This window comes from Mastigoproctus giganteus, chromosome 5 (assembly GCF_048544385.1).
Source record: "Mastigoproctus giganteus isolate SK-2022 chromosome 5, ASM4854438v1, whole genome shotgun sequence".
Lineage (NCBI taxonomy): Eukaryota > Metazoa > Arthropoda > Arachnida > Uropygi > Thelyphonidae > Mastigoproctus > Mastigoproctus giganteus.
Genome location: NC_143579.1, coordinates 16,985,403 through 17,193,513, shown reverse-complemented (window position 1 = coordinate 17,193,513; position 208,111 = coordinate 16,985,403). Strand labels below are relative to the sequence as shown.

The 208,111-nt window shown below is 37.0% G+C and overlaps 1 protein-coding gene across 2 annotated transcripts; it reads left to right on the top strand.

The window, feature by feature from the left end:
• The first annotated feature begins 9,354 nt into the window (after positions 1-9,354).
• LOC150085207 (ATP-binding cassette sub-family F member 3) lies at positions 9,355-206,777 on the top strand. Of its 2 annotated transcripts, XM_090373096.1 has the most exons (18): positions 9,355-9,458; positions 28,144-28,291; positions 42,356-42,506; positions 54,781-54,866; positions 79,520-79,651; positions 90,106-90,210; positions 103,087-103,245; positions 113,396-113,539; positions 119,669-119,725; positions 119,816-119,838; positions 143,121-143,176; positions 150,922-151,122; positions 159,837-159,913; positions 171,272-171,446; positions 179,625-179,805; positions 194,281-194,413; positions 201,857-201,944; positions 206,609-206,777. In XM_090373096.1, the coding sequence occupies exons 1-18, from the start codon at positions 9,386-9,388 to the stop codon at positions 206,759-206,761; spliced, it is 2,142 nt and encodes a 713-aa protein (XP_090229222.1). In that variant the 5' UTR covers positions 9,355-9,385; the 3' UTR covers positions 206,762-206,777. The 2 variants fall into 2 exon arrangements, with proteins under 2 accessions (XP_090229222.1, XP_090229223.1); XM_090373097.1 differs by lacking the exon at positions 9,355-9,458 and having other exon boundaries at positions 28,219-28,314.
• Positions 206,778-208,111: the final 1,334 nt, after the last annotated feature.

The window sequence follows — 208,111 nt, the reverse complement described above, 5'->3', positions numbered from 1 at the left end:
CACCCAGAGAGAAAGAGAGAGAGAAGGGAATCACCAAGAAAGAGAAGAATGATGATATCCAGCTCAGGATCCTGGGTGTGCCAGGCCCATACTCACCAGATGTGAGCCTCTGTGGTTATTGGATATTCGAAATTTTCATGTTAGGATGCCAATTATATCAAATATTCGCCTTCGGAGACACTGTTCCCAATAAAATGTTCACGTCAAACGTTTTGTTCTGTAAAATTTATCGAGCAATGTAATTGTGCTCATGCATAATTATAGCTGAATTTGAAACAAACCGAATTTTGTGAATAAGGCATCATTAAATGATGATCATTCTTCTTCTTCTTCTTCTTCTTTGGTCCTTAGCTGGCAGCTGGGGGAGGCGGTTGGCCACGCAACCAGTATGCTGCTGTAGGTGCCGCACGGTTTCGGACTTGCTCTGTGATGTTCTTCCATACCTTACGATCCATGGCTTCAGTCCTGGCCTGGTTAAGGTCGAGACGTCGGCTCTTCAAGTCATCTTCCACTTGCTTGGCCCACGTTTTCCTAGGCGCGGTCTGTTGGACGCTCCATTGGGTGGGTCGTTGTCTCCAAAGGAGTGTGGATGGTATTCTGTTCGTGCCCATTCTACATACGTGGCCAAACCATCTGAGCCTTCGCTTCTGGATTTGGTCGGCACTGGTTGGTTGCTGTTGGCATCTGGCGCGGTTGGTATCATTAGTGATGCGGTAGCGAAGAGAGATGCCCAAGATCTGCCGCAGGCATCGCATTTGGAATACCTCAAGTTTGTTCAAATCTAACTTGAGACAAATTAGCATTAGCATTAGTAGAGGCATTTGATGCAAGAAAGCAAGCTTATGCAGCATCAGCCAAAAAAAAAAAAAAAAAAAAGTAACATAAATAAATAAAAATAACCACTTCCACTTCACCCCTCTGTTCGTTGGGAATACCTGTCCAGCTGAGCCTTAAACTTATTTAGGCTATCAACTTCCATGACAAGAGATGGAAGTCTGTTCCACCTACCAACCACCCGCTGGCTAAAGGCAAATTTCCGCACATCTATCCTACATCTGTCTTTCCTCAATTTGAATTTATGCCCTCTCAGGTGATTATTCTGAGCAAGAGGAAGAATCCCATCAGCATTGAGCATGCTCAAACCATTCAAGACTTTGTACACCTCTATCAGATCACCTCGCTGGTGCCTAGTTTCCAGACACTGTAATTTGCAAAACTTAAGCCTTTCTTCGTAAGAGCAACCCTTTGTTCCACTCACCAATCTAGTTGCCCTTCTCTGTACTCGTTCCAGCAGCTCTACATCCTTCTTGAAATGAGGCCTCCAGACCTGTATACAGTACTCTAGGTGTGGCCTGACCATTGCCTTATACAAGGGAATAATCACCTCCTTATCCCTGCTAGAAAAATTCCTATATATCATTGACAATACACCATGAGCTACTCTTGCAGCCCGTCTGCACTGCTCAGAGAACTTCATATCTGCCTGCACAACCACCCCCAGGTCCCTTTCACTCTCTACCACTGTCAGTGTAGTACCACACAGTTGATACGTTGCTCTGAGGTTGCTGTTTCCCATGTGTAGTACTTTACATTTGTCAATGTTAAACTTCATTTGCCACCTCGAAGCCCATCTGCTCAACCTTTCCAAATCCTGTTGCAGCAGCATAGTGTCAGTAGTGTCCTTGACAACCCTGCCAACGTTCGTATCGTCTGCAAACTTGGACATTAAGCCTGATATACCATCATCAATATCATTTATAAATACAGAAAACAATAAAGGACACAACACTGAACCCTGAGGGACTCCACTAATAACATTAGTCCACGATGAGCAGTGTCCATTGATTACCACTCTCTGTCTTTTCCCCCTCAACCACCCCTTTATCCATAGCAGCAATTTGCCTCCATTGCCACACTGCTCCAATTTGTGCAGCAGTCTTCCATGTGCAACAGTATCAAAAGCCTTTCTAAGATCCAAGTATATAATATCAAAGTTATTCCCTGCATCCAGTACTTTTGTGACTACATCATAGTATCCAATCAATTTGGTCAGGCAAGACTTACCCTTAACAAAACCATGCTGTGTCCTAGCTATAACTGAAGTCTTCTCTAGATGATCCTGCAGTGCTTCTTTAACCAGTGCCTCCATTAATTTTCCGGGAACAGAAGTTTCCGATCCGTAATGTTCCCGTGTTTCCGATCCGTAAAGAAGAATGGGCAGGATCAAAGTCCGGAAGAGTCGGATTTTAGTCTTTGTGGAAATGTTGGTCCTCTTCCACAGACACCATTTGAGCGAGGCGAACGCAGTGGCCGCCTGTCCAATTCTGCTGTGGATTTCCATGGTGGATGCAACTTTCTTCTCCTGGACCAGCGACCCAAGGTATTTAAAGTCCTGCACTTGCTCGATCTGGACGCCTTCGAGATAGATGGTGGCTTGCGACCCATCTGTTGTCAGGGCCTTTGTCTTACCAGCATTGATCTTCAAACCGTATGGCCGGGCAATGCGGGCAATGTCCTAGAGGATGTCCGTGGCTTCAGCGTCGCTACCGGCAAGGATAGCACTATCATCAGCAAACATCAGGTCAGTCACATAGTGATCCTTGTCATATTGTATGCCCTGTCTGTTTCTGAATGCTTGCCTCATAATGGCATCGACCACGACTTTGAAAAGCATCCCCTTGGCGGACTCCAGTTTGGATGGTAAATTCCTCAGATAAATCGTTCTGGATGCGCAGCTGGCTGGTTAAACCGTTGTATGCAGTTTGGAGGAGTGTGATGACTTTTCGAGGTACATGTTCAACCTCTAGTAGTTTCCATAAGGCAGGCCGGTGGACACAGTCGAAAGCAGACTTAAAGTCAATGAAAACAATGACGGTTCGCTGACCACACCGGATCCTCTCCTCCATCAGCTGACGAATGGCAAAGATTTGATCACAGCATCCTCGCCCGGGTCTAAATCCTGCCTGTTCTTCTCGACTGGTTTGCTCGCGATGTTTTTGCAGTCTTGACTGGATGATCTTCATAAAGACCTTTCCGATGATGGAAAGGAGGCTGATGCCACGGTAGTTCTTGCAGTCCCGGTTATCACCTTTCTTGTGGATCTGTACGATAATGGCTTTCCTCCATGTTAACGGAATTTGTTCAGTGAACCAGATGGTTTTCAGGAGTGAGTGTAGTCGGCGAAGCAGTACATCTCCCCCGGCTTTGATCGCTTCTGTGGTGACTTGGTCCACTCCTGGTGCCCTGTCATTCTTCAGGGATATTATGGCTGCCCTCACTTCTTCTACTGTAGGCTCAACAGCGACCATGGAGACCTCAGGGGGGTCGATCGAGAGTGCTGTTGCTGGCGGTCCCTGAGGTGGGTCGTGATTATACAAAGCTTTGAAGAATTCACTCCACCGTTGCAGGCGTTCGGATGGTGATCGCAAGAAGGTCCCATCAGCATTCTTGATGTTGTCACTAGTCAATTTGGTCTTTCCACTCAGACATCTGAGGGTGCGGTAGAGAGTGCGTTACTCGTTTTTGGATGCCGCCACTTCAAGATCGTCTGCCACTTGGTTCCAGTATGCTTCTCTTTCTGCTGTCATTCTTTGTCGGACTTCTCGGTTTAGCTGCCGGTACCGTTCAAAATCGACCAACTTTGCCAGTTTCCATTTGTCCACGAAGTCGAGGCACTCGTCTGATATCCATGGTTGCGTTCGACGTCGGGCTGGTGGACATAGGGGCTTGGCACATTCCAGGATGGCATCAGAGATCTGCTTTTCTTCTTCATTTATATCCTCGGGCACGGCCAGCATCTCGAAGCGGTTGGATAGGGCGATCTGATATGCCTGTTTGTTGGCAGCATTCATTAGCTGCCTCCATTCCAGCTTGGCTGACCGAGATGATCTTTTTGCATGCCGTAATTTGAGCTGCACCTTAGCCCGGATGAGGTAGTTATCAGATCCGCAATCAGGTCCCCTCATGGCACGAACGTCCATGAGTGATGAGCGAAATCTGGCATTGATCAAAATGTAGTCCAGGATTGCTGAGTCCTTGCCAGATGGATTTTGCCATGTAAGTTGATGTTTTTGAGGGTGCTGGAAATGGCTGTTTCCAATGATCAGGTTGTTAGATGCGACAAAGGAAAACAAACGTAAGCCGTTGTCATTGATCTTCCCATGGCCAAACTTGCCCATTGTTGTTTCCCATCCAGATCTGTCCACGCCAATATGGGCATTAAAGTCCCCTGCGAGGATGATCACTTCTGTCTGCGGAATTGAATCCAACGTATGTTGGAGCTGGTTGTAGAAGTCATTCTTGGTCGGGTCCAGGCTAGTCTCAGTTGGCGCATAGGCGGAGATAATATGGGTCTTGATGGTGCGCTTGACAGTAAGGACTGCCAGGCGGTCCGATATTGGTTGGAAAGCGATCACACTACTGGTGGCCTGAGCATCGACCATAAAGCCCACTCCTGCTTCTCGTTTCTCACCACCAGAGTAGAATAGCATAACCGCTTCATTAGGTGCTGGTGGTTGGATGATCATCGTTCCAGACGCGGTGAGCCTTAATTCGGATAATGCCGCGATTGATACCTTGCACCTAAGTAGTTCTTAGGCAATGATTTCCTTTTGTCCAACGTGGTGCCCCGTTCGAACATTCCATTCGCCAATGTTAATTGTCCTTTTCGGTGTAGTAAGCTTATTGCTGTGGCCAGTGATCCACTTCACACCAGCACCCTGGGTCCCCAGTGTGGCGCATCGGCTACCCCGGATGCGGTAACATTGTTATAACAGCTTGTTCTGTGGCCAGTGGTCCACTTCACACCAGTACCCTGGGTCCCCAGTGCTGGCGCATCTGCTACCCCGGATGCGGTAACATTGTTGTAAGAGCTTGTTCCGAATTTCATGCGGTTTCTTGCCTAGTTTCCCCCGGTTTCCCGGTTCTGGTCATTTCGGCAGGATGACCACCCTCCTCCTTTCGCAGCCTGGCTTGGGACCGTCCATGGGGAAATGATGTAATGATGATCATTACATCATTAGATTACATTAATCTAATGGTGGTAATGAAGGCGTGTTTGAGAGGGAGAAGACAGAGAGTGGTTATCAATGGACACTGCTCATCGTGGACTAATGTTATTAGTGGAGTCCATCAGGGCTCAGTGTTGGGTCCATTATTGTTTTCTGTATTTATAAATGATATTGATGATGGTATATCAAGCTTAATGTCCAAGTTTGCAGACGATACAAAGGTTGGCAGGGTTGTCAAGGACACTACTGACACTATGCTGCTGCAACAGGATCTGGAAAGGTTGAGCGGATGGGCTGAGAGGTGGCAAATAGTGTTTAACATTGACAAATGTAAAGTACTACACATGGGAAACAGCAACCCCAGAGCAACGTATCAACTCTGTGGTACTACACTGATAGTGGTAGAGAATGAAAGGGACTTGAGGGTGGTTGTGCAGGCAGATATGAAGTTCTCTGAGCAGTGCAGACGGGCTGCAAGAGTAGCTCATGGAGTATTGTCAATGATATACAGGAATGTTTCCAGCAGGGATAAGGAGGTGATTATTCTCTTGTATAAGACAATGGTCAGGCCACACCTAGAGTACTGTATACAGGTCTGGAGGCCTCATTTCAAGAAGGATGTAGAGCTGCAGGAACGAGTATAGCGAAGGGCAACAAGATTAGTGAATGGAACAAAGGGGTGCTCTTACGAAGGAAACTTAAGTTTTGCAAATTACAGTGTCTGGAGACTAGGCACCAGCGAGGTGATCTGATAGAGGTGTATAAAGCCTTGAATGGTTTGAGAATGCTCAATGCTGATGGGATTCTTCCTTTAGCATTAGCATTAGCATTAGCATTAGTAGAGGCATTTGATGCAAGAAAGCAAGCTTATGCAGCATCAGCCAAAAAAAAAAAAAAAAGTAACATAAATAAATAAAAATAACCACTTCCACTTCACCCCTCTGTTCGTTCGAAATACCTGTCCAGCTGAGCCTTAAACTTATTTAGGCTATCAACTTCCACGACAAGGGATGGAAGTCTGTTCCACCCGCTGGCTAAAGGCAAATTTCCGCACATCTATCCTACATCTGTCTTTCCTCAATTTGAATTTATGCCCTCTCAGGTGATTTTTCTGAGCTAGAGGAAGAATCCCATCAGCATTGAGCATGCTCAAACCATTCAAGGCTTTGTACACCTCTATCAGATCACCCCGCTGGTGCCTAGTTTCCAGACACTGTAATTTGCAAAACTTAAGCCTTTCTTCGTAAGAGAACCCCTTTGTCCCATTCACCAATCTAGTTGCCCTTCTCTGTACTCGTTCCAGCAGCTCTACATCCTTCCTGAAATGAGGCCTCCAGGCCTGTATACAGTACTCTAGGTGTGGCCTGACCATTGCCTTATACAAGGGAATAATCACCTCTTAATCCCTGCTAGAAAAATTCCTATATATCATTGACAATACACCATGAGCTACTCTTGCAGCTCGTCTGCACTGCTCAGAGAACTTCATATCTGCCTGCACCACCACCCCCAGGTCCCTTTCATTCTCTACCACTGTCAGTGTAGTAGCACAGAGTTGATACGTTGCTCTGGGGTTGCTGTTTCCCATATGTAGTACTTTACATTTGTCAATGTTAAACTTCATTTGCCACCTCTCAGCCCATCTGCTCAACCTTTCCAAATCCTGTTGCAGCAGCATAGTGTCAGTAGTGTCCTTGACAACCCTGCCAACCTTCGTATCGTCTGCAAACTTGGACATTAAGCCTGATATACCATCATCAATATCATTTATAAATACAGAAAACAATAAAGGCCCCAATACTGAACCCTGAGGGACTCCACTAATAACATTAGTCCACGATGAGCAGTGTCCATTGATTACCACTCTCTGTGTTCTCCCCCTCAACCACCCCTTTATCCATAGCAGCAACTTGCCTCCAATGCCACACTGCTCCAATTTGTGCAGCAGTCTTCCATGTGCAACAGTATCAAAAGCCTTTCTAAGATCCAAGTATATAATATCAAAGTTATTCCCTGCATCCAGTTCCTTTGTGACTGCATCATAGTATCCAATCAAATTGGTCAGGCAAGACTTCCCCTTAACAAAACCATGCTGTGTCCTAGCTATAACTGAAGTCTTGTCTAGATGATCCTGCAGTGCTTCTTTCACCAGTGCCTCCATTAATTTTCCGGGAACAGAAGTTAAACTCACAGGTCTATAATTACTTGTGTCAGCCTTTGATCCCCCTTTGTGAATTGGGGTCACATTTGCACATCTCCAGTCAATGGGTACCTCCCCTGAGTCCAAGGAAGCTCTCATAATTATGGCTAAGGGTTTGCTTACCTCCTTTGCTGCCTTCTTTAATATAACTGGATAGATCCCATCCACCCCAGGTGCCTTTCTTGTGTTTATCTTCAACAATTTCTCCTCCACTTTGCTCTCAGTTATTACAAGATTCTCTAGCTTACTGCTAGAGTTGAATACACCTCTGGCATTCCCCTCGCTGAATAACTCCTCATGTGTGAATGTCGATGCAAAATATTCATTTAGTTTGTTAGCTACCCGAGCAGGGTCATCAACAGTTGACCCATCGATCACAAGTGGACCAATCTGATTCATCCCCTTCCTTCTAGAGTTTACATAAGTAAAGAACTCTTTGCTGTTTTTCTTCGCATCCCTTGCCAAGGATCTCTCGTAATCTGCCTTCGCCTGCCTAACCTCCTTTGTAACTTGGTTACAGATCAACTTGTATCTATCATAGGCGTCCGTGTCACGTGTTAATTTGTATGTATCCCATGCATTTTTCTTCTCTGCCATATGCCTCATTAGTTCATCTGACAACCATTTAGGCCTAAACCTTGAAAAATATTTCTTAGTTGGTATGTAAAGCCTAGTAGCTTCCACGATAAGTTCTTTGAATGCTTCCCATTTTGAATTTGCTGTTGGCAATATCATCAGTTGATCCCACTGTATAGAATTTAACTACTGTCTCAGTCCATTGTAGTCGCCTTTACGAAAGCAATACCCCTTCCCTTTACCCCTAATGGTAGTTATCTCTTTGAGTAACTCCCACTTCAGCACACTGTGATCACTGCCACGAAGTGGTTCATTTATCTGCAGATTCTTAATGCATGAAGAATCACTACTGATAATCAAATCAAGAGTATTACTCCCTCTAGTTGCCTCCCGAACATGCTGATGTAGAAAACAATCATCCAATAAATCCACAAAAGCCTTGCTACTGTGTGAGTGACCAGCCCCCAAATTCCAGTCAATATCTGGGAAATTAAAATCCCCCATTATAAGACTCTCTGATTTACTGGCCCACTCTATTTCTCCGAACAGTTTCTTATTATACTCATCAGAGTCATTAGGCCTATAGCACACTCCTACTCTCAATTTTGATCTCCCAATGCTTATGTCACACCAAACTGACTCGACACTGCACTGTCCAGCGATGTCGACTGGCTTCACTTCCTTGGATTTTATGTGTTTTTTAACTAATAGCATAACCCCTCCTCCCTTCCTATCCTGTCTATCCTTTCTGTAGACATTGTACTCCCCAAATTCCAGTTCTGCATTTCTTATATCTGTGTGACACCACGTCTCTGAAATCCCCACAATATCTGCCTTTGATGTTTTGAGCAATACCTCAAATTCATCAAATTTATTTACTAAACTCCTAGCATTGGTGTACACACAAGTATACATGCACCTGTTCTTTTTCTTAGCTACCCTAACACAACCCATGTGTTTACTTGTACCCCAATGATTCCCAGCAGTCTCTGAAATATCCTGCATCTTATTTTCCAGGCTGCGGCTCCAGGCATAGCTCAGAAAAATCACCTGAGAGGGCATAATTTCAAATTGAGGAATGACAGATGTAGGATAAAACGTGCGGAAATTTGCCTTTAGCCAGCGGGTGGTTGGTTGGTGGAACAGACTTCCATCCCTTGTAGTAGAGGTTGATAGCCTAAATAAGTTTAAGGCTCAGCTGGACAGGTATTTTGAACGAACAGAGGGTTGAAGTGGAAGTGGGTTTTTTTTTTTTGGCTGATGCTGCATAAGCTTGCTTTCTTGAATCAAATGCCTCTACTAATGCTAATGCTAATTACATAATTACCAGTATAATATTGCCTTAACCACGAACTTCGTATTGCTTCAAATTCAGCTATTATTATTAATTATTTATTATTTTTTTGCTTTGGCTGATATGTGCTCTCCTGAGACGTAAATGAGCAGTGCTCGATATTTGTCTGGAACTGTTAGGTGGAGCTGTTGTAACTAAATTTATCCCGTTTCTTCTTAATATTTGTGTTGTCTGTGTTATTTTTTCGATAATTTTTAGTGATGTTTGTACATAAAATATGTATATGTGAATAAGTGCTTCACAAATATGGCTGCAGCTAGCGCAATATTATTTTCTTCATTTCCATCTATAGATAAAGAACTTGTTGATTATATTGAAGGTGAGTAGTTCGAAATATCGTGATCTTCATATCATACTGACATCACTGTAAGTTAACTTTCCTTGAAAACTTGGGAAGTGAATAATTTTCATCATTAGAAAAATGTATTCAGTGTTTGATTGAAGGTCTTAGTACCAGAGGAGTATGATTATCGCCGCTACGAAATTCGATATGATAATTAATTGCACACAATGTTAATTAAGTGGGTTAAAAATCTGTTTGTTACCGGTACAATCAAATATTATGTTATGGTGCTGTTTAGCAAAATTGACCGTAACTATTGGCCAGGTATTTAAAAGTATAAACAACTAATTACTATTATTTAATAATAGTAATAAATGCTACAGGTGAATCGAACATACACGTTTAAATCATTATACGATACAGGTGACCCCCGCTTAACGCTGATCATTCGTTCCGGAAAAACAGCGCTAAGTGAATCCGCGCTAAGCGAGCGCCGCTTTCCCATAAGGTAACATGTATTTGTGAGCTGCGGTCGGTGCCATAGGATATTTCCTAATCAATAATAAACGGTAATGAAAAGATGCACAAATGTCGGTCAAAATATTTAATATTCAAATATTTGCACATATAAAATATTCTGCATTACATACGTATAATTATGTGGTAACTACTTGAGTCTCAAAAGTAAACAGAATTCCAATTAAAATAATGAATTTAATTGATTTAATTTAATGGATGAATTTAATCATGAAAAATGTGTGGATTTTGAGTTGAACTTTGGCCCTCTTCCAAATAAACTAAAAGGGGTATTAATTTTAAATGGCCCGCAGCGTTACCACCCAACAATAAAGTCAACCGATCCTTCGCCGCTTTGAAACTTGGCATGTTTTTTGTTCTTTCAATATGAAACTTCTTTTAGGCATTCGTTTCCACAAAATTCCTGCTTCATCTATGTTAAAAACTTGTTGAGAAGTATAACACATAATACCCCTCTTCAATAATTTTAACAAGTTCTTTTTTGAAAGTTTCGGCTCCTTAATCTGCACTAGCGGCTTCTCCCAGGATTTTAAATCTATTCTACCAGTTTTAAATGGTTCCACATTTTTTTTTTTTTTTTAGGCGAGTTTTCTTCAGATCATCGTACTGTATTGGCTAATCTCTTTCTCTCTCTCTCTCTCTCTCTCTCTCTTTTTTTAATATTTAACTTAACTGAATTCTGCATTGGAATATTATCTTCAAAAAAATTAGTCTTTCCATTTCAATCCTAATAGCCGGTCTAGTCCTAGTTGCTTGCGGTGGAACAGCTATCTTTCCCGCTGCTAAAATTAATTCTTTATTTTTTCATAATTGTTCTTACAGTTAAATTTGCGAGTCCTAAATTATGGCACATCCGCTTGTCGTTGACGGGAATCGATTCGCTTCAAAACGTCTAATTTAATTTTCAAATTCAGTCTTTTTCTTATATTTTTAGTCTTCGTACTGCGCCCAGACGTTGTTGCATTTTCATTCCTGTCGGTCATTATTAGCTCTTCGAAAATATAACTGCGTTGGTTGAATTAATTATGATATAATGTTCAAGTAAACTGTCCGTTACGCACGATGTCTAATACGGTGTCTAGTACTGAGTGATGACTAACTAGACTTCGGATAAATGCATATAACGCAAATATTACAAGCAATATATTTGATCATTTTTTAAAATGTTGATCTCGGAACTACGTAACAAGTGACTGTACTTTAATTAGCGTGAGAGAAAATTTCACTGAGCGTGGGAAAATTGCTCAAGTCGGCGTGGGAAACGTTTTAATGCTGTTTTGCTATTCATTTTCAAGCTATCGACTCCATCAAATGAAACGATTTCGTTAAATATGTCAAAAATGTAATCTGTAAAAGAGCGTTATAGTGATCTGTGACAGCGTTATAGTCAGATACGGGTTATAATATAAGAACAGCGTTATAGCGAATCAGCGTAAAGCGAACCGCGTTATAACGGGGGCCTGCTGTACTACCATTCTTGAAATGTGCCCTGCGTTGTTTGGGCAGGCGCTGTCGACTTGAATATGAAGATGTCCATCAGGGTAGTAGTAGTGGCATGTGATGCAAAAAAGCAAGTGTATGAGCTTATACAGCATCAGCCAAAAAAAAAAAAAAAAAAAACACACCATTCCCTCCAAATGCCTGTCCAGTTCCAATTTATTTAACCTATCAACTTCCACAACGACAGATGGAAGTTTGTTCCAGCAATTAACCACCCGCTGACTAAAGGCATTCCGCACATCTATTCTACATCTGGCTTTTCTTAATTTGAATTTATGCCCCCTTAGGTTCATAATCCGAACAAGTGGAAGGATCCCATCAGAATTCAGCGTGCTCAACCCATTCAATGCCTTATACACCTCAATCAGATCACCGCTCAAGTGCCTAGTCTCCAGCCACTGCAATTTGCACAACTTAAGCTTCTCTTGGTAAGAGGATCCCTTCATTTCCCTCACCAATTTTGTTGCCCTTCTCTGTACATGCTCAAGCAAATCTACATCCTTCCTAAAATGAGATCTCCAGACCAGTATGCAGTACTCAAGGCGTGGCCTAACCATTGCCTTATACAGAGGGACAATCACCTCCTTTTCCCTGCTAGCAAAATTCTTATACATCATTGACGAAACCCCATGACCTGCCCTGCACTGTTCAGAAAACTTCATATCTGACTGCACAATTACTCCCAGGCCTTTTTCATTTTCTACCATCTTAAGTGTAGTACCACACAGTTGGTACGTTTCTTTGGGGTTACTTCTACCCATATGCAGTACTTTGCATTTGTCAAGGTTAAACTTCAGTTGCCACTTCTTAGCCCATCTGCCAAAATTTTCTAGATCCTGTTGCAGTAGCACACTGCCATTACTGTCATTAACAACCCTACCAACCTTTGTATCATCTACAAACTTCGACACTAAACCTGATATACCTTCATCAATATCATTGATAAATATACAAAGCAACAGTGGACCCAACACCGAACCCTGTGCGACTCCACTAATAATAGTAGTCCACGAAGAGCAGCACCCATTGATTACCACCCTCTGTCTTCTCCCACTTAACCATCCTTTTATCCATTGTAGCAAATTACACTTAATACCATTCTACTCCAATTTGTACAATAGTCTTCCATGTGCAACAGTGTGAAAAGCTTTCCTGAAATCCAAATATATGATATCAGAATTATTTTTTGCATTCAGTTCCTTTGTAACCACATCATCATATCCTATGAAATTTGTCAGACAAGACTTTCCCTTAACAAACCCATGCTGTGTCTGAATTATTGCTGTTTCTGAATTAATGCATTGAATTATTGCTGTGTCTGAATTAATGCATCTTTAACCAGTGACTCCGTTATTTTACCCGCAACAGAAGTTAAACTAACTGGTCTGTAATTACTCGTGTCACCCTTCGATCCCCCTTTGTGTATTCGGGATACATTTGCACATCTCCAGTCCGTGGGGCTCTCTCCTGAGTCCAAGGATGCTCAATTATTAGTTAATTAACTAATAGTCATAATTAGTCATAATTATGGCTAAGGGTTTGCTGCCTCCTTTAATATAACTGGATAGATCCCATCCTCCCCAGGTGCCTTTCTTATGTTTAACTTCAACAATTTCAAATTTAACCCTGACTCAAGACTTTTTTGTAACATTGACCTGTACTTGTTAAGTAAATCTGCAGATCTCCTACTCTTAAGTTGATGCCAACATATACAACAATATCACCTTTTGTGCCCTTAAAAGATGATATATGCTTTACAACGTCATCGACTTTTGTTCGTGGCAGACATACCCTGGTCCTGTTTCATCTATCCTTTTTACACAATATACCGTATTTCCCCATGTATAAGATGCCCTTAATTTTGGGGCCCGAAATTTGAAAAAAAATGTATTACATAAAGTTATTGAACTCGAGTTTTATTCATCATAAAATTCATACAACTCATCACTGTCAAAACTCACATCCATTAGCTTGTCCTCATCTGTGTCTGATGACGAATCACTGTCTTCATATATTGCCTCGTCCTCAGTTCCATCTATGGCATTTGAAATGCCACACTTCTTAAATGACTTGACAATGATATTATCCCAGGATATTTTCATCCAGGTACAAACTTCTCCTATAGTTGGTTTTTTTCACTCTTCCTGCTGGTGTCAAATTGTCCCCAGAATACTTCATCCATTGGTTCCATTCGTCTCTCATGTCAGCTTTGAAGGGTTTGTTAGCTGACATCAAGTGGTTGGGGCTGGGATGTCAAGGTATGACGGCAAGTTTTGTTTTTTGCTCTGCAGCAATCTTCTTTGTATTTTTTGTTATGTGTGCCCTGAACTGATCAAGCACAAATAGGGTAGGTTTGCGTAAGAGCCCACCTGGTCTCCTGCTCCAAACTTTCTCAAACCAGATCTTCATCCCATCCTGATCCATCCAACCCTTGTCATGAACGTGGACAATCACTCCTCGAGGAATGTCTTCTTTTGGCATTGTTTTGTGTTTGAAAATCAGCATAGGAGGCAGCTTGGTTCCGTCGGCACTACAAGCTAGAACAACTGTATAATGGCTCTTTTCGTGTCACTTGTCTTCACAGTTACAGTTTTCACCCCCTTCTTATCAACAGTTCTGTTACTTGGGACATCAAATCGAAGGGGGACTTTGTCCATATTTGCAATCTGTCTCAACTCAAACTGATGTGTCTTCCGACATTGAATGACAAAAATGATGAAATTCAAGGACCTTCTGCTCATTGCTTACAGGCATCTTTTGGGCAAGTCTGGTGCGCGTACGCATGCTTGGTCCATTCCGTTTCATGAACCTGAAGCACCAATTGTGTCCTCCTTTGAAATCAGTAACTTCTTTTTCATCAGCAATTTTACTTGCCTCATGCTGAACCATCTTTGTGGACACAGGAATTCCAATTGCTCTTTGCTCTTCAATTCCCTCTCTAAATCAGGCCATTTTGCTGACTTGCCTCTAAAGGCCTTCTTCTACCATGGCGTTTTTAGTAGTGTTTCTTCTTCCCGTAGCCAGTCTCGGATTGTTTTCTCAGTTGGAGGAGGACCAAACTTACGTTCAGCAGCATGATTTCCATTCACTTTTGCAAACTGGATCACTTTTAACTTGAATTCAGCACTGTACAAAAATCTTTTCTGAGCCATTTCTGGGCAGAACATGGCAAAACGTAACCTAATACCGGCAACAAATGCGAAACAATGAGTGCAAAGACAACAAGCGGGAAATGCAAGTAAAAAAAATCTACACCCACTGTATAAGTCGCACCCAGTTTTTAGACCCCAAATTTTTTGAAAAAAGGTGCATCTTATACATGGGGAAATACAGTAATCCCATCTCCCTGACAGTAGAGTCACCAACAATAACTAGTTCCTTTGGGACCAGCGCATTCTGCCTTGGAGATTGCTGCTGTGTTGCCTGATGCCCAGGAGTGAGCTCTGGCGTTGAGTTGGGCAGCTGAGAGCTTGACGGGCCCCTCATATTAATTTCTTTGAGGGCATCTACCCTACACCTCAAGCTCTCATAGATGCCCAGTAGAACGCTAAGTTGATGTCTAATTTCTAGACACTCTCTGCACCTGGCACACACAAAGACATCCTCCTTGGCTAGATTATGTTCTGTTCCAGAGAGTTTGGCAAACATTTCACACGTTGCACATTTTTTTAGGCTGTGATACGTTGGAGAATCGCCCCCTCAGTTCTCTCCCGAGTCACAGCACTCCTACCACTTTGTGCCTGTTGCTTTGCTGCTCTAGTCTGGGACATGATAATTTAAATTAATAAGATCAATAAATTTAATTAATTAATTGTCAATTATGCTATCTAATAGAATCATTACTATGCTATATAATAGAATCCTAAATGCAGTGATGCATAATATGCTATATAATTATACGTTAGAGCTACCTAGTTACCACAATTAAAAATTTGAATTCCCTACTACTCTATATCAAAACAACGGCTGCAAGATTCGAACGAAATAACGGTTTTATGTATAGCATTAGCATTAGTAGAGGCATTTGATGCAAGAAAGCAAGCTTATGCAGCATCAGCCAAAAAAAAAAACCCACTTCCACTTCACCCCTCTGTTCATTCAAAATACCTGTCCAGCTGAGCCTTAAACTTATTTAGGCTATCAACCTCCACCACAAGGGATGGAAGTCTGTTCCACCAACCAACCACCCGCTGGCTAAAGGCAAATTTCCGCACGTCTATCCTACATCTGTCTTTCCTCAATTTGAATTTATGCCCTCTCAGGTGATTTTTCTGAGCTAGAGGAAGAATCCCATCGGCATTGAGCATGCTCAAACCATTCAGGGCTTTATACACCTCTATCGGATCACCTCGCCGGTGCCTAGTCTCCAGACACCGTAATTTGCAAAACTTAAGCCTTTCTTCATAAGAGCACCCCTTTGTTCCATTCACTAATCTTGTTGCCCTTCTCTGTACTCGTTCCAGCAGCTCTACATCCTTCTTGAAATGAGGCCTTCAGACCTGTATACAGTACTCTAGGTGTGGCCTGACCATTGCCTTATACAATGGAATAATCACCTCCTTATCCCTGCTGGAAAAATTCCTGTATATCATTGACAATACTCCATGAGCTACTCTTGCAGCCCGTCTGCACTGCTCAGAGAACTTCATATCTGCCTGCACAACCACCCCCAAGTCCCTTTCATTCTCTACCACTGTCAGTGTAGTACCACAGAGTTGATACGTTGCTCTGGGGTTGCTGTTTCCCATGTATAGTACTTTACATTTGTCAATGTTAAACTTCATTTGCCACCTCTCAGCCCATCTGCTCAACCTTTCCAGATCCTGTTGCAGCAGCATAGTGTCAGTAGTGTCCTTGACAACCCTGCCAACCTTTGTATCGTCTGCAAACTTGGACATTAAGCTTGATATACCATCATCAATATCATTTATAAATACAGAAAACAATAATGGACCCAACACTGAGCCCTGAGGGACTCCACTAATAACATTAGTCCACGATGAGCAGTGTCCATTGATTACCACTCTGTCTTCTCCCCCTCAACCACCCCTTTATCCATAGCAGCAATTTGCCTCCAATGTCACACTGCTCCAATTTGTGTAGCAGTCTTCCATGTGCAACAGTATCAAAAGCCTTTCTAAGATCCAAGTATATAATATCAAAGTTATTCTCTGCATCCAGTTCTTTTGTGACTGCATCATAGTATCCAATCAAGTTGGTCAGGCAAGACTTCCCCTTAACAAAACCATGCTGTGTCTGAGCTATAACTGAAGTCTTGTCTAAATGATCCTGCAGTGCCTCTTTAACCAGTGCCTCCATTAATTTTCCTGGAACAGAAGTTAAGTTCACAGGTCTATAATTACTTGTGTCAGCCTTTGATCCTCCTTTGTGAATTGGGGTCACATTTGCACATTTCCAGTCTATGGGTACCTCCCCTGAGTCCAAGGAAGCTCTCATAATTATGGCTAAGGGTTTGCTTACTTCCTTTGCTGCCTCCTTTAATATAACTGGATAGATCCCATCCACCCCGGGTGCCTTTCTTGTGTTTATCTTCAACAGTTTCTCCTCCACTTTACTCCCAGTTATTTCAAGATTCTGTAGCTTACTGCTAGAGTTGAATACACCTCTGGCATTCCCCTTGCTGAATAACTCCTCATGTGTGAATGTCGATGCAAAATATTCATTTAGTTTGTTAGCTACCTGAGCAGGATCATCAACAGTTGACCCATCAATATCAAGTGGACCAATCTGATTCATCCCCTGCCTTCTAGAGTTTACATAAGTAAAGAACTCTTTGCTGTTTTTCTTTGCATCCCTTGCCAAGGATTTCTCGTAATCTGCCTTCGCCCGCCTAACCTCCTTTGTAACTTGGTTGCATATCAACTTGTATCTATCATAGGCTTCTGTGTCATGTGTTAATTTGTAAGTATCCCATGCATTTTTCTTCTCTGCCATATGCCTCATTAGTTCATCTGACATCCATTTTGGCCTAAAATTAAGTAGTAATCTACAAAAACTCTTATCTAAATTAAAAATAAAAATAACCAGCTTAACTAGAACTGTATGACTATGTATAAAGTACAATATAAAATAACAATTAGGTAAATAAAAAGGCAAACACTTATCGGTTTTTCACAGCTGTAATTTTTAAAGAGAGTCAGCACACTCAGAGTAGGCATCAGAGCAGGTATGTACGCCGATTATCGAAACCTTTTGGCAGATTCTAGGGAAGGTCAAAAATTAGTATTGAAACAAAAGTAGTTGAGGTAGAAAGATGAATTTGTTTTTGATTGATATGGGTAGAAGTAACCCCAGAGAAATCTACCGACTTTGTGGTACTACACTTAAGGTGGTAGAAAATGAAAAATACCTGGGAGTGATTGTGCAGTTAGATAAGAAATTTTCTGAGCAAGACAGACAGGCTGCCAGAGCAGGTCATGGGTTTTTGTCAATGATATACAGGAATTTTGCTAGCAGGGAAAAGGAGGCGATTGTCCCTCTGTAAAAAGCAATAGTCAGGCCATGCCTTGAGTACTGCATACAGGCCTGGAGGCCTCATTTTAGAAAAGATGTAGATTTGCTTGAGCATGTACAGAGAAGGGCAACAAGATTGGTGAGGGGAATGAAGGGTCCTCTTACCTAGAAAGGTTTAAGTTGTGCAAATTGCAGTGGCTGGAGACTGGGCACCTGTGAGGTCATCTGGTTGAGGCTTTGAATTCTGATGGGATTCTTCTGCTTGCTCAGATTACAAACGTAATCTGAGCAAGCAGAACTGTCTTTCGTCAATTCAAATTGACGAAAGACAGTTGTAGATAGATGTGCGGAATTTGCTTTTAGCCAGTGGGTGGTTAATTGCTAGAACAAACTACCATCTGTTGTGGAAGTTGATAGCTTAAATAAATTCAAAGAGGAACTAGACAAACTTTTAGGGGGAATGGATGTGCAAAATTGTTTTTTTTTTTTTTTTTTTGACTGAGGCTACATAAGCTCATACACTTGCTTCCTTGAATCACATGCCTCTATTACTACTGCTACTATCTGTATAACAACTGCACAGTTTTTAGTTTCTGATTTTTATTACCTCCAAAAAAAAAAAAACCCTGAGTTTTTCATCTTGTTACCACCTTTTTCAAAATCTGTGGTTCTTTTTGGAAAAACTAACCATAATGAACCTGGCTGATGCTTGGACTTTGAATATTTTATGGTCTAGATATTTTATGGTCAGTTTATATTTTCTGGATCATAGTGGTAAATTTAGGATTTATCTGTAGTCAGTTTTTTAAAGCATCCTTTATGGCAGTCAAAAACTCAATAACTGCCCATTGCAATTGCATTAACTTTTTTAAAGACTAAATGCACAAGGCATAATAAGTTATGGGTTGAAATTAACTATTTAATATAGGTGTAAATACACCACATTTGATTTTATCTCATATTGCGGCTACTTTCACAACGAGATACCAGGTATTGCACTACTTCGAATAAATAATGCTTCTCTAGTAGAGGAGACCATTGTTATTTATTCTCAGAGGGCACCACCACCCAGATGCATTTCAGAGCTTGTTGGCTCACTCATCGGTGGGTGGGCAGGTACCCTGATAATGCAGACATCACGGTTGCAAAGTTAATTCTTTGAACCATATGTTCAGATGATGCTTCCACTTAAATCAGATATATTTAAATGAACACCCATACAGACATGGTTTGCACACACATCAACTAGGAAACTATTAGTTATATAGAGAAATAAGTTGGAACTTGTATCTCCTAGTGCAGAGATTATAAACTGAGGCATTACTTTTCAGATTGTTCTCATATATGAATTTTTCTCTATTCTTTGTGACCACTGATCTACATGGAAGTTATTAATTAGTCATATTCCAGAGCTTGCTAAATATTGATCAAATTTCAGTCATCTCTCCAAGCTTGAAATTAACTTAGGTGAGTTCCAGAGATGGGCTGGTGGAACTCCAATGTAATTACAAATGTTAATGTGATCAGATTCCATTATCAGGGTACCTGCCCACCCACCGATGAGATCAAAATTGAGAGTAGGAGTGTGCTATAGGCCTAATGACTCTGATGAGTATAATAAGGAACTGTACAGGGAAATAGAGTGGGCCAGTAAATCAGGGTGTCTTATAATGGGAGATTTTAATTTCCCAGATATTGACTGGAATTTGGGGGCTGGTTACTCACACACTAGCAGGGCTTTTGTGGATTTATTGGATGATTGTTTTCTACATCAGCATGATCGGGAGGCAACTAGAGGGAGTAATACTCTTGATTTGATTATCAGCAGTGATTCTTCATGCATTAAGAATCTGCAGATAAATGAACCACTAGGTGGCAGTGATCACAGTGTGCTGAAGTGGGATTTACTCAAAAAGGTAACTACCATTAGGGGTAAAGGGAAGGGTTATTGCTTCCGTAAAGGCGACTACGATGGACTGAGACAGTATTTAAATTCTATACAGTGGGACCAACTGATGATGTTACCAACAGCAAATTCAAAATGGGAAGCATTCAAAGAACTTATCTTGGAAGCTACTAGGCTTTACATACCAACTAAGAAATATTGTTCAAGGTTTAGGCCAAAATGTATATCAGATGAACTAATGAGGCATATGGCAGAGAAGAAAAATGCATGGGATACATACAAATTAACACATGACACAGAAGCCTATGATAGATACAAGTTGATATGCAACCAAGTTGCAAAGGAGGTTAGGCGGGCGAAGGCAGATTACGAGAAATCCTTGGCAAGGGATGCAAAGAAAAACAGCAAAGAGTTCTTTACTTATGTAAACTCTAGAAGGAAGGGGATGAATCAGATTGGTCCACTTGATATTGATGGGTCAAGTGTTGATGATCCTGCTCAGGTAGCTAACAAACTAAATGAATATTTTGCATCGACATTTACACATGAGGAGTTATTCAGCGAGGGGAATGCCAGAGGTGTATTCAACTCTAGCAGTAAGCTACAGAATCTTGAAATAACTGGGAGTAAAGTGGAGGAGAAACTGTTGAAGATAAACACAAGAAAGGCACCCGGGGTGGATGGGATCTATCCAGTTATATTAAAGGAGGCAGCAAAGGAAGTAAGCAAACCCTTAGCCATAATTATGAGAGCTTCCTTGGACTCAGGGGAGGTACCCATAGACTGGAAATGTGCAAATGTGACCCCAATTCACAAAGGAGGATCAAAGGCTGACACAAGTAATTATAGACCTGTGAGCTTAACTTCTGTTCCAGGAAAATTAATGGAGGCACTGGTTAAAGAAGCACTGCAGGATCATTTAGACAAGACTTCAGTTATAGCTCAGACACAGCATGGTTTTGTTAAGGGGAAGTCTTGCCTGACCAATTTGATTGGATACTATGATGCAGTCACAAAAGAACTGGATGCAGGGAATAACTTTGATATTATATACTTGGATCTTAGAAAGGCTTTTGATACTGTTGCACATGGAAGACTGCTACACAAATTGGAGCAGTGTGACATTGGAGGCAAATTGCTGCTATGGATAAAGGGGTGGTTGAGGGGGAGAAGACAGAGAGTGGTAATCAATGGACACTGCTCATCGTGGACTGATGTTATTAGTGGAGTCCCTCAGGGCTCAGTGTTGGGTCCATTATTGTTTTCTGTATTTATAAATGATATTGATGATGGTATATCGGGCTTAATGTCCAAGTTTGCAGACGATACAAAGGTTGGCAGGGTTGTCAAGGACACTACTGACACTATGCTGCTGCAACAGGATCTGGAAAGGTTGAGCAGATGGGCTGAGAGGTGGCAAACGAAGTTTAACATTGACAAATGTAAAATACTACACATGGGAAACAGCAACCCCAGAGCAACGTATCAACTCTGTGGTACAACACTGACAGTGGTAGAGAATGAAAGGGACTTGGGGGTGGTTGTGCAGGCAGATATGAAGTTCTCTGAGCAGTGCAGACGGGCTGCAAGAGTAGCTCATGGAGTATTGTCAATGATATACAGGAATTTTTCCAGCAGGGATAAGGAGGTGATTATTCCATTGTATAAGGAGATGGTCAGGCCACACCTAGAGTACTGTATACAGGTCTGAAGGCCTCATTTCAAGAAGGATGTAGAGCTGCTGGAACGAGTACAGAGAAGGGCAACAAGATTAGTGAATGGAACAAAGGGGCGCTCTTACGAAGAAAGGCTTAAGTTTTGCAAATTACAGTGTCTGGAGACTAGGCACCAGCGAGGTGATCTGATAGAGGTGTATAAAGCCTTGAATGGTTTAAGCATGCTCAATGCTGATGGGTTTCTTCCTCTAGCTCAGAAAAATCACCTGAGAGGGCATAAATTCAAATTGAGGAAAGACAGATGTAGGATAGACGTGCGGAAATTTGCCTTTAGCCAGCGGGTGGTTGGTTGGTGGAACAGACTTCCATCCCTTGTGGTGGAGGTTGATAGCCTAAATAAGTTTAAGGCTCAGCTGGACAGGTATTTTGAATGAACAGAGGGGTGAAGTGGAAGTGTTTTTTTTTTTTTTTTTTTTTTGGCTGATGCTGCATAAGCTTGCTTTCTTGCATCAAATGCCTCTGCTAATGCTAATGCTTGAAATTAACTTAGGTGAGTTCCAGAGATGGGCTGGTGGAACTCCAATGTAATTACAAATGTTAATGTGATCAGATTCCACTTTCAGTTGTTTCACCATAATATCAATCTTATTTATTGTAGAGTATTAAGTTGGGGGGGTCAATAAATACCTCAGTAAGCTGTGATCTGTGCAGGGTGGTGGACATGGAACTGGCCATGTTTCATGCCTACGTAAGGAACAGCAAAAGGAAACTAAAACAACAGCTAGTCTTTGTGCTTATCACACATAAAAAATTCTAACACAAATATATGGCATTAGTTGTTTTAGTTGATATCTTTGAGTCTTTGGGACAAAAGGGATAAAGCATAGACCATCCTGGATGAAGTGTGAAAAAAAATTAAAAATAGGCACATTTGCATTGTATGGAAGAATGATGATTTTTAAAATGAAATATGAATGCTATAATAATTTTTCTTCTTATATGACTCATGGTTTGATGAGTCATACAAAGTGTGATGTCAAAATTTTCTAATGATATCAAAACTGGGAAAGTGGGTAATGACAAATGCCAAGCAATAGTCCTTTAGGATGATTCAGATAGGCTTTGGAGATGGTCAGAAAAATAAACTGTTTTAATTCTTCCAAATGCATGGTTTTAGTTTGGAAATAACAACCCTAAAATAACTTATGCTTGGAGGGATTCACTTAAAAACAGGAGAGAAAGAAAGTGATTTGGAAGTTTTGATGTAGTCATCAAGAAGGGTCCTATGGATGCCCAGTGTCCTATGGATGATTAATCAAACATTTGCTCATACAGAGGAAGTTATAATCCCACTTTATAAGGCCCTCCTAAGAAAGAATACACTTGGAATGCTGTATTTAAGTGTGGAGATTTTTGCCTAAAGAAAAAAGACAGTCTTCTTTAAAAGGTCTAGCGATGGGTGATTTGTGGTGAGATTGCAATCTCCACACTTAAACACAGCATTCCAAGTGCAAGAAGGGTGAACATTGAGGGAAGACTAAATATGTGAGTTACTAACCTTGGTAACTAGGTACCTTAGAGTTGGTTCGATTGAGGTCAGTGAGACTCTGGAAGTGCTTAGTAAAATGAATAAATGTAAAATTTTCATAGTTGTAAACGATACTAGAGTTATGAGCCATAAATTCAAATTATGGAGAAGAGTTATAGACTGGATCGTTGGTGGCTTTCTTTTAGCCAACTTGAGGCTGATACGTCAAGGAAATTCAAAAGATCAGCTGGATCAGCATCTGGAAGTAAAACTGGCAAGAATGTTGTTTTTTTTTTTTTTTTTTTTTTTTTTTAAATTTTTTGCCTGTTGCAGGAAAAGTTTAGGAGTTACTTGCACCATATGGCTGATATTACTGATATTAAACTGGCACATTCTGGCAAGGTCACTAGCATGGACAAATAATTAAAAAGAAACCTCTCCCTCGAAGTCCCAGTAACCATCTGTGATGAAATTAAAGTACTAGACTCTCTTGAGAAGGAGAAATTTATTCATATAAGCAAAGTCAATAAAGGCTTTATCATCATTATCCTTGACTGAACTGTCTATGACAACAAGATAGCATCCATCTTAACTATAGTAGCACATTAATGAAACTATAAATGGACCGAGCCTACTATGGTTAGAATAAAAAATAAAATTTAAGCTTGAAACAATTTTAAATGAAAGCAAAGTTCAAAACAAAACTCAGATAATTTAATTCAAATAATTGGGAACAATGTTTTTGTGTGAACTTAAGTTCACTAGGAGGGCCTTACCTGGTCATCCCATTGTAAACAGCACACATGGGACTGGCTTTATCCAAATGTTTTTATTTTGCAGTTACAACACACTAGAATACTCACTTCTTCAAATTCTTATGATTTCTTTGATATATTCACAAAAATCACAGTGCAACATGGAGATGTAGTGGGGAGCTTTGGTGGCATCCCCCTTTATTGTAAAGCCAAAGTAAGCTGGTTAATCAAATATCATTTCAGCATAAACACATGCTGTCTCAGTGTGCATACATGTGCACACACACCTCTTTCCATATACAGTATCCATATCCTTCATCTCTTGGATTTACTATAGACAATCCATTCTAGCAGTTCAAGGGTGGCATATACTTCTAATAGAAAGTATTCATCTTGGCAAACTGGTGAAATTCTTTCTCTCCCCCTCTTCCAACAATAGAAGACGTATTCATATGTGATCTGAAAAATACTGCTCTGTCCAGATTGGTTCAAGAGTTTTGGATTTTGGTGAAATATAAACTGCAGAAGAGACTGATGTTTCTGTTATTTCTTAAATTTCCAGGAAATCTTAGCCTCACCCTTCATTTGAAATATTAATACTTCTGCAGTGCATGCACTTGTACACCATATACAGTTTATGTATACAGTACACCATATACAAAATATGAATTTCTAATTTTCCTGTAATTAGAGAGGCACAGTAATAGTTTATAAAAGCATTGCCATGGCCTTTACCTTTTGTTGTCATTTTTGGAAGTATCCATCAACAGAGACTAATCATGTCCTCACTAGTGTATGCTACAAATCAACTGACAGTTAGCACAATATGAAATTAAAAATTTAACTATCTTAATAATGTAAAGGTAGCTATAATAAAAAGCCTTATCCTCAGGGCTCTTTGATTGTGTAGCTTTTTTAATAGAAATGGAACAGACAAAACAAACCCTAATTATCAACTATTCCAATACAGCAGGCCCCCGTTATAACGCGGTTCGCTTTACGCTGATTCGCTATAACACTGTTCTTATATTATAACCCGTATCTGACTATAACGCTGTCACAGATCATTATAACGCTCTTTTTACAGATTACATTTTTGACATATTTAACGAAATCGTTTCATTTGATGGAGTCGATAGCTTGAAAATGAATAGCAAAACAGCATTAAAACGTTTCCCACGCCGACTTGAGCAATTTTCCCACGCTCAGTGAAATTTTCTCTCACGCTAATTTAAGTACAGTCACTTGTTACGTAGTTCCGAGATCAACATTTTAAAAAATGATCAAATATATTGCTTGTAATATTTGCGCGTTATAGTGATCTGTGACAGCGTTATATGCATTTATCCGAAGTCTAGTTAATCATCACTCAGTACAGTATTAGACATCGTGCGTAACGGACAGTTTACTTGAACATTGTATCATAATTAATTCAACCAACGCAGTTATATTTTCGAAGAGCTAATAATGACCGACAGGAATGAAAATGCAACAACGTCTGGGTGCAGTACGAAGACTGTAAATGTAAGAAAAAGACTGAATTTGAAAATTAAATTAGACGTTTTGAAGCGAATCGATTCCGGTCAACGACAAGCGGATGTGTGCCATAATTTAGGACTCGCAAATTTAACTGTAAGAACAATTATGAAAAAATAAAGAATTAATTTTAGCAGCGGGAAAGATAGCTGTTCCACTGCAAGCAACTAGGACTAGACCGGCTATTAGGATTGAAATGGAAAGACTTTAATTTTATTGAAGATAATATTCCAATGCAGAATTCAGTTAAGTTAAATATTAAAAAGAGAGAGAGAGAGAGAGAGAGAGAGAGAGAGAGAGAGAGAGAGAGAGAGAAAGAGATTAGCCAATACAGTACGATGATCTGAAGAAAACTCGCCTAAAAAAAAAAAAAATGTGGAACCATTTAAAACTGGTAGAATAGATTTAAAATCCTGGGAGAAGCCGCTAGTGCAGATTAAGGAGCCGAAACTTTCAAAAAAGAACTTGTTAAAATTATTGAAGAGGGGTATTATGTGTTATACTTCTCAACAAGTTTTTAACATAGATGAAACAGGACTTTTGTGGAAACGAATGCCTAAAAGAAGTTTCATATTGAAAGAACAAAAAACATGCCAAGTTTCAAAGCGGCGAAGGATCGGTTGACTTTATTGTTGGGTGGTAACGCTGTGGGCCATTTAAAATTAATACCCCTTTTTGTTTATTTGGAAGAGGGCCAAAGTTCAACTCAAAATCCACACATTTTTCATGATTAAATTCATCCATTAAATTAAATCAATTAAATTCATTATTTTAAATGGAATTCTGTTTACTTTTGAGACGCAAGTAGTTACCACATAATTATACGTATGTAATGCAGAATATTTTATATGTGCAAATATTTGAATATTAAATATTTTGACCGACATTTGTGCATCTTTTCATTACCGTTTATTATTGATTAGGAAATATCCTATGGCACCGACCGCAGCTCACAAATACATGTTACCTTATGGGAAAGCGGCGCTCGCTTAGCGCGGATTCACTTAGCGCTCTGTTTTTCCAGAACGAATGATCAGCGTTAAGCGGGGGTCACCTGTACTATAATCCAGCATTTTCCAAACTTTTTTTAGTCATGGAATACTTTTCATCTCACAACATATTCATGGAACACTTACGAAACACGTTTAACAGGAGCCAAACAACTGCTGCTAATATTTTATTACATACGATGCACTGTGCATCAGGAGCACCTTTATTTCCAACACATGTAAAGCTGAAATTCAAAGAACTATGATCATACTTTTGTTTTGGTCTTTTATTAGTTGTTTCCTGTTTTTTCACTTTGGATTTTTGGGGAACAAAAGGCTGCGATTATTCATCCTCACTTTGAAGTGTGACAATATTGTGTTTGTTTTCATCAACCATAGTTGTACTACTTTGCTTCTCATTTCAAAGTTCCTTTTTTCAACCACAAATCCATGGTCACATATTTTAATAATAATATTTTGAAATACTGATAATTATCAAAAAAAATTTATACAAGGAAGTGAGTTTAATTATGATATCAGTTCACTTCCTCCTTTCCTTCAACCCATGTGCTCCAGGCTAAATCGCATATGAATGGCATACTAGATCACCGCATTGCTACTTTTTCGTAGATGTCGTTACCTCTACACATAATTCTCTATGCAGAGCCTGCCAAAATAGTGTTCCACAGTCTATTTGATTATTAGTCTATGCCAGTATATTAATAACTGAAAAAAAATTATGTTAAATATTATAATGATACAAAATTTGTGTGCACTACAAATAAGCAAAATTTATTTATTTTATTTTTTTAAATTATTAATTATGATTTTTCGCATAACACAGTTTGAGAAATGCTGCTGTAATCTATGGATCTATACAAAAAAACCATCACCGGCTTTTGGAGCTCTCCTTTCCCCTAACCATCCCATCCTTCCCATCATCGTCCTACTGTCCCCATTCCCAGAAAGGAGGAAGCTGTCAAAAATATTATGCATGACAGTTACACCAGCAGATGAAAACCAGATTAAATGAGTGTGCTGACCACCGTAGCCTAATCTTACCTGGTTTCAGATATCCAAAAAACTTTCAAGCTGGATAATCCTGAAATCCTGGGTGGGAAAAATAACATAAGAATAAATATATTGAGGCTTTCTGTATAAAATCGTTATTCAACAGTATAACTTTAGGGAAAGGTAACTGGGTCTGCCCTGGCTAGCTCTGTTTTCTAATTTTTCTAGAAGGGAGTACCCATCCTCTTTCAACCCTATAGTACTCTGCTTCCAATATTGTGCCTGCTACCAATGTCTGCTGACCAGCAGTTATTGGGGAATCGACAGATAGTCATGGAAGATAGTACATCCCTCCACCAAAGCCAGCCAGTAGTAGGAAGGAGCCAACAGGACATGCATCTATCATTTGTCTATAAGAGTGACCTCAGGGTGTGCCAGTTTAAGGCCTTTTTTGCATTTTGCTGTTATTCATTTTACTATGTAATTTATAGTTTAATTTTTGTATATATTACTATTGAGGTAGGGTTCAGGGAACTGAAATGTTTTCATTATTGTTTTATTAGAATATTAGTTAGCTTTTATTAAATTTATTTTTGATGAATGCATGCAGAGGGGTGTTTTCCTTTACAATAATAATTGTTTTCATGGAATTAATTGAATTTTTATATGGAAATAATATTAACAAAACTATCAGAATGGTAAAAAATAATTGATTGCCATACAAAAATAGTAGCCAAAATGATAAGTATAAAATAAATGTTTATCCATATCTCTACAGCATGTTATAACTAGATTATATTTTGGAATAGGTGTCTTAGATGAAAATAAGGATGACTTTGAATCATCAGAACATATATATGAAGCAGTTGGTGATATGTTGCACCAAGTAGCTGGAGAAAATAAAGACCTAGAAGAAATAAAAGAAATTTGTGCAAGGTTACATCATACATTAAAAGGGTAACTACAGTTTCTGGTAACAGGTATATAAAAATAATAACTTTAAAAACAAAGAGTAATTTAGACTGTTACATGTACATTTTTTTAAAGCAATGTGAAATTGTTAAAGGCAATGTGAAATTGTTTTCTTTAACAGTTAGAAAAAATTCGTTGGTTTCAACTCCTTTGAACAAAATTTAGGAGTTGTAAAATTAAGTATAAAATCACACAAGCTTAGCACCAAGTACAGTGGACCTCCGCTTTATGATGGGTTCACTATACGATCAAATCACTTTACGATGGACTCTCCATAATAAAATACATTTCACTATACAATATGTAGTAAGCATGGGATATTGTCATCACGTTTGCAAATTGAATTTTAATTCTATTAAATGGAGCTTAAAAAATAGGAATAAAGAGAAGATTCTGAAAATTTATTTTTGTTTTTTATGATTTCAGTGAATGGGGAAACACATTTCACTATAATACTGTAAGTTAAAAACCCACAGAATTCCAGTTATTGGTATTATCGCAAATGCAATAAGATCGAGTTTACTACCCGTTTATAATAGGTTGGCTAACAGAAAAGCCCAATAAACTGGAAAGTGCAAATTGTTTTTATTGTTTTATGGTCGTGACCTCCAGAAACGTGCTTTAGAAAAATATCACAAATGCATTCAAAATTCATTCTTATAACAAAACATAGCAATAAATGGTGAAATTGTAGTGCATTTTAATGATTTGAGCGGCTGATTCTACTAACCAGTGATCACTAGTGCCTACTTATTTCACTCTACAATGGCTTACGATTGTCTCCAACTGGACCACATGGTCCTTTGTCTCAGCCAATAGCAGCATTTGAAATTTTCGTTGGGAAAGTGTTGAAACAATTGTTGGGCAAGTGTTTTGTTTTCGTATCGTTTAGTTCAAGTAATTTTTTTTGTGCTTACTTTCCATAAATTTACTGTATTGAATTCTTGAACGTACAACATTGCATAATATGGCCCCAAAAGAGCGCAGTAAGAAGAAAATTTCAATTAAAATTAAACAAGAAATAGTGAAAAAAACATGATGGTGCTAAAATTAGTTCATTGGTGCACAACTATGGTTTTTCACAGTCAACCATTTCTACCATAGTAAAACAAAAAGAAAACCTTAAAAAAGTTAAAGTAAGTGATGAATCTAACACAGTCCAAAAAGGCAGAGAACTGATTGTAGAAATGGAAAGGCTTTTGTTGCTGTGGATAAAAGAAAAACAAATGAAGGGTGATACAGTTCCTGGACAATACATTTGTGAATGTGCAAAGCAGATTTTTGAGGACTTTGAATACTAAAACACCTTCAGCTAGTGATACGCGATATGAGAACCAACGGTCGAACCAACAAAAGGTTGGTTCGACCGTTGTAGAAAAAGGTCTGATATTAAAAGTGTCATAAGTCATGGAGAGGCTTGCAGTGCTGATCAGGAAGCAGCTGAAAACTTTAAGGTGGAGTTTCAAGAGCTCGTTGAGAAGGAGGTTTACCTTCCTCAACGTCTTTAATATAGATGAAATGAGCATCTTTTGGAAAAGGATGCCTAGGGAAACATACATCACAAAGAAGAGGCCTCGATGCCTGGTCATAAGCCTATGAAGGATAGGCTTACTCTGCTATTAGGGTCCAATGCCTGTGGTGATTTTAAACTTAAGCCAATGTTGGTTTACAACTCAGAAACTCCCAGAGTGTTTAAACAGCAAAAGGTCATCAAAAGCAGGTTGGGTGTCTTTTGGCGGTATAACAAGAAGGCCTGGGTGACAAGACACCTTCAATGAATAGGTATTTGAAGTGTTTTATCCTTCAGTCAAAGGTTACTTAGAAAAAAAAAACTTCCATTAAAGGCACTGTTAATTTTGGATAATGCTCCAGGTCATGATCCCCAACTTGCCTGATCTCTGGAGGAACAATTTAACTTCATTACTGGCAAATTTCTCCCACCCAATACCACCCCTCTGCTTCAGCCAATGGATCAGCAAGTGATTGACAACTTTAAAAAAATTTACACAAAGAAGATGCTTGCGAAGTGCTTTCAAGAGACTTCAGGAGACAGAGCCATCACCTTAAAGGAATTCTGGAAGACCAGGTTTAACATCCTAGACTGTGTACAAATGATTGTCAGTCCTTGGAATGAAGTTTCAGCTCATGCCTCAATGCAGCCTGGAAGAACTTATGGCCTTCAGTCATCCATGATTTTGAAGCTGAAGGTGTTCTAGAGCAGGAAATTATCGCTTTTGGTGAGTCCTTGGCTCTAGATATTGATGCGGAATATGTGGAGGAGTTAATTGCAGACCACAGAAGGGAGTTGATAACAGAGGAGCTCCAGGAATTAGAGAAGATGGGCGAGCATGACAGTGGAGATGAGGAACACGAGGAGGATGACTGTGTAGCAAGAAATTAAGGACATATTTTCTGCGTGGGATATTGTGAAGAGGACAGTAAGAAAAAACCCAGATATTGAAACCACTGAATTGATGACCTGCAAATTTGAAGATCAGGTTAAGTTATTTCAAGAACCTTCAGAGAAAGTGCCAAAAGCAAACCACTTTGGACAATTTTTATACCATAAGTAGCAAGAGGCAGCGATCAGAAAGAACACCAGATCCTGAAGGTTGTTCTGATATCTTGATGGTAAAAGATTCTCTTCCAGCTCCATCACCACACCACCATTGACGCAGCTTTTCCAATATAAGTTAAATGAAAATTAAGATTCTTGCTTTTTTAATGTTTATAATTATCAATTATCATTTTAAACAACATTTTGGGGGGGGGGATAAGTAAAAATGTGTGGCACCATCAGCATTTTTTATCTTTTTTCTTTTAACTTGTATCATGCTCTACTGTTTATTCTGGTGTATAAGATGCACCACAATTTTAGGGTGAGTTATTTTTAGATAAAAGGTGTGTGGTATACACTGGAAAATATGGTATTCAGTATTCTATATAAAACTAATATGATTTCTGCTATAAAAATCACCTTTTACAGAGATAAATAGCTTTGTTATGTAGCGAAAATTTCAACTTCCGAGGACTTGGAACGAATTATCAAAAAACAGTGCATTATTGTGTTCACATTACAATATTTTCATGATATGATGGGGTCTTTGAAACAAATTAATATCGTAAAGTGGGGGTCCACTGTATTTTATTTATTATCTGATAATGAAGCACATCGATATTTCTAAATATTGACTGACTGAAAATAGGTGTATTGATTTTAGATTAAGTGCCTAAGTAATGTATATATACTTGCATGTTATAATAAATCAAAATTAATATACCAAAAATTGTGTATATTAAAAATGAGTTTAATTTCATTAAGTACAAAATGTTAATTTTTGTAATGGAAGCACTGCTGATAGTTAATGAAATTGCAGGATTTTTTGCCACACAGCAAAAAAAAAAAAGAAAAAGAAAGGTTGTTTGGATTGATATATAAAAAATGATGAGTTGAAGGGTGAATTGAGATCCAGTACCTGTTGGATACTAGTATGTCCTTTGTAGCCTGCCCTCCCCCACCCACCAGTTTTCCCATTGACCACACCATGTGGGTTGCACTGAAAAACACTACCATACCCTGCCAGCTTTCACAAATATTTTCATAATTTAACTTTTAAAAATTTTTAAGATTTTTTAAGAAGCTTTCTTCTTTTATGAATGTCAGTCAAGTTTTGGTTATTTATTTTTTTGATTACATGCCTACTGAATTCACTGAACAATGTAATGATAGCACGTGGTTAATTTTTTAAAATTCTTTAACAGCAATTTTTTTTTTTTTAGAGTGTTTAATATGGCATACAGAAAAAAAAAATTGCAGGATTTTTGGGGAACCTTTCATTAAGACATTCTCTTACAATGATAGAATAATGTTCTAAGGTACCATTCTATTTAAAATGTAGAACATTTTCCTGTAGTTTGGGGTATGCATATTCCTGTAATTTCAAATTATCTCCCTGAAGGGGAGATATTTTGTCTGCAAAAAAATATTAGTGTTTGCTAGTCCTTGATAAATGAATATGATCTGTTCGGTTATGAGTAATAACTTTTGCTCTTAATAATAGCAAAAGTCTTAACATCTCTACACATCTGGATCTGTGTAACTAGAAATTAGAAACTGTTGGTATTGTGGTTTGGAAAGGTAGATTGCAGAAAGTATAGTTTCAAAGGAGGTCTAACAGTGCTCAGTGACTTGCTGAGTTGGGAGAGCAATATTTCAACAAATGTATTTGACAGAATAAGGTAAAGGGATTTTGAGCCAAAGAAATTCAGAAGAGAAAATTGCAGATTAGGAAGTCAATGATGAGGAATATCTGAGCAGATATATTTAAAGCAGAAGTAATTGTAGACTAATAATTAGAGTAAATTGGAAGATTGGTGGTTGAAGCAACTGATAATTGAGATTCTGTCAGGAAACATAAGTGGGGCTAATCAGATTGTAGCCGAAAATTAATATTACTGAGATTAGAACTAAAACTCAGTCTTGTCTTATATCTCGCAAGGATTCTTCTGCTCCTATGCTTATCTTTGGTTGACACTCTGATTTCTAGGCAAAATGATATATCTCTTTTGGGGATTACCCTGACTTCTAATCTCTCTTGGCACAAGCACATTACAAATATTGCTTCCTCTGCCTCTAAATAATTTGGTTTTTTCTTTCGCTCTCGGCGTTACTTTTCTTTTAAACAGCTGCTCACTCTGTATAAATCACAAATCTGCCCTACCATGGAATATTGTTCCCACATCTGGGGTGATGCCCTCAAAACCTCTCTCAGGCTTCTTGATTCCATTCAGACGAGGGCAGTTAAGTTGATTAATGATTCATCTCTAACAGTCTCTCCACTCGCTGTCTCATAGACGTATTGTTTCTGCTGCATGCCTCTTCTACAGATGCACTGTTCTTCTGAATTGGCTTCTATAATTCCCACTCTCTCTTTCAAAACAGTCCGAACACGTGCAGCCACCAGCCAACATCCATTTACTGTCCAACTTCAAACTCACAGAACCAACTTTTCATCTTCCTCGTTTATTCATTCAACTGCCGTTTTCTGGAACAACCTTTCTTCATATGTATTTCCTGAAAATTACAGTCTACAGAAGTTCAAGTCCAATGTCAACAAATATCTTCTTTCGTCTTCTCAACCTCCAACCCAAGCACGGTACTAAGTACTATAGGTTCTAATACCTCTCATGTTTGGGGTTTACATAAAAAAAAAAAAAAAAGAACTATGACATATATATTTGAAATTAATTATTTTTTTTTATTTATTTATTTTTTTCAGATAAGTTTATTTCATTAATTTGTTTATTCACAATGCGTTGATGTCGGTGAGGTAAAAATTTAGGGAAGAACATGTGAAATCGTGAAATTTTTAGATTTGCTATACATGCAGCAAAATATATTCAGTTGTTTAATGTAATATGGCCTTGGCAGCTGCCTCAACACAAAACACTCAGATCCCTTCAGCTGGTGGAGTAGTGGCAGCATGATTTGGATACCTCCTATGGCATTACCTATAGATTCTGTATGGTTGTTTGTCTGCCACCTAGCCTGAAAACTATTTTAAAGTTGAACCTTCAAAATGTAAGAAATAATGGATCTTGCCATGATGCCTCTTGTAACCTCAAAGACACAACTTCAGGTAACCAGACTTTCTGAACTAAAAACTAGTTGCTTCATTTTATTTGTATATAATGTGCACATATTATTTGGGTTCTGAACTAACAATGTGACACTTCACATATTAGCTTCTAATGCAGCTGTGTTAAAAGCTAATAGAAGCTAATGTGTGACACTGCACTTGTTAATGTTAATGGCACAAAATAGCCATTTCTGCTAATGCACCAGTAAATCCTATACCAAACCATACTTGTTAATGCTGGCATTTGTGTTGCAAACCATCTGGTTTTTGCTTTAAAATGTAGTGGCAGACAAAAAAACTGCATCACTTGTGAATTTTGCAAATAATGTGTTTTGCGCTGCATTGTGGGTTGCAGAAATGTTCGAGATTTGTTAGATGGGATATATATCTCTGTGAATGAAATCCAATAAAAAGACTCCACCTGATTACCTAATTGCCATATCTTCCCAAAGGGTAAAATGTGTAATTAATGGAAATATGAGAAATCATGCAAATGGCAATCATGACAACCAAACACACCATTTTGTTGCATTTACGTGTACAAACTGAAATGACTAGTTAACAGTAATAGTATTATGTACTGTAAATCAGCAAAATAATCCTCAATATTTTGTTGTTCCCCTCGAGCTGCAATTACAGCCTTGCAACGATCTGGCATAGAGTTAACTTCTGGATATACAGTTGCCCAATTTCGTGGTACCACACCATTACAGTGCTCTCCTGCAGCTGAATCTTGTTGGCTTTTTCTGAGTAATTTTAGACAACAGTATGTACCATCAATTTTCATTAGGGTTCAAATCTGGACTGTTGCCCGGCCACTCCAACACTGTAATGCCAGCATTTCTGAGATATGACTGCACCTTAAGGGAGAAACACGAGGGAAAACATTGGTGTATGTTTCAAGCCTTGTGAGACAAGAAAACAAACTCGTCATTAAATCTAAATAGCATAAAACTTATGAATTTTGCTGTGTGGCAAGATGCTGAGTCCTGTTGAAAAATGCAGTTTTGGAAGTCTGTGTGGTGATCCTTAATAACGGGTTTCAGGCACTCCTCCTTACGGCCTGGTCCAGATCTTCTCTTCAAGATAGCAGTGTAGGTTTCTGTATTCACCATTCCATTAATAAACTTAATTTGCCCCACCCCTTTGCTTGTTATACATTGCCAGACCATCTGACTGGCAGGAAACTTTACAGTCGGTGTTATGCAATCAGGATGGTATGCCTCTGATTTTCGTCTTCTGACTTATCGCTTCCCATCCAAGCCATGCAGGTTGAATTTCGATTTGACAGAAAAGATGACGGTGTCCCATTTCTCTTTTGTCCATGAAACATGCATTTTAGCCCAAGCAAGTTGCTTCTTCCTCATTTGTTGGGTCAACAAAGGCTTTTTGGGCTGATAGGCATGCAGATCACATTCCGAAAGCTGTCTTTGGATAATTCATGCATGTGTTTCTACACCAGAGGCCATCTCATAGTCCAGTTTTAGATCAGGAGCACTAGCATGGTGATTACGAAGGCATAGCCGTTTCAAATATCGATCTTGGAAAGGCATAGTCACTCTCTTACGGCCTGATCCAGGGCTTCTCTTCACATCACTGGTTTCACGTTTTAATTTCGACACCCGGGATACTGTTGACTGGCGGCAGTCTATTTTATCAGCGATAGCACACGTAGAAAGCCCTTCCTGGGACAGAGCAACAACTACACTTTTTTTTTTTTCTTGGTGTCAACTGAACATATGGAGCCATGCTTACACCTTCACAAAACAGGATACTAATGAGCGTGTATACCCTTCCAACGCTGTATTTATAGAAATGGCTGATGCAATACCTTGCATTTACTGTCTAATGCAATAGAAGCATTATCTGATGCAGTACCTTTGCTTTCTGACACACAAAATGACTGTAATAAAACAATATCTTATACGTTTCACTACAAATGTTACTTTTTTTAAGGTGATGCAGTTTTTTTGTCTGCGACTGTAGCTTTTATGCTGAGGGTGGCATTGTAGACTAACAATTTATCTGTGGAAAAATTTAAATGGACTTTGTCCTTCTGCTCAGGGCACCCCAAGTACACTTCTTTTACTTGGGGTAATGTGACCTTCAAAATCTGTGTATCATTAATGAAGTGAACCTTGCCATTACAATGCTCTAATTTGCTTTCCACATCCTAATAAACTTGCCATACACTACATTCACCATTAACAATCATTTGCCCAACTGCACTGTTGTTACGGCGCCTCTGTAGCCAGGTGGGCAGGAGCAGCAGTGCATAGCACACACTTCTTGATTAGACCGGGGTTCGAGTCCGTGACCACCAAATACGGAGGATGCAGAAAGGTCAGGGAACGACCACCGCATATCCCTGGAGCAATATGGCCTTAACTGTTAATGCTCCTAAAAACCAAATACCAAGCACTGTTGTTATCATTTCCCTGGTGCTCACTGTAGACACTGATATGTCTCAAATAAGTGAATGTAAGCATTAAAAATTGAAAATACAGTATGTGAAAAAAATTGTTTTTGTTATAATTGGTATAAATTTTAACATTATCATTTGTGAATGTTAAAAATAGATGCATGCAAGTGAAATGAGTTCCTTAGCATAAAATAAACCAAGCCACTTTAAAATCTAATCATTGATAGTTGAAACCAATATGGCTTTCAACTTTGAAAGCATCTACTTTGCTTAATTTGTTTAATTTGTAATTGACATTATTAATAAAAGTGGAAGTTGCAGATAAGTTAAACCAATAACTGTCTTGATTTTTGTGACGATGCCACCTGGTGACACTGGTTGGTATTAGACATCCTTTATATGTGAGACATTATTGGTTTAAATCAACTCTGGCAGTAAGCTAGAGAATCTTGTAATAACTGAGAGTAAAGTGGAGGAGAAATTGTTGAAGATAAATACAAGAAAGGCACCTGGGGTGGATGGGATATATCCAGTTATATTAAAGGAGGCAGCAAAGGAAGTAAGCAAACCCTTAGCCATAATTATGAGAGCTTCCATGGACTGGAGATGTGCAAATGTGACCCCAATTCACAAAGGAGGATCAAAGGGCGACACAAGTAATTATAGACCTGTTAGTTTAACTTCTGTTCCTGGAAAATTAATGGAGGCACTGGTTAAAGAAGCACTGCAGGATCATCTAGACAAGACTTCAGTTATAGCTCAGACACAGCATGGTTTTGTTAAGGGGAAGTCTTGCCTGACCAATTTGATTGGATACTATGATGCAGTCACAAAAGAACTGGATGCAGGGAATAACTTTGATATTATATACTTGGATCTTAGAAAGGCTTTTGATACTGTTGCACATGGAAGACTGCTGCACAAATTGGAGCAGTGTGGCATTGGAGGCAAATTGCTGCTATGGATAAAGGGGTGGTTGAGGGGGAGAAGACAGAGTGGTAATCAATGGACACTGTTCATCGTGGACTAATGTTATTAGTGGAGTTCCTCAGGGTTCAGTATTGGGTCCATTATTGTTTTCTGTATTTATAAATGATATTGATGATGGTATATCAAGCTTAATGTCCAAGTTTGCAGACGATACGAAGGTTGGCAGGGTTGTCAAGGACACTACTGACACTATGCTACTGCAACAGGATCTGGAAAGGTTGAGCAGATGGGCTGAGAGGTGGCAAATGAAGTTTAACATTGACAAATGTAAAGTACTACATATGGGAAACAGCAAACCCCAGAGCAACTTATCAACTCTGTGGTACTACACTGACAGTGGTAGAGAATGAAAGGGACCTGGGGGTAGTTGTGCAGGCAGACATGAAGTTTTCTGAGCAGTGCAGACGGGCTGCAATAGTAGCTCATGGTGTATTGTCGATGATATATAGGAATTTTTCTAGCAGGGATAAGGAGGTGATTATTCCATTGTATAAGGCAATGGTCAGACCACACCTAGAGTACTGTATACAGGTCTGGAGACCTCATTTCAAGAAGGATGTACAGATGCTGGAACGAGTACAGAGAAGAGCAACAAGATTAGTGAATGGAACAAAGGGGTGCTCTTACGAAGAAAGGCTTAAGTTTTGTAAATTACAGTGTCTGGAGACTAGGCACCGGCGAGGTGATCTGATAGAGGTGTATAAAGCCTTGAATGGTTTGAGCATGCTCAATGCTGATGGGATTCTTCCTCTTGCTCAGAATAATCACCTGAGAGGGCATAAATTCAAATTGAGAAAAGACAGATGTAGGATAGACGTGACGAAATTTGCCTTTAGCCAGCGGGTGGTTGGTTGGTGGAATAGACTTCCATCCCTTGTCGTGGAAGCTGATAGCCTAAATAAGTTTAAGGCTCAGCTGGACAGGTATTTCGAACGAACAGATGGGTGAAGTGGAAGTGGTTATTTTTTATTTATTTATTTATTTATTTTTTTTTTTGGCTGATGCTGCATAAGCTTGCTTTCTTGCATCAAATACCTCTACTAATGCTAATGCTTTTGATTTGTTGGTTACTTTATCAAAAGCTGCAATTAAATATTTTGAAGAAATTTTTAAAACTGTATACAAGTATCTGCTAATGTGTTACAAAAGTGTTAGATAGTATGAATCAGAGCTGTAATACTCAATACGTTCTACATTGATATTAATATTTGTAAAATAATAAGAGGAGTTTACCACAATATAGTATGTAGAACACTTCTGTATGATACTCTCCAGAAATTAAAACGAAAAAGTCGAAAACTTACATTAGAGTAAAAAATAAATAATTAAAAACCAATTTAACACAAACCAATTTACCACAATTAAAAAGAATCTAACAAAAATATTCAAAACGATTTTCCTATTTTCCTTAAATCGTTTAAGGAAACGATTTAAGGTCGACATACGGTCGAAAAGCGGAGCTGACAATGCTTTTTGACCGTATGTTGTGATCACAGGAATGAAAATTACCGAATAGGGTTGAACCTGAAACTTAAATAGTTATTATTTGTCTTCGCGCATGCACGTAAAGGTCCACACAGCGGAGATCAAATATGGCTGCCAAACATTAACAGAATTCTCGTGTAATTTAATTTCTACGGTTTCTGCAATTAATAGTCGCGTATAATTACATTGAACATTAAGTATTTTAGTCTCATTAAATAAAAAAGTATGTTTTTCGTTAATGGCATGAAAGGCTAATTCTGACGCTGCTGAACGAGAAGCACGAACTGAAGCTTCATGTTGATTAACACAAATATTCAGAGAAAATTGCGTCGAACCTTGGTAAGACGAGTTCAGAGAAACCACAATACCTTGGTATTTAGAGAAAATCGTATCAAACTTTGGTAAGACAAGTCTTACCAAAGTTCGACTCTATTTTCTCTGAATATTTGTGTAAATCAATATGAAGCCTCAGTTCGTGCTTCTCGTTCAGCAGCATCAGAATTAGCCTTTCATGCCATTAACGAAAAATATACTTTTTTTTTATTTAACGAGGCCAAATTATTTAATGTTCAATGTAATTATATGCAACTATTAATTGCAGAAACCGTAGGAATTAAATTACACGAGAATTCGGTTAATGTTTGCGGGCCATTTTTGATCTCCGATGCGTGGACCTTTATGTGCATGCGCGAAGACAAATAATCACTATTTAAGTTTCAGGTTCAACCTTATTCGGTAATTTTCATTCCTGTGATCACGACATATGGTTGAAAAGCGTTGTCAGCTTCAGGAAGTAAAATTGTTTTGAATATTTTCGTTAGATTCTTTTTAATTGTGTTAAATTGGTTTTTAATTATTTATTTTTTACTCTAATGTAAGTTTTTGATTTTTTCATTTTAATTTCTGGAGAGTATCATATGGAAGTGTTCTACGTACTATATTGAGGTAAACTCCTCTTATTAGTTTACAAAGTTACAAAAGTGTTTATAAAAATAAAGCAATCGAGAAAAATATTACTCGCCAGCAATTGCATATAAATTGTATATATATTTTCAGACAAATAAGACAAGCAATCTCTGTTAATTTCATCATTTTGGTTTTCTCCAAAATGATTTACTATGCTTGAGTGAGCTAATCCACCAAATACGTAGGATGTTGATAGGTCAGTGAATGGCCACTGCATATCCCTGAAGCAATATGGCCTTAGTTGCTAATACTCCTAAAATCCAAAACAACAGCAACCATGGAAGGGTTTTGAGGAACTCAAGTATTTGCTCTCAATATTTCTACAGTTTTCAATCACGTTGACTTAAAGATCTTCCGCATCTTATATTTTAGCTAGTTTCCTTTCTCACTACATGCAGTGAGAGATAGCCATCTTCTAACTCCCTAAATAATGCTAGAGTTCCCCAGCATTTTGTTCTTTCACCCACTCATTTCCTCATATATATATATATCAGTTGCTTTCTCCTCTTGATATATACAGGGTGTTCTCAAAAATATTGGTGCAAATGTTTAGGGGAGGTAGGTAATATCTAAAGGAATGTGAATCGCATAGGAACCCATAACCGGAAACGTCACAGGAAAGTAGTAGCAGAGGCACAAGAAACAGAAATAACACAAGACAGTAATTAGTGGCAAACATTTATTTGACATAATATTAACAATGGAGTACGAGATGGATGCATTTCATGATGTTACAACAGATGCTCGAAGGTTCCACCATGGGACGCGATGCATGCGTGACACCGACGCAGCATGGATTGGCGGACACAGTCGAACACACCTGGAGTTTCTTTGACAGTAGCAGCAGTGCAGACGAGTCTCGCCACAAGATCCATTTCCGTCTCCATAGGCGATTCATACACGATAGATTTGAGGCCCCCCCCCCACAGAAAGAAATAAAGGCTCGATAAATCAGGTGAGCGTGGGGGCCAGGCAATGGGTCCACCACAGCCAATCCATCGACGCCCAAAACGCCTGTTCAAATGGTCACGAACACACCTTCCATAATGGGCATGCGCCCTGTCATGTTGAAACCAAATATTGCGTCTCACATTTGCTGGAACATCGTCAAGTAACCCTGGTAGAACTTGTTCAAGAAAGATCTGATATTTAGCAGAGTTCATGTGGGATGGTAACAGGTATGGGCCGACTAAGCAGTCACCGACCATACTTGCCCACACATTTATTGCGAAGCGATATTGTGCCGCATGGGGGCACACACCGTGTGGGTTGTCGTGAGCCCACACATGAGCATTGTGCTGATTGAATAAGCCTCATCCGTGAACAAAACATAGGCTGGAAAATTCAAGTCTTGAACACTTTCTTGGAGAAACCACTGCGCAAAAGCCACATGTGCAGGATGATCTTGGGGAAGCAGTAACTGAACCCTTTGGAGATGAAAGGGATCAGTTACTGCTTCCCAAGATCATGCAGTTAGACACTCCTAAGGCAGAGGAAATGGCACGTGTGCTGGTAGTAGGATTATTCTGGACGGCATTCAACACACTTCCTTCCATGGCGGGAGTTCGCGTAGACCGTGGTCTGCCTGCACTACTCCTGTTACCTCTAAATGACCCATCATCACACAAATTTTGATGCACATGCGCAAACAAACGGTGGTCCGGTACAAGACTGTCTGGGAAGCGTTCTCCATAAATTCGTTGAGCGGCTCGTCCATTTCCCTCTGCTAATCCATACACTAGGTGCATGTCTGCCAGCTCACAGTTCGTGTATCGATGCATGCTCTTTGTGCGGCGACTACTGCTTGAATGAGTAAACCAGAAATTTTCCTTCTCGCGAACTGATGAACAGCGCCATCTACCGACTTACGATGACGTTTTCGGTTATGGGTTTCTATGCGATTCACATTCCTTTAGATGTTACCTACCTCCCCTAAACGTTTGTACCAATATTTTTGAGACACCCTGTATATATCCCATCTATAAATTCGCTGATGATGATTCTCTTAGTGAACTCCAGTTCTTCTAAAATCCAGTGTGGTCTCATTTCTTGTAAAAAATAAATAATAGATCTGCTGCTCCCATGCCCATCTTAAACATTACTCAGATTTCTAGAAAAGAATATATCTTTACTAGAGATAGCCAACTTCTTGGCATATTAGAAATAATTCTTCCTAAACATAGGCCTTCCATTTCACTGTCAGTTTTATTGTTTTCCTAAATGTATTTTAAAATCATCCCAGTTTGGCACTGTTGATGCGATTTTATTAATGGTAAGTACACTTTTTTACAGTAATTCTAAATTAAATTAATTTTATAATTTACAATTTGACTAAAAATGTTTAAAAGTGATTAAAAAGCTTACCTTTTTTCTGTATGGGGTTTATGGGATTTACTTTTTATCCCTTGCTTAGGATCTTGCTTAATATGCTCATAAATGAAAGGTATTTTCTAGATTGTTAAAAAAAAAAGACATTGGCATTGTAATGATTAAGTTGTTATTTAATAAAAATTTGAATTTTCTTTCAATAAACTCTTGAATTTTTAGAGATTGTAATGGTGATGATTATGATGATGCCGAGAAATCTGAGCATAGGATCCTTAGTGCACCTGTACATTTGGGAGAAATGGCTGAACAGTTTGTGACAAGGACAGAGGAAGTAAAGAGCATTTGGATGAAACAGAGAGATGCTATTTCAGTAAGGAATGCAAATTTTGATTGAATACTATTTATAATTAAGAATTAAAATGCAGTGTCTTGCTTCAAGACTGCTATTTACCACAATTTAATATTATTTTATTACAAATTGTATATAGTACTTTCTTACAGTATATTTTTTTTAATCCTCCCCTGCTTCATTTCTATAGTTTAAAAGCAAATTTATTGGATAGATTAAACCATTTTACAATTAGTTGCCAAGAACCACACTTTATTCAAATTTTTGCATTTTGTTTTTTATTATTTTTTCTTCTGTAAGATCTCTTTAAGATCATTGTTTTATTATTTATTGTTCTACAGATATCTTTACAATCACTGTTTTCTTATTCATTTCAAAGTCTTCATTTTGCACCTACATTTTATAATCTTATTTCACTTTAATTCATGTGTTTTTAATTTTTGTTTTAGTTTATATTAATTGACTATAAGGTCATCAAATTAGAAATGCAACAGTTTTGAATTCCTATATTTTTTGATGTATTGGGTTGCCGTTGGTTAGTTTGTTGTCATTCATCATGTAATGTATCAATGTATCAATATGGGAGTGTTTTTACTGGTTAGTGATGCATCCTAGTGACTAAACTCTCTAAGCAAAATGGATTATGTCACTGAGCAGTATGTTTTTTGTATGCAAAAGGTTTTGTCAAACTGGTAGTTTTCTTAAGTACAGCATAAGTTTATAGTGAGAGTTGGTTGCATCAAATTCCAGAAAGATTGACAATTTTGAATTTAGTAAAGAAGTTTGAACAGTGTGGTTCTTTGGTATAGGGTTATCTCTAAATGATATCCTGGACAATATAGGATTTGATGGTCTTGGCCATGGTACTCACAGGATCTGAATCCCATGATTATTTTTTGTGGAATTCCTGAAAGAGAGTAGCTATAGGAGTAATCCATATACTGTTGAAGGAGAAATGAAAGGTGGAATCACAGCTGCTCTGGAGGACACTTCTGAAGAGATATTGGCTGTAGTTATGATAAGCTTCAATTGATGTATATTAATGGTTTGATATTTAAAATTAATCTAGCAATCTTTTTAATCCGTTTTTAGTTACCTTGTGGCTAATTGTAGGATGGTGAGGTCCAGACCTTTCATCCTAGAGTTAGCCGTAAGGTAACTAAAAATGGATTAAAAAGACTGCTAGATTAATGTTTATGTGAATAAGTAATAAGTTCATATGTAATAAGATATTGAAAATGTTTTTGCTTGAATGATAAACTCCCATGTTTTTGTGTTTACTGATGCCAAAATCACCAATGCTAATACAACACATAAAAAAGAATATAAACATTCAAAACTGTTATGTCTTTTCTTGATGATCCTATGGAATCTCATTCAGCCATGTGCCCCACTGTTTTTGACAGCTTTAGTATATACGTATTTGCAGTGAAGAAACATCAGACCTTCAGTATTTGTATATCATCTCCCACATGTAAAAAATATGTTTCAGTAAGTCTGTGCTAATATTAATTTTGCTTCAAGAAAATTTTTTTTTCTTGCTTAGTAATAGAAATACAGCTTATTTCTTGTGGAATGAATAAATATATATATATATTCTTGTCTTTTAAATTTCAAAACTTAAAAAAAAAAAATTAAAATACTGGAATACTGATACAATCAACATCTGTAAAAAGCAATGTTCAGACTTGGTTTCCATATACGAGGAGGGAGGGTGTTTGAAAAGTTCAGATTAATCATGCTGCAGTACAATAAATGTCTGCATTAGAGCAGCCAGTGTGTCTTGTGCCATAATAGGGGACTGAGCTGATAACAGAAGTTTCCATTAACCTTAGTTGCTTGTGTTTGCAGTCACATAGAGCAGTGATACCTACCTAACCTGTTTCAGTATTAGCCATATAGTGTAAGGAAGCCACAAGCTTTTGCTGCACTAGACAAAAAAAAAAAAAAAAAAAATTAAAACTAGATAAGAAAATAGATAAATTATGTATTTCCCTCTTCATATAGGTAGCTATCCAGTTGACCTTTGCATTTCTTCAAATGTCAGCCTCAGCTACTATTTACAGAGGCAGCTTGTTCCAGTAATTAACAACTCGCTGGCTAAAAGAAAACTTGCCACAATCTATTCTACAAGTGTTATCCCATAATTTGAATTTGTACCCCCTGGTTCCTGAATTAAAGAGGTTCAGGGGGTTCATTTTACTAATACCTCTGACAGCTTATATACTTCAATCAGATCCTTTCTTTCTTGCTGCCTGGTGCCAAGTTCTATAGCTCACATAATGGAAGTCTTTCGTCATACAGTTGCCCTTTTACTGATCTCACTATGCAAGTTGTCAATCTTTGGATCTTTCAAGAAGCTCAATGTCTTTTTTCAAATGATGTCTATATACTTGGACACAATATTTAAAATGCACTAACAATTGCCATATACAGTGAGATTATGACCTTCTTATCTCTACAGAATATTCAATAAATCATCGATAGGACGCCATGGACTTTCCTGGCCACCTGTTTACGCTTGCTCAGAAAACTTCATATCGGCCTGTATTGTAGCTCCTAGATCCCTTTCTTCGTCTACTATTTTAAATTCAAGCCACTAAGTGTATTGATTAGACCGGGGTTCGAACCCGTCACCGCCAAATACGGAGGATGCGGAAAGGTCAGGGAATGACCACCGCATATTCCGGAGCAATATGGCCTTAGTTGCTAATGCTCCTAAAAACCAAATAACAAAAACAACTAAGTGTATGAGTTATTTTGGAGTTGCTATTCCCCAAGTGTGTCAGACCTTGCATTTTGCTGCATTAAAACATAGCTGCCACATTTCTGATCATCCTTGGAGCCTGTTCAGGTCATCCTGAAGGACTGCTGCTTGGCACTAACCATTACATCATCTGCAAATTTTGACATCATCCTCCCTATCCCTTCATGGATATCATTTATGAAAATCAGAAACAGCAGTGGTCCAAGAACTGATCTTTGGGTAACCTGACTTCTGATGTACACCAATCTGAAGGGAAGGTTTTTTTTTTTCCTTCTGTAATGTTGACTACAGTGGTGTCAGACAGTTTTTAAATTGTTTACAGTGGGAGACCAACTGTTGATGTTATCAGCAGCCAATTTTAAATCAAAAGCATTCAAGGAAGTAATCATGGAAAGCTACTAGGCCTTTCATACCGATTAAGAAATACTGTTCAAGGTTTAGGCTTAATGGATATCAGATGAACTAATGAGACTTGTGGCAGAGAAGAAAAATGCATGGGATGCATAAAATTTATCAGGGGACACAGAGGCCTATGACAGATATAAGCTAGTCTGCAATCAAGTCACAAAGGAAATTAGGCAAGCAGAAGCAAATTACGAGAAATCTTTGACAAAGGATGCTAAGAAAAACAGCAAGGACTTCTTTAGTTATATAAACTAGAAGGAAGGGGAGGAATCATATTGGTCCACTTGATATCGATGGTTCAACTTTTGATGATCCTGCTCAGATAATCTGATAATCTGAATGAGTATTTTGCATCTCGTTCACACAAGGTGTTATTAAGGGAGGAAAATGCGAGAAGTTTATCTAACTGTAACAGGGTACTTAATGATTTTGTAACAACTGAGAGCAAAGTGGAGAGGTTGTTGAAGTTAAACATAAGAAAGGCACCTGGGATGGATGGGATCTATCCAGTTATATTAAAGGAGGCCGCAAAGGAAGTAAGCAAACATTCAGCTATAATTATGGGAGCATCCTTGGGATCAGGGGAAGCCCCCACAGATGGAAGATGTGCAAATTTATCCCCAATTCACAAAGTGGGATCTAAGGGTGACGATTAATTACAGACCAGTTGGTTTAACTCATGTTCTGGGGAAAATAATGGAGTCACTGTTTAAAGATGCATTGCAGGATCATTTAAAAAGATTGCAGTAAGAATTCAGACACTGCATGGGTTTGTTAAGGGAAAGTCATGTCTGAAAAATTTGATTGGATACTGTGATGTGGTTACAAAGGAACTGGATGCAAAAAATAATTTTGATCATATATTTGGATTTCAGGAAAGCTTTTTACAAATTGGAGCAGTATGGTATTAAGGGTAAGTTGCTACAATAGATAAAAGAGCGGTTGTGTGGGAGAAGACAGAGAGTGGTAGTCAATGGATGCTGCTCTTTGCCGACTAATGTTATTAGTGAAGTCCCCCAGGATTGAGTGATGGGCCCACCATTATTTTTTTTTTTTATATTTATCAATGATATTGATGAAGATATATCAGGCTTAATGTTGAAGTTTGCAGATGATACAAAGGTAGATAGGGTTGTTAATGACAGTAATGGCAGTGTGCTACTGCAATAGAGTGCTACAGTGTGCTACTGGGCAAATGAGCTGAGAAGTGGCAATTGAAGTTTAACATTGACAAATGCAAAGTACTGCATATGGGTAGAAGTAACCTCGGAGAAACGTACCAACTGTGTGCTACTACACTTAGGGCGGCAGAAAATGAAAAAGACCTGGGAGTAATTGTGCAGTCAAATATGAAGTTTTCTGAGCAATGCAGAGAGGCTGCCAGAGCGGGTCATGGGGTATTGTCAATGATATACAGTTATTTTGATAGTTGGGAAAAGGAGATGATTATCCCTTTGTATAAGGCAATAGTCAGGCCACACCATGAGTACTGTATACAGGTCTGGAGGCCTCATTTTAGGAAAAATGTAGAGTTGTGTGATTCAGTGCAGAGAAGGGTAACAAGATTGGTGAGGGGGGGGAATAAAAGGGTGGTTACCACAAAAGGCTTAATTTCTGCAAATTGCTGCATCTGGAGGCTAGGCACCTGCGAGGTGATGTGTTTGAGGTGTATAAGGCCTTGAATGGTTGAGCAGGATCAATTCTGATGGCATTCTTCCTTTTGCTCAAAGTATGAACCTGAGGGGACATAAATTCAAGTTGAGGAAAGACAGTTATAGAATAGATGTACAGAAATTTTCTTTTAGCCAGCGGCTAGTTGATTGTTGGAACAAACTTCCATCTGTTGTTGTGGAAGTTAATAGCTTAAATAAATTCAAGCAGGAACTGGACAAACGTTACAGTGAATGGATGTGTGAAATATTTGTTTTTTTTTTTATTTTTTGGCTGGTGCTGCTTAAGCTTGCCTTCTTGCATCATATGCCTCTACTACTACTATTGCTTTAAAAGTATTCCATAATTCTGATATGTTTTCCCTCTCTATAATTCACTCAACTTATAGTTTAAGATGTATCATCTTAAACTGTCATAATCCCCTTTTTGAAATTAAAACCCACACCATTTTCTTTATTGACTTCAACATCTTTCTTCATCTTCCAACCGAGGACTGTGTTAGCACTGCCTGCCAGTGACTCCTGTACTGTAAGCCCGAAGATGTTATCTAATTCTTGAGTAATGATGAGGTGTAGAATATTCTTACCCCTAGTATTTTCCCTAATATGCTGGTACATATAAGAATCTAATTTATTTAAAAATTGTGTTCTCCATGGTGAAGTTTTTTCCACTTATTCCAATCAATCAGGGGCAAATTGAAATCACCCATAATAAGACATTCCCACTTGCTTTCCAATTTCACCTGCAGAGACTCTTGTCATACTCCTCACAACCTTCTGGTCTGTAGATTACTCCCACTCTATACCTTTGCTTCCAACTAACTAATTCACATCACTCAGATTCTATGCTGGCAGTTGTAACTTCTGACCCAGCAAAACCTTTTTTTCACACAAGGTACCTTTGATAAGAAGCATGACCCCACCACCCTTTTTCTTCCCTCTCCTTTCTAAATATATTGTAACATACCACAGTTAAACTCGTCATTTCCAATTTCTTAGTGACACTGCATTTCTGTTTACAGAGACTTGGATGTGGAATGTATAGAACAAATGGAGATTTAGTTTCCTTACCTTTATAAATCTAAATTAGTTCACTTCTTATACAAATCACTGGAATTTTTAAATATTTGTGTAGTTGACATTATATATAATAGACTTTTACTAAATTCAGGGTAATATCCTTTTTTTTCTTCTTTTTTTTCCTCCCTTTTTCCATTAATGATTTGCCCTGTAATTGGATACTTATTGTCAGAAAAAAAATTCCATTTTGGAAAGAATAAATTCTGCTAGTATCCCTCAAGGAATGATACTTTCTGACTTATTTTTTATTCTCTGCTTTAATTCCTCTACTCCTGATGATAATTGTTCCTCTGATTTCCTATGCTGATAATTTAAAGATCTGAACAATCTCTAGATCATCAAATGAAGCAGTCATTTTAATTCTTTTCATCTTATAATAAACTACTTTGTTTTTGCCTCCATATTAATTCCTCCAAATTAGCTCACGGAAAAAATCATAAAAAAAAAAAAAAATTCTTTTTGCACCTCTTTTCATTTATTGATGGATGTCCTTTAGGAGGAGGGGGGGAAGCCAGTGTTCATAAGATTCTTTACATCCATTTGGATGCACAGCTTTTATTCAGATTACATATCCAAAATATCTGTCTCTTAGAAAAATGCAACGTCTGCCTAATCTATGTTTCTGATAAAGGCATTCTGACAAAATGTATTATTGTTTATTGCCTTTCTTCAGTGCTCCATGGGTGTGTGTTGAAGCTTATATTCTTCTGTGGACACTCAAATATACAGTTTTTAGCGCATAAGATCAGAGTCTCTCCTTTAACTGTTACTGGTGTCGATCCTAAAGATAATCTATGTCAAATCTCATGGCTTAAATGTTTTCTTAATGCCTGCCAGCCTAATAGCTTCTCTTGTTCCACTTGTAAACAAATTATGCTCTTCCTAATAGATTTTTTTTATTCCTTAATTTGCCTTATTGAGGCTCATGATATTGACCCAACTGAAGTTCTTGATGATGCAAGATTTCAAGTTGAGTTTATGAATACTCTGCTTGTTAGCAGCCTAGTCTCCATTTAGGTTTTTTTACCTTTTTAAATATACTTAACTACTTGTTTTACTTGTCTCATAAATGTGGTTTTTTTTTTTGGTTTTTTTTTTTTTTTATGTACACTGTGTGCAGAAGAGCTTAAATAGTGTGCTTAAATGAAGATCTTAAATAGCCAACAACAGCAACCACAGCCTCAGTCAGTGAAGTACCCAGGGAAGGCAAGGGGAAACCACCCTGTTACCTTTTCTTTTCCCAAGAAAACCAATGATGAACAGAATTAGAGTAACTGGCAATTCCGAGATCAACAACGCATATAGGCAATGTGATTTCGGTCTGGCAGAGACGGTAGCAGGGCTTTCCAGGCCGTCAGCAAGCAAAATCCCTCTTTTGAAATTGGAACACAGAATGTGTGCACTGTGCTGCAAATTGGAAAATTGGAGAATGTTAAGAGAGAGATGAAATGGAATAAACTAGATGTCCTTGGTCTGTCTGAAACTCGTTGGAAAGATGCAGGAGAATGAATTCTTCAGCAGAGAATACAAAATAATATATTCAAAAAGTGAAAGATCAGGGAGGCATTGCCGTTATGTCAAAATGTTTTTCATCATGCTTGACAGATGTGGAAACAATTGGTAACAGGATTATAATGACCTGTTTCTCAGCAGTGGCTCCAATTGATATTGTAATAATACAAGTATACATCAAACAATGATGAAGATATAGTAGAAGAGACCTACAAACAATTGGAAGTACTTCTGAGATAAACAAAATCAAATGATAATATAATTATAATGGGTGACTGGAATGCAGTTGTGGGTGACAAAAGACAAGGAAATATTGTTGGAGGTTTTAGACTAGGGTCAAGAAATTTGAGGGGACAACGACTGATTGATTTCTGTAGTCAAGAAAGGTTTGTAGTTGCCAAAACTTGGTTTCAAGCATCTCTATGATGAAGTAGGTATACAAGGAAAAATCCCGGAGATTCTCATAGATATCAGTTAGACTACATTTTGGTGAAACAACGATACCGTAATCAGGTAAAGAAAGCCATGTCTTTTCCTGGAGCAGATGTGGACATTGACCATTCGATGGTGAAAATGATAATGAACTAAAGTTAAAGAAAATAAATAATAAATGGAACCTATAAAAACTAAAGAATGAAGAAATAAGAATAATATTCCAGAATACTACAAATAGTTATAATGAGGTAAACAAGGAAAACATGATAAACAGTATTGACCAGATGTGGGATAACATTAATGGAACTATAAATAACGCAGCTCATAAAGTTCTGAGAAATTGAAAATAAGGTGAAAAGAAAATCATGGATAACAGAAGATATCCTTCAAATTATGGATCAAAAAAGAATCTTAAAAAATATGAAAACGAAAGATGAAAAAAATAATTACCATGCTCTCAAGAATGAAATTAATAGAGAATGCAAAAAAGCAAAAGATAAATGATCGGCCAGACCAATGCCAAGAAATTGAAACCTTAATACAATATGGACAAACAGATAGTGCCTACAAGAGAGTTAAAGAAATAACAAGAAAATGGAATGAAATTCGCTCCAGAGCAATCAGAAATGAAAAAGATAATGCCATTCTAGATGCAAAAGAACAACAAGAGACATGGAGAAAGTATATAGAAGATCTGTACATAGAACCATGTAGTTATACCTGGAAATACAATGAGAAAGAAGAAGAACAATAAAACTTAACGGAAGATCAGATATGAAAAGAAGAATTTGATTTAGTTTTGAAGTTACTTCCTAATAAAAAGCTCCTAGTATAGATAATATTACTGCAGAATTAATAAAGAACAGTGGAGACCAGGTCAAGCAATCACTGTTTGAATTGATTTCGAAAGCAAATAGTGAAGAAAAATGACCAGAAGAACATTGTACAACTGTTATAGTACCAAATGGAAAGACTACAGAACATCAGTCTCATGTCACATGCATCAAAAATTCTGTTAAAAATCATAAAAATATGAATAGAATGTTACATCGAACAGTACTTAGAGGACACAATGTGGATTCAGAAAGAACTTATCTACAAGAGAAGCAATAGAAACTTTAAGATTCTTAGGCGAAAGGATCATAAATAATGGCAGGAATCTGTATGTGTGCTTTACTAACTATACAAAAGCATTTGACATGGTAATTTGAATGAACTTTTTCCTCTACTAGAAAACATGGGGTGTCCACAAAGATTAATTAGGCTAATATTTGACGTGTATAAAAGACAAAAGGCTATCATCAGGTTAAATGGAGAATTGATAGAAACAGCAAAAATAGGGAGAGGAGTGAGGCAAGGATGCCTGCTTTCCCCAGTTTTATTTAATATATTTGCAGAATTCTACAATTTATCTAATTATATTTGCAGAATTAATAGTGAAGAAAGTATTTGATGGTATAAAGATAGGTAGAAGAACACTTAGCACAATTAAGTTTGCAGATGATCAGGTTGGGCTACCTTGCAGGTAGCCCAAGAATGTTATCCAATATGCTAAAACAGTTAACCAAGAAAGTGAAGAAATATGGAATGAAAATTAATACTAATAAAACAAAGACTATGATGATAAGTAAAAAGCCAAAACAATTTCACATTGAAATTGATGGTGAAAAAATAGAGCAGGTTACAAAATGTAAATATCTAGGACAGATTATAACACAAGATGCACCTTGCCACAATGAAATTGGTTCAAGAATTGCAGTGGCAAAACAAGCATTTAGAGGTAAAATCTCTTTACTAAGCCAAAGAAATATGTTACTACATCTAAGAAAAAAACTTATGAAAACATACATTTGGTCAATTGGATTGCATTCATCAGAAATATGGACATTAAACAAAACCAGTTTGAAAAAAACCTGAGGTGTTTAAAATGTGGTGCTGGCGGAGAATGGAAAAGATTATCTGGACAGAACAAATGAGTAATAATGTGGTTTTACAATGTGTAGGAGTTGAAAGATTAGCTAAATTGCTAAGAAGATTTAGAAGATAACAGCTGCAGTGGATCAGACACGCCATAGGGTATAGAGGGATGTTATTGGACATGCTGAAAGGCAAAATACCAGGAAAAAGAAAACAAGGAAGACCAGGAAACACCATCATAAATACAATTCTGAAGGAAACTGGGCTATGCAGAAGTGAAATACCTAGCCAAGACCGTGAGAAATGGAGACAGCTCATCAAAGGAGCAAAGGAGCCGAAAGGCTGATACACCGAAGAAGAAGTATGCTGTGTGATCTAGGGGTATATCATTTGGTATTAGAGCCACTCTTGTTTCTGATATTGATGAGTGAATAATGGATACATTGCTGAAATTTTCAGATGTATAAAGGTTGTGGGAGGAGGTTTATTGAAGTAAGTCAGGCTGAGCTTCTGTAGAGTGACTTGTACAGGCCTCATTGATGGATTAGAGAAATGGCAGTTGTTTTAATGCAGTTAAAAAGGTTCTACTTATGGGAAATAATAACTTGAAAATAACTTATTAAGGGGGAAGGGGTGAAAGGTGTAAATGAGGAAAGAAACATGTCTGTTTCAGTACATGAGACATGAATATTAGCAAAGCATATGGTGTAAGCAGGCTGTGAGGCACACTGTCTTATCAATGATTTACCATACCTTTGCCTTAGGGAGGTTATAGTTCCTGTATACAGGTCAGTGGTGAGACTGCATCTGGAATATTATTTTGAGGTTGAATTTAAGGAAAGATGCTAAACTTTTGAAAGGGTCCAAAGATGGGCAACTCATCTGGTGAAATTAGCAAATGGGTGTTTCCATATAGTATGGTATGATATAGACCACAAAGGTTACATAACTTGGAAATTCAGAATCTCAGGAAGGATCTAGGATGTATGAAGCACTGAGAAGCAAATTTAATAGTGGAATATTCACACTGCACTGAAATAGAATGCAAATTTCGAGAGCATAAGTATGAACTATTAGGGAATACTGATAGACTTGCCAAGTTTAAGAAAAGATATTAAGCTTCTTGAAAGGGCCCAAAGATGGGCAGCTCATCTGCTGAGAGTAGTGAAGGGGTGTAGTAAGAGAGAGAGAGAGAGAGAGAGAGAGAGAGAGAGAGAGAGAGAGAGAGAGAGAGACCACAAAAGTGAGGGTTACATAGCTTAGAAATAAGGTATCTCAGGGAAAGTGGGGATTTTACGAAAGTATATGAATCACCGGTAGTTAGGGCTGAATTTAAGGAATGATTTTAGTCCTGAAAGGATCCAAAGAATGACAACTCGTCTGAGAATAGCAAAGAGGTGTCTATAAGGAAGAGCCCAAGGGCAACTGGATAAGAGTGGTGCAAGTTGTATATACAATTTTTTTTTTGTTACTTGGCTGATACAGCAAAACCTGACTTTCTTGAATAATTTAGAATTTATTAATCCACTTTTTAAAGCCTAATTTGAGTGGTCCCTTTGTTTATTACCCAGCTGCTGAATGCTGGGTAAGAAATAAAGGGGCTGATCAGAAATGAATATTTTAATAAAAAATAAGTGGAACTAATGGATGTCTAGACCATATTAAAAACGAGGAAATAAGAAAAAATCTCAGAGAGGCACATCAAGATTAAGGTGGATTGATGGTATCAAGAAAGCTTGAGAAGAAAGAGTGCTTACTCTTACTATGGTTAGAGAACTAATAGGAAATAGGATGACATGAAAGAAAATAATGAATGGAAAGCTGTTAGTCCAGAAGAACTGACTTTTACTCCCATAGTAATCTGTACCCATTAGGCATAATTGGATACAGATGATGGTGAATTTCCACTTGTGTAAAGACTTCTGAAACTCAATCATATTGATCCTAGGTTATCTTGAAGGTTAAAGGATAGATAAATGTGCTGTTAGAAAGTTGCTCATTTTAAGCACTGCATATTAATTATTGAGTAATATCATAATAAACGATTAATTTTTCAAAATTTTTTAGAACTCGAAATTTTTTGCAGTTTTGCATTAGAAAAAGAATAATTTCCATATTCAGGTATCTGTATTACAATTAAAGTTAAAATACTCTTCCAGTATTTTCCTTTCTAGTTAGATATTTATATCTATAATTAGTTACAAGAAACATTAGTGTTAAGTCTGACTAGGTTTTTCCTCTTCTCTTTAAAAAAAAAAAACCGGTAACTCCATTGAAGGTAAATATTTAAGCTTGTAATAAAGGTACAGAAAAGAAAAGGTTATAATACTGCCTTTTCCTTCTAGAAAACATCTTATCTGTTGTACTGAGATCAGTGGCTTTCTTTTTTCAATAAAAAAGCTTAGAAATAAAGGCATAATTTTTGGAGTCTTTCTTGAACATAATATTAGTAATCCTGCACATTTCAAATCAATCTGTAAAATTGAAGTTTTTCAACATATTTTCTTAGCTTGTCGATCAGAAAAAACTTGAAAAGGCTGAAGCAAAGCTAAAACAGAAACAGGATAAACGAGAAAACATTGAAAAGCCAAATAGGTATTTGCTATATTAGTTTTCTTATTTGTTTTAATTGAATTTAAGAATGTTTAACAATGTTTTTAAAATTAAAACTTTATTAATTATAAGAGATAGGAGGACTGTTCATCCTCCTTTGTGTTTTTATGGCTACAGGATTAAACTGCCTCTGAGGTCTTACTTGCAACAGAACACACTTTAATTTTATATGGATTATATTGATACTGCACTACTTTTAACCCTCTACATATCATATCTCTTGGCACTACAACACTATGTATTAACTAGTCATTAGTGACTGACCACATGTATAAGCACATAAGCGTGTTTGTATGTACCTATTTTCTTAACCATATTCATCCCTCTGCATCTAAAAACTTGATTCTCAGCGGATGGATTTTCATAAAATTTTGTATTTGGAACATTTTTAAAAATGTTTGCCAAGCCATTCCAAATTTAGTTAATTTCAGCCCATTAGAAATTCTGGCAGTAATTATTTCTTTTTTTTTTTTCTATTCTCATGTAATAACATGACTTCCAGCAGATTGAATTTTGTGAAATTTTATATTTGGGTCTTTTAAAAGATTTGTAGAGTCATCCCAGATTTCATTAAAATTGGACCAATAGAAATATGACAGTTGTTATTTCTTTGTCCATCAGTTCGTATATAGTAACCTGAATCCTGGTGGATGGGTTTCCATGAAATTTTATATTTGGGCCTTTTAAAAAGATTTATTCAGCCATCCCAAATTTCATTAAAATCAGACCAGTAGAAATCCAGCAGTTATTTTTTTTTTTTTTTTTTGCCCATCTCTACACATGTAATAATTCAACTCCCATTGGATTTAATTTTTTATGAAATTTTATATTTCACACTGTTAAAACAATATTTAAAACTTTCCCATTAAAATTGGACATATAGAAATCAGGCAGTTAATATTTATATATTTTTTTCCATACATTTCACATAGGCTATTCATATACCATATATTGTAGCTGAAGCATTGGATATTCTGTTGTGATTGCTGGATGGAGGAACTTTGCACTTCTGCATTCATTGTGCAGAAGAAATTTTGTTAGTTGGTTCAAAAAAGTTATTTTTTGCCCATTTTATTTTGTTATAAATCATGAAATATTACTGTTTGTTAACATGCTTGAAATGTAACACACTGCAAACTTGTTTTTATATATACACTGGTGTTCAAAGAAAGTGCATCACCCCTTAAAATTGTAATTGTCGTCCGAATAACGTAAGCATATGACTATTTCTTACAGATTGCATTAGATAAGATTGGCAAGCGTAGGTGATGATGTAATATTCCATCAGCTGTTACTTTCAGTTATATAAGCATGCTCTGCAAGAGCTGCAGTCATTCCTCGCTTGTGTCAGGATGGCGAGTTATGTGCAGTTTAAGCCACGAAGAAAGAATGCTATTGTTGCTTTACGTGATGAAGGATGTTCTTCCCATCATATTGCTTATAGAGTGTCTTGTAATCAGTCGACAGTGAGAGATTTCTTTCCAAACTCAAGAATACTGGTTCTGCTGATAGAAAAAAAGAAACTGGATGCAAACGAGTCTCTATGCCAAAACAGGGCCATGTTTTGAAGTGCTTACACCTTTAAAACCGCAAAGCTTCTTTGTCTGAGTTGAAAAGAGAATGGGAAGAACATACAAGAGTGGTAGCAAGTGCAGCAACGGTCAGAAGACGCCTCTTCAAAAAATGGACTCTTAGCCTGTCATCCTAAGAAGAAGCCCCTCCTCACACAAAAAATTAAAAAGATCCGATTAATTTGGTGTAAGGAACATGTCAAATGCACCCCCGAGTAGTGGAAGTCAGTTATTTTCTCGGATGAGAAGAAATTCAACCTGAACGGCTCTGATGGGAGACAAATGATTCGCTGTAGACGTGGTGAAGAATACCATCCAGACTGTATGGTGTCTACAGTGAAATTCCCTACCAGCCAAATGATGTGGGGGTATAGCAGAGTAGGTCACCTGCAGTTTATAAAAGGTTTTGTAAATGCCAATGGATACCTGACTATATTGGAAGGCAGATTGTTGCCATTCATTAGAGGCCATTTCAACTGGCCAAGTAACTGCATCTTTCAGGACGACTCTGCTCCTTGTCATTGGGCGAAAAGTGTAAGTAGGCACTTCTGTAGTTACTTTAGCTTCATTTCTGCCTTAGAGGTTCAACAGTAATGTGTTTACATTTGTTACAGGTAAAAAAATGGTTGGAAGAATGGTCCGTTACAACTCTCAGCTGGCCAGGAAACAGCCCGGACCTGAATCCTATAGAGAACTGTTGGCATCGTGTGGAATCTGCAGTTGCCAGAAAGAAACCAAAGATGCTTCGTGAACTTCAGGAAGACATAATTTGTGTTTGGAACCATGAACTATCAGTTGATTATCTTCTGAAATTGATCTTGTCATTGCCTCGACGGTGCACTGCTGTCATCAGGGCCAGAGACAGAGACAGTTCAACTAAATATTAGTTTGCACCTGGTGAACTTTTCATTTTGTTTTCCATTTAAAATGATAAACTGAAGCAAATTGAAAGCTTCTGATTACATTTCAGCCATAATTGTCGTGTTTACCAAAACTGTTGTATAAAGGCTGCAAATGCTCATTTTGGAATATTTTGAGAGCACCTGTCAAATATTACTTGGCTTTACTTAACTATTAATAAATATCTTTTGTTTATACAGCCACTCCCTGGCTAACATAATACTCGACTTGCGGAAATTCGACTTTACATAAGTTTTTGCCGGCTGGTGCAAGCTGTAAAAAATTGTAGAAATGTATTTTTTTTTTTGCATCCTGTAGGAATAAATGGAGGTATCGTGAAAATATTATAATGTGAACCCAACAACACATTGTTTTTTTTTTTTTTTTGGTAATTCGTTCCAAGACCTTGGAAGTTGAAATTTTCGCTATATAACTAAGCTATTTATATCTCTAAAAGGTCATTTTTATAATGGAAATTGCACTACACTTTCATCGGTATCAGATGTTCCCGTTTTAAGAATAATTTTGAATACCTTTGTAATATTTTTCTAAAACATTTCTGGAGGTCATGACCATAAAACAAAAAACACTTTGCACTTTATTGGGCTTTTCTATTAGCGCACTGTATTATAAACGGGTAGCGAACTCGATCTTATTGCATTTGTGATAATCCCGGTGCACTGATGAAACAATTTGAGTCCCTGAAAAAACGGGTGCTTGCCCTCGTGAATAATACATCTGGGAGCTCGTCAGGGACTCAAGACTCCAGCAATCTACCAAGCGATGCACACCCGATTCAAGCCTCAAAACAGAAAAACCAAGTGCAAACTACTCTGGTTAAAAAGGACATTGTTTTATTAGGAGACTCCATTGTCAGGGAAACGGGGAATATTTTTTGTAATAAGGATAGGTGGAGTAGAACCAGGGTATGTCTGCTGGGAGCAACTATTAATTATGTCACCAACAGATCATCAGATTTTAAGGGGGTAAAGAGAATACTGACGATTTGTTGGAAAAATACAGGACCATGCTGAGGAAATGCCGCGAGCTAGGCCACAATGTCTATGTGTCTGCAATTCTGCCCAGACACGATAGGAGGGATTATATGTTAAAAGCCTTGTGGAATAACTCAAGATTTGAAGGACTCTGCAAGGCTTTAGGGGGGAAATTTCTTTCAGCATGGCCCACACTTGTAGGTAGAAGGAATTTGTTTTGTAGAGACGGGATACACTTAAACAAAGGTGGTGCAAAAGTTTTTGCCAGTATTATTGAGGATACCTTAAAGGTTCAGGGGAAACTGCTAGTTAGGGGGGATGTGGGTAATACTGACATGCGTTTATCTGATAATATTGGTCAAAGTAACTCTTACACATACCTTAAGAGTTCTTATCTGTTACCCCAACTGGACGTATTATCTAGATGTCCTGGGGGCAGAAACGTTTCACGTGAGCTGGTAGCTAATGCCAGGGAAGAGAGCTTAAAAAACTTCAAGGGTTGTTAAATATACAAGAACAGTAAGTCTTAATTGTTTATACAGTAATGTTAGAAGTGTCGTCAGTAAAATGAGCAAATTCGAACTGCTGGTTAAAACAAGTAATACGGACATAATAGGGCTTACGGAGACATGGTGCCACCGGAAATTGGGGATGATGAGTTTCAGTACGGCTTGTATAATGTATATAGGAAGGATAGGGTAGATAGAAGGGGTGGTGGGGTAATGCTTCTTATGAGAAGCAGCCTAAGCGCGACGATAGCTTTCCCGGATTCAGACATTTCACATGCTAGTATAGAATCTGTATGGTGTGAGATAGTTGGAAACAAAGGTATAATGTGAGTAGGAGTAATCTACAGACCAGGTGATTGTGAAGATTATGACAAAAGCCTCTACATGCAAATGGAATGGGCAAGTAAGCGTCAATGTAAATAAATTTGATGAATTTGAGGTATTGCTCAAAACATCAAAGGCAGATATTGTTGGGATATCAGAGATGTGGTGTCACACAGATATAAGGAATGCAGAACTGGAATTTGGGGAGTACAACGTCTACAGAAAGGATAGACAGGATAGGAAGGGAGGAGGGGTTATGCTATTAGTTAAGAAACATAAAATCCAAGGAAGTGAAGCCAGTCGACATTGATGGACAGGGCAGTGTCGAGTCAGTTTGGTGTGACATACGCATAGGTAAATCAAAATTGAGAGTAGGAGTGTGCTATAGGCCTAATGACTCTGATGAGTATAATAAGATACTGTACAGGGAAATAGAATGGGCCAGTAAATCAGAGAGTCTTATAATGGGGGATTTTAATTTCCCAGATTTTAACTGGAATTTGGGGGCTGGTCACTCACACACTAGCAAGGCTTTTGTGGATTTATTGGATGATTGTTTTCTAAACCAGCATGTTCGGGAGGCAACTAGAGGGAGTAATACTCTTGATCTGATTATCAGTAGTGATTCTTCATGCATTAAGAATCTGCAGATAAAGGAACCACTAGGTGGCAGTGATCACAGTGTGCTGAAGTGGTATTTACTCAAGGAGGTAACTACCATCAGAGGTAAAGGGAAGGGTTTTTGCTTTCGTAAAGGCAACTATGATGGTCTGAGACAGTATTTAAATTCTATACAGTGGAACCAACTGATGATGTTACCAACAGCAAATTCAAAATGGGAAGCATTCAAGGAACTAATCTTGGAAGCTACCAGGCTTTACATACCAACCAAGAAATATTGTTCAAGGTTCAGGCCTAAATGGTTGTCAGATGAACTAATGAGACATATGGCAGAGAAGAAAAATGCATGGGATACATACAAATTAATGTGTGACACAGAAGCCTATGATAGATACAAGTTGATATGCAACCAAGTTACAAAGGAGGTTAGGCAGGCGAAGGCAGATTACGAGAAATCCTTGGCAAAGGATGCAAAGAAAAACAGAAAAGAGTTCTTTACCTATTTAAACTCAAAAAGGAAAGGGATGAATCAGATTGGTCCACTGGATGTTGATGGTTCAACAGTTGAGGATCCTGCTCAGGTGGCTAACAATCTAAACAAGTATTTTGCATCTACATTCACACATGAGGAGTTATTCAGGAAGGGGAATGTCGTAGGTGAAGTAAACATTGGCAGTGAGCTAGATGATTTTCTAATAACTGAGAGGAAAGTGGAGGAGAAATTGTTGAGGATAAACATAAAAAAGGCACCCGGGGTGGATGGGATCTATCCAGTTATATTAAAGGAGGCAGCAAAGGAAGTAAGCAAACCCCTAGCCATAATTATGAGAGCTTCTTTGGACTCAGGGGAGGTACCCATAGACTGGAGATGTGCAAATGTAACCCAAATTCACAAAGGAGGATCAAAGGCTGACACAAGTAATTATAGACCTGTTAGTTTAACTTCGGTTCCAGGAAAATTAATGGAGGCACTGGTTAAAGAAGCACTGCAGGATCATCTAGACAAGAATTCAGTTATAGCTCAGACACAGCATGGTTTTGTTAAGGGCAGGTCTTGTCTGACCAATTTGATTGGATACTATGATGTAGTCACAAAAGAACTGGATGCAGGGAATAACTTTGATATTATATATTTGGATCTTAGAAAGGCTTTTGCTACTGTTGCGCATGGAAGACTGCTGCACAAATTGGAGCAGTGTGGCATTGGAGGCAAATTGCTGCTATGGATAAAGGGATAGTTGAGTGGCAGAAGACAGAGAGTGGTAATCAATGGACACTGCTCGTCGTGGACTAGTGTTATTAGTAGAGTCCCTCGGGGTTCAGTTTTGAGTCCATTGTTGTTTTCTGTATTTATAAATGATATTGATGATGGTATATCAAGCTTAATGTCCAAGTTTGCAGATGATACAAAGGTTGGCAGGGTTGTTAAGGACACTACTGATGCTATGCTGCTGCAACAGGATCTGGAAAGGTTGAGCAGATGGGCTGAGAGGTGGCAAATGAAGTTTAACATTGACAAATGTAAAGTACTACATATGGGAAACAGTAACCCCAGATCAACGTATCAACTCTGTGGTACTACGCTGACAGTGGTAGAGAATGAAAAGGACCTGGGGGTAATTGTGCAGGCAGATATGAAGTTCTCTGAGCAGTGCAGATGAGCTGCAAGAGTAGCTCATGGTGTCTTATCAATGATATACAGGAATTTTTCTAGCAGGGATAGGGATGTGATTATTCCCTTGTATAAGGTATTGGTCAGGCCAAACCTTGAGTACTGTATACAGGTCTGCAGGCCTCATTTCAAGAAGGATGTAGAGCTGCTGGAACGAGTACAGAGAAGGGCAACAAGGTTAGTGAATGGAACAAAGGGTTGCTCTTACGAAGAAAGGCTTAAGTTTTGCAAATTACAGAGTCTGGAGACTAGGCATCGGCGAGGTGATCTGATAGAGGTGTATAAGGCTTTGAATGGCTTGAGCATGCTCAATGCCGATTGGATTCTTCCTCTAGCTCAGAATAATCACCCGAGAGGGCATAAATTCAAATTGAGGAAGGACGGATATCGGATAGATGTGTGAAAATTTGCCTTTAGCCAGCGGGCAGTTGGTTTGTGGAATAGACTTCCATCACTTGTTGAAGTTGATAGCCTAAACAAATTTAAGGCTCAGCTGGACAGGTGTTTCGAACGAACACAGGGGTGAAATGGGAGTAGTGGTTGTTTTTTTTTTGTTTTTTTTTTGGCTGATGCTGAATAAGTTTCTTTCTTGCATCATATGCCTCTACTAATGCTAATGTCTTATTATGGGTGATTTCAATTTGCCTCTAATTGATCGGAGAAAATGGGAAGGAAACTCGACATGGGGAACAAAATTTTTAAATCAACTAGATGACATGTTATTTGTATCAACATGTCAGGGAAAGTACTAGAGAAAAGAATATCCTAGACCTCATCATCACCCATGAACCAGATGACATAACAGGGCTGACAGTAGAGGAACCAGTAGCAGGAAATGATCACAGAGTTCTACGGTGGATGATGATGAGAGAGGTAGCAGCAGTAAAAGGCAAAGGAATGGGTTTTAATTTAAGAAAAATTAGATAGTATGAATCAGAGCTGTAATACTCAATATGTTCTACGTTGATAATAATATTAGTAAATTAATAATCGGAGTATACCTCAATATAGTACGTAGAACACTTCTGTATGATACCCTCCAGAAATTAAAATGAAAAAATCGACAACTTACCGGTATATTACAGTAAAGTATAAATGATTAAATAATCAATTTAACACAATACAAATCAATTTAAAACAATTAAAAATCAAATTAATGCAATTAAAAGAATCTAACAAAAATATTCAAAACGATTTTCCTTCCTGAAGCTGACAACGCTTTTTGACTGAATGTCGTGATCACAGGAATGAAAATTACTGAATCGGGTTAAACCTGAAACTTAAATAGTGATTATTTGTCTTCGTGCATGCGCATAAAGGTCCACGCATCGGAGATCAAATATGGCCGCCGAACATTAACAGAATTCTTGTGTAATTTAATTTCAACGGTTTCTGCAATTAAGAGTCGCGTATAATTACGTTGAGCGTTAAGTAGTTTGGCCTCGTTAAATAAAAAAGTATGTTTTTTGTTAATGGCATGAAAGGCTAATTCTGATGCTGCTGAACGAGAAGCACGAACTGAGGCTTCATGTTGATTTACACGAATATTAAGAGAAAATCGCGTCGAACCTTGGTAAGACGAGTCGCAATCACTGCAAGAAATGTTGTTTACCAGATCATTAATTCGTGTTGCGAACGCGGAAAGAACCGAGCGATTGTTCAGTATAGCGTGTAACTTCCGTGTTGCCCTAGCTATAATTTTAAATTCAGTATCTTTAAAGAATCTGTTAAGCTGTTTGAGCCACTGTTCAACATATGGGACAGAAATAAAGTATTTTTTGATATTACTATTGTTGATTGGTGTAGTATTTTGTATCCTATCCTTAGCCTGTACCCTAATTCGGTTTATTGTGGTAATGGAATAACCCCTGTTTAAGAATCTGCTAGTTAATATTTGTATTTCTGAGTCCAAAGCAGATTCCGTCGTTGAATATTTATAGGCATTTAGAAATTGATTAAAGATAATCGATCTTTTGTAGGTAAACGAATGTAAAATGTCTTGGATAGTACTACTATCGGTAATAACTAGAATATCGTCTAAATACCTCCCATAGTATGTGATATGGGGTCGAAAAGGTGTCAAATGTATATGCTCAATCGTTGAGAGATAGATCTTGTACATTAAGCCACTCAGGCTCAAACCCATTAGTAATTCAAAAATTTGTTTGTACACCTTGTCTCGAAAGGTGATGTAGTTGGCCTCAACTAACAGTTTAATTAAGTGAAAAATTTCCTTAATAGGTAGCTTCGTATAATTAATCGGTGTCGAGTTTTTATTTAACATATCCTAAATAATATCTAATGTGTATTCAACGTTTACATTCGTATATAACGAGGTAACATCTAGTGAGAATAAACTGTTATTGTCGCCGAGTCTACAGTCTTTAAGATTATTAAATAATGTATCGTAGTTCTTAATCCCAAATTGTATTACCTGTCTAAAGGGTTTTATAATGTTATATACATGTGTGGCTAAGGATGAAAATGCCGAGTTCCTGTAGGAAACAGTAGGTCAAATAGGAAATCCAGTCTTGTGTAATTTTACCTGACCGAAAAGTGCAGGAATATTGTATGTTCTGGCCTTCAATTCCTTTAACTGAACCATAGTAATGTAGTCGTTTTTACGATACGTGGTTAACGTTTTATTGTATTGATTGACCAAATTGGTAAACAGTGCCGGGTCTACTTCGCGATAAGTGGAGGTATCTGACACAACTGAATCTAACTTATTAATATAATCATGTTTATCTAATATTACCACTGTATCTCCTTTATCTGCCCTCTGTATAATAATGTCCTTATTTCCCCGAAGTTCTCGTAAAGCTGAACTGTCATGTGTATTCAATTTAGGAAGTCACGTTTCTTTTATGTTATTCACTACTTGGTTAACTTGTTGAATAAATACATCTTTTTGTGGAACATTACGAAGTCCAAATTCCATATCAGTTATGCATTTTTAACTTCTTTTCCCTACCCTACCTTGCATTGCTTCCTTTTTCTATACCGCTACCTTGTTATTTATTATTATTTAACTTACATACTTTCGATTTAAACTTACGTTCTTACATACTTTCTACTTAATTTATTAAACTAAACACACTGCATTTGTGTTCTTACATACTATCAACTCAATTTATTTCTAAATACACTACATTACTTAATTTATTAATCTAAATACACTGCGTTGGGGCTACCTCACTCATGTTTCTGGAGATTAAAAAATTTAAAAAAAAAATTTTTTTTTATCTATTTCATTTTAATAGCTTCTCCATCAGCATGAGTTTGCATAGAAACACCGTGTTTGGTACATGATCAGGTGTAGCCCCCCTGATGAAATACCTGATCTATGTACCAATTTTTAATTTTTAATATTTTTATAATTTAAAAATTTTTAATTCTTTAATTTTTATTTTTGAATTTTATAATTTTTATCTCTATTACCCTCCCCTCTTTTTCTTTCAGCTTTTGTACATATGATTAGCCTGTTAATTCGGCATTAATTCAGATTTAATTCTACTTAATGATTATTTTTTTATTTTTATTTTATTTTTTTATAGGTTCTTAACATTCTTTTTCTCTTTTTTTCTCTTCAACTAGGCTCGGTATTTTGTGATTAATAACTTCTCCATCTATATTTATTTTTATTTTATTTTACTTTCATTTGTGACACTTATTTATATACATGTATCCTGTTTTGCTGCTTGGCGCATTCAGGTACACGTAATGTTTTTTTTTTTTTTTTTTTCACTTCATTTTTTCCTTCCACTTCTTCGTTTTCATATATCATATATATATTACCAATAGGGATGAATATAAAAGTTATTAGCCAGATCAGATTAATGCCATCAAAAACAGATTGTACATTACATCGGTCTATAATCTAGTTATTATAGTAAAAGCACAATAAGTATTATACAGATGCTGAACATGTATATGAACACAACAGTATACAGCTTGCAGTAGGCCATAAGGCCAAAATAACTTATAAAAACTAAAATAGCCCATGCATGACCAAACCCTGGAAAACATATAATTAGTTGTTGTTGTTGTTATTTGGCTTAACCATATAATTAGTAATAAAATATAAATATATAATACAATGATGATTATGTAGTTGACTATTGGTGTAGAGATACATTGAAAGGGACTTTTTCAAGGGCTAACCCTCTCAATATATCCTACCAATTATTAACAGAGCTATCTGTTTCTGATTGCCATCTGCCTGTTTAACAGTGTCCAAATCTTAAACTTAATTATGTTATAATTTAGTAGCAAACAGGCAGGATAACATTTAGCCCGACAGATACCTTCGAAACGAATATATAGAAAAAGAAAAAGAAGGCCAACTATACTTTTCAATTTCTGTTGTGGTATTATTTTTATATTTATAAAAAAGCAAGCTATAGCTAACATAAGGAGAAAAGGAAGTAGGGATAAGTATAGTAAAATACCTCAATTTCCCTTGAATTACTCTAATAGATCTTGAGGTATGAAAATTAGAGTTAGATAGTAAAAAGTGAAAAGTAAAGAAAAAAAAGCATTTATATAATTGTACATAGGATTTAACTGGGAGTGTAACTGCTCTACCCTTTAGTAAGGGATCCTGGTATGTCTATAAGAGTTATGGTGTTAAATCGATAAAGATAATGATGAAATATAGAATAATATAGAAAATTAGAGGAATGGCTAATTTCTAAGACCCAATTACTAGCTGATTTATCATAAATTATCCCATTACACAAAATGGTATATGTTCTATACTGAACATATAATAAAATAAAATAAAATGAAGAACAGATAATTTAGAATAACCAATAAATAAGTCAGTAGTTAAAAGCTGCTTACCACATTGAACTGTACTACATGAAAGTATGAAAAGGTTGAGCACATGTTACTATATACCAAACAATATATATATATATCCGATAATTCAAAATAAAATAAAACATAAGCCATTATATTTATATGTACAGGGTGATTCACTACCAGTGCGACAAACTTGCCGGAGGTGTAGGGGGCACAAAGACGAATCGGAATCACATAGCATTGCAGGGTCCGAAATGCCTTCGTCATGCGGTAGAGGACGTTGAACGGGAGGTCGCGTGAACAGCGATCCCGCTGGAAGTCAGCATTTGCAAACCGTTTCTGTTGAAGAAACCAAGTAGCAAAAGTCCTCCGGAGTGGGCTCCAATGATTGGACACATTGCAGATGGTATGAACTCATTTGGTTTGTTGACAGTATCCTCCATACAGTGGATTGGGAAATACCCAATCGTTGGCCTATCGCTCGAGGATTGCTTTCTGCAAGACGTAGGACATTCTCCTCATTGTCTGGTGTCCTCGTTGTTCGCTCTCGATTCATGGTACCTCTCGTGAAACAACCAGTCTCACGTAACCTTCTGTGCACACGTGCGAAAATCGTATGATGAGGAGCAGACCTGTGCAGGAAATGTTCCTGGTACAAGCGCAGAGCGGTGCGCCCGTTACAGTCCGCAGCTCCATACGCGAGGTGCATGTCAGCCAGTTCAACGTTTGAATACTCGTTCATCCTACTGCCTCGGGAACCGGTTCGCAAATGCTGACTTCCAGTGGGATCGCTGTTCACGCGACCTGTTCAACGTCCTCTTCCACATGACGAAGGCATTTCGGACCCTGCAATGCTATGTGATTCCGATTCGTCTTTGTGTCCCCTACACCTCCTGCAAGTTTTGTCGCACTGGTAGTGAACAACACTGTGTATATATATATATTTTATCAGTCCACTTCTATGTGGTATTTCTTACATTTCAGTCATGTTAATCTCTTTTTCCTTCTGTCTCCATAATCACTGAGGCTCAGATTCCGTTTATTATCACTGGGTAGTTGCTTTTTTGGTCATATTGTTTCAAAGATGGCATGCCTCTTCATTCTGTTTTTTCAAGTGTTTGTATTCTATATATTACTGGCTGATAAATATGCCCTTGCCTGTATTACAGGCTTAACTAGCATTAAAGCAATACCACCAAAAGGTAATTTGAAAAACTAAGACAATACAACAAACTTTGTCTATTCAAAATTGGAAATGCAGTATAATGTTCAAAGAATTTCTTTAAAAAAATTGAAATAATTTACTTTTGAAGAAAACCTTTATTTGTTATTTCCCTTATTGTTTTGCCATTGCAAATGATTATAAATTGCAATTTATATGAATGCTACAACACTACATACATGTCCCTTTCATTTATATAGTTACCCATCAAAAATTTTTTATTGTACAAGTGTTAGAACGTACGAGGGATGTTCAATAAATTATCTACCCACCTATGAAGGAAATGAGACAGAGGTAAAAATGTGTTTTTATTTTTCAATACACTTGTTCTATTTTGTTAGCAATGAGGAAATACCAGACAAATAAAATTCTTTGTCCTATCTATCAAAGAGTGTCCACATATGTCTTTCTTGAGTTGTTGATAGGTAAAGTGGATAGGTAAGTTCTGTAAAGTCACACTCTCTCAAAGCAGCAGCAACAGCATGTGACCCGTGCACTTGTGTGTTGTTGTGAAGAAGCAGCACACCTCTGGAAAATTTTCCTTAATTATATCCCTAAGGTTGTACAGTAGGGATTCATATGACTCCTCAGTGACTGCCTGCTTGTGTTCCAAGTAGTGAATGTACAAAATTCCCTCAGCATCCCAAAAAATGGTGTCCATAATTTTGCCAGCTGAAGGTTTTGTTCAAAATTTTTTGGGTGGGGAGAACCCTTGTGCTTCCCTTGCATTGATTCTTAGATTCTAGGACCTGAATTTTTTCTTGGTCTGAGGATCCCAATGGTGAACCCATGTTTTATCACCCTTCACAATTCTGGAGATAAGTTTCAGAATCCCTTCCATAAAGCTCAAATTCTCCTCACAACACCGTACTCTGAATTGCTTCTGCACAGGAGTCAGAAATCTGGGGACCCACTTTGCACTGACTTTAAATCTGCAGCCATTATCAATCCACTGCAGGACGGAGGCCTCCTCTACAGGTCACGTTGAGGGAAGTGGACCATAATCTGCCATGCTTGTCCGGATCAGGTTGGCAGATCGACTGTATTTAGCAGTCAGGGGCTTGAACCCCTGTCTACTCAAAAATGTGTGCTAATGCACTGACCTTAGGCTGACCGGGCTAGCCGGGGGAGTCAAGTGCCTGCCTAGCAACCCAAAGGTCGCGGGTTCGTATCCCGCCTCGGGCTTGGATCAGAGTAGAAAAGCAAAAACCTTGGGAGGTGCAATATGGCCGCAGAAGCCGATGCGCCAACAACAAAAAAAAAAAAAAAAAAAAAACTGACCATAGTTGTCCCCAAATGTTCATGGAGGATTGTTATAACTGTTCTCTGAAATATTCACATTCCCTAGAGATTTGGGACACCTTTAAGCATCTGTCATTCAGTACAAGGGTTTCCACAGCTTGGCACATATCTGGAGTGGTCGGTGTCACAGGCCTTCCTGGATGCGGATTATCTTCAATGGACGCTATCCCACATGAATTATTTTTGACTAGAATTTCACTTGGTACTGTGAAGATGTTGCTATGGCACTGTTGCTATGCACAGCCACCATCCTCTCGTGAATGGCCCATTCCAAGTTTCTGGTGAGAAACTTGATGACTGAATGATGCTGCAATTTCAGCAAGTCCATAATTTGGTACAGGTGTCGTCCTTTATGTTTCATGAAAACATGATTCAAGTTGAGATATGTAAGAATATGATAAATTGTGAATCATTGAAATATAACTATGGGAAATACCTTAGGTACTTCCCATAGTTATATTTCATATACAGGGTGTCTCAAAAATATTGGTACAAACGTTTAGGGGAGGTAGGTAACATCTAAAGGAATGTAAATCGCATAGGAACCCATAACCAGAAACGTCACCGTAAGTCGGTACACGGCGCTGTTCATCAGTTCGTGAGAGGGAAAATTTCTGGTTGACTTATTCAAGCAGTAGTCACCACACGTAGAGCATGCATCGATATACGAACTGTGAGCTGGCAGACATGCACCTAGTGTATGGATTAGCAGAGGGCCCACACGGTGTGCGCCCCCATGCGGCACAACGTCACTTCGCAATAAATGTGTGGGCAGGTATGGTTAGTGACTGCTTAGTCAGCCCATACCTGTTACCATCCCACATGAACTCCGCTAAATATCGGATCTTTCTTGAACAAGTTCTAACAGGGTTACTTGACGATGTTCCAGCAAATGTGAGACGCAACATTTGGTTTCAACATGACAGGGCGCCTGCCCATTATGGAAGGTGTGTTCATGACCATTTGAACAGGCATTTTGGGCATCGATGGATTGGCCATGGTGGACCTATTGCCTGGCCCCCACGCTCACCTGATTTATCGAGCCTTGATTTCTTTCTGTTTGGGGCCCTCAAATCTATCGTTTATGAATCACCTGTGGAGATGGAAATGGATCTCGTGGTGAGACTCTTCTCCGCTGCTGCTACTGTCAAAGAAACTCCAGTGTGTTCGACCGTGTCCGCCAATCCATGCTGCGCCGGTGTCACGCATGCATCGCGTCTCATGGTGGAACCTTCGAGCGTCTGTTGTAACATCAAGAAATGCATTCATCTCGTACTCCATTGTTAATATTATGTCAAATAAATGTTTGCCACTAATTACTGTCTTGTGTCATTTCTGCTTCTTGTGCCTCTGCTACTATTTTCCCGTGACGTTTCCGGTTATGGGTTCCTATGCAATTCACATTCCTTTAGATGTTACCTAACTCCCCTAAACGTTTGTACCAATATTTTTGAGACACCCTGTATAATTTAATGAATGTTTTCCTATATAATTTAATGAACATTTTCATTAATGAATGAAATTTAATAATAGATAATTTATTGAATGCCACTCGTACTATTCTTGGACTATCATTAAATAAAAAGTTGTCCTTCAATTTTTTATATAATAATATTTATTGAATGCCACTTGTACTATTCTTGGACTATCATTAAATGAAAAGTTGTCCTTCAATTTTTTATATAATAATATTTTCTGTCTGCCATTAAAATCAGGGATGAGAACCAAGGAACAATTACATTAGTATAAGTGTCTCCTCTTCTCTTACTCTTGGTGTTAGTTGTCTCATTTTGCTCTGCTAATGCAAGAATAAAGTTTCTTCATATTTTATATTTTTTATTATATGTTTATATTTATCATATTTGATTATTAGAGGGATTGGGATAGATGTTTAAATTGGGCATATTTTTACTGGCATGTTGCCAGTTAAAATGTGCCTGGTATTTTTACATTTTTTTTTTTTTTTTTAAGAATGATGAACCTGTACTGGTGTCTATAACTGTTTTTAGCTTTAAAGACCATCTTTATCCTATTTTTTTCCCCCAATTTATTCTTCTTGTTTCATATAATATACTTGTTTTATAACAAGTACATTGTAACTGTTAAATTCTTGTTCTGTTTTTAATGTTTTAAAACAGGACTTGGTGTATCATGGTTTTTGTTACCGATGTGCCATTAACCAACAGCATGTTTCATGGCTTTATCTACTTTAAGGATCTGTACTGGAACATAACTACTTTTAACTTTACAGACTATATTTATCCTAAATTTTTTACCATTGTATTCTGTCCTCTGTTCTTTACAAGTCTATTTTAATCATTAAATTCTTGTCCTGTCGATTTTTTACTGTCCTAAAACCAGACTTGGTGCATTATGCCCTCTTTGCTGATATGCCATTAAAAACCCAAAGCAAACAAATCCCTCACGAGGAATAAATTCTGCAGATTTAGTGAAGAGATCTAAGAGATCTTTTTGTGCTTTTATGGTCTGTCATATGACCTTGCAAGGAAATGGATCAACATTATCTTATAGAAAATATTAACTTATTTTCTAGAGTAGCTTTATACTCCTAGTTACGATACTTAGTTTAAATTTTAACTTAGATAGAGATTTTGTAGGTTATTACTTAGTATCGGTAAGGGTATCCAATCCACTTGTTTTACAAGTTTTGCAGCTCCGGCGAACAGGGAGTTTTTTAGCTATATTTAGCCACTTAATTGACTAATTGTTATATTAAATTATTTTCTATAAGTAGCATATAGACCTAGACAAGATCCTTGGTTTATTCTGAATTCAGACAGCGAGATTTTGGAAGTTAATTAATACTTAAGTGTCTGTAGATTTACCGTTCGTAACTTGCCATTATTGTTATACGATACAACGTTATATCCCAAACTAGATAGTGTTAGCTTAGTATAGTATATAATATCAATTAATCAGTAAAATGTATTGATCTTGTTAAACTTCATTGTAAATTAAATTGTACTTTTTACCTAAATACATAACGATTTAGATTTTACAAATGTAACATAATTAATTAATACATAACTTAATACGGAAGTTATATATCGGAACTTGGAGATAATACTTGATACTGAAAAAAAATATATAGATATATAGTGTTATAACTGCTTTGGGATACAAGTTTAGTGTTATAATTTTGTACTGGAATTAAAATTTTATTGAAATTGAATCGAAATCATAACTCAGAGCAGCAAAGCAAAAGGCTCAAGCTAATGGGAGTGCTGTGGCTCAGGGGAGAACTGAGGGGAGGCAGTTGCCCTCTGAATCACAGCCTTTTAAAATGCACTGCTTGCTTGATGTTTGTGGAGCAATCAGGTACGGAACATGATATTGCCAAGGGGGATGTCTTTGTGTGTGCGCACGCGATGTAAGGAGTGTGAGGAAATGAGGCGACAACTCAGCGTTGTTATGGGTTTATATGAGAGCTTGAAGGACAGAGTGGATGCCCTCGAAAGATCTAAATTGAGAGGCCCATCAAGCTTTCAGCTGCCCACATCAGTGGCAACCTCCAAGGCAGAATGCGCAGGAACTAGTAGTTGTTGGTGACTCTGTTGTCAGGGAAATGGGGAACATGGTATGTAAAAAGGTTGATGACATTGTACAGTGGATATCATCTTTTAAGGGCACAAAAAGTGATATTGTACACATTGGCACTAATGATATTAAGAGTAGGAGCCTGGTGGAATTACTTAACAAGTACAGGTCACTGTTGAAGAAAAGCTGTGAATTAGGGTTGAATTTGAAAGTGTCTGCAATTCTGCCCAGACATGATAGGAGGGAGTATATGATGAGAGCCTTGTCGATCAATTCAGCCCTGGAAGGATTGTGCAAGGCTCAAGGAATAGAATTTTTTTAAGCCTGGTCTGTACTTGTTAACAGGAGAGACTGCCTCTACAGGGATGGGATACACTTAAATAGAAAGGGTGCAAGAATATTTGCTGATGCTATCGAGGCAGTGTTAGGTGAGTCGGAAAACTGCTAGCTTGGGGTGATACAAGGACTAATAGATTAACAGTAGCCACTGGTAGAGGTGAAAGTGATTCTTGCACTGCTTCTATTGGAATGAACAGCAGTCTGGAAAACAAGATGCAGGATATTTCAGACTGCTGGGAGTCATTGCGGTAGAAGTAAACACACGGGTTGTGTTAGGGTAGCTAAGAATAGGAACAGATGCATGTATACTTGCGTGTTCACCAATGCTAGGAGTTTGGTAAATAAATTTGATGAATTTGAGGTATTGCTCAAAACATCAAAGGCAGATATTGTTGGGATATCAGACGTGGTGTCACACAGATATAAGGAATGAAGAACGGAATTTGGGGAGTACAATGTGTACAGGAAGGATAGACAGGATAGGAAGGGAGGAGGGGTTATGCTATTAGTTAAGAAACACAAAATCCAAGGAAGTGAAGCCAGTTGACATCGCTGGACACTGCAGAGTCGAGTCAGTTTGGTGTGACATAAGCATTGGGAGATCAAAATTGAGAGTAGGAGTGTGTAATAAGAAACTGTACAGGGAAATAGAGTGGGCCAGTAAATCAGACAGTCTTATAATGGGGGATTTTAATTTCAGAGATATTGACTGGAATTTGTGGGTTGGTCACTTACACACTAGCAAGGCTTTTGTGGATTTATTGAATGATTGTTTTCTACATCATCATGTTCGGGAGGCAACTAGAGGGAGTAATACTCTTGATCTGATTATCAGTAGTGATTCTTCATGCATTAAGAATCTGCAGATAAAGGAACCACTAGGTGGCAGTGATCACAGTGTACTGAAGTGGGATTTACTCAAAGAGGTATCGGTAACTACCATCAGGGGTAAAGGGAAGGGTTTTTGGTTTCTTAAAGGCGACCATGGTGGTCTGAGGCAGTATTTAAATTCTATACTGTGGGACCAATGATGATGTTACCAACAGCAAATTCAAAATGGGAAGCATTCAAAGAATTTATCTTGGAAGCTACTTGGCTTTACATACCAACTAAGAAATATTGTTCAAGGTTTAGGCCTAAATGGATGTCAGGTGAACTAATGAGACATATGGCAGAGAAGAAAAATGCATGGGTTACATATAAATTAATGGGTGACATGGAAGCTTATGATAGATATAAGCTGGTCTGTAACCAAGTCACAAAGGAAATTAGGCAAGCAAAGGCAGATTATGAGAAATTTTTGGCAAAGTATGCAAAGAAAAACAGCAAAGAGTTCTTTACATATGCAAACTCTATAAGGAAAGGGATGAATCAGATTAATCCACTAGATATTGATGGTTCAACTGTTGATGATCTTGCTCAGGTGGCTAACAAACTAAATGAGTATTTTGCATCTACATTCACACATGTAATAACTGAGAGGAAAGTAGAGGAGAAATTGTTGAAGATAAACAAAAAAGGCACTAGGGGTGGATGGGATCTATCCAGTTATATTAAAGGAGGCAGCAAAGGAAGTAAGAAAACCCTTAGCCATAATTATGAGAGTTTCTTTGGACTCATGGGAGGTACCCATGGACTAGGAGAAGTGCAAATATAACCCCAATTCACAAAGGAGGATCAAAGGGTGACACAAGTAATTATAGACCTGTTAGGTTAACTTCTGTTCCAGCAAAATTATTGGAGGCACTGGTTAAAGAAGCACTGCTGGATCATCTAGACAAGACTTCAGTTATAGCCCGGACACAGCATGGTTTTGTTAAGGGAAAGTCTTGCCTGACCAATTTGATTGGATACTATGATGTAGTCACAAAGGAACTGGATGCAGGGAATAACTTTGATATCATATATTTGTATCTTAGAAAGGCTTTTGATACTGTTGCACATGGAAGACTGCTGAACAAATTGGAGTAGTGTGGCATTGGATGCAAACTGCTGCTATGGATAAAGAGATGGTTGAGTGGGAAAAGACAGAGTGATAATCAATGGACACTGCTCTTCGTGGATTAATGTTATTTGTGGAGTCCCCTAGGCTTCAGTGTTGGGTCCATTGTTGTTTTCTGTATTTATTAATGATACTGATGATTGTATATCAGGCTTAATGTTCAAGTTTTCAAACGATACGGTTTTGCAGAGTTGTTAACAACACAAATGACGGTACGCTGCTGCAACATGATCTAGAAAAGTTGAGCAGATGGGCTGAGAGGTCGCAGCTAAAGTTTAACATTGACAAATGTAAAGTACTGCATATGGGAAGCAGTAACCCCAGAGTAACCTATCAACTGTGTGGTATTACACTGAAAGTGGTAGAGAACGAAAAGGACTTGGGGGGTAATTGTGCAGGTAGATATGAAGTTTTCTGAGCAGTGCAGATGGTCTTCAAGAGTAGCTCATGGTGTCTTGTCAATGATATACAGGAATTTTTCTAACAGGGATAAGGTGGTGATTATCCCCTTGTATAAGGCAATGGTCAGGCCACACCTTGAGTACTGTATACAGGTCTGGAGGCCTCATTTTAGGAAGGATGTAGAGCAGTTGGAACGAGTACAGAGAAGGGCAACAAGATTAGTGAATGGAACAAAGGATTGCTCTTTTCGAAGAAAGGCTTAATTTTTGCAAATTACAGTGTCTGGAGACTAGGCACCTGCGAAGTGATCTGATTGAGGTGTATAAAGCCTTGAATGGTTTGAGCATGCTCAATGCTGATTGGATTCTTCCTCTTGCTCAGAATAATTACCTGAGAGGGCATAAATTCAAATTGAGGAGAGACAGATGTAGGATTGATGTGCGGAAGTTTGCCTTTAGCCAGCAGGTAGTTGGTTGGTGGAACAGACTTCCATCCTTTGTTGTGGAAGTTGATAGCGTAAATCAATTTAAGGCTGGGCTGGACAGGTTTTTGAAACGAACTGAGGGGTGAAATGGGAGAGGGTTTTTTTTTTTTTTTTGACTGATGCTGCATAAGTTTGCTTTCTTGCATCATGTGCCTCTACTAATACCAAAAAAAAAAAAAAAGATATCTAAGAGATCTTTTTGTGCTTTTATGGTCTGTCATATGATCCTGCAAGGTCATGGATCAACATTATCACTCTCTACTAATTCCATGGAATTTATTATCACTCAAGAAAGAATAATTAACAGCTTAAATTTGCGGAAGCCATGATTATTGATAGGCAGCTCTCTGAAACTCTTCCTGTTCAGACTTCTAATAATGCTATCAATATCTATTGTCTCCAGGTTATTTCTCCAGCAAAGGGATCTTACAAAAGTCAAATTTCTCCTGAAAAGTTAAAGAAAATAATTAAAATTTCTATAATATTTAAATCAAAGGGCCTCACTAATAGAATCTCACTTATAAATTCTTCAAAACTCCAAATTCGTTGGATTACTTCTACTCTGACAGTTCTTACTTTTAATTCTTGCCCATCTCCCTTTTGCCACAGTAAATTTCTTCATGTTAAACAATTTCTTATTTAATTTGTTTTTCTGGTGAAACAGAAGTTGAAAGAGATTTGCCTTTAAGGTTTTTGATAGTTGTGATTTCTTTCTTTATTTTTAGTTTTTCAGTTTACATATGCATAGAGTATATGTCTTCACTGCATCTGTCTGTACATGTGAATGATGTAGAATTTTATTAAAACTGGACAAATAGAAATCCAGAAATATATATATATTTTTCAAATGTGTCATATAGACCCTCCATATGTGGTATTTTGTAAAATTGTATCCCAAGTGCTAACAGCGCTAAATGTTAGGTTTTTTTTCATGTGCTGATTAGAGGAATGAATGGGCAATATAGCAGAGGCACAGAAATGTTCTTAGTTTAAGGAGTATACATATGAAATTTTTTTTTTTTTTAAGTGATCTTTTTTTGTTATCAGTTTACTAAATATATAAATCATGAATTATTACTATTTGCTTATTATAATAATCGCATCAGAAATGCAAAATACGAGGGCTGTTAAGTAAAGAATGATCATAATTGTTTTTTTTTTTTTTTTTTTTTTTTTGCAACATAAATTTATTAATCGTTCATATTTTGATAGTCCTTTTCAAAGTAGTCCCCTGATGAAATGCGCTTATTCCAACGTTTTTGCTATTCCTCAAAAACATGGTGGAAGCCATATTTTGACATACATTTGAGAATCACCTCCAATGGCTTTACAGTTTCTTCTGATGACTGGAAATATTTTCTTTGCAGCTCCCTCTTTAACTTTGGAAATTAAAAAAAAATTGAAGGGTGCAAGGTCAGATGAGGAAGACATTTGACATTAATGCTAGCTAAGTACTTGATGACAGTATAAGCAATGTGAGGTCTTGCATTATTGTGATGCTGCATCCACCCACTCATCTGCGTGCAGTTGTGTTCGTCTGTGATGAATGTGATCCTGCAAAGTGTGCAGTACAGTTCTAGTCAGTTTCTGTAACAGTCATGTGATGTGGCACAACATTCTGGTAAACCGTTCCTTGATTGTTTAAAAAAGAGACGATTATAACCTTTCATGCAGAATCCACAACTTTTGCTTTTTTTGGTGTTGGCAACGTTGTAGACTTCCAAACAGAACTTTTGTTTCTTACTCTCTGGGTTGAAATGATGAAGCCATGTCTCATCCATTGTTATCACCTTGTGCAGAACTCACCATTTTCGGTAACCATCTATTGCAGCTCCTGACAGACCTCCATGCGAACCTGCTGGTGTTAGTCTTGGAACCGAGTGTGTACAAATACCTCAGGTGTTTAGCCTTGGAACCGAGTGTGTACAAATACATGTCATATGCAGGCACCTCCGTAGCCAGGTGGGCAGGAGCGGCAGTGCATAGCACACACTTCTTGATTGGACCGGGATTCGAGCCCTTGACCACCAAATACGAAGGATGCGGAAAGGTTCAGGGAATGACCACCGCATATCCCCGAAGCAATATGGCCTTAAAGGCCCTAAAAATGTCGGGCAAGAACCTTTTTTCTGTCCGACAAGATGAACACCCCTAAAAACCAAACAACAACAACAACGTCATATGCAAATGGTCATGGAGAATACCTTGCGTGCTTCCTACTGATATTCTCAACATCTCTGCCAGTTGCCTTACTGTTATATGACAATGCGCTCTCACAATTATGGAAGCAGTGTTTGTGGTTTCTGTGGTGACAGTAGTGGTGGTTGGAGCTCCAGGACTGCCGATTTTTTGATTGAATAATGTTCACTTTAAACATTTTAAACCACCTGTGTTGTATGGAAGCATAGACTTAAGTCTCTTTTAATGTTCATATTTTTTAGTTGATGTTTTCTGAGATGGAAACAAAATTTGTTCCTCTCATGTCATATCCATTGTTATGTAAGAAAAACTGAACAGGTATAAACTTGACCAACCACCACAGTCACACCGTGTGCACAAATCAACTGCACAGGTGCTATGTGATGCAGTTTGGTTTGGTCTTAAATTCTGCAGCTCATCTAGAAATAGCAAGCAGTACAGTTGTTCATGAAAAATTATGACTATTCTTTATTGAACAGCCCTCATACATGTTATATTTCAATTGTTATAAATTACAGGAGAAAATAAGTAAAGTACATTGCTAAAACATCAACTACACGATCTGGGTATGTATTTTTATATTTTATTAAATCAGAAGATTCATAAAATAAATGCGGCACTTCAAATTTTTATTAAAAATCAAGGAGGAAATAAATTATTGCAAAAAGTCAAAAGAATATTGCATTGTAAATGCATGTAGTGAAGTGAAAAAAATTTCTTATATATATTATTAGTTAGTTAATTAGTGATTAATTATAACAAGTTCCTTTTATATGAATTAAAGATAATTATTTACTTTTCACTTCTGTTAATCACAAAAAAAAAAAAAAAAAAAACTAATTTAAAAAAATTAAAATCAAACTTGTTTGAAATATAATGCACTGCATACATTATTATTTCTCATTTTCAGCAATAATATTTCATTTTCTCACTGTTTCTCCATCTTTGTGTCTTTTGTGACTATACAAAGATATGAAGATAGAGAAACAGTATTATGGATTTGACGCTTGTAGTAATATATGTTCAGATCCCATTGGAGACAGAATTCTTAAAGGCTTCTTCAGTTGAGGCTTTAGTCTGCCAATCTGAGACAAGGGCAGTTCAGTCCTGCTTCCTGTGTATTGTTCCAAATTTTTTCAGTGTGAACAACATGCAAGCTGATCCTTGAGAACACACTTGTACCAACATAAAACATGATAAACCATAAGAATCGGTGTACAGTGGGAAGTAGCATAATATAACCAAAATAGTAAATGTAAAAAATTCCTCAGATAATAACTACATCTACACATTATACGAACCGTATCATATGGATTTTCCATTCTAAAATAATTGGCTAGAAGTAAATTTATTAAATTTTCTATGCTATTTTACATATTTAAAAACTGTCCATGACTTCATGTTTCAGTCTATATGATATTAATATAAAATTAACATCCTCTTCATTGCCTCTAATAGAGCAGATATGTTAAATAATTTTCCTGAATTTAGACTTAAACATCATATTTGTTAATATTGATAGTAGTTTTTCAAGTGATAATCATAACATTTGTATTGCTTAATTTTAATTTTTTTAAATAAGAGCTACACTAAAAGTTGTATTGAGAGTCTAAGTGACATTTAAAAAATTGTCACATATATATAACATTTTTACTGTGTTCTGTTTATTTTTGGCAAGTAAAAATACATTACTGCGAAATGTATTTTAATTTTCATATATATTTATTAGTGGTCCGTTTATCAATAAGGAAGCTACTGCAACTCAGGCTGTCAGCAAAAGAGATATGAGGCTTGAAGCCAAAGGAACTGCAAGGTCAATGGATATCAAGATTGAGAATTTTGATATTGCGTTTGGTGACAAGTGAGTATTTATTTTCTTGATTAACAGTGTTGATTAATCAAGTCCTTAAATGAGACATTTTCTTTGTGGGTGTTATCCATCAAGAAATAAACTTTCAAACACTTTGTACACTATGATAAATAATTTTAATAAAGAGCATCACATTGCAAACTCTTTACCAAGTTCTTTTTCACACAAATAATAAGTCATAGCAAGGATTACAAATTTGCCTTTCTGTAACTGCTGACACAATATTATAAGAGGCATCTCCAATCCAGTGTCTAGCATTCACACAGCCTCGTGTTCCCTGATAATCTCCCCCATCATGCCCAATAGTCCCTATTTAACTTTATTCTTCAATAAATTACCTTTATTTCTCCCCTTTTTTCTTTTTGTTTAAAGACACCTGGCTGAATGTCTTAATGTGAAAGGCTTGTTTTAGTTTTCCTTTAGCTACATGTTTGTTGTGTTCAGCTACACGTTTCAGATCTTTTTTCTAGTGTTGCCTGTGTATACTTTGCCACATTTACACATTTTTGTATATTATATGCCCTCTATTGTTCAAAGATAAAATATACATACAAAAGAAAAGCCTCAGCATTGTCACTACTGATTATTGCAGATCTGTTTATGGAGAGCTTTGAAGAGGGCAGCCATCCAGTGGGCCATTTTAAGGCCTTCCCTATGGGTCCATTTCATGGATGATGTGTTCATATGGGAACATGGACAGGAAGAATTTTATAAATTCAAAAAATATATTCATCAGACCATTAAGTTTAAGCTTGTGATTGAGGCCAATAATAGCTTGCATTTCTTGAATATCCTAGTGATTAAAGAGAAAGACAGGTTATGTTCACAGGTATAAGAATGCCAATGAATTTGGGCTTATACATAAACTTTGCATCTGATCACCTACACAAAATTAAAACATATCAAAAATAATGAATAGATGTTTGAAAATTTGTGAGAGAGTCTCAAAAAAAATTGTCGAAAATGTTCGGAGGAAATCAACACAGTTAAAGGATTATTATTAGAAAATGGGTAATTTAATCAACACGACCATAGGAAAATATTTAAATAACATAAACAATAATACAATATGGATTACAAAAGGAGAGTAGTAATTCCATATGTAAAAGGTATTGTCAAAAAAAAAAAAAAAAACAATCTGTGACAGTACTAGCTTGAAGTGATCCTTAAGCTGATTAATAGGATGAGGAGCTGGTTCAAAGGTATAATATCAGAGAATAATATATAGCATATAATACACAAAAATATGTGTGAACGTGGCAAAGCATACATTGGTGAGACCAGAAAATTTGAAATGTGCATAGTTGAATATGATAAACACATAGCCATAGGGAACTCTGAAACATCAGAATTGACAGAACTTGTGCATCGTAATGCATTCAAGCTAATAGTGATAGGAATTTTGTAGTAATGGGGGAAAGACTGAAAAATAAAAATAAAAGAAGCCTTTTACTTAAGGTTTAGCCAGGTGACTAAACAGAAACAAAGGGAGAAGTATAGGGGAATTGATGGAATGGGTTTTTCAAAAATAAAGTTAAGTATGAACTAATGAGCATGGCAGGGGGTTCCAGAGAATGAGAGGCTGTGAGAACACTAGATACTGGATTTTAGATGCCTCTTACAACATGACATCAGCAATTGGAGAAAGGCAAATTTGTAATCCTTGTTCTAACTCAGTGTTTCTCAACCTGCATGCCTGAGTGTGCTATGGAAAATGCAAATTTAAAAAAAAATAATAAATCCAAGTTTTATAATAAAAATTAATTAGAACAAAAAATTTGTTTATTTATACTGCACCTTCCACTGGTCAGTGTGACGTCACACTTTGATTTCTAGTTCACCTAACAGAAATAACTTCCCATTTGTGAATATATGTTGTAGTGTGTCGCAAAATTTTAGTGTCTTTAAAAGTGTGGTGCAGCGATGAAAAGGTTGAGAAACACTGTTCTAACTCATATATGTGAACAAGGATCTGATAAAGGGTTTGTAATGTGATGCTTGCTTGTTAAAATTATTTTCTTAATCTACAAATGAATGGTTTATTTCTTGAATATTGACTGAAATAAAATATGTTGTAAACAGATAGGTCATAGAATATCCAGCATTCTGCTTGGAGGTTGATTATTAGATTACAAGCCTTTGGCTGTGCTGTGTTTATATTTATTTTCTTAATTAACAATATTGACTAAATTAAAATAATATTTACAATGTAAACAGGTGAATTAGAACTTTTAGCATTCTGCTTGGAAATTGGTTATTAGACTGCAAGCAGTATGCTGTTTTTGTTCTTTAACTTATTAATATGTATATCCTAATCCCGGTGATTAACTTTTCCATTTATATGTATATATTACATTAATATAGTACAGTGAATTGGCAGAATGATACAAGAAAGCATAACATCTTCTATCAAAAGTTTATCTTTCTGATTTCATGATTTACCTACTTCTAAATATTTATTTAGATATTTAAACTTACCTAAGTTATCACAGGTTTTTTCCACCCTTTAAAGCTTGTGATGTCTAATTTTAATAGCCTTATAGATTACAGAGCCGGAATATCTTCCTCTGTGAATATCTCTTTACATCCATAAATCCTTGTTGCCTTCCTTTGTACCCTTTCATGCTTTAAGTATTTTTTTCATTATTTCCTGAAATGAGACTTCCAGACCTTGTATACAGTATCAAAAATGTGGTTTGACCATTGATTTGTGTATTGAGATAATTATCTCTCTGGTGGCAAAATTCTTTGTTTTGTTAGAAATCAGGATTGGTTCATCCCATGACTGTGTAGATAAAGTATAATTACTTTCTCCAGTCAAGAAATGGTGCACTATGAACACAGATGCCAATGCACCTAATAAATTTCCAAACAAACAAACCAGTCAAGAAATTACATGAGCATAAAGCATAGAATGAATTGACCATTCACAACAGTTATTACAGGAATAATGAATGTTTATTAATCAGCTGTGTAGGGTACAAATATTTCCTTTCAGTGAAATGAGCAATGTAATGTGAAGCCAAGGATAATTAAACAGCACAAACATCTGATGGAGATTTTAAGTGAAAAAAAAACAAAAACTGGGAATTATTAAACTTTTATACAGTGGAGCAAAGGAAGTGATTGTTCAAGATATGGATCAAAATGGATGTCAGATTAATTGATGAGTTAAAGGCATCATGAGATGATTACAAATTGTGAGTAGACCATAATCCTATAGTAGGTATAAATTAGTCTGAAATCAAGTTACTTGGGGGGGGGGTAGGAATGCCTAAACAGAATAGGGATATGAAAGTTTGAATAAGTTTAAAGAAACTGGACAAATTAGTAGTAGTAATGGCAAATGATGCAAGAAAGCAAGCTTATATAGCATCAAGAATTTGTCTAGTTGTTTCTTGAATTTATTCAATCCATCCACTTCCACAACAACAGATGGAAGGCTATTCCAACAATCAACCACATGCTGGCTAGAGGCAAATTTCTGCACATCTATCCTGCAATTTATGCTCCTCTATGTGTGTGTGTAGTCTCAGCAAGTGGAAAAATACCATTAACATTCAGCTTACTCAATCTATTCAGGCTTTAAACACCTCATTCAGATCTCCCTGCAGGTACCTAGTCTCGAGACGCTAAAATTTGCAGAACTGAAGCCTTTCTAGGTAAGAGCACACCTTTGTTTCCTTCACCAATCTGGTTGCCCTTCTCTGCACCTGTTTCAGCAAATATAAACTTTCCTAAAATGAGGCCTCCAGACCTGTGTACAGTACTCAAGGTGTGGCCTGACCATTGCATTCCTTATACAAGGGGATAATCACCTCCTTATCCCTGCTAGCAAAGTTTCTGTGTATCATTGACAAAACCCCATGAGCTGTCCTGGCAGCATCATGGGATTTTGTCAATGCTACACTGCTCAGAGAACTTCATGTCTGACTGCACAATTACCCCAAGTCTTTTTCATTCTCTACTACCCGAGTGTAGTACTACACAGTTCATAAGTTACTCTGGGATTACTGCTACTCATATGCACTACCTTGCATTTGTCAATGATAAACTTCAAGTGACGTTTAGGCATTAGTAGAGGCACATGATGCAAGAAAGCAAGCTTATGCAGCATCAGCCAAAAAAAAAAAAAGCTCTGCTCTCACCCCTCCATTCGTTCCAAATACCTGTCCAGCTCAGCCTTAAATTTATTTAGGCTATCAACTTCCACAACAAAAGATGGAAGTCTGTTCCACCAATCAACTACCCGCTACCAATTTTCCTATATTTTCAGTAGCCCACCCTGCAAACCTTTGTATCATCTGCAAACTTTGACATTAATCCAGATATAAATTCATCAGTATCATTAATAAATATTGAAAACAACAAAGGGCCAGCACTGAACCCTGGGGTACTCCATTGGACTAATTGTCCACAAAGAGCAGTGCCCTTTGATAACCACTCTGTCTTCTTCTACTTAACCATCCCTTTATCCATAGCAGTAACTTGCCTTTAATGCCACATTGCTCCAGTTTATGTGCTACAGTATCAAAAGCCTTCTTGAAATCCAAGTATATGATATCAAAATTATTTTTTCATCCAGTTCCTTGGTCCCTGCATTATAATAACCTGTTAGATTGGTTAGACAAGACTGCCCCTTAACAAATTCATGCCCTAACAGCAGTATATTGCATTCCTGTCCAGATGGTCCTTCATTACTTCCTTAACCAGCGACTCCATTATTTTCCCTGGAACAGATGTTAAGCTAACAGATCAGTAATTAGTCATGTCATCTTTTGATCTCCCTCTATGAATTAGGGATGCATTCACACATCTCCAGTCCTTAGGGGCCTCCCCTGAATCCAAGGATTCTCTCATAATTATGGCTAAAGGCTTTGCTGCCTCTCTTAATATGATTAGATAGATCCCATCCACTCCAAGTACCTTTATGTTCATCTTCAACAATTCATCTTCCACTTTCCTTTCAGTTATCACATAGTTATTTAGCTCCCCATTGGAGTTTGATAAACTTGTGGCATCCTATCCCCTAAAGAATTCCTCATGTGTGAATGTAGATGCAAAATATCTATTCGATTTTTCAGCAACCTGAGCAGTGTCATCAACAGTTAACCCTTGACATCAAGTGGCCCAATGTGGTTCAGTCCCTTCCTTCTACTGTTAATATAAGCATAGAAGTCTATGGCTGTTTTTCTTTGCATTCTTGAATGCTTACTTGAATCTTTTCATTACTTCCTTGAATGCTTCCCATTTACAATTTGCTGTTGGTAATGTTATCAGTCAGTCCCCCTGCATAGAATTTAAAAATTATCTGAGACCATTGTAGTCACTCTTGCAAAAGCCTTTCCCTTTACCCTTGACAGTAGGTATGTCTTTAATTGAATTCCAGTGATGGTAGTGAAGGCTCTGAAAAATGTCATTTTTGATTGCTTCAGATGGCAATAATCAAAGTTATTCTATGTTATACCCCACTATGGTGATGTTTCCTAATAATAATAAAACACACACACACACATACACCTCAGATTGAAAGCAACTTGCTCCTGGTGCCAGCACTGGAATGTGATTGCAGGGTACTCTTGTGAACAGCCAGAAAGAATTCATGTGGAATTCCTTTAAAAAACTGTATGGTGCTTGGTGTCATTAAAATGGAGTAGCAAGATTATTTTAAAAAATGGAGATTGTGCACTTGGTGGTAATAGGCTGTCATTGTCATCCAATTAATTTTTGTGCTGAAAAGGAGGCTGCCTCCTTTCTGTGAAAGTGGATGAATATTTGGTGAATATTTACTGCTATCTCAAGGATGTTCTAAAAGGAAAAATAGATTTAAATAATATTTTGAAGCATGTGTATACATGTTGGCTGTATACACATGCTTAAAAATAAGCATTTACTCCCACTTTGGCTATATTTGGGGGTAAATGTTTAATTACAATTGAATTCCAGAAAGAATTAATGTGGAATTCCTTTAAAAAAAAAACTGTGTGGTGCTTAGTGTTGTTATGTTATGGTATACTTGAAAAATGGAGTAGCAAAATTATTAAAAAAATATAATAAAAAAAAAAAAAAAATGGAGATTGTGCACTTGGTGGTAATAGGCCCTCATTGTCATCCAATTAATTTTTGTACTGAAAAGGAGGCTGCACCTTTCTGTAAAAGTGGATGAATATTTGGTGGATATTTAGTGCTATCTCAAGGATGTTCTAATAGGAAAATAGATTTAAATAGTATTTTTAATCAGTGCTTGCAACTGAAATAAAAAAAAAATATATATTTTGAAGCATGCTAGATTGGAGGGATACAAGGACTAATAGATTAACAGTAGCCACTGGCAGAGGTCAAAGTGATTCTTGCACTGCTTCTATTGGAATGAGCCGCAGCCTGGAAAATAAGATGCAGGATAGTTCAGAGACTGCTGGGAATCATTGGGGTACAAATAAACACATAGGTTGTGTTAGGGTAGCTAAGAAAAAACAACAGGTGCATGTATACTTGCGTGTACACCAATGCTAGGAGTTTAGTAAATAAATTTGATTAATTTGAGGTATTGCTCAAAACATCAAAGGCAGATATTGTGGGGATTTCAGAGACGTGGTGTCACACAGATATAAGGAATGCAGAACTGGAATTTGGGGAGTACAATGTCTACAGAAAGGATAGACAGGGTAGGAAAGGAGGAGGGGTTATGCTATTAGTTAAGAAATACATAAAATCCAAAGAAGTGAAGCCAGTCGACATTGCTGGACAGTGCAGTGTCGAGTCAGTTTGGTGTGACAAAAGCATTGGGAGATCAAAATTGAGAGTAGAAGTGTGCTATAGGCCTAATGATTCTGATGAGTATAATAAGAAACTGTATGGGGAAATAGAATAGGCCAGTAAATCAGAGAGTCTTATAATGGGGGATTTTAATTTCCCAGATTTTAACTGGAATTTGGGGGCTGGTCACTCACACACTAGCAAGGCTTTTGTGGATTTATTGGATGATTGTTTTCTACATCAGCATGTTCGGGAGGCAACTAGAGGGAGTAATACTCTTGATCTGATTATCAGTAGTGATTCTTCATGCATTACGAATCTGCAGGTAAATGAACCACTAGGTGGCAGTGATCACAGTGTGCTGAAGTGGGATTTACTCAAAGAGGTAACTACCATTAGGGGTAAAGGGAAGGGTTATTGCTTTCGTAAAGGCGACTACGATGGACTGAGACAGTATTTAAATTCTATACAGTGGGACCAACTGATGATGTTACCAACAGCAAATTCAAAATGGGAAGCATTCAAAGAACTTATCTTGGAAGCTACTAGGCTTTACATACCAACTAAGAAATGTTGTTCAAGGTTTAGGCCTAAGTGGATGTCAGATGAACTAATGAGACATATGACAGAGAAGAAAAATGCATGGGATACATACAAATTAACACTTGACACAGAAGCCTATGATAGATATAAGTTGATCTGTAACCAAGTTACAAAGGAGGTTAGGCAGGCGAAGGCAGATTACGAGAAATCTTTGGCAAGGGATGCAAAGAAAAACAGCAAAGAGTTCTTTACTTATGTAAACTCTAGAAGGAATGGGATGAATCAGATTGGTCCACTTGATATCGATGGGTCAACTGTTGATGATCCTGCTCAGGTAGCTAACAAACTAAATGAATATTTTGCATTGACATTCACACATGAGGAGTTATTCAGCGAGGGGAATGCCAGAGGTGTATTCAACTCTGGCAGTAAGCTAGAGAATCTTGTAATAACTGAGAGTAAAGTGGAGGAGAAATTGTTGAAGATAAATACAAGAAAGGCACCTGGGGTGGATGGGATCTATCCAGTTATATTAAAGGAAGCAGCAAAGGAAGTAAGCAAACCCTTAGCCATAATTATGAGAGCTTCCTTGGGCTCAGGGAAAGTACCCATGGACTGGAGATGTGCAAATGTAACCCCAAGTCACAACGGAGGATCAAAGGGCGACACAAATTATTATAGACCTGTTAGTTTAACTTCTGTTCCTGGAAAATTAATGGAGGCACTGGTTAAAGAAGCACTGCATGATCATCTAGACAAGACTTCAGTCATAGCTCAGACACAGCATGGTTTTGTTAAGGGGAAGTCTTGCCTGACCAATTTGATTGGATACTATGATGCAGTCACAAAAGAACTGGATGCAGGGAATAACTTTGATATTATATACTTGGATCTTAGAAAGGCTTTTGATACTGTTGCACATGGAAGACTGCTGCACAAATTGGAGCAGTGTGGCATTGGGGGCAAATTGCTGCTGTGGATAAAGGGGTGGTTGAGGGGGAGAAGACAGAGAGTGGTAATCAATGGACACTGCTCATCGTGGACTAATGTTATTAGTGGAGTCCCTCAGGGTTCAGTATTGGGTCCATTATTGTTTTCTGTATTTATAAATGATATTGATGATGGTATATCAAGCTTAATGTCCAAGTTTGCCGACGATACGAAGGTTGGCAGGGTTGTCAAGGACACTACTGACACTATGCTACTGCAATAGGATCTGGAAAGGTTGAGCAGATGGGTTTCGAAGTTTAACATTGACAAATGTAAAGTACTACATATGGGGAAACAGCAACCCCAGAGCAACGTATCAACTCTGTGGTACTACACTGACAGTGGTAGAGAATGAAAGGGACCTGGGGTGGTTGTGCAGGCAGATATGAAGTTTTCTGAGCAGTGCAGACGGGCTGCAAGAGTAGCTCGTGGTGTATTGTCGATGATATATAGGAATTTTTCTAGCAGGGATAAGGAGGTGATTATTCCCTTGTATAAGGCAATGGTCAGACCACACCTAGAGTACTGTATACAGGTCTGGAGGCCTCATTTCAAGAGATGCTGAGATGCTGGAACGAGAACAGAGAAGGGCAAGATTAGTGAATGGAACAAAGGGGTGCTCTTACGAAGAAAGGCTTAAGTTTTGCAAATTACAGTGTCTGGAGACTAGGCACCGGCGAGGTGATCTAATAGAGGTGTATAAAGCCTTGAATGGTTTGAGCATGCTCAATGCTGATGGGATTCTTCCTCTTGCTCAGAATAATCACCTTAGAGGGCATAAATTCAAATTGAGAAAAGACAGATGTAGGATAGGCGTGAGGAAATTTGCCTTTAGCCAGCGTGTGTATGGTTGGTGGAATAGACTTCCATCCCTTGTCGTGGAAGTTGATAGCCTAAATAAGTTTAAGGCTCAGCTGGACAGGTATTTCGAACGAACAGAGGGGTGAAGTGGAAGTGGTTATTTTTTATTTATTTATTTATTTATTTTTTTTTTTTTTTTTGGCTGATGCTGCATAAGCTTGCTTTCTTGCATCAAATGCCTCTGCTAATGCTAATGTGTATACAAACACATACACCTCAGATTGAAATCTGAGGTGTATGTGTGTGTGTTTGTTTCAATATTCTTTCTGGATATTGGCCATATACACATGCTTCAAATAATATATTAGATCATTAGGTTAATAGCTCAATTTATTCAATTAAGTGCAGTTCTTTTTGTTAGTCTTTGTTGGGTAACTTGGATCTTCTATTGGATTTTCTTTATCAGGAATGGGCAGTTCTTTCTTTTAGTTGATAGTACAGGAGTAGTACTCTCAGCGTGAAAGGTTTGTTTTGTTGGAGAATGCAATATTTAGATATTCAGTTTGATTTTTGCTGCTTTTTGAAAAACATGAAATTTTTGGAATACAGAATTATATCCACTATGAATGGTTGGTTCACACCATACTATGGTAACATCAGATGGCATGCAATTCTTTCCTTTTATTCATTCATTGAGGCTTATCCAGCATGATATGCAGCATACCTTCAGTGCCCAGCTTCTGTATTGATCTCCCAGGTGACATATGAAGTTGAAATAAGCATTGTTTAACCATTTTTGTTATAAACCATCATTGTCATTTTGGTGTAAAGTAACCACACATATAACAGAAATTGCCTAAGGAATTCGCACAATTGTCATTTCTCTGTGTTGATTGTCAGAAAACCACTTAAAGTAAAACAAGTATAATAAAATGCACTTTGTGTTCTTAGTGTGGTTTCAAATGCACACAAATAATTAACTTGAATAGAACTGTTATAACCAATTTTCATAAACAATGATGTATAGATACAAATCATTTCTTTCCATTCCTCTGTCAGTAAGTGATACTTATTTTCTAACATCGTGAAAATCAGTTATTGATTCCCCCTCCCATTCAAAACTGTTCCATGCTGTAAAATTTGTGTGCCAAGTTTATTACACTAGTTTATTTAATCTAAATAAATAATTTAAAGAAAAGAATTCTCTATGTCAAAACTGTCAGAGTTTTATGAAGTGCTTATTATTAAGAGACTGTAAATTTACATAATAGTTATATCCACTTATGTTTTGTGTACACAAGAAAATTATTATTGTGTTCTAAATATGGTTGATTCTCAATATTTAATTCATATAGAGTTCTTCTTTGTGGAGCTGATTTGACCCTAGTATATGGCAGAAGATATGGCATGGTTGGTAGAAATGGTATTGGAAAAAGTACCCTTCTTAAAATGATATCAAGGTACAGGTTATTTTTTTAGTTTTAGGAGTTATATCAAGTGGTATTATTTTTTTCTCCCTTTTAATATCCAAATATGTTAAAATATATAGCATTTTGATTAAATGGATATTATTCAAAAATATATTATTATATTTAATCTTTGAACATGTCCTAAGTTGTATAATCTCTCAATATTTAATAGAGCTTGTGATGTTTTAGAAATAACTATGAGAGTCATCCCAAAAGTATTTATTTCTGCATTTGATGTCTTGACCAACACTTCAAATTCATCATATTTATTTACTATGCAACTAGCATTGGTATACATGCAAGTATATGTGCACCTGTTTTTGTTCTTATTTACCCTAATGCAGCCCATGTATTTATTTATTTCATGACTCCCAGCAGCTCTTGAAATCCCCAGCACCTTGCTTTCAAGGCTGCTGCTCATTCCAGTAGAAGCAGTGAAAGAATCACTTTCACCTCTGCCTGAGGCTACTATTAGCCTGTGTAATCCCCCCCCCCAAGCTAGTAGTTTTCAAACCCACCTAACACTGCCCCAATAGCATTAGCAAATATTTCTATTTAAGTGTATCCCATCCCTGTAGAATCAGTCTCTCCTGTTAACAAGCACAGACCACACTGAGAAAACTTCTACCCCATAAGCCTTGCACAACCCTTCCAGGGCTGAATTGATCGACAAGGCTCTTATCATATACTCCCTGCTATCGTTTCTAGGCAGAATTGCAGATACATTCAAATATTTCAGTTTATTTATTTTTTCTAAGAAATGCTCTTTTTTTTTTTTTTTTTATCAAAAGCAATAATTACAATAATGATTAGCCAAAATATATAAGAAGATATCTGTTACACTTTTTCCCTTATAATCTGCACATTTATGCCAACATGGAAATTATTTTGGCATAGATTCTCGCTTGTACGTGTAGCCAACAAATGAATCTGTGTCATCATCAGATTCAGAATGTTTCCATTTTGAGAATTTCAAACAAGGGTGTTGGCAGCTGGTAGCTTGCAGGCTGCATGTGATCAGTGGTTCCTTTTTGTATCCCTCAATGTGGGCACCTCCACATGGTGAGGGGACCTCTCAGTGATGTTGGTGGGCTTAAAGATCACTTGGTATCACTGGGTTCCAGTGCCCATACCTTGGTTTCAGGGTTACTCATTGGAATCCAACATGTGCAGTCATGCACCATGATTGATGGATATTCAGAAAGGGAGCTCCTGGTGTTGTGAGTGGCCTAGCCTTAATACATCACTTTGCCCCTGCTTTGACAAGACAGGAGGTTTCTAGACCACCCTGACTGGGATCAATTGGCAGGTGGCTCTTACTAGGATCAGCTGCATTGCAATAAGTAAGTTTCCTTCCCTTTGGCCCTGGGATAGGGCCACTACTTATTGGAAATATAAGTATGATGCTCTAAGCAAAATTGGCATCCCATTTATGTATGCAGTACCTGCTGGTTTGCAAATGGGTGTCCCCTCGTAGGGCTTTGCGGGTGAGGCACCTAGGGCATCAGAAATTTTTATTTTACTCCTATGAATATCATAATCTCTTTTTCTTCTGAGGCCCCAATAAAGCCCCTACCTAATTGAACAGATGATACTGACACCAATTCTGTGAAATGAACCAGAACTGAGGATACACCACCATTGGTGATACTGCTTTTCCTCATTCTCCATTCCACTGGAGAGCAGGCAATCGGGAAAAATGTTAACCTTCTTCCTCCAGAAAGGAGAAGGGTTGGCAGATCCCCAAAATCTATGAAAAGGCTACTATCTGGAGATCTTTTAATGGAAGTTTCATGTGCCAAACGTGCCTAACAAATTCTGAAAGCTACCTCCATTGGGGGAATACCTTTCATTGTAACCCTCCATAAAACCCAGAATTCTTCATATGTTGTCATATCCCATCTGATATGGTGTCATATCAGAGTGGGATACGACTCCTTATGAAGAGATTGCTCTGAACTGAAAGATCAGGGTGTGATAGCTGTCAAGCGAACATCGATGTGCAAGGATGGGAATCTCATTCTTACTCGAGTTCTGATCCTTATGTTCAACATCCCCCATATCCTCCAAGTTCCATCGAGGCAGGCTACTTAACTTGCCTACTAAGGATGGACATTCCAAATCCACTGAGGGGGTTTAAATGCCAAAAGTATGGCCACTCACAAACAACCTGTTGTGGCAAACCTGTCTGTGCTCGATGTGGTGCCAAGTACCACGTGAGCAATTAATGTTCTGTTTAAATCCAATCTGTACAAATTAACAAGGAGAACACTCTGCAGACTCAAGCCAGCAGTGGAAGGAAGCAAAAGAAATTCAAAAACTGAAAACAGAGGTGAACAAATCCTGTTGAGAGGCCGGAAGATGCATCTAACTCGTAAATGGTGGCAAACTGCCATACATCCATCAGAACACAAAGATGACTATACCATCGTCAGAGTGATTTTCACCTCTATCACCCCAACCCCCACCATTTATTGATTTTGGTAAAATCAACTCAAAAGACTAATCAGCTGCCCCACCTATATCCATTCCTCCTACACTACCACCTCTGAAATAAACTGACTGAGAAGGAAAAGCAATAAAACCACTCCCATCTCGACCATAAGAACATATGGATATAGAGGAGGAGGAGGCAACAGAAGACTCAGTCTTGGAGCTTTTTTGCAGAGGAAGGAATGGACAATGGACAGCATCCATACTTCCCCAAAAAAAATAATAAATAAATCCATGGCTAAGAAAGATTTGGAAGCCAGGTGGAACCAGCAAATCTAAATACAGCCAGGCCTCGCATAACGCAAAATCGATTAACGCATTTTTCAGTTTCCACTATTTGAAAAAATTATACCACTTTTCACCTTACACAATGTAAATTTCCAGTTAATGCAATCTTTTTTTTTTTTTTTTTTTTTTTATGCGATAGTTGAAAAAGATTTGAATCCCACGTTAAGCTTACCACACATCGGACAGGCAATAAACAAATGTTTGCCTGCTGCTCCCCTCAGTGTGTTCCATCAACCATCGGAAGAAAACGTGTTACTTGTTTGTCTCCCGCTAATAAAGTCAATTCAGACTGACTTGCATTTAAAAATTCAAATTTTTAAATGAGCCAGATGAAAATGTTACTGCGAAGGAGATAACGGTAAAAGAACTAGAAGAAATCTTTCGTATTGCAGAGAACCTCAAACAAAAGGTTTGAGGTTCTCTGCAATATTTATTTTGCCAGGGCCCAGAGAAGATTGTTGTCAACTATCAGAAATTGATTGATGAAAAGAGAAAGTCAACACTGCTCAAATATTTCCACAAAAGTCATTTCTTCACTGTGTATTTTATGTCAGAGGTTCCCAAACTTTCTCGGTTCACAGCGCCCTTTGTGTCTCAATTTTTTCACGATGCACCTAGACCAAAAGAAATACCTAACAGTTCCGTTTAGTTAGGTCCAAACAACTTAATAAGAAATGTTGAAACTGTGAACTACCTCGAGCTAATAGTTCACATGGTGTCTGACAGATGTAGAGTATCGCTGTGTTTCCCTAGAAAATTGAAAATATTCCGTGGCGCACAGTTTGCCAACCGCTGTTTTATGTGATAAACATTTAATTCCATAATTATTTTCATTATCTTTTACATTGTATACAGTTAAAAAGTTATTTAAGGTATTTTTAAAATTCTTTATAGACATTCCAGAAGGTCACGGACCAATTATAATTTTTCCTATTGATTATTATATTCGATTAACGCGTTTCCGTTTTGCGCGATGCACTCACAGGACGAATTAATTTCGTTAATTGAGGCCAGCCTGTAATGGCCATATTCAAATTCTTGAAGTTGAATTGTCATGGATTCCATTGAAATAGTGATGATATCAAAGCCCTCCTGAGTAAGCACGAGCCAACCTGCTTTTGCTCTTACAAGACACATATATTTAAAGGCAAATGAGGACCCTTACTAGCGTAACTGTTCAATTATTCTCAGAGATAGAGCTGGAGATGAATCTGCCCATGGAGGAGTTGCCATTCTTGTGGGTGACCTATGCCATTTACTACCAACTTAGAGGTGGTAGCAGTTCATCTAACAATAAGGTTTCTCTTAACAGTTTTTGCAAATGGAACCTTTCCCCTGAACCAGAACTAAAGCTCGGACAATACATCATTCCAGGAGCACCTGACACAAAATTCTTGGGGCTTGTTTTCAGTAATAAGATGACATACCTACCACATGTCCGTCAGCCGCGGATGAAGTGCACAAGGAGATTAAATCTCCTACATGCCATCCCATTTAATAATCTGGGGAGCAGACCACTGCATTTTACTCAGCCTTTACATTGTCCAATCTAAATTAGATTATGGATCCCAAGTGTACACAGCTGTTAGAAACAGCATACTTCATTGGCTAAATCCAGTTTATCATCAAGCTATCCGCATCGCCACTGGAGCATTTAGAACATCCCCTGTCCGGAGTTTATATATGAAAACAACTGAACCACCTCTGTCACTCCGACGAAAGCTGTTATAACTAAAATATATTTTTAAATTGAATTCCTTACCAGACAACCCTATGTGGACATCTCTTTTCAAGCCATAATGAGAAAGTCTATAACACCCATCAGACTGCCAACCCTCTTTGGTGGTGCCTCCGTAGCCAGGTGGGCAGGAGCAGCAGTGCGTAGCACATGCTTCTTGATTAGACCGGGGTTCAAGTCCGTGAGCCACCAAATATGGAGGATGAGGAAAGGTCAGGGAATGACCACCGCATATCCCCGGAGCAATATGGCCTTAGTTGCTAATGCTCCTAAAAACCAAATAACAACATAACAACAACCATCTTTGGTATTCATGTTCGAGAGCTGCCTAGAGAGCTTAACATCATAGTAGATGATGTTACCTGGTCAACAAGGCAACTACATCCACTCTCTGGCATGCTCAAATACCATCATGCAGCCTCTGTACTAAAAACTGAGATCAGACTACCACTCCATCTTCTCTCTATCGACAACTATGTTGCCCAATGAGCTGAATATTTTGATTTTTTGGCTGTCTTCACTGATAATTCAAAGTCCAAGTTCTCAGATTTTCCATGATCTTCTCAGTTAATGCTATATATGAGAAGATCCCTCAGGTATAGTGTTATCAGAATGCAGCATATATATGGCTGGGTTGTGTGCCATAGAGTTAGCCTTGGACCACATTAAAACCCATAATTACTGAAGGTGTATGGTGTATACAGACTCTTTACCAGGTTTTATTGGGGATGAGATATATACTCCATCCATTCTTGATCTGGGTCCAGTAGATAAATTCTCTTTATGAGTGTTCATCATAACAGTCATAGCCTGTTAGTCCCGTATACAGAGTACAGGAAAACAATATATTCTGAATTACTCTTCCAGTGGCAACAATCTTGGCATGGGCAGGTCAAGAACAAGCTCTACCATACACTGGCAGTCTAGTCTGTACAGGAACTACGGAGAGGAAGTTCTTGCTCCCCTCCACATAGGACATAGTCATCTTATGCATTCATTCTTGCTGAGGACAGATGACTACCCTGTGTGTGAGAATTGTGATACCTTTTTAATTTGACATATTTTATCTGAGTGTCCACATTATTGACATGAATGTGTTTTATGTTTTACTGTTTTTAGTCATGACTGAACCTTATATACTCAGTCAGATTTTATTTTTCAGCCGTCTGACTGAACGTTATACACTGAGTCAGCCGACAATGACCAAGAGTCAGCTTTTTTTAATTACTTAAAAGCTTTAAATCTTTTTACTCTTATATAAAATGTACCTTTATACTCTTTTGAGATACTTTTATTGTTATGCCTTTGTTATAGCAGCATAATTTTTTAGGTCACTAAAATCTCTTAACTCTTATCTTTTACATGACCTTATTTTTGCACTTTATAGCCTTAGTTGCTAATGCTCCAATAAAACCCACACCAAACTAGTTCCTTTTTGTGTGGCTCAAATCATGCTTAGCTAACTGATATGCCAAATTACTGCCCATCTATGAAATTTGATAATGGAAAAACAAGCAACTGTAATAGATGACATGTTGTTGTGTGCTTTAATGGAGGCTCTCAACAAATTCGCTAAATGTGAGAAAATATAAATTGAAATTGTCTTGAGGTATTGGGAATGATGTCAAGAACTGATTAGGCATTCATTAGCATTAGCATTAGCATTAGTAGAGGCATTTGATGCAAGAAAGCAAGCTTATGCAGCATCAGCCAAAAAAAAAAAAAAAAAAAAAGTAACATAAATAAATAAAAATAACCACTTCCACTTCACCCCTCTGTTCGTTCGAAATACCTGTCCAGCTGAGCCTTAAACTTATTTAGGCTATCAACTTCCACGACAAGGGATGGAAGTCTGTTCCACCCGCTGGCTAAAGGCAAATTTCCGCACATCTATCCTACATCTGTCTTTCCTCAATTTGAATTTATGCCCTCTCAGGTGATTTTTCTGAGCTAGAGGAAGAATCCCATCAGCATTGAGCATGCTCAAACCATTCAAGGCTTTGTACACCTCTATCAGATCACCCCGCTGGTGCCTAGTTTCCAGACACTGTAATTTGCAAAACTTAAGCCTTTCTTCGTAAGAGAACCCCTTTGTCCCATTCACCAATCTAGTTGCCCTTCTCTGTACTCGTTCCAGCAGCTCTACATCCTTCCTGAAATGAGGCCTCCAGGCCTGTATACAGTACTCTAGGTGTGGCCTGACCATTGCCTTATACAAGGGAATAATCACCTCCTTATCCCTGCTAGAAAAATTCCTATATATCATTGACAATACACCATGAGCTACTCTTGCAGCTCGTCTGCACTGCTCAGAGAACTTCATATCTGCCTGCACCACCACCCCCAGGTCCCTTTCATTCTCTACCACTGTCAGTGTAGTACCACAGAGTTGATACGTTGCTCTGGGGTTGCTGTTTCCCATATGTAGTACTTTACATTTGTCAATGTTAAACTTCATTTGCCACCTCGAAGCCCATCTGCTCAACCTTTCCAAATCCTGTTGCAGCAGCATAGTGTCAGTAGTGTCCTTGACAACCCTGCCAACCTTCGTATCGTCTGCAAACTTGGACATTAAGCCTGATATACCATCATCAATATCATTTATAAATACAGAAAACAATAAAGGCCCCAATACTGAACCCTGAGGGACTCCACTAATAACATTAGTCCACGATGAGCAGTGTCCATTGATTAATGAATGTCCATTCATTTTCTTACTTATTTTTTGGCCACTTAAGAACTAAAGATTTATTTGAAAAATTTCTATATTCATTGTCCTCTTTTTTTTCCACAGCAGAAGATTGGAGCAGGTTTCAATGGAACCTGCTCCAAGTGAACTGGAACTCACTTGGAACACTTCAATGGAACCTGCCTAGTGTGAACTTGGCCTTTTTCAGTGAGCTGTCCTGGAGGTTGTTTCCTGATAAAAATGATCCAGAACTGTTACAACTTGGAGGTTATAGACTTAAAATTCTCCTTGGTTCCTTTCAGTATAGATATAAAATGCCAGTGGCAGATGAACCACTTCCTTAGAACTGTCTGAGGAAATATTTATGAAGGAAGGTTGTTCCAGAAAAGCAAAAGTTGGATGAATAAAAGAGGAAGAAGAAAAGTTGGTTCTGTGAGTTTGAAGTTGGACAGTAAAAGGGTGTTGAATGGTTGTAGCACATGATTGAACTGCTTTGGAAGAAAGTGCAGAAATTACAGAAGCCAACTCAGAAGAACAGTGTCCATGGAAGTATCTGTAGAAAAGGCATGTAGCAGAAACAGAATGTCTATGAGACAGAGAGTGGAGAGAATCTGTTAGAGATGAGTCATTAATTAACATAACTGCCCTCTTTTACAATGGACTCTAGAAGCCTGAGAGAGGTTTTGGGGGCACCACCCCAGATGTAGGAACAGTATTCCATGGTAGGATATATTTATGATTTGTACAGAGTGAATAGCTGTTTGGAAGAAAAGTAATGCTGAGAGCAAATGAGAAAACTCAGTTTTTTAGATGCAGAGGAAGCAATATTTGTAATGTGCTTATGCCAAGAGAGATTAGAAGTTAGGGTAATCCCCAATAGACATATATGATCTTGCCTAGAAATCAGAGTGTCATTGAAGATAAGCATAGCATCAAAAAATTCCTTTTTGAGAGAGATAATTCAGGACTGAGTTTTAGAAGGATTTGAAATCAACCAAATTATATTTACGCCACTGGAGAATTACCTGGCAATCAGCATTTAAGGAATTGGTAGTGGATATTTGAAAGATTGAAGCTGTTTATGCAGGGCAAGGTTTCTCAAACTGGAAGGTGGAATGCAATGTGCTATCATCAGCAAAACTACGGATAGGATTTCTGGTTGATGAAAGGTCATTAATATTAATAAAGAGTGGGAGAAAAGACTGAATCTCAGGGAATACCAGCATTAGTGGAGAAGTTAGAAGACAGAGAGCCATCTACCACCACTGGCATTGAGTCAAGAGCAACTGCTTGAGTATTATCAAACTTTACCATTGAATTTGTTCACAGATGCATGACATAAGCTAGAATATCACCAGTGGATTGACAGTGGATAGAATCTACATAGGTAGCAATTCTAACACATTGGGAAGTAATGACATTAGAGTGGACACTATTAGAAATATTGGAAAAGCAATGAGAAAATTAAGAACTCTTTATTGTATATACAGGGTGTATGCCATACACAACTTCAAAGTTGAAAGAGTCTCTTTTATTGTAAAGATCAGCTGATGTATGTTCTTTAACAATACTAATATTGAGATGCAAATAATTAGTGGTGTTATTACAGGAATTAGTTTCTTCTAGAGTAAGTGCACAAGAATATAGATGACCAAAATCCTCAATGAAGTTTGGATAATTGATTATGCAAAGGTTATCATTATACCTAAATAACAGGATATTTTGACGAAGAGAAATTTCGGATGAGTAAAGATATAAATTTTCCCATGGTAGTATCCTTGATATGATTCCTCTTGTTGCCTGTAGCAGGAATTGTGTGTATCCTTGTACATTTCTATGAATAAAGAATTTTATTATTATTATGTTAATAGACCTGAAAACGATCAAAAACATAGTTTTTATAGACAAAAAGATTGATCAAGTTGTTCCAAAAAGTGATGTTACAATTATATATAACACAATTATATTTATGGAAAATTTTAAAAAGAACTGTTGTTAAATTATCCAGATCTATACTAGTAAAGAGACTTTGAAAATCAAAAGTCTGAATATCTTGTAATTTATTGGATTTTAATGTATTCAAGATAGGTTAATTATTAAGAATAATTTTGTTGTTAGGTAAAATACCCTAGATAACACAGTTTAATGTTCTGATGTAAGGAAGGTGAACATAACTATTTTTACAAGAAGTAATAAATGTGAATTTGACAGGTGTTTTATGAAACTTTGGAATGAAATAAATTAAGGGAAGTTTAAAATTATTAATATTTAGTTTTAATTTGTTATTTAAAACTAATGATTTTTTAGTGATCATATTAGGAGTGGAAGGCACCAGTTTGTAATTATCAAAACAAAAATTAATTATCAAACATTAAACAAAGAGCTGTTATGTAGCTCTTTGTTTAATGTATCATTATAGAAAGCTTTACATGTAATGGCATAGTTGTTGGAGGCTTTGTCTACCTGTGTAATAAAAAAATGCTTATGAATTTTTTGCAATTGTGTTTTGATCTTAGAAAAATTGTAATATCTAATACCGAATAAAACAAAGTTTAAGCTCGCACTTTCTCTCTCTCTGTGTATATGATCCATTTGATGCTAAGCATGGACATTGTTTACCCTATGTTAAGTGTGAGATGGAAAACCCACACATTATTATTATTTCAATGTATTCACTGGTTATCAGCAGTGATCATTCGTGTATTAAGAATTTGCAGATAAAGGAACCACTAGGTGGCAGTGATCACAGTGTGCTGAAGTGGGATTTACTCAAAGAGGTAACTACCGTCAGGGGTAAAGGAAAGGGTTTTTGCTTCCGTAAAGGGGAGTACAGTGGTCTCAGACAGTTTTTAAATTCTGTACAGTGGGATCAACTGACGATGTTACAAACAGTAAATTCTAAGTGGGAAGCATTCAAAGAATTAATCGTGGAAGCTACTAGACTTTATATACCGATTAAGAAATATCGTTCAAGGTTTAGGCCTAAATGGTTATCAAATGAACTAATGAGACTCGTGACAGAGAAGAAAAATGCATGGGATGCATATAAATTATCAGGTGACGCAGAAGCCTGTGGCAGATATAAGCTAGTCTGTAATCAGGTCACAAAGGAGGTTCGGCAGGCGAAGGCGGATTACGAGAAATCTTTGGCAAAAGATGCTAAGAAAACAGCAAGGATTTCTTTACTTATATAAACTCTAAAAGGAAGGGGATGAATATGATTGGTCCACTTGACATTGATGGTTCGACTGTTGATGATCCTGCTCAGATAGCAAACAAACTGAATGAGTATTTTGCATCTACATTCACACGTGAGGAATTATTACAATTTGAAAATGGAAGAAGGTTATCAAATTGTAGCAGTGTGCTTAATGATTTTGTAATAACTGAGAGCAAAGTGGAGGAGAAATTGTTGAAGTTAAACATAAGAAAGGCACCTGGGGTGGATGGGATCTATCCAGTTATTTTAAAGGAGGCGGCAAAGCAACTAAGCAAATCCTTAGCCATAATTATGAGAGCATCCTTGGACTCAAGGGAGATTCCTACGGACTGGAGATGTGCAAATGTATCCCCAATTCACAAAGGGGGATCGAAGGGTGACACGAGTAATTACAGACCAGTTAGTTTAACTTCTGTTCCGGGTAAAATAATGGAGTCGCTGGTTAAAGATGCATTGCAGGATCATCTAGACAAGGCTGCAGCAATAATTCAAACACAGCATGGGTTTGTTAAGGGAAAGTCTTGTCTGACAAATTTGATTGGTTATTATGATGTGGTCACAAAGGAACTGGATGCAAAAAATAATTTTGTTATCATATACTTGGATTTCAGGAAAGCTTTTGACACTGTTGCGCATGGAAGACTACTGTACAAATTGGAGCAGAATGGTATTAAGGGTAAGTTGCTACAATGGATAAAAGGATGGTTAAGTGGGAGAAGACAGAGGGTGGTAATCAATGGGTGCTGCTCTTCGTGGACTAATGTTATTAGTGGAGTCCCACAGGGTTCGGTGTTGGGTCCACTGTTGTTTTGTGTATTTATCAATGATATTGATGAAGGTATATCAGGCTTAATGTCGAAGTTTGCAGATGACACAAAGGTTGGCAGGGTTGTTAATGACAGTAATGGCAGTGTGCTACTGCAACAGGATCTAGATAATTTGGGCAGATGGGCTAAGAAGTGGCAACTGAAGTTCAACCTTGACAAATGCAAAGTACTGCATATGGGTAGAAGTAACCCCAGAGAAACGTACCAACTGTGTGGTACTACACTTAAGGTGGTAGAAAATGAAAAAGACCTGGGAGTAATTGTGCAGTCAGATATGAAGTTTTCTGAGCAGTGCAGACAGGCTGCTAGGGCGGGTCATGGGGTTTTGTCAATGATATATAGGAATTTTGCTAGCAGGGAAAAGGAGGTGATTGTCCCTCTGTATAAGGCAATGGTCAGGCCACGCCTTGAGTACTGCGTACAGGTCTGGAGGCCTCATTTTAGGAAGGATGTAGATTTGCTTGAGCGTGTACAGAGAAGAGCAACACGATTGGTGAGGGGAATGAAGGGATTCTCTTACCAAGAGAGGCTTAAGTTCTGCAAATTGTAGTGGCTGGAGACTAGGCACCTGCGCGGTGATCTGATTGAGGTCTATAAGGCCTTGAATGGGTTGAGCACGCTGAATTCTGATGGGATCCTTCCACTTGTTCAGATTACCAACCTACGGGGACATAAGTTCAAATTAAGAAAGGACAGATGTAGAATAGATGTGCGGAAATTTGCCTTTAGCCAGCGGGTGGTTAATTGCTGGAACAAACTTCCATCTGTCGTTGTGGAAGTTGATATGTTAAATAAATTTAAGGAGGAACTGGACAGGCATTTGGAGGGAATGGTGTGATGTTTTTTTTTTTTTTTTTTTGGCTGATGCTGCATAAGCTCCTACACTTGCTCTCTTGCATCATGTGCCACCACTACTACTACTACTACTATTTTATTCATAGAGTAAACAGGCATATTTTATTTTATATTTTGAATCTATCCAAATATCCATCTTATCGATTTTAGCACAGTGTAAAAACATTGCCAAACTTGTTAAATTACAAGTTTCATTGCTGAAACTGGTAGTTTTTCTTTATGATATTAGGTTAATGTAGGATATTCTTAAGCAGTCATGAGAATAACTTCAAATGCAATCACACATCAAAAGTGATTGAGTAGTGAATCATGTCAAAGTGTCCATTAAGCCACCAGTGGAATAGCAGTGCCAACAGAGCTTGGGAGCAGTTACATGACAAAGAAAGAAATTGCTTGCAAAACAGGCTGGGGTTTCTAGTTTGTGTATATAAATGAAAGCATGTTTGTGCTGTTCAGATACACAAGAAGTTAAATTGATGCCAGATTTTCATTGCATGCTTTGTTTTTCCCTGGGAAGATATTAGACCTAATTCAAATTTCATAGCAACCCTACTATAAAATGTGGAATGTACTTATATGGAAAATTTTGTATACTGTAAATTAATTTACAGGATTAATCCTTCAAAAGAAGTTATTTACTCTTAAATGACAGTATGTCTGTTTAAACTTCAGTTTCATAAATAATCTTATCTTGAATCTTGAAATTAATAATCATATGAAATGTCTAATTTTTTTTTTTTTTTTTTTTTTTTTTTAGTGGACAATTGATGATTCCATCCCACATATCATTTCTTCATGTGGAGCAAGAAGTAGTTGGAGATGACACTACAGCACTTGAAAGTGTGCTCCAGTGTGATTTTGTAAGACAGTCCCTCCTTGAAGAAGAAAAACAGTTAAATTCTGCTGTCAATGCAGGGTAAATTTCTTTGCTGTTAATCAGTGAACTTTTTATTTTATTGTCATCACCATTATTTCTGACTTTCAATTTCTCTTTTCATATAAGCATTTCTCCATAAATTTGATCACATCTCATTTGAGAAAATTTCAGAAAGAACAAATAAGCTTTTACTGATCACCTAGCTGTATTAAAACAGGTTATTCTTCACATAACTTGCATGGATGCAGTTTTTATTTAAGCACCAAACATATATACAAAATTGCAAATAACTGTTTGTAAATGTTACCATTTAATAATGATGTCACTGTTGCCATTATGTAAAGGTGGTTCTAAAATCAAAGTGGGTAATTATAAGACCAATAACTCTGAATTCAGTAATAGGGAAAATCATGGTGGCAGTAATAAAGAGTGCAAGACAGGGGGCATTCCTAGAAATGGAATTCTGTATGATACACAATCTGACAAGAATACCCAGGTGTAAATTCTTCTTTTCTTTAACCCTTTTTGATGCTAAGTTTAATAGAAGTTAAATAATTTTATCTATAGTGAGAAATGTGACCTTAGTCCACTGGTGTACAAAAATGTGGTATTTCAACCTGATCTTTATTAATCAATAATAGCTAAGATAGATGTTTATCCAATGATATGGGTCAAAGTAATAATACTTCATACATCTCAAGAGTTCTTATTTGTGGCTGCAAATGCTGATATTTGCAAAATGTACCAAGAGCAGCGATGTTTAAAACAACTTCAGAAACTAATGCTGGGGTAACAAGCTTAAATAACTTGAAGTATATCAGGTAGGTATGTATGGTAAACTGAAAAAGAAGTCTTAACTGTTTTAGTAATGCCACAGGTGTTGTTAATATAATGAGTGAATTTGAACTGCTGTTTAGAAATTTTTTTTTCTAACAAATAATCCGAAATTTCAACTGATGTTGACATGATAGAGCTAATGGAAACATGATTACACCCAGAAATAGAGGACAGTGTGTTTCACAATAGTGTACATAATATATATATGTTATGTTATAGGAAGGATAAGCAAGATAGAAGAGGGGAATCATGCTTCTTATAAAAAGCAGCCTGAGAATGACAAAAGCTTTCTCATATTCAGAACTTACAGCTGCCAGTATAGAATCTGTGGTGTGAGGTAGTTGGAAGAAAATGAAAATGAGAGTGGAAGTCTGCTGCAGACCAGATTCTGAAGAGTGTGACATGCGTCTCTACATGCAAATGGATTGGTGAGCAAGTGTGAATATCTAATTATGGATTATTCAGTTTGCCTCTGATTGATTGAAGTAAGTGGGAGAGAATCCACAATGGGGGGGGGACAAATTTTAAATAATCTTGATGATTATTATATGTATCAGCATGTTAAGTAAACTACTAGGGATAAGAATATTCTAGACTTGGTCACCCATGAGCCTGATGACAGTGACTTAGAACTTTCTGATCACTTCATTAGCCGGAGGTGATCACAGAGTTCTGAGTAGGCTGATGATGAGAGAAGTCATAATTATTAAAGACAGAGGAATATGTTTAACTTTCCTGAAAGAAAACTGTGATAGTTTAAGGCAGCATGTTGACCTCTATCAACTGGGCAGTTAGCATATGGAGAGTGAATACATTAAAATTGTAAAATGTTCTATAAAGCAATAGTCACTCATGAGTGAACTTGAAGACACTGTCAAAACCAGGTTGGTTAAACATGATTTTCCCTTTACAAAACTATGCTGTGTTTTCTTCAGAATTTCATTTCTGTCTAAATGCTCCTGTAATTCACACTTTATGATTTTTCCATGATTTTATCTACTACTGAAGTCAGACTAACCAATCAGTAGTTATCCACTTCACTCTTAGTGCCACCTTTATGTATTGGTGATACATTGGCACTTCTCCAATTCCAAGGGAATAACGTCTGAGTCTAGTGATGATATCATAATTTATCCAAATGCGCACTTTTGTCACCCTCAAAATTAATGGGTATATGCCATAAGTTTCAGGAGTCTTACTTGCCCTTTGGCTTGAAAGTTTTTCTAATAAATAATCTAAAATTTCATTCTTTCCTGCTTCACATGCACAGTTTCTCCTCACTGTGAGCGGTCTTTCTTCTGCAAATATCAATGCAAAATACCCATTCAGTTGATCTGCAACATCAGCAGGGTTATCTATAAATTGCTTTTCTGAACCATTATGTAAGTGTCCAATCTGATTCGCTCTTTTCTCCTTAGTATTTACATATAAGATAAACCTTGTCCTCATTTTTTACTCTCTTAGCCAGTGATTTCTCATCTGCCTTTGCCAGCCTAACCTTTTGCAGTATTGTTACAGATCAATTTGTTGCTGTTAGGGGCTTCAATACTTTTTATTACTGTCTAACTTCCCATATCTTTTTCCGTTTTGTTAAACTAGCTACTTTATTATTCATCTATCTCAGAATCCTCCTTGTGTTATATTTTCTTAATGGTATATATGCTTTCAAGGCTTCTTGATAGTCTTTAAAGTTATACCATAATTCTAATGTGTTCTGATTCTGTGAGGTATCTCACCAGTTGATAGAGGCCATGTAGCAGGTAATGTTGTAATCTTCTCTCCTATAATTGAAACCCCATTGCTTTGCCTTTGACAACTGCTGCCTATCTCTTCATCATCCAACTTAGAAAATCCCACTGTGCCCAACAGAATTGCAGTTACATACACTTTCTGACCTGACTTTTGGCATATTTTCAGTGTGGGGGTTATAATTTTCCAAAAAATCATCAGTTCAAGTCTGCTTAATATCATTAGTCCCCACAGGAAATAATGCTCTCTTTATCTCCCTTTAAAATCTGACAGTCTGTTAGTGATGTCATTAATTGTTGCTGCTATCAGACACACCATGGTTTGTAATAAGGATAGGAGAATAAGGAAAATCCATTTCCCTGACAATGGAATCTCCTGTTATAGCTAAATCCTTTTGAATTGTTACAGTTTGCACCTTATCATTCTGTTCTGGGTCCAAAATCAGGGATATATCACTTAGCAGATTACTAGAATCTGAATCCTTTACAAGGTTCCAGTTGCATTTGTCTCTAAGACAATCACCATTTCTTCATTGACTTAAATTCTTCTAGCAATGCACGAAATTTTAATTTTAGATCAGTACACTCCTTGTAACGAGAGCAAAGAAAAGAATCGTCAGTTGAGTTGCAGTTAGCAATCATCGATCCTTGAATACATACCATAAGCAGTGCAAGTGGCAAAGTGGTGACAGACATGGGAATCACCTGTAGCCATTTTTGTTTGAGTAATAATGGCCTCTAATGAGGTACTCAGTGTTGATCTTGTAACAACCATTGTTAAATTTACAAAATATCACACAGAAGGCAACTTTTATAAAAATTAAATTTGCAATATATTAAAGAAATTAAGTAAAAGCAAAAACTAAATCGCAGATATAGCATAGCTTAATTTTTCAGCACTCACCTCATGAAAAATTAAGCTAAGCTATATCTACGATTTAGTCATTACATCACAGCACATAAGGACTCCTTAAAATATAAGTAAAAGCAAAAATTAATTCAAACCGCTAATTATTTTACCTTTAATCCATCCGTAGACAGAACCTAGATAGAAATGATGGCTCTCTGCGACTGCTAACTTGAGAAAGTTGGCCGGCTATATACACCCCCCACCCATCTGATAATAATGATTGATGATATTTAATTTTACCATTTTTACCCTGTACAATCAAGAGGTATTCCAAATAGTGGACTCCCCCAGAGAAACCAACAGTTCATTTGCTCGAAAGGTGATGAAACTGATTTTTATGGGAACACAGCATGATGCAGACTAGTAATCTTTAAAGTAATGCCACCATCTCCACTGGGACAGTAATTCAGCCTTCAATCCTTTTTTTGTGCAGCTGTCAAAAAGAGACTACATTAGAAGCCCTCTTAACTGACCCATGCTTAGTTGACCTGCCAGATTAACCAACACTCTATCTTACCCTTTCTGAAACTTACTGTTTGTTGTCCACAGCACACTGCTGTAGGCAGTACTCCAGTATGCTTGCAGCTAGTAGGTTAGTGTAGTACACCTTTCCTGCCTGTTGAGTTGTATGCCTTCTGCAATGTCAGTTGTGTGTTTGTCCCAAACCTGTTGCACTAGTAAAAATTATTTGCCATTGTAATTACAGCACATAATTTAATTAGATGTATATAAGTGAAAAAAGAATGAGTTGCTGTTTCTATGCAAACTAAGTTGGAAAGACTGACAAAGGTGAATCTAAAAAATATTTGTTGCCTCCCTTAATATAATTGGATGGATTCCGTCTACCCAGGTGTCTTTTTTATATTTAGCTTCAGACAGTTTCTTTTCCACTTTCCTCTCAGTTATCACTAAATCATTTAGCTCCCTGGTAGAGTTTGATTAACTTCTGCCATCCCCTTCCCTAAAGAATTTATCATGTGTGAATGTAGATGCAAATTACCTATTAAGATTTCAGGAATCTGATCAAGATCATCAACAGTTAGATCACTGATATCAAATGGACCAGTGCAATTCATCCCCTTCCTTCTAGTATTTACATAAGTAAAGAGGTCTGCTGTTTTTCTTTGTATCCTTTGCCAACGGTTTCTCATAATCTGCTCTAGCTTGCCTAACCACTTTTTGACTTCATTGCACACTAGATTATATCTACCACATGCTTCTGTATCACCCAATACTTTATATGCATCTCATATATTTTCCTTCTCTGCCATGTGTTACATCCGTTCATCTGACACCCATTTAGGTGTGAGCCTTGAGCAACAGTATTTTAGATGGTATGAAAAGTCTAGTGGCTTCTATGATTATTTACCCTGAATGCTTCCCATTTATAATTTGCTTTTCATCACATCAGTTTGCCCTACTGCATAGAATTTACAAACTGTCAGATCATTGTAGTCACCTTTATGAAAGCAAAAACCCTTCCCATTACCATCAATGGTAATGACCACATCAATACCCTGTGATCAGTGCTACTAGTGGTTCTTTTATCTGCAGATTCTTAACACGTGAATAATCACTGCTGATAAGCAGATCAAAAGTATTGCTTCCTCTTGTTGGCTCTATAACATGCTGCTGTAGAAAACAGTCATCCAATAAATCCACAAAAGTTTTAACTAAGAGCATAAGAGCTTTTCCTGTGCTTGTCTGTTCTTTCTATATGCATTGTACTCCCTGTATTCAAATTCTGCATTCCTCATGTCAGAATGATACTATGTCTCTGAAAATATCTGCATTTGATAACTTAACCAATACTTCAAATTCATATAATTTATTTACTATACTCCTGGCATTATTATACATGCAAGTATTCATGTACCTGTTCTTTCTCTTAGTTACCCTAATTTGGCTCATGTATTTGGTTGAGGATCCTGAGTAGACCTTGAAATCCCTGACACTTTGATTTCCGGGATGCTGCATGTTTCAATAGAAGCAGTGCAAGGCCGACCGGGCTAGCCGAGTGGGTAAAGTACCTGCCCGGCAACCCAAAGGTCGCGGGTTCGATTCCCGCCTCGGGCTTGGATCAAAGTACTGCAAAAACCTTGGGAGGTGCAATATGGTCACAGAAGCCGATGCGCCAACAACTACCAAATCAAAAAAAAAAAAAAAGCAGTGCAAGAATCACTTACACCTCTGCTTGCAGCTGTTGTTAATCTGTTATAGTCTGTGTAACCCTGAAATTATTATTTTAATCAACCTTTTATATTGAAAGTTGTAATATGTTATTTGAAAACGTTTAGAAAAAAAGATTTTCTGATACTTGATAGTATATATTTTGAATCATTATTTTTTAATGTGAAAATTTATAAACCAAGATACAGATCAATATTGTATATATAACGTGAAGTTGAAGATGCATTATTCCAGACCTACTTGAATCTTTGTGATTAGAAAATCTTAACAGCTATATCTGTAGCAAGATTTCCTTTCCAAAGAAGCATCATAAGTAAATCGGTGGAAGTATTTTCCTGATATTTTATTCAGAAGCTCATTGTAAGTGAGCTTCTGAATAAAAGCTCATTTACAATAGTCTAAATGTATTTAATCATGATCAAACCATATCAGATAGAAAATTAATAAACATGTCATTTGAAACTAGCTCCTTTTTTTTTTTTTTTTGTTAGGTATGTCAGTCAGTGGATATTAAGTCTCAACATACTTCCCTTTCTCACCAGTTCATTCAGATTAGCTGGTGGAAAAGGGAAATATATTTATTCTTGAATATATTTCCCTTTCCCACCTAATATCTGATTAGGCCTATGTGGGGCTATGGTTATGATGAGAAATGTTACCAAAATCAAGCACACCTGGGACCATTAACTATATTTTTAGAACATCAACAGACAGGTATTGTTACCCAAACAATCCAAGAAGAAATGGTTGCTGTTTATGAAGAAGACTGTCCAGGTTACAGTGTTGTTGCACATTGATATAAACAATTCAAACATGGAATAACCTTAGTGCATGATGAAGAAATCCCAGAATGTCCAGCAACTCCTGTAACAGAAAAGAGAGTTGTAAAAATTGAGGCATTAATCCTGGAAGATTGCCATATTAGCATCAAAGACCTAGTTGTGAAGCTCCAAATTAGTGTAGCTTCTGTGGGGAACATCATTAAAAACAGTTACAAACAAAGGGTGATCATTTAAATCGTGGACTGGTGCAATATCTTATCTTAATTGTGGTCATCTGAATCTTCTGTGGATTTCTTCTTCTCAAAATGATCTCTTTTGAACTTTACACACTTTTGCCACCATCGTACCCACGGATTAAATGCTTCTTGCAAGCCATTTTTGGAAAGACTGCGAAGTGTGGCTCTGCATTGTGGCTCTGCGAGCATTGTTGTCAGACATGAAACACTTGCCTTTCAAAGCTTTCTTCAGACAAGGAGATGGGAAGAAATCACAAGAGGCTAAGTCTGGTGAATAAGGGAGATGTAGCAGAACATCGGGACCTATGGCAATGATTACTGGCTGCACAATATTATTATTTTTTTTTTTTTTTTTTTTTTTTTTTTTTTTGGTAGTTGTTGGCGCATCGGCTTCTGTGGCCATATTGCACCTCCCAAGGTTTTTGCAGTACTCTGATCCAAGCCCGAGGCGGGAATCGAACCCGCGACCTTTGGGTTGCCAGGCAGGTACTTTACCCACTCGGCTAGCCCGGTCGGCGCACAATATTATGGGGCCTGCCATTGTCTTGATCGAGAAACTATTTCATACCAGAAAGTTCTTGAAGTTTCTCATGAATGGCACAGCAAAGTTTGACTCTGAGAACCTCAGAGCGTGCTTCCTTATTCATAGTTGTTCCATGAGGCACAAAATGTGTAACAAGAATGCCTTTTATGTCAAAAAACAACAACCATTTGTTTGTCAGCCAGACGAGAGCTCGAAATTTCTTAGGCCTTGGTGAATCAGAATGCTTCCACTCACTTCACTGTTGTTTTGTCTCTGTATCAGCAAAAAAATCCAAATTTTATCACAGGTCACTATTTGATTTAAGAAGTTTTGACTCTGTGTTTCAAAATGATCAATCATTTCTCTGCACAATTGTACTCTTTGCTGTTTTTGTTCTGGAGTAAAATTATGTGGAATCCAGCAGGCACAGATTTGCAACATTTTCAGGTGATCTTTCACAATATTGTAAGCACAACCATATGAAATGGACATTCTAATAACTAATTCACAAAATGTAATTCACCTGTATTCATACAAGATTTTCTGGGATTTTGTGATTTGCTGAGGAGGTAGGCTGACGAGGTCTATGGTCATTTGCAGTAGACTCACAGCCTCACCGAATCACTTGTGCCATTTAAAAATAGGGCCATCCTACCAAGACACTCATTACCATATGCTTCATCTCTTTAACTGTTTCTGATGCGTTTAAGCCCCATCTGACACGATCATATATCGCTGTTCAATCCGTATGTCCAACGTGATACTTGCTTCAAAATGATTGTCAGTGACACGCGTAAAAAAAAAACTCTTCAGACAACATATCTCGACAAGTACAGGCATGTGCACACAGTCTACTCAGTAGTGATCAGGGAGAGCGTCTCTAGTGGCAGTTATGGAGAGTTTGCACGATAAACATAAAATCTTGCACCAATCAGCGAATTAAATGATCACTCCTTGTATGAGTAAAGTGTCTGCCAGATGGGTTCCCAGACTTCTGACCCCTTACCAGAAGAAGGAAAGGGTACAGTGTGCATATGAAATGTTTCCAATATGCCAGCAAGAGGAGTTTTTTTCACAGCTAGTCACCATGGATGAAACTTGTATTCATCACTATGATCCCAAAACTAAACAAATATAAGTAAAACTAGTGGAAGCATGCAGAATCCCTTCCCTCCAATAGGCAAAAGTTCAACCAAATGCTGACAAGGTGATGCTGTCAGTTTTTTGGGATCAGCATAGTGTATTACTAAGATTACCTTCAAAAGGACTGTACTGTGACAGCAAAGCATTATTTCAACCTCCTCATAAAACTACTTGCTGCTATAAAAGAATAAAGGCAGGGAAAGCTGTCAAAAGGTGTGCGCCTACTCCGTGATAATGTCTCTGCACATTCCTCTCACGTTGCAGTGAAGTGTGCTCACAAATATGGGTTTGGAATATTGCCACATCCTTTTTTCTCTGACATTGCCCTCAGATTTCTTCCTCTTTCCTCCCCTGAAGTCCTTGCTTCATGGAAGACACTTTGCTATTGGCGTTGAGGTGATTTCTGCTGCCGAGGTGTGTTTCGGAGGACTATCAGAAGATTTCTACAAAACCGACCCGAGGAAGTGTATTTGAGAGGTGGCAAAAATGTGTAATTTTGTATGACTATGTTAAAAAAGTGTAATATGTGGTATTTGTTTCAATCTTCTATCACAGCTACTTCTGGGTGAATAAAAATCATTTTTGTATCCCCTTCCTCATAGTCTGTCTGTCAACACATCGTAATTAATTGGCAGCACATCACTGGCATAATACTTGAATAAACTCTAGGGATCACTGCAAGAACCATTTACTTCAATGCATGTATATTTTCAAGGAACTTGAAAATATGTATGTACAAACAGAAATGGATTTTAGTGAAAATTTGAGTTGTGAAGCTTCATTTATCCTAATTTTACACAGCCAAACAGTTATTTATGCAGTGTCACACATTTTTTTTTTCTATCAAATTTGTCTTAAGACAAAATGTAGATAAAATATTACCATCCTCTGTGTACATTAATTATAAATTGAATGTAGGCCATCAATTTTTTACTAGACTTAAGTTAAAAATTAAGTAACAGATATTAATGTAAGTAAAGCCAAACTGTAATCCATAAAGACAAAATATAACATAAATTCAAAAACGAAAAATCTTGTACTCACAGACCTGACTGAGAATCAGGCAAGATAGATTAGATCCTGATGGCTCCTTGATGGTCAGTATGTGTCTCCTTGAAGCTAAATTTAAAATTTAAATTTAAATTTAAATTTAAAAAAAATTTAACATAAAATAAATGTAATTCTTCACTGTGTTTATGGATAAGGAAAGGGCTGCAATTGGAAACATGATACGTATTCTGATATTCTGGTTACATGAAACAATCTCCAGGGTAGAGGTTAAAGATGCAACATCAATTTGAATTGAGATCTGCTGGGGAAGCTAAATGCTTGTTTTTCAAATGTATTTCTCGTTTAATGTATCTAGTGTTTGCCTCTTTTGCCATACCTTATGGCTATTACAGGGTTGTTGAATATTCTTTATAGTTTTTGCTTGTAATTAATTGCTTCAAAGTACTGTTATAAGTTTCGTATATAACGTAGTACTGTTATAAGTTTCTAATTATACTTTAGTCAGAAAACTCATGCCCAATCTGTGTTTATAACTTTGCTGTAATTAAATACAGAGTGCTCTCTAGCACTCAGTATTGACTTGGCACAATAAATGGATATTGATTGATTATTATTAATTACTTAATTGCAGTTTTGGAAAATATTATCCAAACAGTTCTGTTATTGGCCTGCTTAGCACATGCAACTATTAATTATAGGACCTTTTTTTATATATATATTATAAGTATGAGCACAGTTTTTTAAATTAATTATGTTACCTGTAACTTAAACAAATTTGATGATCTCTGCTTATTACTTTTTTTATATAGCTCTGATGATGGGCATTTTGGAACACGCCTTTCAGAAATATATGCTGAACTTCAGCAAATTGAGGCAGACAAAGCGCCTGCAAGAGCATCAGTTATATTGGCAGGCTTGGGCTTCACTCCTGATATGCAACAAAGGGCTACAAGGTATGTATAAAATATTAATGTGATTTTATAAATTTTTGCTTGCTTTACTTGCTTTTAAAATTTTGAGAAAAGTAAAATTTTTAAAGAAGGGTTTTGACATCAGCAAAATAAGTTTATTTTGTGCTTTTTAATCCATACTAAATTTATAACACAGATACTTTGTAGTTGCATTAGTGAAGTAATATACAAAGGGTACTAGGAAAGTTTTGCAATACAGCTTTGTTTTTAATTTTTTCAAAGTAATTTCCTCTACATTCAATACACCTCTCCATCCTCCGAAACCAATCTTTAAACCAGTTCTGCCAAGTTTCACTAGGGAGTAAAGCACACTCGTTGTCCCAAGCCCGTAGAAGGTCCTCATCACTGGAAAACCGCCTCCCTTTTAGCTTCATTTTCACATGCGGGAACAGTGCAAAGTCGCAGGGAGCAAGGTCTGGACTGTAGGGAGGGTGCTCAAGAAGTTTCAGTCCTGTCGTGGTCAAATATTCAGTGCAGGCTTTGGCGCGGTGAGCTGGAGCATTTTCGTGATGGAGGTACCAGGTGTCCATTCTTGACTTTGGCCGCAGGTTCTTCATAGATCCAATGACTTTAGGCAGGCATTGTTCAGTATACCACTTAGCTGTGACTGTCTTCTGCGTGTCCAAAATGACACGTTCCACAATTCCACTCGATTTGAAAAATACAGCTATCATTTTCTTCTTTACAGATCGGGATTTTCTGACAATTACGGGTGTGTCGTCATCATCAAAGACCCAAACTTTGTTTTGAGCCTTGGTCGGCAGATCGTAATAGTACAGGCAAGTCTCATCACCTGTCACGATGTTGTTCACATACCGAGATTGTCCCTTATCAAACTTTTTTAACATCTCCCGGCACCAAGTCACACGTCGTGTCATCTGCTCTTCAGTCAGTTGATGCAGCACCCAGAGAGAACAAAGTTTCTTCACGTGCAAATAATCTTGCAGAATCGAACGAATTGCTGGTGCATTTAGGCCCAAAGTATCCTCTATCTGTTGGTAGGTCACTCGCCTGTTTTCGTCAAGCATTTTCCTCACAGCAGTAACGTTTTCCTCCATAACTGACGTTCGTGGCCTTCCCGGCCTCTCAGAATCCTCCAGAGTGAAATTTCCCCTTTGGAATTCTCTATACCACCTGAATATCGTTGTACGATGTGGACAATCATCATCTAGTGCAAGAGTCATTTCTTCTAAGCACTGGTCTATGGTTAAACCACGCACGAAATTATACCGCAAAACTTTCCTTATCTCATTTCGTGACCACGATGCCATCGCAAGCACTTTACACTCTCACTACTAATGAATAACTGAGCCCATCGACTTGGCGCGCCGGCTACTATGCACATATGAACATGCAGCAACAAGCAGCTTCCTGTGATTCATTGTTGTGTCATATTGCAAAACTTTCCTAGTATCCTTTGTATATATTTAACTGCTGCCATAATTTATATGTGTAGGGGAGCTTGCTGTAGCTTAGCACCTTATAGAGCCTATACAGTAATACCATCTTCTCAAGTATAAGTGTACACTTTGAATGAAAAACTTTATTTTTTTATAATATCTTAGTTTTGATAAATGAAAATTAAAACTGATGATTTTGCTTACAAAAGTAGTCACTGTTCATTAAGATGCATAATGTTATAATACTGACTGATACTTTAGGGCAGTGGTGTCTAACCATGATGGCCCACGAATTTTTATATGGCCAGTGTGAAAAGTGAACTAAAACAACATTTTAGAGTTGCAGCACTGCATTCACAGGCATGCAAACGTTAAGCTCAACTGTATCAAACGTGTACATGTAGTCCAGTGCAGTCATATGTATGCTAAATATAGCTATATACATATCAATCTTTTCATATTGCGAAATTCTACTATTTTGACATAACTTGTTCATTGTACTGAATTAAAAAACCATCCTTAAAAATGTTCCAAAAGAGGAAAGTCGATTCGGAGTTTCATGTTTTTAATCAAAGGTGGACCGAAGACTATTTCTTCATTGAGTATGACGAAAAGGCAGTGTTTAGTGTGTAAGGATACTGTGTCAGTTTTTAAAGAAAATAATTTAAAACGACACTGTGATTCCAAACATAAATCTTATGATCAATATAAAGGAGTGTTGCAAAAAGAAGTGTTCAGTGTTACAAAATGAATTGAGAAAACAACGAAAACACACTGAAAATGTACCAGTCTAGAAATTTATCTGCTGTAAGTGCCAGTTATCAAGTTGTATATTTGATCCCTTTTGAAAGTAAACCTTTGAGTGATGGTGAATTTGTTAAAAGTTGTGGAAGAAATTTGTGCAGAGAAACGAACATTGATTCAAGACATTAGTTTGTCTCAACAAACAGTTGTGCAAAGAGTAGACGATATTGGAAAGAATTTGTTCAAAGAACTTTTGGGAAACATAAAACAAATGAAATATTTAGTATTTCACTGGATGACAGTACTAATGTAAATGATACAGCTCAACTCCTTATCTTCATATATGGAATTAATGATAATTTTGTATCAGTTGAAGATTTAGCTGATCTTCAGTATATTATGCATGGAACAACTACAGGTGAAAATCTTTGAAAATATTTGCCAATCTATTGAAAAGAAAAGTTAGGAATAAATATTAAAATCCTGGTAGGAGTCACAACTGACCGTACAAAAAATATGATTGATAAAAACATTGGGTAGAATAACCAAGAAAATGATAAATATTGGATCTGAACCTCAGATTGGAATTCACTGCATTGTGCATCAAGAAGCTTTATGTGGGAAAGTATCGAACACGTTATGTGTTATTTTAACTGTAAATTTTATATCACATGGCCTTAAATACCGTATTTGAACAGTTTCTTTTAGAAATTGAAGCTGAATTCAGAGATGTAATTTTACATAGTGCAGTGAGATGGCTTTGTTGTGTGAGAGTGTTATATCATTACTTTAAACTGCATCATGAAATTGATATTTTTATGACAGAAAAAGGGAAACCAATAAAACAACTATCAAATATAGAGTGGCTGTTTGATCTTGCAATTCTTACAGATATTTCTAGTCATTTAAATGCTCTTAATTTAAAACTACAAGGGAAATAAAAATTGGTCTTTGATTTGTATGGTGACATCAAATCAAAAACCTTCTGAAATGTAAATAACGTTTGGGCAACCCACCACGACATTGACCCACACCGCGATGTTGTGATTGTGGATAAGTTCCGCCATTATCAGCGACGCGCCTGGTTGGAGTCGTTAAACATCAAATGCTCCTATACCTCAGTGAACAGGAACAGTGGTTGTCAAGTCCACCCTATCACCGAAACAGCAATCCTGTCCATTGACAAACGTTGGCCACGTCCACATACATCACAGCCACAGGCTTCAACATCCAACAGTTAATCATGCACTTCACGTACAAGATTGGCAGTACACGCCCTCATGCTCCATTCTAACTGTCAGTTTAACTGTAGAAGGTTGACTAAACAACCGAAAGCTTTTATTTGTATGTATCTAATCTAATATATGTATATTTCCTATTATTAAACCTGTCACAATCTATATTTTTGTATCCGTTTCGCTCTGAGCAACTGTAATTTAATAATAATAATGAATCCAGAGCGCACAGGCCTCTTTAATCATAAATAATAACATTTCAGAATGTTATTATTTAAATCCCAAATTGAGCAAGACAGTTTAGTTCACTTTGTATGTTGTATTGAGCTAAAAGAGAAACACATATTTCCAAAGAATCATTGCCTCTCCTTATTACAATTAGTTTTTGATGAGTTTGAAAGTTGATTTGCTGATATAGGATCGCATGAAAAAGACATAAGCCTCTTGTGAGAATCCATTTACTTCTTTGACTGAAAACTTCAATCCCAGCTTGCAACTTGAAATTATTGATCTTCAAGCCAAAACATGGTTCAAAAATAAGTATGTGGACTTAAAAAATAAACTACTTGATTTTACAAGGCTTTCCCATCTGAAGGTTTTCTGATAAAAATGCCATGAAAATGGCTACTTTGTTCGGATCAATGTATGTTTGCAAGCAAGTATTTTAACCCACGAGATCAAATAAATATTTAAAAAGAAAAGAATAACAGATGAGCATCTTCATTCCGTATTGAGAATTGGCATCACAAATTTTCAACCAAGTTTTGAACAATTATCTAAAAATATCCAGCCTTAATTTATCTCATTAAATGGCGGCTCCGTAGCCAGGTAGGAAGGAGCAGCAGTGCGTAGCACACGCTTCTTGATTAGACCGGGGTTCGAGCCCGTCACCACCAAATACGGAGGATGCGGAAAGGTCAGGGAATGACCACCGTATATCTCGGAGCAATATGGCCTTAGTTGCTAATGCTCCTAAAAACTAAAATAACATAACATAACATATCTCATTAAATGTTAAGTTTATACACAATAGCATTTCAGTAAATGTTATTGTGTATTGTACTCAATAAAATTTTTGAATATTTTCAGTTTTAGGTGTTTCATTATATTTATTTATTCGCCTTAATATTGAAAAGCAGTGATCCTTTTCAGGTTGTAAATTTTCTAAAGTGAGCACTTAAAAGTAAGGTATTTTTTAAAAAAACAAAAGTAAGTCATATTTTTATAATTTTAATAAAATCTAAAAAATAAATCACTGACATAGGTTTGTTGCACATAAAAGTGTTGGGAATTTGCTTTTTTTAAAAATATATATAGCCTGAAAATATAAACTTACTTTTAGATGTAACAAGATATAGAAAATGTAACACACTAATTTTTCTTGAATCACTCAGTGCAGCCCGCAAAACAAATCTAACTTTGAATATGGTCCCTGTATGGGAAAAGGTTGGACACCATTGATTAAGGTCATCGAGTCCCATGTAATTGCAGCCCTAATGAATGAATATATTATGAAAGTACCTAAATAACATGTATAACTTTAGCAGATATACATGTTATTTAGGTACTATCATAACAACTCCATCTTCACTTGGTTAGTGAAGATGGAGTTGTTATTTATTAATAATTTGAAGACTATGAAATACTTCAGTGTTTATTTCCTTTCTTCCATCTGTGGTTCTCTTTAATGCCCAATATTCACATGACAGAATCAGCTTAATTGTCTAAAATTAATCTGATTCTGTCATATGAATATTGGGCATTAAAATGGATAAATCAGAATTGTGGATATCTATTATCAAGAACTTAATTATAGAGACAACTTTAATATCAGATCTTGTGCAAGAAGACAATAATGAAGATATTTGTTGAGTTTTTGGAGGGCACAGTGAGTTACTGTGATTTATGGGGTATATTCATTGTGGGGATTTCTTTTACAGCCTTGCAACCTAAGCCAACACTGTAACCAACCTAGAATATAATTTAGAAACTGGAATCCTGTTTTGTATTTAATGTTATGAAGTTTTATAATCAAGATTTGAGTTTATTTTATGAACTACTGATGACAAATTATACAATTGTTTGCTTGTTGTAAACCCCACTGACTTGTTTTAGCTGGAGTGTCCCCTGTTGTTGTTTATTTATTTATTTTATCCTGTTGGATGGCAAAATAGAAGCAGCTGGACACCTTGTGCATCAGAATTGCTGCGTGACCGTTGAGCCAGCCTGTTCTTTCTCAGAGCTGTTACAACTCACAGCATACCAGCAGGAAAAGAAAAGAAATAACTTTTTTTTTTTTTTTTTAATGAAAACCCCAAACACAAAAGGTATCAAAACCTATAGTACTTAGTACCGTGCATGGGTTGAAGAAGTATGGGGGAAGGGGGATGCCGGCAACTTTGCTCTAGAGACTAAACATGGGTTTCACCACTTCAAGCCTCCAATAAGCAAAGTGGTGGTATTTCACCGGTTGATGAAAGTCATCTACCACCTACTAAAACTCACCTTTCTTGGTGCCTGACTTATGGAACATTCCTTAGATCACTCATTCACTCAACTGGACATGGCTTCCTAACCTGACCATTGATAACTAATGAGTAACGGTAATGATTTAAGGAATTGATCGTGATTATTATCTTAAATTGACATAACTTAAAATAAAGCATAGAAAAAAATTAATTTGAAAGTTAAGTTTCAAAAACATACATATGATTCTAAAATTTTTAATTTAGGGAATTTTCTGGTGGCTGGAGAATGAGGATAGCACTTGCCCGAGCCTTGTTTTCTAAGTAAGTTTTGCCTTAACTACCCATTTTATTTACAAATTTGAATGATTTTCTCAAAAATAACATTTTGATATATTTTTATTCTTTTTGTAGGCCGGATCTTTTGCTTCTTGATGGTAAGTGAAAATTATTATTAATTAGCTCTAATTATTTCATTATTTTCTATGATGTCCAAAGTTTGGTATGTCAAGTTAATATTTGTGGACTGGGAGATGTTTTTAATAATCTTATTTTTTAGGCTGTCACTTAAATCTATTTTAGAATCAATGTCATCATACCAGGAAATATGAACTGAAAACCTTTGATTTAATTTCTTGTGTAAAGGTATTAGTCTAAAAAACTATAAATTATAGTGGTTCACTAATTGCACCCAAATGCCTATAGATTTATACCAGTTTAAGGTAAATGACTATAGTGATAACCAAATAACTCAGCAGTATGAAGTTTGCAAAAGAAAAAGTAAAGGTTATTTTAGAAATTCATACAATGTAGAACTTTATAGCAAAATAAGTAATGTGCTAGAATATTAAACGTTCATGATTTCAGCAAGTTGTTTTTAAGATAAACAGTTATTTAATTAATAGGTAACAGAACTGCAAAGACTCAATACATTCTATGTTATATATCAATTAGTTAAGAAAAGGAGGAATTACTTCTATGATGTCTTGTAGAACACTTCAGTGCTGATACTCTCCATTATTGAATCAACTATACAAGTAGTTTACATGTATTTTGCACCCTCGTAGACAAAATCAATGATCCAGTGCTCCACAGAATTGGAGGCCCACGGACCACAGGCCCGACCTCAGAATACATCGAATCACCGACCCTAATCTTTCAGTGAGAGAATACAATATGCCCGTATTTTAAAAACAATTTAAATGCTCTGAAACCAAATAAATAATGAATCCATACTGTTAACACTTTGAAAACAAATATTAAAACATAAAAAACATTAAGAATCCTGTGAAACGTTAAGAAACTTAAGAATCTTGTTACTTCTCTGAAGCAGATGGGGCTTTTCGACCAGGATCATGATCACAGGAAAGTGAAACTGTAGGTAAGGTAAAGTTTTATGGCCTACCCATGGGGTTAAATCTAAGTGGTTTTCTAGCAGAAATATACCTTACCACTATTGAAATGATACATTTAGCACCCTTTCTTCTGCAGGTCACCTACTATGGTAGATATCTTGATGATATACTTTGCATCACAGATGCAGGGACGATACAGGACATTCTACAAAACTTTAATAATATCCATGCAAGATTAAACTTTACACTAGAATCTGAAAATACTGAAACAAAATCGCTACATTTTTTTAAATTTCACCCTCACATGGAGATTATGAACAAAATTCAGTTTAGCATATACAGAAAGGCCAACACTGGAATGCTTCTTCATTACAATAGTTATCACCCCTTCACCTGTAGAAGATCCATTATCCTAAATCAATTTCTCAATGTCTACAAATGCTCAACATCTGAATCAGCTCTAAACACAGAAATACAAACACTAAAAAACAGATTTTAAAATAGAGGTTAGCCCCTACCTATTATAAACGGAATAAGATTACAAGCTAAAAACATATTACATAATATAACACCCCTGTTATCAACGGTAATAACATAAAAAAATATTTTATTGCTCTACCATATTGAACAATGGTTCAAACAACTAAATATTGTTTTCAAAATCATAGCCAAACCCACAACAAAACTACATGCTGCCCTTAAAACCCACGAAGTCCAATCCTATTCCACATTCCAATTAAATGATTTAGTCTACAATGTATCTTGCAAGGATTGCAACTCCTCATACCAGGGATCCACTCGATGCACACTCAATACGAGAATGAAACAACTTTTAATGCCCATCCTTTCATCCCGCTCCTCGGCTTCGGAACTTGCATTCCATGCGATCAGTGAAGACCACATCTTTCTATTACACGAAGCAAAAATTCCGAGCATCCAACATGATTACCCCAAACTATTATTTTCGGAGACACTCAAAATTAAATTGTATCAAATTCAGTCAGTGTACCCCATCTCAGATTCATGGTCCTTCACGCGCATGTGCCAAGGTGGCAACTAATCTCCGTGTTATAAAATTCCGACACTACCCGCGGTTTAACTTTCCTGTGATCATGACCCTGGTCGAAAAGCCCCGTCCACTTCTTCAGGAACGTAACAAGATTCTTTAGTTTCTTAATGTTTCAGAGGATTCTTAAGGTTTTTTTATGTTTTAATATTTGTTTTCAAAGTGTTAATAGTATGGATTCATTATTTATTTGGTTTCAAAGCATGTAAATTGTTTTTAAAATACAGACGTATTGTATTCTCTCATGCAAAGATTAGAGTTGATGATTCGATATATTTTGGGGTTCACGGGCCTCCGATTCCATGGATCACTGATTTTTTTTGTCTACGAGAGTACGGAATATATGTAAACTATTCGTATAGTTGATTCAACAATGGAGAGTATCAGCACTAAGTGTTCTACAAGACATCATAGAAGTAATTCCTACTTTTCTTGACTAAGATAAACAGTAAAAAACTTTTTTAATTTTAAGTTCAAGGGACTAAAATACATCCATCTTGATTTAAATGGATTTGAAGTGTCTATGAGATAAGAATATTATTATGAAAGAAAAATTTTTAGGCAGCTACTCTTATAGGCACTCTCAAATTTTCACAACTTTCATATAAAATGTTAAAAATTCTTTAGTTTTTCAGTGATAATCAAGTTCATAAAAAGATGATTAATGGTTCGAGCCCATGCCCACCAAATACGGAGGATGCGGAAAGGTCAGGGAATGACACCGCATATCCTCGGAGCAATATGGCCTTAGTTGCTAATGCACCTAAAAAAACCAAATAACAAATAACAAACAGATGATTAATATGAGCAAAATAACAATTGTGCTTGGAAAAATTCAAAGTTTCTCTGTTTTTTTTCACATAATACCATATTGCTAAGTTTAGTTATTGTCAGCATTACTAATCATATAGCTTGAGGTATATAAATTGCACAGAAAGTTAGCTTCTTGTATTCACTTTTAGCATACAAGAGTTGAAAATGAATGAATTCTCTAATTTCTGATTTAGAACTTGAAAAAATTAAATCAGGTTATAGATTAATTTTACTGCATCCAAATAAGTAACAATGAGCTTTATTTTTTCATGATTTTTTTTTTTTTTGCCTTTGCTTACAGTTTTTGTCTTGTTTTTATTTTAATTCTGATTTGATTTTTAATAATAATTTTCTGCTTTCTCTTAATGTTTGGACAATCAAAGTCAAAATAAGAACAAATTAATGTTTAAAAGCAGGTGTGTACAAATTGTTGTACCAGCACACTTGAAAACTTGAGCCCGTGTGCTGTTCAAGAACTAATTCACAGCATAGGCCATGCATGTCCAGGAACTCATGTGCAAATGGGTATATATTATTAAAATTAGTATTAGTAATGGCAAATGATGCAAGGAACAGTTTTAGTTCATCCCTGAATTTAATGAACTGCCCACTTTCGTAACAGATGGAAGTTTGTTCCAAAAATCAACTACCCACTGGCTGAAAGCACACTTCTGTGTGTAGTCTGAGTAAGAGGATGAATGCCATCAGCATTGAGCTCACTCAGTCCATTCAAAGCTTTGAACCTGACCTGTATGCAGCACTCAAGATTCAGACTAACCATTGCCTTATACAATGGGATTATCAACTCCTTATCCTTGCTAAAAAAAAATTCCTGTATATCGTTGACAAAAGCCCATGCGCTGTCTGGCAGTATGTCTGCATTACTCAGAGAATTTCATATCTGACTGCACAGTTACCTCCAGGGTCTCTTATTTTCCACTACCCTAAGTGTAATACCTCACAGTTGTTACCTTAATCTGGGATTGCTGCTACCCATATGCAGTACCTTCATTTGTGAATGTTAAATTTCAATTGCCATTTCTCAGCAAATCTGCCTACTTTTTTGAGATCTAGTTACAGTAGCATACCTTGATTATTGTTATTGACCATACTGCCAACCTCTGTATTATCTCCAGACTTCTGATATACCTTCTTCAGTAATCATTAATAAATATAGAAAACAGTAATGGGCCAAGCACTGAACTCTGGCAGACTCCACTAATATTAGTACACAAGCAGTGTCCATTGATAACCACTGTCTTCTCCCACTCAACTATCCCTTTATGCATAGCAGTAAGTTACCTTTGCGGTGACACTACAGTATAACTGTACTCCTGTCTAGATGGTCCTGCATCACTCTAACTAGTGACTCCATTACTTTCCCTGGAAGAGAAGTTACACTAACAGTTTTATAATTATGCATATCACTGTGATTCCCCTTTGTGAATTGGGAGTACATTTGCACATCTCCAGTACACAAGAACCTGCCTTGAATCCAAAGATTCTCTCATAATTTTGGCTAAGACCTCCTTTGATATAATTGGATAGATACCATGAAGCCCAGGCTAGGTGTCTTTTTTACATTTAGCTTCAATAAGTCCTATTCCACTTTTCTTTCAGTTATCACAAAATCATTTAGCTCCTTTTTAGAGTTTGATAAACTTCTGGCATCCATTTCCCTAAAGAATTCCTCATGTGTAAATGTAAATGCAACAAAACCTATTCAGTTTGTCAGCAACCTGAGCAGGATCTTTGTTAAATCATTGATATTGAACTGGTCCAATGTGATTCATCCCCTTCCTTCTAGTGTTCACATAAGTAAAGAAGTCTGCTGTTTTTCTTTGTCTTTTGAAAAGGGCTTCATGTAACCTGCCTTAGCTTGCCTAACCTCCTTTGTGACTTGATTGCAGATTAGTTTATGTCTACTGCAGGCTTCTGTAAACAGCTAATACAGAAGCATGCATTAGATATAGAAGAAAAATGCAACCCATGCAATTTTTCTTCTATGTCATGGGTTTTCATCTGACTTCCATTTAGGTTTCAGCTCTTATTTGGTGTAAAAAGTCTAGTAGCTTCTATGATTACTTTCCTTAATGTTTTCCATTGAAAATTTTCTGTTGGTAACATCATCAGTTGGTTCCACTGTATGAAATTTTAAAAGTGAGACCACTGTAGTCACCTTTATTAAAGCAAAAGTCCTTCCTTTGCATTTGATGGTAGTTACATCTTTTAAGTAAATCCCACATCAGTATGCTGTCACTTCCACCTAGTAGTTCTTTTATATGCAAGATTCTTGATGCATGAAGAATCACTAATAATCAGATCAAGTGTATTGCTTTCTCTTGTTGCCTCTCTCTAACATTGTGCTGTAGAAAACAGTCATCCAATAAATCCAATAAATCTTGCTAGTATGTGGATGACCATCCCACAAATTCCAGTCATTTAAAATTCACCATTATAAAACATTCTGATTTACTGGCCCCCACTATTTTTCTGTATAGTTCAGTGCTTCTCAAAGTGACGCTTCCATAGCCAGGTGGGAAGGAGCAGCAGTGCATAGCACACGCTTCTTGATTAGACCGGGGTTCGAGCCCGCCACCACGAAATACGGAGGATGCGGAAAGGTCAGGGAATGACCACCGCATATTCCAGGAGCAATATGGCCTTAGTTGCTAATGCTCCTAAATAACAAACAACAACAACGACAACAACAAACATCTTCTCAAAGTGGGCAATATCGCCCCCTGGGGGCGTTTGAATTATCCATGGGGGCGTTAGGCATGAAAGGGGGGCGATAGACGAAATGGCCAAAGACACAGAAAATACCCTATGCAACATTTTACGAATGACAGAATTTGCCTTACAAATAGACGAATCAACTCTGCCAGGTAACGAATCTTTACTACTAGCATACGTACATTTTATAAAAGATGAAAAGTTGAACGAAGAATTATTATTTGCAAGATATCTAGAAATGTATACCAAAGGCAAGTCTATATTTCAGGTTACTGAAAAGTTTTTTAAAGACAGGGAAATTCCACTTACTAATGTACTTGCTTGTGCAACGGATGGAGCACCATCAATGATTGGCCGTTACAAGGATTTTATGGCTTATTTAAAAAATGCTGTGCCAAATATTATTACTGTTCATTGTGTCATTCACCGTCAGCATTTAGTTGCAAAAAAACTTGGTGATCAGCTGCACAATTCTCTACAAACTGTTATTACTGCTATAAATAAAATTAAAGCACATTCTTTGAATGATCGTATATTTCGAAAGCTTTGTGATCAAAACAGTGAAGATTTTGAAGATTGCTACTTCACTCCGAGGTTCGGTGGCTGTCAAAAGGCAACTGTCTCAACAGATTTTATGAACTCTTTGATATTGTTGTCGAGTTTTTTGAAGATAGGAACAATGGCCTTAGTAATGACCTCAAGAAAATGAAAACTGATAATTGCTTATCTTGCAGATTTATTTACTAGATTCAACTCAATGAACTTACATTTACAAGGACAAGATATAACTCTTATTAAGGCGAAAACTCAAATTTCAGCATTTATTTCAAAATAGGACGACGTGAATTGTATCAATTTCCAAATCTGTTGGAAATAGAGAAAAAAGAAAAAATAGCTGATGAAACTCTTAACTTTTTTTGTAATCATCTAGAAATGTTGCACAGATATGCAGGAAAGGTTCGAAGATCTCCTTAATTTGAAAATTCCACATTGGGTTATAAATCCTTTTTTAAATAATGACGATGGTGAACGTTTTGTAGAAGAAGAATTGATTGAGTTACAAAATGAAGTTGAACTGAAGCCAAAATTTCAAAATTCATATCAGGAATTTTGGTTACAAAAGAAAATCCCTGACCATTATCCTGCCTTATGGGGAATTGTAAAAAAATTACTTATTTCTTTTCCAACATTATATCTAGTCGAAACCGGTTTCAGTGCTGTATCTCAATTGCTGATAAAACAAAGAAATTGTCTGGATGTTGTTAAACGTGGCAATTTACAACTTCTACTTACAGATATTAAACCTAATGTTGATAAGCTAATAAATCTCCACCAAGCTCATCCATCGCATTAAATATTAAAATATAATTAATTTTCATTAATATCATGACTTATTTATGTAATTAACTTTAATTAGTAAATAGTTTTCTTTATAATTCATACACATACATGCAGGGCTGCATTTACGTTTTTGGAGGCAAACAGACAAATATTCATTTCAGTTATTTAGCTTCACTTTATATTGGTTGGCTAGAAAAAAGCCCTGGCGAGGGCTTTTTTTTTAGGGGGGGGCGGTGATCCAAAAAAGTTTGAGAAGCACTGGTATAGTTGTTCGTTATACTCATCTCAGTCATTATACCTATGACACACTGATCTCATTATCTCATTTTTGTTTTCACTGTGCCCTGGGTGAGTGGGTTCCCCAGGCCAGGGGTTTCCAACTTTTGCTCCCTCCTTACTTGGTGCCTCCATAGCCAGGTGGGCAGCAGCGGCAGTGCGTAGCACATGCTTCTTGATTAGACCGGGGTTCAAGCCCGTGATCACCAAATACGGAGGATGCGGAAAGGTCAGGGAATGACCACCACATATCCTCGGAGCAATATGGCCTTAGTTGCTAATGTTCCTAAAAACCAAATAACAACAACAACAACCCTCCTTACTTCCCTCATCTAGAGGACACCTTCTTTCTTCTTTTTTTTTTTTTTTTGTTGTCTCTATCAGGAAGCTCAGGCGACCCTGGTAGACACTAGCCAGAAACAATGGACTGCCTGGCTACCTCCCAGTGGTGTTGGTGGCAGGCAATGTAGAGTCCTACTAGGGGTTATGTGGCCAAAAGCCAGAAGAACAACAGAACATAACACTACCCTAACACAAAACAACACACTACACACACTTCTGGCATTTACAGAGTTCTGTTTACTTCATGAGTACAAATGGCACAGTTGTGGGAAACCACCTGTCTCTAACCATGCCACTATGTGCTTATATTGCATCATACTGACTCAATTGTACTGCTCATCCATGTTGACTGGATGCACTGCCTCATATTTAATACACTTCTTAACTAAGAGCATAATCCCCCTCCTGTTTTGTCTGTTCTTTCTGTATTCATTGTACTCCCATGTTAGAATTCTGTATCTCTTATGTCTGAGTGTCACCATATTTCCAATATCCCCCACAATGTCTGCATTTGATGACTTAATCAATACTTCAAATTTATTTTCTAAGCTCCTAGCAGTAGTGTACATGCAATTATACATGCACCTGTTCTTACTATTAGTTACCCTAAGGATGGAACTTGGGACACAGGCAGGACTTGAAATTCCCAACACCTTGCTTTCCAGGCTGCTGCACATACTAATAGAAGCAATGCAAGAATTACTTACCTTTCTGCCTGTGGCCGTTGTTAATCCGTTTGCTTGTGTGTTCTCCCAGCTAGCAGTTTTCCAACCTTCCTAAAACTGCCTTGATTGCATCAGCAAATAATCTTTCACTCCTATTTATCCCATTCTTGTAAAAACAGTTCTGACTGTGCTGAGAAAAATTCTACCCCATAAGCCTTGCACAGTCTCTCCACGCTAAATTGATTGACAAAACTTGTTGTATAATCCAAACTTGCAACTTTTTCTCAACATTGCTCTGTAATTGTTAAGTAAGTCCTCTGGTTTCTTACTCTTAATATGTTTAGTGCCAGTGTATACAACAATATCACCTTTCATGTTCTTAAAACATGATATTTGCTCTACAACATAAAATTTTGCCCTTGATAGACATACACTGGTCTTATTCTACCTATCCTTTTTTTGCACAATGTGTTTCTCATTTCTCTGAGAGTAGTCACCAACCATAATTATCTCCTGTGTGACCAGTGAATTCTTTCTTGGGGTTTGCCACTGTTTCCTGATGCAGAAATGCTATCTTTGACATTGAAGTGGACAGCTGAGAGCTTGATGGGCTCCAGTTTTAATTCCTTTGAGGACATCTTTAAGCTTTCATCAACAGCTATCAAAACACTTAATTTCCTTACACCCTTTGCACCCAACACACAAAAAGACATCCCACTTGGCTGTATTGTGTTCTATTACAAAAAACTGCAAACATCAAGCAAGTAGCATATTTTGTAAGGCCATGATTCATAGGAGATCTGCTTCCCTATCAGTTGCACCCAGAGCTTAGCGCTTCCTCTACTTTGAGCTCTTTTTTTGCTTCACTGCTGTTGTCTGAGGCATGATTTCCATTTAAATTCAGTTTAATTTGAAAATACTACACTAAACTAATATATACCTAAATGCAATAATAACATTATTCTGTTTGTGTGGCAGTAATATGTATTATGCTAGCAAGTTTATATTATTATATATACATATTATGCTATCAGGTTTACATTATATATTACATTATGAAATTTATGCTTTATGTATTACGCTAGTTACATTCATGACATTATAAATTATAGTCGCGTTAGATAATAAAATTTCTTTTGTAAATCAAAAAATTATATGGCAACCTACATGATTACACCCTTTGAGCTACTTATTTACCACAATTAAAACACTACTAGTTACAAGATACGATATTTACACTGAAATCACTGATACAAAGACTATGAATACTAAATCATAACCTACAAAAACTCTAGCTAAATTTAAAAATAAGCTAACAGATGTAACTAGAACTATTAAACACAAATTTATTTAATCAAAAAAAAGCCACAATTTTTCAAAAAATTGATTCATTTTCTAGAGCTGAAAATTCTTCAACTGCTCAATTTATATCCTCAAAGTGGAAGGATTTCATTGATACCTATGCCCATCCATTCACCATCTTCATCAGGGCATCATGAAGAATCAAACTAATGGAAGAAAACTATCTATAAAATGAACTAACTCTCTGGAAAACACACTAATTCATTTCATTAATATACTTGGTCTTGCTACTAGAATTTCATTTCCCTCTGCAAACTGCCAAGCAAACCTTTTCTGACAGGCTCTCAGTTATCTTTTTTAACCATCACTTGTATCATTATTTGCTTTATGATTCCTTCTGTTTAAGTCAGTATTTTTGTAAATGTGTGTTCTAATATTCTTTGTTGAAGATTTCCTAATTTTTAACCTCCTCTGACTAAGTCTGTTTCCCCCTTCCAATAAAATTTATTTATTGCTTTTGTTGTTCTCCCAACTGCAAATCACTCAGACCTTTTTGACTTTCTTTGCAACTTAGCATTGGTAGTGGCAAATGATGTGAAAAAGCATCACCCAAAAAAAAAAAACTACACACTTCCACAACAACTGATGAAAACTTTTTTTTACCATAAGGCAATGATACAAAGCACAGCTATAAGCTGTGCAGGGAATTTCTAGAAACTAAACAACGGGGGGGGGGGAGTCTTCAAATTATGGTGTGGCCATCCCACTCACTTGACTTAAACCCAAAGAACCTTTATGGGATCATCTAGACCATCAAGTCTGAAGTCTGGCCATCTTCACAAACTTTATGGGAAACCCTCACATTGCTTGAAATAATATTAGTCAAGACATTATTATAAAATTAATTGTCAGAATGCCATGACTGTGTAAGGCAGTAATAAAATCTTGTGGAGGATATTTTAATGAAAAATCAGTATAGTTGTTAATATTAATCATTTCAGCATTTTAATGTAAATTTTTCAATGCTTAATAAAAACGCTAAAAATACTTTGCAGTGTTTTTTTTTTTTTTTAATTAAACCTTACGTTGTCATAGCTAATTTTTTTAAAAATTAACTATGACAAACTGTTGTCATATGCTATGATTCCAAGCTTTTACGCATTAGTGTATACGGTATACACCTAAAAAAAAGTAGCATGCAAAATCTTCGTGAAACTCTAAATAAAATAAAGGTTTTTATAAAGATTTTTTTCTGTCAAGGAACAGTCTCTAATGAAAAAGAACGATTAAAATTAATAAATTAAGCAAGTGTAGGAAGCCAGTTACTCTTTTGGTAGAAAAGAAAAATTAGATAAAAGAAAATTAGCTGTTATAACTGAGTTTATAACCATATTTTAACTTATGGAAAAATTAATGGAACTAATAGCTGGATGCAGTGTCAAGATTCAAGACCATATTATGAATGAGGAAATAAGGGGAAAAAAAAATCTCTGGATAACATATCAAATTGAAGGTAAAAAGAGCAAACTTAAGATAGTGTGAATATGTAAAAAGAATGGATAAATAGAGATCGTCTAAACAGATATAAGAAGAAGAACTCTTTATTGCATACAAAAGGCACACGCCATACACAATACCCTTCATGGCTACAAGCCAAGGGTTTACAGTAAAGGCTAATACAATGTAATAAACAAGGATGAGATGGGAGAAGAAAAAAAACAATATTATTGCTAATTATAAAAGTGTAGGTTTAAACACTGGAAAAAAATCAAAAAATTTACATATGAAAATATTTACACAACAGCATGTTATCAAGTTAAATTATTCTCCAGGGAGCAGTCCTTTTACAGTGCTGGAGTCATCTGAGCAGGCACAGAAAGTTGGAACACTGTGGTGATGGATCCTTGGCAGTGATGGACAGGTCCTTGGAAGCAGGTTCTAATGTCCTGTGATGTGGTCCTGAGAAGGAAGTCGATGGAGTAAGTTCTGCCTGTATTTTTTATCCAATGCGAACTTATAGAGGTCGCCATCCAAGGAGTGTATGTACTGCATATTTGAAGTAAAAAAGATTTGCTCAGAGAAAGACCAAGGAAGATGGATCAGTGGTGCCAAGCAAGCATTAGAACAATGAACAAACTTACTCTGGCTAGACCCAAAACTCTAACAGGAAATAGCATTGGGAAAGTGAATGGTGACTGATAGGCCAGTGTTTATCACATTGAATGCTGACTACGAGTTAATTCATACTTGGCGACCTGGCCCAGGACACCGACTACGAATTAACTCAAGCTGCTATGACTTGCCTTTCAGGCGCAACTACGAGTATATTCGTAGCAAATATGTGCAACTGATGGATAGTTGGCTTCTGAGATAAGAATGAAAAATGAACCACGGTGTCAGAAAACAGAATTTATTCACAAAAATAAATATTTTCTTCACATAAAGAGCTAGCTTCTCTTAGCGCACTGGACAATAATAGTGTGTTCTGTGGCATTTTTTTTTTTTTCTCATACATACTCGACACAGCTTAGTCGGCCATGGTTTTTTTTTTTCAGTTGGTGGTATAGCCAACTGAAATTCTAAATAATGAATTTTACGTTCAGACCTAATCTTCTTTGGAACGTTTAGAATTTTTTCTCCAATGATAGATTCAATGTAACTTTTCCATCAAGTTACGGGTTCCACCATAAAATGTCTGAATTTCAGAGAAATCTGTAACTTGATGGAAAAGGGTGTATGCATTATGCATATATATTTCTATAATATGTAATGCAGTCTTTTTTTTTCGGACATCTGATGGTTTTCCTTAGCGCTGAATAATATGAGATCATTTGATCTGATTGATCTATGAGCCAAGACTGTACAACTCGTCAAAAAGCTCTTCAAATTCCGAGCACTCATATTAGCATGGAGCTCAAGCTCTTCTTCGGTCAGTGGTCTCTTCTTATCCATGTTTTAGGTTCTTTTTAGTATGTAACAAAGTACTAAATACAACGTACATGGAAAAGTCTGTGTCACTGCAGCGGATTTACGCACAGCACAGATTCCTATACATAGAATTCTGCAAATTACAACACATCTGATTTAATCGATTTAACTCTTATTTGGCTGCCACGGAGAATTTTCTATTACATACTCCAACTACGAGATAATTCACGCTGCTTTTTTTACAATAATAAGCTTTTTTTGTGAGTTTTGGTGATGAATATATTTTATAATTTGGGTTTTGAATAATTTAACATGCCTAACTCAAATTGCGTCGGAGACCAGTTTATCCAAATAAGCCTTGGCAGTTAACATGTTATTCTACCCCAGCAATCTACATACACCCAAATGGGTATAATAAATTTGGATGATGATAACAATTTTTTATTTTTTTTATTTTTCCTTTTCAAAAATTGAAAGAGGTTAATTTTCACTTACTGGCATCTTTAAAAAATAATAGTTGTGTAACTTCAAAGATCTGTTTGTTTCTAAATAGAAACATTATTTTTTAATTCTCTCCCTCAGTTAATCTAATCACATTTCACATAGATCACTCAAATCATATTTCATCAGGTTTTGGATGCCTGTGTTAATCTCAACGATGTCCATTTCCACTTATATTCTGCCAAACCCCATGTACTTTTCTGACAGAATCTCAGTTATCAGTTGATTCAATCACTGGTCATCTCAGTTGCCCAAATTATTCACTGTATGATTCCTTTCGCCTCAAAGGTGGTTCTTGTGCATATGTTCATTCCGATATTCCCTGTCAGAGACTTGGTAATTTGGAATCTCCTCTTTTCTATCTTCTCTGGCTTAAAATCTCTCTATCTCATTCTGACAAATTCATCTGTTGCCTCTACCATTCTCCCAAATCACTTGGAACTATTTGACTTCCTGTCTTTGCAACTTGACTTTCTCCGGTCCAACTTTCCTAACAGTGAGGTGATTTTCCTTGGTGATTTTAATGTTGACAACTCCAGCTGGCTTCCATTTTCTAGTCACACTGACCCAGCTGGTCGAGATGCTGAGGCTTTTGCAATTACTAATGACCTCGCACAGATTGTTCATTTACCTACCAGAATACCAGACAATCCTAACCATACAACCAACACGCTTCATCTTTTTCTCACAAATAACCCTTCTAAGTACACGGTCGAAGTGAGAGGTCCTTTAGGCACCACAGATCAGAACTTGGTGATGGTGTCTCTTCTCTAGTGGAGCCTTTATCTCATGACTATTCCCAACCTCGTGTTTGGCATTACAAGAATGCAAAATGGGATGACCTGTGAGATTTCTTTTCTTCTTTTCCTTGGGCGGATTACTGTTTCAAAACTTCTGATGTCAACATTTGCTCAGATAGTGTCAGTGAAATTGTTCTTGCAGGAATGGAGTCCTTTATTCCACACTCCACATTAAAATCTCATCCTTTATCTAAACCTTGGTTTTCCAATAAATGTGCTAAGATTGTTCGAGAGAAGAATGTTGCATATTGTAATTGGCTTGTTTTCAATTTCATTTTCTGCCTACACCAAAGCTTGCAACAATTGTAAAGCAATTATTAATCAATCCAAACTAGATTTTGAACAGGCTAAGAGTAGAAAACTTGCTTCTTGCCCTGATGGTAGCTGATCATTCGGGTCTCTTGCCAAAGCTATTCGCTGCAACTTTTGCTCATCTCTGCTCCCACCTCTTTTAAAACCAGACGGTTCTATTGTCACTTCAGCCAAGGATAAAGCTAACCTGTTAGCATCCCATTTTTCTTCTAACTCGTGTATTAATGATCTTGGTAAAACATCTCCCAACATTCCCAACACATTCCATTCAATGCCTCCTGTGGTCTTCTGTCAAAAGGATGTCAGAAGGATTTTGACAAATCTTGATGCTCAGAAAGCTCCAGGTCCTGATGGTATTTCTCCAACTTGTTCTCAAAACCTGTGCTGCTGAACTTACTCCTGTTCTTTGCCGCCTTTTTTCACTTTCTTATTCCAATGGTGTTTTTCCTTCTGCTTGGAAATTTGTTCATATCCAGCCAGTTCCTAAAAAAGGGTAACAAATCCCTCCCATCCAATTATTGTCCCATTGCAGTTACTTCTACTCTTTCTAAAGTAATGGAGAAATCAATTAACCGCCAACTCTTAAACTACCTAGGAAATATTCCTTCTGATCAACGATTGTAAGTATGGATTCCATCATTGTCAATCCACTGATGATATTCTGGCTTATGTTACCCATTTATGGACAAATTCAATGGAAAAGTTCAATGAAACACAAGCAGTTGCTCTTGACACCTCAAAGGCTTTCGATCGTGTTTGGCCTAAAGGTCTTTTAAACAGTCTTCCATCTTATGGTTTGCCAACAATTTTTTCTAATTGGTTACAAAACATGCTAAGAGTGGAAAACTTGTATTTTGTTCAACTTGTAGTCAAGCATTCTGGTCTCTTGCTAAAGCTAGTGGCCGCAATTTTTGCCTATCTCTATTCCCACCTCTGTCAAAACCAGATGGTTCTATTACCACTTCAGCCAAAGATAAAGCTGGCCTGCTGGCATCCTCCTTTTCTTCTAAATCAGTTTATTGATGATCTTTGTGAATCATCTCCTACCATTCCCAGGCACTCCATTCAATGCCTCCTGTGGCTTTCCTTCAAAAGGATGTCAGAAGGATCTTGATGCTAGGAAATTTCAGATCCTGTTAGTATTTTCCACTTGTTCTCAAAACTTGTGCTCTTGAACTTACTCCTTTTCAGTGTCAGATTTTTTAGCTTTCTTATTACAAAGATTTGGTCCCTTCTCCTTGAAAATTTCCTCATATCGCTAGTTCTTTAAAAGGGTGACAAATCACTCCTATCCATTATCGTTCCATTGCACTTACTAATACTCTTGCTAAAGTAATGGAGAAACTGACAACTCTTAAACTACCAAGAAACCTTCCATCAGATCAATGATTGCCAGTATGGATTCCATCAGTGTTGATCCAATGGTAATATTCTATCTTGTGTTACCCATCTGTAGACAAATTCAATGGAAATGTTTGGTGAAACTCAAGCAGTTTCAGTTTCTCTTGACATTTCATAGGTTTTCGGTTGTGTTTGGCATAAAGGCCTTTTAAAGAAGCTTCCATCTTATGGTTTGCCAACTGTTTTTTGTAATTGGTTATCCAGTTTTCTTTCTGATCGCTAACTGAGGGTGAGAGTAAATGGCTGTCTGTCTTCTAACTTCTCCACTGGTGACCCCCAAGGTTCAGTTCTCTCCCCCACTCTTTTCCTCTTGTATATTAATGACCTTCCATTGACCCCAACTCCTATCCATAATTTTGCTGATGATAGCACATTGCATTCCACTTTCCAGTTTGAGAAATCTTGTCCTGCTCAATCAGCTTCAACTTCTCAAATATCTGCTACCAATTTCTTAAATGCTGATCTCCAGGTAATTCTCCTATGGGGAAAAAGACAACTTCTAAAACTCAGTCCTGTCTTGTATCTTGTAAAAAGGATTCTTCTGCTCCTATACTATTCTTATCTTTGGTGACGCTCTGATTTCTAGGCAAGATGATATATCTCTTTTGGGCATTACCCTGACTTCTAATTTCTCTTGGCACAAGCACATTACAAATATTGCTTCTTCTGCATCCAAAAAACTTGGTTTTCTCTTTCGCTTTCAGTGTTACTTTTTTTTCCAAACAGCTGTTCACTCTGTACAAATCGCAATTCCGCCCTATCATGGAATATTGTTCCCACATCTGTGGCGGTGCCCCCAAAACCTCTCAGGCTTCTAGATTCCATTCAAAAGAGGACAGTTAGGTTAATTAGTGACTCATCTCTAACAGAGTCTCCCCACTCTCTGTCTTATAGACGTACTGTTTGTGCCGCATGCCTTTTCTACAGATACTTCTATGGGCACTGTTCTTCTGAATTGGCTTCTATAATTCCCGCTCGCTCTTTCAAAACAGCCTAAACACGTGCCGCCACCAGCCGACATCTGTTTACTGTCCAACTTCAAACTCACAGAATCAACTTTTCATCCTCGTTTATTCATTCAGCTGCCATTTTCTGGAACAACCTTCCTTCGTACATATTTCCTGAAAATTAGTCTACAGAAGTTCGAGTCTAATGTCAACAAATATCTTCTTTTGTCTTCTGCACCTGCAACCCAAGCACGGTTCTGAGTAGTATAGGTTCTAATACCTCTCGGGGGTTTTCATAAAAAAAAAAAAAAAAAAAAACTTAATACCTCCACTTGATTACTTGGGATAGATAACTATAAGATTTTCATTTTTCTGTTCCCCTCCCCTTTGGGTATTTGAATATATTCAGTTACATTCCTTTCATTTTTTTTAATCCACTTTTAAGAATCTGCTAATCAGTCTCCTTAATTGATAACTCTTCTTGTTCCTGATATCCATCCAAAAGAGGGTGCTTATTGGCTTCTCTTCTTCCAAGTGTGATTTTTTGTTTGTAGAAAATCCCCCCCCCCCACCACCATCTACCAAAACTACTACAGCAACATGTTTGAGAGGCAACCAGAGGAAGTAATATTCTTGATCCGATTATCAGCAATGATTATTCATGCATTAAGAATTTGCAGATAAAGGAACCACTAGGTGACAGTGATTACAGTGTACTGATGTGAGATTTACTTAAAGTTGTAACTACCATCAAGGTGACTACAGTGGTCTCAGGCAGTTTTTAAATTCTATACAATGGGATCAACTGATGTTAAAAACAGCGAATTCAAAATGGGAAGCCTTCAAGGAATTAATCTTGGAAGCTACTATGCTTTTCATACCAACTAAGAAATAATGTTCAAGATTTAGACCTAAATGGATGTCGGATGAACCAGTGACTCGTGGCAGAGAAATGCATGGGATGAACCAATGACTCGTGGCAGAAAAATGCATGGGATGCATATAAATTAAGGTGATACAGAAGCCTATGGCAGATATAAACTAGTCTGTAATCAAGTCACAAAGGAAGTTAGGCAAACGAAGGCTGATTACGAGAAATCCTTGGCAAAGAATACAAAGAAAAATAGCAAAGAGTTCTTTACTTAGTTAAAAACTCTAGAAGGAAGGGGATAAATCAGATTGGTCCACTTGATGTTAATGGTTCAACTGTTGATGATCCTGCTCAGATAGCAAACAAACTGAATCAGTATTTTGCATCTACATTCACACATGAGGAATTCTGTGAAGAAGGGGAGGACAGAAGTTTACTAAACTCTAACACAGAGCTAAATGATTTTGCAATAATGAAGAGCAAAGTGGAGGAGAAATTGTTTAAGTTCAACATAAAAATATACCTGGGGCAGCTGAAATCTATCCAGTTATATTAAAAGAGGCAGCGAGGGAAGTAAGCAAACCCTTAGCCATAATTAAGAGAGCATTCTTAGTTTCGTGGGAAGTCTCCATGGACTGGAGATGTGCAAATGTATCCCCAATTCACAAAGTGGATTCAAATGGTGACAAATTATTATAGACCTGTTAGTTTAACTTCTTTTCCGGGGAAAATAATGGAGTCACTGGTTAAAGAAGATGCAGGATCACTTAGACAAGACTACTGTAATAGTTAAGACACAACATGGGTTTGTTAAGAGGAAGTCTTGTCTGACAAAATTGATTGGATATTACGATGTCATCACAAAGGAACTGGATAAGAAAAAAATAATTTTTATATCATATACTTGGAAGACTGCTGCACAAATTGGAGCAGAATGCCATTAAGGGCAAGTTGCTGCAATGGATAAAGGGATGGTTGAGTGGGAGATGGCAGAGAGTGTTAATAAATGGTCACTGCTCTACGTGGACTAATATTATTAATGGAGGCCCCTAGGGTTCAGTGCTGAGTCCATTGTTGTTTTGTGTATTTATCAATGATATCGAGGAAGGTTTATCATGCTTAATGTACAAGTTTGCAAATGATACAAAGCTTGGTAGGGTGTTAATGACAATAAAGACAGTATGCTACTGCAACAGGATCTAGAAAAGTTAGCAGATGGGCTGAGAAGTGGCAACTGAAATTTAACATTGACAAATGCAAAGCACTGCATATGGGTAGCAGTAACCCAGAGAAACGTACGAACTGTGTGGTACTACACTCAGAGAATTGGAGAATGAAAAAGACCTAGGGGTAATTATGCAGTCAGATATGAAGTTCTCTGAGCAGTACGAATGGGCTGCCAGAGCAGGTCATGGAGTTTTGTCAATGATTTATGGGAATTTTGCTAGCAGAGACAAGGAGGTGATTATCCCTTTGTATAAGGCAATGGTTAGGCCACACCTTGAGTACTGCGTACAGGTCTGGAAGCCTCATTTTAGGAAGGATGTAGAGTTACTAGAACGAGTACAGAGAAGGGCAACGAGATTGGTGAGAGGAACAAAGAGGTGTGCTTACAAAGAAAGGCTTAAGTTCTACAGGTGGCAGAATCTACAGACTAGGCACCTACGAGGTGATCTGATTGAGATGTATAAGGACTTGAATGGTTTGAGCAAGCTCAGTGTTGATGGGATTCTTACTCTTGCTCAGATTCCACACCTGAGGGGGCATAAATTCAAACTGAGGAAAGATAGATGTGCAGAAGTTTGCCTCTAGCCAGTAGGTGGTTGATAGCCTTAAATAAATTTAAGGCTGAACTAGACAAACATTTGGAGTAACCATATGGGTGAAATGGGAAAGGGTTTTTTTTTTTTTGGCTGATGCTATATAAGCTTGTTTCTTGCATCATATGCCTCAACTACGTGAGGTACGTGATGGTATGATAAGTGGAACAGGACCAGGGTATGTGTGCCAAGAGTAAAGATTGATTACATTGTAGAGCACATATCATCATTTAAGGGCACAAAAGGTGATATTTTTGTACATGGCACTAATGATATTAAGAGTAGGAGACTGGCAGAATTACTTAACAAGTACAGGTCACTGTTGAAAAAAAGCCGTGAATTAGGGTTGAATTTGAAAGTGTTTGCAATTCTGCCCAGACACAATAGGAGGAAGTATATGATGAGAGCCTTGTCGATCAATTCGGCCCTGGAAAAAATTGTGCAAGGTTGAAGGGGTAAAATGTTTTTAAACCTGGTCTGTGCTTGTTAACAGGAGAGACCGATTCTACAGGGATGGGATACACTTAAATAGAAAGGGCACAAGAATATTTGCGGATGATATCGAGGCAGTGTTAGGTGCGTCAGAAAACTGCTAGCTTTGGGGGGGATACACGGACTAATAGATTAACAGTAGCCGCTGGCGGGGGTGAAAATGATTCTTGCACTGCTTCTATTGGAATGAGCAGCAGCCTGGAAAACAAGATGCAGGGCATTTCAGAGACTGCTGGGAGTCATTGCAGTACATGGATTGTGTTAGGGTACCTAAGAATAGGAACAGTGCATGTATACTTGCGTGTACACCAAAGTTAGGAGTTTGGTTGATGAATTTGAGGTGTTGGTCAAAACATCAAAGGCAGATATTGTTGGGATATCAGAGACATAGTGTCACACAGATATAAGGAATGCAGAACTGGAATTTGGGGAGTAAAATGCATACAGGAAGGATAGACAGGGTAGGAAAGGAGGGATTATGCTACTAGTTAAAAAACACATAAAAGCCAAGCAAGTGCAGCCAGTTGACATCACTGGACAGTGCAGTGTCGAGTCAGTTTGGTGGGACATAGCATTGGGAGATCAAAATTGAGAGGAGTGTGTTATAGGCCTAATGACTCTAATGAGTATAATAAAAACTGTACAGGGAAATACAGTGGGTCAGTAAATCAGAGAGTCTTATAATGGGGGCTTTTAATTTCTTGGATATTGACTGGAATTTGTGGGTTGGTCACTCACACACTAGCAAGCCTTTTGGAATTTATTGGATGATTGTTTTCTACATCAGCATGTTCGGGAGGCAACTAGAGGGAGTAATACTCTTGATTTGATTATCAGTACTGATTCTTCGTGCATGAAGAATCAGCAGATAAAGGGACCATTAGGTGGCAGTGATCACATTGTGCTGAAGTGGAATTTACTCAAAGAGGTAACTACAATCAGGGGTAAAGGGAATGGTTTTTGCTTTTGTAAAGGTGACTACGGAGGTCTGAGATAGTATTAAATTCTATTCGGTGGGACCAGCTGATGGTGTTACCAACAGCCAATTCAAAATGGGAAGCATTCAAAGAATTAATCTTGAAAGCTACTAGGCTTTATATACCAATTAAGAAATATTGTTCAAGGTTTAGGCTTAAATCGATGTCAGATGAACTAATGAGACATGTGGCAGAGAAGAAAAATGCATGGGATATATATAAATTAATGGGTGACATGGAAGCCTATGATAGATCTAATCTGCTCTGTAACCAAGCTGCAAAGGAGATTAGGCAGCAAAGGCAGATTATGAGAAATCTGTGGCAAAGGATGCAAAGGAAAACAGCAAAGAGTTCTTTGCCTATGTAAACTCTAGAAGGAAAGGGATGAATCATATTCGTCCACTAGATATTGATGGTTCAACTGTTGATGATCCTGCTCAGGTGGCTAACAAACTAAATGAGTATTTTGCATCTAGATTCACACATCAGTTATTCAGGGAGGGGAATACCAGAGGTGAATTAAACTCTGGCAGTGAGCTAGATGATTTTGTAATAACTGAGAGGAAAGTGGAGGAGAAATTGTTGAAGATAAACATGAAAAAGGCACCTGGGGTGGATGGGATCTATCCAGTTATATTGAAGGAGGCAGAAAGGAAGTAAGCAAACCCTTGGCCATAATTATGAGAGCTTCCTTGGATTACGGGAGGTACCCATGGACTGGAGATGTGCAAATGTGAGCTTAACTTCTGTTCCAGGAAAATTAATGGAGGCACTGGTTAAAGAAGCACTGCTGGATCATATAGACAAGACTTCGGTTATAGCTCGGACATAGCCCGATTTTGTTAAGGGCAAGTCTTGTCTGACGAATTTGATTACATACTATGATGTTGTCACAAAGGAACTGGATGTAGGGAATAACTTTGATATCATATATTTGGTTCTTAGAAAGGCTTTTGATACTGTTGCACCTGGAAGACTGCTGCACAAATTGGAGCAGTGTGGCATTGGAGGCAAATTGCTGCTATGGATAAAGGGATGGTTGTGTAGGAGAAGACAGAGTGGTAATCAATGGACACTGTCATTGTGGATTAATGTTATTAGTGGAGTCCCTCACGGTTCAGTATTGTGTCCATTGTTGTAAATATAAACGTTATTGATGATGGTATATCAGGCTTAATGTCCAAGTTTGCAGATGATACAATGGTTGGCAGGGTTGTTAAGGACACTAATGACAGTAATGAGTGCTGCTGCAATAGGATCTAGAAAAGTTGAGCAGATGGGCTGAGAGGTGACAAATGTAAAGTACTTCATATGGGAAGCTGTAACCCCAGAGTAACGTATCAACTCTGTGGTACTACACTGACAGTGGTAGAGAATGAAAAGGACCTGGGTGTAATTGTGCAGGCAGATATGAAGTTTTCTGAGCAGTGCAGACAGTCTGCAAGAGTAGCTCATGGTGTCTTGTCAATGATATACAGGAATTTTTCTAGCAGGAATAAGGAGGTGATTATCCCCTTGTATAAGGCAATGGTCAGGCCACACCTTGAGTACTGTATATAGATCTGGTGGCTTCGTTTTAAGAAGGATGTAGAACTGTTCGAACGAGTAGAAAGAAGGGCAACAAGATTAGTGAATGGAATGAAGGGTTGCTCTTACGAAAAAAGGCTTAAGTTTCACAGATTGCAGTGTTTGGCGACTGGGCACCTGCGACATGATCTGATTGAGGTGTATAAAGCTTTGAATGGTTTGAGCATGCTTAGTGCTGATGGAATTCTTTCTCTTGCTCAGAATAATCACCTGAGAGAACATAAATTGAAATTGAGAAAAGACAGTTGCCGGATAAATGTGCTGAAGTTTGCCTTTAGCCAGCGGGTAGTTGATTGGTGGAACAGACTTCCATCTTTTGTTGTGGAAGTTGATAGTCTAAATAAATTTAAGGCTGAGCTGGGCAAGTATTTGGAACAAAGGGAGGAGTGAAATAGGAGCGAGTTTTTTTTTTTTTTTGGCTGATACTGCGTAAGATTGCTTTCTTGCATCATGTGCCTCTACTAATGGTAATGCTTATCTACTGTTAATGTACAAGTTTCAGGTCTTTGAAGTTTTTGGATAATGAAATAAAGTAAAATATTTTTTCTTAATTTTCAAAAGAAAGAGTTAGAAATCAGCAGTAGGTTTCTTTTTTTACCTGTTATATGTATTATTTTGACACATTTATAAATATATAAGAGCTTGGATCATAGATCTTGTGTCAAAGGCATGGTATGGGTAGATAAGTAAAAAAAATTATTATAGTAGTTAAAAACCCTGAACTCTGTTTGATAAATAAAAAATTATAGTCCATTGTTTCCAGTGTATACTCTTTGTACAGTACATGAAACTTTTCATAGAATTGGGTTAATTTAATGAATTATATACATATTTACACAGAATAGAATTAACTAAATGAACAGAAAACCTTACTCCAGTTGGTGAGAGTTTGAAATTCATTCTTTACTGCCAATGACAAAACTAATAGTTTAATCACAGGCAGTAAAAAGAACAAACTACAAACGTGTATCTGATTGGAGAGTCTAAACAGCGTCTGAAATATTGTTCAATTAGGGTAAGGTTATTTCAGACTTATTTCATAGTTTCTGTGATATATTTAGGAACCAATACATTTTGTCTGTTTTTTTACAAGTACACTTTCAAAGCTTGACTGCAGTTTTTTTATATATATATGTGAGTACACTATTTTGGCACATTTTCATCATGATTTTACTTTCTTCTTCCAGAGCCTACAAATATGTTAGATATGAAGGCGATAATATGGTTGGAAAATTATCTTCAGGTACAGTTGTGCTTATGTATTTTACACATCCTGACTAATAAATTTAAAGATTATATTGTATGAAGGGCATTACATGGGATAAATACCCAAATATAAATAAAATTATAGACTTGACTCCACTTTTTTTTTATAATTTTAAATGATACCAAAAGTGGAAATACTCTTTCCTACTAACAGTCACATTCAGTATACTAAGTATATTGCTGAAATTTGGAAAAGAGACCCACCTTAGTTCAGTATATGAACAGTCGCTCACTCCTTTCCTCTTTCGCTACACAAGTAAATGACCTGGTATACATTTCTTGCAGTGATTGCGACTTGTCTTACTAGGGTTTGACATGGTTTATGCTGAATTTGAGAGTAAAGCAGGATGTGTCCTCAGTCCATGCTTCTCGTTCAGCAGCATCAGAATTAGCCTTTCATGCATTTAACAAAAACCATACATTTTTTATTCAATGAGGCCAAAATACTTGGTGTCCAATGTAATTATACTAGACCAGCAGTTCCCAAATTGTACACCACAGGATATTTTAAATTTTCGAGGGAAACACGGCAATATCTGTCGGACACCGCGCAAACTAGCTCGAGGTAGTTCACAGTTTCAACATTTCTTATTAAATTGTTTGGACCTAACTACTTAATAAACGGAATTGTTAGGTATTTCTTTTGGTCTAGTGGCACTGTGAAAAAATTAGACACACTAAGGGTGTAAATGTATGGTGAGTCGAGTAAGTTTGGGTACCTCTATACTAGTCTATTAATTGCAGAAACCATCAAAATTAAATTACACGAGAATTCTATTAACGTTCATTGTCCATATGTAATCTCCGATTCGTGGTCTTTTATGCACTTGCGCAAAGACAAATAATCACCATCTTTTACACTCATGTGTGAAGACATATAATCTCTATTTAAGTTTCTGGCTCACATATACTCGGTAATTTCCATTCCTGTGATCAAGATATATGGTTGAAAAGCCCTGAGCTTCAGGAAGGAAAGTCTCTCTTTTTTTCAAAATTTACGTTGAACTTGTTTTAATTTTTTAATTGTTTTTTTTAAATTAATTTTATTACTGTAATTATTTTACATTAATTTTATATTTATATTCGTTTATTTGCTGGAGAGTGTCATTAAGAAGTGTTCTACGTATCATATTGAGGTAAATTTCCGCAGTCTTGTCTAGATGAGCCTGCAAAACTTCTTTAGACAGTGATTCCATTATTTTCCCCGGAACACAAGTTAAACTAACAGGTCTATAGTTACTTGTGTCACCTTTTGAAACCCCCCCTTTGTGAATTGGCGATACATTTGCACACCTACAGTCCATGGGGACCTCCCCTGAGTCCAAGGAAGCTCTCATAATTATGGCTAAGGGTTTGCTTAGTTGCTTTGCTGCCTCCTTTAATATAACTGGATAGATCCTGTCCACCCCAGGTGCCTTCCTTGTGTTTAACTTGAACAATTTCTCCTCCACTTTGCTCTCAGTTATTACAAAAACACTTAGCTCTCTGTTAGCATTTGATAAACTTCTGGCACTGCCCTCATTGAATAACTCCTCATGTTTGAATGTAGATGCAAAATACTTGTTCAGTTTATCAGCTACCTGAGCATGATCATCAAAAGTCAACCCATCTATGTTAAGTGATTCATCCAATCTGATTCATCTCTTTCCTTTTAGAGTTTACATAAGTAAAGAACTCTTTGCTGTTTTTATTTGCATCATTTACCAAAGATTTCTCGTAATCTGCCGTCGCCTGCCTAACCTCCTTTGTGATTTGATTACAGACTAGTTTATTCCTGCCATAGGTTTCTGTGTCACCTGATACTTTATATGCATGCCATACATTTTTCTTCTCTGCCACGCACCTCATTAATTTATCTGACATCCATTTGGGCCTAAACCTTGAACAGTATTTCTTAGTTGGAATGAAAAGCCTAGTAGCCTCCAAAATTAAGTCCCAGAAGGCTTCCCATTTAAAATTCAACGTTGGTAACATCATCAGTTGTTAGTAACATCATCATCATATACTAGGTGGTAGATGACTCTCATCAACCGGTGAAATACCACCACTTTGCTTATTGGAGGGTTGAAGTGGTGGAACCCATGTTTAGTCTCTAGAGCTAGGTTCCGGTCAACCCTTCCCTATCTCTTCCATCATGCAGTATGATTGATGACTTTTGAGGTTATGATGAACGTCGTGGCGAGATCCAATATTCCTTACATTTCAAGGATACAGCTCTAAAACGGTGTTCGCAGGCTAGTTAGTACACCGGACCGAACCTATTGGTAACTCTCAAGGAGGCTTCCGGATCAGCTAGTGTATAATCTGGCTACCTCTACTCTGCCAGATAGTGACTGGAGGGAGTCCGAGTAGTGTGTATGCGGGGAGCATTGTCGAGGCCACGTTATGTCAAGGATCTTGGTATATTCTTACCACGTGTATGCCATATCCAAAAATTTCATTACTTCATACAGCATGTCCCATCCAATTTTTCTTACTATTGAATACACCATGAATTGTCAAACTAATAGAGCAAGCTTATCTGCGAAAAGATCTAAACCTCCAAAACACTTACTAATTCATTTCACAAATATACGTGGCCTCAATTCTAATCTCAACGATGTCCATTTCCACTTGCAGTCTGCCAAATCCCATGTACTTTTTCTGACAGAATCTCAGTTATCGGTTGATTCAACTACTGCTCATCTCAGATGCCCAAATTATTCGCTGTATGATTCCTTTTGCCTCAAAGGTGGTACTTGTGCATATGTCCGTTCTGATATTCCCTGTCAGAGACTTGGCAATTTGGAATCTCCTCTCTTTGATCTTCTCTGGCTTAAAATCTCTCTACCTCATTGCGTCAAATTCATCTGTTGTCTCTACCGTTCTCCCAACTCCACTAATCACTTGGAGCTCTTTGACTTTCTCCAGTCCAACTTTCCTAACAGTGAGGTAATTTTCCTTGGTGATTTTCATGTTCACAACTCCAGCTGGCTTCCGTTTTCTAGTCACACCGACCGAGCAGGTCGAGATGCTGAGGTTTTTGCAATTACTAATGACCTAGCACAAATTGTTCATTTACCTACAAGAATACGGGACAATCCTAATCATACAGCCAATATGCTTGATCTTTTTCTCACAAACAACCCTTCTAGGTACACAGTCGAAGTGAGAGGTCCTTTAGGCACTTCAGATCACAACTTGGTGATTGTCTCTTCTCCAATGGAACCTTTATCTCTCATGGCTATTTCCAACCTCGTGTTGTTTGGCATTACAAGAATGCAAAATGGGATGACCTGCGAGACTTCTTTTCTTCTTTTCCTTGGTCAGATTACTGTTTCAAAACTTCTGATGTCAACGTTTGCTCAGATCGTGTCAGTGAAATTATTCTTGCAGGAATGGAATCCTTTATCCCACACTCCACTTTAAAATCTCGTCCTTTATCTAAACCTTGGTTTTCCAATAAATGTGCTAAGGCTGTTCAAGAGAAGAATGTTGCATATCGTAATTGGCTTGTTTCTAATTCTTCAGTTTCATTTTCTGCCTACACCAAAGCTCGCAACAATTGTAAAGCAGTTATTAATCAGTCCAAACTAGAGTTTGAACAGGCTAAGAGTAGAAAACTTGCTTCTTGCCCTAATGGTAGCCAAGCATTCTGGTCTCTTGCCAAAGCTATTGGTCACAACTTTTGCCCGTCTCTGCTCCCACCTCTGTCCAAACCAGATGGTTCTGTTGTTACTTCAGCCAAGGATAAAGCTGACCTGCTAGCATCCCATTTTTCTTCCAGCTCATGTATTAATGATCTTGGTAAAACACCTCCCACCATTCCCAACACGCTCCATTCAATGCCTCCTGTGGTCTTCCGTCAAAAGGATATCAGAAGGATTTTGATGAATCTTGATGCTAAGAAAGCTCCAGGTCCTGATGGTATTTCTCCACTTGTTCTCAAAATCTGTGCTCCTGAACTTACTCCTATTCTTTGCCGCCTTTTTTCACTTTCTTATTCCAAAGTTGTTTTTCCTTCTGCTTAGAAATTTGCTCATATCCAGCCAGTTCCTAAAAAGGGTGACAAATCCCTCCCATCGAATTATCGTCCCATTGCAATTACCTCTACTCTTTCTTAAGTAATGGAGAAATCAATTAACCGCAGGCGCCTTCGTAGCCTGGTGGGAAGGAGCAGCAGTGCGTAGCACACGCTTCTTGATTAGACCGGGGTTCGAGCCCGTCACCACCAAATACGGAGGATGCGGAAAGGTCTAAGTGATGACCACCGCATATTCACGGAGCAATATGGCCTTAGTTGCTAATGCTCCTAAAAAAAAAACCAAATAACAATAACAATTAACCGCCAACTCTTAAACTACCTAGAAACTTTCCGTCTGATCAACGAACGCCAGTATGGATTCCGTCAGTGTCGATCCACTGGTGATATTCTGGCTTATGTTACCCATTTATGGACTAATTCAATGGAAAGGTTCGGTGAAACGCAAGTAGTTGCTCTTGACATCTCAAAGGCTTTTGATCGTGTTTGGCATAAAGGTCTTCTAAACAAGCTTCCATCTTATGGTTTGCCAACTGTTTTTTGTAATTGGTTATCCAGTTTTCTCTCTGATCGTTTACTAGTGTGATGGTAGATGACTCTGTCTTCTAACTTCTCCACTAATGTCGGTGTTCCCCAAGGCTCAGTTCTTTCCCCCACTCTTTTCCTCTTGTATATTAATGATCTTCTTCCATTGACTGGAAATCCTATCCATAGTTTTGCCGATGATAGCACGTTGCATTCAACTTTCCATTTTGAGAAACCTTGTCCTGCTCAATCAGCTTCAACTTCTCGAAAATCTGCTACCAATTCCTTAAATGCCGATCTTCAGGTAATTCTCCAGTGGGGCAAAGACAATTTAGTTGATTTCAACCCTTCTAAAACTCAGTCTTGTCTTATATCTCGCAAAAAGGATTCTTCTGCTCCTATGCTTATCTTTAGTGACACTCCGATTTCTAGGCAAAATGATATCTCTCTTTTGGGGATTACCCTGACTTCTAATCTCTCTTGGCACAAGCACATTACAAATATTGCTTCCTCTGAATCTAAAAGACTTGGTTTTCTCTTTCGATCCCGGCGTTACTTTTCTTCCAAACAGCTGCTCACTCTGTATCAATCGCAAATCTGCCCTGCCATGGAATATTGTTCCCACATCTGGAGTGGTGCCCCCAAAGCCTCTCTCAGGCTTCTTGATTCCATTCAGAAGAGGGCAGTTAGGTTGATTAATGATTCATCTCTAACAGAGTATCTCCACTCGCTTACTCATAGACGTACTGTTTCTGCTGCATGCCTCTTCTACAGATACTTCCATGGGCACTGTTCTTCTGAATTGGCTTCTATAATTCCCGCTCTCTCTTTCAAAACAGTCCGAACACGTGTCGCCACCAGTCAACATCCATTTGCTGTCCAACTTCAAACCCACAGAACCAACTTTTCATCTTCCTCATTTATTCATTCAACTGCCGTTTTCTGGAACAACCGTCCTTCATACATATTTCCTGAAAATTACAATCTACAGAAGTTCAAGTCCAATGTCAACAAATATCTTCTTTCGTCTTCTCAACCTCCAACCCAGGCACGGTACTAAGCACTATAGGTTCTAATACCTCTCGTGTTTGGGGTTCACATAAAAAAAAAAAAAAATCAGTTGATTCCACTGTACAGAATTTAAAAACTGTCTGAGACCTCTGTAGTCACCTTTATGAAAGCAAAATCCCTTCCCTTTAGCCTTGATGGTGGTTACATCTTAAAGTAATTCCTATATCAGTACATTGTGATCACTTTCACCCAGTGGTTCTTTTATCTGCAAATTCTTAATGCATGAATAATCACTGCTGATAATCAAATCAAGAGTATTACTCCCTCTAGTTGCCTCCCGAACATGCTTTTTACATCCTCGGGATGTTTTCTACATCCCGAGGATGTAGAAAACAATCATCCAATAAATCCGCAAAAGCCTTGCTAGTGTGTGTGACCAACCCACAAATTCCAGTCAATATCTGGGAAATTAAAATCCCCCATTATAAGACTCTGAGTTACTGGCCCACTCTATTTCCCTGTACAGTTTCATATTATACTCATCAGAGTCGTTAGGCCTATAACACACTCCTACTCTCAATTTTGATCTCCCGATGCTTATGTCACACCAAACTGACTCGACATTGCATTGTCCATCAACATCAATTGGATGCACTTGCTTGCGTGAATTTAGAAATTTACGCAAGTCAAACTGAACGATTTAGTAAGGGACTTTAATCTTCCAAAGTATGCTGCTGAAATTCTGGGATTCAGACTTCAAGCGAAGAACTTACTTGCTCTAGGTACATCATTTTCCTGGTACAGAAATCATGAAAGGGAGTTTATACAATATTTTTTGCAAGAAGGTCCTCTTGTATATTGGAGTGATATCGCTGGTTTAATAAGTGCCTTAGGAGCTCCATCATATGTTCCTAGTGAATGGAGACTATTTAAAGACTCTTCTAAGACTAGTTTAAAAGGTGTTCTTGTATAATGGAGATAAGTACACATCTGTGCCAGTTGCTCATTCAGAAACTTAAAAGAAACTTATGACAATCTAAAGTTGCTTCTGGAGACAATTAAATATCAAGATCACGAATGGCAACTATGTGGAGACTTAAAGTGTTATGTATGTTGTTGGGGCAACAGGGTGGGTACACTAAAATGCCATGGTTTATTTGTGAATGGGATAGCAGAGCTAAAGTGCTGCATTGGACAAAGAAGCAATGGCCTCGGAGGCACAATCTTACACCGGGGTCAAAAAATATTGTGCACGAAAGTTTGGTGAAGCCAGATAAAATACTTTTACCTCCACTGCGTATCAAGTTAGGCATAATGAAGCAATTTGTTAAAGCATTGAATAAGGATGGCAACTGCTTTAAGTACCTTTGCAGTAAATTTCCCAGTTTATCTGACACAAACTTAAGGAGGGTATCTTCATTGGTCTCAAATTAGAAAATTGATTTTAGATGATCAGTTTGAAACTGCTATGACTGACTTTGAAAGAGAAGCCTGGATTTCTTTTAAAAGTGTAATGGAAAACTTTCTAAGAAATCATAAATTATGAGAAAATTGTTCAAAATATCTCAAAGCTTTGCAATTTAGGTTGCAATATGAGCATCAAAATTCACTTTTTGTATGCCCATCTTGATTTTTTCCCCGAAAATCTTGCACAGATGAGCGAAGAGCAAGGGGAGAGATTCCATCGGGACATAAAGGAAATGGAGCAGAGGTACTAGGGAAGGTGGAATACAAGCATGATGGCCGACTACTGCTGGTGTTTAAAAAGAGAGAAACCTGGCACTGTACATAAAAGAAAAATGATTAAACATTCTTTTCAAACAAAGAGATGAAGGTCTGATTAATGAAAGTTTCAGAATTTTGATTAATACTTGTTAGTATTTACATATTTTTTGATATATGAAAATATAATCCTATCAATTTGTCATTACTAAATACAATAAAGTTATATACTTTCGTAAAAAACAATACTTTTTTATTTCTTAAATTGATGTATCTGGATGTGATAGAAAGAAATCTAAGTCATATTTGAAATTGCATCAATATATTTTGGCAGTAAGACCTATTGAAATTCAAAACCCAGTGAACAAACTTTAAGTTTGTAAACTAGTGTTATTTATAAATAAATAAAAAAAATCACTGATTCTGTGTCAATTTTGTTTCAGACTTGGAGTTCCACACTTTTAACAGTATCGCATGACCGTATGTTTCTTGATACTGTCGCTACAGACATCCTTCACTTTCACTCTTTTACAATTGACAGCTATCGTGGGAACTATAGTAATTTTATAAGAACTCTGAATGAAAAATTAAAACATCAGGAAAGAGAATATGAAGCACAGCTGCAGTATAGAGCACATGTACAGGTAAATAAATATATACAGATAAATCTTTGGTCAGCAGTGTACTTTTTTCTTTTCCATAATATATTATGAAGTTAACTTACTTTGTTTTTAGTCTTATTAGTATTATATAGACAATAAGTAATAAATGTAAAATATTACTTGACAGTTTGAAATGTATGTGCAAAAAAAAAAAAAAAAAATCCGGAACATATTCTAGGTTCTGACATAAGAAGAAAAATCTATTACACTCTCTGTATTACAGAACAGTGTGATAGATGGTTAAGTGACTTGAGGGTAACTGCACAGTTAGACATGAAGTTCTCTGAGCATTGCAGACAGGCAGTTAGGAAAGCTCTTTGGGTACTGTCAATGATATACAGGAATTTTTCCAGGAGGGACAGGAATGCAATTATCCCATTGTATAAGGAAGCTTCATTTTAGGAAGAATGTGGATTTGTTGGAAGAAGTGTATAGAAGAGCAACGAGAGAAGACCACCATGAACAAATAGACATTGCTTATGGTCATCAAATGTTATTCTAATTTTAATTTCACATTTTTGAGTCCTTTTCTTTTCTGCTTTATTGCTGACTTATAAGCTTTCTGATTTTCTGGTAAGATGCTAGCGAGCACTTCTAATGACACTACACAATTTTTTATTATTTCACCGCTAGTGTAAAGCAATGAATTCGTTGCAATTATATTTGATAAAATAAATGAAACTTCATTTGCTAACACTTTACTACTATTAGCTTAGACCGGGGTTCGAGCCCATGACCACCTAATACGGAGGAGGCGGAAAGGTCAGGGAATGACCACCGCATATTCCCGGAGCAATATGGCCTTAGTTGCTAATGCTCCTAAATAACAAAGTACTATTAGCTTGACCTAAATTTAAAATATTTTTGTCTTTCAAGTTTCTTTTTTTCTTCTTGAAGTTTAGCTTTTCTAATATTACTAAATATGGGAAAAGCTTCGGGAAACTTCCTATGGCATGTTTGGTAATGTCTTTCACAATAACAGCCAGCCAAACACCTGACATAATAAGCAAATTACACCAGTTCAACTACTGTTATCTATTACCAAATAATTATATTCCCAAAAGGACTGAATGCATACTTTTTAATTTTTTGTTTCTTTGCATTTGAAATGTGTATCCATTTTAACATGTGTATCCATTTTAACATGTGTATCCATTTTGCATTTGAAATGTGTATCCATTTAACTTATCCATTTTGAAAGTGTTTAGTAACTTTAGTTAAATCTGTTAAAAGAAAATACATTTAAGTTTGCACAATAAATCAAAGGATTTCTTATTATAACACTTTCATCACCTTTAAAGTCAGCACTATGGTACCTATTGCCGCAACGGGGGGCGCATTATAGCCTTAGTAGCTGATGAGCCAATAAAACCAAAAAAACCAAGCCGCAACTGGGTAACTGAGTGAACCTGGCAGAAACTTGTTCTAGCCTGTTAAAACCAAAAACTGAGAATCTCATGAGGCAGTATCCTTGGTCTGTAGCAAAACTACAGCAACAATGATCGTACTCTCAACAAAGCATTTTGTAAAAATTTTCTTACTAAATAAATGTCAAATTAACAATAATTAATAAGAAAAAAATTTTTCTTCCATTTTTGAAATTAAAACGTCACAAAATATATAATTTTCCTCCAATCACTAACAAAGGATTTTCTAGAAATTTGATACATTCGATCATGTATCAAAGACTGCATTTCTATACTTGTCCCATACCTGTGGTAGATAAGCAAATTTAAGAATAAAACTACCCCCTTTTTTGATCTCACTCAGTTTTATTCTTAAATTTGCTTATCTTCCACAGGCATGGGACAAGTATAGAAATGCAGTCTTTGATACATGATCGGATGTAGTCCCCTGATGAAGTACCTGATCATGTATCAATTTTTACTTTTAGCTAACATCAGATTTGAATTTTATATTTGCTCTACCTCTTTTTTGGACTTATAACCAAAATTATCTACCCGTATCTGATTCTGGCTATCACTCCTTATTTTTACTTAATCATTTGTTGCTTTACAGTTACCTTCTCTTTGATTGGCCTTTCAATTCAGCCTATAATTTTGCTTAATTCACTATAACAAATAGGATTTTCACATTCTTTCTCTTTTTTACGCCTACAATACTTCCTTTTTCTGCTATCCTTCTCCTATTAGTTATGGCATTTTGTATAATTTACACATCCATCTTCACTTTTTTTTATATATATATATTTAACAGACCTATTAATTCCACTTTGCATATACAGCAGACTCTCGATTTACCGGGATCGGATTAACCGGGGCAACTTCAAGACTCCAAATTAAAAAAAAAAAAAAATTCAACCAGAAATCTTATATAAAATTCAAGTAATAAATATAAAGGTATAAACAGATGTTTTGCAAATCGTAAATAAACGACAAGAAGCGGCATTATAAGTCATCATTGGGAGACAGTACTAGTAGTAAATCTACCAAGAAAGGAAAGCGATCGAGTCGGATCAGAAAATTAAAATAATAATGATGTATGAAAATGGCCAAATATTAACAAGTATCACGTGGAATTCAGATTTGTCAGTGGCAACGGTGAACACAATAAAGACAGAATACAAGAAGTGGTAATGAAGTCAACTATAATAACCAAGATCTACGAAATATATATCAGTTTTTACGGTACAGTAACATCCATTTTTTTCTTCCTTTTATGTTTTCTTTTCTTATGTGCCACTTTGGCCACTTCACCGCTGTCCCCACATAAAGTTTTTAATTGAACTAATTAAAAATATACAACTATTTTTCTTCATTCTTTTGAGGATATTATGTGGTTTTCGTAATTTTGGCATATCAGGGATATAGTAGCAATATTTAGTCATTTGTGAGTTAAGTAAAACTCGACTTACGTGATAAGTCCTGTAACGTATCTCTTACGTATTTTTGGGTTATCCAGGAATTTTTTTTTTTACCATCTATATCGGAAAATCGAGAGTCTACGAGAGTATAAACTTTTGTATCCTTGGCTGCTTCTTTGCACACTTAGGTACATTTGTCATATTATCTTTATTTTTTATTTTTATCTCTCCATTGCCACTTTTTAACCCAATATACTTATGTATGAAATAAGTATATTGTCTGGGAATTTTTTTTTTTTTACCATCTATCCCGGAAAATCGACAGTCTACTGTATAAACTTTTGTATCCTTGGCTGCTTATTTGCACACTTAGGTGCATTTGTCATATTATCTTTATTTTTATTTTTTATTTTTCTCTCTCCATTGCCACTTTTTAACCCAATATACTTATTTCATATGTATGTATGTATGTATATATATTATTCTTTTGTAATATGATAATTCATGTTGTATTTTATTTTTAATATGCTTTTATAGTAGTTTTACTTAATTTATTTCTATCTCTAGCTTTTACTGTTGTCCCAGTAGCTGTTTTAGCAATGCATGGGTACGAACAGAGTACATATTGTTATTTCTTTTTGTATTATCATTCTATTGTGGTTTATTCCGTCTTTGTTCATTTTCTTAATTACAGGTATTTTCTACACATAGGTATTATAGTTAAGACATTACAGGTCTTTAAGCTAGCCTAATCTCGGTTATCTTATTTTCCCATGGCCTATACATTCAGGATTTTTCAACTCGTTACGCATTGCTAAAATTATATCAATTATTGATGAAAAACTGTAGCAATACTATTTTAAAACAATATTATATAATATTAAACATATTTATACATTTTTGTATTACATCACATGGACGTAAATCCCCTACTTCATCGGGGGCTTTGAGCGGATTGACGGTCCATTCGATGTAATGCATTTCTTACTTACCCGTTTCTGTTTGCATCTATCACAGCTTTGCTATTTTTTCAAATAACTAAATTCTAAGTTTCTATTTAAAATTTTTTGGTCCCAGGTTTATCTTAATTGTTATTAGTTAAATCAGTACTATTTATTATAAATTTATTATGAACCAAATTAATTCCCCATAATTTCTACAGCAACTGTGATAGAATACACAAAGCCCTACGGGTAAGTTTATTTAATATATTGCAATAACATTACTTACTTGATGTGTTTCAATGTAGGTCGTAGAGTCGAAAAAGGGAAGTTTCCCGCCCTTAACTTGTTTTAAAGATGGCTATTTTTATTGCGCAGTCGCGTTGACGTTTCAATGTGTTACTTCCATTAGGTTTCACTTCCAATAGGTTGTGTGCCGATGGTGTATTGGCCGAAGTCCCCGATCTTCAGGCCAATGTCTTTTATGGTGGTTTTGTAGTTGAATTTACTTAGCTGTGTATTTACATAATTTTTACATTTATTTTATTGTATGCCTTACCTCGGACAGTGCCGGTACCGCTTTTCCAAGGCGTAACAGCACTTAATTGTCCGGAGGCAAAGCTATATACATATTTACAGCCTCTTACAATGGGTGTGGGTGGGGGTGAATTTTGGCAATAGGTCGTAGTGCAGTCAGGCGACGAGCCTCGCCTGAGTGCAATAAACCTAATAAATAAGGGGCTACTCTTCTGAGCAAATACTATTATATTTTTAGCTGGCTTTTGATAAATGCATGTGGGTCTACATTGGGATGGTGTTTTCTACTATTTGCGTATATGGCAGTTTTTATGTGATATCTACTGTATTGTTTGGGAATTTTGTTTCTATCCAGCGTTATAATGAGTTTTTTAATAGCTATAATTACGTTATTTATATTGTTGCATATTTGTAATAGTCTGTTTGTCTGATTTCTTATGGTATTACCATGTACATGCTTTGCTATGTTACTTTCCCAGTGTGTGAGTTTTATTGTTTCGAAATTAAAGTGGTCTCTTTTATCATAGTGATTTGTATATATTTTGTCTGGGTGGATGGCAATTTCACTGTCTAAGTAGGCAGCTTTTTGGTTGTTATCCGGATTTGTACATTCTATCTTAAGGTCTGCTGGGTAATTTGTCTTTGCTACATTGATAAAGCTGTCATGGTTAAACACAATTACGTCATCTATATATCTATAGAATTTTATATCGTCCGTAATGTTACTTTCATAATAGTGCAGATAGAGGTTAGCCAAGGCGCAAGAACTGCTGGATCCCATAGCTATACCCCTACATTGTATATACGCTTTGCCTCCCATTAAAATGTAGTTCCCTTTTACACTGATTTTAGTAAGGTCATTCCAGTATTGTTTTTTGCATTGTAGTATGCTGTGATATTTTTGGTAATATATTTGTAGTACTTCCATTAGGTTGTCGTGCGCTATGCTTGTAAAGAGGTTTTTGAAGTCGTACGTGTTTATACTTTTAATATTATTGTTTTGTTTTTTAATAACATCCAAATATTCTTTGTTGTTGATAATTCTGGTGTTTTTAATTTCTTTGGTGATGTTTTTTAATTTGTCTTCCATGATCTTACTGGTATACTTGATATAGCTGTTTTTGCCTGAGGTAATGAATCTTTTTCCCGTAGGAATCTTGTGATATTTTGGAATCCAATATATGTAGGGGTATTGTATCTTGTCTATTTTAATTTTAAGCTTTTTATGCATACCCAATACTTTTTTGCTGATGATGTTTGGATTGGAGTCTATGTACTTGTATGTTTCATTGTCATTCAATTCCTCTTTGATGGCTTCTATGTAGAATCTTTTGCAAATGATACTGAAATTATTGTTTGCTTTGTCGGTTCTAGTGATAACAAATTTGTTTTGTATTTCTTTTATTTTATTGTAGATATTTTTTAATTTTAATTGATTGTTATTTATATGATGTTTTTTTAAGTTTTCCTTGAAACGGTCTAGTATGTTTTCAGTATTGGCGTTTATCCAACTTTGGAATGATTCTATGGGTTCATTGTTTTTGTATGCGATTTTGAATGCAAATTGTAACAGATCTGTGTATATTGATTTTTTAATATTTTCCAATCTAATTGGGGTGTTGGGTCTGAATTTTGTACCCTTTTTCATTGTTTCTCTTAGTGTTTTGTCTTCGATGATATTGAGGTCTCCTGTTACTATATGATTGTAATGTGTATTGACGAATTTTTTATATCTATTTTCCTGGCAGTGACAAGGTTGTTCTCCTTCATTCATATTATTAATGGTGTTTTTGTAATTGCAGATGGTTAGTCCTATTGGCTTGGTGTATCTGTATCTAATATTTATTTGTGTGTTTTTGATGGGTAGGTAACATTTGTTATTATTTATGATATTACTTATATTAACTGTGTCGTATAAACGGTTTTGGTATTTAATTATGCAGTACTCTTTTTTATTGCGTTCGTTGAAATTTATGCCTATTCTGAATTTAAATATATCTTCAAGTATATTGTTGAGGTGTATATTCTGTGTCTTTTGCCTTTGGTATATTTTGTTAAGTGCTTTAAGTTTGCTTATTTTAATAGAGAAAAGTATGTTGTGTATATTTTTGACGTTTATGGGGTTTGTGTCCCATTCTGTTAATAGTTTTTCGAAATCATTTATATTTATTGGTATTTTGCTGTTGTTTTTGTTGTATTCCTGTAATTTTCCGTTTTTAATCCCGTTATATTGCCAGTTTTTACTGATCTGGAATATGTTGTAAGTACATGTTTCTGGGCTGGTGAATGCGAAGTTCCTTCCATTGAATCGATTGTTTAATCCATAGGGATAGAGGGATTTATATAAAAGAATGAACATATCTTCCATGATTCCTCTTTGTGTGTTGTTATCGATGATGGTTAGAATGGCAATGGATACTTTGGCGAAGTCATGCTTTTTGAAGTGTCTGTATTCGATTTCGTTATTGTATTTGTCTGTCCTGTTTTGAGCGTCTATTGCAGCGTTTTCATCAAATCTGTTTATTTGTGATCTGTGAAGGTTCATACGAAGGTGGAGCTCTGTACTTGTTTGTCTGATGTATTGTATCCCACATATCCCGCATGTAATTAGGTAGATTACATTTTTGGTGTGACAGAATGTTGGTGCTTCTTCAGAATTTAGATGGTGTCTGTGCATGTAGGGACAGGTTTTACAGAGTTTGCTGTTGCATTTTTTGAAATTGAGTTGCTTCATGTGTAGCCCGATATTTTCATTGTTTATACGTTTTTGGTTATTTGCTTCTTTACTCCCATGTGGTGTGACGGCATTGTATGCTAAGTGACCATTGCTATGAAGAGACGGGTCCCGCGTGGTCATATTCGGTCCCGGGGTGCCATTTATGCTGTGATACCCATACAGCATGTTATTCTTATTTGTATTAGCTTCCATGTTGTTATTTATTGTGCATTTTGTGATTAATGCATTTTGTTATTAATTTAAGGCCCTTTATGTATGTCCCGTAATACCCCTGGGTAGGAATTTTTTATATAAAATGGTTCTTTTCGTATTTTATTTTTAATATGCTATTATAATCGTTTATTTAATTTCTTTCTTTCTAGCTTTTTCTGTTGTCCCAGTAGCTGTTTTAGCAATGATTGGGTACAAACAGAGTACTTAATATTATTCTTTTGTAATATGATAATTCATGTTGTATTTTATTTTTAATATGCTTTTATAGTAGTTTTACTTAATTTATATATATATATTGAATAATGTTATGGAGAAATAATACCCTCTAACTATATACCATCTTCCACATATTTCCTCATCTGTTCTCATCATTACCCTTTGTCCCCAATACAATTACTTTATCAGTATTCTTCTCTCCAGTCAATTCCCATATTAGCATTAGCATTACCATTTCAGCATTAGTAGAGGCATTTGATGCAAGAAAGCAAGCTTATGCAGCATCAGCCAAAAAAAAAAAAAAAAAAAAACCCACTTCCACTTCACCCCTCTGTTCGTTCAAAATACCTGTCCAGCTGAGCCTTAAACTTATTTAGGCTATCAACCTCCACCACAAGGGATGGAAGTCTGTTCCACCAACCAACCACCCGCTGGCTAAAGGCAAATTTCCTCACGTCTATCCTACATCTGTCTTTCCTCAATTTGAATTTATGCCCTCTCAGGTGATTTTTCTGAGCTAGAGGAAGAATCCCATCAGCATTGAGCATGCTTAAACCATTCAAGGCTTTATGCACCTCTATCAGATCACCTCGCTGGTGCCTAGTCTCCAGACACTGTAATTTGCAAAACTTAAGCCTTTCTTCGTAAGAGCACTCCTTTGTTCCATTCACTAATCTTGTTGCCCTTCTCTGTACTCATTCCAGCAGCTCTACATCCTTCTTGAAATGAGGCCTCCAGACCTGTATACAGTACTCTAGGAATATCCTTCAGTATGCCCATAAACTTTTTCCAATTTATGCTATAAAATGCTTTCCTAAATTCACAAAATTAACACAGATCTCCTTATTTCAAATTCATCTCTATATCTTTCTATCAAAATTCCTGTTATACCTCTCCTCCCCTTTCCAGACCCATATTGAGCCTCTTCTGAATTGTTTCCTTAATTCTTAAGTATTTAACCCCAGGGGCTCACATCTGGTGAGTATGTGCTTGGCACACCCAGGGTTCTGAGCTGGATATCGTCATTCTTATCTTTCTTGGTGATTCCCTTCTACTTTCTACTTCTGACTCTTGTTTTCTCTTTCTCTGTTTCTCTGGGTAACTTGGAAATTTTTTTTTTGGCTGGTGCAGCATAAGCCTCTGGCTTCCTTGCACTTATGGCTAATAATAATAATAATAAATGTTTGATACCTTCACTACATGAACTATTGTACTATTGTGATTTCAGGAATTCATTGACAAATTCAGGTACAATGCAAAAAGGGCTTCTCTTGTTCAAAGCAAAATTAAAATGCTAGAAAAGCTGTGAGTATTTTTTTTTTTTTTTTTTTCTGAAAGAATAAAGTTGAACCTTTTTAAAATTTAACTAAAGCTGGTTATTTGTTTATGAATTTAAAAATAATTTAACTTTAGTTTTAAATGAAATCATCAATTAATCGTGGATTTTTTTTTTTTTTTTGTACTGAACATAATATTTCCTTTACCTGTTTCTAGTGGGGGTACCATGCTAAACCTGAATTGATCATAACTCAAAATTTTCTTCTCTTCATTCTTGTTGTGAGAAAGTGTGATCATGAAATTTTCCATGTTGATAATGAAAAACCACGATTACTACTGGTCGGGGAAGAGAAGGGGGGTGCCACCGAAATCTGAAAAGCTGCTTAAGGGTGCTGCAAATATAAAAAAGTTGGGAAACACTGATCTAGACTCAAAACATTTTAAGCTCAAAAATTCATATTTTGCTAAATGATTCATTAATAAACTGGCAAAACAAAAATATTAATTTTCTTAAAAGCCAGATGTGCTGGCCTTTGTTTTTTTCTCATTTCATTATAAGAAAAAAAAAAAAAAAAAAAGTTTAAATTTGTTGGCCGGTGTTCTCTGAGCAAACAGCACTGTAAAACTTAAACATTCATGTAAATAAAAATTTATTTAGCTCATCAACTATGCATTTGGGAGTCAATAACAGTATCAAAGCTTTCCTTTGGTGTTGTCATCATTGATACAACAGGTTTAGCACATTCCTTCTAGTGTTTAATGGATTCATAACATTTTGTTAATGGTATTCACCCACTTTGCCAATGCTGTTTAAATGTATTCAGTGTCCTTTGATAATTTATATTCATCCCATGAAACTTGCTTTCTGTTATTGACTTCAAATCGGTGTCCACTCACTTTAGTCTAGGCATGGAAGAATGATGCACTGAAGGTATAAAAAAGATGGGCAGCTACAAAAATTACTAACTGAAAGGAATAGCAAATTCTTCTGTAACTCAGTACTCAACTCTGAAATCCATATTGTTTTCTAATTGAAAAGCTGAAATTAAATTAAAATTCAAAATTTAAAAAAAAAAACCCAAGAACCTCAATAGGCAGCTTTCATGAATTGTTTTCAGGTTTGAAAGTCTGCATGAGAAGTATATGGCTGTCAACTTTTGACTTTCAAAATGTTAGACATTAGGTAACAGTGCTTGTAAGCATGAGGAAAGCATATTTTCAGAAAAAGCAGGAAGTTTTTTAAAATCTAAACTTAAAACAGAATTTCATGGCAACTACATATATATTTGATATTAAAATACATCCACAGGATTGTTTACAAGTACAGTATGCTTTCAAATATTAGTTCACCTAGGCTTTTTGTGTCTGGATTGTCTCTTCGACAACTGATTATGGCTGCTTTTAAAAGAAGATACTGTTGCAGACTTTGCTCTCTTCAGAAATTGCGAGTCAAGGTTTGGTTCATCTTGGTTTTAGCTCTTTTATTAATTTCATCAGTACTGCTGAACTAATGTGCAATGTGCAGATCTTTCTGGGACTCTTCAATTTTAATTTTCATTTCATTTCAATATTTCAAGTTCATCAAAACCATATGGATTTCACAGCTGAGACATCAGTTATACAGGAATTTTTTATTTTAGCTTGGCTTGTACAATTACTTTGAACAGTTCCTATTTATCATTTGTGCTTCTTAGTATCACTTGAATCCTTGATAAAAATGAGGTCAAGAATAATGTTCTCTCATGTGGAATCTCCAAAATGCTGATATAAGTAGCAACACCCAGATGTTTTATCCATATCACCTTAGCATGCTTCAGCATGAATTATTGGTGACGATCTCCATCACAAAACAACTGATAGCTGCTTTCAACATGACACCGGTTACAACAACAGTAAGGGAAGATAGTGTGCTCCAGTTCATTATAAAATGTCTATGCCAATATCAGTGATCCTCTTCTGACCATTTACAAGGTACTGTTAATCAAGCTTTTCTTTCCACCTTTGTGGAAAGTCCATAACATAAGACCATTGCCAAAAGTTAATAATTCCACAACGGTAGAGTACTTCAGACCCATGAATTCCTCCAGTCTCTTAAAAGTTGTATATGTATATCGATGGTGGCTCCTAGGCTTCCACCTATCTCCACCTGTGTACTCCGTAATTGATGTAAAACTTCTACAAGGGGCCTGAAAAGTGTGAAATGCAAGAATGTTAGTAATGTGTAATATGTTGTACTTGTTAGCCAGGCCTCTTCGCCACCAGGGAGCAGTCACAATATGGGCAAATGCTCCCTGGTGCCCGACCCTGTCATGAGGAGCTGAGCCTGAATCTACTATTCTGTCTGTGTTACTACACACTATATCGCACCCACCAACGCACCACCCACGTACCAGCCTTCCCCCTCCCAAGTGGCCCAACCTGGAAGCCAGCAAAAAAAATAAAATAAATAAAAAAAAGAAAAGAAATAGATAAATAATAATAATAAAATAAATAATAAAATAAAAAAATATATATAATAATAATAATAAAAATCATCCTGCACTCAGGAAAGAGGTATAACAATAATAAAAAAAACCTTGATCTGAGTGCCTGCCAAAAAAAAAAAAAAACATAGTAAGACTTACTAAGCAGACATGACCAGCATAGACATCTGTCTATGCTTTGTAAAGACAGACTGTGCAAATTCCTGCAAGGCATTAAACTTTTCTCTGCTTTGAAGGTAGAGATGCTCATTGCCCAAACCTAATTCATGAATTAGCTGTTTTAGTTGCATCCTTTATTGTTCATAAATTAAAGTCGTATAATACAAGACCAAGATTCTTCACACGAACAGAGGCACTAACCCAAAATAGCATAATTTTAAATTAAAGTAACCATGACCAGTTAAAACATAAGTTTTCATCTCTGGATAAATCCATACATTAATCTTTTTATCCAAGGCAAACGATACCCTTGGTATGAAGAGCCTGGTAACCACTCCAGTATCACTTCCTTCCCATCTTCTCTGCCAGATTTCTATCAACTGATTCAAAAGTTTCTTTTTAGTTTTACCATGTTCAATTGTAACATCACTTTTTAATCCCATAAAATAGTAGTAGTAGTAGTGGCACATGATGCAAGAAAGCAAGTGTAGGAGCTTATGCAGCATCAGCCAAAAAAAAAAAAAAAAAAAAAAATCACACCATTCCCTCCAAATGCCTGTCCAGTTCCTCCTTAAATTTATTTAACCTATCAACTTCTACAACGACAGATGGAAGTTTGTTCCAGCAATTAACCACCCGCTGGCTAAAGGCAAATTTCCGCACATCTATTCTACATCTGTCCTTTCTTAATTTGAACTTATGTCCCCGTAGGTTGGTAATCTGAACAAGTGGAAGGATCCCATCAGAATTCAGCGTGCTCAACCCATTCAAGGCCTTATAGACCTCAATCAGATCACCGCGCAGGTGCCTAGTCTCCAGCCACTGCAATTTGCAGAACTTAAGCCTCTCTTGGTAAGAGAATCCCTTCATTCCCCTCACCAATCGTGTTGCTCTTCTCTGTACACGCTCAAGCAACTCTACATCCTTCCTAAAATGAGGCCTCCAGACCTGTACGCAGTACTCAAGGCGTGGCCTGACCATTGCCTTATACAGAGGGACAATCACCTCCTTTTCCCTGCTAGCAAAATTCCTATATATCATTGACAAAACCCCATGACCCGCCCTAGCAGCCTGTCTGCACTGCTCAGAAAACTTCATATCTGACTGCACAATTACTCCCAGGTCTTTTTCATTTTTTACCACCTTAAGTGTAGTACCACACAGTTGGTACGTTTCTCTGGGGTTACTTCTACCCATATGCAGTACTTTGCATTTGTCAAGGTTGAACTTCAGTTGCCACTTCTTAGCCCATCTGCCCAAATTATCTAGATCCTGTTGCAGTAGCACACTGCCATTACTGTCATTAACAACCCTGCCAACCTTTGTGTCATCTGCAAACTTCGACATTAAGCCTGATATACCTTCATCAATATCATTGATAAATACACAAAACAACAGTGGACCCAACACCGAACCCTGTGGGACTCCACTAATAACATTAGTCCACGAAGAGCAGCACCCATTGATTACCACCCTCTGTCTTCTCCCACTTAACCATCCTTTTATCCATTGTAGCAACTTACCCTTAATACCATTCTGCTCCAATTTGTACAGTAGTCTTCCATGCGCAACAGTGTCAAAAGCTTTCCTGAAATCCAAGTATATGATATCAAAATTATTTTTTGCATCCAGTTCCTTTGTGACCACATCATAATAACCAATCAAATTTGTCAGACAAGACTTTCCCTTAACAAACCCATGCTGTGTTTGAATTATTGCTGCAGTCTTGTCTAGATGATCCTGCAATGCATCTTTAACCAGCGACTCCATTATTTTACCCGGAACAGAAGTTAAACTAACTGGTCTGTAATTACTCGTGTCACCCTTCGATCCACCTTTGTGAATTGGGGACACATTTGCACATCTCCAGTCCGTGGGAACCTCCCCTGAGTCCAAGGATGCTCTCATAATTATGGCTAAGGGTTTGCTTAGTTGCTTTGCCGCCTCCTTTAAAATAACTGGATAGATCCCATCCACCCCAGGTGCCTTTCTTATGTTTAACTTCAACAATTTCTCCTCCACTTTGCTCTCAGTTATTACAAAATCATTAAGCACACTGCTACAATTTGATAACCTTCTTCCATTTTCAAATTGTAATAATTCCTCACGTGTGAATGTAGATGCAAAATACTCATTCAGTTTGTTTGCTATCTGAGCAGGATCATCAACAGTCGAACCATCGATGTCAAGTGGACCAATCATATTCATCCCCTTCCTTTTAGAGTTTATATAAGTAAAAAAATCCTTGCTGTTTTTCTTAGCATCTTTTGCCAAAGATTTCTCGTAATCCGCCTTCGCCTGCCGAACCTCCTTTGTGACCTGATTACAGACTAGCTTATATCTGCCACAGGCTTCTGCGTCACCTGATAATTTATATGCATCCCATGCATTTTTCTTCTCTGTCACGAGTCTCATTAGTTCATTTGATAACCATTTAGGCCTAAACCTTGAACGATATTTCTTAATCGGTATATAAAGTCTAGTAGCTTCCACGATTAATTCTTTGAATGCTTCCCACTTAGAATTTACTGTTTGTAACATCGTCAGTTGATCCCACTGTACAGAATTTAAAAACTGTCTGAGACCACTGTACTCCCCTTTACGGAAGCAAAAACCCTTTCCTTTACCCCTGACGGTAGTTACCTCTTTGAGTAAATCCCACTTCAGCACACTGTGATCACTGCCACCTAGTGGTTCCTTTATCTGCAAATTCTTAATACACGAATGATCACTGCTGATAACCAGATCAAGAGTGTTACTTTCTCTGGTTGCCTCTCGAACATGCTGCTGCAGAAAACAATCATCCAATAACTCCACAAAAGTCTGACTAGTGTGTGAGTGACCAACCCACAAGTTCCAGTCAATATCTGGGAAGTTAAAATCCCCCATTATAAGACATTCTGATTTACTAGCCCACTCTTTCTCTGTACAATTGTTCATTGTACTCATTCAAGTCATTAGGCCTATAACACACTCCTACTCTTATTTTTCCTTTCACAGTGCTTATCTCACACCAAACTGACTCAACAGAGCACTGTTCATCTATATTAACTGGGTGCACTTCCTTTGATTTTATGTTTTTCTTAATTAACAGCATAACACCCCCTCCCTTTCTGTCCTGTCTATCCTTTCTGTACACATTGTACTCCCCAAATTCCAGTTCTGCATTCCTTATACCTTTGTGACACCACGTCTCTGCTATCCCAACAATATCTGCCTTTTATGTCTTGACCAACACTTCAAATTCATCAAATTTATTTACTATACTTCTAGCATTGGTATACATGCAAGCATACATGCTCCTATGCCTATTCCTTGTTACCCTAACACATTCCATATACCCAACTATTCCATGATGACTGCCATCCATCCCTGAAACCCCCAACACCCCTCGCTCCAGGTCGCTTCTTATTCTAATAGAAGTTGTGCAAGAATCACTTTCACCTCTGCCTGTGGTTACTGTTAAACTATTAGTCTTTGTATCCCCCCAAACTAGCAGTTTTCCGACCCACCTAACACTGCCTCGATAGCATCAGCAAATATCTTGCACCCTTTCTATTTAAGTGTATCCCATCCCTGTAGAAGCAATCTCTCCTGTTAACAAGTACAGTCCAGGCTGAAAAAAATTCTACCCCTTGAGCCTTGCACAATCTTTTCAGGGCCGAATTGATCGACAAGGCTCTCATCATATACTCCCTCCTATCGTGTCTGGGCAGAATTGCAGACACTTTCAAATTCAACCCTATTTCACGGCTTTTTTTCAACAGTGACCTGTACTTGTTGAGTAATTCCGCCGGTCTCCTACTCTTAATATCATTAGTGCCAACGTGTACAACTATATCACCTTTTGTGCCCTTGAAAGATGATATCCGCTCTACAACGTCATCAACCTTTGCCCCTGGCAGACATACCCTGGTCCTGTTCCACCTATCCTTTTTACAAAATATATTCCCCGTCTCCCTGACAATAGAGTCACCAACAATAACTAGTTCCTTTGGGACCAGCGCATTCTGCTTTGGAGATTGCCGCTGTGTTGCCTGATGCCCAGGAGTGAGCTCTGGCGTTGAGTTGGGCAGCTGAGAGCCTGATGGGCCCCTCAATTTAGATCTTTCGAGGGCATCCACCCTGTCCTTCAAACTCTCATATAGGCCCATAACAACGCTGAGTTGTCGCCTGATTTCCTTACACTCCTTACATCGCACACACACAAAGACATCCCCCATGGCAATATCATGTTCCGTTCCAGAGAGTTCGGCAAACATTTCACAAGTTGCACATTTTTTTAGGCTGTGATGCGTTGGAGAATTGCCTCCCTCAGTTCTCCCCCGATTCACAGCACTCCTGCCACTTTGTGCCCGTTGCTTTGCTGCTCTAGTCTGGGGCATGGTAGTTTAAATTAATAAAATCAATAAATTAAATATCAATAGTATTTGAATAGAAACTATTAAATAGAAACAGTGAAGCGTATTACTATATAATTATGCGTTAGAGCTACCTAGCTACCTCAATTAAAAAATTTGAATTCCCTACCACTATATCCAAAAACAATGGCTACAAAAATGGAACGAAATAACGGTTTTACCTATCGTAAGTAAAATCCACAAAAACTCTTTATCTAAATTAAAAATAAAAAATAACCAGCGTAACTATAACTATATGACTACGTATTAAGTACAATATAAAATAACAATCATGTAAATAAAAGGCAAACACTTATCGTTTTTGCTTAGCCTGTAACTGTCAGCTGTAACTTTTAAAGAGATTCAGCGCCCTCTAAAGAAATCTAAAGAAATACCCTTCCTTAAATAATAACAAAAGGCTCTATAAGCCACATACAAATCAAGAGGCTGGAAGCCCAACAGAACTTGGATCGCATCACAAAACAACTGAGAGCTGCTTTCAATATGACACCAGTTACAACAACAGTAGGGAAACATGGTGTACTCCAGTTCATTATAAAATGTCTAGGCCAATCAATATCAATGATCCTCTTCTGACCATTTACAAGGTACTGTTAATCAAGCTTTTCTTTCCACCTTTGTGGAAAATCGATAACATAAGACCCTTGCCAAAAGTTAATTCCACAATGGTAGAGTACTCCAGACCTATGAATTCCTCCAGTCTCTTAAAAGTTGTAGAGAAACCTCTTCTCCCCATTTGCATCAAACAAGATTCTCCCAAGTATACGACCTTTTATTTAATATTACCATACAGATTGAACACTGCCAACCTCCTGGTTACCATCAACATATCCTTTCCTCCTTTGAAAGTAAAGCAGAACATGCAGTAACCTATAATGACAACATGGAGGGTACATTTGATTCTGTTCAGATTTTTTACATTTCTGTAGCTGCTTCAAAGCCACTACCAAATCAGAAAGGGAAGGGGGAACATTCTCTACTTCCTTTCTTTACTCCTGCAGGACTGAGTGGTCAAGCTTTCAGTGTGGTGGGGAGATGTTTATACTAGACAGATTTCACTGGCATTCCTAAACTTCTTTGTGGTTTTTTTTTTTTTTCACTCCTCCTCATCTCTCCACGTTAAAGACAGGCCTGATCTAATCTGTTATGCTCATGACATTAAGATCCTTATACCAGTTACTACAAATGATGACTCTGCACATGTCACACGATTAACATGAAGTTCCAAGAGATGGCAGTTTACCTTAATCAATTCAGTCTCAGGATAAACTCACAGAAATAGAATGTATCCTGTTCTCCCTCAAGCAGAGCCCCTACAAAATTCAACAAATCTTTTTGGATTTGCCAATCCCAATAATGTTTAAATATACAGATCTCTGACTTATCTTTGACCCCAAACTCTGCTTTCACCACCATAGGGGCGGCTCCGTAGCCAGGTGGGAAGGAGCAGCAGTGCATAGCACACGCTTCTTGATTAGACCGGGGTTTGTGCCTTCACCACCAAATACGGAGGATGTGGAAAGGTCAGGGAATGACCACCGCATATCCCCGGAGTAATATGGCCTTAGTTGCTAATGCTCCTAAAAACCAAATAACAACCCATAACAACAAATAACACCACCATAGGTGGATTGAGCACAATTGAGGAGCATTTGAAAATTCAAATGCTCCTCAATTGTGCTAACTGCCTCAGATGGAGTAATCACCAACAACTGAAGTATGTTAATGACCAGAAACCTTGGTAAAATACATTGATATAGTTGTTTATTCTCCACTCCTTTCCAAATATGAGTATCAGCTACCTCAATCACAATAAAACTGTTTGCTTCAAAATTCTGGCTCCTCAACAAATGCAAGCTCCCTCCCCAGCAGAGAAAAACTTCAATGGCCAGGCCATTCAACATCCAGTCATCCTGCTCAAATAGATGTTGTCTGGTGCAAAGTCACAACAATCAAGTTAATGGTAGAGAAAATTTCTGTACCATCTTTCCAAGACATGCTGCTGATGAGTCTTGCAAGCAGATATCAACTCATATCAACTTCCTCACTCTGACCCCTGATACAATAACTTATATCTCTCTGATAGATTCCTGCATCTCAGATGCCCTGACAACTTGAAACCCTTGATGCTTGTTTGTTTGCTCACGAGTTTTATGGCACATTATCATCTGTGGCCATAATGCACCAAGTCACCCCTTGATGCAGACCTAAACAATTTTGTGATTGATTGTGCCAATAGACAGGCAGTGCTCAGTATCATTGTTTTATAACCTCAATCAGTTTCATTAATTCACTATTTTGTATGCTACCTTTTATAGATTTCTCAGTAATGTCTTTCATACCTTTGTGTTTTCTTTATAAGATGTACTATTTAATATTATTTATATATTAACCTGCTTTCCACCTGACATGGTATACCCCTAGCTAGATGTGAGCAATTGCCATGAAGTTTTTTATAAATTTCTCTTTTGTTAACTCCTGGCCATGTGGCCATACTGCAATGTATAAAAAGTAACTGTTGTTTTTGTTTCAATAAAGATTTTCATTCTCAAATTGATTAAAAAATATACTGCTGCTGCTGCAAAACTACTCCACTCAAAGGTCTCTTTCTGTTATTACTATTATATTAGCCTTAAATGACTTAATCATTACATTAAATTCATCAGATTTATTGCATATGCTCCCAGCATTAGTACATGAGGACCGGTATGAAAGTAATGCCTCCTAATTTTTTGCTTTCAAATGTGGCACCATAGATCATTTTGCGTGTCACTGAGTGGTCACTAGACGTCTCTAGTTTCATCATACTGAGTGGTGCTGTGATCAGTCTTGTAAGTGCAGCACACAAATTGTTCAAAATGGTGACTGTTACAGATATCTGTATCAAGCAAAGACTGGTGATTGAATTTTTTAGCAAAGAAGTGACACCTATCAATCAGTACGAGTCTCAAAAATGTTTATGGTGACAACACCACAGATGTGAGTATTAGACATTCAGTAAAATGCTTCAAGAGTGGGAAAAGTGACATTGTTGACAGCCCTCCTGGAATCAGGTATTCCTGATCCACAACAAGAATGAACCCTAATGTGATGCAGCACCCCGGTTGAAAACAACTGGTCTAGATTTTGATTGTATGCCCTTCCCCATTTCCCTCATAAGTGTTTAGCAATACTTGGCAAACGTTTTCAGACTCCATTTGCCTTTATATTGTTATATAGTGGGAAAAGTGACATTGTTGACAAGCCCTCCACAACAAGAATGAACCCTAATGTGACGCAGCACCCTGGTTGAAAACAACTGGTCTAGATTTTGATTGTATGCCCTTCCCCATTTCCCTCATAAGTGTTTAGCAATACTTGGCAAACATTTTCAGACTCCATTTGCCTTTATATTGTTTTTCTATGCAATAAATATCCTGGTAAAATCTTTCACCATATTTATCACTCATGTCATTGTTATATCACACATACAAAAGGAATACCTTTTCAAGCAGTAGTCACAGAGGCCATGAATGCATATATACCATTAATAAAATATAGCACAAGGCACATGACAAAGATGATCACTAGTGAACTGGCCAGTTTAATAGTGCAGGAAAGATGGCATAGAAAGGGAACAGAATGGTGAAAAGTACTGAAGTGCACAACATCTGTAAGTTGATCTGTAATAGTATTACAAAAAATGTTAGGCTGGCAAAAACATTATAGAAAATCACTGGCTAAGTGAGTAAAGAACGGAGATGCAAGCATGTCTTAGCTTACCCTGCTGCTTGCTGATGTATTGAACAGATACTTGATAATAACATTTACAGATGAAAGACCCTTCACAGTGAGCAGAAGCTGTGTGAGTCATGCTAAGCAGCGTGAGCTATATTGCAATGCAGAAGATTATTTATTTGAAATTTTTTCAAGCCTAAAGGCAAGGCCTCCAGAGTTGATGGCATATGTCCAGTAATTTTGAGGGAGGCACCTGCTATTTAACCAAGGATGTGCAGCATAACAGATTATTCTGTGATGTCAGGTATTCCTGATCCATGTTTTCTTAAATTATTTAATTTTGTTCTATTTGTTTAAACAAGAGTTATAATACATTATAATGTGCCAAAAATTATACACTTCACATGAATTTTAAAGGGAGTTTACTCATTAAACTTTTAGAGCACTTTTAAAACTATTCAAATTGAAAATTATGAAAAATTAGTCTGTACTTTCAAATTTAATGTAAATGAAATAATTCTTTTTGTTGTGTAAGACAAATGTCAACATTTTGAGCATTTTAATATACAGTATTTAGTTAATTCATCCATTTTCGTCATTTTCAGACCTGTTTTAAAACCAATAGAAAAAGAAATCATTGTCACATTGAGGTTTCCTGATTCTGAAGCCTTATCTCCTCCTATTTTACAATTGGATGAGGTTTCTTTCTCCTATGTTCCAGATCGTAGTGTTCTTCTCAATGTAAACTTATCTGCCAACATGGAATCACGTATTTGCATTGTATGTAATTTATAATGTCATTTAGTATGTAATTTATAATGTCATTTAGTATATAATATTGATTTGTGATCAGAATATTTTCACGTTTTATGTAATGAATTTTTTTTTTTTTTTTTTTTCAGTGATTAATTTTCTTCATTCTTCTTTCAGAAGGCTACTGATTTGGATCCTGTTGTAGGATTTAGAGTTAATAACTGAGTGCTTCAGAATTTATAGAAGTTGTTTTTTTATTGTGTGGGGGAAGGAATAGTTAACCCACTTAGTAACAAATGAGTCACCAATGAGCCAAAACATTATGACCAACGAGTCGTTATGCAAATCGAAGCAACTACTGGTGAACTACGGCGCGGGTCGGGACACTGTATAAAAAACACATGATACTGAGCTCCATTAATCAGTGTTACTCTTGTTCTTCAGATGGGAAAGGCAGCGGACTTAAGCGAGTTTGACAAAGGCAAATTGTAATGGCTAGACGACTGGGTTAGAGCATATCCGAAACGGCATGGCTGATGGGGTGCTCACGGTCAGCCATGGTTAGTACCTACCGAAAGTGGTCTGAGGAGGGGGAACCCGCAAACCGCCAGCGAGGTGATGGACAACCACGGCTCATCAATGCATGAGGTGAGCGAAGGCTCTCCCGGATGGTATGTGGCAACAGAAGGGCGACTGTGGTGCAACTCGCCGGTAATCAGAATGCTGGTGACAGGAGTAATGTGTCACGGCACACAGTACATCAAACCCTGCTGAAAGTGGGGCTACGTAGGTGCGGGCCGCTCCAAGTGCCCATGCTAACCACAGTTCACCAGCGACAGTGCCTACAATGGGCACGCAAGCGTCGAAACTGGACCTTCAGTGATTGGAAGGAGGTCGTCTGGTCCAATGAATCACGTTTCCTGTTGCACCATGTGGACGGCTGGGTACGTGTGCATCGTTTACCTGGGGAAGTGATGGCTCCTGGATGCACCGTGGGACGAAAACAAGCCGGTGGTGGTGGTGGGATACTCTGGGTCCAGTCATCCATGTGCTGGGCACTCTGACATCTACCACTTACCTAAACATCGCTGACCAGGTACACTCTTCCATGGCAAACGGTTTTCCCCTCTGGCGGTGACGTCTTTCGAGACTGGTTCGTGGAACATGAGGAAGACTTCCAGGTATTGCCCTGGCCTCCAATTCCCCAGACATCGATCTCATCGAGTATCTATAGTTTGTGTTGGAACAGCAACTCCGATCTGTGGCGTCTCAACCACGAACCTTACAGGAATTAAAGGATCTGCTGGTTATGTGTTGGTACCAGATACCACAAGACACATTTAGAAATCTTATAGCATCCATGCCTTGCTGGGTACGAGCTGTTTTGGCTGCACGATCAACATCATATTAGGTAGGTGGTCATGATGTTTTGGCTCATCAGTGTATATTGAAGGATATTATCTGTTTTAAGTTGAATGAACATAAACATTAAGATGATTTGATTCTCAGAAAAGTTTAGATTAAAGACAACAACCCATGAAATGAATTTTATAAGTTGCAGTAATATGGCGTGTTTCAAAGAATACAGAGATGTTTTTTGAACATTGTGCTCAGAAATGGCAAGATTAATGATCTTTTACCATTCCAGTATCATCACTACTTTGCCATAGATCTGACATGATTGGTCATGTGTTTTTAGCTTTTGTTGGCTTTCACTAATCATGATTGATAGCTGGGCATCTAGCTACATGTTCAAAAAAATGAATATGATACATGTTGCTGAAAATTATGCCCTTGGCATGAATAAATAATAATAATAATTTTTTTTTTTTTATATGAAAAGAAGATTCTGGGTGCCAAGTTATGAATGGCAATAAAATAGTGGTAAAAAGCTGGCTGTCACTCCCATGCAATAATTGGTAGTTATAGCAATACAATGCACTTTGCCATGAATCAGCAGTTTTGCTGATATATTTTAATAACAATAAAAAAAAACAAACTAAACATAAAACTAGAGATACAGAATCCCAAATTTAATAAAGGAACTGGTTCTCAATATGATCTGTGTACTGCTGCTATTGACTGCCAATGAATTACCAGTTTTTCCTCATTTCTTGCTTTCCCTAACCTAATTTTTTTTTTTCTTATGTTATGTCATGTCCAGGTAATTTAGGAAAATGGAGAATAAGTTAATAAAATTTTTATTTCTAATTTGCACTGAAAGGCAAGTTGGTGATGAAACTATCAAGTGTTGCTGATCACAGTTTGCCCTGTGGTATGTTGTATCTGAGTACAGCCCTCAAAAAGCTTTCTCTGTTTTTCTTACCTTGCTGTTATATATTAATTTCAGCAGCCTAGATTATTAGAAGGATGTATGTAAAGGAGTGATGGCCTCCGTAGCCAAGTGGTCAGGAGCGGGAGTGCAGTAGCATACGCTCTTTGAGTAGACCGGGGTTCAAGCCCCTGACTGCTGAATACGGTCGATCTGCCAACCCGCACTGGACCAGCGTGGCAGATTATGGTCCATTTCCCTCAGCATGAATTGTTGAGGAGGCTTCCATCCTGCAGTGGGTTGATAATGGCTGCACTTTACTTTTTATGTAAAGGAGTATATATTTCTAAAGTGAATTCCTTGTTATTTTCACCTTTATTTAGAAAAATTACCATATGTGATTTTTCCACATCAATCTCATTGCTCTTCTCTGTACCTTCTGCAGGAGCTATACATCTTTCCTAAAATGTGGCCTCCAGGTCTGTACACATTACTCAAGATGTGTCCTGACCATTGCCTTATACAATTACCTCCATATCCCTGCTATCAAATTCTTGTACATCATTGACAAAACTCGTTGAGTTGTCCTGGAAACCTTTCTGCTCAGAGAACTTCATATCTGACTACACAGTTATCCCCGGAACTTTTTTATTTTCCACTACCCGGATATAGTTCCAACCAGTTGGTACATTACTCTGAATTACTACGGTACTTTGCATTTGTCAATTTTCAACTTCAGTTGCTAATTCTCAGCCCATCTATCTGACTTTTCTAGACCTTGTAGTAGCTATCAGGTGCCTCAGTAGCCAGGTGGGAAGGAGCAGCAGTGCGTATCACACGCTTCTTGATGAGACCGGGGTTCGAGCCCATCACCACCAAATACGAAGGATGCAGAAAGGTCAGGGAATGACCACCGCATATCCCCGGAGCAATATGGCCTTAGTTGCTAATGCTTCTAAAAACCAAATAACATAACAGTAGCTATCGTTCCTGTCATTAACCACCCTGCCAACCTTTGCATCATCAAATTTTTATCATTCATCTTTGTATCATGTGCAAACTTAGACATTAAGCCTGAAATACAGTCATCATTATTATTAATAAATATGGTAAACAACATTGGGCTCAGCACTGAACCCTGAGGGACTCCAGTAATAACATTAGTCCATAAAGAGCAGTGTCCGTCTGTTACCATTCTCTGTCTTCTCCCACTCAACCATCACTTTATCCACAGCAGTAACTTGCGCTTAATGTCACTCTGTACTTTGTACAAGAGGCTTTTATATGCAGCAGTTTTGCTTTCCTGAAACCAAAGTATATGATGTCAAAATTATTTTTTGCATCCAGTTCATTTGTCACTGCATCATCGTATCCAATCAAATTGGTCAGACATTTCCCCTTAACAAACTTGTACTGTGACTGTAATAAAACTTCACTCCTGTCTAGATACTTCTTTAACCACTGACTCCATTATTTTCCCTGGAAAAGAAGCTAAGCTAACAGGTCTGTAATTACTGATGTCACCCTTTGATACCCCTTTTTGATTTGGGGATACATTTGCACATCTGTCCATAGGGACCTCCCCTGAATCCAAGGATGCTCTTACAATTGTGGCTAAGGGTTTGCATATCTCCTCTGTTGCCTCTCTTAATGTAATTGGATGCATTCCATTCACTCCATGCACCATTTTTATGTTTATCTTCTACAGTTTTTCTTCCACTTTTCACTCATTTATTACAAAATCATTCAGCTCCTTGTTAGGGTTTAATAAGCTTCTTATTGATTTAATAAGTTAAATCACTTCCCTACAGAATTCCTCATGTGTGAACACAGATGCAAATTACTCAATGAGTTTGACAACTATATGATCAGGATCCTCTACAATCGAACCATTTATATCAGGTGGACCAATATGATTCATCCCCTTTCTTCTAGTGTTTACATAACAAAAGAAATCATTGCTGTTTTTCTTTGCATCCTTTGCCAAAGATTTCTTATAATCTTCCTTAGACTGCCTAACCTCCTTTGGTACTTGATAACAGACTACTTATATCTACCATAGGCTTCAGTATCACATGATAATTTATATGCATCCCATGCATTTTTATTCTCTGCCACGAGTCTCATTATTTCAGCTTGACACCCATTTAGGTCTAAGCCTTGAACAGTACTTTTTAGTTGGTATGAAAAGCCTAGTAGCTGATGGTAAAATCATCAGTTGGTGCCACAGTATAGAATTCAAAAACTCTGAGACTACTGTAGTCATCTTTATTAAAGCAAAACTCTTCCCTTTACCCTTGAGGGCAGTTACATATTTAAGTAAATTCCACATAAGTTCAGTATGATCTCTTCTTTTATCTGCAGATTTTTAATATGTGAATAATCACTGTTGATTATGAGATTATGCATACACACAAGTCCAGTTACTGATTAGTAGACATCAAATAACATGACTAAAAATAGTCAAAATATGTAAAAAAAATATACAACAAAATGCTGTTAATGCAATAACATTTATCATAGATTTATTTATTATTTTAATTACAATTTATTTGTACTCAATCATCCTTGGAGATTAAAAGTAACAAGCTATTATTCAAAAAGTTTTAGGATAAGTATCATTTTACAATAAATAACCTTTGTTACAGTAAACAATGATGTATATTTTTCAGTGTGGCCCATTGTAAATCTGAGGTATTTATCTTCCAAACTGTTTATAATCCTGCTCTGGTTGCTAACAAACTGAATTTTGCATTATTCATACATGAGGAATCTGAATTGTGCATCATTCATACATGAGGAGTCTTTTAAGGGTATGGATGCCAAAAGTGTATCATACTCTAACAGGAGCTATCACTGCTCTCATAAAATTGACTACTGTATAAATTGGGGTATTGTGGCATTAGAGGCAAACTGCTGCTGTGGATAAAGCGATGGCTGGGTGGAAGAATGCAAAGAGTGAAAAGAGTGGTTATCAATGGGTACTCCTCTTATTCAACTTCTGTTTTTAGTGGAGTTCCCCAGGATTCAGTACTGGACCCACTGTTGCTTTCAATATTTATTAATGATATTGATGAAGGCATATCAGACTTAATCTCAATGTTTGCAGATGGTACAATGGCTGGTAGGATGGTTAATGACAGTAATCAGGGTATTCTACTAAAATAAGTTATAAAAAAATTAGGCAGATAGCTGTGAATGAAATGGATTTTGGGGTAACTGTACAGTCAGACATGAAGTTCTCTGAACAGGACAGACAGGCTGCTAGGACAGGTCATGAGGTTTTGTCAATGATATCCAGGAATTTTTCCTGTCTGATACATAGGTGATCATCCTGTTGTTTAAGGCAATGGTTCAGTCACATCTTGAGCGATGCATACTGATCTGAAAGCCTCATTTTAGGAAGAATGTAGATCTGTTGGAATGAGTGCAGAGAAAAGCAATGAGATGGGTGAGGGGTATGAAAGGGTGCTCTTACCAGAAAGCAGTTTTGCAAATTGCAATGTCTGGGGACCAGACACTTTTGCTGGGATCAGATTGAGGCGTGGGAGGCTTTCAATCGATTGAGTAAGCTCAATGCTTATGGTATCCTTCCTCTTGCTCAGACTACACATGAGGGGACCTAAATTCAAGTTGAATAAGGATGATTGCACAACAGACATATAGAAATTTTCCTTCACCTAGCAGGTGAAGGAAAATTTGATTGTTGGAACAAGTTTCCACCTGGTGTTGTGGAGGTGAGTAGTTTATTTAGCTCTTTGCTGAATTTATTCAGCAAAGAATTATACTAAATAATTTTAAAATTGGGGAATGATCTTTCCACATCAAATTGGCTAAACTTAAAAATGCACACCTTTGAAGGTTTTACTTGAAGTGGAATTTCTTGCTCATTTCCATTAACAAAATTATCCATTTTCCTTAAATTTCAAAATCCTAAATTTTGTTCTTAAAACATTATCAGATTTATTTCTTGTTTTCTTTCCTATGGCTCCAGGGTTGGTTGAAAATTCTAACTGAAATTTCTGTACCACTTTAGGGTTTATGCTTGAAGTCAATTATAGAATTAGGTAACCAAGAAAAATTAGTCTCAATGAACAACAAATATTTTATAACCAAAGAATCAGAAAGAAATACCTTAGCAGCATCCAAATCAGACAACTTTTTTATAGACTATGCAACGTGATGCATGTAACTGTGCCCCACAATCTCAGAATAGGCTCTTATGGAAGAGGAATGCCAGATTGCATATCTCTGTAAATAGCTGTGTGTGTAGAGGCTTTTACAAAGATCTTTTTTACACCAGAAATAACTTTATTAACTTCTCTAACGCTTTCACAATTTCAGCTAATTCTATTTTTATATATGGGTGGGATTTATTTTACTATTTAAAAAAAAAAAAAAATTCCTATACATTTTCTCTCTGGTTGGTATCAACAAGAATGTTTATTGTATTCTTCCAAATTATGTCTGCAAGTGTATATAAGCTGTGTGCTAAGCACATAATGTAGGGGCTTCTTTTATCACATAAAAAGTGGCATTACTAACAAAAATGCAGAAAAGCTGAGTAAATTCTTGGTCTGACCATAATTACCGCAAAGAATCATCCACAAATCTTGCCAGATTTTTGGTGTGAAGCACCAAAGCAATTAGAGCATGATATATCGATATATTGTGTCTGTAATTGCACGTATTCTTCAGTCAATTTGCCAGACAAAAAAATCCAGGGTTTTTTTTTTTTTTTTTTTAAATACAGACTTCTGAAACTGACTAACTCAGCCACATTGTGAAAATGTCAATAAAAATTCCTAGCATCATTGACAAGATGTGGACTTGGTCCTTTTCCACCCTTTGGAAGGAATTGGATTATAACCACTGTGTTACCCACAAGGACATACATTTTGCAATTGTGGAGTGATTCACATTTTTAAGAACCCTACAAGTGAACAAATTCAGACAAGAAGGTTCTCCATCTAATTTTTCATATACAAAATATCAATATAATGACAAGCATCTGCTGCTTTTCCAGATGTACTTTTCTCTAGTATCATATCATAAATAGCATTAAGGTACTTTTTTCTCTGGAAAGTTTTGATTTGTACAATTTTTTTCAAATGTTGTTTGGAAACTGGAGTACTTAAGTTTAAGAAAAGAATATTGCTACTTACCGAGGCAAGTCACTTTTCTCTTTTCTTGAAGTTCACAGCTTGGTTAAAAGTGACTTCACTGGCAATTTTTCTTTCGCACACATTGATCAGTCTTGAATTTTTTTATGCATGGAATGTTCTTTTCACAAATGACACAAAAGACAATAGTACCATCTACATTAATCTTTTCTATGATTGCCAATCCACAATTCCATAAGTTTGGTAATAGATTTGATTTTCGTCATTTTTAAGTATGTTCAAACTGCTTGTTCTGTAAATTTTTAGAGCAAAACTGAACTGTTATGTTACACATTCAAAGAATGTACTTTCATTCAACCATCATTGATGGCTTGAGAGTTAAAGGAAAACACCATGATGTGTTTCAGTGTTTAATTTCTGAAAAACTGATAAAATTTACAAAATATGCAGCATTGCTAGGAATATTCACTCATGCCTATCACCATATGTACTAATGATTAAAACAGCCACTATATTGTATATTCAGATGCACATAATCTGATGTTTAGTCATCACACTAGTGCAGAAAGGAAAATTATATTGTTCTCCATACTGTTTTGTAATGTATGTTCTTCATACTTTAACATATTTGTTAAGGTTGTTTCCTGATATTCTGTCTTGTTCAAAAATGTTCAAATTATCCACTTACAAATTTAACTAAATAAACTTTTTTTAAGTTTAATTTACATGTTTTCTCTTTATATGCTACAAACCTTTTACATTCCCATAATTATTAAACCCTGCTAGCATTAAAGAGAGGTTTTTGTTTAGGTTGGAGATAATGGATGTGGAAAAACAACATTGCTGAAATTGTTAACAGGAGAGCTAACACCAACATCTGGTATTCGACATGCTCACAGAAATTTGGTTATAGGTTATTTTACTCAGCACCATGTAGATCAACTAACTATGAATGTTTCTTCAGTCGAGTTTCTTGCCAGTAGGTTTCCAGGTATGATATCATTAGTCTATATGTAGCCTAAATAGTTAGTATACCGTGGGAATGCTATTTACAATATAATTTTGCGATTCATTTCCATATATTTTTTTTTATTCCTTATTCCTGCAATGTTGATGATAGACCTTTGAGGTTAACTTGAAAATGACAAGCTCTTGTTAATTTGGTTGAAGATAAAAATCTGTGATTTTCTCTACCTTCCTAAATACAGACAAATTTTTGCCTGGTATGGTGGTATTGAATTTTTATTTATAATTTTCATAATGTCATAGTATGAGTACACCCAGCAGGTACTGCCCCACCACATTGTTCTACCTTTTTTACTCATAGTAACACTAGCATGGGAAACTGGCTGGTATTAAAGCTGTGAAGCTTGGAATTGCGTTTGTTTCCAGTTCATTGATCACTTATTTACTTATAATTCTCCCATGTGATCTGTTATCAGTGGTGGTAATGATGATCATTTGAATAATAAACAAAAATATTGTCAGGGAAACGGGGAACATGATATGTAAAAAGGATAGGTGGAACAGGACCAGAGTATGTCTGCCAGGGACAAAGGTTGATGACATAGAGCGGATATCATCTTTTAACGGCACAAAAGGTGATGTTGTTGTACACGTTGGCACTAATGATATTAAGAGTAGAAGACCGGTGGAATTACTTAACAACTACAGGTCACTGTTGAAAAAAAGCTGTGAATTAGGGTTCAATTTGAAAGTGTCTGAAATTCTGCCCAGACACAATAGGAGGGAGTATGTGATGAGAGCCTTATCGATCAATTCGGCCCTGGAAAGATTGTGCAAGGCTCAAAAGGTAGAATTTTTTTCAGCCTTGTTTGTACTTGTTAACAGGAGAGACTGCATCTACAGGGATGGGATACACTTAAATAGAAAGGATGCAAGAATATTTGCTGATGCTATCGAGGCAGTGTTAGGTGGCTCAGAAAACTGCTAGCTTGGGGGGGGGATGCAAGGACTAATAGATTAACAGTAGACACTGGCAGAGGTGAAAGTGATTCTTGCACTACTTCTATTGGAATGAGCAGCAGCCTGGAAAACAAGATGCAGTGTATTTCAGAGACTGCTGGGAGTCATTGCGGTACAAGTAAACACATGGGTTGTGTTAGGGTACTAAGAATAGGAACAGGTGCATGTATACTTGCATATATTTCCAGTGCTAGGAGTTTGGTAAATAAATTTGATGAATTTAAGGTATTGCTCAAAACATCAAAGGCAGATATTATAAATGGATGAATTCGAGGTATTGCTCAAAACATCAAAGGCAGATATTGTTGGGATATCAGAGACATGTCACACAGATATAAGGAATGCAGAAATGGAATTTGGGGAGTACAATGTGTACAGGAAGGATAGACAGGATAGGAAGGGAGGAGGGGTTATTAGTTAAGAAACACATAAAATCTAAGGAATTGAAGCCAGTCAACATCGCTGGACAGTGCAGTGTCGAGTCAGTTTGGTGCGACATAAGCATTGGGAGATAAATTGAGAGCAGGAGTGTGTTATAGGCCTAATGACTCTGATGAGTATAATGTACAGGGAAATAGAGTGGACCAGTTAATCTGAGAGTTTTATAATGGGGGATTTTAAATTCCCAGATATTGACTGGAATTTGTGGGTTTGTCTTTCACACACTAGGAAGGCTTGTGGATTTATTGGATGATTGTTTTCTATATTTCTTAGTTGGTATTTAAAGCCTAGTAGCTTCCAAGATAAGTTCTTTGAATGCTTCCCATTTTGAATTTGCTGTTGGTAACGTCATCAGTTGGTCCCACTATATAGAATTTAAATACTGTCTCAGACCATCGTAATCGCCTTTACGAAAACAATAACCCTTCCCTTTACCCTGATGGTAGTTACCTCTTTGAGTAAATCCCACTTCAGCGCACTGTGATCACTGCCACCTAGTGGTTCCTCTATCTGCAGATTCTTAATGCATGAAGAATCACTACTGATAATCAAATCAAGAGTATTACTCCCTCTAGTTGCCTCCCGAACATGCTGATGTAGAAAACAATCATCCAATAGATCCACAAAAGCCTTGCTAGTGTGTGAGTGACCAACCCACAAATTCCAGTCAATATCTGGGAAATTAAAATCCCCCATTATAAGACTCTCTGATTTACTGGCCCACTCTATTTCCCTGTACAGTTTCTTATTATACTCATGAGAGTCATTAGGCCTATAGCACACTCCTATTCTCAATTTTGATCTCCCAATGCGTATGTCACCCCAAACTGACTCAACACTGCACTGTCCAGTGATGTCGACTGGCTTCACTTCCTTGGATTTTATGTGTTTCTTAACTAATAGCATAACCCCTCCTCCCTTCCTATCCTTTCTGTAGACGTTGTACTTCCCAAATTCCAGTTCTGCATTCCTTATATCTGTGTGCCACCACGTCTCTGATATCCCAACAATATCTGCCTTTGATGCTTTGAGCAGTACCTCAAATTCATCAAGTTTATTTACCAAACTTCTAGCATTGGTGTGCACGCAAGTATACATGGAACTGTTCTTTTTCTTAGCTACCCTAACACAACCCATGTGTTTACTTGTACCGCGATGACTCCCAGCAGTCTCTGAAATATCCTGCATCTTGTTTTCCAGGCTTCTGCTCATTCCAATAGAAGCAGTGCAAGAATCACTTTCACCTCTGCCAGTGGCTACTGTTAATCTATTAGTCCTTGTATCCCCCCAAGCTAGCAGTTTTCCGACCCACCTAGCACTGCCTCAATAGCATCATCAAATATTCTTGCACCCTTTCTATTTACGTGTATCCCATCCCTGTTTTGGAGAAGACTGTTTGACACCGAGAAATTTATTTGTGAAACAACACGGCATTAAAAGATTACTCTGGAGGACTAACAAAGGGTTTAAAAAATAATAAATAAAAATAATTATAATAATAAAATAACCAGTGGGTCTAGGTCACTAAGTAGTATAGATGAGCGAATCTGGACTATTAGCTTTTTTAAGAGATCACATTTGCTTATGATCTCATATTTTGTTTCCAATGTTATTCCTCTTCACTGTTTCTTTTTATTAATATCACTCTCCATTGTATTACTTTGTTTTGGCATACTGTACAGTATTAATAAGTAGAAGAAATTTGAAATAAGACAAGACTGCAAAAATGAAGAGCAACACAACCAGTCTTTGTAATGTGAGTGTGGTAACTGTTTTATTTAATAAAGTCAATCAGAGTTGTCATCTGCCTGAATGAACAAACAGTAGTACCCATAGCTATACACTACTACAATAGTACATTAGTGGTGTATAGCTACGTGCATGGCTTGAAATGCCACATTTTTGATTGTTTAACATTTATTTATTGCAATTAATGTTCATATTTTCGATTTAGTTGATACTTGAAAAAAAGAACTTGTAAACCCTGGGAATTGTAAAGCGAGAACTGCCTGTGTACACATATGCGACAGTTACCTATACATATATAAATAAAATCATTTCATTTTAATAATTTTTTGGCTACAACACTAAGGTGTAGATACAGTAAACTATTGAAAAGTTAAAGGCTGTATATATGGACTATTTCAGCATATTTTGCTGAAATAGTGAAACGGTGTGGCATCCTGAAGAGATACCGTTTCACATATATCCGGCACTTACCCACTAATTTAAGTTTAAAACCTTAGTTTAAAATTATAACAACATAAGTATAAGAGTATACAGTAATGTTAAATAGAATTTTAATTTGATGTATAATTATAAGTATAAGATATTGGTGCACTTCCGAATGCACATATCTGTCACGTCCACGGCTGTTACTAACATGGATGGGAAATTGCGCTCCCAGATAATGAGTACCCGCTTTATATTCTTCAATCATATACTGTTTACTTTCCTACAACTAAAATTTTTCCACACTCTGAGCTATTAGTGCAATACCGAGGGCAGGAGTGTCTATTGCTATCTTAATCACCTTCCTTTAGCTAAACAGCCAGATAACGACTGTTAACTGACTGTATAATACACAACATTTACATAAAAATCATCTCTCTCTCTCTCTCTCTCTCTCTCTCTCTCTCTCTCTCTCTTACGAAGAAAGGCTTAAGTTTTGCAGATTACAGTGTCTGGAGACTAGGCACCTGCGAGGTGATCTGATTGAGGTGTATAAAGCCTTGAATGGTTTGAGCTTGCTAAATGCTGATGGGATTCTTCCTCTTGCTCAGAATAATCACCTGAGAGGGCATAAATTCGAATTGAGGAAAGACAGTTGTAGGATAGATGTGCAGAAGTTTGCCTTTAGCCAGTTGGTAGTTGATTGGTGGAACAGACTTCCATCTTTTATTGTGGAAGTTGATGGCCTAAATAAATTTAAGTCTGAGCTGGACAGGTATTTGGAACAAATGGAGGGATGAAATGGGAGCGGGTTTTTTTTTTTTTTTTTTTTGGTTGATGCTGCATAAGCTTGCCTTCTTGCATCATATGCCTATGCTAATGCTCTCTCTCTCCAGGGTAATTCACTACCAGTGCGACAAGCTTGCAGGAGGTGTAGGGGGCACAGAGACGAATTGGAATCACATAGCATTGCAGGTCTGCAATGCCTTCGTCATGTGGGAAGTCGCGTGAACAAAGAAGCAAAGAAAAAGAACAGAAATCATTTTAATGACCAGTTTTACATTGGCAAAAAGCCATGCTACAGAAGGTGTTCAAAAGTTCGACCAGAAGCAGTCACACAGGCTTCACAGCGCCGCCACATAGAATCCCTAACGTTCTGGAAGATTCCTGACGTGTCTCGAATCTCCCCGACAGCTACAGAGATGCGAGCGACGAGGTCTTCAACTGAATCAACAGGGGTCTCGTACACCAATGTCTTCATTTAACCCCAGCAGAAGAAGTCCAGGCATGATAGGTCCGGCGATCTAGCAGGCCAATGAACTGGACCACCACGACCTATCCAATGCTGTCCTAATGTAACGTTTAGGTGTTGGCGGACGTCATTGGTGTAATGTGAGGGGCCCCCATCATGCTGGAACCACATCGAGCGGCGCAACGACTGAGGAACATGTGCTTCTTCAATAAGTTCGGGCAGGACTTGCTGTAGAAAGATCAAGTATGCCCTACCGTCCAGATGAGGCGGCAGAAGGTACGGTCCAATGAGGTGGGCTCCAACAATGCTGGCCCAAACATTGACAGAGAAACGGCGTTGAGTTGCACGTGTTCGCGACACCATGGGGATGGTGCCTCCGTAGCCAGGTGGGAAGGAGCAGCAGTGTGTAGCACACGCTTCTTGATCAGACCGGGGTTCGAGCCCGTCACCACCAAATACAGAGGATGCAGAGAGGTCAGGGAATGACCACTGCATATTCCCGGAGCAATATGGCCTTAGTTGCTAATGCTCCTAAAAAAAAAAAAAACCAAAAAAAAAACCATGGAGATTCTCCAAAGCCCACAAATGGGCATTATGTTGATTGAAGGTTCCCTCTCTTGTGAAACTTGCCTCATCCGTGAACAATACGGATGCAGCAAATGCACTGTCTGCCGCACTCTGTTGAAGAAACCAAGTAGCAAAAGTCCTCCAGAGTGGATAATCCGCAGGCTCCCATGATTGGACGCGTTGCATATGGTAAGAACTCATTTGGTTTGTTGACAGTATCCTCCATACAGTGGATTGGGAAATACCCAATCGTTGGCCTGTCGCTCGAGTACTCGTACTCGGATTGCCTTCTGCAAGATGTAGGACATTCTCCTCGTTGTCTGGCGTCCTCATCGTTCTCTCTCGATTCATGGTACCTCTCGTGGAACAACCAGTCTCACGTAACCTTCTGTGCACACGTGCGAAAATCGTATGATGAGGAGCACGCCTGTGTGGGAAATGTTCCTGGTACAAGCGCAGAGTGGCGTGCCCGTTACAGTCTGCAGCTCCATACGTGAGGTGCATGTCGGCCAGTTCAACGTTTGAATGCTCGTCCATCCTACTGTCTCGGGAACCGGTTCGCAAATGCTGACTTCCAGCGGGATTGCTGTTCACGCGACCTCCCATTCAACGTCCTCTACCGCATGACGAAGGCATTTCGGACCCTGCAATGCTATGTGATTCCGATTCGTCTTTGTGCCCCTTACACCTCCTGCAAGTTTGTCGCACTGGTAGTGAATCACCCTGTATATATAAAAGTTATATTAATATATCGAAATAAGTATGGATGTGAAAGTTACACACAGTGCCAGTAATTAGAAGGGTGAGGAAAGCAGAAAAATAAGTGAAGTAGATTTGTACACCTCCTGCAAGTTTGTCGCACTGGTAGTGAATCACCCTGTATATATAAAAGTTATATTAATAAATCGAAAAAAGTATGGATGTGAAAGTTACACACACACAGTGCCAGTAATTAGAAGGGTGAGGAAAGCAGAAAAATAAGTGAAGTAGATTTGTGAAAAGTGAAAGAATTTTAATATCCAGATATATCTGTGTAACTCTTTAAACAATACCTTTAATGGGTTACATTGAATACTCATTTATATATATATAGATATATAAATTTTTAAAAAAAATGTAGATATGAGTTACACGGAAAGTCAAAAAGAAGTAATAACCGAAACATAAAAGAAATATTTTAAGGGAAATGAGCTGTAAAAAAAATAAATTAATTAAAGGAAGTAACCTGTAAAATAAAATAACAAATGAAATAGCTGACATCAGATAATGGTGGATCAATTTAACTATAGTTCAAAGGGGAAATAGAGCAAAAATACATTTAAATCTGATGTTAGTGAAAGTAAAAATCAAAGTTGATACACAATGAGGTTTTTCATCAGAAGACCACACCTTACCATGCATCAAAGGACTGCGTTTCTATACTTGTCCAAAGTTGTGTAAGAGTAGAAATTTGAAAATAAAATAAAAATAATCGAAAAAGAAAAGCAATATGACTCCTACAAAGTATGGACAAGGTAGTCTCTGTGCAGTGTTTATAATGAAAGTTACGATAAATTTAATACAAAAGAATTGGAGTAAACAAATACCGATAAGCCAAAAACAACAGTTAAAAATTAAAAGCGTAAGACATTTTAGAAAATCTATACCTGAAATACAAAACCGAATAGGCAGGAAATGACAAATAGTCAATCCGATAGCTGCAACCAAAACATTATCAAACAAGGACAATTCTAAGCATTCATAATTTATAGTAATAAAACCAACATGAGAGAGAGCTGTAAAAATAAATAACTAGTGACCTCTAAAATCAATTTTAAGAAGTAATATATAATGAATTGTACACTAAATTATGGATAACAAGAAATATATTAAAAATAAATATGAAATGCAGCAGGAAATGCAATGAACAGGAATAAAGAAATAAGGCAGAAGTAGTTATATTTTAAGACTAGTTTTTGTGCAAAGCAACAAAAACCTAAGACTTTAATTGTTAATAACTGTAAATTGACACTAGAATAAATCGAGGAAAATATATATACAGGAACTTCCCCGATTTATGTAAGGGTTGCGTTCCAGGGAACGCTATGTAAGTCAGAATTTCCCCCATGCTTGGGCAGCACTTGCAACTATGCTCGCTGAATTGATTGAATCAAAAAATAAATGTTCAACGAACATGTATAGAATTATTTATTGTATTTATTCAATTTTTATATCGTGCGCAGGAAAAATTACAAAAACACGCAATTTAAAAAAAATTAAATTATAAAATTACAAAAAAGAGAGAGGACATGGGCATAATGTCAGTAAGTTTTATCTCTCGAGTATCATTGCCAGAATCGACGTCTTCAGCTGATTAGTACACTGCTGCGGAGGTTGGGGGCTGTGGAGATTTAGAAGGGATCGGCCACTCAACCTTACAAAGAACATATTAATCATTTACATCTTCATATCTAAACAATTTTGTTTCATTTCCTGGCACTGCCAGCACTTGCACTTTCCGTTGTTCCCTTTCCCTTCATCATTGTAATACATAAATAGGAATGAAGAGAGAAGTTTCTGAAAATTTGTTTTTTATATGATTGAGGATTTCAGTGAAGAGGAACACGTTTCACCATAATAGCATAAAAACCCACACAATTGCAGTTATCAGTATTATTGAAAATGCAATAAGATAGAGTTTACTGCCCGTTTATAATTAGATGCACTAACAGAAAAGCCCAATAAACCAGAAAGTGCAAATTGTTTTTATTTTTTATGGTCGTGACCTCCAGAAATGTGCTTTAGAAAAATATGACAAAGGCATTCAGAATTGATTCTTATGATGGGAACATATGATAACAATGAAAGTGTAGTGCAATTTTCAACTTCCAAGGACTTGAAACAAATTACAAAAAAAAAAACGTGTTATTGGGTTCACATTACGATATTTTCACGATACCTCCATTATTTATTCCTACAGGATGCAAAATACATTTTCACGATTTTTTAAGTTTGCACCGACCGGCAAAAACTTGTGTAAAGTCGAATTTCCGTAAGTTTTTGCTGGCTGGTGCAAACTTGAAAAAAAATCTTGGAAACGTATTTTGCATCCCGTAGAATTAATGAAGGTATCATGAAAATATTGTAACGTGAACCCGGTAACACTTTTTTTTTTTTGTTGTCGTTGCAAGACCTTGGAAGTTGAAATTTTTGCGCTATTTATCTCTCTCTCTAAAAGGTCATTTTTATAATGGAAATTGCACTACACTTTCATAATGGAAATTGCACTACACTTTCATTGTTATCATATGTTCTGTTATAAGAATCAATTTTGGAATGCCTTTTTGATATTTTTCTAAACCACATTTCTTGGAGGTCACGACCGTAAAACAGTAAAATCACTTTGCACTTTCGGGTTTATTGGGCTTTTCTGTTGCCGATCTTATTGCATTTGCGGTGATAATGATAACTGGAATTCTGTGGGTTTTTACTTTACGGTATTATGGTGAAATGAGTAACCCTTCACTGAAATCTTCAATCATATAAAAAACATAAATAAATTTTCAGATTCTTCTCTTCATTCCTATTTATTTATTACAATGGTGAAAGGAAAGGGCCCAATGGAAAGCGCAAGTGCTGACAGTGCTACGAAACGAGACAAAATTGATTTAGAAATGAAGATGAAAATGATTAAGAAGTATCAAGCAGGACAAAGTTTGTCATCTATTGCATGGAATTAGGTCTCGCTGCTTCAACAGTGAATACTATTTTAAGGGACAGTGCACATATAAAAGAACATGTTAAAGGATCTACTCATTTAAGATCAACAGTGATCACAAAACAGTGTTCAGGTGCTATTATCGAAGATGGAAAAGTTATTAATAATATGGATGGAAAATCATATTCAGAAGCAAGTGCCCCTGAGTCTAAAGGCCATTCAAGAAAAAGCAAGAAGTATTTATGGAGATATTAAGGATAAATACGACAAACCCCAAGCCAAGTTCATGGCAAGCAACGGGTGGTTTAATATGTTCAAGCATCGTGCTGGGTTCCAAAACATTAAAGTATGCGGTGAAGTCACCAGTGCAGATTCTGCAGCTGCAGAGAAATTTTGTGATGTGTTTGAAAAAACCCCTTCTAAATCTCCACAGCCCTCAACTTTCACAGTGGTATGCTTATCAGCCGAAGAGTTAATTCTGGCAACGATGCTCGAAAGGTAAAACTTACTGACATTATGCCTGTTTCCTCTCTTTTTGTAATTTTATAATTTTGAAATTTTTGTGATTTTGTAAACTTTTGTAATTTTTCCTGCACATAAGATAAAAAAAAAATTAAATAAATAATTCTATTTACATGTACGTCGAAAATTTCTTTTTTGCTTCAATCAAATTTGTGAGTACTGCATAAACATTTAGGGAAATTCCGACTTACATAGAGTTCTGTGGAATGCAACTCTTACGTAAGTTGGGGAATGACTGTATATATAATTACTACATGTAAGAGTGTATATGTACAATACAAGTGTTCATAGTGAGACTTCAGACCAATCTGATCTGATACACTTTCCACTTTTCCTACTTTTCTTCCTTTTACTACCTTTCCTTAATTATTTCATAATAGTTTAAATATATATATATGAGGGGTAATCATTTAATTCAGCGTCAAATTAAATGATCTGATGCAAAATTTTGTTTACTGCGCGAACTTTCCATAATTGCCACTAGAGAAGTGGCACTGCTAAACAGACTGTGTGCATGCCAGTACTTGTTGAGTTACTGTTGCATGAAGAGTTTTTTTGACCGTGTGTCACTGACAGTCATTTTAAAGCAAGTATCATGTCGCACATACAGATTGAACAGCGATATATGATTCATTATTGTGTCATATGGGGTTTAAATGCATTGGAAACAGTTCAAGAGATGAATGAAGCGTATGGTAATGAGCGTTTTGGTATGACATTTAATTGGCGCAAGCGATTCAGTGAGGCCGAGAGTCTGTTGCAAATGACCCAAGACCTGGTCAGCCTTCCTCCTCAACAACTGAGCAAATCGCAACAGTGCAGGAAATCTTGGATGAAGACAGGCAAATTACACTTTGTGAATTATCTGTTAGAATGTCCATTTCATGTGGTAGTGCTCACAATATTGTGAAATATCACCTGAAAATGTCGCAAATCTGTGCCAGCTGGATTCCACACAATTTGACTGCAGAGAAAACAGCAAAGAGTACATTTGTGCAAAGAAACCATTGATCGTTTTGAAATAGGGTCAAAACTTAAATCGAATAGTGGCTTGTGATGAAACTTGAATTTTTCATTATGATCCAGAGACAAAACATTCGAGTGAGTGGAAGCATTCTGCGATTGACCAAGGCCTAAAAAATTTCGAGCTTCTCATTTGGCCGATAAACTAATGGTTCTTCTGTTTTTTCAGATAAAAGGCATTCTTGTTACACATTTTGCATCTAGTGGAACAACTATGAATAAGGAAGCATACTCTGAGGTTCTCAGAGTCAAACTTTGCTGCACCATTCATGTAAAACTTCAAGGACTTTATGGTGTGAAGAGGTTTCTCCATATAGACAGTGTCAGGCCCCATGTGGCTAACATTGTGCAGCAGTGATGATTGCCATAGATGCCGAGGTTCTGCAATATCTCCTTATTCACTGGACTTAGCCTCTTGTGATTTCTTCATGTTTCCACATCTGAAGAAAGCTCTGAAAGGCAAACGTTTTGCATCCAACGATGTTTGCAGAGCCACTACGGAGGCACTTCTAAGTCTTTTGAAAAATTGCCTGCAAGATGCATTTAAAGCGTAGGTATGACAGTGGCGAAAGTGTGTAAAGTTCAAGGGAGTGTGTTTTGAGAAGGATAGATCCACAGAAGAATCAGATGATGACAATTAAGATAAGATCTTGCACCAGTCCATGAATTAAATGATTGCCCCTTGTATAATGGAAGTTAAATTAAAGTAAGAAAGAAAAGTGCTGTATAAAGCCAATATTAAAAAGCAATTAGAAAGAAGAAAGTGAGGGGATAGCAAAACAAATAATAAAAGGTAAAATTTGGAAAGAATATGTACAGGCAGTTCTCGCTTTAAGCGGTTTTTTTGCCCCAAGCAAGTATCAACAGAATCGGAAATATGAACATTAATTGCAAAAAAAAAAATGAATGTTAAACATTCATAAATACCGCATTCCAATCCACGTGTGTAGCTATACAATACAGTGTAATCCGCTTTACGATATTAATCAGTTCCAGAGACACCATTGTATCGTTAAAATATCGTAATGTGAACCCCATAACACATGGTTTTTTGGTAATTTGTTTCAAGATCTCGAAAGTTGAAATTTTTGCTGTATAACTAAGCTATTTATCTCTAAAATGTCATTTTTAAGGTCATGAGCGTGACCTTAAGGCCATATAAAAGGTCGTGAGCATGGTTTGTAAATGTATTAGTTACCAATTCAAATCATTAAAATGCACTACACTTTCATCATTATCATATTCCGTTATAAGAATCAAATTTAAACGCCTTTGTGATATTTTTTTAAAGCACATTTCTGGTGGTCACAACCACAAAAACAATTTGCTCTTTCCGGTTTATTGGGCTTTTCTGTTACTGCAAGCAATTATAAATGGGTAGTAAACTCTTATGTTATTGCATTTGTGAAAATACCAATAGCTGGAATTGTGTGGGTTGTTATGTTATTATGGTGAAATGTGTTTGCCCTTTACTGAAATCTTCGTATAAAAAACATAAATAAATTTTCAGAATATTCTCTTCATTCCTTTTTTTTTAAAGCTTCGTAAACTTGTTATTCTGTGCAAATCGTTTTAGTTGCAATTTGTGCTTTCCGTTAAAAAATGCTTATGCATGCAGTCGTGAAATTTATAATTTAAGGAGAAGATTATCTTCGAAACAAACGCCCCTTGAAACATTTCTGAAGATGACTCCTTGTGCAACAAACCAACGAGTGCCGAGCCAATGAGTGTGCATTTAGTCGGTGATGATGAAGAATAAACATTCTTTAACGTTTGTAAGTCGTAAATACAGTAAACCCCCGCTATTCGCGGGGGTTACGTTCCTAAGAAATGCCGCGAATACCGAAAACGCGAATACTGAGTTATGGCTCCCATAGTAATAAAGGGGTTCCGTTCCAAAGTATGAAATATATAAGAAAAACTAGTCTAAAATTTTGTCTATGTTTGTATTATATGTATCTTCATAATATGACTATGTACATAGACAGTACATAGTGAAATGCAAGCATATGGCATTGAAATGAAAATAAGAAACAATTTAATATTAAATGTAATATTTATTAGAAATTTCAAACAAATCTTTCAAACCAGCGCCTTTGTTAGCTAAAAAAGTTATCCCGCCAGTGCTATCACCAGTTTCGCTAAAGTGTTGATAAAGGAGTTTTGCCTTTTTACGAATGATGAGTGAACTTAACGGAATTTTATTTTGAGTTCGGTCTTCTATCCACAGATTTAAAGCCTTTTCCATTTTTTCTAATTTTACATCACGAGTTACAGAGCAAATTTTTGAAGCAATTAGCACGTTTTCATGGACACTACGGTGGATTTTTTTCTTCCGATTTTTTGATTTATCGTACCATCGACTCATTGATTTTATAATGTTTTGCCACTGAGGAGACATTTCACCATTAGAAATTTTGTCTAATAACTCAATTTTATTCGCTAATGTCATCACCTTTGATATTTTCACATTTCCCTTGTTATTCATAGCCATATTTTTGTACGGGTTAGAAAGAACTTGTCCACAATAAGGTCACTTTCTTCTGTTAACACACTCGAAAAAGTCTGTTTTACACTGCAAAACGGTAGATATATCACTTTTGTAAGCATATCAATTTATAAATTGATAAATTTATTCAATTTATAAGCATATAAATTAAAAGCAAACGACGAAATCTTCCATGACAAGCGCATAACACATACTGAACAAGGATTAGCGAGAAACATCCACGCTCACAATTTTGTCACCCCTCTCCCCCCCACCCACTGAGCACTGTTTCGTCCGGGAAAGATAATTTTAGCCATGCCCATGTTTTTTTATGGCGGAAAATGTTCACGGCGCTTTAAAATTCGCATTTTTTTTTTTAGGTTTCATTTTATATTAAATCAGCGACCACAAAACTGCGAATACAGATACCACGAATAGCGGGGGTTTACTGTAATTTCTCTATTATTATAATTTGCTTGATTTTACAGGCTACGTTTTCATTTCTTTCGATAAAGCAATCATTGTTTAAACATAAACTAATTAACTAACTAATTTTATTTTTGAGAACATAGCCCCTATTTTTAACCTTATGTCTATGGGAAATAAATTCCCGCTTTATGAGCTTTCGCTTTACGAGCGTGCGCTAGGAACAAATTAACTCGTAAAGTCGAAAACTACCTATACATTAAATACATACATAAATTTAAAATATAAAGATTATATAGATTTTATGTTTGAAATGCAGTAATTTCCACAACTTGTTATCTGCTGGCCTTCTGAACATAAGGGACACCATGGCCATTCATCCTCTATTTTTGTTTGTTTTGTTAATCTGTTCTCAATTTTTTGGTAGTTTCATTTTTTTGTGGATAAATTATGGTACCTTTATCGTGATGTTTCACATTAGTTGGTCTCAGCTTTATCAAGAGTGTTCTGGTCTAAATTTATTCTTTATTGGGCATTATTTCCTTGGTATATTTATCTTTTATTTTAAATATTCTTAATTCTATACATATTCGTTACAAATTTTTGTCTCTTCCCTTTTTTCTATCCCCTCACTTTCTCTTTTCTAATTGCTTTTGTAGTATTTGCTTTTTACAACACTTTTCCTTCTTTTGTCTTACTTTAATTTAATTTAACTTACATTATGTTCCAGGCAACATTTTGTTGGGCTTGCTAATGCTGCCTCTTGTGTTTCCATGCTTGCTTTCTTTATATATATATATATATATATATATTATATACACTGACTAGTGCTTAATATTCTTAAATTTAATAGTTAGGTTGTTTTGATTTTTTTTCTCTCTCTCTCTCCTAGGTAAGCCAGCAGAAGAATATCGCAGACAGCTAGGAAGCTTTGGCATTACTGGTGACTTAGCCCTTCAGGCTGTTGGTAGCTTGTCAGGTGGCCAGAAAAGTAGAGTTGCTTTTGCTGCAATGTCATTACTTCGGTAAGGAGAACTTCAGTAAGAAATAACAAGGATGTTTGAAAATGCATTGATTGTTTAATACTCATTTTGTATAATGATAATCTTGAAAGAGTACTTACAGTTGGAATGGATAAAACAACTTAGGAACACCTTAATGGCATCAGACTTGTGTAATTCCCCTGAGTACTTTAAAACCTGATTCTTCCCCAGGGTTATTTAGTACACTGTGTGGAGCTAAGGCCTGTCGGTTAAATTCAAAACTGGAGGACACTTGTCCTCCGAACCATGATCTAATGAAATGCACAGCTTGTTTGATGTTTGCAGAACTATCCGGAATGGGACATGATATTTCCAAAGGGAATGTCTTTGTGTGTGTGTGTGCTCTAGGTAAGGAGTGTGAGAATATTAGACACCAACTCAGATTTGTTTTTTGCCTTTGAGAGCCCATCAAGCTTAAGGGGAAATCTTGTCTGATCAATTTGATAGTATATTACATTATGGTCACAAAGGAACTGGATGCAAAAAGTAATTTCGATATCATATACTTGGATTTCAGGGAAAACTGCTGTACAAATTGGAGCAGTGCCATTAAGGGCAAGTTGCTGCCTTGGATAAAGGGATGGTTGAGTGGAAGAAAACAGAGAGTGTTTATCAGTGGGCAGTGCTCTTTGTAGACTAATATTATTAATAGAGTCCTCCGGGGTTCCATGTTGGACCCATTGTTGTTTTCTATATTTATTAATGATATTGATGAAGGCATATCGAGCGTAATGTGCAAGTTTGCAGATGATACAGAGGTTGACAGGGTGGTTAATGACAGGATTGATATGCTACTTCAACAGGATCTAGAAAAGATATGAAAATTGGCTGAAAAATGGCAACTGAACTTTAATATTGACAAATGAAAAGTACTGCATATGGATAGCAGTAACCCCAGATTAACGTACTGTTCTGTGTGGTACTATACTCAGGGTAGTGAAAAATGAAAAAGACCTGGAGGTAATTGTGCAGTCAGATATGAAGTTCTCTGAGCAGTGTGGATACGCTGCCAGCACAGCTCGTGGGGTGTTGTCAGTGTTTTACAGGATTTTGCTAGTAAGGATAAGGAGGTGATTATCCCATTATATACAGCAATAGTAAAGTCACATCTTGAGTACTGCATACAGGTCTGAAGGCTTCATTTTAAGAAGGATGTAGAGTTGGTGGAATGAATTCAGAGAAGGCAACAAGATTGGTAAGGGGAGCTAAGGTGTGCTCTTACCAGGAAAGGCTTCAGTTCTGGAAATTGCAGCATCTCAGCACCTTGTGAGATGATCTGATTAAGGTGTTTAAGGTTTTAAATGGATTGGGCAAGCTCAGTGCTGTTGGGATTCTTTCTCTTGCTCAGACTACACACAAGTGGGCACAAATTCAAATTGAGAAAGGATGGTTGTAGAATAGATGTGAGGAAGTTTGCCTTTGGCCAGTGGGTAGTTGATTGCTGGAACAAACTTCCATTGGTTGTTGTGGAAGTTGATAGCTTGAATAAATTCAAGGAAGAACTAGACAAACTATTGTAGGGAACGAATACATGAAATGGGACTTTTTTTTGGCTGATTCTGTATAGCCTTGCTTTCTTGCATCATTTGCCACTACTAATGTTAATAATACAGTAAAACCTGGTTAATTCAAAGTTCCTGAGATCAGAGTACATTTCTTTCAGTTGAAAGAGGTTTCAAAATACAAAATCAGAATATGTGATTATTAATCAAGGGAAATATTAGGTACTCTTATGAAAAATATGTACTGTGAAGAATAATATTTCATCACACAAAAATTTTAAACTTTTGGCCACTTCCTCTCTCTCTCTCTCTCTCTCTCTCTCTCTCTCTCTCTCTCTCTCTCTCTCTCTCTCTCTCTCTCCCCTCCCCTCGAAGTAACAACAATGAATGAATGACATTGCTAAAAAAAAGAAATGTCATCTTTCTAGCATCAAGAAGACAGAGTGGTAATCAATGGATGCTGTTCTTCATGAACTAATGTTATTAGTGGAGTCCCACTCGTTTCGGTGTTGGGCCCACTGTTGTTTTGTATACTTATCAATGATATTGATGACGTTATATCAGGCTTAGTATTGAAGTTTGCAGATGATACAAAGGTTGGCAGGGTAGTTAATCACAATGATGGCAGTGTGCTACTACAACAGCATCTAGAAAATTTGGACAGATCAGCTGAGAAGTGGCAACTGAAGTTTAACATTGACAAATGCAAAGTACTACATATGGGTTGAAGTAACCCCAGAGGAATGTACCAACTGTGTGGTACTACACTTAGGGTGGTAGAAAATGAAAAAGACCTGGGAGTGATTGTGCAGCCGGATATGAAGTTTTCTGAGCAATGCAGACAGGCTGCCAGAACAGGTCATGGAGTATCGTCAATGATATACAGGAATTTTGCTAGCAGGGAAAAGGAGATGATTATCCCTTTGTATAAGGCAGTGGTCAGGCCATGCCTTGAGTACTGCGTTCAGGTCTGGATGCCTCATTTTAGGAAGGATGTAGATTTTCTTGACCGTGTACAGAGAAGAGCAACAAGATTGATGAGGGGATTGAAGGGGTGCTCTTACCAAGAAAGGCTTAAATTCTACAAATTGCAGTGGCTGGAGATTAGGCACCTGTGAGGTGATCTGATTGGGGTGTATAAGACCTTGAATGGATTGAGCACGCTGTATTCTGATGGGATCCTTCTGCTTGCTCAGATTACAAACCTGAGGGGGCATAAATTCAAATTGAGGAAAGACAGTTGTAGAATAGATGTGTGGAAATTTGCCTTTAGCCAGCAGGTGGTAAATTTCTGGAACAAACTTCCATCTTTCGTTGTGGAAGTTGATAGCTTAAATAAATTCAAAGAAGAACTGGACAAACTTTTAGAATGGTTGTGTGAGATTTTTTTTTTTTTTTTTTTTTTTGGCTGATGCTACATATGCTTGCTTTCTTGCATCACATGCCTCTATTACTACTAGTAATAATAATTACAAGCATTAAGTAGTAAATGTTATCCCAAAATATGAAAACTCCCTCTACTAAGTATGTACAATCATTCATAATAAAGAACGTAGCATTTATTTTAATGTACAGCTTGTATACGTTGAGCTGCATGTTTATTTTAGCAGCAAAAATGAAATTCAACAATCTTTGTTATTCTGTGAGAGATTGAGTCATTTCACATGCCTTGTTCCTTATGAAGAATAGTTAATACAATACATAAAATCTTATATCATTAGTTGGAAAACAGTAACATAGCAAATACACTGAATTTTGAATAATCTAATGTTGAGTTAATGAAGATGTACTGTAATATCAGAACAGTTCCGTCGTTAATGAGGATAACCTAGATAACTCATATGTATAATAACAGTTAATTTACATATATAATAATTTCAAGAAACTTTTATAAACTGTACCTTCTTCCAGTTATGAAGCGCTTACAGCTGTAGAGTCAGAGAATCATATAACACTATGAACTTTAGTTTCCATTATACCTCCCCGACCACACCCATTCTTGCCATCTAAGGCATAGTCCATCTAAAAGTTCGAGCCCGTGACTAAAAACCAAATAACAAACAAACAAACAAACATACATCTAAAAGTTCTTGTTAATTCTTTAATTCTAATTAAAAGTTGAACAAATTTTAGTTGATTTTAGTTGAAGCTCAAACTTGTTCTTAAGTTCCACTACATACAGTCAGTCCTCGTATAGCACGATAGCTGTGTTCCTAGAAACCCTCGTGCAATATAAACAACAGGCCCTATGGGAAAAATAGGGTTAGGTGCCGGCCACCCAAGATTGAACACACAAACCAAAACCAAAACATTACCAAACACAATAAATAATCGTAATAAAATACTTACGTATTTTATTACGACTATTACGTAATAAAATATTGCTAATGCTGTAGCTTCTATCGTAGGCAAACTTGTTTTTTGTTTGATTTTCTATCCAAACAGATGACAGCCGTTCCATCTCTTCCAATTCTTTGTGTCTTAATCTAATGGATTTTAATTACACTTTGAGTTGTTCGTGCTATGAAAGTTGTTTTTATTTTCTCTGCATTCTTTGTAATTCTCGTCATTAGCTCATTTAGGTCTGTAGCATGTGCAATATCACATGGTCTTTCATTTCGCTTAAAGCGTTTCACAATTTCATATTTTTTATCTATCGACAGAAGTGGACTGGCCATAAGCCTTACCAGGGAAAAACCGGTGGGCCGGAGGCCGGTGTGATTTTGGCCATAAACCTAGTATGAGGCCACTTTAAATTTTCCCGGGTAAGAATTTTTGATCCAGTCCTCCTCTGTTTATCGATATTTCTTTTCTTTTTCTCTCTGAATCTGCAGTGTCTTCACCAGGACGGTTCCTTTTCACACCTTTTAAGTATTGTACTCATTTGTAGGGAATAAAGAACAATTACAAAACGAGGCACGCTTGATACACATAAACAAAGCTGCGCGCGTGTGTAGCAACTGAATAAACAACACCGTAAAGGCAGAGATACACTATTAACACCTCACGTTTTACTAAAGCACATTTCTAGGGGTTACTACCATAAAACAATAAAAACAATTTCCAGTTGCATTTCTGCTAGTGGAATCTGTTATAAACTAGTAGTAAACTCGATCTAATTGCATTTGCGATTATACCGATAGCTGGAATTGTGTTGGTTTTTACGTTATTATGGTGAAATGTGTTTCCCCTTCACTGATATAAAAAACATAAATACATTTTCAGAATCTTCTCTTCATTCCTATCGTGTTGCATTCGGTTGGGGTGATTCTGCGTTCGACTGTCATTTCTTGTAAACACAAAGGCGAATCGTGCATAAGCGAATTCGGTTCGTGTTATATGAGATATCGTTCCCCTATTTATAAATCGTGTATGATCGAATTCGTGTTGTGCAAACACGTGTTATACAAGGACTGACTACTGCTTTTTCTTCTCTTCTGTTATCTCAAAGACCTTCCTATTATTTAACTCGAGTCAGTTTTTTCCTTTTTTTTTCTTACATCTACAGGGTGTCTCAAAAATATTGGTACAAACGTTTAGGGGAGGTAGGTAACATCTAAAGGAATGTGAATCGCATAGGAACCCATAACCGGAAACGTCACGGGAAAGTAGTAGCAGAAATGACACAACACAGTAATTAGTGGCAAACATTTATTTGACATAATATTAACAATGGAGTACGAGATGGATGCATTTCATGTTACAACAGATGCTCGAAGGTTCCACCAAGAGACGCGATGCATATGTGACACCGACGCAGCATGGATTGACGGACACGGTCGAACACACCTGGAGTTTCTTTGACAGTAGCAGCAGTGCAGACGAGTCTCGCCACGAGATCCATTTCCGTCTCCACAGGCGATTCATACACGATAGATTTGAGGGGCCCCACAGAAAGAAATCAAGGCTCGATAAATCAGGTGAGCGTGGGGCCAGGCAACGGGTCCACCACGGCCAATTCATCGATGCCCAAAACGCCTGTTCAAATGGTCACGAACACACCTTACATAATGGGCAGGCACCCCATCATGTTGAAACCAAATGTTGCATCTCACATTTGCTGGAACATCGTCAACTAAATCTGGTAGAACTTGTTCAAGAAAGATCCGATATTTAGCGGAGTTCATGCAGGATGGTAACAGGTATGGGCCGACTAAGCAGTCACCGACCATACCTGCCCACACATTTATTGCGAAGCGATGTTGTGCCGCATGGGGGCACACACTGTGTGGGTTGTTGTGAGCCCACACATGAGCATTGTGCTGATTGAATAAGCCTTCCCGAGTGAAATAAGTCTAATCCGTGACCAAAACATAGGTTGGAAAATTCAAGTCTTAAACACTTTCTTGGAGAAACCACTGCACAAAAGCCACACGTGCAGGATGATCTTGGGGGAGCAGTAACTGAACCCTTTAGAGATGAAAGGGGTGTAAGGAATCGTTGTGCCAGACACACTGTGCACTGCAACGAGACACTTCTAAGGCAGAGGCAACGGCACGTGTGCTGGTAGTAGGATTATTCTGGACGGCATTCAACACACTTTCTTCCATGGTGGGAGTTCCCATTGAACATGGTCTGCCCGCACTGCTCCTGTTACCTCTAAATAACCCATAATCGCACAAATTTTTATGCACACATGAAAAACAAACAGTGGTCCGGTACATGTCTGTCTGGGAAGCATTCTCCATAAATTCATTGAGCGGCTCGTCCATTGCCCTCTGCTAATCCATACACTAGGTGCATGTGTACCATCTCACATTTCGTATATCGATGCATGCTCTTCGTGCTGCGACTACTGCTTGAATGAGTAAACCAGAAATTTTCCCTCTGGCAAACTGATGAACAGTGCCATCTACCAACTTACGGTGATGTTTCCAGTTATGGGTTCCTATGCGATTCACATTCCTTTAGATGTTACCTACCTCCCCTAAACATTTGTACCTATATTTTTGAGACACCCTGTATATCAATTGTGCACTTACCATTCTGTGATCACTTCAACCTTGTTTTACCTTGTTACCTTGTTCAATTTACCTTGTTCGGGAAGGTAACATCATTCACAATATATCTTCTGTTAGTGAGGATGAAGTTGATTTCATTAGTTGTTAATCCATTTGTACTCTTCCCTGTCCACTTCCTGTTCACCTTTTTCTTGAAAAAAGTGTTCATTACTGACAATCCTCAAGATTCTGCTAATTCCACAAGTCTTTCGTTTCTTTCATGAATTTCAAAATTTCTTTTAGTTCCCCTTTCTGCACTGTTTTGTCTTTTTCCAACCTTAGCATTGAAGTCCCCCATAATGATAGTGTAGTGGGTTTTCTGCTCATCTAGAAGACACTCAATTTTGGTGTACATTTTTCAACCTCTTCATCATCATGGCTCGATGTTGGTGCATAAATCATTATAACCTTTAGCTTGTAACTCATAGAAATCCTGAGTATTAGTCTTGACACCCTTGGTGATGTACTTTTGAATTCCAAAATGTTGTTTTTTATATCTTTATGGACCAGAAAGCCCACTCCACTTTCCACTTATTTTCCTACCCATTATAAATAAAATTTGTATAAAAATTTTTGTGGTAATGCTTTTTATTTTATTTTTATTAGTCTCTAATACTTAATTATCACTCTCACCTAAATGCACTCAAAACACTAATTCCTTTCAGGTGCTTTTAATTTACAATACAGCACATGTTCAACAATATTACATAGCACGTTGTTTATTGAAACAAGAAACATATTTATATCTTCATTTGATACTATATTCCACAATTCCACAATATCATTCCTCTATGTTCAGCCTACAATAATATTTGTTGTAACACATTTTCCAATACAATATGGTGTTCTCAAGATAAATAATTCATCTATACTAAGTAGAATATTTCATTAATTTTTACTTTTTTTATTATTATTTTTTCCAGCCCAAGTTTTTTAATATTAGATGAGCCCACAAATCATTTAGACGTAGAAACAGTGGAAGCCCTTGGTAATTCTCTAAATAAATACCAGGTAGGAAATGTTTTGTGGAGAGAGAGTGCTGTCCCTCCCCTTTTTCCCCTGAGAAATTTTCTATCTTGTCAACAATATTCAGTATCTAAATTAATTGCAATGGTAATTATAATTATTGTAAATAAAGCCAGTAGTCTGAATACACGAACTGTTTATTTTACCTCTGTCATTTTCCAGTTTAGGGAAATGGGATCAGCTTGTAATATTGATTGGTTTTTGGATATGTTTGTATGTTTTTTCCTTTTTATTATTTTATTTATTATTTATTTATTTTATTTTATTTTTTTTTGTTTAATGTTGTAAATTGTAGTAGAAGAGTAAAAGACTAAAAATACTCTTCCATCTTCTACTCTTTACAGTTAGCAACCATTAACAAATATTTCCTGATTAGGCCTGAATTCAGTTCAATATGGAATCCATAAATGTTGCCAATTATTAGGTAGTTTTATTGTGTATGAGTTTAATTTATTGTGATACAATAAAATTTGCTTGATAACAATAGTTATGTGATTTAATTAATGTTATTAAATTTAATTAATCCAACTTATTTTTATTTATATATTTATTTTACTAGCAGTAGAAAGCAGAGGTAATTATTTATCATCATCAGCCATTTTCAGTCCAGTGCAGGATGAAGGCCTCTCCAGCAACTTTCCAGTTCCTTCTGTTTTGTACAATGGCCATCCATTTACTACTCACAAACTCATGAATTTCATCTGTCCATCTCCGTCATTGTCTTCCAGGTTTTCTTCTAGCTCCTCTTGGGTACCATTCTCTTATTCTCTTAGTCCATTTTTCATCATGTCTTCGAGCTATGTGTCCTGCCCAAGACCATTTTAGTTCTTTAGTTTTGATGACAATGTCCTTTACTTGAGTTTGCTGCCTAATCCATGTGTTTCTCTTCTTATCTAAGTCTGATTCCCAATATAATTCGTTTCATTCTTTGCTGTGTCGTTTTCAGCTTCTCTTCCATTCTTTTGGTGAGTGCCCAAGTTTCACTTCCATAAGTCATGGTGGATAGTATACATTGGTTCATTATTTTACGTTTCAGACAAATTGGGATATTGCTCCTCAGTATGTGACTATATTTCCTGAATGCTACCATCCAAAATTTATTCTTCTCTTGACTTCCAGCAATTTATCATTATTACAGCTAATCAGTGCTTTTTTTGTGACGGTACACGACGGTACGTCATACCGGCACCTTTATTAACAGTGACATTTGGATGCAGTGCACTTCGAAATTTGTAATATTCCTTAAATTTTTTTTACATGTTTATCTACTATTCAAATAAGCTTAAAATTATTTAACTAAATTTATATTTTTCACTGTCTATTGTTAAGATATTTTCTATATAAAACTGTAGCCTGGTGGACAGGAGCAGCAGTGCGTAGCACACGCTTCTTGATTAGACCTGGGTTCGAGCCCATGACCACCAAATACGGTGAATGCGGAAAAGTTGGGGAATGACCACCGCATATCCCCGGAGCAATATGGCCTTAGTTGCTAATGCTCCTAAAAACCAAATAACAAACAAACCCTTGTGAACAACTTGTAGATGTGGGATAACAAGCTAATTGGTCTATAATTTCCAATTTCTGATTTATCTCCTTTGTTATACAGCAAAACTATGATTGCATTATTCCACTCCTTAGGCATCACACCTTTTCTAATGCATTTTGTGAAAAGTCTTGCCAGTTTTTGTGCCATGTTTCTTTCTCCCAATTTTGACAACTCTACAGTAACTTCATCTTCCCCTGGGGCTTTCTCACTCTTCATTTTCTTCAACGCATGTTCTACCTAATTTATACTTGGCTGCTAATAATGTGATTAAATTGTGTGGAGATAAATTTTGTCGCAAGGTTGGAGCAAAAATTTCAAAGATTGCATAGTTGAAAACAAGCAGACACCAATGCATAATGAACTGGTAAAAAAGAAGGAAGAACTAAATTTGTATATACATTTTCAAATGTTAGTCTAAAGCAAATTTCTTTTACCTATAAGTCATTATTTAATTAAAGGACATTTTTTTATTATTATTTATTTATTTTTAATCAAACCCCTAAACATGAATAGTATTCTAAATCTATAGTATTTAGAGTATCGTGCATGGGTTGAAGTTTTAGATGGAAATTTTCAGGAAATACATGAACAGAAGTTGAAGGAATAAACGAGGAGTTAGAAAGCTATTTCTATGAATTTGAAGTTGGACATTAAAAGGATGCTGAATTCTTGCAACACATATTTGGACTGGGTTGGAAGAGAGAAGGGGGAATTATAGAAACCAATTCAGAAGAATAATGCCCATGGAAGTATCTATAGAAAAGGTATGCAGAAGAAACAAAGCTTATGAGAAAACATCTAGATACTTTGTAACTAATCAGTCATTAATTACTAAATGGCCTCTTCCCAACGAAATCTAGAAGCCTGTGAGGTTATGGAGCATTGCCCTAGATGTGAACAATATTCCATTGTAGGGCAGATTTGAGATTTGTACAGATTAAGTAGTTGTTTAGAAGAAAAGCAGTGCTGAGAGACAGAGAAAACACAGTTTTCTTTATATGCGGAAGAAGCAATATTTGTGACGTGCTTATGCCAAGAGATTAGTACTCAGGGTAATCCCTAATAGAGATATTCTAGATAGTTTAGGAGTTGTGATTATTTGATTTCTCCATAGTAAGTCTCATGCACTTACTTCTACTCTTTAGAAAGAGTTGAAGTTAGAGCAATGGAAAGATAATTGAATGGGAGGGATTTGTCATCCGTTTTTAGTAACAAGTTGGATATGAGCAAATTTCCAAGCAGAAGGAAAAACACCAGTGGAATAAGAACGCATAAAAAGGCAGCGCAGAACAAGAGTAAGCTTAGGACCATAGGTTTTGAGAATGAGTGGAGAAATACCATCAGGACCTGGAGCTCTCTTGTATCAAGATTGTTCAAAAGTCTTCTGATATCCTTTTTGATGGAAGACCACGGAAAGCATTGAGTGGAGTGTAGTGAGAATGGTAGAAGGTGGTTTAACAAAATTGTCAATACAAAGAGTTAGAAGTAAAGCAGGATGCAAGTGGGTCAGTTTTATCTTTAGCTAATGTGGCAATAGAATCATCAGCTTTTAACAGACGGAATAAAGATGGACAAAAGTTGTGGCCAATAGCTTTGGCAAGGGACTAGAATGCTTGAATACCGATTAAACAAGAAGCAAGTTTTCTAATCATAGCCTGTTCAAAATCTAGTTTGGACTGATTAATAACTGCTTAACAATTGTTGCGAGCTTTGGTGTAGGCAGAAATTGAACTTAGATATTTGGCTGCATTAGAGACTATCACTACGTTGTGATCTGAGGTGACTGCTGACCTTGGCTGTGTGTGGTTAGGATTGTCAGGTATTCTGGTAGTAAAGGAACAATCTGTGTGAGGTCATTAGTAATTGCAAAAGCTCAGCATCTCAACCAACTGGGTCTGTGTAACTAGAAAAAGAGAAGCCAGCTAAAATTGTGAATGTTAAACTCACCAATGAAAATTACATAACTGTTTAGTAAAGTTGGACTGGACAAAGTGAAGTTTCAAAGAAAGGAAGTCAAAGCATTTCAAATGGTTAGTGTAGTTGAGAGAACAATAGAGACAACAGATAAATTTGACAGATTGAGGTAGAGAGATTTTAAGTCAGAGAAGATTGAAAAGAGATTTCAAATTACTAAATCTTTGACAGAGAATATCAGAGTGGACATATGCACAAATAACTCTTTTGAAGCAAAAGGAATCCTACAGCAAATAATTAGGACAACTGAAGTAAATACTGGTTGAATCAACCAGTAATTGGGATTCTGTCTGAAAAAGTAAGTGGAGCTTGGCAGACTAAGTGGACATCGTTGAGATTTGAACTGAGACTGCATATTTGTGAAATAAACAAGGAAGTGCTTGCAAGATTTAAATCTTTTTGAAGATAAGTTTGTTCTATTAGTGTGAATATTTGTGATGTATTCATTTGTGAAGAAAAAGTAGGGAAGATATGAAATAATGAAATTTTTGGATATGGCATGCAAAGGCAAAAATATACAGGCAGAAGAGTTTGTGTTGGCTATGTAGCTCAGAGTAAGTACACATCTTTTGTATCTTCTGTTTTTATCAGAAATAGTTCATAATTTTTTATTTATTTAATTTTTTTTTTTTTTTAGTCTAGCAGAATTTTCTTATAGGGCTGATAAAACAGCACATTGCATTGCACCTTATCTCATACATTAAATTAGCACAATGCTAATTGCTATATAGGTTCTTGAACCATCATTTAAAAAGGGTTGAAGGAATATATTGTATAAATAAATACAATATTTATTTTGGTATAAATACAATAATGGTCTTATGAAAAAAATCATGGAAGCAGTAAATTACTGGTGCATTTCTCCTAATAATCTCTCCCTGTGTCAGTGTAATGCAGCTGGAGGTTGTTGAAGCATCTTTGGAAAACGTTTTCAGAAATGCTATTACCACTCGAATGTGTGAATAACCTAGTGATGGCTCTTTTGAATCGTAGGAACAAAAAGAGGTCTGTGGTAAAGATGGTCTGTTAGGAAATTTTGAATATTTGGATGATGATTTTTGATGTGTATATTTTTATTTTATCACTCTTTTATGTAAAAATAATTTATTTTTTACATTTATTGTAGGGTGGTGTAATTCTAGTATCCCACGATGAGAATCTCATAGACATGATATGTAAAGAACTATGGATTTGTAAAAATGGAACAGTAGCTACAATATCTGGTGGATTTTCACAATATAGAAAATTAGTTGAAGAAGAATTAGCAGAACAGAATTAAACTATTTAAATTTTACCGTAACTTTGCAATATATATTTTGTTCAATTGATCTTGTACAAAATTCATTTGAAATGTCTTTATTGCTGAGGAAATAAATGAAAAATGTATGTATGTATGTATTATGTACAGAAATTTTGGTATTGATTTTATGTACATTGAAAATGTTAATATTTATTTGGCAGAAAGTTACATATCATACAGCTACAATATTCTTTGTTTTTATTAATAAAAATAATTTCTTTAATGACATTTTTTCACATCTCTTTTTACTTCTTTAGGCAGTAGAACATTCTAAATTTCAAACTTAAATATTTGTTGAATTTCTTAGGACTTTGTAACTTGGATTAATGTAACAGTGAATATTATTTAACTATACAGGTGACCCCCACTTAACGCTGATAATCCGTTCAGGAAAAACACAGCGCTAAGTGGATCTGCACTAAGCGAGCATCGCATTCCCATAAGGTAACATATCTATTTGTGAGTTGCAGTCGGTGCCATAGGATATTTCCTAATCGATAATAAATGGTAGTGAAAAGATGCACAAATGTTGGTCAAAATATTTAATATTCAATTTATTTGTACATATAAAATATTCTGCATTACATATGTATATAATTATGTGTTAACTACTTACATATCAAAATTAAACTTAAAATTCCAATTAAAATCGTGAATTTAATTTATCTAAATTGATTTTAATTGACGAATTTAATCATGGAAAATGTGTCGATTTTGGGTTGTACTTTGGCCCTCTTCCTGGTAAACTAAAAGGAGTTTTAATTTTAAATCCCTGCAGTGTTACCACCCAACAATAACGTCAACCAATCTTTCACCGCTTTGAAACCTGGCATGTTTTTTTCCTTCTTTCAATATGAAACTTCTTTTAGGCATTTGTTTCCAAAAAGTCCTGCTTCATCTATGTTAAAAACTTGAGAAGTATAACACATAATACCCCTCTTCAATAATTTTAACAAGTTCTGTTTTGAAAGTTTTGGCTCCTTGATGTGCACTTGCAGCTTCTCCCTGGATTTTAAATCTATTCAACCGGCCCTTACTAGTTTTAAAAGCTGACCGGGCTAGCCGGGTGGGTAAAGTGCATGCCTGGCAACCCAAAGGTTGCGGGTTCAATTCCCGCCTCAGGCTTGGATCAGAGTACTGCAAAACCTTAGGAGGTGCATTATGGCCACAGAAGCCTATGCGCCAAAAACTACCAAAAAATATATATATATAGTTTTAAATGGTTCCACAATTTTTTTTTTTTTTTTTTTTTTTTTTTTTAAGTGAGTTTTCTTCAGATCATAGGCTAATCTTCTTTTTTTTTTTTTTTTTTTTCCTTTTTTTTTTTTT

Coding starts and splice junctions, on each gene's coding strand:
- LOC150085207 (XM_090373096.1), top strand. CDS start 9,386: ATGGCTGCAGCTAGCGCAATATTATTTTCTTCATTTCCATCTATAGAT. Junction 143,177..150,921: donor GGTTGGAAAATTATCTTCAG/GTACAGTTGTGC, acceptor ATTTTGTTTCAG/ACTTGGAGTTCCACACTTTT. Junction 201,945..206,608: donor ATTCTCTAAATAAATACCAG/GTAGGAAATGTT, acceptor CATTTATTGTAG/GGTGGTGTAATTCTAGTATC.